We start from the raw sequence: 288,358 nt of genomic DNA on the forward strand, positions 1-288,358 counted from the left end.
GTTTAGGATTTGCTCCAACAAGAAAGTTTTCTTGTTTTAATGCGCTCTTAGATATTAACAAATTTGTCAGAAAGTTATCCCTAAAAAAAAAAAATATTTTTCTACTTTAAGTGAAAATGATGACATGTCAGACTTAATTAGGCCTTCCAATGTAAAAGAAAATAATGAGGTTACTTCACATTTAACCTTTGCTGATGCATGTGCCATTAGCGACTTAGAAAGTTTGCTCAGTGAGGGCTCTGAGAGATCTATTCCTGTACATATACCTGCCCCTAAAAAACATAGGTCTGATTTTTATCCGGTTCACTTTAGAGGCCCAATGATAAATGCTTTCCAAAAATCCGTACAAAAAGACATTTTTGAATTGGAACAAAGAGTCAGAGACATTGCTGCACCCCTTACCCCTAATCTAACTTTCAAAGAACGCCAGGCACTCGATAAGTTGGCCAAAAACAAAGATATTGTAATTTGGAGTTCGGATAAGGGGGGCAGTATTGTAGTTATGAATAAACAGCTTTATATGGATGAAGCTTATAGGCAGTTGTCTGACATTAAAGTGTACAGAAAGCTGGACCATAATCCTACAAAACTTTTTCAAAGTAAACTTATGAAAATAGTTGAAGAAGGTATATGTCTGGGCATTTTTAAAAGTTCTGATATAGATATCTTTGTACCGAAATATCCGATTTGCCCTATATTTCATCATGTTCCAAAAATTCACAAGGATGAGAGGTGTCCCCCGGGTAGGCCCATTGTGGCCGGAATTGGCTCGCTCTTTGAGCCAATGGCAGAGTGGATTGACACTATTTTGCAGCCGTTGGCTGTGTCACAGTTATCTTACCTCCGGGACACCTCTCATCTCTTGATGACTCTTGAAAAAATTGTCTGGGAACCTGGCTTCTCATGGGTCACAATGGATATTGTTTCATTGTATACATCCATCCCACAATCGCTAGGTATACAAGCTGTTGCCTTTTTCCTTAAAAAAGAATCACAACACTCTACTGAACACATTGAGTATATTTGTAGTGTCTTGAATTTTCTTTTGTCACATAATTATTTTTTATTTAATGAAGAATTTTTTCTTCAAATCTGTGGCACCGCCATGGGCGCAAAATTTGCCCCTTCTTTTGCAAATATTTTTGTCGCATGGTGGGAATTAACCTACATATATACTCCAATGAACCCATGGCAGAGTAGTATCGAATTACTAGTTCGCTACATAGACGACCTGCTTTTGATAGTGAGATACCCTGTGACTGATTCAGAATTTCATAAGTTTTTGACATTTTGTAACCATAATGATTTAGGACTCTCATTTACAGGGTCCTTTAGCGAAAGGCAGGTTAACTATTTGGATCTTAACATCAGTATTGAGAACATGCAAATTATTACCAAAACACATCGTAAACCCACGGCGGGTAATACAATTTTACACGCGACCTCTCATCATCCACATCATCTTGTCAAGTCTTTCCCTAAGTCCCAATTTTTTCGTGTTAGAAGAAACATTAAGAGTGATTATGTTTATGACCAACAGGCAAGTGAGCTTAGGGACAGACTTGTTAAACGTGGTTACAAAAATGATGCCCTTGAAATGTGTCAAACAAAAATTAGGAATAATAAAACAGTATCTAACAAAAATAAGTCTAAAAATAACGCTGATTTTGCTGACTCCGTTGTGTTTTCAACGGAATACAGCCTTCAATATGACGAAATTGTAGGGGTTTTGAAAAAACACCTTCATATACTAAGGGCAGATGAGAGTCTCTGTCCTCTTATCAATAACTGTAAATTTGTTCCTAAAAAATCCAGGACCTTGTCACAAATTCTATCTCCTAGCCAGATCACAGGTACTTCACAAAAACAAAGAGGAACTTGGCTTAAAAAACTAGGTAACTTTAAATGTGGACACACAATTTGTTATACATGCCCTAATGTAAAAATTGGTCAACATTTTGTCAGTAATTCCACTAGTGACACTTATGAGACAACGTTTTATGCCAACTGTGGTTCCCAGTTTGTGGTTTACCTCTTGACATGTGACCTTTGTAATTGTTAGTACGTGGGCAAAACGACCAGAATGCTCAGGACCAGATATAGTGAACATGTCAGAGATGTTAAATATTACAATAAGGATTCTGCAGTAGCAAATCATTTTAATAATTTCCATCTCACATACATAGCCAGCCTTTCTGTACAAGTTATAGATATGGCTGTGGTTCCTATCAGAGGGGGAAATAGAGCCAAGATTTTGGAAAGAAGGAACTCTATTGGATCCTCAAATTGAAGACCCTTGCCCCTCAGGGCATGAATAGAGAATGTGACATAGATTATTTTATTGATAATTTATTTTATTTAATTTAGTCTTTCTTTTTTCTGTGCACCTTCTCTACCCATGCCCTGATTTGTATCACAGAGTATATATACACATAAATCATCTAAACCATATGAACTTATCACTTTTTGATTTAGCTGTTCTCTGTAGTCTGTGCTAGAAAAGATATATACTCTTTGTAAATTCATGATAAATTTAATTAAAGTATTAATATTTAGCTAATTTTGATATTTTTTCTATGTTTAGAGTACTCTTCAAAGTTTATTTAAATTTTTGCCCCTTCTTTAATAATAGGTATATGAAATCAGATTCTGGTATCAATCTTTATATGAATAATAAGGATATAAATACCTGATGAGTATCATTATAGTACCATTGCAGCTTGATTAGTGTTATTATAATGCAAGTATTGTCTGTGATCTTATGCACTGTTTGTTCCCATCTATTATATTAGAAATTTTTGCCTATTGGGATTCCACCACTGTATCTAATTGCTTTAGCACTCTGTTTTTAACTTTTCTTTTTATGACTGTGAGGTAAGGAAATAGTTAACCTATTACTCTCACAGCATAAATAGATGGGGTTTCTTACAGAGTCCCTCATCTATGATTAAGTGCCTGTAGGGGGCGCGAAACATGTAAGATTTTTTGCTTCAGCTTTTACTGCCATGTCTGTTACCTTTTAAAGTTGTCCAATAAATTTTAAATTTTTACTGTACATTTGGGATTGAGAGTCTGCCGCCTTCTTATCAATCCATCTGATGACACCCCTAACTGAAGATCTATAGGTAGTCTCGCTTCTCTCCCAAACATAAGGAAGTATGGTGAATAACCTGTGGAATCATGTCGGGTGCAGTTGTAGGCATGAACTAGTGCTTCTACTTGACGACTCCAAGTTCTCTTTTCAGACTCTGGCAGGGTCCCTAACATATTTAGCAAAGTTCTGTTAAACCTCTCAGGCAAAGCATCTCCTTTTGGATGATATCGAGAAGTTCTTGTCTTCTTAATTCCCAAAACATTCATCATTTCTTTAATGAGGCGACTCTCAAAGTCTCTACCTTGATCAGAATGCAGTTTCTTAGGAAGACCATAATGAAGGAAAAACCTTTCCCAAAGAACTCTAGCCACTGTACTAGCCTTCTGGTCCTTTGTTGGGAAGGCTTGAGCATAACGAGTATAGTGATCTGTTACAATAAGAACATTTCCAATGCCACGAGAATCTGGCTCAATGCACAAAAAATCCATGCAAACAAGATTCATGGGGCCTTCGCTTTTCAGATGACCCATAGAGGCAGCTCGAGTTGGAAGAGTTTTCCTCTGTACACATCTAAAACATTTATGAATGTAGTCTTCTACATACTCTCTCATCTTTGGCCAATAACATCTATCCTGCAAGAGGCCAAACGTTTTTTCTATCCCAAGATGTCCATGCTGATCATGCAAGGATGACAGAACAAGTTTTCTTAGTTTGGCAGGTAACACCAATTGTCTTCGATCTGGATGATTGTGGTATTTAACTACTCGAAACAGAAGTCCATCTTGAATTTGAAACTTATCCCACTCTCTATTTAGTGGACCAGACCATTCCCTAGGAATTCTCTTCAGTAAGTGTGGGCTATCAGTTTGAACAGCTTTTCAAAGTAGTCCAAATAAAGAATCTTGTTCTTGTGCATTTATTAATTCTTCAGGAGGTATTCGAGACCATCCGGCTAATTCCACTACAGATGGTTTACAATAATATACAGGCAGAGCTTGTGGATGACATCCCAATGAATCTACTGCTCTCAAATCTGAAAAAACAAAGGTTTCGTCTTTGAAGACACTGGTTTGGCAGAATGCTCTCACACCAAGTGAAGGAATTTCTTCCCATTGAGAATCACCTGTTTGTTCTGGTAGTCCTGGACGTCGGGACATTGCATCAGCCCCTATATTCTTAGGCCCTGGCTTGTAACGTAACTTAAAAGTGTAATTTGATAGTGCAGCCAACCACCGATGACCGGTTGCATCCAACTTTGCTGTAGTCAAGATGTAGGTAAGTGGATTATTATCTGTTCGAACTTCAAATTCTACTCCATAAAGGTAATCGTGGAGTTTATCCACTACTGCCCATTTCAGAGCCAAGAACTCAAGCTTGTGGACTGGATAATTCTGTTCACTCTTAGACAAACTCCTACTTATATAAACAACAGGTCTCAACCCTCCAGGGTACTCTTGGTGTAAAATTGCCCCCAAACCCACATAGCTAGCATCTATATGTAGCACATAAGGTTTCTCGGGATCTGCATAGGCCAAGACAGGTGCCTCAGTTAAATTTTTCTTTAAATTCTCAAACGCTTTGGAGCACTCTGATGTCCACCGAGTTCCCAAAGGAGTTTTTGCATTTAGTGGCTTTTTAGGATCATCTTCACTATGTTTCAGCAAGTCGTTTAGGGGTCGAGCTAACTGGGAGTATCCTTTCACAAATCTTCGATAGTATCCAAAAATCCAAGAAATGATCAAAGTTCACCAATGTTGTTAGGCTGTGGCCATGCGGTTACTGCTTCCACCTTAGCAGGGTCTGTAGACACCCCTTCTGTCGAGACCACATGACCTACATAGGTCACAGATGATTGATCTACATTTATCCGGACTTAACTTTAGGCCTTCTTCGTGAAGACGATCCAATACTTTCAGCAACCTTGTCTCATGTTCTTCCAAAGTACTACCGAACACAATAAGGTCATCTAGATAGACAAGACACTCACGTCCATTCATATCTCCCACAGTACATTCCATTAGCCTTTGGAATGTGGCTGGAGCTCCACAGATCCCTTGTGGCATCCGTGTAAACTGATAGAATCCTAGTGGACAAATAAAAGCTGTCTTCTCTTGGTCTTCTTCAGTCATCCCAACCTGAAAATAGCCGGATCTCAGATCCAGAACACTGAACCAGTGGCTGCCATTAAGACAATGTAAAATCTCTTCAATTCGAGGTAGGTCATATTGGTCAGGTATAGTTCTTCGATTGAGAGTCCGATAGTCAATGCACAAACGTATAGACCCATTCTTCTTTCTAACCACTACAATGGGTGAAGCCCATGGACTGCGAGAAGGAACAATTATTCCAGCTTTTTTCATCTCAGCCAAAACGGCACGAACATCCTCAACATCACGAGGAGGCAATCTCCTAGAGCGTTCCCTAAACGGGGCAGAATCTGTTACGCGAATAGTATGAAGCATATGTTTTGAACGTCCTACATCCATTTCTGCGGCAGAAAAAACTCCTGCACGGGCCTTCATAGCCTTCTGCAACCGCTCACATGCCTCCTTAGCATTGTAGATCCTTCAAAGTTAAATTATAGTTTTTCTGTTTCTGTTTTTGAGAGAGAGAAACATTTATGAATAGCCAATGATGAGTCTACTACTGGATAAAGATATCCCAAAGTCTGATTAAAATCAATACCAACAGGGTATGGAGCCAAATTTTGGACCTTAACACTTAGCCACTGTGGTGGAGGCCCATCCTTTCTTCTGTGTAAGATTTCAGGTACCAAAATCCAACCCTGCTTGGTTGCTTCTTCATCTGGCGTTTCAAGAATAAAACAGTCCTCTTTGGGTCTGCCATCAGGGTACACCACCAAACATTTTAACTCTTTCATCCCTCCTGGGGAAATGTAAGTCACTCCGGCAGAACGGTTGTAGCACTGACCAGCATATTGTCTCAAAGATATCTTTTCAACCTCCTGACGTAAAGTTGGGTGTAATGATTTGTCTATGTCTTGCCCCCCAACCTCCATCATGAATTTCCGTAGCAAAGATTGTACATATTTTGTGTTGGTCCCTAGAATTATAAGGGCTTCGGAATCTTTGCAGGTTTCTGGGCAGATTAAAGCCTTCACTTTCATGGGGTATATCATACTAGTATGTAACTGGACTATACTAATGACTACAGTGACAACTCCATCAACAGCACACCTATTTCCACCCACACCTCTTAAATCGATTTGAGAGGGAGGCTTTATTTTAAGATGTTTAAGGTAAGTATCATAAAAACTATGATAGATTATGGTGCACTGAGATCCAGTGTCCAACAGCACCTGTGTAGAAATGTTACAAACTTTTACTCCAATAAAAGCCCTTGGCCCAGCTACATCATCTTCAGATAAATCAAAGGAAATATCAGTCATTCCCTTCTTCTGAGGGACTGTAAGGCTTCCCAAAAAATCACCAGCATATGAATGTATTTTGCTGGGGCAATCCTTTGAGAAATGGCCTATCTCTCCACAAGTGAAACAACTCCCTTTTGGTTGAGTAGTATTTTAGTATTTTGGAGTTTTACAGGTAGTTTTGCTCTCTCCAATTCAGCCTTTACTTGGTCAGGCAGTCCATTCTCCATAAGCTCTTTCAACAAAGAATCTGCATTTCTGGAGTCTTCTAATTTTTTTTTAGTCTCACTTTTACCTATGCAAGCTTCGCCAGACTTACGCACAGTGTGGAAACTCATTTCCTCTACTTGAGTCCTTATCATAGGCATAAGGGCCTCCAATTCTTTTGGTGCTTGAGAGTGCAATTGGGCTCTAAGAAAGATGGCTATTGGGTGGTCTGGTATAATGCCACGAAGGAACTGATCTTGCCTCCATTTATTCATATCTTGTCGGGTCACTGCCCCTTTTCGAAACAATAATACAAGCTGTTCATGTAATCTTAATAGAAAGTCAGACATCTTCTCTGTCTCTCGCTGCTTAAGTAACCGAAACTTATACAAGAGATATTCTGGATCTTCAAATAGACTATATAAGGTCTTTAAGAAAGAGATTAACTCTACAGCAGTAGCTTCAGGGTGTTCCTCTCTATGGTGTTGCAACAATACTTGTGCTGGTGGCCTAACACTTTCTAAGAGGCAGACACGCTTCACTGTCTCTGGGCAACTCCATTCTTGCAGCACCATGTTAGCATGATCACACCATGCTGCAATACCCTCCTCACCTAAGGGTACAGGAAGGTTTCCTGAAAATATCTTTAGTTTCCGGTAACTGTATGTATGTGAGCTGTCTGTGATACTTGTAGCCAACAACTTCAGTACTTCAGATAGACTAGACTCCATATTAGATTCATTTTGAGATCCTCTAACACCCTGAACTTCATTTTCCTTGACTATATGCAGTTCTGATTTTATGGCATAAATGAGGGGTAGTCTGACTGAAGGTAGCCCTAGTAGCTTTAGCTCAGAGGGGTTGGGTACTTCTAAGAAACATTGGTTGGTGTCTATTAATATGCTACCCCAAGTGTCATCTGGTACTCTTTTGAATGCTACTATCTTAGGGTACTCTCTTAGTTGAAGTGCTCTCTGGAGGGACTCACATAGTTTATTTTGACTGGTTCCTACTGGTATCCAAGTCACAGACACTGCCTGCTCAATTGGTACCTTTTTCTGCATTGCCCACTCTCTCACCTCTTCTAATTTTAAAAGATGCATCTCTTCTGATTTTGCCCCGCCTCTCGATCTCAGCAGTGCCTCCATCTGTAACACCCTTTCCTGACCTTCCCTGAGGTGGGTGATAGTGTAATGCTGTCTACCTGTTTCGTGTATGAGAACTAAGCCTCCGCAGAGTGGGAGTAGGAGGGGGGTTGAAATCAGGTATATAAGGGATGCCTGTATGACGCAGTGCCTCCACCTATAGGGGACACCCTAGAATAATAGGGTGTGGGGTCCTATAAGATTTTAGTACAAAAAGAAAAACAAGTAATAACCACACAAGAAATCTTCAAATAAAATGTTGCTTTGATTATTATAAAGTGTTTAACCAATAACATACAGTGCAACAAATACAAATAATAATATTAATCACAATATCTTCTTATGACATCAGTATACCATTTTTTAACTCAGAAGTCCTTCATGAGCTCATGAAATAATAACATAACTGTTGTTGTAAAATATTTTGAGGTGGTGCTGTACAATGCAATTTCATATACTAAATAGAATTTAGTTTAGGTAATTATCCCTTGCTGCTTGTGAATGAAGCTAGAGAGCACTGCTTGTGATCGATGCAGTGCTCAAGAAAACTTCTCCTCAGAAATACTGAATAACATAAGTCTCTACCTTATTACTGAATTTCAGCAATCCACTTGCCTTATACTGCAAAGTCAGTCACTCTTTTACTACAAACAGCTGCAGAAATCTCACAGTTATGCCCTTATGTAATGTAGCTTTATAAATCCAGTCAGTGTATTTGTGCAAACTGTTCAGGCAGAATAACTTATAGGATATTCTCTGGGTTATCTCTTTAATATACATCACACTCAGTTACTTCCTTATGTAATGCAGCTGTGCAATCCATTTAGTATATTTATGCAAACTGTTTAGGCAGAATAACTTCTAGAATATTCTCTGGGTTATCTCTTTAATATACAAAAACTCTGTAGCACATCATATATGATTAGTATATCTTTTCTTTTGCATTTAGTTAACATGAAGTTATGGAGATCTTAAAACAGCAGATAATGGCTGACACTCACTGTACAAATAAAAGGTTCTGCAGCAGCCACATGTAGCAATGTCTGAACTGTCTCTGGAATCCATGCATTAGTCTGAATAACTTCTTTCAGCTTGGAAACAGCAACTTTCTTCCCCCATTTCAAAGTCTGTGCAAAGCTCCACACTTCTCTTAACACCTAAGAAATCTCCTCAGCACTAACAACTCCTCCCCCTTCCCAGATGGCATATCTCTTCCTCAATACAACTATTACAGCAGCCATCTTGGGTAAGGGCAAGGTCCTTATATATATATATATATATATATATATATACATACATATATATATATATATATATATATATATATATATATATATATATATATATATATATATATATATACAGTATATGTGTGTGTTGTCTGTCATATATCATATCTCTGTGTTTATTTATGCCACTATATGTATATATTGTAAATGTATTATTATTCTGAGCAGGACTAATTGTGAATATAACATGTAATCAGAGTATCATATGTATTTATTTGCAATTAATAGATATTTTAAAGGGATAGGAAAGTAAAAATTTAAGTTGCATGATTCAGATAGAGAATGTAATTTTAAAACACTTTAATATTCATTTCTATTTTCAAATGTGCTTTGTTCTCTTGGTATCCTTTGTTGGAAAAGAATACGCACATATCCTACACTAGTGGGAGCTAGCTGCTAATTGGTGCCTGCACACATTTGTCTCTTGTGATTGGCTAAATAGATGTGTTTAGCTAGCTGCCAATAGTGCAATGCTGTTCCTTCCCAAAAGATAACAAGAGAATGAAGCAAATTTGATAATAGAAGTAAATTGGAAAGTTGTTTAAAATTGTATGTTCTATCCAAATCATGAAAGAATATTTTGGGGTTTCCTGTCCCTTTAAGAGCTGGGCCAGGTTTCTCTCTTCACCTGTCTAACCCCTCCTGATTGCAATCTATTTTTAAAAAACGCCCATTCACAGGTATTATAAAATGGCCTGGCATATAAGATGACATTTCTTACTAAAAAAAGAAATTCAAGAGAAGGAAGAAATACACTGAAAATAGCATGCCAGTAAAGAGGTGATTTTAATTTAAGCTGTATCTGAATCATGACAATTTAAAGTTAGGTGGGCTATCCCTTTGAGCTATCAGCTTAAGATTCTATTGAATCAAACATCAATTCAAATTTTAAAATCCTTGTCTAAAATATTACACTGTGTGTCCTAATGTGAGCATTAATGTTTATCTGTAATACTAATTTAACATATACATACTTTTAAAGTATAATGCACAATGTAACAAATGGCACTTACAAGTTCTTATGAATGATCAATGACACAAGTATCGAGCAATTTGATTCGTTAGTGATAGTTTATAATGTGTATTTGAATCAGATTGGCTGATGTCATAAATCATGTGATTATGCATTTTCCAATCAAAATTGGTGGAAAAATTCACTAGTGTGTGGGTTATTTATGAGTTTGCATCATAATTGGTGCAAAAAGTGTTGAGTCAAATATAGCACGAAGTGGAGAGTGGGACTTGTATTACATGGCTTAAACATGGTGCACATAGATTTTTCAACAAATAAAAAGGAAGTTAGCTATATTATGTTGTGTATTTATTTCATTTTTATCTCTATATCTATTTGTGCAACAAGTTTGGGGCAACACTTTGCACCAAATATGTAGAAATAATATTGTCCCCTTGCTTTGTAATGAGAGACAAAGTTGTAGCATAATCCATAAGTAGTAATGTATTTTTCATTTTTATCCCTATATCTACTAGTGCACCAAAAGTGGAGCAATAATATTGTTTGATTTTGAAAGGGTATATAATTTTAATAAAGTTTCTAATTTACTTTTATTATGTAATATGCTTAATTCTCTTGCAGCATCGAACATAAGCTTTCTGTGTTTTCCGACTCCCATTGAGATATATGGCATCTGCGACCTCAAGGGTGGCGGATTGAAAACTAAGTACGCTGAGTTGGAAAAGACGCGAGCATAACTGTAGTATTTTTGATAACTTTGTGAGAGTTTCAAATAGTGTCGATTAGGAGGGCGAATGAACACAATTCTGCTCTAATACCACGGTTTTCAACTCACATCTGTGCCGGATTGAGATTGCGGCATCGTATTTTACGTCACAAATTTCAACATTTGCCAATCTTAGTGCATTGATAACTACGGCAGATTAATCTTGCGACAATTACGACACTAAATTCCAGAGTATTTTCAGTTGACGCTTTGATAAATAGGCTCCTACATGTTAAGCAACAAAATCTGCATTCAAACACATTCGTCAGTCATCACTAGTTTTAAATTGTTTAGTTTTTATTTATTTTCATATAAGCCCAGTAAAAAAAACTGTTTCTTATAGTTGTCACATGTTTATGCAATCCACATTTAATAAGAAAATATTTTCAATTGAATTTTTGTGGTAACTAATGCAAACAGCTCCATTTCAGATAATACATTTTTTAAATACATTTTAATAGATTTTGAAAGGTTTATTTTGGGAGAATGCTAAGATAATCATGGTGAGAAGGCAAATAGAGATTTCCTCTGCATAAAATAAGTCACACCTTAAAAAAATAACTCTTGGTTACCATGCCAATGTCAGTTCTGGCCAGGAACCCTGGGGCTGAGTATTGGTAGTTTGAATACAAACTCAGCACACATGATACAGTCCAGGACTTGGCCCACAAAAAAATATTCTGATGGAGGTAAGAACTGCAAGCAAAGTTAGTAACTGGGCAGTCTAATCTCTTGTAATAGATATAAAGCAAAATGTAAAATCGTGAGACAAGCAGAGTTATCAGCAGAGCCAAAGATAAAGACAAGCACAAAGTTCAGTTCATGCAGGAGGTCACAACTCACAGGCAGTGTCAGATAAAATAAGCAGGCAAAGGGAAGGTCAATGCAGAGGTTACAATCCAGAAAAGCAGAGATCAAGCAAGAAGTATACCCAGAACAAGCAAAGTTCACAAATGGGCACTAAGATAGCTACAAATCATCAATAAATAGCGCAAATTGTGGGAGAAGATGCCATAGATGTGATAGCCCCCCAAAAATTACATGATCAGAGCAACCAATAAAATTAAATGATTGGTAGAGCATTTTAAAAAAATGAGGCAAAAAAAAGATGACACCCAAAAATCATGCAATATGCTCAAATATCACCCAACTCTGACAAAAACCACCTGCAACCCTGCCCCCACTCTTTCTATGCAAAACACCTCTCTCTATGCTTTACTAACCCAGTCAGGATAAGCTTTTACCCCTCATTGTTTCCTGGAACGGCCACTGACCTGGGTATACAAACCAAGACAGAATAACTTGAGGTCCCTCCTTCTATAGGAGTTTACTATGACAAGCATGATCCTATATTTTACCATCAGCATGAGTAATTATATAGTATATTGAATTCATCATATTCTCTATTATTATGGAATAAGATAGTGGTCTATTAATATTTTCTTTATTGCTGTCATATTTTTAAATGTTCCACACAACTTGATGACAAGAAGAAGTATGAACCAGTAGTAAAATGTAATTGATTTTTATGATGTATATAATGGGCATATCTACTCTAGTCTATCCACTTGTTCAAAACATTCCGATTCATTATTATACTATTAAATGTATTATTTTTACTAAACCTCATACACTTATTTATATAGAATTCTCTACACACCTACTATAAATACGTAATAACACAAATAAATGTAAAGCTGTGCAGACATAATGTCTTTTAATGAATTTTCTAAAGTCGTCACCAGTGTAATTCCCTAGACAGGAACATAGCTGTCGTGGGTCTCTGAAACACGCCATCCGCAGACAAAGTTAAGAAAGATATTTTTATGTATGACCACATCAAGATGAATCTGAACTACAGCAACTGCATGCTAATGTGACTTAAAAATAAACAGAAATGTAGTACTCAAAAAACAGAACAGCTCAAGCTATAAAAAACAGCAGATTGTACATTTATATTTTTTGTGACTTTTTCCAAAAAAACTACTTTGTCACTTACATTACACAAAACATGTTTTTAATTCTCCTGTGCCTTCAACCAATGCCCAATGGTGGTTCTCTTCTTCTTACTTCCTCTGTGTCTCAATTGGACAGATGAAGCAAAAATAAACAATAACACATTAAAAAAACATTAAACATTTCAAGATATTAATATACATTGTTCAATTACATGTAGTAAAACAACTTTGCAATATACAGGTAGCCCTCAGTTTACGCCGGGGTTAGGTTCCAGAAGGAATGGTTGTAAATCGAAACCGTTTTAAATTGAAACCCAGTTTATAATGTAGATTAATGGGAAGTGAGGGAGATACATTCCAGGCCTCTCTCAAACTTGTCATAAGTAACACCTAATACATTATTTTTAAAGCTCTGAAATGAAGACGTTAAATGCTAAACAGCATTATAAACCTAATAAAATAATCACACAACACAGAATATATAATGAAACTAAGTTAAAATGAACAAAAACATTTGCTGAACAGCATTATAAACCTAATAAAAAAAATCACACAACACAGACTTCACTCGCATTTTTCTGCAAACAGTTCTTTCAGTGCATTCCAATCTGGACTGATTTATAGACAGGAAGATCTTGTTCCTTTGAAATCTGCTCGATAGCTCAGGTCTGGTTAAACTGATTAATTTCAGCTTGCTTGGCTTTGCTGCAACACAAGTGGACAGCTCCACCTACTGGCTATTTTAATAGATGCACTGCTTCTCAATGCTTTTCAATAGCAGTCACATGACTGGGATAAAAGGTTGTTATTCTGAAACGGTGTAAATTGAACCGTTGTAAAACGAGCGCCACCTGTACTTTCATTATTTATTTTGTAATAAATTTCCTATAATTTAATTCTGAATATTGTGGGCTTTCCAATTCATTTTACACATGGAAGTGCAGACTTAACTATGTTCCACATAGTCATTGGTTGCACAGCCATTTATAACCATTCCTAATTGGCCTCAGCAGAAAAGGTAACCTAGGTTACAATTTGGCGGTGCCCACTGCTTTATGGACATTAACTTTATCATTATTTCTTTCAATATTTAAACAACTAATAACATTTTTAAGAATACACGTCAAAATTATTCTCAGGTTAATCTTTGCTCTGAAGACATCATTCAAGTAATTATTTATTTAATGTTTAATGTCCCTTTAATGACTGCAACAGATCAGCAAACTGAACAAATTAGCCATGACAAACATTGGTTTGGCCTCCTTTTTCCCCATGAGATTGCAAGATAGAGAATGTCAAAAGCTATTCAGGACATGGCTTGGTACTGAAATGGTAACTTCAAAAATCGGCATGTTGGTTGGTGCTGAAGGGCATATTTATATGAAAAAGAGGTTTCATTATTTTACCTCAAATGACACTCACTCAACCATACCTGAACCTGATTGTAAGGTTTTGTTATACTCGGAGGGTCACTTCATAATTTGAATTGTCATTTGTGTGTTAAATATCCTGTGAGAATAAACCAAATTCACAGTTCACCACTTTATAAATCAGGGCCTGCATATACTTCACATATTGCACTTGACTGAAAATACAATTATTTTGTATCAAGCATTACAAGTTTTATAGGAGCATTTTCACAATGATATATCTCAGTAGTGCATCTATTTTGTTTGTTTTCTTTCAAATATTTACATTTATTGCTGTACACATGTAGAAGAAACAAAAAGTAACTACAACGTGTTATGAAGATTTACAATATCAGACTATGTTCAGCTATCCCTTGATATATAACACCTATTGACAGCATGAATCTTTCATCTAAAAAGATACAACTATATCAGGCTATTCCTGCAAGTTTGAAATGGTTACTAAAAAATACAAAGAAGATCACCATACATTTACTACATCACGCTATGGGGAAATAAAATGTATATTTTACAGAAAAGCTCCTGCTATTTATGTATTTTATATGGGTTGTTTTTTTTTGTGTTTAAAAGCATTCTGTGTCATTTTTTTATTTATTCTTTTGTTTTAGTTCTGTTATCTATATTCCATTTTTTATTTGCTCTCAGGTGATATAGAGGCGATACTGTAGCTTTCCATTTCTAACCTGTCAACTATCTTAAAATGGCAAAGCTCTATAATCCCCTCAGAACTATGCATTCCCCTGACACTTCTTGTCACATCATAAAATGTGATCAGATAAAAGGCTGCTACCTGGACAGCATATCTCTAAAGCTTCTTGATCTCTATGTAAAAGGAAGTATGGTTTTTTTTTCTGCAGTTTTTTTTCATAGTACTTTAAAAGATGGGTTCACAGATCTTCAATTCTGTTTTCTATTACAGATGGAAAACTATATGCAAGGTGCTTCAAAAGATCATTCTCGTAGGCAACATTCACTATATTTACCTTGATTGCAGCAAATATTGAAACTGTATGATATACATTTTTACACATTTATCAAAAGGGCACACTATCCATATGAATTTGCTATTTCATTTACACACACTACACACATGATTCTTTGGCATTGATATACATCTATTATATTAGATTTTTCATTTTTATGTGCATGTATGTATGCAGGAGTGAGTGTATCAATTTAGAAAATCTAGAGAACAAATATCAAGGTATGTGTTTTATAATGCATTGGCATATGCACAGCACAGAACTTTGCTTTACTCTAGTCTATTTTAGTATTATTTAAAGGGACAGTCTAGTCAAAAATAAACTGATTAAGGGGGGGCGGAGCTTGCCACGCTATCTGGTGGTCGCACTGTATTAGAGCTCTGCAGACCAAGTCTTGTATTAATTATCATATCCCACTTTTTTCTTTTTTATTTGTGCCCCACTGTGTCCCTAACACTTAAGGGAACTCTGCCCTGTATATATTGTGACTGGATTATGTATCAGAAGAGCCGTTCTACAAACCTTTAACGGGAAATCCCTAATACGCCACAGCCTGCAGCGGAGCAAACACTGAACTTCCGGGCCAGCTCTGGAGGACTGCGTGGGTCAAATTAGGCAAGGCATCTCATTCTCCAGGTCCCAGCTACCCCTGGATGTCTTTTTACCCTCGAGCCCTGTCTCACTCCCCCCACACAACACCCGATGATCTCCACTGCCTGTTAGCAGCCATAGGGAGAGCGCAACAGCATCGATCCTCCCAGAGAGCCGTCCTGGTGGTGCCGCTTGATCAGCAGATGCGCTGCACACTGAAGTGGCTAACACCTGCACCGCTCCACTAAATTACCTCACCACGGCCTCTGGTAACCTCTGCTCGGACCGGCTCCCTGTCATCCACTGTCCGGATCTGACCCAGAGGCATAAAATACCACAGAGTGATAAGGAGGCTCTGCTACATCGATCCTCAGGGTAAGACGTTCCTGTGCTACTCTGATTTAAAAAGGGGGGACACACTGAACTGATTAACTTACCCCAAACAATATAAGCCTAATTGCTGCAATTACCTCTGTGCCCAAGCCTCCACAAATAACATCAGTTTGACATTGCTGTTTGCTCCAAACCACTATATCTGCTATCAGTGAGGCCAGAAGCCCTTCCTATATTTTTGATACCACATTTTAATATTGGGATTTTACTGCTCACGGGCTAAACTCCTTAAAGCTGTAAGGGGCACAGTCAGCTGGAGAGACTCTATCCTCATACATCTCCCATCTCTCATCTATCATCTGCCATCATAGCACAGGAGCCTATACAGAAATCTCAACTGTGTTCTCCCCTTAGCCTAACTGATATTCTACATTTTGCTTAGACTCCCTAAAGGATATATCACTTTGTGCAAGACTGAGACAATTAACTGCAAGTACTATCAGGTTACCCTGCACCTGAGAATTAACCCTTAAAAGCCTCCTGACCACACTGTCCCACTTCTATCTGGACTGAAGCTTCCTGCTATATTACCTGCTTGTCCTCTCTCCCCCCCCCCCCCTCTTTCCTGTCGGCCCTTATTGCCTACGGGTCATATCCCATACAACCCTTTTCCCTACTCGCTCGGCAGAGAGCAACTCCCCTGGGAGAGGGGCGATTTCCATAAAAGCCCCGTTGGGAACAGTAACTGAGAAAGTTGGAAGGGACAAGGGGTCTGAGTTAAGTGTGCAGCGAGTGATCTCCCCCAGAACAAATCCTTGTTTCAAACCAACAGCTTGCTACCACATGCTGGGCTAAACACCACAAGCTGGGTGATGCCGAACACATATTCCCTGCTCCTCATCCTATCTCAGAATTCTATTCTACTACAATCTATAAGAAGGTATTGACATCACTTGTCTCTCATATAGGTGATATCTCATTCACAAAGGAAGAAACAGAAACATTGTGGCCTGCCAAAGCGGACTCTTTCAGATCATTTCTCTAATAAGAACTCATTTGAACAAGACATGTCTGATGATGACTCAAGGGATTCAATTACATCTTCTAAAGAGCCCTCCAGAGCATTATCCCACTCCTCAGTTAGAACAGCTCACTCATCTTCTTCTATACTTGAATCGATTAAGGAACTATCAAATAAGATGGACTCACACTACTCGTCATTAAAACATGAGCTCAAAACTTCTGTCTCTGAACTAAAGAGAGACATTTCTTTGCTTGGAGAGAGGACAGAGTCTCTGGAAAAAAAACAGGAAGACTTACATGTAGATCACTCTAACCTGCTTGCCTATGCTCAGTCCCTTGCCGAAATAATTACAGATCTAGAGTCCAAGATTGCCGATCAAGAGGACAGATCATGTCGCAACAACCTCACAATCAGAGGGATCCCTGAGGACATCGGCCCTGCCGACCTCTCAAACCACCTTCAGACTCTCTTTACAGAACTCTTGGGCCCCACTACCACACAGGAAAACCTCATTGACAGGGCACCTAGAGCTCTCAGGCCAAGAAATGCCCCATCAGGTTCGGCGAGGGATGTTATTGTTCGCCTGCACTTTTTCACATTCAAAGAGAGAGTGCTCAGGGCATCGTTCCAGAACAAAAATTTAAAGGACCCGTTTAAGGACATACAGATATTCCAGGACCTATCAACTCACACTTTATCTAGGAGACGGCTCTTTCAACATGTCACCCAATGTCTCTGAAACAACAATGTCAAGTATAGATGGGGGTTCCCTGTTCGGCTGTTCTTTCAATTCAATGACTCCTCATACATTATAACTACCCCGGAACAAGGACTTAAGGTTCTACAATCTTTGAAACTTCTTCAACCTGATAATCAAACCTCTGGCACCCAGGACAATTCTAGGAAGCTCAACGCCACAACTCCCGCCTGGCGACCATCATCCCAAGTCTTTAGCTTTCACTCTGCAAGGAGAGACTCCTCACCACTACCCCCCAAAGGTTCTTAATGGACAGAGATGAGGAACAAATATGTGTATACCTTCCATATTGTCACTAAATTTTGTTAAGTTCTCCACTCCCTTTGTTTCTTAACCTCCCACCCTCCACATCCTGGTCTCTTAGCCACTGTATCAACCGTATGTCAGCTAAGTCTGACGTCTCAGGTTCCTCAGAATCCAGAAACCCGCAGACGGAGGATGGGTAACGTACTGTATTTGCATTGTTGTTACTCTTTAATTTCTAAGTTCTCCTTGTTTAAAGTTTAATATTTGCTTCAAGTTGTTTCATGTTACCTTGTATAATTGATGTAAGTTCACTTCTGCCAAATTGCTTCTTTAGTTTCACTTGCAATGGCCAACTTACAGACTCATAGAGATAAATTTAGCCGTTACTCTGGGATATAATGTTTGTAGGGTCTTCACTGGTCCCTTCACTTACGTTTAGAACTCTGGACCCTTGGAATTATCTCCCCGTACTACCCTCTTTAGTCTTCTAGTCCCTTTTAACTGAAGTGGATTATACACTACTTGGAACACATAACAAACCCCACCCCTCTTCTTAGTTACCCCCTGCCATACATCTTTCTAGTTCACTGGTTTAGGTCATCCGCACACGCATAGCCTTGGATGGAGGCATCCACATAACCCTCCAATGCAGTAGTTGTATTGTTTCCTTCCCCTCCCACTTAGTCATTTTGGTACTGAAACTAATATCTTGAACCTTATATAACATGCCCTCCATATCTTATCTTTTCTGTTCTTGACAATTCGCATAGCATTGGGACAGTAAATAAATGAGATACCGCATTCTTCACTCAATGCCAGATTCAAGTGGGTGTGGGGGATTTAGGGGACCCCGCTTTGTTCAGTGTCCAGCCTTTATAGCACACAGCACACCCTATGTATATTAGTAGTATTAGTAATGACTTTACCATTTTAAGTAGTCCTCTACAGAATGCTTAAGTGGACTTAAGTGGACTTCGACTGAATCTTACATTCTCAGGTTGGAAATGTTATATATGTTTATTTTGTTGAACCTTCTTGTTATGTTTATTCTCCAATGTTTTCCTTTGCCAATTAGCTAGCAGAGTTTTCTCTTTCTCCACTCGTTTCTCCTTTCCTATACCTCCTTACAATAGGTGGAGCGGGGATCCGGTCTTGGCACCCCCCTTCCTCTCTTTATCTAGCCCTAATTTTCATCCTCTCCTCATTAGGGGTAGCCTCATTAGGACCTTTGGTCCCGAAGCAACTGGTATAGTCACTATAGCTACCACCTTGTATCCTATTCTTCTTACCTCTCTCCCTTTATATCCTTTTTACCCTTTTCTCACTTGGTCTGCTTCTCCCTCCCTGCGACGCACCAACTGTAACCTAAAGTTCTTTATATAAGCAACTCCGCCCCCCATCCCCTTTCCCTTTACTCCCTTTTGCCCCCAATATACGAGCGGCTCTTGACCGCTGCATCCCTTCCCCCCCAGCTCACCGTGTGGGCAACTTATAACTTAATTTTGGTTATTATCATACTCTCATAGTTTAGAACTCTAAGATTAGGAGGAATTTAGACCCTCACTGTTCTATCTCCTTGCATAACTCCATATCCACAATGTCACAACTCCGCCTCATAACCCTTAATACACAAGGCCTTAATTCCCTGACTAAACGTAGTCTGTTACTTCATATGCTTCAGCGCAACAAACTAGAAGTGGCCTTCATTCAGGAGACACATTGGCTAGCTATTCAGGTACTAAATATAGTTATAGAAAATTCCCCATAGTGATTACAGCCTCTTATCAAACCAAATCCAGAGGAGTGGCAATTTTAATTAGCTCCACAATTACTTATGAACCCATTTACATTGAAAGGGACCCTCAGGCCCGTTTTATAATCCTAATTTGTAAACTTAACTCCAAATTATTCACCTTGTAAATATCTATGCGCCCAACTCGGGTCAAATTAAATTCTTTAGACAGCTGCTGGAGTCAGTGTCGGCCGTGTCACAGGGAGAACTAGTACTGGGGGGTGACTTCAACCTAGTATAGGACTCACTGATAGATAGAGCAGGTCCCGCGATCTCCTCTTCCGAGAGAGCACTACATGCTTTGTCAATAGCTTTTCAAAATTTATTCAAACAGTACGACTTATATGATGTGTGGAGAGCGATTCATCCGAAGGGACGGGAATTCACCTTTTACTCGGCTCCCCATAGATCCCATACCCGGATCGATTTCTTTTTTATAGGTTCTCGCCTCCTTGACACTGTCGCGGACACGATAATCTCGTCTGTCTCTTGGTCGGACCACGACTCACCAACTGTGATCCTAGGCGAGCATACTCCACATTCTGCAGTCTTCCAGTGGCGCCTCAAAGATTATCTTGTCACTAATCCGGCGATTAAAGAGGAAACTTTAGTTGTGATAGCTGACTTTTTGACTAAAAACCGCACTCCCCCGCTCTCGGAGGAGGTGATTTGGGCCACCTTGAAGGCATACCTCAGAGGGTTTTATATAGAGAAGGCCTCCCAAGTTAAGAAAGCCCAGGGAGACTCACTTGCATCTCTTAACTGTCAACTTAGAGCTCTGAAAAACAAACTCTCTGTCACATGCTCCGTTCCTATAAGTTCTCAAATTTCGGAAATCACCAAACAGATACGAACTCTGGAAGTCTATAAAACCCAGTCCAATTTAGATAGACTTAAGCAAGTCTACTATTATAAAAGTAATAAAGCCTCTTCGCTTTTAGCCAGGAAACTAAGAAATAGGACGGCCCAAGCCAAAATAATTTCCATTAACTCTAGTAATGGAATTGTTACGTACCCATGTGCAATAGGCGAAACTTTCAAAGACTTCTACTATAAACTTTATAACTTGGAATCCTCGGACCATACTGTAACACTCCATACAGACAAAGTCCGTAGATATTTACAAGCTCTGAACCTCCCTCAATTAGATCAATTGAACATCACTGATCTGATCTCCCCAATCACTCTTGAGGAAGTGTCTTTAGGTATCAGAGATCTTAAACTAGCTAAATCTCCAGGCCCTTATGGCTTCGCGAGCCAATTCTACAAATCCTATACATCTCAGATCTCCCCCATTCTTTGCAGAGTCTTTAATGAGATACAGAATAAAGGAAATTTCCGGAGAGAATTTCTCGAAGCTTCTATCACTACTATCCTTAAACCGGGTAAGGACCCTCAGGAATGCGGAGTATTTCCTTACTCAATATCGATACTAAACTCTATGCTAAGATCATCGCGATTCGCTTGGCTAGAGTTATCTCCACGTTGGTTCACCTGGACCAAGTGGGATTTATTCCTCAGAGAGAAGGTCCGGCTGCAACACGACGTGTTCTCGATATTTTGATTGAAAGTGCAAAAGGAGATGCTCCCAAGTTAGCCCTGTCGTTGGATGCTGAGAAAGCTTTTGATAGGGTGAGGTGGGAGTATCTATGGGAAACTCTACGCGCTTTTGGAATCCCAGAAGAATTTATCATATCGGTTCAGGCTCTCTACTCCTGCCTGACCGCCAGAGTTAAGGGTGTTGGGTTTCAATCCAATAGTTTTGACATATCCAATGGGATGAGACAGGGGTGCCCTCTCTCCCCGCTCTTGTTTGCTCTTGCTATCGAGCCGCTTGCTCAGGCTGTTAGGGCAGATCCAGGTATTACTGGCTTTTAGACGCGGTCATCACAGCATACCATTTCATTATATGCGGATGATATCACGGTTTTACTCACGGATCCATCTAGGTCGCTCCCAGCTGTGTTCAGGATAATTTCCCAGTTCAATGCCCTTAGTTACTATAAACTCAACTTATCCAAAACAGAGGCTCTACATATTAACATTTCATCACAGGACCTATCCTCTTTGCAGAGACAATATAAGTTTCAATGGTCTCCCTGTTCCATTAAGCTGCTTGGTGTCCACCTCTGTCCTAGCATGACCTTAGTTATTTCTAAAAACTTTACTGAAAGACTCCCTGAATGGAAAAAACTTTTAGATTCCTGGGACAACCGCGAAATTTCCTGGACAGGTAGGATCGCTGCCATCAAAATGTCTTTTGTCCCTAAGATTACCTACTTGTTTCGATCACTTCCAATTAATGTGCCTAGGCCAACCCTTAACAAACTACAGAGCCTTATCACTAATTATGTCTGGAAGGGCAGGAAACCCAGAACCTCTAGACAAACCCTGCAGAGAACAGGTGATAGAGGGGGACTCGGGCTACCAAATATCATCCTTTACTATCAAGCGGCCCGGCTGACTCACCTTATGAACTGGGGACATCAGGAGACTCCAGCCTCATGGAGGGGGGTCGAACAGTCCCTCCTCCCCCCAGGTTTACATTGTTCTGATTTGCCCTGGGTTCCGTACCACTACTGGAAAAATCTCCTTGTCACACACCCGGTGATCCTTGACACGCTGCGTTTTTGGGATCAAGTGAGACACTTAAACTTGATCGCCCCCCACCCCTCCCCGAGACAAAGCATAGCTAGTGTCCTCTTTTGCCTACCTGACTCTCACATCTCCAGCTGGAAAACTTTTGACATTGATTATATTGCAGACCTATACTATCAGGCTAATGAAATATCCCATTCGGTGATTTGTAACAAGTTGCGAACTCCGGCTTTTCTGAGATTCGAGACCTTTCGTCTATGCTCAATAGTAAGATCTTGGGGATTTCCTAGAAAGAACCTCAGACCAGTCACAGTTTGGGAGCAGAGATGGTCACAACCACATAAACTTAAAGGAACTTTATCGTTCCATTACGAGATTTTACTTGGTCCCTCCTCACAGCATAAAATCTTACAATACATCGCTTGGGAGAGAGAACTGAATTTCACGGCTGACACTAACTCCTGGTACAAAGAACTGATTTTTACTAAGAAATTATTACACTGTACGACCTTGTGGGAGCTACATTATAAGTTAACGGTTCACTGGCATTTAGTTCCGGCTACTTTGCATAAGATATATGACTCTCACTCCCCCACTTGCTGGAGAGGCTGTGAGCAACTGGGAACTCAAGCGCACATCTGGTGGTCTTGTCCCAAGATCACTCCAGTTTGGCTCCAGATCTCTGGCATCTTACATTCCTTAGGTATCCCCCCGACCCTGGGCCCACAAACCTGCCAACTTCATTTAGACTTTCCAAATCTTTCCCTTGCACTCAAAGCCCTAGCCATTTACATACTTATGTCCACTAAATTGGAAATTTCGAAAGCTTGGAAACAACCTGCCGCTCCATCTATCACACAGATTTTAGCCACTGTTAACTTGCTTCTAAAAATGGAAGCCTACTCTTACTCAGTACAGGACAAACTAGATTTCTATTATGAGATCTGGTCGCCATGGTGGGAAAAATTCCCAAGCTGAAAACACTGAAAGACACGAATCCCTGCTGAGACCCTTTCCCTTAAAGAAGCTGGTCTCCCATCACTCCCTACCTTCTCCTCTCGCACCTCCTTTTTCTTTCTTACTCTTTATTTACTTCTGATTAAACTATGAGAGTTCTTATATACAACCTTTTTAATTTTGAAAATGAGAAAAGTTTAATTTGTAATGCAACACCTCAGCGTCATTTGTATAGAGATTTCTGAGATTACCTCAGCTGTAGCAACTGTTTGTCTTGATGATTTTGTTGCAGATTTTTTATATCTTTGTTACCTGTGAAACTTCTCAAATAAAATATATTATAAATAAAAATAAACTGATTAAAATTAATTAAATTAAAATGGTTGAGATAGGGCACATAATCTAAAACAAATTTCCAATTTACTTGTATCATCAAATTTGCTTTGCTCTCTTGGTATTCTTAGTTTAAAGCTAAACCTAGGTAGTCTCATATGCTAATTTCTAAGCCCTTGAAGGCTGTCTCTTTTCTTAAAGCATTTGACAGTTTTCAAAGCTAGAGGGTGTTAGTTCATGTGTGCCACATAGGTAACATTTTACTGATTGACTAAAATGCAAGTCTGTCAAAAAACTGAAATAAGGGGGCAGTCTACAGAGGCTTAGATACAAGGTAATCACAGGGGTAAAAAGTATATTTATATAACAATGTTGGTTAAGAAAAACTGGGGCATGGGTAATAAAGGGATTAACTATCTTTTTAAACAAAATATTCTGGAGTAGACTGTCCCTTTAATGTATCGCTGCATTGTTTCATATTTAAAATTTAATTACAGCTTTTTTATTTTCACCATTAAGCTTATAACAAAGCCAGTATCATGTAATCCAGGAAGGTGGTTAAAGATTCTTTCAGGAAATCTTCTCAGCCATAAGGGAATCTCTTACAGCTAGATTTAGAGTTTGGCGGTAGCCGTGAAAACCAGCGTTAGAGGCTCCTAACGCTGGTTTTGGGCTACCGCTGGTATTTAGATTCAGTCAGGAAAGGGTCTAACGCTCACTTTCCAGCCGTGACTTTTCCATACCGCAGATCCCCTTACGTCAATTGCGTATCCTATCTTTTCAATGGGATCTTTCTAACGCCGGTATTTAGAGTTGTGGCTGAAGTGAGCATTAGAAATCTAACGACAAAACTCCAGCCGCAGAAAAAAGTCAGTAGTTAAGAGCTTTCTGGGCTCTAAACGCCGGTTTATAAAGCTCTTAACTACTGTGCTCTAAAGTACACTAACACCCATAAACTACCTATGTACCCCTAAACCGAGGCCCCCCCACATCGCCGCCACTCTATTAAAAATTTTTAACCCCTAATCTGCTGCTCCGTACACCGCCGCCACCTACGTTATCCCTATGTACCCCTAATCTGCTGCCCCTAATACCGCCGACACCTACATAATATTTATTAACCCCTAATCTGCCGCCCCCAACGTCGCCGCCACCTACCTACACTTATTAACCCCTAATCTGCCGACCGGACCGCACCGCTACTATAATAAATGTATTAACCCCTAATCCGCCTCACTCCCGCCTCAATAACCCTATAATAAATAGTATTAACCCCTTATCTGCCCTCCCTAACATCGCCGACACCTAACTTCAAGCATTAACCCCTAATCTGCCGACCGGAGCTCAACGCTACTCTAATAAATTTTTTAACAACTAAAGCTAATTCTAACCCTAACCCTAACACCCCCCTAAGTTAAATATAATTTTTATCTAACGAAATAAATTAACTCTTATTAAATAAATTATTCCTATTTAAAGCTAAATACTTACCTGTAAAATAAACCCTAATATAGCTACAATATAATTAATAATTACATTGTAGCTATTTTAGGATTAATATTTATTTTACAGGCAACTTTGTATTTATTTTAACCAGGTACAATAGCTATTAAATAGTTAATAACTATTTAATAGCTACCTAGTTAAAATAATTACAAAATTACCTGTAAAATAAATCCTAACCTAAGTTACAATTAAACCTAACACTACACTTTCAATAAATTAATTAAATAAAATACCTACAATTATCTACAATTAAACCTAACACTACACTATCAATAAATGAATTAAATACAATACCTACAAATAAATACAATTAAATAAACCAACTAAAGTACAAATATAAAAAAGAACTAAGTTACAAAAAATAAAAAAATATTTACAAACATTAGAAAAATATTACAACAATTTTAAACTAATTACACCTACTCTAAGCCCCCTAATAAAATAACAAAGACCCCCAAAATAAAAAAATGCCCTACCCTATTCTAAAATTAAAATAGAAAAGCTCTTTTACCTTACCAGCCCTGAAAAGGGCCCTTTGCGGGGCATGCCCCAAAGAATTCAGCTCTTTTGCCTGTAAAAAAAAAACATACAATACCCCCCCCAACATTACAACCCACCACCCACATACCCCTAATCTAACCCAAACTCCCCTTAAATAAACATAACACTAATCCCCTGAAGATCTCCCTACCTTGTCTTCACCACGCCGGGTTCACCGATCGATCCAGAAGAGCTCCTCCGATGTCTTGATCCAAGCCCAAGCGGGGGGCTGAAGATGTCCATGATTCGACTGAAGTCTTCATCCAAGCGGGAGCTGAAGAGGTCCATGATCGGGCTGAAGTCTTCATCCAAGTGGGAGCTGAAGAGGTCCATGATCGGGCTGAAGTCTTCTATCAAGCGGCATCTTCAATCTTCTTTCTTCCGGATCCATGGTCATCCCGCCGACGCAGAACATCCATCTTCTCCGACGACTTCCCGACGAATGACGGTTCCTTTAAGGGACATCATCCAAGATGGCGTCCCTCGAATTCCGATTGGCTGATAGGATTCTATCAGCCAATCGGAATTAAGGTAAGAAAATTCTGATTGGCTGATGGAATCAGCCAATCAGAATCAAGTTCAATCCGATTGGCTGATCCGATCAGCCAATCAGATTGAGCTTGCATTCTATTGGCTGATCGGAACAGCCAATAGAATGCGAGCGCAATCTGATTGGCTGATCGGATCAGCCAATCGGATTGAACTTGATTCTGATTGGCTGATTCCATCAGCCAATCAGAATTTTCCTACCTTAATTCCGATTGGCTGATAGAATCCTATCAGCCAATCGGAATTCGAGGGACGCCATCTTGGATGACGTCATTTAAAGGAACCTTCATTCGGACTTAGGACGTCGCAAGAAAAGGATGGATCCGCACCGGAGGTCTTCAAAATGGAGCCGGTCGTCATCGGATGGAAAAACATAGAAGATGCGGCTTGGATGAAGATGTTTGCCGGTCCGGATCGACTCTTCTGCCCAGATAGGATGAAGACTTCTGCCCGAAGATGGAATTCTTTAGCCGCCGCTTGGATCCAGACTTCAGCCGGAGGATGGACGTCACTCTTCAGCCCCCACTTGGGCTTGGATGAAGATTTCGGAGGCTCTTCTGGACAGATCGGGACCCGGTGTGGTGAAGACAAGGTAGGGAGATCTTCAGGGGCTTAGTGTTAAGTTTATTTAAGGGGGGTTTGGGTTAGATTAGGGGTATGTGGGGGGTGGGTTGTAATGTTGGGGGGGTATTGTATGTTTTTTTTACAGGCAAAAGAGATTGTATTTCATTGTATTTATTTGTAGGTATTGTATTTAATTAATTTATTGATAGTGTAGTGTTAGGTTTAATTGTAGATAATTGTAGGTAGTTTATTTAATTTATTTATTGATAGTGTAGTGTTAGGTTAGGATTTATTTTACAGGTAATTTTGTAATTATTTTAACTAGGTAACTATTAAATAGTTATTAACTATTTAATAGCTATTGTACCTGGTTAAAATAATTACAAAGTTGCCTGTAAAATAAATATTAATCCTAAAATAGCTACAATATAATTATAATTTATATTGTAGCTATATTAGGGTTTATTTTACAGGTAAGTATTTAGCTTTAAATAGGAATAATTTATTTAATAAGAGTTAATTTATTTCATTAGATTGAAATTATATTTAGCTTAGGCGGGTGTTAGTGTTAGGGTTAGACTTAGCTTTAGGGGTTAATACATTTATTAGAGTAGCGGTGAGATCCGGTCGGCAGATTAGGGGTTAATAATTGTAGGTAGGTGGAGGCGACGTTGGGGGCGGCAGATTAGGGGTTAATAAATATAATATAGGGGTCGGCGATGTTAGGGGCAGCAGATTAGGGGTACATAGGGATAACGTAGGTTGCGGCGGTGTACGGAGCGGCAGATTAGGGGTTAATAATAATATGCAGGGGTCAGCGATAGCGGGGGCGGAAGATTAGGGGTTAATAAATTTAATATAGGGGTCGGCGGTGTTAGGGGCAGCAGATTAGGGGTACATAGGGATAACGTAGGTTGCGGCGGTGTACGGAGCAGCAGATTAGGGGTTAATAATAATATGCAGGGGTCAGCAATAGCGGGGGTGGCAGATTAGGGGTTAATAAGTGTAAGGTTAGGGGTGTTTAGACTCGGGGTACATGTTAGGGTGTTAGGTGCAGACTTAGGAACTGTTTCCCCTTAGGAAACAATGGGGCTGCGTTAGGAGCTTAACGCTGCTTTTTTGCAGGTGTTTTTTTTTTTTCAGCTCAAACTGCCCCATTGTTTCCTATGGGGGAATCGTGCACGAGCACGTTTTTGAAGCTGGCCGTGTCCGTAAGCAACGCTGGTATCGAGAGTTGCAATGGCGGTAAATATGCTCTACGCTCCCTTTTTTGGAGCCTAACGCAGCCCTTCTGTGAACTCTAAATACCAGCGTTGTTTAAAAGGTGTGGGGGAAAAAAGCATGCGTAGCAAATGCACCCCTTTGGCCGCAGAACTCTAAATCTAGCCGTTATAAAGTATAAATAATTACTTAGGGTATGTTCCAATAGATTCCTATTATTATACACTTTTTTATTATTCTACTTAACTATTTAACATGTGATTACTTGCTTATAATAATTTCTAAAACATCCAAAAATGTTATAATAAATTAACTATGTTATAATAAATTATGAGACATTTTTGGGCTCTTCAGCTGTGGCTCTATGAGCTGTAAAACCGGAGAGGAGACAATGGCACTACTCAGATAATTGGTATATTTTAACGTTCCCCTATTAATTCATATAATAATGAGTGTACTTGGTGTTAGTACACTCCAGTATTGTGTATCTGATAGGGATAGGTGCTTGTACCGGAGACAAACTTATACAGAGAATCAGTAAGAGACTGAAAAAGGGTACAAATGTAGCACTCTATGAACGTATTAATGTAACATAGGATGTGTGAGAATTGAAACAAATTAAAATATAACTTTTACTAGATCAAGTTAAAAACAGGGGATTTACAAACATTTTTAAAAGAATTTGGATGTACTACCTATTAGCTATGTAGTGTACCTACTAGCTATTGGGAGACATATACCCTTGTAAGGTGGTGTGTAGTCTCTAGATAAATCAAATGACAGGGTTATCTCTGGTATGTTACTCTAGGTACAAAATTAGGTGAATTGCCATAAACACTTGAGACTAATAAGTTTGGATCACTGCTGTGAACCACAATCATCCAAAGGAATTAGAAAGTCTTATTGATTCTCATTTGTTACCTGTTAGTACCTCAATGAATTGTGCTAGAATTTCTTTAAATAATAATATGAGTACTTAGTCGATAAGCTCTAATACTGAGTTATTAATTCTCATTAATTACCTATTAGTGCCACAATAAATTGCGCTAGAGTTTCCTTAAATAATGTTGTGAAAACTCTAATATTGGGTAACCTTTGGTTATCGTTTTAATTGTTTACTCACAAGTGTATAGGGGGGTAATGGTGTTGATACCTGCAGTACTATACAGCGTGAAGAGTCTGAGAAACTCCTTGTGCTACCTCTTAATACTGTAATAAACTGTACTTATATTTCCATTGGAGTAGTTATATAGAGTCAATTATTTACCTACTATAGTAAATTAGAACCATTCATTAAGTGTCGCTGGTTAGTATAAAAGAGGTCAGACCTTTATAATGGCACTTGCAGTGCTATAAGAGTTGAAGAGTCTAATAAACTCCTCGTTTTACCTATTAATACCGTGATGATAGTACCTGCAGTGCTATAAGAGTTGAAGAGTCTGATAAACTCCTCGTTTTACCTATTAATACCGTGATGAACTGTTTCTATATTTACATAGGAGTAGTTATAAAGAGTCAATTATTGAACTCTAATTGTATATTGGAAACATTCACTTGTTAATATTAAAGAGATCAGAACTTTGTATAGATGTTACCTTATTGGTACCACTAATAGTACTGTAAAAAGGTAAATTATATTTGTTTATTACTTCTATAGATATCTAGGTATATTATAGATTTGAATCAGTCTGGTATGACTTCTATAAATATCTAGCTAAAATATAGATTTGTATAAGTCTAGTCTAATTTTGGTATTACCTATGAGTAAAAAAAAGGTTACTTGTCTAGCTAGTATGGCTGAATAGCTTGCACTAGACACCGCAGCTGCGGCAATAAGATTTTTATACTATTATTTCATTGTCATTTAAGTAAGGTAGTCTATCAACAAATTTTAGTTAAAAGCAACATGTAAGGAAGAACGGGGGGACGCCACTGACGCGTTTCGCCGTTGTGGCTGTATCAAAGGGCAGTCTCACACTGTCTTTGTGAGATTTAAATACCCTTGAGTGTTAACCGATTGGCTGTTAGAGAGGGCCTTGGTTGTATCATTATATTCGATTGGTCGTAGCAGTGGGTGTGAGACGGAAGGTGCATTTTGATTGGTTTATTTTCCATGACAATTTGCTTCCGTTCGTGTAGATGATATTATTATTTGCTTTCATTTCACTATGCGATTTAGTTAGTCCTGTGGTCGTATTGTATTGAGTGAGAAATAATAACAATATCATGCATATATCTACATATATTCGTTGATTGATTTGGTGGTCGCCATCATTGCCTTTCTGTTATTGGTCGCCGAGGTTGTCAATCATGATACGCCCGGTTGTACCGACAGAGACATGAGTGGTGATTGGTTGAAATGAGCTCTCTATCTGACGTTCGTGTCTTGTTGTTCATGCCTACGTCTCATTCTCTCATCTCATGCTATTGGATGACAGACCTGTCAATCATTCTGTGACTTCGGATTCATTCATCACGCTCTCATCTAATGCTATTGGGTGACGAACCTATCAATCATTCTGTCATTTAGGATTCATTCTGTATTGAGCCCCGCTCCTATTTGATAGCTATGATAAAATTGGTAATCGTTTATATTATGGATTATGTATATTGCGTGTTAATTTGTTATTTTTTATACATCATGAGCTGAATTACGTTTTATTTATGTTTGCTTGAGATTACAGTGTTTGTGATTACTAGTCTTCATCGTCTTATCTGATTTCAAGCATAACATTGTATTTTATAAATATTACATTACGTGTCCCCCAGTTGTGTATCTAACATGAGTCTAAGAAGTGAGTGAAGAAAATAAGTGAAAAAATCATGAAATAAAATAAAATAAGATGATTTAAGAGTAAAGTGTATCATTAATTTGGATAAAAATAATAATAAAAGGTGAAAACTGGTGAGCATTTTTTGGGTATTTAATTTTTCTACTTAGAATACTGTGTGGTTTATAAAACTGTTGAATCAGTGTATAATAATTAAATAAGTAAAGTGTTTGAAGAAAACATTTTTATATGTTGTATACAGTGCTAAACCTATTATAGAGGTGTGCTTAGCATAGTGTGCTGGATATATTGTGACTGTTAAAATTTCGTTTTAATTGGTGATAAGAGCGATATTAAATAAAATTGCATTGTAGTGTTGAGAAACTTAATAGTACTGGATGTTAGATTTTTATGGAAATAGGGTCTATCTTGTGAATGTTGTGGGGGTGTATATATAATTCAACATTGTGATGCATATATATAATTACACATCATGATATATCTATGTGATATGATTACATTGATATTGGTTAGTTTAACCAATGTAGTATAATATATTAATATAGGGATTTTATGATTTTGAATCCATTAAAACGTTGAATACGAATATCCTTCTATGATTCTGTGTGATAAAAAAACATAATAGTTATTATTCTCATTAAGACCATATGGATTCACAGAATTAAGCAAATAAATCCATTTGCATTCTGCCTGAAGCAATGCATCTTCTAGGTCTCCTCCTCTGATTCCTAATGATATTTTTTCTAGGCCAAAGAAAGATAGAAAGTTCGTGTTGGCGTTATGTCTGTGCAGAAAATGTTTGGCTATCTGTGTGATTTTTTTGCCTTTTTTGAGATCTGATTCAGCATTTCTTATATTACACATATGTTCGCCCACTCTCTTTTTGAGTAGGCGTGAGGTCATGCCTACATAGTTTAATTTACAACTGCATTGTAGTATATATATCACACTTGCAGTATTGCATGTGATATGTTCTTTAATGTAGTGTGTTTTTCCAAATCTATCTTTGATTTGTTCAATCTGGAGAGTATTTGGACAGTACGTGCAATTTCGGCATGGATAGTTGCCTGGATATAAGATTTTAGGCTTTTTCCTTACAAAGTGACTTTGGACCAGTCTGTCCTTTAGATTCCTAGACCTCCGATAGCAGATAGAAATTCTATCTCCAAGACTTTCACTCAAATCCGGGTCATTCTGAAGGATATACCACGATTTTTGTATGATGTGTGTTACATCTTTGATCTGTGAGTTAAATGTGGTTATTAGTCTTGTTTTATTATCCTTTCTCTTAGGTTTAGGAAATAGAAGATCTTGTCTTGGGGTGTGTAAGGCTCTGTATTTGGCTTTTTTCAGGCTTCTATTACTGTAGCCTCTGGCCTTCAATCTGGCTTCCAATTCCTTAGCTCTGATTTCGAATACTGAGTCTGAGGAGCAGTTTCTGCGTGTTCTTAAAAATTCACCTACAGGTAGCGATCTAAGAGTACTTTGGGTATGGGCACTGCTATGGTGTAAAATAGAATTTGTTGCAGTTTGTTTCCGAAATAGGTCAGTTGTCAGATTGCCACTCTCATCTTTAGTTATTTTTAAATCCAGAAAGTTGACCTCTACTTGACTGCATTCATATGTTAACTTGACATTGATGTTATTGTCATTCAGTTTGGTTAAAAACTCATCCAGGTCTGGTTTAGTGCCTTCCCAGATGAAGAGAATATCGTCGATATAGCGGATCCAGAGTGGTATTTGTTCCATTTGGGTGGCATTAACATCTGAAAAAACTGTCTCCTTCTCCCACCATCCTAAAAATAAATTAGCATATGTGGGTGCACATGCTGTGCCCATGGCGGTTCCACGTATCTGTAAATAATAACGATCATTGAATACAAAAAAAATTATGATTTAATATGAATTCGACTAAATTGAGGATGAAGATGTTGTGTTCATGAGATTCAGTTGAATCTAGGTCAAGAAAGTGTTTTACTGCCTTTATACCTAGGTCATGATGAATACTTGTGTATAGAGACTCGACATCTGCTGTAATTAGCCATGTTTCTTTGGCTACCTGAATTCCTTCCAAACGTTGGAGTACCTCTGTTGTATCTCTGACATACGAGGGTAATTCTTCCACAAATGATCTCAGTCTTTTGTCCACATATATGCTGGCTTTTTCAGTTAAACACCCATTTCCAGACACAATGGGTCGGCCTGGCGGGTTTGTTATATTTTTGTGTATTTTTGGAATTAAGTATAGTGTTGAGATTCTTGGATTTTTAACTTGTAGGAATTTGAATTCTTTGTTGTTGATAATATGGTTATCCTTAGCTGTTTCAATCATAGTATCATATTGTCTTTTGTATGTTGCTGATGGATTGAATATTAATTTTTTATAACAGTTAACATCATTAAGTTGTTTATTCGCCTCAACTAAGTATAGTTCAATAGGCCAAATAACAATATTTCCACCTTTGTCAGATCCTTTAATTAGTACATCATCCCAATCTTCAATTTCTTTGAGTGCCTGTTGTTCTTGTAATGTGATATTGGTACCTTTGTTTTTCACGGTGAGTGAGTTAATCTCATTACAAACTATTTGATTAAAGGTTTGTATGTTATGAAATTGAGAGATATTTGGTATGTACTGTGATTTATTTTTAATTAGATCTCGCCATTTTTGATTAGTTTCCAGGTCATCACTTTCTCTTAAAAGTTCTTCCAGATCTTGTAGACTTTGTAATTCTTCTCTGGACCATTCTGTGTTATCTGTATTGTTTTTCATGCTGTGAATCTTTTTGAGCATAAGTTTTCTGACAAATAGATGAATATCTTTAGTTAGTGTAAATTTGTCAAGTTTGTTATTGGGACAGAAAGATAAGCCCTTAACCAATACAGATGAATGATGTTCCGATAGGATATGGTCCGAGAGATTGATTATATTTAATTGTTCAGTCTGATATGGGAGAATGGGCTCACTGTTCTCTTCCTCTGTTTGGCCCCTCTGGTTTCCCTTCTGTGATGTTCTTGGGGTTTCCGTTTGGCCCTTGTTTTTGCCTCTCCCCCTCCTGGTGTGTCTGTTTCTGATCCTGAACTGTGACCTAAAAAACTGGATTGGGTGCGTGGTGGAATACTTATATTAGTGGTTGGGACTAAGTTGTTGGAGTTGTCAGAGTTAGATGCTTCTGATTCATCTCCATCTGTGTCAGATATGTCAGTTTGTATGATGTTACTGGATGTTTTGTTGTTCTTAAAAAAGCCTTTTTGCCTCCATCTATATACTTTTTGATTTGCAAAGTCAGTTTTATCTCTGTACAATTTTTAACCTTTAGTTTTAGTTATCTCTTCCTCCAACTTGTCAAGTTCCTTTTGGTATTGTTGATATAATTTCTGGAAGTCTTCCAGATGTTCAAATTCTGTTAACTTGGATTTATAGTTATCAATTTCTATTTGGAACCTTGCTACCTCAGATTTGTCATGTTTGACTAAAATGGACATTAGTTTTTGTGAGCACTCTGTGAGTGCTTCTTCCCATTCAGTGGTTAAATTTTTATCTTTAAATTGGAAAGCCGGAAAAAGCTGAACACGCAGTCCTCGTGGGATTAAGTTGTTAGTAATATAACGCTCAAAAAAATGGTGATTCCACCATACTTTCAATTGTTTATATAATGATTTGTGTAATTCCCTTAATATGCTGTTCATGTCTGGTGTATCATTATAGTTACCAGTAGGTGTGCTGAATACTGCATTTAAATCTTTCATTCTCTTTTGCTGTCTAGCAGCCAAATCCTGATCTAATGAAGTCATGATAAGTATTAGAAAATATTTACTTCCCTTGAAGAAAATTTCAAGGAGAGTAGAGTGTGCTCTATTGAAGAAATCTAGTATATACTAGACAAGAGATATGTAAAACCGGAGAGGAGACAATGGCACTACTCAGTTAATTGGTATATTTTAACGTTCCCCTATTAATTCATATAATAATGAGTGTACTTGGTGTTAGTACACTCCAGTATTGTGTATCTGATAGGGATAGGTGCTTGTACCGGAGACAAACTTATACAGAGAATCAGTAAGAGACTGAAAAAGGGTACAAATGTAGCACTCTATGAACGTATTAATGTAACATAGGATGTGTGAGAATTGAAACAAATTAAAATATAACTTTTACTAGATCAAGTTAAAAACAGGGGATTTACAAACATTTTTAAAAGAATTTGGATGTACTACCTATTAGCTATGTAGTGTACCTACTAGCTATTGGGAGACCTATACCCTTGTAAGGTGGTGTGTAGTCTCTAGATAAATCAAATGACAGGGTTATCTCTGGTATGTTACTCTAGGTACAAAATTAGGTGAATTGCCATAAACACTTGAGACTAATAAGTTTGGATCACTGCTGTGAACCACAATCATCCAAAGGAATTAGAAAGTCTTATTGATTCTCATTTGTTACCTGTTAGTACCTCAATGAATTGTGCTAGAATTTCTTTAAATAATAATATGAGTACTTAGTCGATAAGCTCTAATACTGAGTTATTAATTCTCATTAATTACCTATTAGTGCCACAATAAATTGCGCTAGAGTTTCCTTAAATAATGTTGTGAAAACTCTAATATTGGGTCTGACCTCGTTTATACTAACCAGCGACACTTAATGAATGGTTCTAATTTACTATAGTAGGTAAATAATTGACTCTATATAACTACTCCAATGGAAATATAAGTACAGTTTATTACAGTATTAAGAGGTAGCACAAGGAGTTTCTCAGACTCTTCACGGTGTATAGTACTGCAGGTATCAACACCATTACCCCCCTATACACTTGTGAGTAAACAATTAAAACGATAACCAAAGGTTACCCAATATTAGAGTTTTCACAACATTATTTAAGGAAACTCTAGCGCAATTTATTGTGGCACTAATAGGTAATTAATGAGAATTAATAACTCAGTATTAGAGCTTATCGACTAAGTACTCATATTATTATTTAAAGAAATTCTAGCACAATTCATTGAGGTACTAACAGGTAACAAATGAGAATCAATAAGACTTTCTAATTCCTTTGGATGATTGTGGTTCACAGCAGTGATCCAAACTTATTAGTCTCAAGTGTTTATGGCAATTCACCTAATTTTGTACCTAGAGTAACATACCAGAGATAACCCTGTCATTTGATTTATCTAGAGACTACACACCACCTTACAAGGGTATAGGTCTCCCAATAGCTAGTAGGTACACTACATAGCTAATAGGTAGTACATCCAAATTCTTTTAAAAATGTTTGTAAATCCCCTGTTTTTAACTTGATCTAGTAAAAGTTATATTTTAATTTGTTTCAATTCTCACACATCCTATGTTACATTAATACGTTCATAGAGTGCTACATTTGTACCCTTTTTCAGTCTCTTACTGATTCTCTGTATAAGCTCTATGAGCTGTGTAAGGTCTACATTGTTTTAATGAGAAGTGGTATGTTTCTGATAGTCATCCTGCATTATATCTGTATATTGCTCAATAAATAGTTTTATCTGTTGTGCCTTTTGTTTTTCCTGAAATATATAAACGTTTTGTGAATGTTAATTGGGTGTCAGACAGATCATTATTGCACTGGCTTGACAAGGACTGGATGGTTAGGTCTGGGTGAGACAGTCCAGCTAATGGTAATTTGAGAGACTGGGAGAAGTCAGTATTAAGGAAAAAGTGCAAGGTGGTTGTATTCAAAAAGACAAAGATCCTGAGCACTCGGTGGTAAATAAGTTAAAAAACATTATTTATTTAATCGACATTTAAAATATACAAACATGCAGGGATACATGAAAACCCAAGCTTGTAACATTTCATACTTTGCTTGCAAAGGAAAATGTCAAGGCTAGCAAATTCAAGGGCCAGATAACAAGTGGTGTGCTAATAGTTACGCTCGAGCGATGTCAGGTTTATCAAAGCTGTTTGCTCGCGTCAGATGTAGCGATTGTATTATAAGTTGAAAATAAACATGAGCGCTTGAGTGCATTTGATTTAAACGCATGTCGGGATAGCGCAACCTCAGAGCTCTTTGTTTTGCAAAAACGAAAAAGTGTCACAAAACACATCAATACATTTAAAAGTACAGTTACACTCATAACAACACAATCTAATAAAATTATTCAAAAATATAATATTGCACAAAAAAGTTAAAAGGGCTCAAAGATATGAGATCTTAGGTGTTAGAAAAAAGGCAGGTAAAGGGCTTTAATATATATACACATATAAACACATACATACATATGTATACATATATAGACATATAAATAAGTGCATTGGAGCCCTCTGCATTTAAGTAGATAAAAATATAAAAATGCGTATTTATGTAATATTCATATTTAATAAAGTCTTACATTGTGCATTTACTGTAAATATTTTACATTGCAATGTTCTGAACATAGCAGCAAATGTTCTATGTATTTTTAAATAGTTATTCCTATATATATATAAAAACATCAGATATATGTAGAAAAGTGTATTTATGAATAAATAAAACATATTCTGCTATGTGAAGAAAATTGGAATATAAAATATTTGTATTTTCTTGTCAGGTTAGCGCACTTGAGAATATGTGATAGGGTTTGTGCAATTAGGGTGTTAGTTTTTTTTCCACTTTTTTTGCTCTTTTGACTTCTATGGGGGAATACGTTAATGCGTTCCCGATATTCAAACTTTGGCTTTCTGCGAGCATCGGGTTAGCGCAGGAGCTAAAAATTGTTACTATTGACGTAATATGAGCAGGGCCGGATTGGGCCCCCGGGATACCGGGAAAAATCCTGGTGGGCTGGCAGCTGGTGGGCTGGCAGCTGCACATAGTGTGTGGAGAGGAGCAAGCAGCGCTGCAGCACAGTGTGAGGGAGTGCAGTGGGCGTTACTTTGCCCCAAAATTATAGTGAGAACCTCCCAGTTATGTGCCGCCCACATCTCAGCCTGAGAGTGTTGCTGAGGTGAGTGGTGACATCACGCTACGCTACTATACTGTTATGTGTGCGTGCTCCCACCTCACATGATCAGCTCTCCTCTCCACGGACCAGAGACGCAACCACCCCTGCAACGGTGTGACGTCATCCGCGCTGTCACCCAGCGAACAGCTCCCGCTGCGTGTTAGCCCTTGCTGTCCTGCCGCCTGATGGGTCCATGCAGGATAACTTAGCAAGTGATTGTGAATGAGAGGCCGCTGCCGGACACAAGCAGGTGATTACCAGGGCATGCAGTAGGGATCCACTAGTAGTTTATGTTTTAATCCGTTGACTGCTAAAGAGGTAGCAGCCCTCTCTGGCAGCCAAGGGGTTAATTGGATACCGTGTTATGCTGGTGGGTCTGTAAACCGAACGGGTAGTGAGTGGCTGAGCCAGCTGTATGTACATAATTTATTAAATATGTTGTATATTGTGCAATGTAGTCTTAACCTATGGTAACCGTATTGGTACATACAGGTTGTTGTATAGTGGCCTGTCACTGATCAAATGGACTGAGGGCTTAAGCTTGCATGCAGTGTATGTATAATATATAAATATGTGTTGTGTGTGTGTGTGTAATATATATATTTTATGACATTGTAGTGATCAACTAATTTTAAAAATTGGTGAAAGCTGAGCCGGAGGGAGCGGGGCTGGTCCGAAGGGGCGGGGCTGGGCCGGGTCATACAAATTTCCAGGGCCGGTCTGATTTCCCAGTCCAGCCCTGAATGTGAGAGCTACCTGACGTGCGCCAAAAGCTTACTTCTAGCAGAGTTAGCATGAGCAGGAGCATTAAATACCGCTTCATGTGTAACTTGGACCTAAATATGTTATCAGTTAATTTTTGGTTAAGCCTACTTACTGCATTAACTATAAAATGGTGTGCTAATGATATATTGTAAGAGTCGTAACTCGTAATGCATGACTCTCTCTCTGATCATGTCTATCAATAAATCTCCATAAAAAATGTCTCCTAATATTTGATAACAACAATAATTTAATGTATAATTATGTATAATTAGTACCATTAGGGAATGTTAACTTAAAGGTATTAAGGTGTCTTTTCTTAAAAGGTTGCTTGTAAATTCATGCATCCTCTGTATCCATTCCTGCAGAAGATCACTTTCTATAGAAACTTTCTGAGAAGTCCCTATAAAATATTACATCACTTATGAATATATTCACACTCGGCTAGATTACGAGTTGTGCGTTAGGGTAAAAAAGCAGCGTTAACAGGTCCTAACGCTCCTTTTTTATGCCCGCTGCTATTACGAGTCTTGAAGGTTTAGGGTCACCGCACACTTCTTTGGCCTTACTGCAAAATGACTTACATAGACTTTGTAAAGTCTTTTTTCTATGGGACTTCTATAGCGCTGGTATTACGAGTCTGTCCTAGGAGGCCAAAAAGTGAGCAGTACACCCTACCCTGTCAAGATCCGTAACGCATTCTAAAGTCAGTAGTTAAGAGTTTTATGGTACAATGCCGTACCATAAAACTCATAACTAAAGTGCTAAAAAGTACACTAACAACCATAAACTACCTATTAACCCATAAACCTAGGCCCTCCCGCATCGCAAACACTATAATAAAATTTTTAAACCCTAATCTGCCGTTCCGGATACTGCCACCACCTACATTATATTTGTGAACCGCTAATCTGCTGCCCCCAACATCGCCGATATCTACATTATATTTATTAACCCCTAATCTGCCACCCCCAATGTCGCTGCCATCTACCTACACTTATTAGCCCCTAATCCGCCGCCCCCAACATCGCCACCACTATAATAAACATATTAACCCATAAACTGCCGCACTCCCGCTCGCAAACATTAGTTAAATATTATTAACCCCTAATCTGCCATCCCTAAAATCAACGCCACCTACCTACATTTATTAACCCATAATCTGCCGTCCCCAGCGTCGCCGCCACTATATTAAAGTTATTAACCCCTAAATTTAAATCTAACCCTAACACCACCTAATTTAAATATAATTTAAATAAATCTAAAGAAAATTAATATCATTAACTACATTATTGCTATTTAAAACTAAATACTTACCTATAAAATAAACCCTAAGATTTATTTTTATTTTACAGGCAAGTTTGTATTTATTTTAACTAGGTAGAATAGTTATTAAATAGTTATTAACTATTTAATAACTACCTAGCTAAAATAAATACAAAAGTACCTGTAAAATAAAACCTAACCTAAGTTACACTAACACCTAACACTACACTATAATTAAATAAATTAACTAAATTAACAACAATTAAATCAATTAAATTAAATTAGCTAAAGTACAAAAAACCCCACTAAATTACAGAAAATAATAAACAAATTACAAGATATTTAAACTAATTACACCTAATCTAATAGCCCTATCAAAATAAAAGAAAGCCCCCCAAAATAAAAAACCCTAGACTAAACTAAACGACCAATAGCCCTTAAAAGGGCCTTTTGAGGGGCATTGCCCCAAAGTAATCAGCTCTTTTATCTGTAAAAAAAATACAAACAACCCCCCCAACAGTAAAACCCACCACCCACACAACCAACCCCCCAAAAAAATACTATCTAAAAAAACCTAAGCTCACCATTGCCCTGAAAAGGGCATTTGGATGGGCATTGCCCTTAAAATCACAGTCCAAGTGGTACAGCACAAAGATAAGTAGGTGGTGCAGGCTGTAGGGGTACCACACAAAACCCCTAAACTAGTAATATAGTCCAAAGAAGACAGCAGCACTCACCAATTTATGCAAGAGATTCCATCTTTATTGGGATGTTCAAAGAATAGAAGTCTTCTATTCTTTGAACATCCCAATAAAGATGGAATCTCTTGCATAAATTGGTGAGTGCTGCTGTCTTCTTTGGACTATATTGCCCTTAAAAGGGCAGTTAGCTCTTTTGCAAACCCAAACGCTAACCTAAAAATAAAACCCACCCAATACACCCTTAAAAAACCTATCACTAACCCCCTGAAGATCGACTTACCGGAAGAAGTCTTCATCCAAGCCGGGCCAAAGTCCTCAACAACAAATCCTATTGGCTGATAGGATCTATTGGCTGTTCCAATCAGCAAATAGAATGTAAGCATTGCATCAGCCAATAGGATTTTTTGTACCTTTATTCCGATTGACTGATAGAATTCTATCAGCCAATCGGAATCTAAGGGACGCCATCTTGGATGATGTCACTTAAAGGTACCTTCATTCGTCTTTAGTCGTCAGATGAAGAGGATGCTCCGCGTTAGATGTCTTGAAGATGGACCCACTCCGCACCAGATGGATGAAGATAGAAGATGCCGTCTGGATAAAGACTTCTGCCCGTCTGGAGGACCACTTCACCCGGCTTGGATTAAGACTTCTCCCGGCTTCGTTGAGGACTTTGGCCCGGCTTGGATGAAGACTTCTCCTGGTAAGTCGATCTTCAGGGGGTTAGAGTTAGGTTTTTTTAAGGGTGTATTGGGTGGGTTTTATTTTTAGATTAGGGTTTGGGCTTGCAAAAGAGCTAACTGCCCTTTTAAGGGCAATGCCCATCCAAATGCCCTTTTCAGGGCAATGGGGAGCTTAGTTTTTTTTAGATAGTATTTTATTTGGGGAGTTGGTTGTGTAGGTGGTGGGTTTTACTGTTGGGGGTGTTGTTTGTATTTCTTTACAGGTAAAAGGGCTGATAACTTTGGGGCAATGCCCCTCAAAAGGCCCTTTTAAGGGCTAATGGTAGTTTAGTTTAGGCTAGGTTTTTTATTTTGGGGGGGCTTTTTTTATTTTAATAGGGCTATTAGATTATGTGTAATTAGTTTAAATATCTTGTAATTTGTTTATTATTTTGTGTAATTTAGTGTTTGTTTTTTTTGTACTTTAGCTAATTTAATTTAATTTAGTTAATTGTATTTAATTTAGTTAATTTATTTAATTATAGTGTAGTGTTAGGTGTTAGTGTAACTTAGGTTAGGTTTTATTTTATAGGTAAGTTTGTATTTATTTTAGCTAGTTAGTTATTAAATAATTAATAACTATTTAGTAACTATTCTACCTAGTTAAAATAAATACAAACTTCACTGTAAAATAAAAATAAATCCTAAACTAGCTACAATGTAACTATTAGTTATATTGTAGCTAGCTTAGGGTTTATTTTATAGGTAAGTATTTGGTTTTAAATAGGAATAATGTAGTTAATGATAGTAATTTTCTTTAGATTTATTTAAATTATATTTAAGTTAGTTGGTGTTAGGGTTAGGGTTAGACTTAGGTTTAGGGGTTAATACACTTAGTATAGTGGCGGCGACATTGGGGGCTGCAGATTAGGGGTTAATAAATGTAGGTAGGTGGCGTCTATGTTAGGGACGGCAGATTTGGGTTTAATAATATATAACTAATGTTTGCGAGGCGGGAATGTGGCGGTTTAGGGGTTAATATGTTTATTATAGTGGCGGTGACATTGGGGGCGGCAGATTAGGGGTTAATAAGTGTAGGTAGGTGACGGCGACATTGGAGGCGGCAGATTAGTGGTTAATACATATAATGTAGGTGGCGGCGATGTTGGGGGCAGCAGATTAGGGGTTCATAAGTATAATGTAGGTAGTGTCCGGAGCGGCAGATTAGAGGTTAATAAATATAATGTAGGTGTAGGCGATGTCGAAGGGGGCAGATTAGGCATTAATAAGTGTAATATTAGGGGTGTATAGACTCGGGGTTCATGTTAGGGTGTTAGGTGTAAACATAACTTTTATTTCCCCATAGGAATCAATGGGCTGCGTTACGGAGCTTTACTCTGCTTTTTTGCAGGTGTTAGACTTTTTCTCAGCCGGCTCTACCCGTTGATTCCTATGGGGAAATCGTGCACGAGCATGAACGAACAGCTCACCGCTGACTTAAGCAGCTCTGGTATTAGAGTGCTGTAATGAGCAAAATTTTGCTCAACGCTCACTTCTTGTCTTTTAATGACGGGTTTGTAAAAACTCATAATACCAGCGCTGTAGGTAAGTGAGCGGTGAGACAAAACTGCTCGTTAGCACCTCATAGCCTCTAACGCTAAATAATCTAGCCGTCTGTGTTTACAAAAAAAAATAAGGACTCAATTGAGGATGCATTCAAATAAACACTTCTATCGTTATATCATTATATGTTTAAAATACATTTTCATATCCAAGCTCTTTATTGCGCTCATGAAAAAAAACAACATTCTAATGACAATATCCACAGTGATATTTTATTTTATTTTTTTAAGCTATTTTAGAATTTACATAATACTTAAATGTAAGTGATGTAAGTGTTTGTTTTAATTTGAATTGTGTACGCATTCAATTGGAATAAAAAAATGTGAAAAGCCTATACCAGAGGTTTTTTAAAAAAAAATTAAAATGGGGTTTTTAGTGTTGAAAAGTTATTTCTGTGTTTCTTGTTGGATTGAATGGATATGACAAATGCTTTCTGATGGAATTGAATATCCTTTCTGAGGGTTTCTAGTGTTAGCTTAAAACATTTAACCCGTTCAATGCATATGATAACACATGGTCATCATCCACACTATGTGGCCGATTATCTAAAGAAGGTCTCTGGGCTGGCGGGATTATTTAGGAATGCGCACCAGTACTTCTATTTCCCTGGTGGAATTATATAAAGCCACTTTTTGCCCATGAAACATGGTGTCTCTCAAAGAGGCTTATACTGCATTTCTATGGGAAGGAGATGAGTACAATTTGTAATTTAAAAATCATACAAAATTAATAATTTTACCATTCACACAAAAATACACAGGAAAAAATGTAATTGTTAAATTGCATCAAAAATGGTAACAAAATTGTTCACCAAAAATCGTATTTGATTAAAAATGTAAAATTTGTGCACATGAATAAATTGTATTAAATCATAATTTAAGTGCAAAAAACACAAAAAGTACAAAATAAAAAGCACAATTGTTTTTTTGTAAGATGGGCTGAATATGGGCAAATTAAATTTTCTCTTAAATCAAACCGTAATTCTCTAAATATTTCTGCCCTACAGTTATCACAATTTTTTCTTGCAAATTAAAAGGTGGCAAGAATGTGATAAACTACCCAAAATACTTAATACCCTAATATAAAAACATGTGCAAACGAAAATATAGGCAATTGTAAGATGCTCTTCAAGAAAGCAACGTAATGTGATTTATATTGGCTGTAGGATTTAATTTTTAAAGCACACATTGGGAAATTTCCCTTTCCAGTGAGCTCAATTAATTTCAATAGGGGACATCCCACTCACAGGGACTGACCCTTTTTTTAAGATAACTCCATCAGGGCAGCCCTGTGATGGTTTGCATGAAAATCCTTGTCTGATCTGGTGAGATTTAGATAATTGGCCCCTAGGTCTTTAGTGGGGATGAAGATGGTGTGTTGCCATCCGGGGGAGGGAGCCCTTGGAGAGCTAATTGCTGCTCCCTCTTGCACTTATTCCCACCAACGAGGTGGCATCCTCTGGGGAATTTGGGGGTGGCGGTGACCAGCCATGAAGACCTGAAAGTGCAGAAAGCAGCTAGGAGCTTAAAGCAAGCTGGATGGAGGGTAAAAAATCAAACTCCTTTTTCCCATACACTTCTATTGAAAGCACTACAGAAGCCTCTTGTGACATTCGCTTGCGTGCTAACCTTAAGGGATACTAGAACAACTGTGCTAAAGCCAAAGGTGTGTTAAGAAATACTTCAAATCATTTAAAATATTTATATATCTATGTATGTATGTATATCTATAGCTATATATGTATATGAATATATAATTATATATATATATATATATACTGGATAGATAAATAGATAGATAGATAGATAGATAAAGATATAGATACATTTATTTAAAAATCAAAAGAACATTTTCTTCTTATTGAGGAGCAAAAGTATTGGTATTTCTATTAAAAGGTAAAAAACATATTCAATTTGTTTAAAATTGATATTTTATATGTCAAGGTGTTTGGCTTGAAAGAGCTCAAAAGTAGATAGATAGCTAGATAGATAGATAGATAGATAGATAGATAGATAGATATGTATACATGTGTATATATGTATGTATGTGTGAACATACTTTACATATATAATAACATATAAAGACATATAGGGCCTGATATTAAAAACCTTGCCACTCAGGTGAGATATTCTAAGAAGACTTGTCGCTAGGTGAGGCCCTTGAAAAAAACGTAGAAACACAAATTTTAACTTCAGACATGTTTATGTTGCTATGTAGCATTCTTATGTGAAACAGAACCTCCTACATTATAATACAAGGTCTGAAAAATATCCCAAAGTTTTGGTTGAATATCAGGCCCATAGACACAAACACACACACACACACACACACACACACATATATATATATATATATATATATACAGTCCCAGTATGAATCCGCCCTCCTATGGTCAACTACCTGGTTAGTCTGTGTAACATAATATCATATAAAAAAACAGTAATAAACCAGGATTTTCATCAAAAACAAAAGTCAAGTTTATTGACGTTTTGGGGAATTGTTTCCCCTTCTACAGAACAACAATAACACATTTGTGCAGTGCTTAAATACTATACAAACATAAAGTGATACCTCCCCCTTCCTGTGAAAAAAAACGCCAAACACACATCATATCCGGTATTATAAAATTAACATGTGGTACTGGAAGTATATATCAAGTACTTCCGGGTGATGTGAAATACAACAAAATAAAATAAATCATTGGGCATTATCGTCCATCCATAATATATACTTGATTTACACTCTTAAGTATATTAGGAACAATCTCCAATTACATGTATCATACCACCTCCTACCCACTAAATCTTACAGCCAAGACCTATGACTGCAGTGTTTTGCAAGGTACTTCCGTAAAGGTGTCCACCGGATATTGCGTCACTTCTGGTTTCAAGTGTACCGGAACTCCACAGTGATTACGCAATGTCCGGTTGAGAACTTAAACGATAAGGGCGCAACTTCCTGTAGTGTATTACACCCTTACCACGGATATTAACACATGTTAAGTGAAAAACCTTTTATATATATATATATATATATATATATATATATATATATATATATATATATATATTAAGCAGAATGGTGTGGCGGACATTGGACCAAATACTATGGTGCAGTTCTAAATGGTGAGTCAAAAGTGTGAACACACAGAGTCATAGACTAAACAACATATAGAACAAATACAAATAAATTAGAAGCAACTTGGATTGACAACTATCACACAGCTAGATTATGAGTTTGGCGATATGAGTGAAAAAGCAGCGTTATGCTTCATAACGCTGCTTTTTCCCTAACGCCGCTATTACAAGTCTTGTAGGTATAGGTGTACCGCACACCTTTTTGACTGTCACGCAACGTCAGTACCGCACTTTTAAAAAAGTCCTTTTTCAATGGGACTCCCAAAGCCGGTATTACGAGTTTGCCTGGGAGGCCAAAAAGTGAGCGGTACACCCTATAACCGACAAGATCCGTACCACCATCTAAAGTCAGTAGTTATGAGTTTTACGTTATAAATCTGTACCATAAAACTCATAACTAAAGTGTTAAAAAGTACACTAACACCCATAAACTACCTATTAACCCCTAATCCGAGGCCCTCCCGCATCGGAAACACTATAATAAATTTATTAACAACTAATCTGCCGTTCCAGACATCGCCTACACTAAAAAAAATTATTACCCCTATTCCGGCGCTCCCTGACATTGTCGCCACTATAATAAACCTATTAACCCATAAACCGCTGCCCTACCGCATCACAAACACTATTTAAAGATTATTAACCCCTAATCTGCCGTCTGCCCACACTGCCGCTATAATAAGCCTATTAACCACTAAACCGCAAGCCCCCCACAACAAAATATACTTAAATAAATGATTAACCCCTAAACCTCTGACCTCCCACATCACTAACTCTACATAAATATATTAACCCCTAAACCTAACCCTAACGTAACCCTAAGCCTAAGTCTAACCCTAACACCCCCAAACTTAAATATAATTAAAATAAATCTAAATAAACCTTACAATTATTACCTAAATAATTCCTATTTAAAACTAAATACATACTTACCTGTAAGATAGCTACAATATAAGCTAAGCTAGCTACAATATAACTAATAGTAATATTGTAGCTATCTTAGGTTTTATTTTTATTTCACAGGTAAGTTTGTATTTATTTTAATTAGATAGACTAGTTAGTAAATAGTTATTAACTATTTACTAACTACCTAGTTAAAATAAATACAAAGTTACCTGTGAAGTAAAACCTAACCTGTCTTACACTAAAAACTAACATTACAATAAAATAAATTAAATTATTAAAATACAATTTTCTTAATTACAAAAACCCCCCCACTAAATTACAAAAAATAAAAAACGAAATTATCAAAAATAAAAACGAATTACTCCTAATCTAATAGCCCTATCAAAATAAAAAAATCCCCCCCCCCAAATAAAAAAAAACCCTAGCCTACACTAAACTGCCAATGGCCCTTAAAAGGGCCTTTTGTGGGGCATTGCCCCAAAGAAATCAGCTCTTTTACCTGTAAAAAAAAAATACAAACACCCCCCAGCAGTAAAACCCACCACCCAACCAACCAATCCCCCCCAAATAAAAACCTATCTAAATAAACCTAAGATAACTATTGCCCTGAAAATGGCATTTGGTTGGGCATTGCCCTTAAAAGGGCATTTAGCTCTTTTACATTGCCCAAACCCTAAGCTAAAAAAAAAACACTCAAAAAACCCTTAAAAAACCTAACACTAACCCCCGACAATCCACTTACAGTTATCAAAGTCCGAACATTCATCCTTATCCAGCCGGCGAAGTCATCATCCAGGCTGCAAGAAGTCTTCATCCAGACGGCCTGTTCCATCTTCATCCAGCCAGCAAAGTCCTCATCCAGCTGGCAAGAAGTCTTCATCCAGATGGCATCTTCTATCTTCATCCATCCGGGGCGGAGCAGGTCTATCTTCAAGACATCCGGCGCGGAGCATCCTCTTCTTACGATCATCGCTGGAAAATTAAGTTTCCCTTTATGTGACGTCATCCAAGATGGCGTCCCTTACATTCCTATTGGCTAAAAGATTTCTATCAGCCAATAGGAATTAAAGGGGAAAAAATCCTATTGGCTGTTGCAATCAGCCAATGGGATTGAGCTTTCATCCTATTGGCGGCAGATTAGGGGTTAATAACTTTAAAGTAGGTGGCGGCGATATCGGGAGCGGCAGATTAAGGGGTTAATAGTTTTATTTAGGTGGCGGCGATGTTAAGTGCGGCAGATTAATAACATTATGTAGGTTGCGGCAGTGTTGGGGGCAGCAGATTAGTGGTGTTTAGACGTGGTTTTTATGTTAGGGTGTTAGGTTTAAATATAACTTTTTCTTTCCCCATAGACATCAATGGGGCTGGGTTACGGAGCTTCTGTGTCCGCAATTGCAGGTGTTAGGCTTTTTTTTGCCATCTCTCCCCATTGATGTCTATGGGGAAATCATTCACAAGCACGTCAAAGCAGCACTTGTTTTCAGTGCGGTATAGACCTCAACGCAACCATATCGCCTACACAAGCCTGCTTTTTGTAAACATGTAATAGCAGCGCTATAGGGAGGTAAATTAACGCAGCTTTTGTGGCGGTCGTTAATTTTCCTATAGCGCTGAAAACTCATAATCTAGCTGACTATATTTAACTTATAGTTATACTAGGCATGCGAATTGCGAAAAGGGTCATTCCCATACTATCACTTGCTGCATATATACATCTCAGCAATTTGAGAACATAACATAACAACATGATGCAATTATATCTCTTCTCAGCCACTTGGTTATAACTGGAGTACGATGTGTATAGTTGGGGGGAGGAGGAAAGCGATTTATCCTGATCTAGGGGGTATACATGTGAATGTGCAGACTAAAAATAATCTGCTAGCGCACATGTAGCTACCTCTGACAGTGATCAAAAGCACTTACCCAGTCAATAGCCTGAAGGTAGCCCCAATCATGTCCCCATCCACAACCACGCTTATTCCATCCTCATTATATACAGCATCCACAGTGCTCCTTATGTTAAAGAGCCAAAATTGGGCATAGAGTTGAGTCCCTTTAGGTGTATAGTGTCCAGCCTGAACATCCACTCTGTCCCTCTTCTTAGAAGCAGTTTGTTTCTGTTGCCGCATTGTGCTGGCTTGGGAATATGATCAATCAGGATCATCCTGACTGAAGATACTGGGTGTTTAGCCTCCATCCAGTGGCGCGCCACCGGCTGCTCTGATTCTCCCTTCTTGGTGGCTTGCCTTATGGCCATCCGATGGTTTGCCATCCGTTCACGACTAGTCCCCTGGGTCTTTCCTATGTAGTGCATGCCACATGGGCATATCAGCATATACACCACATGGGTGGTAGTGCATATAATTGAGTGATTGATGGTGTATTTTTGTAAGGTTTTTCACTTAACATGCGTTTGTTTACAATATCTGTGGTAAGGGTGTAATACACTACAGGAAGTTGCGCCCTTAAACTCATTTAAGTTCTCACTCGGACATTGCATAATCACTGTGGAGTTCCGGTACACTTGAAACCAGAAGTGACGCAATATCTGGTGGACAACTTTACAGAAGTACCTTGCAAAACACCACGTCATAGGTTATGGCAGTAAGATTTAGTGGGTAAGAGGTGGTATGATACATGTAATTGGAGATTGTTCCTAATATACAGTACTTAAAAGTGTAATTCAAGAATATATTATGAATGGGCGATAAAGCCCCATGATTTATTTTATTTTATTTGTTGTATTTCACATCACACACAAGTACTTGATATATACTTCCAGTGCCACAATGTTAATTTTATAATACCGGATATGATGCGTGTTTGGTGTTTTTTTTCACAGGAAGGGGGAGGTACCACTTTATGTTTGTATAGTATTTAAGCACTGCATAAATGTGTTATTGTTGTTCTGTAGAAGGGGAAACAATTCCTCAAAACGTCAATAAACTTGACTTTTGTTTTTGATGAAAATCCTGGTTTATTACTGTTTTTATATATATATATATATATATATATATATATATATATATATATATATACACACACATGTATACACATATAAACATACATACATACAAATTTATACATATATATTTATATACTTTGTCATATACCATATCCCTTTTAAACAGTTTGTTAACATTTATTTAAATAATAAACTTATCATTTACTTTGAATATGTATAAACATGAGTGTAATACCATATTTTAATATATTTTACATGTGTTTTGTTAAACTCAAGGGCAACATATTTTTATTTGTAATATGAGCTATGTTTAGTGCGCCCTATAATCTGCCGCAATAAACATTCTCTGTTAAATCTACTTTACCGTTGACTTGTAATATAAATTTGCACACTAATATTGTGCTATTAAAAGTGTATCACTTGTAATTTAAGCCTTAGGCCCAGATTACGAGTTTTGTGTTAGAGGCTGTGCAGTGCTAACGAGCAGTTTTGTCTCACCGCTCACTTACATGCAGCGCTGGTATTACGAGTTTTCAGAAACCCGTCGTTAAAAGACAAGAAGTGTGCGTTGAGCAAAATTTTGTTCATTACCACACTAATACCAGTGCTGCTTAAATCAGCGGTGAGCTGGTCGTACGTGCTTGTGCATGATTTCCCCATAGGAATCAACGGGGAGAGCTGGCTGAAAAAAAGTATAACACCTGCAAAAAAGCAGTGTAAAACTCGTTAACGCAGCACCATTGATTCCTATAGGGAAATAAAATTGATGTCTACACCTAAGACCTTAACATGAACCCAGAGTCTAAACACCCCTAAACTTACACTTATTAATATTAACCCCTAATCTGCCACCCCGACATCGCCGACACCTACATTATATTATTAACCCCTAATCTGCCGCCACCTACATTATACTTATGAACCCCTAATTTGCTGCCCCCAACATCACCACCACCTACATTATATTTATTAACCCCTAATCTGCCGACCCCAATGTCGATGCAACCTACCTACATTTATTAACCCCTAATCTGCCGCCCCCAACGTCGCCACCACTATATTAAAGTTATTAACCCCTAACCCTAACACCCCTTAACTTAAATATAATTACAATAAATCTAAATAAATATTCCTATCATTAAATAAATTATTCCTATTTAAAACTAAATACTTACCTATAAAATAAACCCTAAGCTAGCTACAATATAACTAATACTTACATTGTAGCTATTTTAGGGTTTATTTTTATTTTACAGGCAAGTTTGTATTTATTTTAACTAGGTAGAATAGTTATTAAACAGTTATTAACTATTTAATAACTACCTAGCTAAAATAAATACAAAAGTACCTATACAATAAAACCTAACCTAAGTTACAATAACACCTAACACTACACTATAATTAAATAAATTAACTAAATTAAATACAATTAACTAAATTAAATTAAATTAGCTAAAGTACTAATTTAATTTAGTTAATTACAGAAAATAATAAACAAATTACAGATATTTAAACTAATTACACCTAATCTAATAGCCCTATTAAAATGAAAAAAGCCCCCAAAAATAAAAAAACCCTAGCCTAAACTAAACTACCAATAGCCCTTAAAAGGGCCTTTTGCGGGGCATTGCCCAAAAAATCATCTCTTTTACCTGTAAAAAAAAAATACAAACAACCCCTCCAACAGTAAAACCCACCACCCAAACAACCAACCCCCCAAATACAATACTATCTAAAAAAAACTAAGCTCCCCATTGCCCTGAAAAGTGCATTTGAATGGGCATTGCCCTTAAAAGGGCAGCTAGCTCTTTTGCAGGCCCAAAGTCCCTAACCTAAAAATAAAACCCACCCAATACACCCTTCAAAAAACCTAACACTAACCCCCTGAAGATCGACTTACCGGGAGAAGTCTGCATCCAAGCCGGGCCGAAGTCCTCAACGAAGCCGGGAGAAGTCTTCATCCAAGCCGGGCGAAGTGGTCCTCCAGACGGGCAGAAGTCTTCATCCAGACGGCATCCTCTATCTTCATCCGTCCGGCGCGGAGCGGAACCATCTTCAAGACATCCAACACGGAGCATCCTCCATTATATCAGCCAATCAGAATTAAGGTAGAAAAAATCCTATTGGCTGATGCAATCAGCCAATAGGATTGAAGTTCAATCCTATTGGCTGATCCAATCAGCCAATAGGATTGAGCTTGCATTCTATTGGCTGTTCCAATCGGTTCCAATCAGCCAATAGAATGCAAGCTCAATCCTATTGGCTGATTGGATCAGCCAATAGGATTGAACTTCAATCCTATTGGCTGATTGCATCAGCCAATAGGATTTTTTCTACCTTAATTCCGATTAGCTGATAGAATTCTATCAGCCAATCGGAATCTAAGGGACGCCATCTTGGATGACGTCACTTAAAGGTACCTTCATTCATCTTTAGTCTTCGGATGAAGAGGTTGCACCGCGTCGGATGTCTTGAAGATGGATCCGCTCCACGCCGGATGGATGAAGATAGAAAATGCCGTCTGGATGAAGACTTCTGCCCGTCTGGTGGACCACTTCGCCCGGCTTGGATGAAGACTTCTCCCGGCTTCGTTGAGGAATTCGGCCCGGCTTGGATGAAGACTTCTCCTGGTAAGTCGATCTTCAGGGGGTTAGTTTAAGGTTTTTTGAAGGGTGTTTTGGGTGGGTTTTATTTTTAGGTTAGGGACTTTGGGCCTGCAAAAGAGCTAAGTGCACTTTTAAGGGCAATGCCCATCCAAATGCCATTTTCAGGGCAATGGGGAGCTTAGTTTTTTTTTAGATAGTATTTTATTTGGGGGGTTGGTTGTGTGGGTGGTGGGTTTTACTGTTGGGGGGGTTGTTTGTATTTTTTTTACAGGTAAAATAACTGATTACTTTGGGGCAATGCCCCTCAAAAGGCCCTTTTAAGGGCTATTGGTAGTTTAGTTTAGGCTAGGGTGTGTTTTTATTTTGCGGGGGCTTTTTTATTTTAATAGGGCTATTAGATTAGGTGTAATTAGTTTAAATATCTGTAATTTGTTTATTATTTTCAGTAATTTAGTGGGGGGTTTTTGTACTTTAGCTAATTTAATTTAGTTAATTGTATTTAATTTAGTTAATTTATTTAATTATAGTGTAGTTTTAGGTGTTATTGTAACTTAGGTTAGGTTTTGTTTTACAGGTAAATTTGTATTTATTTTATCTAGGTAGTTAGTAAATAGTTAATAACTATTTAATAACTATTCTACATAGTTAAAATAATTACAAACTTGCCTGTAAAATAAAAATAAACCATAAGATAGCTACAATGTAACTATTAGTTATATTGTAGCTAGCTTAGGGTTTATTTTATAGGTAAGTATTTAGTTTTAAATAGGAATAATTTATTTAATGATAGGAATATTTATTTAGATTTATTGTAATTATATTTAAGTTAGGGGGTGTTAGGGTTAGACAGGTTTAGGGGTTAATAACTTTAATATAGTGGCGGCGACGTTGGGGGTGGCAGATTAGGGGTTAATAAATGTAGGTAGGTTGCGGCGACATTGGGGGTGGCAGATTAGGGGTTAATAAATATAATGTAGGTGTCGGCGATGTTGGGGGCAGCAGATTAGGGGTTCATAAGTATAATGTAGGTGGCGGCAGTGTCCAGAGTGGCAGATTAGGGTTTAATAATATAATGCAGGTGTTGGCGATGTTGGGGGCGGCAGATAAGGGGTTAATAAGTGTAAGACTAGGGGTGTTTAGACTCGGGGTTCATGCCAGGGTGTTAGGTGTAGATATCAATTTTATTTCCCCATAGGAATCAATGGGGCTGCATTAAGGAGTTTTACGCTGCTTTTTTGCAGGTGTTAGAATTTTTTTCAGCCGGCTCTCCCAGTTGATTCCTATGGGGAAATCGTGCATGAGCATGTACGACCAGCTGACCGCTGACTTAAGCAGCGCTGGTATTGGAGTGCGGTAATGAGCAAAATTTTGCTCAATGCACATTTCTTGTCTTTTAACAACGGGTTTCTGAAAACACGTAATACCAGCGCTGCATGTAAGTGAGCGCTGAGACAAAACTGCTCGTTAGCACCGCACAGCCTCTAATGCAAAACTCGTAATCTGGGCCTTTGAGATTATAATAAAATGTTTTATTATGTGAAGTAAAAAAAAATTGAAAAAAAACATCCACGGTTCCTTCTAAAAGCAATGTTTATTCTTCACAACGTTAAAAGAGAAAGATGGCAACAACTTGCACACAGACCAGGCGGTGTGGCACTAATGGCTTACGCGTTTCGGTAGTGAGCCGTAATCATAGCCTAGGCGTAAGCTGTAATGGCTTACGCGTTTCGGTAGTGAGCCGTAATCATAGCCTAGGCTATGATTACGGCTCACTGCAAAAACGCGTAAGCCATTAGTGCCACACTGCCTGGTCTGTGTGCAAGTTGTTGCCATCTTTCTCTTTTAACGTTGTGAAGAATAAACATTGCGTTTAGAAGAAACCGTGGATGTCTCTTTTTCAAATTTACTGCCTTGCCAGCATTACCGCAGACTTCGGCTGTGGGGAGGTGTGAGCCATGATTGGGACAGCCATTGGAGGACCAGAGTCTATGACGAGACAAGTGGGCGTGCCCCGGTGACGTTGGATGTATGTAGATGATCCATGAGGACGCCGAGCCACGCCGGTGAAGAGAGGGGAGCACTCGGAGAGGTATTGTAACATACCCATGCACTGTCAGCCTCATACAAGTCCGGTAAGAGTGGCCGTTGGGCGAGTGGGCAGTTTATACTGTGGCATCATCCTACTGAGCACCCAGTAACTATATTGTGGATACAGTTTATACCCTCTGGCTTTATGTCCCTATTTATTGCGATTTTTCGCTACCAGGCTCTAGTACAGATTCATGTTCCTTAGTTTTTGTGTATGAAAGTAAAAAAAATTAAATATTTTATCATAATTTATTTTGCCCTTTTCTGTAATTTAGCAATAAAATTAGTTTTTTTTTATATTGCTGGTAATTGGAAGTGAACACTGCTACATACAGTTTTTGTCTCAAATTGGTTAAACTAAGGTGATAAGATAAAATACTGCAAGGTTTTGCTATCAGACATTGACTATTCCAGGAACACTCTTTATTGGTGTGTTAATTTATTGCAAGACTATAGAGGAGGTTTATGTCCTTTTAAAACAAAAATGTTTTGGTATGAATAAAAGGATTTTGCAGAAATTCAATCTATGCATAAAAGAGCAAACAGTAACTTAAAAGTATTCTGTTAACACATTAAAACCATGAAGGTTTTTTTGTCAAGAAAATTTATTTATTTTCCCTTCTTATTGTGGTTTTTTTGAGGTGTAGAAGAATAAATATGACTAGATTAAATAAGATGGACTCCTATATGTTATTAAATATGTGTATACAATTACATAGACAATTACACAGCCTAATAAGACATTGCAATGCATGCAATGCTATTCATTATAATTTGAAGTCTCTTTGGAGGATGTTTATTCAGTTCTGTTAATGTCAGGTTAATGCTAATGCTGGCTTATCTATATATCCTAAAGTGACATTAATGCAGAAAAGCTATGTAAGGCGCATATCATTATTATTAGCTGAGCCCTGTGATGACAACAAATGATTTTACAACAACACATTATCATCTTATCATCTACATACTAAAGTAATATGTCAGAATATAGATAAATAGCATTATAAAAGCAGTGTAAAAATAAGCACAAATTTATCGTGATTACATAGAAATCCGTGTTCATACAAAATGTGTGTCTTATACAAATTATAATAATCTGAAATGTTTACAAGTGACCCTCTATTTTAACTATAATGTAAAACGACTATGAATCTTGCCTGTTTAGACGTCAATATTTCCAACAATAAACCAAACTGCTAGTGTTAGATTATTGAGAAAATTATGAAATGCAACTGAAATAGCCATTGTTTTACTAAGGGCAGTGCCCCTCCTATTGTCTCCCATTTCAAAATGATCATTATTTAGAGAAATATAGTTCTAAATAATTTATTTTTAATTTATTATGTTTCATTTTAGTCTATTCAATTTCAATTGATTCTCTAATTAAAATATCAAGTACAATTTATCGAAATAACACATCCTTGAAATTTCAATAATTCATATGTGAGGGACTCCCTGGACCTCATAGTGACGCTTAAGGGTCTTAGAATGGAGGAAGAATGGATACTGTTTACGGCTGATGTAACCAGTTTATATACAGTAATACCTCAACAGGAGGGCATCAGAATGGTGGCTAGAGCATTAAGCAGATACCCATATGTGGGACCACCCATGTTATTCCTTATACAGAATTTGTAACTCAGTCTTCGGTTAAACTACTTCAAATTTGAAGATACTTACTACCGCCAAATAAACGGAACCGCTATGGGTTTGAACATTGCCCCTTCTTTAAGGAATCTCTACATGGAGCACTGTGAGGAGCAGGTTATGAGGTTCTTCCACAGAAAAGAGTTTATAGTATACCAACACTATATTGATGACCCCTTCATGATCTGGTCAGGACCTAAAGAAACATTACAAAATTGGTTCACAGAACTGAATGACCTCAAACAATCCATACAATTTAAGATGAATTTGAGTCATGAGAGAGTGGATAGGTTGTACTACATGCAATGCAATGATTCCATGTCCAACATTCCACCACCCTGAAACCAATCAGAAATTCTACATTCAACACTATCTCACGTGTACAACACTGTTTATAATCTATATGATCAATTGTCCTTGTGGCCTCTTCTATATAGGCAAGACGGTGGATGATGCATGTACATGCATGGCCAACCACAGGTCTTCTATTTGAGCTGTGATCAAGAAGCAAAAGAGTGACCAACCAGTGGCCCACCACTTTGCTACAAGTGGACATAAAGTACAGGATCTGTGTTTCAAGTTAATAAACCATGTGCCCATATTACCTAGGGGAGGAGATCGACATTGAAAACTGCTCCAAAGAGAGTCCAAGTGGATATTTAAACTCAACACACTACGCCCCAAGGGACTAAATGTCATATAAAGGAATTATCAGAAGAAGGAGATATTATCCCAGAAGGATGTCCATCAAATATTTTGGACTCTTTAAGTAGACTTCGGTCTAAAAAAAAAACATATGGACTTTTAGCACATGAGAGTAACACAATCCATACGAGAGACATCTTTCCATTTCCATTAATGGCACAATGATTCAATTGGCACATAGTATCTGTGGCCAGATTATCTATGAGTATTTTGCTCCCTTTCCCCTCCCTTTTTTACTCCCTCCCTTTTCCCTTCCTCCCTTCCCTTTCTCTTTTTCCCTCCCTTCTTTTCTCTCTCCCCTTTGCTATATATATGACTCTCCTGGATAGGAGTTTAATTATTTAATTATTTAACACTCCTATAGGTCCTAACACCCACCCACCCACCATGCAGTTGGGTAACTATAAAGCCAGTAGACAGAAATGTTTCCTATGGAGACGCTAGTACAATATTTACCTCCAGATTAAGTATAACTATTCACATAATATTATACTACTCCTAGCTGTATGACACATAATATCCCATAATAAGACATAACTGGTCTATATGGTGCACACTGGTCAGGATCATATATTGTAGTATATATTGGACAGTTATACAGTCAGGAGGTCTATCTAATGTCTATCTATCCGATAGTTATACAGTCTCTTTGTCGGATAGTCTCTTTGTCAGATGGGACTCCCAGATTTTTGCTTTAGATCTTATGTACGCATATTTTATGTACGTAAGTTTTTTATGCCTTGTGTGTTTATTCGCTGTACCCACATTTTGTGCCTATATATTCAGTGCTTTTAGTGTAGATTCGGTTTGTGATTGATTTATTTATCTCAGGGATCCATGTTACCATTGAGTTGCCTATTCCTCTTTTATGCTCAGTCGGGGGGTGCTTAGTTCAGCTGATACCCATGGCAACGGCTTGTTAACAACTAAGGGAGGTCTCGCAAGTATGAAGTGAACAGTCTGAGTTTGAGACACAGTACACCTGGCATTGTTACACGCTGCTGACATGGGACGTTTGAATCTGTAGCAGCATTTTAGATTTCCTACAAGTTAATCATTCTTACATTGTCCTATGCATCACAGCTATCCAGTAGCGATCTCATAGTTGGTTACACAGTTGACACATAAATGAAAGTATAAATGCCTATTCGTTCACTGGTTTAAGAGGTCTGGTCAATATGTCTGTTTGATATGTTTATTGGGATATTATCTGTGAGTATCTGTGATTGTCTGTTTCTAGTAAGTGAGCATAACACTGCTGATTAGACATATCTTCACAGTTCCTAACCACATTTTCACTAATACATATGATACTTTTAAACTTTATACATTTTTATATACACATTATACAGGTATCAGTAGCTTTGAACTATGTAATAATTTATTTATGTGCATTCTATGATTTGTTTATTTTGATTACTTTGTCTATTATGGATTCATCCATTTTATAGAATATGGATTCACTGTGGCCATTGTTATTGCTTGAGTGTTGCCAGAACTACGGTTTTGCCGCAATTTCACTTCACTGTGGGTGGGGTTTATTTTGTATAAAAAAATCACTGATTGTTTGTGTTTGGTTATCTGAGGAAGGGGAGTGTCCCCCCAAAACATCACACTTGTTCTATTAAACTACATTTGGAAAAGACCAGTGAGTGCTTCCTCATTTCCTTTGTATTTAACTGTTGGCACCCTGGCAAAAAAAAGGGGGGGGAGAAAGAGTAAAAGAGTGGGGGAGAGATAGAGCAAAAGAGAGGGGGAGAGAAACAGCAAAAGAGAGAGTGGGAAAGAGAACAAAAGAAAGGGGTGAGAGAGAGAGAGCAAAAGAGGGGGATATAGAGAGCAAAAGAGAGGGGAGAGAGAGAGAGAGCACAAAAGAGAGGGGGAAAGAAAAAGCAAAAGAGAGGGAGAAAAACAGCAAAAGAGAGGGGGGAGAGAGCAAAAGAAAGGAGAGAGAGAGAGCAAAAGAGGGGGAGAGAGACAGCAAAAGAGAGGGAGAGAAACAGCAAAAGAGAGGAGGGAAAGAGAGAAAAAGAAAGGGGAGAGAGAGCAAAAGAGAGGGGATAGAGAGAGCAAAAGAGGGGGAGAGAGACAGCAAAAGAGTGGGGAGAGAGAGAGCAAAAGAGAGGGAGAGAGACAGCAAAAGAGAGGGGGAGAGAGAGCAAAAGAGAGGGGGGAGGGCAAAAAAGAGGGGGAGAGCGAGAGCAAAAGAGAGGGGGAGAGAGAGATCAAAAGACAGGGGAGAGAGAGCAAAAGAGAAGGGGGAGAGAGAGAGCAAAATAGAGAAAGGGGGAGAGAGAGTAGAAGAGAGGGGAAGAGAGAGAGCAAAAGAGAGGGGGCAGAGAGAGCAAAATAGAGGGGGGAAAGAGAGAGAGCAAGGGGTGGAACCACTGTACTGCAAAAAATGGCCCGTGTCACAGGCTTTAGGACTAGAATTTTATAATTAAAATTTTATTTTGGTGGCAAATCAGGGACATTTTTTAAATTAAAGGTCTGACCTCTGTTTAGTTTTTGAAGCACAAAATGCTACCCCATGCTCAGGGTAGCATTAACCAGCCATTTGTAATGGCTGGTTATTTAACGTGCACCCATAAACAGGCAAATTTGAGCGTAAGCATTTACAGGCGCACGTTAAGTTAGCGTTCAACTTGTAATACTGGTATCGCTAACCATTGTTTACTATTTTGATTACTGACCTATAGGATTCTCTCCTTTACATACGCCCCCTTTCCAACCAATATAATTATCAAGTAATATGGGAGGGGGAGTGGCTAAGGCGAAAAGCATCAGCATTGGGGAGCCAATGCCTAGGAAGGGTATTTAAGACTCACTGTTCCAGCGTTTGGTTTGTTCTATTTAACACAATCTGACACACATTGTGAAAGGCCGTTTATAGGCCGAAACGCGTTTATGCTATTTGTCACAGCTCTATACTCACCTTGTAGTGCTGCTTTTGCCTCTGTCACCTGAAGCCAATGTGAGCTGTTATCGGCCTGGAAACAGGGAGGCAAACAGTCTAAGTTTGTGTGAAGTATTTGATCTGTTTGTTTTTAGTGTAGTGGGGGGCTTTCCAGGGTTTGCTGGATTTTTATAGACTACTCACATTAAAAGTTATATTTTAACTATACTATACCTAATCTTATAGAGGTGGAGTGCTTCAACCCCCCTTCTTTTTGCCTTGTTCCTATATTAGGGTACTGTTATTTATACTAATTGTTAATGGTAGCACCGGTCCTTTTATTGGGACCTTTTCCTCTAGGCATACTACCGCAGTGCCGCAGTGCTACAACTTGTAATCTAGCCCTTAATGTATTTCTGATCATGTTAATTCACTGCTTCTAATGTTTTCTGATCATTGATAATGTGTAACAACACTCGTGTTTATATTTTACATTTTAAATGTTTTAAATAATATAACTATATTAAGAGGATTTAAACAACATTTTGCCCCATAGGGAATTTATTTAGTACCCCTTTGATTTTAACCTACTGAAATAAACATACTTCTTACATATCCTCCATAATATTACTAGTGTCACTAGTAGTAATTTCCGGGCCTCGATTCTCCTCAGCTCTTTAAAGGGACAGTCAATACTAAAATTGTTATTGTTTAGAAAATTAGATAACTCCTTTACTACCCATTCCCCAGCTTTGCACAATCTACATTGTTATATAAATATGCTTTATAACCTCTAAATTTCTGCCTTTTTTAAGTCACTATAGACAGACTCTTAATTACATGCTTTTTACTTGCTTTTCACAACAGGAGACTGCTAGTTCATGTGGGCCATATAAATAACATTGTGCTCACATCAGTGGGTTCTGCACAACACAGCTAAAATGCAAGTCAATAGATAATAAATAAAAAGTCGTGTGATCAGGGGGCTGTCAGAAGATGCTTAGATACAAGGTAATCACAGAGGTTAAAAGTATATTATTAGAACCATGTTGGGTGTTTAAACTCGGGAATGGGTAATAAAGGGATTATCTATCTTTTAAACAATAAAAAAAATTTGAGTTAACTGTTCCTTTAAATTCTACCATCAGTACTTGGCAAAAATACAGCAGGTGCTTCGTCAGCTGAATGCATTTGAAACACTTTAGAAACGTGTTATTGTAATCGATTTATTATTTTTCTATGTATTGGAATTTCAAACCCCAGAAATACAGTACTACGCACTTCACAATGGAATTTTGATTGACTGATTGAAATCCATTGGTTTAGTTTTATTTTGAATATTATTTATAAGTGTTAATTCCTTTGAAAGATTTTTTTTAAAAAAAAATTGGGAAACTATTGTGTTAAAATGAACGTACATGAACCCTGTGTTGGTCATTTTTTAACTTCGCTTTTGCTCAACATCATGAACAGTGGGAACTGTACTTTTTGAGCGGACTGGATCTACTAATTGACAAAAAAAGTAGTACTTGATAGAGTTGTACCCTTAAGAGAAGGGTTCTCCCACTGGAACCCAGATATTATATGCACGAGTTTCATCTAATTAACAACACAACACAACTAAAAAAGAAAGGTCATGAATTCCAAAGACTAATTTGGCATAAAGGCACATTAAAAAAAGAATTATTAAATTGACTGAATAATAAGGCACCACTTAATAAATACATAAATATAACCTAGGGAAACAAGGGTTTTATGGCTATTGTTCCAAATGCATTATAGGGAAAGGTGAGTGTCTATGTATATTGGGTTTGGAATCAGCCCTTTAAAACTATATATACTTAGAAACCTCAAATCTCCTGTCACCCTCACCACTAGATCATAAATTCTTCAGAGCAGAGAAAACCTCCATATGAACCAACATGTATTGCTGCATATGAAGCTAAGTTATTGTACTTTATTAAACATAACATTATACTCTGCTCCACTTAATACAGATCAATACTAATAATAACTTTCTAACCTCCTAATCTTACCCCAATGTCTTAGCCAGTATCAAAACATCTTCCGTAATCTGTAAAGTATTCCCCCATAATCTTCAAAAGATTAAGCGGTCCATTTATTAAGCAGAAGATGCTGCTTGGAGCCCCATAGTTTAAGGACGCTTCTCCTTTTAGGTGGCGGACTGAAATCATCCCGATCCGATACAATCCAAATGATTGACGGCCCCTGCTAGCGGCCGATTGGCCGCCAGTGAGCAGGGGGCGGCATTGCACAAGCATTTCACCAGAAATGCTTGTGCATTGTGTGCAATGTTAAATGCAGACAGCATATGCTGTCGGCATTTAGCAAGGTCGAGTGAACATGATTCGCTAAAGCGAATACATCTACCCATATATCTTTCACCAAAACCTAAGTATTAAGATATGCTGACCACCTTACTCCCTAACACCCTCACTTCTATGTTAGATACACTTCCTTGGCCTATAACCTCTTAAGATTTATTATACAAACTTTTTTTTCTTATGCTTTTTTTGCCAAACAGTCACCACTTAGATTGTAATCTATTTTGGTAACAAAGCGCTGAAGATGTTCTGCTGCATTTTTTTAGATCTATGAAATGGAATTTGGTGCATAATCTCTTAGCTTTCTATCTTGAGATTTCAAATTTTCATTCCTAATAATGTTCTCAAAAAAGCTTGACAAAGATGGATGTGTTACTATTAGCCTTTATGAGTTGTGGATTAAAGTAACATAATACCAAGTCGTACAAAAGATACCTCTGTGTGATGGGGATGATCGTAAACCACTGAGTCTAAGAAATCATTGGTTTAGATTAAAAAAAAACTGTCTGTCAACAAACACAGTGCAATTTGATATAGGTTTTATCATTTATATGCTACTCACATAGCACTTTTGACGCCTCCAGCAAATCTTTTTTTTTTTAACAGATTTATTTTCAGAGTCTAAAGTCTTCTTCTAAATTATTTAACATAATACAATCTTTTATGAAGCTATGGCACATGGAAATTGGATATTAAGTGGTAACTGGAAGAACAAGGAATGTTCTGTTTATTAGAATCAAGTACAAAGAATGTAATATTTCCCTAATACATCCTTAGGCAGTGATTAAATACATCTCCATGAATGCAGAAAATATACAGATGCACAAAATAATACTATTAACCATCAAAAACTTTAACACACATTTAATAGTTTGAAATATCCTCATACAAAATATGACTCCATTAACAAGCCATGAGTCTAAAACTAAATATTAAAGGAACATTAAACACGAAGGGCTTACGTTTGCACGCAAGTGATATCGGGCTTTCAAAACTGTTTGCGTGCAATTTAAATTCCACTCATATGACAAGCTAAAAGTAGATGCGAACATGTAAGCACAATCGCAGTTTATGCTAGAATGATCACAGTTACTCTCATAATAACATTAATAAAAATTAATTACAAAAACAATTTTAAAAGGGCTCAAATTTATGAGGTCTCAGGTGTTAGATAAAAAAGGACCGCAAAGGGCTTTAGCATTGAGATACATACATATAGATGTCTAAATATGTATGTGTATATATATATATATATATATATATATATATGTGTGTGTATAAATATATATAGATATATGCGTGTGTGTACATATGTATTAATGTATTTATATGTGTATTTATGTATTTACAGACATATATACACGTAAACACATACATACATACATATGTATACATATATAGACATATATATAAGTGCATTGAAACCCTTTGCAGTCAAGTAGATAAAACATGAAAAATCATATTTATGCAATAATCATCAATACTATAATCGTGTTTGTAACGCGTCTGTCGCCGTCGCCAGTTGCGCACGCATGCTCAGCCAAAAGAATGCAGCGTAGGCAAACCTGAAGCCTTAAAAAAAAAAACACGCAACCACCCGCACGAAATAAAATAAACCCACATAACCGCCCACACGAAGTATAAAATAAAAACAACCTCCAGCATGAAGTATTAACAAACCCCCAAACCGCCAACCCTCACATCACAGAACAATAAAGCAATTAACCCCTAATCCACAAATAGCATAATTAAAATATTAACCCCTAAACCGCCAACACCCCACATTGCAATAAACCTAATTAATCTATTAACCCCAAACCGCAAAAACCCCACATCGCAAGAAACCTAATTAACCTATTAACCCCTAAACCGCAAAACCCCCACATCGCAATAAACCTAATTAATATATTAATAACTATACCGTCAACCCCCCCACAACTCAAATAACTAATTTAATTACTAAGCCCCCTAACCTAAATTAACCCCAATTACTACTAAATTACAAATAAAATAAAAAATCCTAGCATTAAATTACAAAAAATAAAAATAACTAAACCCCCCTAACAGTAAACCCCCTCCAGCCACCAAATCCCGCAAAATAAAAATCCTAACACTAAAAAAACTAAACTACCCCTTGCCCCAAAGGGGCATTTGTATGGGCATTGCCCTTAAAAGGGCATTGAGCTCTTTTGCTGCCATTAAAAGGGCAATCAGCTCTTTTTCAAGCCCAAATAAACCCTAATCTAAAAAAAAAAAAATTAAAAAAAGACTAAAACTAAGCCCCTGAAGTCCGGCAGAGAGGGTCTTCTTCCAGTCGGCTCCATCATCTTCTATCTCCATCCGGAGCAAAGGCAGCGCGGAGCAGAGGTGCGGAGCTGGCTTCCCCGATGCACAGATCCTCAGCCGCGTTCCTCAGCGGTGGTCTACAGCAGCGGAGATCCTCAGTGGCGTGGAGGCTCCTCTTCATGCGATCATCTGTCGCACACTGAAGATTGAATGCAAGGTACCCCATATTTATTGCGGTACATTGCATTACTATTGGCTGAAATTTTGAAATCAGCCAATAGGATGAAAGCTACTGAAATCTTATTGACTGATTTAAACAGCCAATACGACTTCAGTAGCTCTAATCCTATTGGCTGATTCCAAAATTTCAGCTAAAAGGAATGCAAGGTACCCCAAATTAAATGCGGTACCTTGCATTCAATTTTCAGTATGCGACGGACATCGGATGAAGAGGAGCCTCCATGCTGCCGAGGATCGCTGAAGCTAAAGACTGCTGCTGAGGACTGCCGCTCCAGATCCACGCATCGGGGAAGACCGCTCTGCACCTATGCTCTGCATTGCCTTCGCACAGGATGAAAATAGAAGATGATGGAGCCGCCTGGAAAAAAAGACCTTCCCCACCGGACTTCAGGAATGGTGAGTACCTATTTGGGGCTTAATTTTAGAAGAAAAAAAAATTATTATTTTTTATTTTTTTATTTTAAGATTAGGGATTTGATGGGCTGTAAAAGTGCTAATTACCCTTTTAAGGGCAGTAAAAGAGCTGAATGCCCTTTTAAGGGCAATGCCCATACAGGTTTTTTTAGTGTTAGGTTTTTTTATTTTGAGGGGGTTGGTTGGGTGGGGGGGTTTACTGTTAGCGGGTAATTGTAAAAGTAAAAGAGCTGTTTAATTTAGGGCAATGCCCTACAAAAGGCCCTTTTAAGGGCTATTGGTAGTTTAGTATTAGATTAAGGGGTGTTTTTATTTTGGGGGGATTTTTTATTTTTATAGGGGTATTAGTTTATGTTTGAATTTTTTATTTTGGATAGCTTTGTTTATTTATTTATGTAATTTTACTTTTTTATTTTTTGTAACTTTAGCTTGGGGGTTTGTATTTTTAAACATAGACAGCCCTCTGGGCAAGCTTATCGCCTAGTATTTAATAAAGTGTTATAATGTGTATTTACTTTAAATGTTTCACATTCCAATGTTCTGCACATAGTAGAATATGTTCTAAGTATTTTTAAATAGATATTCCTATATATATCTGTATATAATTATACCTATATATAATCTTTCTTACATATAGATATAGATATATATTTGTGCAATAATCCATCAGATATATATTTAAATATCTCTTTTTGAATAAATAGAACATATTCTGAAATTCTATTTGTTACCGTGACTTTGCAAAGTGAGAGCACAAACTTTTTACTTTCAACTATTAATACGAGCATTAATCTTTGAGCATAAAAAAATTACTTCTGGTGGTACCGCTCCACTCATAATATGGCCCTAAATACAGTATATAATTGATAGAATGATGTATTCAGAGCAAATATTAGCCTGAGAATAATGTATACATGTATTTTTTAAAATATTGAGCAAGGGTAACATATAAATGTCCATAAAGCAGTGGGCACCGCCATATTGTAACGTAGGTTTCTTTTTCTGCTGAGGACAATTAGGAACAGTTTTAAATAGCTTACTAGGGTGTGCTACTAATGACTGCGTGGAATAAAGAAGGGAACAAAAACAATTATGAAAGTATATTGCAAACTTGTTTTATTACATATAGTTAAACATTTTATATTAATTAATGTCCCTTTATTTTATTTTACTTATAATCAATCATGTAGCCAAGAAAGTTGAATATAATATCCTCTAACTTTTAATGCATTAAATAAAATTAATTCTGGATGTTTAGTGATGGTATAAATTTACTAAATAGTATTAAATATATTACAGGTAGATTACGAGTTTTGCGTTACGGCTTTTAATGCTGAAAAATGGCAATTTCAGTGTAATGGCAGTAACACAGCTATTGCGAGTCGTGTCGGTATAGCTATATCGCAAGCATTTTAGCCTGTAACGCAACGTCCATTCCGCACTCAAAAAAATTACGTTTTTGTGTGGGATTTTCATAGCGCCGGTATTACAGGTTGTGCGGTGAGGCTAAAAAGCTTGCAGTATAGCCTATACCGACACGATCCATACCGCCATCTGAGACCAGTAGTTATGAGTTTTGTGCCACAAAAATGTCTCACAAAACCCATAACTAAAGTGTTACAAAGTACACTAACACCCATAAACTACCTATTAACCCCTAAACCCCCACCTTTTCACATCGCAAACACTATATTAAACCTATTAACCCCTAATCTGCTGCCCACATCTCGTCTATTAAATACATTTATTAACCCCCTAATCTGCCGCTCCCCAACATCGCCGACACTATAATAAAGTTATTGAACCCATTTCCGCCGCTCCCCGACTTTGCCGACACTATAATAAAGTTATTAACCCCTAAACCTCTGGCCTTCCACATCTCCACAACTAAATAAACCTATTAACAACTAAACTTCCAGCCTCCCACATCTGCACAACTAAATAAACCTATTAACCCTTAAACCTCTGGTCTCCCACATCTCCGCCACTAAATAAACCTATTAACCCCTAAACTGCCAGCCCCCCACATCACAAAACAATAAATTAAACTATTAATCACTATACCTAACACCCCCTAACTTTAAATTAATATTACAATATAACTATATTTAAATAAATAAAAACTTACCTGTGAAATAAAAATAAACCTAACATTAAACTATATATTAACCTAACCTTACTATTCTAATAAAATAAAAAATACTACCAATTAAAACAATCTAAATTACAAATTTAAAAAACCTAACACTACGAGAAATATTAAAAAATCAAAAATGACAAAAAAATAGTACACACTAAATTACGAAAAATAAAAAACACCAAGCTTACAAAAATAATAAACAAAATGATCAAAAATAAAACCAATTACACCTAAACTAAGCCCTATAAAAATAAAAAAGCCCCCCAAAATAAAAACACCCGCTAGCCTAGAATAAGCTACCAATAGCCCTTAAAAGGGTCTTTTATAGGGTATTGCCCTAAGTTAAACAGCTCTTTTACCTGTAAAAAAATACAAAGACCGCCCAACAGTAAAACCCACCACCCAACCAACGCCCCAAAACAAAAAACCTAACTCCTAAAAACCTAAGCTACCCTTTGTCCCTAAAGGAGCATGTGTATGGGCTTTGCATTCAGCTCTTTTTCATTGCACTTAAAAGGGCATATATCTCTTTTTCAAAAGCCCAAACCCTAATCTGAAAAAAACACCCCCCAAAAAAAATACCTAACACTAACCCCTGAATATCTCTTCACAGTTGCTGAAGTCTGGACATACAGCCAGCGAGAAGTCTTCATCCAGGTGCCAACATTTTCATCCATCATGGGGGCATCTTCTATCTTCATCCCGGCAGCACGGTGCGGAGCAGCGAAGACATCCAGAGTGGAGCGTCTTCTTCATATGGTCCCCGCCGCAGACTGAAGCTTCAATGCAAGGTAGCCATTTCAAAATGGCGTACCTTGCATTCCGATTGACTGATTTGATTCTTCAAATTCAAATCAGCCAATAGGATGAGAGTTTCTAAAATCCTATTGGCTGTTCAAAACAGCAAATTATTATTATTATTATTATTATTATTATTATTATTAACAGGTATTTGTAGAGCACCAACAGATTCCGCAGCGCTATAAACATAGTTGGTATACAGGATAACATTTATAGGGATCAAATGGGTAGAAGGCCCTGCCGAGAGTTGCACTTTTGTAGTCGGCTCTTGTGAAGGCGATCTACAAACAGCTGGGCTCATAGGCTTACATTCTAAGGGGTTCAATGGGAAACCAATGGAGTTAGGAAAGGTTAGTGTTGGTTGTATGCATCTCTGAATAGTAGAGTCTTTAGGGAGCGCTTGAAGCTGTTAAAACTAGGGGAGAATCTTGTGGAGCAAGGCAGGGAGTTCCACAGGATGGGGACCAGTCTGGAGAAGTCCTGTAAATGGGAATGTGAGGAAGTAACAAGAGAGGAGGAGAGTAGGAGATCTTAATCAGAGCGAAGGGGACGGGAGAGTATCCGGAGACAAGGTCTGAAATGTTAAGGGGAGCAGTGCAGTTGAGGGCTTTATATGTCAGCATGAGGATTTTGTGTTTAATTCTGGAGGCAAGAGGAAGCCAGTGAAGGGATTGGCAGAGAGGTGCAGCAAATGAAGATCGACGTGTAAGGAAGATAAGCCTGGCAGAGGCATTCATTATAGATTGTAAAGGAGCTAGGCAACAGCTATGTAGACCAGAGAGGACGGAGTTGCAGTAGTCGAGACGGGAAAGGATGAGAGAGTGGATTAAAATCTTAGTTGTGTCTTGTGTAAGGAAATGTCTAATTTTAGAGATGTTTTAAGGTGGAAGCGGCAGGCTTTAGCCAAGGACTGAATGTGAGGAGTGAAGGAAAGGTCTGAGCCAAGTGTGACCCCAAGACATCAGGCATGCGGGGTAGGGGTAATGATGGAATTATCAACAGTTATAGAAAATTGAGGGGGTTGGAGATTTTGGAAGAAGGGGGAAAAATAAGGAGTTTTTGAGAGATTTAGATTAAGATAGTGAGAGGACATCCAAGATGAGATATGAGAAAGACAGTTAGTGACAAGGGTTAGTAAGGAAGGAGGTAGGTCTGGTGCAGAGAGGTAGATTTGGGTGTCATCGGCATACAAATGATACTGAAACCTGTGGGACTTTATTAAGGAACCTAATGATGACATATAGATTGAAAAGAGAAGGGAACCAATGACAGAGCCTTGAGGTACCCTAAGAGAAAGTGGTAACGGGGCAGAGGATGCTCCAGAGAAGGCTACACTAAAGGTATGGTTAGATAGATAGGAAGAGAACCACAAGAGAGCTGTGTCGCAGATGCCGAATGATTGGAGGGTTTGGAGCAAAAGAGGGTGGTCAACAGTGCCAAAGGCTGCAGACAGATCAAGGAGGATAAGCAGAGAGAAGTGGCCTTTGGATTTTGCTGTAAGTAGGTCATTGGTAACCTTGACAATTGCTGTCTCTATGGAGTGATGGGGACGAAATCCAGATTGCAGTGGGTCAAGTAGAGAGTATAGTGTAAATCAATTTATATCTGTTTTCCGGATTTTGTTGGTTCTAACTGTTCAAATACACCTACCATTAAAGAGAGAGTATAGTGTAAGGAAATGGGATAGACGTGCATATACTAGCTTTTCAAGGAGCTTTGAGGCAAGAGGGAGTAGGGAAATAGGACGATAGTTGGATGGGGAGGTTGGATCGAGGGAAGGTTTTTTGAGGTTAGGTGTGACCAGTGCATGTTTTGCTCTGAGCAGGCGGACAGGAATCACCAGAAATCAACCCGATCAAGTACAGTTGATTGACACCTCCCTGCTGTGGCCCATTGGCCGCGTGTCAGCAGGGGGCGGCGTTGCACGAGCAGCTCTTGTGAGCTGCTGGTGCAATGCTGAATACGGAGAGCGTATTGCTCTCCGCATTCAGCGATGTCTTGCGGACCTGATCCGCACTGTCGGATCAGGTCCGCAATACATTTGATAATTCGGCCTCTGTGTCTGAAGCAGAGAGCCAGGTTTCTGTAAGAGCCAGAAGGTTAAGAGAGTGGTAGATAAAGAGATCATGGATAGAAGTGAGCTTGTTGCAAACAGAGCGAGAGTTCCAGAGAGCACAAGTGAAGGGGGTGGTGGTTTTAGATGCAAGAGGAATGAGATTAAGGTTACCAGAGTTTTGTTTTTGAAGTCTATTGAAAGGCACGCGTGGATGAGAAAGGCTAGAAAGTTGTGGGGGACCAGGATTAGGGGAGATGTCACCAGCAGCTAGTATGAGCAAGAGGGAGAGTGACAAGAGGTGAGATTTGCAGTAATGAGACTGTTTTCGGACTGAAGTGCAAGGGGGAGAGAGAGTCTTTAGGAATGTGTGAAGTTCATGAATACAAAAGTAAGGTGAGGTTAAGAGAGATGGGCTGATGAACAGTGCAGGTGGTGAGGGGGAAGGAGTAATAGAATAAAGTAATATAATAAAGTGAATTTGAGAGAGTAGAAAATATTGCTGAATATTTAACATTGGTGCCACCCTTGATAATAAATATACAATATGCTTTACAGAAAGAATTTACTTCAGAACATATCTTAGTGTTCTGAAAAAGCAAGGGAAAACCACAGGCACAGAAAGAGTAAAAAAGCAAGTGAATTTATTTTCCCACATCACGCTTAGTGGATCATTAGTGGATCAAATCTCTGCACTAGTAAATACATACATGCATACAAAAAGGTAAACAACCTATAATGCCTTATAACTTTACCCTGCAAAAAGAGTTGTAACTTGTAAGTCTTATCCAGTATGAACCCAGATAATTTACTCCGGAGAGTCTGAGATGACAAGCGTGAAACAGACCACAGCAATTCCTGCTGTTAACTCGGTCATAAATTATGTGATTTAGACAAACGTTAGCACTTAACTTTGTTGTCTTGTTCCTCTATTTCCAAGAAGAATACACACAGTATGTAACGCTATCTGAGCGTGTGACATCACTGGAGGAGGTGCAACGTAACCGTCATCGGGCTGCAGTTGGTTATGTGGATGAGGATTACTTCCCAAAGGTATCAGCCGTACTGGCACTTAGCCACCAATGAAAGAACCAGGCTTCCATACAGTTGTCAGGTGATAGCAGATACCAAGATGTACCAGATATTATAATCCACACTCTACTTAGTGACTCCTCAGCATATTTATGTGTAATGTTCCATACCAGTTGACCACAAGACTGCCACAAGTAATTACAAATAACACATCTATGAACGTTCCATAGGTGAATATATAACTCACGCTTCTTGTGCAGCGTTACAGATAGTCCGCACAAAGCGAGCCCTCTTATTTCAGGTTTATACTTCGCAGGGTAACACAAGCGCTCTCTTATCAGCACTCCAAAGGTTAGCAATAGGTTAGCAAATGTCCATCCAGAAATGTCAGGTTACAAACACGCTGTCACCTATACTTTACCGCATATTTCATCTAATAATCAGGAGCTTTAGTCGACTTTACTCCTGAAGTTTTAAAACACAACAAAGCCAACGACCATTTCACCCCCACAGCAAGTGTGTGTCACAGGGGTTCAGCAGGGTTCATACTGGATAAGACTCACAACTCTTTTTGCAGGGTAAAGTTATAAGGCATTATAGGTTGTTTACCTTTTTGTATGCATGTATGTATTTACTAGTGCAGGGATTTGTTTAAGATACACATTTTTTCTGTGCTGTATTTATTTTCCATTTTAGCTTTTGTAGCATACGTATGCTTAGGTAGCTTATATCCTGACCTGTTGCTCTTTACCATTGATATTGTGGTGTTTATGTTTATTTTGTGTTCACTTTATATGGTGTGGCTAAGCTATCAACAATGATCCACTAAGCGTGATGTGGGAAAATATATTCACTTGATTTTTTACTCTTTGTGTGCCTGTGGTTTTCCCTTGCTTTTTCAGAACACTAAGATATGTTCTGAAGTACATTCTTTCTGTAAAGCATATTGTATAATAGAATAAAGTAGTTTGTTATAGAGACAAAAGGTACCAAAAAGGAATCTGAACAAATTGAGCATTATAACAAACTAAGCAAACAGTGAATAAAACACAGTTTTATAACAGGACTTGCATTATCCCTTGTCCAATCCTTGTTCTAATTCTTATGTAAATGTTTTGCCCAATTGTTAATGTCTCACTTATAAATGTTCACTTAAGAGATGTGAACATATGATGTTACACTATTTCTATCTAACCTGCATTGCTATCTCCATAGCAGTGTTACATTTATAGGCCACAGCATTCAGCTGATTGCAATAAAGTGGGTAATGACATGATCAAAGACAGTCAAAAGGCCAATTGGGAAGGTTTGATTCAGGGTGAGATAAGTAAAAATAACAAACAATAGAATTTGGGGGAAGCTGGGGTTATACCATTAGTGAAATTAAAAATTGAGGAATTATACATTACAATTATATTATTACAAATAAAAAGAGAAACTTTGAGTACAAATAACACAGAAAACAGAGATTTTGGCAGCAGATGAATGCAGGGACACAATTCACATACCAAAGAGAGACTTTCAGTACAATTAACACAGAAAACAGAGATTTTGACAGCAGATGAATGCAGGGACACAATTCACATACCAAAGAGAGACTTTGAGTATAATTAACACATAAAACAGAGATTTTGGCAACAGATGAATGCAGGGACACAATTCACATACCAAAGAGAGACTTTGAGTACAATTAACACAGAAACCTGAGATTTTGGCAGCAGATGAATGCAGGGACACAATTAACATGCCTGAAAGCAGAAGAGAGGTGGTAGGTTAGCTTAGCTTTCCTTAGCAGATGTCAATAGCTATTAAGCTGCAGTGTGGTAAGTATTGAGTATAAATCTTGTGTAATTATTTTACCCAATTGTTAATGTCTTACTTAAAAATGTTCACTTAAGAGATGTGAACATATGATGTTGCACTATTGCCAATAGGATGAGAGCTACTGAAATCCTATTGGCTGTTCAAATCAGCCAATATGATTTCAGTAGCTCTCATCCTATTGGCTGTTTTAAACAGACAAAAGGATTTCAGAAGCTCTCATCCTATTAGCTGTTTTGAACAGCCAATAGTATTTTAGAAGCTCTCATCCTATTGGCTGATATGATTTTGAAGAATCAAATCAACCAATAGGAATGCAAGGTACGCAATTTTGAAACGGCTAGTTTGCATTAAAGATTCTGTCTACGGCGGGGACCGTATGAAGAGCACGCTTCATGCTGGATGTCTTTGCCGCGCCGCTCCGCACCGCCGAGATGAACATAGAAGACACCCCCCACGATGGATGAAGATGTCACCGCCTAGATGAAGACTTCTCGCCGTCTGGATGTCAGGACTTTAGCAACCATGAGTAGATATTCTGGGGTTAGTGTTAGGTATTTTTTTATTTTTTGGGGTGTTTTTTTTTCAGATTAGGGTTTGGGTATTTGAAAAGAGCTAAATGCCCTTTAAGGGCAATGAAAAAGAGCTGAATTCCCTTTTAAGGGCAATGCCCATACAAATGCCCATTTAGGGGCAATGGGCAGCTTAGGTTTTTTTAGCGTTAGGTTTTTTTATTTTGGGGGTTGTTTGAGTGGTGGGTTTTACTGTTGGGGGGACTTTGTGTTTTTTTTTTTACAGGTAAAAGAGCTGTTTAACTTAGGGCAATGCCCTAAAAAAGGGCTTTTAAGCGCTATTGGTAGTTTATTGTAGGCTAGGGGAAGCTTTTTTAATTTTATACAGATATTAAATTAGGTGTAATTGTTTTTATTTTTGATAATTTCGTTTATTATTTTTTGTAAGCTTAGTGTTTTTTATTTTTCGTAATTTAGTGTTTATTATTTTTTGTAATTTTTAAATTTTACATTTTTCTCGTAGTGTTAGGTTTTTTTAAATTTGTAATTTAGATTTTTTAATTGGTAGTATTTTTTATTTTTTTTTAGAATAGTAAGGTTAGGTTAATTTATAGTTTAATGTTAGGTTTATTTTTATTTCACAGGTAAGTTTTTATTTATTTATATATAGTTATATTGTAATTTTAATTTAAAGTTAGGGGGTGTTAGGTTTAGGGGTTAATAGTTTAATTTAATTTTTTGTGATGTGGGGGGACAGCGGTTTAGGGGTTTATAGGTTTATTTAGTGGTGGAGATGTGGGTGGCCGGAGGTTTAGGGATAATCAGGTTTATTTATTTGTGGAGATGAGGGAGGCCGGAGGTTTAGGGGTTAATAGGTTTATTTAGCTGTGGAGATGTGGGAGGCCGGAGGTTTAGGGGTTAATAACTTTATTATAGTGTAGGCAATGTCGGGGAGCGGCAGAATAGGGGTTAATAACTTTATTATATTGGCGATGATGTCGGGGAGCGGCGGAATAGGGTTTAATAACTTTATTATAGTGGCAGTGATGTCGGGGTTTGGTGGAATAGTTGTTAATAACTTGTATTAGTGTCGGCAATGTCGGGAGTGGCAGATTAGGGGTTAAACACTTTATTTAGGTGTCGGCGATGTCGGGAGCGGCAGAATAGGGGTTAATAACTTTTATTAGTGTCGGCGATGTCGGGGACGGCAGATTAGGGGTGTTTAGACTTGGGGTTTATGTTAGGGTGTTAGGTTTAAACATAACTTTTTTTTCATCAATGGGGCTGCGTTATGGAGATTTTTCATTCCGCACTTCAGGTGTTAAAAGTTTTTTTTCTAACACTCTCTCCCCATTGATGTCTATGGGGGTAAGCGTGCACGAGCAGGTCAAATCAGCCCTTGGATTTTGTGTGCTATGGAGCTTAACGCCACCATATTGCATGCGCAAGGAGACTTTTCAGTAACTCATAATGGCAGCGCTATGGAGGGTGAAATAACGCAACTTTTTTTGGCGTTAGTTTCGCACCCTGTTTAGCGCAAAACTCATAATCTAGGTGTTAGACAATTGGTAACAATAACATGCAACATAAAATCTTCACTAAAATGAATCCAAAACAATTACAAACACTATTAAAGGGACAGTCTGCTCCAGAATTTGTATTGTTTAAAAAAGATAGATAATCCCTTTTATAATCCATTCCCCAGTTTTGCATAACCAACACTGTTATATTAATACAATAATTAATTAATTATATTAATACTTGGCTATAAGACTGGCCAGAGGGCAGTCTATGTTTAAAAACTACAACCCCCCAAGCTAAAGTTACAAAAAATAAAAAAATTAAAATTACAGAAATAAATAAACAAAGGTATCCAAAATAATAGAATTAAATCTAAACTATTACCCCTATAAAAATAAAAAATCCACCCCAAAATAAAAACACCCCCTAATCTAATACTAAACTACGGATAGCCCTTAAAAGGGCCTTTTGTAAGGCATTGTCCTAAGTTAAACAGCTCTTTTACCTCTAAAAAACACTAAATCCCCCTAACAGTGAAAACCGCCCACCCGCCAAACCCTTAAAATAAAAAAACTAACACTAAAAAACTAAACTACCCATTGCCCCTAAAGAGGCATTTTTATGGGCATTTCCCTTAAAAGGGCATTCAGCTCTTTTACTGCCCTTAAAAAGGCAACCAGCTCTTTTTCAAGCCCCAAAAAAACCCTAATCTAAAAAAAAACACCCCAAAAATTAAAATAGAAAAGCCTAAACCTAAGCCCCAAATAGAGAAGGTCTTTTTCCAGACGGATCGATCATCTTCTATCTTTATCCGGAGTGAAGATGGTGCAGAGTGGAGGTGCGGAGCTGTGTTCCCGATGTCTGGATCCTCAGTGGTGGTCCTCAATGGTGGCGGTCCTCTGCGCCAGTCATCGGCAGTGGCGGAGTCGTTCTTTGGCGCCATGGAGGCTCCACTTTATACGATGTCCGTTGTAGCTTGAAGATTGAATGTGAGGTACTGCAATCAATTTGGGGTACCTTGTATTCCTATTGGCTGAAATTTTGATATCAGCCAATAGGATTAGAGCTACTGAAATCCTATTGGCTGTTCAAATCAGCCAATAATATTTCATTAGCTCTCATCCTATTGACTTCAGTGTGCAGTGGACGATCGCATGAAGAGGAGCCTCTACGCCGCCGAGGAGTGCCGCCGTCGAAGAGAGCCACATCTAGGAAGATCGCTCTGCACCTCCGCTTCACGCCGACTTTGCTGTGGATGAAGATAGAAGATGATGGACCCGCCTGGAAGAAGACCTTCTCCGCCGAACTTCAAGAACCATAAGTACCTATTTGGGGCTTAGTGTTATTTTTTTTATTTTTTTTTTAAGATTAGGGGATTTGGGTGCTGTAAATGAGCTGAATGCCCTTTTAAGGGCAGTAAAAGAGCTGAATGCCCTTTTAAGGGCAATGCCCATACAAATGCCCCTTTACGGACAATCAGTAGTTTAGGTTTTTTTAGTGTTAGTTTTTTTATTTGGGGGGGTTTGGTTTAGGGGAGACTTGGTTTATTTAGTAAAAGAGCTAATTTCCTTAGGGCAATGCCCTACAAAAAGTCCTTTTAAGGGCTATTGGTAGTTTATTTTTAGATTAGGGGGTGTTTTTATTTTGGGGGGCTTTTTATTTTCATAGGGATTAGGTTTAATTTTTTATTTTGGATAATGTGAATTATTATTTTGTGTAATTTTAGACTTTTTTTATTTTGTGTAATGTTAGACTTTTTTTCTGTAATGTTAGACTTAGAATTAGTTTAAATTTAGTTTTTTAAAGTAATGTTAGGTTTTTTATTTTAATTGTAATTTAGGATTATTTTAATTTATGTAATGGGGTTAATTTAGGGGGTGTTAGGTTAGGGGGTTTAGTGATTAGTTATTTGTGTTGTGGGGTTTGGCGGTTTAGGGGTTAATAGATTTATTATGTTAATTGCGATGTGGATTAATGGCAGTTTAGGGGTTAATAGATTTATTAGATTAATTAGATATGTGGGTTAATGGTGGTTTAGGGGTTAATAGATGTATTAGGTAGTTTGCAATGTTGGGGTTGGCGGATTTAGGGGTTAATAATTTTATTAGATAGTTGGTTGTTTTTTTTTTCTTAATACTTTTTGCGGACGGTTAGGTTTTTTTTTAATGCTTATTGTGGGCAGTAAGTGTTTTTTTTTAATGCTTATTGTGAGCGGTTAGGTTTTTTTTAAAACTTGTTACGGGTAGTTAGTATTTTTTTTTAATACATATTGCGGGCGGTTATTTTTTTTTTAATGCTTATTGCAGGTGGTTATTTTTTTTTTAATGCTTATTGAGAGCGGTTAGTTTTTTTTATATTTGTTACGGGCGGTTAGTTTTTTTAATGCTTATTGTGGGCGGTTAGGGTTTTTTTTAATACTTTTTGCGGGCGGTTAGTTTTTTTTAATACTTATTGCGGGCAGTTAGGTTTTTGTTTTTCTAATGCTCCTTTTGCCTTCGCTGCATCCAGGTGAATTATTTTGGCTGCGCGTCCAGCCAACGTTATTTTGGCTGCCTCGTGCTGCCAACATTCCTTTGAGGATGCGTGCGCAACTGGCTACACCGACGGATGCGTTACAAACACGATTATGGTATAGATACTATTTTTACCTCTCCACCCCCAATCTCTCTATAACTGTCGACAACTCCATCATTACCCCTACCCCACATGCCTAATGTCTCGGGGTCACATTTGACTCAGATCTTTCTTTCACGCCTCACATTCAGTCCTTGGCTAAAGCCTGCTGCTTCCACCTTAAAAACATCTCTAAAATTTCCTTACACAAGACACAACTAAGATTTTAATCCACTCTCTCATCCTTTCCCGCCTCGATTACTGCAACTCTGTCCTCTCTGGTTTCCCCAGCTGCCGTCTAGCTAGTTTACAATCCATAATGAATGCCTCTGCCAGGCTCATCTCCCTTACACATCGCTCTTCATCTGCTGCACCTCTCTGCCAATCCCTTCACTGGCTTCCTCTTGCCTCCAGGATTAAACACAAAATTCTCACTCTGACACACAAAGCCCTCAACTGCACTGCTCCCCCCTGTATCTCAGACCTTGTCTCCAGATACTTGTAATATCAATTTGCAAGCTAATTTTATCATTTTCAAGATATATGAAGATGAGACATCAATTAGGAAGTGATACACAGGTGCAGAAAGAAAACTAGCCCAACTTTTAACATATCCATTGTTTGCAAATAAATACATACGATACCCTGATTACATGTTATATTCCCAATTATTCTTGTTCCTAATAATAATATATTTACAATATATACATATAGTGGTATAAATGAGCACAGGAATATTAATTCATTACTGTCCATGATTAAGAACATTTTTCTAAAGCTAATCTTTTATTTTTCATCTGTTAATGTCCAAGAAATAGCTAGATTTATACCTGAACAAACAATAATATCTCATAGAAAGTTATTTTTCCAAATTATTTTTTATACAAATAAACTGACATATAATATTTTCACATAAATTTATGTGTATTTGTATTTTTAGAAATCATGATATGCTTATCTCATGTTTTTTTTATTTTTTTTAAATGATTATTAATGCTAGAATTTGTACATATGTCTTTGCACATACTTGTATATATATGTGTGTTATGGCAGAAATCATTTGCAAACATATTTACATGTCCCTAATTTTTTATTTTTTTTTAAAACAATGTTGTCTTTCATATCCATGTGTTCATTTATATAATTGCGAATATAACATGTAATCAGGGTATCATATGTATTTATTTGCAAACAATGGATATGTTAAAAGTTGGGCCAGTTTTCTTTCTGCACCTGTGTATGACTTCCTAATTGATGTCTAGTTTTAAACACCACTCCTACACAGGTGTTAATAAATGGGCTTGCATTTAAGATGACATTTCTTAATGAAAATTAAATTTAAAAGAAGAAAGAAAATAGGATGACATTAAAGAGGTGATTTTAATTTCTGCTGTATCTGATTCATGACAGTTTAATGTTAGGTAGACTATCCCTTTGAGCTATCAGTTTAAAATTATAATGAATCAAACATCATTCGATTATTAAAATCATTGTCAAAAATATCACAGTGTATGGCCTAATGTCATCATCAATGTTTATCTTTAATACTAATTTCACATATACATACTTTCAAAGTACAATACACAATGTAATGGCGCTTACAAGTTCTGATGAGTGATCAATGACACGTATAGAGCAATTTGATTAGTTAGTGATTGTATAAAATGTATATTTAAATCAGATTAGCTGATTTCATGAATCACGTGATTATGCATTTCCCAATAAAAAGTGGTGGAAAATGTACTTGTTTGTGGGTTGTTTAGGAGTTTGAGTATTGCGTTAAATTTGGTATAACATTTTTTATACCAAATTTGGTATATTAAAAAATGATTCCTCACATGCGAAGTATTGTTTCAAATTTGGTGCGAAGTGGAGAGTGGGACTTGAATTACATGCGTTAAACATGGTGCAAATATATTTATCAAAAAAAGGAAGTTAGCTATATTATGTAATGTATTTATTTCATTTGTATCCCTATATATATTAGTGCTGCTGCCAGACAGGCATTACCTGTCATTATCAATGCATTTGTTGACGCACATCTACTTGTGCAGCCTGTTGCTGGTATATTAATCTCCTCCTCCTGCATCTGAAAGGTTAGGGACTGTGTTCCTTTCTTTCATTCATTTATAAATAATTTGTCCCATTGCTTTGTAATGAACTCTACCACAGAGAGATGAAACATAACCCATAAGTAGGAACATCTCCCTACTTGATTTTATTTAGTAATAAGGGCAGATATTAATATTCTGATGGTTAATTAATAACCTCCTTTTGCATCATAAAAGTATCACAAATGTAAAAATATTCTGCATGTTCATTGTTAACTCTCTGCGATGACAAACAGCATAGAAAAAAAACTTTTTCAGACTACAATTGATTTCTATGGCATTCGCGGCCTCAGAGGTGGCGGTCTGAAGGATAGGTACGCTGCTTTGAAATAGATGCGAGACTACCTGTTGAATGTTTGGTAAGAGGGTCGAGCAGAGTCGAATGTGAAGGCGGATCATCAGTAATACACTCGAATAGAGTCAAATTTAAAGGTGGATGATCTGTATTACGCTCAAATAACGCAAGCAACGATATGAGTCAGATTGATCTTGCGGGAGCGTATAATATGTCAAACATTTCAACATTGACACTGTGTTAACTAGGGCAGATCAACTTTGCATCTAATTTGACGCAGACTTCCAGCGCATTCACAGTTGAAGCTTTGATAAATCGGCCCCTTTGTGTTTACCACCTCAATTGGAAGTTTATTCATTGAATCCACCACCCTTTCTATAAAAAATGATTCCTCACATGTCTTCTGAATCTGCTACCCTCTAACTTAAGATTGTGACCCCTTGTTTTGGCATTGGGTTTTTTTTTTGTGGAAAATGCTTTCAGCTTCTACTTTATTAAGTCCCTTCATATATTTGAAGGTTTCTATCATCTCCTCTAATTTATACATATTTAGATTATACCATTTCAGTAGCCCTCCTTTGGACAGTTTCTACTTTATTTATTTCTGATGATATGGTCTCCATAACTGTACACAATATTCCAGATGAGGCCTAACTAATGATATGTAAAGTGGCATAAGAACCTTGCTATTTCTGCTACTTATACCTCTCACAATGCAGCCAAGTATTCGACTGGCCTTACTGGCTGCACTGCTGCACTGTGTACCAAATTTTAAATCATCTACTGCTTAACACTTCTATTCACAAGAACCCACAGCTAAATATTAATTTGATATATTTTTTTTTTTTTACATTCCAGCTCATGTATGGTGTATCAGATCTAAGCAGTTTGTAGGAAAGGTTCACAAGAAGACATAGCGTCACTCTCACCATAAAAAGAGCAACACTATGTACATTATAGGTTACATCATCAGCAAATCATTCATTATTCAGATGAATATGGTAATTTCTGATGAATGATGTTGTATCGTTCAACTATGAACCTTTAACATTTTAAAAGCATGTGAGTTTAACATGTATTCATGTGCTAAAGAAAACGTTTAGCTTTATTAAAACAAAAGGAATAGTATTTTTTTATGATGCAAATATTGTCCATCATTTTTATATTTCCTTCAGATTAGGGTACAGCAAAGCTCCACCTAGATGAGCTTGACAAAAGAAGTAGGTGTGTCACAGACATGATGCTAGTATTGGGCAGATTATATTCCCTCTCCACTTAAAAGTGTTTATAAGTGACAGGTATCAGCAACCATGCTCCGCAGCTATAGCCTGGGCCACCTGGGGAAAGAAAGTAACAGCTTTTACCACTTAGAGACAGAGGTTTTTCCAAGTTTATGTTCATAAATGACACAGGCCGTTTTGGCATTTTTCCTCAGTATTGATTTCTCCTCTCTTGTTATGTACACCCATGCATATTAAACTCTGTTTTTTATTAGACAAACAATGCTTTCTTGTGTTACCCTATATGAGTACATAAAATAACAATACATAGGAATTCAATACTGAAAAATGGGGTACAAGTAAAAAAATAAATAGTTTTTGCAGTTTTCTTTATAATTATTTTACAGCACTAATGCAGCTAAAGAAAAATACCTCTAAATAGATTAATTATGTTGTCTTGATTGTAGGAACAACCCAGATGTCTACGTTTCCAAATAATTTATAACAAATACATACAAAATACTGCAAAGATGGAATTATTGGTTTAATGCTAAAGTTTGCTCTTCATGGAATGTAAGACAAAAATTAACAAACATGAAATCACATGGACATCATGGACTCAGTTTACCAAAGCTTCAGTTTGAAATTCACTTAAAATTCATGTCATTTAAGATGCAATTTACGCCACACCAAGTTATCAAGTGGTCTGATTCCCCCAAAACACTACAATTTCAGCAGAATCAAATTATACTTGCGAAGACTCAAATTCTCCCCTCTTCATTGGAATTTTACCCTCCGCAATAGTATTTTCGCCCAATTTCTAAATTATGAAGCATTCAACTTGTTTGTTCACTCGTTGAAAGATGCAGCGGACATGTCTTTAAATCGGCAAGATTATAGCTCCCGAATACCATAGAAAACAATGGGCCATAGGATGCAAACATAAACAACTTGAACAATAAAAGTTTTATTCATTCTAACTTTGGATGCTACAAGAGCGTGCTTACCCTCATCCAAATAAAAATATGGATATTTGCATACTCATTTATTTCTTAAATGTTCTTCTTACAAGCAGAAGAATAAGAAATGAAATACAGAACCATGATTTTAAAAATAAATGTATTATTAAAATAATTACTATTTTTATTTAAACATTAATTATCTATTTACTTTCCATTTTCTATGTACATAATAGAGAAGATAGCGTTATTTTAATCAACCATCTAGTAAGATTTTTAACTTTTAATTGAGTCATTTTTTAATATTTATATAATTAAAAGAATAGAAATAGATATATAGAAAAATAGCATAAAACATTATTTTTACATTGTACACTAGATATTTATTTTCATAAATGTTTAGTAGATGATCCATTTATACAGCCCATCTAGGAAATTTTTTGTAAAAATGTATAATTTAACCCAAAGTTATAGATGTACACTGATGTCTACAGACTCCTGATTGTGTAATGGGTCTTTTCATATGCAGATGAAGGGGAGTGTCTGCTTTTCATTCTATTTCAGCCCCCTTCAGTGGGTGTCCCAGTCTAAACTCATTAACAGTGCTGAATTGGGAGCTTCTAAGTATGTTTTTAAAAGGTTTTATACTGGATTTTTATATCAGTATCTGTGCATATTTTTCTTTATAATAGTGTCTATTACATGCAGTTATATGAAAATTGGTATATACGGTCTCTTTAATGAAGAAATAATTGGAAGGTGTGTGCTTCTATTAAAGGGACACTGAACCCAAATTTTTCATTTTGTGATTCAGATAGAGCATGCAATTTTAAGCAACTTTCTAATTTACTCCTATTATCAATTGTTTTTCGTTCTCTTGCTATCTTTATTTGAAAAAGAAAGTCAAGAACCTTGGACAGCACTTGTTTATTGGTGGATGAATGTATCCACCAATCAGCAAGAACAACCCTGGTTGTTCACCAAAATGGGCCAGCATCTAAACTTACATTCTTGCTTTTAAAATAAAGATACCAAGAGAATGAAGAACATTTGCTAATAGGAGTAAATTAGAAAGTTGCTTAAAATTGCACACTCTATCTGATTCCCTAAACAAAAATTTTGGGTTAAGTGTCCCTTTAAGTTAAAATGGCTGATATGGGCAAACATATGGGTTTAGGTTCCCAGGAAGGGGGAGACCTTGACGTGGTCCTGGGCTTGATTCTTTTGCGCCAAATGTAACTGACTTCCCTCAGTTTTGCTTTTAAATATTACTGTTAATTTCTGTTGGCGAGTGCCAGGTTTTATGTGTGTTGTGTTGATAATGTTTGTAATGCTTCCCTGTGGGCCTGTCACCCAGGCTGCTCAGGGGTTAACTACCTGGGTTGCTGGGAACTTTGCAGCTGTCTGTCAGTGTTCAGGGCTGTGGAGTTTACAGTGGCTTAGGATGTGTACCCAGTTTAGTCTGTGAGTGCGGTCCATTCCTGTGTTTTGTATTTACATAGGCGAGATGTCACCCTGGGAGGTTCCCAGGTGGTTTGTTTGAAAGTATGCATTGCGTGGGTGCTGGTTTAGGGTCCCAGGAAGGGAAGACCTTGACGTGGTCCTGGGCTTGATCCTTTGGCACCAAATGTAACTGACTTACCCAGTTTTGTTTTTAAACATTACTTTGAATACGTAATGGCGAGTGCCAAGTTTTCTGTGTGTTGTGTATATATATCTATATCTATCTATATATATATATATATATATATATATATATATACAGTACATAAGTAACAACATAGGCAAAGGCACTCACCGTGTGAAATCAAGTTGTCAAGACAACTTGATTTCACACAGTGAGTGCATTTGCCTATGTTGTTACTTATGTGTATATCGTCTGCACGGAGCACCCTGGAAGCTGTTTATTATTCTGTCTTGCTGCTGCTGTGTGCCAACCCCTGCTTGCTTTACTATATGTATATATATATATATATATATATATATATATATATATATATATATATAGGCCTAGATTTGGAGTTCGGCGGTAGCCGTCAAAACCAGCGTTAGAGGCTCCTAACGCTGGTGTTGGCCGCCCGCTGGTATTTGGAGTCAGTGATTAAAGGGTCTAACGCTCACTTTTCAGCCGCGACTTTTCCATACCGCAGATCCCCCTACGCCATTTGCGTATCCTATCTTTTCAATGGGATCTTTCTAACGCCGGTATTTAGAGTCGTTTCTGAAGTGAGCGTTAGAGCTCTAACGACAAAACTCCAGCCGCCTGAAAATAGCAGGAGTTAAGAGCTTTCTGGCTAACGCCGGTTCATAAAGCTCTTAACTACTGTACCCTAAAGTACACTAACACCCATAAACTACCTATGTACCCCTAAACCGAGCTCCCCCCACATCGCCGCCACTCGATTAAAATTTTTAACCCCTAATCTGCCGACCGCCACCTACGTTATACTTATGTACCCCTAATCTGCTGCCCCTAACCCCGCTGACCCCTGTATTACATTTATTAACCCCTAACCTGCCCCCCACAGCGTCGCCGCCAGCTACTTAAAATAATTAACCCCTAATCTTCCGACCGCAAAGCGCCGCAACCTACGTTATCCCTATGTACCCCTAATCTGCTACCCCTAACACCGCCGACCCCTATATTATATTTATTAACCCCTAATCTGCCCCCCTCAACGTCGCCGACACCTGCCTACACTTATTAACCCCTAATCTGCCGAGCGGACCTGAGCGCTACTATAATAAAGTTATTAACCCCTAACCCGCCTCACTAACCCTATCATAAATAGTATTAACCCCTAATCTGCCCTCCCTAACATCGCCGACACCTACCTTCAATTATTAACCCCTAATCTGACGACCGGAGCTCACCGCTATTCTAATAAATTGATTAACCCCTAAAGCTAAGTCTAACCCTAACACTAACACCCCCCTAACTTAAATATAATTTACATCTAACGAAATTAATTAACTCTTATTAAATAAATGATTCCTATTTAAAGCTAAATACTTACCTGTAAAATAAATCCTAATATAGCTACAATATAAATTATAATTATATTATAGCTATTTTAGGATTAATATTTATTTTACAGGCAACTTGGTATTTATTTTAACTAGGTACGATAGCTATTAAATAGTTAAGAACTATTTAATAGCTACCTAGTTAAAATAATAACAAATTTACCTGTAAAATAAATCCTAACCTAAGATATAATTAAACCTAACACTACCCTATCAATAAAATAATTAAATAAACTACCTACAATTACCTACAATTAACCTAACACTACACTATCAATAAATTAATTAAACACAATTGCTAAAAAAAAATACAATTAAATAAACTAGCTAAAGTACAAAAAATAAAAAAGAACTAAGTTACAAAAAATAAAAAAATATTTACAAACATAAGAAAAATATTACAACAATTTTAAACTAATTACACCTACTCTAAGCCCCCTAATAAAATAACAAAGCCCCCCAAAATAAAAAATTCCCTACCCTATTCTAAATTAAAAAAGTTACAAGCTCTTTTACCTTACCAGCCCTGAACAGGGCCCTTTGCGGGGCATGCCCCAAGAATTTCAGCTCTTTTGCCTGTAAAAGAATAAATACAATACCCCCCCCCCAACATTACAACCCACCACCCACATACCCCTAATCTAACCCAAACCCCCCTTAAATAAACCTAACACTAAGCCCCTGAAGATCTTCCTACCTTGTCTTCACCATACCAGGTTCACCGATCCGTCCTGGCTCCAACATCTTCATCCAACCCAAGCGGGGGTTGGCGATCCATCATCCGGTGCTGAAGAGGTCCAGAAGAGGCTCCAAAGTCTTCCTCCTATCCGGCAAGAAGAGGACATCCGGACCGGCAAACATCTTCTCCAAGCGGCATCTTCGATCTTCTTCCATCCGGTGCGGAGCGGGTCCATCTTGAAGCAGGCGACGCGGATCCATCCTCTTCTTCCGTTGTCTCCCGACGAATGACGGTTCCTTTAAGGGACGTCATCCAAGATGGCGTCCCTCGAATTCCGATTGGCTGATAGGATTCTATCAGCCAATCGGAATTAAGGTAGGAATTTTCTGATTGGCTGATGGAATCAGCCAATCAGAATCAAGTTCAATCCGATTGGCTGATCCAATCAGCCAATCAGATTGAGCTCACATTCTATTGGCTGTTCCGATCAGCCAATAGAATGCGAGCTCAATCTGATTGGCTGATTGGATCAGCCAATCGGATTGAACTTGATTCTGATTGGCTGATTCCATCAGCCAATCAGAAAATTCCTACCTTAATTCCGATTGGCTGATAGAATCCTATCAGCCAATCGGAATTCGAGGGACGCGATCTTGGATGACGTCCCTTAAAGGAACCGTCATTCGTCGGGAGACAACGGAAGAAGAGGATGGATCCGCGTCGCCTGCTTCAAGATGGACCCGCTCCGCACCGGATGGAAGAAGATCGAAGATGCCGCTTGGAGAAGATGTTTGCCGGTCCGGATGTCCTCTTCTTGCCGGATAGGAGGAAGACTTTGGAGCCTCTTCTGGACCTCTTCAGCACCGGATGATGGATCGCCAACCCCCGCTTGGGTTGGATGAAGATGTTGGAGCCAGGACGGATCGGTGAACCTGGTATGGTGAAGACAAGGTAGGAAGATCTTCAGGGGCTTAGTGTTAGGTTTATTTAAGGGGGGTTTGGGTTAGATTAGGGGTATGTGGGTGGTGGGTTGTAATGTTGGGGGGGGGGGGTATTGTATTTATTCTTTTACAGGCAAAAGAGCTGAAATTCTTGGGGCATGCCCCGCAAAGGGCCCTGTTCAGGGCTGGTAAGGTAAAAGAGCTTGTAACTTTTTAAATTTAGAATAGGTTAGGGAATTTTTTATTTTGGGGGGCTTTGTTATTTTATTAGGGGGCTTAGAGTAGGTGTAATTAGTTTAAAATTGTTGTAATATTTTTCTTATGTTTGTAAATATTTTTTTATTTTTTGTAACTTAGTTCTTTTTTATTTTTTGTACTTTAGCTAGTTTATTTAATTGTATTTATTTGTAGCAATTGTGTTTAATTAATTTATTGATAGTGTAGTGTTAGGTTAATTGTAGGTAATTGTAGGTAGTTTATTTAATTATTTTATTGATAGGGTAGTGTTAGGTTTAATTATATCTTAGGTTAGGATTTATTTTACAGGTAAATTTGTTATTATTTTAACTAGGTAGCTATTAAATAGTTCTTAACTATTTAATAGCTATTGTACCTAGTTAAAATAATTACAAAGTTGCCTGTAAAATAAATATTAATCCTAAAATAGCTACAATGTAATTATAATTTATATTGTAGCTATATTAGGATTTATTTTACAGGTAAGTATTTAGCTTTAAATAGGAATCATTTATTTAATAAGAGTTAATTAATTTCGTTAGATGTAAATTATATTTAAGTTATGGGGGTGTTAGTGTTAGGGTTAGACTTAGCGTTAGGGGTTAATACATTTATTAGAATAGCGGTGAGCTCCGCTCGGAAGATTAGGGGTTAATAATTGAAGGTAGGTGTCGGCGATGTTAGGGAGGGCAGATTAGGGGTTAATACTATTTATGATAGGGTTAGTGAGGCGGATTAGGGGTTAATAACTTTATTATAGTAGCGCTCAGGTCCGCTCGGCAGATTAGGGGTTAATAAGTGTAGGCAGGTGTCAGCGACGTTGAGGGGGGCAGATTAGGGGTTAATAAATATAATATAGGGGTCGGCGATGTTAGGGCAGCAGATTAGGGGTACATAGGGATAACGTAGGTTGCGGCGGTTTACGGAGCGGCAGATTAGGGGTTAAAATAAATATGCAGGGGTCAGCGATAGCGGGGGCGGCAGATTAGGGGTTAATAAGTGTAAGGCTAGGGGTGTTTAGACTCGGGGTACATGTTAGAGTGTTAGGTGCAGACGTAGGAAGTGTTTCCCCATAGGAAACAATGGGGCTGCTTTAGGAGCTGAACGCTGCTTTTTTGCAGGTGTTAGGTTTTTTTTCAGCTCAAACAGCCCCATTGTTTCCTATGGGAGGATCGTGCACGAGCACGTTTTTGAGGCTGGCCGCGTCCGTAAGCAACTCTGGTATCGAGAGTTGCATTTGCGGTAAAAATGCTCTACGCTCCTTTTTTGGAGCCTAACGCAGCATTTGTTTGAACTCTCGATACCAGAGTTATTTTTATGGTGCGGCCAGAAAAAAACCCGCGGAGCGTTAACAGCCCTTCTACCGCCGAACTCCAAATCTTGGCCATAGTCAATTCGATAGGATGCACTCCATTCAACAGAATAGTAATTTCCACGGTACTACACAGTCAATAGGAGAATAGAAGTACAGAGGTCAGCACTCGTTGGTCTTTCATAGTAAAACTTAATGTTTAATAACCATTTTTAAAATGGCATAATGTTTCGAAGCCTATCTGGCTTCTTTGTCAAAAGCAAATACAAAATCTTACCTAAAGAGCTTCCCTTTACATCCCCTTATATACATAACTTTATCCCAATTACATACTGTGCACCTGTGCAGTGTAAATGCTAAACAATCCATGTGCATGTGGATCAGTGATGGGTGTCGCATAAGTGACGTCATCATCTGTTGCCAGTCGACTCTGAACCATGTGCCTTAAGCGATCAGCTGATTTTGACAGCTGTCAGACTCATATCTTACCCGCTGCCTTGCCTTGTATAGCGCAACCATAAACAGTAACAGAATACAATTATTGCAGGCACCAACCTACTAAAATAAAAAATATATAAACATATAATCTAAACATTAAAAAAAAAAAAGACTATAACCATGGTATACACTTGATTTAATTCTATGTCTCTAATATCTAATGGAGTATGGCAAGTAGAGGATCCGACTGAGGTATCTGCTGATTTAATTCTGTGTGTGTGTTTAACCAAATGTGCATGCATATATACATGAAATACATGATGATTAAATAACGCAAATCTGGACAGATAACTTAGTTGTTTAACACAGTCCATGATCATAGAGACTCAAGATTTGCAGAAGAAAGGGCTAAAGTACAATATTGTGTTCAGGCCTCTGGGTGTCACTGTATCTAATAGGTATATCCATTTGGATTCTATAGGTAATAGCTTCTGTGCCCTATTACCTCCCCTCCGTAGAGGGGGTATGTGATCAATTAACATTGTTCTCAGGCTTGCCAAGCTATGTTTATGTTGAACAAAATGACGGGCCATAGGCTGGTCTGAGTCACCATCTTTTATGGCATCCCTGATGGCAAATCTATGATTTGCCATAAGTTCCCAGAACGTAGTTGACGTTTTTCCAACGTATGCCGGGGAGCAAGAACAAATAAGCAGATATATAACATGATCTCTAGTATATGTTATTCTGTGATTAATCTTATAGCGCTTGTTAAGATGTGGATGTTTAAAAGTTGGCCCAGTCAACATATAATGCCAGGTTGTGCAATCTCCGCACTTCACTCATCCCAATTTTGTGGGTTTCTTTTCATAGCATTTCATGGGGTCCGTCTCGACCAATACATCCCTTAGATTGGGTGCTTGGCGGTATGCTATTCTCGGGGGTTGCCTGAACACAATACTGGACTTTAGCCCTTTCTTCGGTTAATCTTGAGTCTCTATGATCATGGACTGTGTTAAACAACTAAGTTATCTGTCCAGATTTGAGTTATTGGGGCCTATTTACCAATGTGCGAGTGGACATGATACAAAGTAGCGTATCATGTCCTCTGCACATCGCGGCCCATTGATAAATGCCGACAGCATACGCTGTCTGCATTTATCATTGCACCAGCAGTTCTTGTGAACTGCTGGTGCAATGCCGCCCCCCTGAAGATTCGCGGCCAATTGGCCGCTAGCAGGGGGTGTCAATAAACACAATCATATTCGATTGGGTTGATTTCTGTCCGCCGTCTCAGAGCAGGTGGACAAGTTATGGAGCAGTGGTCTATACGGAGCTTGATAAATATGCCCCATTGAATCATCATGTATTTCATGTATATGTGCATGCACTTATTTGCAGCTAAAAATGGTGACCGGAAACTTTCCCCACATCCGGATTGCTCCATACCGGATATTGTGTCACTTCCGGTTTTGTCGCTACCGGAACAAGTTATCAAACGTACTGTCTGGTAAATAACGAAAATATTATTCATTCTAGTAACAAATGCATTGTACCAAAATAAAACCCACTGTCTAGGTAAGTGAATATCAAGTGCCTACATATAAACACAATTAGAACTACTGGAATGATCTGGCAAATATAAAACATGTGTAGTATAGTGACATATAGAAAATTCAACAAATATTACAAGCTAACCGTTCCTACAAAATTTACAATACTATATACAAATAACAGATAAATTCAGAGTATGGATTCACTAGTAACTAGAATCAAGAATGTAGTTAAACATGGGCATCATGCTACATTATGAATAGATCTACTATATTCCCAATACAACTGGAACATCATTTAAATCAGCCCTCTGGCTATAACAAGATATCCACGTTTGTTTTTTAAAAAGAAGAAAGCCATCTGACTGGTCTAGGGGGTTATCATGTGAACGTGCTGACCCTTACAGTCTACTAGCGCACATGAGTACACCACTGACAGTGATCAGGGATACACCTCCTATCTATAGACAGAAGGTAACCCCCATCCTGTCCCCATCCACAACCATGCCTACTTCCTCATATTTATACACAGCATGCATGAAAATCTTTAAGTTAAAGAGCCAAAATCCAGTATGGAATTAGGTCCCTTAGGGTAGATATTGTTCAGTCTGAACATCCACTCTGCTTCTCTCTTTAGTAGCAGCTTGCTCCTGTCTCCAACTCTTGCTGGTTTGGGAATATGGTTGATTAGGATAACCCTGACTGAAGATACTGGCATGCTACAGGTTGCTCTGATTCTCCCTTCGGGCACTTGTAGCAACCCTTCCATACCCCACATGGATCCTCTTTAGTGTAGCATCTGACAGGGTCTGAAATAACCAGTAAGTCCCTTAAATTAGTGTAACCATTCTCACAATAGCAAAAAATATAACATCAATCATTCCATCACATGCACCAATCAATATAATTTACATGTTAATTTGCCCATGTGGGATGCATTATATAGGAAAAACCCAAGGGACTATCCGTGAGCGTATGGCGAACCATCGGATGGCCATAAGACAAGCAATCAAGAAGGGAGAATCAGAGCAACCTGTAGCATGCCACTGGATGGAGGCTAAACATCCAGTATCTTCAGTCAGGGTGATCCTAATCGACTATATTCCCATACCAGCAAGAGGTGGAGACAGGAACAAGCTGCTACTAAAGAGAGAAGCAAAGTGGATGTTCAGACTGGACACTATCTACCCTTAGGGACTTAATTCAATGCCCGATAAAGAGTATCATGCATGCTGTGTATAAATATGAGGGAGTTGGCATGGTTGTGGATGGGGACAGGATAGGGGTTCCCTTCTGTCTATAGATTGGAGGTGTATCCCTGATTGCTGTCAGTGGTGTACTCATGTGTGCTAGCGGACTGTAAGGGTCGGCACGTTCACATGATAACCCCCTATACAAGTAAGATGGCTTTCTTCCTCTTAACAAACACACGTGGATCTCTTGTTATAGCCAGAGGGCTGATATAAATGATGTTCCAGTGGTATTGGGAATATAGTAGATCTATTCATAATGTAGCATGATGCCCATGTTTAACTACATTCTTCATTCTAATTACTAGTAAAAGAGGGGAGGCGACAGGGACATAAAATTACTACATTGTGAAACCAGGTGGATCTTCAGACGTAACACACTGGCACCCCATGGACTGAATATGCATATAGATTATGCATTGTTCTATTAAATAACTGCTGGGCGCTTGTATTTATGTCACCTTGTGTGCGAGACACCCACACCCTATTTCCACTCCTTTGAGATAACTTTTTTTTGTGTGCATAGAGATCTTGTTTGGTCTGATTGACTTTGTATACAGTGTAATTAGGGCTCGGCCCTCCCTTTCTCCTCTAACTTTGCTGAACCCATGGAGGCATGCGTATGTAGGATTTGGTTGTATGTGGCCCACAATCCCAGTGTATATTCCAGCTGTCTCTGAGTGTTAGATGTTTATGTGGGACCTTCTGGTCATCGGCTGGATTGGTCTTTTTTTCCACAATTTACCCTTTCGCCTTCTGAGTATTTATATGTCTCAGCTGAAGGTGATGCCAAAGCTAGGTGTCTGTGTGTCTGCTGAAGGTGATGCCAAAGCTAGGTGGGTTATAACGCTGCTTTTTCACTAACGCTGCTATTACGAGTCTTGTCAAAAAAGCTGTACCGCACACTTTTTTGGCAGTAACACAAATTAACTTACGCAATTTGCGTAAAGTCTTTTTTCAATGGGACTTCCATAGCGCCGATATTGCAAGCTTTTTTTGGGAGGCCAAAAAGTGAGCGGTACAGCCTATACTGCAAGATTACTAACGCAATCTAAAGTCAGTAGTTATGAGTTTTACGCTACAAAGCTGTAGCATAAAACTCATAACTAAAGTGCTAAAAAGTACACTAACACCCATAAACTACCTATTAACCCCTAAACCGAGGCCCTACCGCATCGCAAATACTAGTTAAATATTAATAACCCCTAATCTACCGTTCCTAACATTGCCGCCACCTACCTACATTTATTAACCCCTAATCTGCCGCTCCGGACATCACCGCCAATATAATAAACATATTAACCCCTAAACCTAACCCTAAATCTAAACCTAACACCCCCTAACTTTAATATAATTAAAATAAATCTAAATAAAACCTACTATTAATAACTAAATAATTCCTATTTAAAACTAAATACTTACCTGTAAAATAAACCCTAAGCTAGCTACAATATAACTAATAGTTAGATTGTAGCTAGCTTAGGGTTTATTTTATTTTACAGGCAAGTTTGTATTTATTTTAACTAGGTAGATTAGTTAGTAAATAGTTATTAACTATTTACTAACTACCTAGTTAAAATAAATACAAATTTACCTGTAAAATAAACCTAACCTGAGTTACACTAACACCTAACCTTACACTACAATTAAATAAATTACATTAATTAAATCCAATTACCTAAATTACAGAAAAAAGCAAACACTAAATTACACAAAATAAAAAAGAAATTATCAGATATTTAAACTAATTACACCTAATCTAATAGCCCAATCAAAATAAAAAAAGCCCCCCAAAATAAAAAAAACCCTAGCCTAAACTAAACTAAGCTACCAATAGCCCTTAAAATGGCCTTTTGCGGGGCATTGCCCCAAAGAAATCAGTTCTTTTATCTGTAAAAAAAAATACAAACAACCCCCAACAGTAAAACCCACCACCCACACAACCAACCCCCCAAATAAAATCCTAACTAAAAAAACCTAAGCTCCCCATTTCCCTTAAAAGGGCATTTGGATGGGCCCAAAAGCCCTAATCTAAAAATAAAACCCACCCAATAAACCCTTAAAAAAAACTAACACTAACCCCCGAAGATCCACTTACAGTTTTGAAGACCGGACATCCATCCTCATCGAAGCCGGGAGAAGTCTTCATCCAAGCCGGCAGAAGTAGTCCTCCAGACGGGTAGAAGTCTTCATCCAGACGGCATCTTCTATCTTCATCCATCCGGCGCGGAGCAGCTCCATCTTCAAGACATCCGGCACAGAGCATCCTCTTCTTTACACGGCTAACGACGAATGAAGGTTCCTTTAAGTGATGTCATCCAAGATGGCGTCCCTTAAATTACTTACCTGTGAAATAAAAATAAACCCTAAGCTAGCTACAATGTAACTATTAGTTATATTGTAGCTAGCTTAGGCCTAGATTTGGAGTTTGGCGGTAGATGGGCTGTTAACGCTACGCAGGCTTTTTTCTGGCCGCACCATAAAATTAACTCTGGTATCGAGAGTTCAAAAAAATGCTGCGTTAGGCTCCAAAAAAGGAGCATAGAGCATTTTTACCGCAAATGCAACTCTCGATACCAGAGTTGCTTACGGACGCGGCCAGCCTCAAAAACGTGCTCGTGCACGATTCTCCCATAGGAAACAATGGGGCTGTTTGAGCTGAAAAAAAACCTAACACCTGCAAAAAAGCAGCGTTCAGCTCCTAACGCAGCCCCATTGTTTCCTATGGGGAAACACTTCCTACGTCTGCACCTAACACTCTAACATGTACCCCGAGTCTAAACACCCCTACCCTTACACTTATTAACCCCTAATCTGCCGCTCCCGCTATCGCTGACCCCTGCATTATATTATTAACCCCTTATCTTCCGCTCCGTAAACCGCCGCAACTTACATTATCCCTATGTACCCCTAATCTGCTGCCCCTAACACCGCCGACCCCTATATTATATTTATTAACCCCTAACCTGCCCCCCACAACGTCGCCGCCAGCTACTTACAATAATTAACCCCTAATCTGCCGAGCGGACCTGAGCGCTACTATAATAAAGTTATTAACCCCTAATCCGCCTCACTAACCCTATCATAAATAGTATTAACCCCTAATCTGCCCTCCCTAACATCGCCGACACCTAACTTCAATTATTAACCCCTAATCTGACGACCGGAGCTCATCGCTACTATAATAAATGGATTAACCCCTAAAGCTAAGTCTAACCCTAACACTAACACCCCCCTAACTTAAATATAATTTAAATCTAACGAAATTAATTAACTCTTATTAAATAAATTATTCCTATTTAAAGCTAAATACTTACCTGTAAAATACATCCTAATTATAATTATATTGTAGCTATTTTAGGATTAATATTTATTTTACAGTCAACTTTGTAATTATTTTAACCAGGTACAATAGCTATTAAATAGTTAAGAACTATTTAATAGTTACCTAGTTAAAATAATAACAAAATTACCTGTAAAATAAATCCTAACCTAAGTTATAATTAAACCTCCCTTCGGGCACTTGTAGCAACCCTTCCATACCCCACATGGATCCTCTTTAGTGTAGCATCTGACAGGGTCTGAAATAACCAGTAAGTCCCTTAAATTAGTGTAACCATTCTCACAATAGCAAAAAATATAACATCAATCATTCCATCACATGCACCAATCAATATAATTTACATGTTAATTTGCCCATGTGGGATGCATTATATAGGAAAAACCCAAGGGACTATCCGTGAGCGTATGGCGAACCATCGGATGGCCATAAGACAAGCAATCAAGAAGGGAGAATCAGAGCAACCTGTAGCATGCCACTGGATGGAGGCTAAACATCCAGTATCTTCAGTCAGGGTGATCCTAATCGACTATATTCCCATACCAGCAAGAGGTGGAGACAGGAACAAGCTGCTACTAAAGAGAGAAGCAAAGTGGATGTTCAGACTGGACACTATCTACCCTTAGGGACTTAATTCAATGCCCGATAAAGAGTATCATGCATGCTGTGTATAAATATGAGGGAGTTGGCATGGTTGTGGATGGGGACAGGATAGGGGTTCCCTTCTGTCTATAGATTGGAGGTGTATCCCTGATTGCTGTCAGTGGTGTACTCATGTGTGCTAGCGGACTGTAAGGGTCGGCACGTTCACATGATAACCCCCTATACAAGTAAGATGGCTTTCTTCCTCTTAACAAACACACGTGGATCTCTTGTTATAGCCAGAGGGCTGATATAAATGATGTTCCAGTGGTATTGGGAATATAGTAGATCTATTCATAATGTAGCATGATGCCCATGTTTAACTACATTCTTCATTCTAATTACTAGTAAAAGAGGGGAGGCGACAGGGACATAAAATTACTACATTGTGAAACCAGGTGGATCTTCAGACGTAACACACTGGCACCCCATGGACTGAATATGCATATAGATTATGCATTGTTCTATTAAATAACTGCTGGGCGCTTGTATTTATGTCACCTTGTGTGCGAGACACCCACACCCTATTTCCACTCCTTTGAGATAACTTTTTTTTGTGTGCATAGAGATCTTGTTTGGTCTGATTGACTTTGTATACAGTGTAATTAGGGCTCGGCCCTCCCTTTCTCCTCTAACTTTGCTGAACCCATGGAGGCATGCGTATGTAGGATTTGGTTGTATGTGGCCCACAATCCCAGTGTATATTCCAGCTGTCTCTGAGTGTTAGATGTTTATGTGGGACCTTCTGGTCATCGGCTGGATTGGTCTTTTTTTCCACAATTTACCCTTTCGCCTTCTGAGTATTTATATGTCTCAGCTGAAGGTGATGCCAAAGCTAGGTGTCTGTGTGTCTGCTGAAGGTGATGCCAAAGCTAGGTGGGTTATAACGCTGCTTTTTCACTAACGCTGCTATTACGAGTCTTGTCAAAAAAGCTGTACCGCACACTTTTTTGGCAGTAACACAAATTAACTTACGCAATTTGCGTAAAGTCTTTTTTCAATGGGACTTCCATAGCGCCGATATTGCAAGCTTTTTTTGGGAGGCCAAAAAGTGAGCGGTACAGCCTATACTGCAAGATTACTAACGCAATCTAAAGTCAGTAGTTATGAGTTTTACGCTACAAAGCTGTAGCATAAAACTCATAACTAAAGTGCTAAAAAGTACACTAACACCCATAAACTACCTATTAACCCCTAAACCGAGGCCCTACCGCATCGCAAATACTAGTTAAATATTAATAACCCCTAATCTACCGTTCCTAACATTGCCGCCACCTACCTACATTTATTAACCCCTAATCTGCCGCTCCGGACATCACCGCCAATATAATAAACATATTAACCCCTAAACCTAACCCTAAATCTAAACCTAACACCCCCTAACTTTAATATAATTAAAATAAATCTAAATAAAACCTACTATTAATAACTAAATAATTCCTATTTAAAACTAAATACTTACCTGTAAAATAAACCCTAAGCTAGCTACAATATAACTAATAGTTAGATTGTAGCTAGCTTAGGGTTTATTTTATTTTACAGGCAAGTTTGTATTTATTTTAACTAGGTAGATTAGTTAGTAAATAGTTATTAACTATTTACTAACTACCTAGTTAAAATAAATACAAATTTACCTGTAAAATAAACCTAACCTGAGTTACACTAACACCTAACCTTACACTACAATTAAATAAATTACATTAATTAAATCCAATTACCTAAATTACAGAAAAAAGCAAACACTAAATTACACAAAATAAAAAAGAAATTATCAGATATTTAAACTAATTACACCTAATCTAATAGCCCAATCAAAATAAAAAAAGCCCCCCAAAATAAAAAAAACCCTAGCCTAAACTAAACTAAGCTACCAATAGCCCTTAAAATGGCCTTTTGCGGGGCATTGCCCCAAAGAAATCAGCTCTTTTATCTGTAAAAAAAAATACAAACAACCCCCAACAGTAAAACCCACCACCCACACAACCAACCCCCCAAATAAAATCCTAACTAAAAAAACCTAAGCTCCCCATTTCCCTTAAAAGGGCATTTGGATGGGCCCAAAAGCCCTAATCTAAAAATAAAACCCACCCAATAAACCCTTAAAAAAAACTAACACTAACCCCCGAAGATCCACTTACAGTTTTGAAGACCGGACATCCATCCTCATCGAAGCCGGGAGAAGTCTTCATCCAAGCCGGCAGAAGTAGTCCTCCAGACGGGTAGAAGTCTTCATCCAGACGGCATCTTCTATCTTCATCCATCCGGCGCGGAGCAGCTCCATCTTCAAGACATCCGGCACAGAGCATCCTCTTCTTTACACGGCTAACGACGAATGAAGGTTCCTTTAAGTGATGTCATCCAAGATGGCGTCCCTTAAATTACTTACCTGTGAAATAAAAATAAACCCTAAGCTAGCTACAATGTAACTATTAGTTATATTGTAGCTAGCTTAGGCCTAGATTTGGAGTTTGGCGGTAGATGGGCTGTTAACGCTACGCAGGCTTTTTTCTGGCCGCACCATAAAATTAACTCTGGTATCGAGAGTTCAAAAAAATGCTGCGTTAGGCTCCAAAAAAGGAGCGTAGAGCATTTTTACCGCAAATGCAACTCTCGATACCAGAGTTGCTTACGGACGCGGCCAGCCTCAAAAACGTGCTCGTGCACGATTCTCCCATAGGAAACAATGGGGCTGTTTGAGCTGAAAAAAAACCTAACACCTGCAAAAAAGCAGCGTTCAGCTCCTAACGCAGCCCCATTGTTTCCTATGGGGAAACACTTCCTACGTCTGCACCTAACACTCTAACATGTACCCCGAGTCTAAACACCCCTACCCTTACACTTATTAACCCCTAATCTGCCGCCCCCGCTATCGCTGACCCCTGCATTATATTATTAACCCCTAATCTTCCGCTCCGTAAACCGCCGCAACTTACATTATCCCTATGTACCCCTAATCTGCTGCCCCTAACACCGCCGACCCCTATATTATATTTATTAACCCCTAACCTGCCCCCCACAACGTCGCCGCCAGCTACTTACAATAATTAACCCCTAATCTGCCGAGCGGACCTGAGCGCTACTATAATAAAGTTATTAACCCCTAATCCGCCTCACTAACCCTATCATAAATAGTATTAACCCCTAATCTGCCCTCCCTAACATCGCCGACACCTAACTTCAATTATTAACCCCTAATCTGACGACCGGAGCTCATCGCTACTATAATAAATGGATTAACCCTTAAAGCTAAGTCTAACCCTAACACTAACACCCCCCTAACTTAAATATAATTTAAATCTAACGAAATTAATTAACTCTTATTAAATAAATTATTCCTATTTAAAGCTAAATACTTACCTGTAAAATACATCCTAATATAGCTACAATATAAATTATAATTATATTGTAGCTATTTTAGGATTAATATTTATTTTACAGTCAACTTTGTAATTATTTTAACCAGGTACAATAGCTATTAAATAGTTAAGAACTATTTAATAGTTACCTAGTTAAAATAATAACAAAATTACCTGTAAAATAAATCCTAACCTAAGTTATAATTAAACCTAACACTACCCTATCAATAAATTAATTAAATAAAATACCTACAATTACCTACAATTAATCTAACACTACACTATCAATAAATAAATTAAATACAATTGCTACAAATAACTACAATTACATAAACTAACTAAAGTACAAAAAATAAAAAATAACTAAGTTACAAAAAATAAAAAAATATTTACAAACATAAGAAAAATATTACAACAATTTTAAACTAATTACACCTACTCTAAGCCCCCTAATAAAATAACAAAGACCCCCAAAATAAAAAAATGCCCTACCCTATTCTAAATTAATAGAGTTAAAAGCTCTTTTACCTTACCAGCCCTGAACAGTGCCCTTTGCGGGGCATGCCCCAAGAAATTCAGCTCTTTTGCCTGTAAAAAAAAACATACAATACCCCCCCCAACATTACAACCCACCACCCACATACCCCTAATCTAACCCAAACCCCCCTTAAATAAACCTAACACTAAGCCCCTGAAGATCTTCCTACCTTGTCTTCACCATCCAGGTATCACCGATCCGTCCTGGCATCCGGTGCTGAAGAGGTCCAGAAGAGGCTCCAAAGTCTTCCTCCTATCCGGCAAGAAGAGGACATCCGGACCGGCAAACATCTTCTCCAAGCGGCATCTTCGATCTTCTTCCATCCGGTGCGGAGCGGGTCCATCTTGAATCAGCCGACGCGGATCCATCCTCTTCTTCCGGAGTCTCCCGATGAATGACGGTTCCTTTAAGGGACGTCATCCAAGATGGCGTCCCTCGAATTCCGATTGGCTGATAGGATTCTATCAGCCAATCGGAATTAAGGTAGGAATATTCTGATTGGCTGATGGAATCAGCCAATCAGAATCAAGTTCAATCCTATTGGCTGATCCAATCAGCCAATCAGATTGAGCTCGCATTCTATTGGCTGTTCCGATCAGCCAATAGAATGCAAGCTCAATCTGATTGGCTGATTGGATCAGCCAATCGGATTGAACTTGATTCTGATTGGCTGATTCCATCAGCCAATCAGAATATTCCTACCTTAATTCCGATTGGCTGATAGAATCCTATCAGCCAATCGGAATTCGAGGGACGCCATCTTGGATGACGGCCCTTAAAGGAACCCGTCATTCGTCGGGCGATGCCGGAAGAAGAGGATGGATCCGCGTCGGCTGATTCAAGATGGACCCGCTCTGCACCGGATGGAAGAAGATCGAAGATGCCGCTTGGAGAAGATGTTTGCCGGTCCGGATGTCCTCTTCTTGCCGGATAGGAGGAAGACTTTGGAGCCTCTTCTGGACTTCTTCAGCACCGGATGCCAGGACGGATCGGTGATACCTGGATGGTGAAGACAAGGTAGGAAGATCTTCAGGGGCTTAGTGTTAGGTTTATTTAAGGGGGGTTTGGGTTAGATTAGGGGTATGTGGGTGGTGGGTTGTAATGTTGGGGGGGGTATTGTATGTTTTTTTTTACAGGCAAAAGAGCTGATTTTCTTGGGGCATGCCCCGCAAAGGGCCCTTTTCAGGGCTGGTAAGGTAAAAGAGCTTTTAACTCTATTAATTTAGAATAGGGTAGGGCATTTTTTTATTTTGGGGGTCTTTGTTATTTTATTAGGGGGCTTAGAGTAGGTGTAATTAGTTTAAAATTGTTGTAATATTTTTCTTATGTTTGTAAATATTTTTTTATTTTTTGTAACTTAGTTATTTTTTATTTTTTGTACTTTAGTTAGTTTATGTAATTGTAGTTATTTGTAGCAATTGTATTTAATTTATTTATTGATAGTGTAGTGTTAGGTTAATTGTAGGTAATTGTAGGTATTTTATTTAATTAATTTATTGATAGGGTAGTGTTAGGTTTAATTATAACTTAGGTTAGGATTTATTTTACAGGTAATTTTGTTATTATTTTAACTAGGTAACTATTAAATAGTTCTTAACTATTTAATAGCTATTGTACCTGGTTAAAATAATTACAAAGTGTCCTGTAAAATAAATATTAATCCTAAAATAGCTACAATATAATTATAATTTATATTGTAGCTATATTAGGATGTATTTTACAGGTAAGTATTTAGCTTTAAATAGGAATCATTTATTTAATAAGAGTTAATTAATTTCGTTAGATTTAAATTATATTTAAGTTAGGGGGGTGTTAGTGTTAGGGTTAGACTTAGCTTTAGGGGTTAATCCATTTATTATAGTAGCGGTGAGCTCCGGTCGTCAGATTAGGGGTTAATAATTGAAGTTAGGTGTCGGCGATGTTAGGGAGGGCAGATTAGGGGTTAATACTATTTATGATAGGGTTAGTGAGGCGGATTAGGGGTTAATAACTTTATTATAGTAGCGCTCAGGTCCGCTCGGCAGATTAGGGGTTAATAAGTGTAGTTAGGTGTCGGCGACGTTGAGGGGGGCAGATTAGGGGTTAATAAATATAATATAGGGGTCGGCAGTGTTAGGGGCAGCAGATTAGGGGTACATAAGGATAACGTAGGTGGCGGTCGGCAGATTAGGGGTTAAAAAAATGTAATTGAGTTGCGGCGATGTGGGGGGACCTCGGTTTAGGGGTACATAGGTAGTTTATGGGTGTTAGTGTACTTTAGAGCACAGTAGTTAAGAGCTTTATGAACCGGCGTTAGCCCAGAAAGCTCTTAACTCCTGCTATTTTCCTGCGGCTGGAGTTTTGTCGTTAGAGCTCTAACGCTCACTTCAGAAACGACTCTAAATACCGGCGTTAGGAAGATCCCATTGAAAAGATAGGATACGCAATTGACGTAAGGGGATCTGCGGTATGGAAAAGTCGCGGCTGAAAAGTGAGCGTTAGACCCTTTAATCACTGACTCCAAATACCGGCGGTAGCCTAAAACCAGCGTTAGGAGCCTCTAACGCTGGTTTTCACGGCTACCGCCGAACTCTAAATCTAGGCCTTAGTGTTTATTTTACAGGTAAGTATTTAGTTTTAAATAGGAATTTTTTAGGTAATGATAGTAATTTTTATTTAGATTTATTTTAATTATATTTAAGTTAGGGGGTGTTAGGGTTAGACTTTAGGGGTTAATAAATGTAGGTAGGTGTCGGCGATGTTAGGGGCGGCAGATTAGGGGTTAATAATATTTAACTAGTGTTTGTGATGCGGGAGTGCAGCGGTTTAGGGGTTAATATGTTAATTATAGTGGTGGTGACGTTGGGGGCAGCAGATTAGGGGTTAATAAGTATAATGTAGGTGTCGGCGATGCTGGGGCGGAAGATTAGGGGTTAATAAATAAAATGTAGGTGTCGGCGATGTTAGGGGCGGCAGATTAGGGGTTAATAAGTGTAAGATTAGGGGTGTTTAGACTCGGGGTTCATGTTAGGGTGTTAGGTGTAAACATAAATTTTGTTTCCCCATAGGAATCAATAGGGCTGCGTTACGGAGCTTTATGCTTCTTTATTGCAGCTGTTAGGCTTTTTTTCAGCCGGCTCTCCCCATTGATGTCTATGGGAAAATCGTGCACGAGCACGTAAAACCAGCTCATCGCAGCTTTCAGCAGCGCTGGCATTGGAGTGTTGTATGGAGCACAATTTTGCTCTACGCTCACTTTTTGGCTGATAACGCCGGGTTTATGAAAATCTGTAATACCAGCGCTGTAGGAAAGTGAGCGGTGACAATAACGTGCAAGTTAGCACCGCACCCCTCATAATGCAAAACTTGTAATCTAGCTGATAGTTAGAGATCATAGATTGTATTCCCCGCCTGGGACTGGATAAAGTTGGTTGGAATTTGTGCAGTTGCACATACCCACTCTGCTGTATATCCCTTGTCTCTATGTATCATAATATAGCTCTGGGTACACATTATATCTTACATTCCTGGTTTCTATACATTATGTTTTAGCCCTGGTTTGGAATTTACTGCTCACATTTTTTCCAGCTTCTATATTGGCTGGTTGAAAAGTATTTGCCAGTATATTTTTTGCCTTATGACAGCGTTCTAGGTATTAGGCGTGCTGGTTACAACTTTTGACAGATACGGTCCAGGTTATGGCTATTGTGCAGCAGTGTTTGAATATACTTCAGTGTTTTTAATTGTATTTTCAGTGAGCGTGTCCAGTGTCTAATGCATTTTCAGCTGACACCAATTCGCAATTAGCATAACTAATGCTACATAAGGAAGAGCCTGATGTTCATGCAGTACTTGCTTATTTTCCTTCTGGGAGCACCTGCTGACTAGCCATATTAAGGTAAGATCCGCTTGTTTATGTTCTGCACCCATGTACTGTTGATGGCCTCAGCTTTTTCTAAAGTAGATTGTGATACTAGAGCGGGAGGTTTTTCTGATGTTGCCGTAGATTCATATGTTTGCATTCCTATGTCTGTGTTTTTCTTTGTGGATGCCGCACTTTCACAGACAGGTTATAGTAGCGTGCACTGGTGGGGCTATGTGAACTGTTGTGTTCCCTGCACCGTGCGGTTTGTTATTGACACGGTGGAGCTTGGGTAGTCATAGTTTGTGGTTCTCAGTAGGAAGACTGATGTATTTTTGGTAAACGCTTTAGCAAGTTATTTACAGTGTGGTGGTGTGTTTTATGGTTTGCTTTTTATCTTTGAGGTTGATGCAAGGGGTCTAAGATTCCTTTTATGCATGCATAAATTTGAGAACTGTCCTTGTTACATTACTGCTTTGCTGGGAGTGCCGGATACTGGAAGTTATATACATTTCATGTTGGGCCCTTTTACTGCTACTTTTTATATCCTGCGTGACCGTCTTCATGCTGGCTTATGTGCACATATTAGGCTACCCGCTGTTGTTGTTACCGCTAGTGACGTATCCTTTTCTGTTAGGGTTCTTATGGAGGTTACATATATTGTGCCGCACTTCAGACTTGTGTCATTATTTTGTCTCATTACCCAGGTGGTACAGCAAGCACCCTGACATATAGATTTATATACAGCCTCATGATATGGTTCAGTGTCTCTCTTATAAGTGGTTTAGTGTCAGATCGGGCACCTGGCTAGGCAGACGTGGGAAAGTTCTCACTACTCTGGGGATTTATCTACATAGTACATTGCGTTTTCCTCTTATTGAGAAAGGGTCCTTAGGTTCAGGATCCTGTGACTGATTGTTAATCTTTGTGTCCTTTGACTGGATATGAGTGTCAGTTTATCTGATTGGTTTTAATTGTATTAAGAGTAATTATGGTGTTGGGTGTGTTTGTTGTATGTCATCACTTGTTCCACATCTAAGTTACTATTTTATGTTTTTCTTGTATAGATAAATCTTCTCCTGAAGGAGTCTCAAAAAAGAGCCGAATGGTTGACTATGACCATTCATGACCATTCATGTATAAATTCTGATGTATTGTTGAAACTAAAAATCCTGTGAGTGCCCTTCTTTACTTCACATATCAATACCAGACTTTTGAGGATTGCCCCCAGGTCAGAGCTACACCACAGAGCTTGGAGTGCTGGGCCACCGGCTAATTGACAGTATGTGTGTGTATATATATATATATATATATATATATATATATATATATATATATATATATATATATGTATATATATATATATATATATATACATATATAATTTTATAAGGGTTAAAAAGTATATAGTATATGACAAGGTAATTGAATGGAAAGGGCTATAATGTTTCATTTACATGTCTAAATATGTCTATATATGTATATATACATATCTATTTATGTGGATAAATGTATATGTATTAGTTTATGTGTTTATATGTGTATATATGTACATATTTATACACAATTATATAGATATGTATATATACTTTCAAGCTTTTTCCACTGAAATACCTTAAAACATGAAAAATATTTTTTATTCAATTTTAATATTTTATAATGTGGTTTACTGTTTATTTACTGTAAATATTTTACATTCCAATGTTCTTCAGAGAGGGGAAAAAGTTCTATGTATTTTTAAATAGATGTTCCTATATATATATATATATATATATATATATATATATCTGTATATACCTATATATATTCATATAGATATATAGGTATGGATATATAGTTTACAAAAAATATATGAGATATATATAGAAATATCTATTTAAAAATAAATAGAACATTTTATTCTATGTAAAAAACGTCGGGTATAGCGTACTTGGTTAAACGCAGACGGGTTAATGTAAGAGTGATAGGTGTTAGTTTTTTTTATTTCTATTTGCACTCTCTATTAAAGTCTATGGGAAGAAGAAGTTAGCGCAGTCGCAATATCTGAAGTCTTCAAGTTAGTGCGCTTCGGCTTTTACTCAAGAGCAACAATATTTTATGGTTTTAATTTGAAATCTGCTCACGTTAAAAGTTTACTTCTGGGGGTGTTTGCATGTGAATCAATGCACTAAATAGAGTCCCATTCACAATCCGGCCCTCTATTGGGTTGCTGGGTGCAGTTACATGGGGGTGCAATCTTTGGTTTTCAGGAGATGGGCATTTCTCCCAGTGCATAAACCCCCCTTAAAACTTTTCTAATAGTCAATTGCAAAGGGAGAGGAAATAAAACGTTGGCAGTACACACTCAGAGCTATCAGGAAATTACAGAATGTCCAATTTCCCAAACTGACTGATAATCGTCAACCCTGGTACAGCCCTAAGATATTGGCTTGAAATCATCCTATAGTACATCAGCACAGCAAGGAGATTTTTACGGCTCAGCTTATACCTTTATATATTTTCCATATCCCTTGGCAAATTAAGCAGAACCTTTCCATTCAGTATTCATGGGGTTTGGGGCTTCATCATTTTCCTGGTAGGGATCTTCCCCAGGATGGATTACTCTTTCAAAACTTAGCCCTCTCACCCTTCTCTGTTTCTCCAGCCCAGCTTCTGCCACTTATTAAAACAATGTTTAAAAAGTAAGTTTGAGGTGAATATAATGTTAAGGTTGTATATGTGTGGATTTATATGTATGTGTGTAAATGTTATATGTTTGTATGTTTGTATGTGTCCACACAGATACACACACATACATACAAATATACACACATATTTATACACCTTTGGGTCCTTCCCAGTCCAACACCTTATCATATACCACAACCTTTTTTATAATAAAAGGGCAAAATTAATATATATATATATATATATATATATATATATATATATATATATATATATATATATTCTAAATCACTTGAAAGTGATGCAGCATAACTGTAAAAAGCCTCAACATTTTTTTTCAGTTCACAAGAGTAAGTGCTGTGTGAACAGTCGTCCAACAGCTAATCAACTTTATCGGCTTTGATCTTATGAGCTTTCCCTGAAATCTTGCAAAATTTCATAATAAACTTCCTTAAACTGAGGCGGGAAAATATACATCATATATATATATATATATATATATATATTTAAAATTAAATAGACCTTTCTTTTCTATGGGTATAGCTCGCTTGGTTAAACGGAAATGGGTTAAAACAAGAGTGATAGGTGTTAGTTTATTTTAATTTTCTCTCTCCATATAAGTCTATAGGGAGAAGTAAGCGTGGTCACTATATACAAAGTCTTCAAGTTAGTGATCTTCTGCTTTCACTCGGGGGCAACCATATTACTTTCAATTTGAAATATGCATGCTAACCCACACACATTAAAAGTTTACTTATGGTGGTGTTTTTATGTGGGCAAAAGCACTAAATAGTGCCCCATTTGCAATCTGGCCCTCTGTTGGGTTGATGGGTGCAGTTACATGGGTGCAGTCTTTGGTTTTCAGGAGATGGGCATTTCTCCCAGGGCATAATTCCCCCCTTAAACTGTTCTAATTGTCAATAGTAAAGAGAGAAGGAAATAAAACTTTGGCAGTACACACTCAGAGCTATCAGAAAATAACAGAATGTCCAATTTCTCAAACTGACTGATAATAGTCAACCCTGGTACAGCCTTAAGATATTGGCTTGAAATCATCCTATAGTACATTTACACAGCAAGGAGATTTTAAGGGTCAGCCTATACTTTTATATTGTTTCCCCTTGGCCACTGGAGCAGAACTTTTCCATTCAGTATTCATGGGGATGGATTACTCTTTAAAAACTTGGCCCTCTCACCCTTCTCTGTTTCTCCAGCCCAGCTTCTACCACTTTTTTTAAAAAATGTTTAAAAAGTGAGTTAGAGTTGAATATAAAGTTAATGGTGTACATGTGTGGAATTGTAAGTATGCATGTAAATGTTTAAATGTGTGTATGTTTGTATGTATGCACACAGATGCACACACAGACATACAAACATACAAATATACACAAATATATATACACCTTTGAGTCCTTCCCAGTCCAAGACCTTGTCATATACCATATATACCACATATAAAAAAGGGGCATAACACCTATATGCTAAATCACTTAAAAGTGATGCAGCATAACTGTAAAATGCCTCAACATTTTTTTTCAATACACAAGAGTAAGTGCTGTTTGAACAGTTGTCCTTTAGCTAATGTCAGCTGTATGTTGAAGAAAAAAAACAGCTAATCAACTTTACTGGTCATGATCTTATGAGATTTTACTGAAATCTTGCTAGATTTCACAGTAAATGTCCTTAAACTAAAGAGGGAAATAATATTGCACAGGCCAGATGCATTCTCCCTTACAAGTCCTGGAACTACCAACTGTGATTTGCTGCTTAAAGTCCCCTTACAATGGAAAGTTTTCAGGTAAAATATCTTCCTGTTTTACATAATGATGTTCAGGTGATATTACCTTGTCAGCTTTTTAAAACTATGCCGCATCACTTTCAAGTGTCTCTTTACTATGTATGTGCATATAAATATGTGTGTGCAGGAATTACTTTATTTTAATATGTTAACTATCGGCCAGATTACGAGTTTTGCGTTAGGAGCTATGCAGGGCTAACGAGCAGTTTTGTCTCACTGCTCACTTACCTGCAGCGCTGGTATTACAGGTTTTTATAAACCCAGCGTTAAAAGGCAAGAAGTGAGCGTAGAGCAAAACTGAGCTCCTTACCGCACTTCAATACCAGCGCTGCTTAAGTCAGAGTTGGTCGTACGTGCTCGTGCATGATTTCCCTATAGACATCAATGGGGAGAGCCGGCTGAGAAAAAAGGCATCAGCCAATAGGAATCTAAGGGACGCCATCTTGGATGACGTCACTTAAAGTGATATTCATTACGAAGAAGCCATCTTTTAAAGAGGATGCTCCGCGTCGGATGTCTTGAAGATGGACCCGCTCTGCGCCGGAATGATGAAGATAGAAGATGCTGTCTGGATGAAGACTTCTGCCCGTCTGGAGGACCACTTCTGCCGCCTTCATTGAGGACATCTTGCCGCTTGGATGAAGGCAGATTAGGGGTTAATAAATATAATGTAGGTGTTGGCGATGTTGGGGGCAGCAGATTAGGGGTTAATAAGTATAATTTAGGTGTCGGCGATGTTAGGGGCGGCAGATTAGGGGTTAATAATATTTAAATAGTGTTTGCGAGGCGGGAGTGGGGTGGTTTAAGGGTTCATATGTTCATTATAGTGGCGGCAATGTCCAGAGCAGCAGATTAGGGGTTAATAATTTTATTATAGTGTTTGCGATGCGGGAGGGCCTCGGTTTAGGGGTTAATAGGTAGTTTATGGGTGTTCATGTACTTTTTAGCACTTTAGTTATGAGTTGTATGCTACAGCGTTGTAGTGTAAAACTCATAACTACTGTCTTTAGAATGCGTTAGGGGTCTTGGAGGTAGAGGGTGTACTGCTCACTTTTTGGCCTCTCTGGACTCGTAGTACCAGCGCTATGGAAGTCCCATTGAAAAAAGGGTTTACAAAGTTTACGTAAGTCGGTTTGCGGTAAGGCCAAAAAAGTGTGGTGCTCCTAAACCTGCAAGACTCGTAATAGCAGCGGTAGTGAAAAAGCAGCGTTAGGACCTCTTAACGCTGCTTTTTCAGCTTAATGCAAAACTCGTAATCTAACCGTATGTGTTTTGGAATGCTTTTATTCTAACCCTAACACTTTGCTTCAGGTCGTCTGGCACGCTAAAATGTTCAGAACTATTATAACTCAACTTTTGTAATATGAGCAATGAAAGCATTTCCTGTGCTATCCAAAAATGTAGGTGCACTGTAAAGATTCTCTGGTAATATTTGTAATATAATATGGTGCTCTATACTTCAGGGTCACTTGTGCAGGGTCACAATATGTATAGCGCACCTGTAGTATCGATAGCACTCCACTTAGGATCAAGACATTTGTGTTCTGTCTATTATATGCTTATTATGTTGATGACATCTGGTGGTTTCATGTTGCAATTACAGCTTGGTTCCTCTCAAGAATGAAACAGGAAGTGTTAATAAAGTTTGTTAATAAAAAGTTTTACTTTCAGTTTCTCAGCAGCTATCTTAGCTTCAAGAAGCATGGAAATCAGCTCTTCATATTTGCCTCTAAATATACATATGCCTGTAAATTATTTATTGTTTGCTAAGAGTTCATTGTGCATTTGAATTGCATTGCTATTTGCTGTAAGGTTTACATGTAAGCTCTCTGTGTTAGAAACATGTATTATTGTATGTATTGCAAGCACCACATGTAACTACATATTGTAATTTCAACTTTTCTTATTGTATTGCAGTTTTACAAAATAACTATTCAGAAGTAAAATCAGTTTGGAATAAACACAAAGCTATTTCTGTCTGGTTTGTTAACTAGCTGTCTAGCTATCAGTTAGTGAGGACAGTACAGTAAAAAGGCATGCTATATCAAGGGAAGATACAGAGCTGCATTGTAAAGTGAGAAGAAATAACAAGCAAGATACAAAGGCTGCATTTTAAAGTAAAAAAAAAAACAGTAAATAACAAGCAAACATACAAGACTTGCAATTTAAAGTGAAAGGCAATAAAAATTATTTGCACAAGAACTGCATTTAAAATATTGCACTACTTTAACCTGATCACTATGAACCAAGATTAGAATGTTGATATGATGCAGCAAACTTTAGAGACCAGATCCTATGCCTCTGGCTCTAAATATTCAATGCGCTGCTGCAGATCATCAGCCAGTTCTGCAGGACTCAGAGCCCATGCTAAAGCGCAAGCAGCCCAGGCACAAGTTTCCTATGCTAAAAAAGAAGCAGACATGATAAAGCAGAAAGCAGCACTAGAAGCAGAGGCAGCTAGGCACAAAGCAGATATGGAAGCAGAGGCAGCTAGACACAAAGCAGAGACAGCAAGGTGTGAAGCTGAAACAGCGCAACACAAGGCAGAGTTAGAAGCTAATATGCATGTGCTAAAGATTCAAAGGGCAGCAGTTGCAGCATCTGCAGAAGCAGCAGTCTATGAAGCAGCAGCTGAACTTGAAGAGGAACCACTTCAAGATTTTGCAGAAATAACTACCCCTGATTCAGTACAAAGGACTCGTGAGTATGTACAGAACCATGCTCTGGACCAAGATAAAACAGAGCATGCTCCTATCCAAACTATGTCCAGCATAATACCACAGTTTCCTGACTCAACATATTTACAGTCTACTCCAAGTATTCCTGACTTGCACCCTCCTTCCCAGACTGACACTGCAAATGTCTCAACACCAAGGGTGCGCTTTCAAGAAATCAGAGGCTACGCTGATCCACAACATCCATCACACTATATGAACTCTCACATATCCCCTCTCAGAAATAGCACATTAGGAACTTCAGAGACTACTGACCTAGCAAAGCACCTGATTCGTCGAGAGTTAGTGAGTACAGGGCTACTAACATTTGATGATTCACCAGAGAACTGCTGGGCATGGAAGACATCATTCCAAGGTGTCACCAGAGATCTTAATCTAACAGCCAGAGAAGAGCTAGATATTTTGACTAAGTGGCTTGGACCAGAGTCATCTCAACAGGCTAAGAGAATCAGGTCAGTGCATGTTCATAACCCAGTTGATGGAGTTAAAATGGTATGGCAGAGACTAGAAGAATGTTATGGCAGCCCTGAAGCTATTGAGAATGCACTGTTAAAGAAGTTAGAAAACGTCCCCAAAATCTCAAACAAAGACAACATAAAGTTAAGAGAACTTGGCGACATGTTGTTGGAGGTGAATGCAGCTAAGAAAGGAGGCTTTTTGCCAGGACTGGCATACCTAGACACAGCTCGTGGCATCAAAACAATTATTGAAAAACTGCCATATAGCCTGCAAGAACAGTGGATTTTTCAAGGTTCCAAGTACAAAGAAGACCATCATGTCTCCTTTCCACCATTCAGTTTCTTCACCAGATTTATTGTCAACCAAGCAAGGACTAGAAATGATCCAAGCTTCATATTCTCAACATGCAGCAACCAAGTTCCAGCAAATACAGAGAAGACAGGAACAAGGTATAGTAACAGACTGCCAGTGTCAGTAAGAAAGACAGAAACCAGACAGTCCATGTCCAATTCATAATAAACCACACCAACTGTCAAAGTGTTGTGGGTTCAGAAGCAAGCACACTGATGGACGTAAAGCTTACCTGAAAGAAAATTCTATCTGCTTTAGATGTTGTGCATCCATCAGACACTTTGCCAAAGACTGCAAAAATAACATAAGATGCAGAGAATGCAACAGTGACCAGCAAACTTCAGCTTTGCATCCAGGTCCAGCTCCCTGGGCAGTAGAGACTCCTTTACCAAAGGGAGAGGAAGGCGGGGAGCAAGAGGAAGCTACTCCACCCACTATTGTATCCAAGTGTACAGAGGTATGCGGGAAAGGGACAAGGCCCAGATCATGTTCCAAGATTTGTTTAGTGACTGTATATCCCTCTAACAAACCTGACTGTTCTGTAAAAATGTATGCAGTGTTAGATGATCAAAGTAACAGTTCTTTAGCCAAATCAGAGTTTTTTTTATGTGTTTAACATTAGTGGTGAAACATTTTCCTACACTCTAAGAACATGCTCAGGCATTACAGAGAAAACAGGGCGTAGGGTATCCAACTTAACTGTTCAGTCTATGGATGGGAAAACACACATAAAACTCCCCACACTCATTGAATGTGACATGATACCTGATGACAGGTCAGAAATTCCAACACCTGAGATTACACAGCATTTCCCTCATCTGAAATCCTTAACAGACAAGATCCCAGCACTTAACCCTAACGCACAAATACTTATCTTGTTAGGAAGAGACATTCTGAAGGTGCACACAGTACGTGAGCAGATTAATGGGCCTTATAATAGTCCTTATGCACAACATTTAGATTTAGGTTGGGTCATAGTTGGGGAAGTATGCTTAGGAGGAGCTCATAGACCAGCAGATGTGAACTCTTTCAAGACAAATATGCTGCCTAGTGGGCGCACTTCTCTGTTTAGCACATGCACTAGCTGTATACAGGTAAAAGAGACTTTTAATGCTTGTAAACAACAGTCATACACCCCCTCATTGCGTTATTTAGGAACTGCAACTCACAATGTGGGCAGTTTAGATGATAATGTATTTGTTACTACTCCAAACGATGACAAACCTGCTATGTCTATTCAAGATGGTATGTTCCTTGATGTAGTTGAAAAAGAGATGTTTATTGATGAAGCAAATTACTGGGTAGCACCCCTACCATTTCTCTCACCTCGTCTTAGACTACCAAACAACTTAGAGCAAGCCCAGAAAAGACTCCTTGCTCTACAGCGTTCCTTTGTGAAAAAACCTGAAATGAAGGAACATTTTGTTAACTTTATGCAAAAGATCTTTGACCATGACCAAGCAGAACCTGCCCACCATTGGAACCAGGTGAGGAGTGTTGGTACCTACCAATCTTTGGTGTCTATCACCCTCAGAAGTCAGGACAGATCAGAGTAGTTTTTGATTCAAGTGCTCAGTTTGAAGGCATCTCGCTGAATGACACACTCCTCAGTGGGCCTGATTTAAATAATACACTACTAGGTGTCCTTTTACGTTTCCGCAAAGAGAAAGTTGCAATTACCACTGATGTACAACAAATGTTTTACTGTTTCATGGTTAGAGAAGATCACCGTAACTATTTGAGATTTCTTTGGTTTCGTGACAATGACTTTAACAAAGAAATTACAGAGTTGAGGATGAAGGTACATGTCTTTGGGAACAGCCCTTCCCCAGCCATAGCCATTTATGGTCTAAGACAAATAGCAAAGCAAGGAAAGAGTGAGTATGGCGAAGATGTAGAACAGTTTATCTTGAGGAATTTCTATGTAGATGATGGACTCGCATCTGTGCCTACTGAAGCTGAAGCAGTCAGTCTCCTGCAGAGAGCTAAGGACATGCTCGCAGGATCAAATCTCAAGCTGCACAAAGTGGCATCCAACAAAAGTCCAGTAATGGAAGCATTCCCTGCAGATGACAGAGCTAAAGATCTAAAGGACCTTGTTTTAGGTGTCGATCCTCTACCCCTCCAAAGGAGCTTAGGAGTAAGTTGGAACTTACAGACCGACAGTTTCACTTTTCAAGTGTCCAAAGAGGTAAAACCTTTCACATGGAGAGGTATCCTGGCTACAGTAAACAGTCTTTATGACTCACTTGGGTTTGCATCTCCAATCACTATGCAAGGTAAATCTTTAGTCAGAGAACTCTCAACAGACCAATGTGATTGGGATTCTCCACTCTCACCAAATAGAGAAGCTCAATAGAGAGCATGGACAGAAGACTTGATCCATCTTGAAGATCTCAGTATTCCCAGACCCTATGTGCCAGTGTCACTATCGTCCACCGTGAGAAAAGAGGTATGTGTTTTTTCTGATGCTTCTACTGTAGCGATAGCAGCTGTGGCATATCTCAGCGTCATAGACAGTAGTGGTCAATGTCATGTAGGCTTTATTATGGGCAAATCTAAACTAGCTCCAAGACCAGCCCATACAGTGCCACGTCTAGAATTATGTGCAGCTGTTTTGTCAGTTGAGCTAGCTGAACTTATTACTGAAGAAATGGACATTGAACTTTATGCAGTTAAATATTACACTGATAGCAAAATTGTGTTAGGTTATATTAACAATACTTGTAGGAGATTTCATGTATATGTCTTAAACAGAATAATTCGTATTAGAAAATCTACTAATCCAGATCAGTGGCATTATATTAACACCAATCAGAATCCAGCAGATCATGGTACTAGACCAATTCAGGCAGCTCACCTAAAACATACCAACTGGTTCTCAGGCCCAGATTTCTTGCATCAGGCAGATACAAGTGATCAATCTGAAGCTAAAGCATTTGACCTCATTGAACCAGATTCTGACAGTGAGATCAGACCTGAAGTGACAGCTTTAAAAACTGGAGTGTATGAACGCCAATTGGACTCACATAGATTTCTCAGATTCTCAAAGTGGAAGTCCCTTGTGAGAGGTATAGCAACACTAATTCACATTGCCAAGTCATTTTCCAGCAGCACTCAAAAGGAGTCATGTACAGGCTGGCATTGCTGCAAAGGGTTATGCCATTCATTCGATTTCTTGCAAGCTGAAACAGTGACTATCAAATGTATCCAAACATGGAAATATAGAAAATGGAAAGAGAAACAAAACGTTCAAGAAGGAGATCTTGTATTGTTGAAAGACTCTCAAGTAAAGTGCAATGGATGGACAATGAGTCTTATTGTAAAAGCCATTCCTAGTGGTGATGGTAGAGGTCAAAATCATTAAACAAGGGACTGCTAAAGTATACCTTAGACCTGTGTCAGATTTAATTGTTCTTTTTCAAAGTAAAGAGTTATCTGGTTGAATTTAATAATAATTTATAGATCATTTAATAGTGGTATATGTTTATACCAGGCGGGGAGTTTTCTGTCTATTATATGCTTATTATGTTGATGACATCTGGTGGTTTCATGTTGCAATTACAGCTTGGTTCCTCTCAAGAATGAAACAGGAAGTGTTAATAAAGTTTGTTAATAAAAAGTTTTAGTTTCAGTTTCTCAGCAGCCATCTTAACTTCAAGAAGCATCGAAATCAGCTCTTCATATTTGCCTCTAAATATACATATGCCTGTAAGTTATTTATTGTTTGCTAAGAGTTCATTGTGCATTTGAATTGCATTGCTATTTGCTGTAAGGTTTAAATGTAAGCTCTCTGTGTTAGAAACATGTATTATTGTATGTATTGCAAGCACCACGTGTAACTACATATTGTAATTTCAACTTTTCTTATTGTATTGCAGTTTTACAAAATAACTATTCAGAAGTAAAATCAGTTTGGAATAAACTCAAAGCTATTTCTGTCTGGTTTGTTAACTACCTGTCTAGCTATCAGTTAGTGAGGACAGTACAATTTGCTTTCTTAAAATAGATCATCTCACCTTAAAAAATACATTTTATACACAGTTAAGGAGATCCACAAACCAGTCCATAACCCACCAGGGTGACCAACACTCTGCCAGGAGTTTTGTTGTCAGAGTTGGCATTTCACAGAGCCTGCTGTATTTATAAGATCCAAGTTAAAGACACTCATCTGACACTTTACCATTAATAATTGTTTCTAGGTCCTTAACTCTTTTCAGTCTCCATACTTTAAGGGCCATTATCAAGTTTTGTGGGTTTTAATATCATGCTTATAACACCTAAAACTAGTTCTCTACACAAGTCTTAAAAAAAAATCTCTGCAATCAACATCACATGGGTCATATTTACTTCTGCAAATCCCATTCTGAATTTTTTAAATAGTGCCATTTTCATATTAAAAATTTCCAACGGTTTTCTAACATGAAACACAAATGAAACTGCAACTGCCTTATTATCTGTTCCCATGTCTATCTTTCATGTTTTCCATATTCATGAACATCCACCATATCTTTTTTTTTACTTTTCCTCAATAATATAATTCAAAATCATGTTCCTCAACTGCAAAACTTCAATAACTCTACACCTTTCATCTTTCTAACCAAAATTTCACCCTCTGTTCTTCATAGTTATCCAAGTTTTACGTCTCTTCTCTACCAATATATCCCTTAGACTCCCATGTGCATGACTACCTCCTTAATCAGACTTGCCTCCGGTAATTACACATACAACTTTGGGTTTTCATCACACTTACCACATCTTTTGTCTCAATTGATTCCTACAAAACTGGGCTCACAAGCCCAGCTGTTGTGTAGAAACATAAAGATACTTTATATTACATATAGTAAGTAATAAGCAGGACCTCCCACTCTTTTAAATTATATGTAATTTTATATTTGAGCAATAGCAAAAACCTGGCTCTCATAAACCTAAATGGAATGGAACTCTAATTAATGTCATTGCTAACACCTGTATTTGTCCTACTATGTCAAAATGACTGCTGTGAGAAAGGTCTATAACACCAGGTTTGTGCAAGACATGCTTGAGTATTACATACACATGTGGTATGGGTTTAATTCATCGGAAGCTTGCTAATAAGACCACCTTTCAATTACATCATTCAATTCAATATGCCAAAGATCACAGAATTTGACAGACATAAAATCATACTTTTTCTTTAGCAAGGCCACTCTCGAAGGGAAATCAGCAAACAAACTGGATACTCAAGATGGGGTATTCAAGCTGCTAGAAAGAAATTTGAAAGATTGGGAGAGGTTAAGGACAAAAAATGGACTGGAAGGGGGGCGTGTCCATGCAGTGTTTCTGACAGGATGCACATTCTGAGACCTCCAGCAGAATTTACAGTAATCCGCCGATTATTGTGTTCTTACAGCAAGATCTACTGTAGAATCTTCTAGGAACTACCAACACCACTGTTGGTAGCTACAATCCAGCTTTTCTCTGCTGTTTTTATGATTTTGGAGGCACAGAAATCTAAGGCCTAGGGTGGCGGTCCACTAATAGGCATCCACCCCCTCCCTTCGGGAAAAGTAAACCAGTTATCAGTGCAGCCAGCCAAAGACTGATATACTGAACCTATCCTAATACAGCTGCCTCTACCTATTATACTTCAGCAGATAAATAACTTACAAACCGAAGTCCAGACAAGATAAGAGATCAGCATGCCAGAAGGGACTGCTTTCATGGCATTTACGTGGGAAAGCATGGTCCTGCAAGCATTAGATAACCGCTTGGCCAAATTGGAAACCTTAGTGCTCAGAATTTATGAAAAATCCTTACCCAGCAATATATCAGATGCAGCAAATTTCTGTATTTTCTGTTTGTATCTTAATAAAGAGACCATTAATATATATATATATATATATATATATATGTAGTCCAGCTGTAGATCACCTTCTTAAGAGCTGACTACAACAGTGCAACTCTTGGCAGGGCCCTCTACCCTATAATTGTTTTGTTGTACTCCCCCTTTGTTTATAGCGCTGCGGAATCTGTTGGCGCTCTACAAATAACCGATAATAATAATAATATAGTCATTAAAACTTTTCTAAAACAACAAATCTAATGGTGGCCTAAGACTTTTTGCACAGTACTGTGTATATATAGATAGATAGATAGATAGATAGATAGATGATAGATAGATAATATGTAGTTATATATACACATAATACACATATGTTTTTATATTTAATTTAATATTTGGCCCACTTGTAGTTCTAAAAAATATATTCTGTAAATGTTTAATGTAAATCTTCCCTAAGTATTGTAGAATTGTAAAGGATAAATTCATCATGCCTGAAATAATGTTTTCTAGAAAAAATAGCATTTCCTGAGGTAACTGTCCTTGACCTGGCTCTTTAATCGAGTGAAATTTCATCACTTTATCTAATATCATGCTTCATGCTTCAGGCTCCCAGCAATTCTATTTTAGTGTGGTCTAATGGGCAGCTGACACATCCACTCAGCACTAGACTGTATAATATGTGCTGACACACTATGTGGTGAGCACCCTATTGAGAGCTGTTTATTTGTGCCTGGCAAGGGAAAAATTCATCCAGCAAACAATTTGAGACTATGTTTTCAGGGCCACTGCAGACTTCAAGATTTGAAGAGGTTTAGAAGCACTTGTAGGGGATTCTGTCACTTATTTGGGTGTATGTGCATTATCTGACTTAAGGTGAGAGGTTGTGAAAGCACAGCTATAGCTTTTTCAAACTTAAATCTAGATAGTGTAATGGGCAATGTCATTCCTATTGCTTTGCAGGCAGTCCTCTACAAAACTATAATTCAATTTTATATTCTAAGGTTAACACACTGCATTAGGAATGACATAGAAACGCAGAAGAAAGGCCTTTATATTTATTCAGTTCAGTAGGCATAGCAAACTCATCAATAAATGTGTACACTATAGCAAAGCAATGTTAGCTATGATTTTTGTTAGGGTTTATTGTAGTGGGAATCTGTTTTTTAAACATATTTATCTTTAGAGATACAAAGTGATATTGTTTTCTTTATGTAAATCATGTGCATTTCCAAAAAGTGTTTAATTTTAGTTTATAGTAATTTTTTTCTTCTTTTTTTATGTCGTGGATTACAACAAAGAAACATATTAATATACAAATAGGGCTAACTTAAAGGGTAAGTTGCATAAGGGATTGATACTGAAGGGGTATGAAGGAGAAACCATGATAAGACTCTATAACTAGCTCTAGCAGGGTATTGCCATTAACCCTTTCAATGCTGGGCCATTTTTATACCCCATGTGCTAGAACTGTTTTTAGTTGTTAGGCTCTTATAGCAGAAAATGAGTAGGTATAATACCCCATCCAAACATAAAATACTTGCACTGAAAATCATTCTATATAGAATTTCATGATTGTTATTTATTTTTACACTCACCCACTATTCTAATCTATTCTGATGTCTGCCCATTATTATTAGTTTAGAGAAACATTGTTCTATGAGTATTGACATCAACATCAACAGCACAACAAAACAATGTTAATAATTACTATTAGGTGCTGGTTGTTACTATAACAATCACATGACAGTTATAAGTTCATGGCAAGGGGATGATAAAGGTTTCTTTAGAATCCTCACAAGAGAACGAATGCTGAGAAGCATGTGTCATTGTTATGACTATCACCTAAAAGCAAGTCAGACACAGATCCATTATGCATATAGTTCTTTCAGGTGATGCAACTATTGCCATGGGGATCTTTTTATAGCCATCTGCACATGTATCCCCTCCTTTGAAAGATGTGACTTTCCACTTTTAAAATATAATTTGTTAACCCTATTGTAGTGCTTAATTTTGATGTGATGTTCCTTTAAGAGTCCAGAACACTATCAAAGCCATCTAGTAGAAAGGTGAATGCCATTTCTATGGCAATAGCTTACTACTTAGAAGACCTTCTCATTTCAAAGAGAGTAATCTTCTCTTTAATGTGAGGTGTATTACATGTGTTTGTTGCATGATATCTTTATCGGATGTTGGTTCCTTTAGAGCCTCTGCTTGCCATAAAGTAAACCCCATTTATATTGCAATCATCCACTAAACAGCAGGCTGTCACTCAGTGTTCATAGCTTGCCATTTGTAAACTTAAAGTCCCGCCCTTCGTGTGACTTCAATGTCCGTAATATATCTGATGAGTGTTTCACCTCTACTGCAGGATTTTTTCAAGGATGTCCTTTCTATCCATTCTGCTCCCTTACATCAATCCAACTCTTCTTTTATTAGTTGTTTCATTAACTCTTTAATGTCCATCACAATTTGGTGGCATCTGCTCCGAACATATTTGACAAGGATAAATCTTGAATACAATGCTCAAACAATGATATGTAGATAACATTTTAATATATGAATAAAATTACTACAATTTACAATACTTATTTTTAACAGTTAATCAGCAGCAAAAATATAGTATACAATGACAAAGTCTTATAACATAAAATAAAATAAATATCAAGCATCTTCAAATAATCCTCTAAAATAACAATACATCCTAAGAGCATAGTAACATTATCACAGTGATTTTAAAAAGTATAAAAATAAGAAAACATTCATTATATGATCCTGGCTATCATATGGAATTGAACCTAGAGACCAACAGGTCTAAAGCAAAAACTTCACCACTGCTCTATTAAGGGCTAGATAAATAAAATTTGCTAGATGGAGGTTTTTGTTTTAGCGTTGAGTATCAGTTCACAGAAAGCCACATTTCAAATATTGTGACCGCTTTAATGGATTCCCCCAAAGACTTCAATGGAGCTTGCAAAGTGAAAAAAAAATAACATACTCGCACGCAAACCCAATTGCGTTTAACCAAGTGTGCTAACACTATATGAAATATGAATATTTCAGATTCCAATGTTCTTCACATAGAACAATATGTTCTATTTCATTCTTAAATAAATATTTTTATATATATATATATGATTTTTTTTTTTTAAATATACAGTATATCTCGTCCTATATATATATATGATTATATATACAGTAGGTGTATATATATAAATATATATATATATATACAGATATATATGGGAATACTTAGAACATATTCCCCCTATGTGAAAAACATTGAAATGTGGAAAATGTACAAAACAAACACAGTTAAACACTTTATTAAATATGAATATTGCATAAATATTATTTTACACGGTTTCAGCTACTTGACTGCAAAGGACTCCAATGCACATACATACACATAAATAAACATGTATATGTATGTACCTCTATGTTAAATGCTCTTTGCATGTCTTTTTTCCTAACACCTGAGACCTCATATCTTTGAACCCTTATAACTTTTTAATGCAATATTTTTAACAATAATTTTTATTAGACAGTTATTTTGAGTGTAACTGTACTTTTAAATATAATTTGGATGTGTTTTGTGCAACTTTTTTGACGTGTGTAACAGTTAACCAGATGTCAGGGAATCAAGTAACCAGATGGAAACTGAAAATGCAGGTAAAAAATAAAGTTTATTAAAAAATAGCAATAAACAAAATAAAAAGCAGCAAAAGGGAAATCCAGGACAAAGTCGATACCAATAAGACAACAACAGGTATTGGCGCACATCCAAACACTTAAGTTACTAACGCCTAGATTTAGAGTTCTGCGTTAGCCGTCAAAACCAGCGTTAAGGGGTCCTAACGCTGGTTTTGGCCACCCGCTGGTATTTAGAGTCAGTCAGGAAAGGGTCTAACGCTCACTTTCAGCCAATCAGATTGAGCTCGCATTCTATTAGCTGATCGGAACAGCCAATAGAATGCAAGTTCAATCTGATTGGCTCATCCAATCAGCCAATCGGATTGAACTTGAATCTGATTGGCTGATTCAATCAGCCAATCAGATTTTTCCCACCTTAATTCCAATTGGCTGATAGAAACCTATCAGCCAATCGGAATTTGAGGGACGCCATCTTGGATGACGTCACTTAAAGGAACCTTCATTCGTCGGGAGTCGCCGGAAGAAGAGGATGGATCCACGTCGGCTGCTTCAAGATGGTCCCGCTCCGCGCCGGATGGATGAAGATAGAAGACGCCGTCTGGATGAACATGTCTACCGGTCCGGATGTCCTCTTCTTGCCGGATAGGATGAAGACTTTGGACCCTCTTCTGGACCTCTTCTTGCCGGATAGGATGAAGACTTCGGACTCTCTTCTGGACGGATCGGTGATACCCGGCTTGGTGAAGATAAGGTAGGGAGATCTTAAGGGGCTTAGTGTTAGGTTTTTTAAGGCGTGTTTGGGTTAGATTAGGGGTATGTGGGTGGTGGGTTGTAATGTTGGGGGGGTATTTATGTTTTTTTTAAATGCAAAAGAGCTGTTTTCTTTGGGGCATGCCCCGCAAAAGGCCCTTTTAAGGGCTGGTAAGGTAAAAGAGCTGTTAACTTTTTATTTTAGAATAGGGTAATGCATTTTTTTATTTTTGGGGGCTTTGTTATTTTTTTTAGGGGGCTTAGAGTAGGTGTAATTAGTTTAAAATTCTTGTAATCTTTTTTTATTTTTTGTAATTTAGTGGGGGTTTTTTTGTAATTTAGTTTAGTTGATTTAATTGTAAATAATTGTAGGTAGTTTAGTTAATTAATTTATTGATAGTGTACTGTTAGGTTTAATTGTAACTTAGGTTAGGATTTATTTTACAGGTAATTTTGTACTTAGTTTAACTAGGTAGCTATTAAATAGTTATTAACTATTTAATAGCTAATGTACAGAGTTAAAATAAATACAAAGTTGTCTGTAAAATAAAAATAAATCCTAAAATAGCTACAATATAATTATTTGTTATATTGTAGCTATATTAGGGTTTATTTTACAGGTAAGTATTTAGCTTTAAATAGAATTAATTTATTTAATAAGAGTTAATTTATTTTGTTAGATTTCAATTATATTTAACTTAGGGGGGTGTTAGTGTTAGGGTTAGACTTAGCTTTAGGGGTTAATAAATTTATTAGAGTAGCGGCGAGGTCCGGTCGGCAGATTAGGGGTTAATAAGTGTAGTTAGGTAGCGGTGACGTTGGGGGGGCAGATTAGGGGGTAATAAATATAATATAGGGGTTGGCGATGTTAGGGGCAGCAGATTAGGGGTACATAGCTATAATGTAGGTCGCGGCGGTGTACGGAGCGGCAGATTAGGGGTTAATAATAATATGCAGGGTCAGCGATAGTGGGGGCAACAGATTAGGGGTTAATAAGTGTAAGGTTAGGGGTGTTTAGACTCGGGGTTCATGTTAGGGTGTTAGGTGCAGACTTAGGAAGTGTTTCCACATAGGAAACAATGGGGCGGCGTTAGGAGCTGAACTCTGCTTTTTTGCAGGTGTTAGGTTTTTTTTTCAGCTCAAACTGCCCAATTGTTTCCTATGGGGATATCGTGCATGAACACGTTTTTTAAGCTGGCTGCGTCCGTAAGCAACGCTGGTATTTAGAGTTGCAGTGGCGGTAAATTATGCTCTACGCTCCCTTTTTGGAGCCTAACGCAGCCCTTCAGAGAACTCTAAATACCAGCGTTGTTTAAAAGGTGCAGGGGGAAAAAGCATGCGTAGCTAATGCACCCCTTCTAACGCAAAACTCTAAATCTAGGTGTAAATATTCTTTGGGAACTTAGTCACACAATATGGCCATATTCTGCTCAGCCAGTCACCACTTACAAGGTGTCCCAAGATTGACTGGTCCTAAAACTATACAGTTTAGCTTTGCTGGGCTGAATCATTCGATTCTAATATTCAAATACAGAATTCCAACACTGCAGTACTATGCCTCAAATCATGTCTGCACAGAATGAGTCTCCCTAGCTTAAAGGGACAGTATACTGTAAAATAGTTTTTCCCTTAATGTGTTTACAATTGCTTTTTTTACCAACTGCAGAGTAAAAAATGTATGAAAATTAGCTTTTTAAGGCTTATTTCTGTATATTAAAGCTTGTATTTTGTGTTTTGAAGCCACAGCCTAATAAAATAGGTTGAGCTTGTAGGTATAATCAGATCTCATTACTGTATCACATATACCTGCTTCTTTATCTTATATCTGTCCTTAAAACAATCACCAATACTTTGAGAGAACAATGGAAAATCAACATTTTACTACCTTATCTCTGCTTTATCACACTGGGAGTGTAATTTCTTCTGCTGGCTGTGTTTACAAAGCTTATCTATAGCTGGTACGCGTGGCCACAAACTTTCAGAATAGGTGGGGATACCACATGCTAAATTAACAATTTCAAATGCCAATATAAGGGTAAAGGAGCTACTTGTAAACAATTTAATACACTCCAGCAGGTAAAGTGGATCATTGGGAACAAATTAAAGGGGAGAAAATGTTTGAGTAAACTGTCCCTTTAAGTCAATACCAAGCCAGAGGTCAGATGCCAAAACGGGTAGTCAGCTGAACCGGGTCAGGAAAAACAGAGAGCAGGAACAACGGGAACAATAGCCAGAGTTAGGAACCAGGAAATCAGCCAAAGCCAGGGTCATATACAGAGTAGGGAATAAAATGCAGGTATGCACTTGGTAGCCCTGGACTCACACAAGGGTGGAGACAGAATGGACATGTTGATAGTTATATAGTAAACTGGCATTACATCATCACAGAGAGACAGGAAGTTGCCAAACGTTGCCAGTAGTTGCCGAGTAATTATGTTCACAAGTTTTCCCATAAGAGGGCGAGAAAAGCCAGAAACAGGCCTTTACTCCAAGAAACACAAGAAAGGATGAGTAACCCTAACACCAGAGCTCTGAAGTTGCACTATCCCCATGTGCGCTCAAGAAAACGCATTTACTTTTAACTTGTAATACGCGTAATATTTTCATGCATGCAAAGAATCATTTGTACGCAATAGCTAGCGCACCGCTCGCAACCTAGACCTAAATCAGGTCAATTAGCAGATTATAAAACTAATCTGTCACTTCATAATATATGCCTAATCTAAACGGCATGCACATTTATTATAAAATGTAATAATAAAAATAAAACTGTTCAAACAAATTAAAAATGTATCACAAACGTTAAAAAAAATAAAAAAAATAGAAAAGACCTATAGAACCTGAGGGAACCTGAATAGAATGTTAGGTCAAACAGGAATTAGATGGATCTGCAATCTTAATACACTCATCCCTAAAGGTCTAAGCAAAGATTTTGAACTTTACCACTTTCTATTGGGTTTTTTCTTTAACATTTTTGATACATTTTAATATAAGTTCAAACCATTTTTATTTTTATTTAAATTTTTAATATTAATACATTTCATAATAGATATATATGCTGTATTGATTAGACATATATTATCAAGTGATACAGTAGTTTTATAACTTGTTAATTGTACCTGACTCAATAGAGTAGTTTTAAAAGTTTTGTTTTAGACCTGTTGGTGTCTATATTCAATTCCATATGATAGCCAGTGATCATGTAATGAATATCTACTTTTTATACTATAAATTTTGTTTACCAATATGATAATGTTTCTATGCTCTTAGGATGTATTGTGATTATTTTAGAGAATAATTTGAAGATGTTTGATATTTATATTATTTTACGATATATGAATTTGTCATGGTATACTTTATTTTTGCTACTGATTAATTGTTATAAATAAATCATGTAAATTGTAGTAATTTAATTTACATATTATAATTTCATCTATATATTGTTTGAGAATTATGTTCAAGATTGTTTCCTTGTGAAATACAGAATTTCAACACTGCATATATAAAACACAATCACATTGTCTGGAACACACCTGTGCAGGGTGGTGTGCTTTAACCAAAGGGATTTGGTCAGCTCCCTGAAATTAAAGAAATTAAAGAAATACAACAAGAGGGTTTGGTTAAGTACACCTGAATTTTTTTTTTTATATATATATTAGCACTCATAAGGCTAGATTACGAGTCTTGCATTATGAGTAAAAAAGCAGCGTTAAGCCACACAATCACATTGTCTGGAACACACCAGAGCAGGGGGGTGTGTTTGGTTAAGCACACCTGAATTTTTTTTTTACCAAAATACATATAAGACAACAACAGGTATTGGCGCACATCCAATCACTTAAGTCCACTATATTTTTTTACATATTAATTTCATATTTAAGTATGCTACAAATAATTTTGCTACTAAATATTCTTTGGGATCTTAGTCACACAATATGGCCATATTCTGCTCAGCCAGTCACCACTTACAAGGTGTCTCAAGATTGACTGGTCCTAACACTATACAGTTTAGCTTTGCTGGGCTGAATAATTTGATTCTATTATTCAAATACAGAATTCCAACACTGCAGTACTATGCCTCAAATTATGTCTGCACAGAATGAGTCTCCCTAGCTTTATATATATATATATATATATATATATATATATATATATATATATATAACACAATCACATTGTCTGGAACACACCTTTGCAGGGTGGTGTGCTTTAACCAAAGGGATTTGGTCACCTCCCTGAAATTAAAGAAATACAACAAGAGGTTTTGGTTAAGCACACCTGAAAAAAAAAATAACGCTGCTTTTTACTACTACTGCTATTACGAGTCTTGTAGGTACCGATGTCCCGCACACTTTTTTGGCCTAACTGCAAATCAACTTACGCAATTTAAGTATAGTCTATTTTCAATGGGACTTCCATAGCGCCGGTATTACAAGCTTTTTTTTAGGCCAAAAATTGAGCGGTGCAGCCTATCCCGCAAGATTCGTAACACATTCTAAAGTCAGTATTTATGAGTTTTACACTACAAAACTGTAGCATAAAACTCATAACTAAAGTGCTAAAAAGTACACTAGCACCCATAAAATACTATTAACCCCTAAACCAAGGCCCTCCCACATCGCAAACTCTAAAATAAAATTATTAACCCCTAATCTGCTGCTCCAGACATCGCCACCACTATAATAAACATATTAACACCTAAACCGCCGCACTCCCGCCTCGCAAACATCAGTTAAATATTCTAAACCCATTATCTGCTGTCCCTAACATCGCTGCCACCTACCTACATTTATTAACCCCTAATCTGCCACCCCCAACATCGCTGCCACTATACTATATTTATTAACCAAAATAAAAGTAAAAACAATATTACTGTTGCCACCATAGGAGATAAAGTCTCTGATATAATTCTGAAAAAAAAAGAAGAAGCAAGGGGCCCCCAAAGGAAGTCTCTGAAAACGAGATCCAGACTCTGGGTAAAACTATATATGTATTACCTTCCTTCCAAAAGCTGTCCTTGGTTCAAATGGCTTACAAACTTTCACCTCCGTGAAGGCGTGTATGTAGCTTGTGACGTCACAGAACGTAGGCGCTGTCTCCAGGCTGGAATCCTATTGGTCAGGATTGTCCGAGTGTAGGATATAGCGGCCGCTATATTGTAGAAAAGAAATGATGAGGTATCCGCTCTTAGTGCAGGTATGCATGCAGGATAAACTTGTCTTGTTATAAATGCCTTGCAGCAGCCTTGTGAGGACTTTGAAATAATTTTGATAGTTCTGATTTCTTCTGGCTGGTATTAGGCTCTGTGCTTCAATGTCCAAACCTTATCAGGGACAATGTCTTTCTCAGCATAGTATCAATGCTTTTCTGAGGATATAATGTAGCATAGGATAGCTGTTGCTCTTATTATCAACGCATTTCTCCCTCTTGCAGGGCTTTTTCAAGATGAGTTAGCTCCAATCACAGTTTTCCTTTATACAGCTCAACATATTCCTTATTGGTCAGGCTGAATCAATTAGTAAAACAGATGTCTGCTATGTCGATGAGGTAGTATTGGCAACAGTATGGGCAACTTTATAACACTCTTATTAATGTTATGAAGAAATGGCAATTTAAAGAAAATGAAAAGGCAAAAAAATTGTATATATATATATATATATATATATATATATAAATATAAGCAGCAGGAGAGCACTCTCACTTACAAATTCAATGTGCCAGGGTGCATGCAAAAAATGAATAGTATCAATGAACAAATGGCTGCACTCACTGGTCCTTTTCAATCAAAAATATTTATTTCTGTGACGTTTCAGGGACCGTATCCCCTTCCTCAGACAGAGGACACATGCAAGATGCATCCCTTTATACAAACACCAATGCAAACAAATGAAAACCCCACCCCCCACACCGTGGAAAAAACCGCCAAAGGTTGTCATAGCAACCTCCCAAACACAGTGAACACAATGCATAAACAGTGATATACACAAGACATAAATATAACCATCAATAACACATCTCATCAGTAATAGCAGCAACAAGAGATCATATGTAAATAACAAAATAAAATTGCATTCCTAGTATATGTTTATAATGTCAATGCTGTAACCTTAATATACTGCAGACACGCTGCTGTTCACAAAGTATAATACCATACATATGCCCTATTGTACAGACAGACAATACTATTAAATTTATAACCAAGCTTTGGGGAAGAGGAACAAAAAGCAGAGCAATTATGCACATCCGTTAATGTATAATTAAATAAATGAATAAGTCAGCATTACATTCTCCTACCTCGGAGCTGCTTCATCTCAGAGCGCGCGTACATGCAAGACAGGGGGCGTTGCTAGCAGTGTTAGCCCGGAGACAGCATGTGGTACGTCATCACGTAGCCCGATGTAAACACAAACTCAGCTGTTCACCCGGGGAACACTCATAGCACAAAAAGCCTCTAGCGGCAACAGGCTGGTGCTGTTACTAAGTTACTGGGGGACAATAAGAAATAAACAGTATACATGTAATGGCCGTATGTGATCTTACACAGTGTCTGGACCATACATGATATTAATACTACATAATGCAGCTTGGGATACACCAAAATATAAATGATATTTAAAGGGATACGTAGAGATATATTCAAAACCTGGACAAATAATAAATTTAGACACATAGTCCAGAAAAACTTTTTATATCTGTACATATGCCAACCTGAAGTAAGATGATAAGGCGATCAATATGGGATAGAGCCAAATATCCAAATAAATACATACTCTTAGCTCAAGTTAATAAATGTAAAAAATATGAAAAATAATTATGAAAATGAAATGTAAACTATACATATAGAGAAAATTTAACTATACATATAATACAACAGCCTATCTACTTCAAAGGGAAATAATTGTCACACATGTTTGAACCTAAATGTTACCTAATCTCCAAATGAACCAAAGCTATTATTAAACCTATGGGGCCTTAGGACCCAAATAATCTATTCACAGATCTGTCTGTGGATGAAATAAAAAAAAATAAGGTTACTGGACCTACCAAATTCTCATGGCTTGTGGACTCCCAACAAAAAGGAAAAAAGGAACAAAGGGGCTCATGGACTCCCAACCACAATGGATCATTGGACAACCCATTAAATGAACTCATTAAAGGAAACAATGCCAATCCAGCATTGAATTTAGTCCGTTAGGTTGGATGGTGTTCAAACGATATGTCCATCTGGCTTCAATTTGAAGAAGGATTCTGTTTCTATCGCCACCCCTCTTCAATGGGGGAACATGGTCTATGAGGACAAACCGTAGATCAGTAGGATTATGTCCCACCTCCAAAAAATGCCTGGCAACTGGTTGGTCACTTTTCTGATCCTTGATTGCTGTTCTTATGGCCGAACGGTGGTTCGCCATACGAGTTCGGGCGTCATCGGATGTTTTGCCCACATAAAATTTCGCACAACTGCAACTCAGTAGATAGATAACAAACGTAGTAGTACATGTCAGCCGGTGTCTTATGGTGAATATTTTCTTCTTGTGGGGATGGCTGAATGTAGCTCCTGGAAGCATTGAGTTGCACGTAGTGCATCCGATACACCTATAACAGCCAAGTTTTTTGGTTGAAGCCAGGTAAGTTGTTGGTAACAGTGACTCGGATCTGTCTTCATGAGGAGATCCCTCAAACTAGTGTTCCTTTTGTAGCCCACCCTAGGGGGTGCCCAATTAGATAGCGGAAGACTTGGATCACTTTGCATAATGTGCCAATAGCGACGAAGACTCATCCCAGTCGTTCTTAAATCTGGAGTATACTTGGTGACAAAGGTCATCCGTGGGTTTGTATCATCCATTTTCTTCAGATTAGCCAAATTGGCCACTGTGCACTTTTCTTTCACTTGTTTAATACATCTTGGGTTGTACCCTCTATCCAAGAATTTGTTGCTCATTAGCTCTAATTGTATACTTTGATTGGAGTCATCACTATTGTTCCTAATGACCCTTGTCATTTGGGCTTGAGGTATAGCTTGTAGTAATGCTGGAGGGTGACAACTAGTGGCATGGAGCAGTGCATTTCTATCCGTGGGTTTCTGATATAGAGTATTGCCAAGTTTATTTTCTACTTTAAAGATCCTTAGATCCAAAAAGTCCACTGACTCTGTACTGTGTAACATCTTGAATTTCACTGGAGTATCCATTTGGTTCAGAATGGTGAACCATTCGATGAGGTCCTGTTCAGACCCTGCCCAAATCAGGAACAGGTCGTCTATGTACCATTTGTAGAAAATTACCTCCTTCTTGTGTTGTACTGCCATTACTGTGCGCTCAAAATGTTCCATATACATATTTGCCAGAGAGGGAGCCACATTCGAGCCCATGGCCGTGCCTGTGATTTGCTGATAGAAGGACTTCTCAAACCGGAAATAGTTGAGAGTAAGGCTCAAATCCAAAAGTTCCAATAAATAGTCAACAGGTGGGCCAACATAAGGATACTTCAATAGACTGTCACGTACACATCTCTTGCCATCTTCATGTGGAATTATTGTATATAGACTCGTGACGTCTGCTGTCACCAATAGCCAGTGTTCTTCAATCTCCAATGTGCATAATGAATCAAGTAGTTGGGATGAGTCCCTCAGAAATGAAGCCATCTGTTTCACACATGGTTGTAAGTAATAGTCCACATAGATGGCCAATTTGGAAGTGCACGAACCCCTGGCGGAAACAATTGGTCGTCCTGGAGGATGATTGATGTCCTTATGTATCTTTGGAAGCATATAAAGTATAGGGCACACTGGGTGTTGGACTTTCAGGAAAGAGACTGTTTCAGTGTCTATCCATCCGTTGTTATATCCTCGGTCAATTGAGGCAAAGATCAGTGACTGAAATCTTACTGTTGGATTCCCACTCAGCTGAATATAGGTTTTATTGTCGGCTAATTGTGTCATAATCTCATTCTTATAGTCACTATAATTCTGGACCACCACGGCCCCACCTTTATCCGCTGTCCTAATGATGATTGAAGCATCACTGGCCAAGGATTTGATCGCCTCCCTTTCATCTTGAGGTAGATTATGCCGAAATTTATTTGAGGAACAATCACTTAGTTCTTGAGTGACCAACCACATGTAGGTTTTTATGCTAGGATTGGAACTGATGGGGTCAAAGACACTCTGTTTCTTAAAAGGATTCGGCATACTGTTGGCATCTTGATCCCTAAAGTGATGCTTTAAACGTAGCAGTCTTTGAAATTTCTGACAATCAATGTAGATGTCAAAAGGATCAGCCTTGCGTGTAGGTACAAAGTTCAACGCCTTATTTAAAAGTCTATGTTCTGCTTCAGATAAGACATGATTGCTGATATTAAGAACCAGACCTGTATTTTCAACTCCAGTAGTTGTTATCTTGGAGGTATCGGTGGTTTTGCTGTGCCACCCACCCCTCCGCGGGTGCGGCCGCGGCCTCTTCCTCGAATTCGTTGGCCTGAGCGGGTGGTAACCAAGTGAAAAAAATGTTGATCCCCAGTCATGGGTGCCATAGCACCTTCACTTGTTTGTGGAACATCAGAGTCAGATCCTGAACTACTGTCCATAGTTTGTAACGATCTCTTAGTGTATTGGCGTTGGCGTCTCTGTCTCCAATAGCCATAGTTACTCCTATTATCTCCAGTGAGCCATCGATAGACCCTCTTTTCTTTGTGGTCCTCACATACCATTGTGAGTTTCCGATTCTTAAACTGGATTAATTCATCTTTATACTCTTTCAACTGTGTGGTTAATTTCTCCAGCCAGGGTTCTGTATCATCAACTGTCATCATCTCAAGCTTCTTTGCTTCAAGATCATTGATTTCACCCCTAATTTTATCCAGGAGTATTCTTACCTCTTCAGTTACCAGTAGAATCAAATCTAGACTACACTTGTTTAAAATGGCACACCATTTTCTACAGAATTCACTGTTTGTCCATCCAATAGTGGGTAAATTCCTGATTCGAAAACCTCTTGGAATAAGTTTTCTCCTGTAGTAGTCTGATAGATATACTCCATGCAACTTTAGGTCAATCTCTTTTTTCTTTAATTTTAAAAGAGCCAAAAACACAGAGTTCGCTGTTTCAGCGCCGGTAGTGTCATCCTCAGCAGAGAATAAAATCCTAGCGGCATCCACCTCTGTAAAGGTTAGCACTTCAGTGTCCTCAATATCGGTATCCATACTGATGTAATTAGACTGGTTATAAAGGAAAGCAGTGATATAGTAAAGCCCAAAAGTTCACCATGAATATAAAACTGAGTACAAACTCAGAAAAACGGTTTCCAGGGAAGAGGCATTTCTTAATTGGTGGGTGCTTCAACAAAAATAATCCAAATATAAGCAGCAGGAGAGCACTCTCACTTACAAATTCAATGTGGGGTTTTCATTTGTTTGCATTGGTGTTTGTATAAAGGGATGCATCTTGCATGTGTCCTCTGTCTGAGGAAGGGGATACGGTCCCCGAAACGTCACAGAAATAAATATTTTTGATTGAAAAGGACCAGTGAGTGCAGCCATTTGTTCATTGATTGATATATATATATATATATATATATATATATATATATATATATATATATATATATATATATATATATATAAAAGAAATCCTTCTTTGGTTTTGTACAAAAATACAATTCACATAAAGAGATACGGAAAATGTAAAGGTAGTTTATAGATAAAATGCAATAAATATATATGTATGTAAATTGATTCCCATGAATAGACTAGCAATGGCAATAGTAACATGGGAAAAGATATATAGATTTTTTAAAACAACTTTGAGTTACGATTTTTCATTAAAAATGGAGGGGGTGTATACATACTGCTAGCGGATAAAAACGGATAAGTCTAACCCTAACACCCCCTAACTTAAATATAATTAAATAAATCTAAATAAAACCTACTATCATTACCTAAATAATTCATATTTAAAACTAAATACTTACCTATAAAATAGGTACATTGTATCTAGCTTAGGGTTTATTTTTATTTTACAGGCAAGTTTGTATTTATTTTTACTAGGTAGAATAGTTACTACATAGTTATTAACTATTTAATAACTACCTAGCTAAAATAAATACAAATTTATCTGTAAAATAAAACCTAACCTAAGTTACACTAACAACTAACCTTACACTACAATTAAATAAATTACCTAAATGACATACAATTAAATACATTAAATACAATTACCTAAATTACAAAAAAAAACACTAAATTGCACAAAATAAAAAACAAATTACAAGATATTTAAACTCCAAAATAAAAAAAAACCCTAGCCTAAACTAAACTACCAATAGCCCTTAAAAAAGCCTTTTGTGGGGCATTGCCCCAAATAAATCAGCTTTTTTTCATGAAAAAAATACAAATAACCCCCCCAACAGTAAAACCCCCCACCCACACAACCAACCCCCCAAATAAAACCCTAACTAAAAAAACCTAAGCTCCCCATTGTCCTGTAAAAGGCATTTGTATGGGCATTGCTCTTAAAAGGGCATTTAGCTCTATTGCAGCCCAAACCCTAACCTAAAAATAAAACCCACCCAATAAACCCTTACAAAAACCTAACACTAACCCCTGAAGATCCACTTACAGTTTTGAAGACCGGACATCCATCCTCAACGAAGCCGGGAGAAGTCCTCGACAAAGCGGCAAGAAGTCCTCAACGAAGCCGGGATAAGTCTTCATCCAAGCCTGGAGAAGTGGTCCTCCAGACGGGCAGAAGTCTTCATCCAGACGGCATCTTATATCTTCATCCATCTGGCGCGTAGTGGGTCCATCTTCAAGACATCCAACGCGGAGCATCCTCTTCTTTACGACAACTAATGATGAATGAAGGTTCCTTTAAATGACATCATCCAAGATGGCGTCCCTTAGATTCTGATTGGCTGATAGAATTCTATCAGCCAATCAAAATTAAGTTTGAAAAATTCCTATTGCTGATGCAATCAGCCAATAGGATTGAACTTCAATCATATTGGCTGATCCAATCAGCCAATAGGATTGAGCTCACATTATATTGGCTGTTCCATCCTATTGGCTGATTGCATCAGCCAATAGGATTTTTTCAACCTTAATTCCGATTAGCTGATAGAATTCTATCATCCAATCGGAATCTAAGGGACTCCATCTTGGATGACGTGATTTAAAGGAACCTTCATTCGTCGTTAATCATCAGAAAAAAGAGGATGCTCCACGTCGGATGTCTTGAAGATGGACCCGCTCCACGCCGGATGAATGAAAATACAAGATGCCGTCTGGGTGAAGACTTCTGCCCGTCTGGAGGACCACTTCTCCCGGCTTGGATGAAGATTTCTCCTGGCTTCGTTGAGGACTTCTTGCCACTTTGTTGAGGACTTCTCCCGGCTTCGTTGAGGATGGATGTCGGGTCTTCAAAACTGTAAGTGGATCTTCAGGGGTTAGTGTTAGGTATTTTTAAGGGTTTATTGGGTGGGTTTTATTTTAGGTTAGGGTTTAGGGTGCAATATAATTAAATGCCCTTTTCAGGGCAATGGGGAGCTTAGGTTTTTTTAGTTAGGGTTTTATTTGGGGGTTGGTTGTGTGGGTGGGGGGTTTTACTGTTGGGGGGGTTGTTTGTATTTTTTTTCAGGTAAAAGAGCTGATTTCTTTGGGGCAATGCCCCGCAAAATGCCCTTTTAAGGGCTATTGGTAGTTTAGCTTAGGCTAGGGTTTTTTTTTTATTTGGGGGGGGGCTTTTTTATTTTGATAGGGCTATTAGATTAGGTGTAATTAGTTTAAATATCTTGTCATTTGTTTTTTTATTTTGTGTAATTTAGTGTTTGTTTTATGTAATTTAGGTAATTGTATTTAATGTAGTTAATTGTAATTAATTTAGGTAATTTATTTAATTGTAGTGTAGTGTTAAGTGTTAGTGTAACTTAGGTTAGGTTTTATTTTACAGGTAAATTTGTATTTATTTTAGCTAGGTAGTTATTAAATAGTTAATAACTATTTAGTAACTATTCTACCTAGTTAAAATAAATACAAACTTGCCTGTGAAATAAAAATAAACCCTAAGCTAGCTACAATGTAACTATTAGTTATATTGTAGCTACCTTAGGGTTTATTTTACAGCTAAGTATTTCATTTTAAAAAGGAATTATTTAGGTAATGATAGTAGGTTTTATTTAGATTTATTTTAATTATATTTAAGTTAGGGGGTGTTAGGGTTAGGGTTAGACTTAGGTTTAGGGGTTAATAAATTTAATATAGTGGCGGCAACATTGGGGGCAGCAGATTAGGGGTTAATAATATTTAACAAGTGTTTGCAAGGTGGAAGTGCGGCAGTTTAGGGGTTAATATGTTTATTATAGTGGCGGCGACGTTGGGGGCGGCAGATTAGGGTTTAATAAGTATAATGTAGGTGTTGGCGATGTCCGGAGCGGCAGATTAGGGATTAATAAATATAATGTAGGTGTCGGCAATGTCGGGGCAGCAGATTAGGGGTTAATAAGTATAAGATTAGGGGTGTTTAGACTCGGGGTTCATGTTAGGGTGTTAGGTGTAAACATAAAATGTGTTTCCCCATAGGAATCAATGGGGCTGCGTTACTGAGCTGTACGCTGCTTTTTTGCAGGTGTTAGACATTTTCTCAGCTGGCTCTCCCCATTGATGTCTATGGGTAAATTGTGCACGAGCTTGTACAACCAGCTCACTGCTGACTTAAGCAGCGCTGGTATTGGAGTGCGGTATGGAGCACAATTTTGCTCTACGCTCACTTCTTGCCTTTTAACACCGGGTTTCTGAAAACCTGTAATACCAGCGATGTAGGTAAGTGAGCGTTGACAATAATGTGCAAGTTAGTACCACACCCCTCATAACGCAAAACTCATAATGTAGCCAAAATTGTGGGAGTGGTGCCAAAATGACCAAAATACAAATAAGACAACAACAGGTATTGGCGCACATCCAAACACTTAAGTCCAATATATTTTTTTACATATTAATTTCATATTTAAATATGCTACAAATAATTTTGCTACTAAATATTATATGGAATCTTAGTCACAAAATATGGCCATATTCTGCTCAGCCAGTCACAATCACATTGTCTGAAACACAATCACATTGTCTGGAACACACCTGAGCAGGGTGGTGTGCTTTAACCAAAGGGATTTGGTCAGCTCCCTGAAATTAAAGAAATACAACAAGAGGGTTTGGTTAAGCACACCTGAACAAAAAAACATTTTATATATTAGCACTCATATTGAGGGAGTGCTGTCAAAATGACCAAAATACATATAAAACAACAACAGGTATTGGCACACATCCAAACACTTAAGTCCACTATATTTTTTTTACATATTTATTTCATATTAAAATATGCTGCAAATTATTTTGCTACTAAATATTCTTTGGGATCTTTGTCACACAATATGGCCATATTCTGCTCAGCCAGTCACCACTTACAAGGTGTCCCACAATAGACTGGTCCTAACACTATACAGTTTAGCTTTGCTGGGCTGAATCATTCGATTCTAATATTTAAATACAGAATTCCAACACTGCAGTGTTATGCCTCAAATCATGTCTGCACAGAATGAGTCTCCCTAGCTTAAGTCGATACCAAGCCAGAGGTCAGATGCCAAAACGGGTAGTCACCAGGTCAAGAAAAATAGACAGCAAGAACAACGGGAACAATAGCCAGAGTCAAGAACCAGGAAATCAGCCAAAGCCATACACAGAGTGGGGAACAAAATACAGGTATGCACTTGGTAGGTCTGGACTCACGCAAGGGTGGAGACAGAATGGACATGTTGATGGTTATATAGTAAACTGGTGTTACATCATCACAGAGAGACAGGAAGTTGCCAAAAGTTGCCAGTAACATAGTAACATAGTAACATAGTAGATAAGGTTGAAAAAAGACTGAAGTCCATCGAGTTCAACCTATACAAATCTAAAATACTTACAAAAAGCTCCAGTTAAGCTTAAATAACCCCATTACAATGTGACCCATTTAATACTAGCAATCATATCCATGAATTTTGTTTATATACAGAAATTTATCCAGACTATTTTTAAATGTATCTATGGTATTGGCATTCACTACCTCCTTTGGTAATGAGTTCCACAATTTTATTGCTCTTACAGTGAAAAAACGTTTCCGTTGCAGGAGATTAAATCTCCTTTCCTCCAACCTTAAATTATGACCTCTTGTCAGAACCAATTTTCTTGGAATAAAAAGAGCTTCTGCCATCTCTGTATATGGGCCTTGAATATATTTATATAAAGTAATCATGTCACCTCTCAAGCGCCTTTTTTCTAAAGAGAACAGACCCAGTTTGGCTAGCCTCTCCTCATAGGTTAATTTCTCCAATCCCCTTATTAGCTTTGTGGCCCTTCTCTGAACTTTTTCTAGTTCTGCAATATCTTTTTTAGCAATCGGTCCCCAGAACTGCACTCTAAACTCAAGGTGAGGTCTTACCAGGTCTTTATATAATGACAGAATTATGCTTTCCTCCCTTGAATCAATGCCTCTTTTAATACATGCTAGTATCTTATTAGCCTTTGAAGCCGCTGCCCTGCATTGTGCACTCATCTTTAGCTTGTTATCTATTACTACTCCCAAATCCCTTTCCTCCTGTGTTTGGCTAAGTCTTGTCCCATTTAAAAAATACATAGCCTGCTTATTTTTACTTCCAAAATGTAGAACCTTACATTTTTCCGTATTAAATCTCATTTTCCATTCACTTGCCCATAGTTCTAATTTTAGCAAATCCCTGCAGAGTAGTTGCAGAGTAATGATGTTCACAAGTTTGCCCATAAGAGGGCGTGTGAGAGGAATGCACAGTGTCATAATCACTGCAAGAATAGCCAGAAACAGGCCTGTACTCCAAGAAACACAAGAAAGGGTGAGTAACCCTAACACCAGAGCTCTGAAGTTGCACTATCCCAATGTGCGCTCAAGAAAATGCATTTACTTTCAACTTGTAATACATGTGCTATTCCCACGCATGCAAAGAACTGCAATAAATTCCTTATCATTTGTATGCAATAGCTAGTGCACCGCTCGCAACCTAGACCTAAATCAGGTCAATTAGCAGATTATAAAACTAATCTATCACTTCATAATATATGCCTAATCTAAACGACATGCACATTTATTATAAAATGTAATAATAAAAATAAAACTGTTCAAACAAATTAAAAATGTATCACAAACGTTAAAAAAAAAAATAGAAAAGACCTATAGAACCTGAGGGAACCTTAATAGAATGTTAGGTCAAACAGGAATTAGATGGATCTGCAATCTTAATACACTGATCCCTAAAGGTCTAAACAATGATTTTGAATCACTTTCTATTGTTTTTTTTCTTTTTCTTTTACATTTTTGATACATTTTGATATAAGTTCAAACCATTTTTATTTTTATTTAAATTTTTAATATCAATACATTTCATAATAGATATGTATGCTGTATATTATCAAGTGATACAGTAGTTTTATAACTTGTTAATTGTACCTGACTCAATAGAGAAGTTTTAAAATTTTTGTTTTAGACCTGTTGGTGTCTATATTCAATTCCATATGATAACCAGTGATCATGTAATGAATATCTACTTTTTATACTATAATTTTTTGTTTACCAATATGATAATGTTTCTATGCTCTTAGGATGTATTGTGATTATTTTAGAGAATAATTTGAAGATGTTTGATATTTATATTATTTTACGATATATGAATTTGTCATGGTATACTTTATTTTTGCTACTGATTAATTTTTATAAATAAATCATGTAAATTGTAGTAATTTAACTTACATATTATAATTTCATCTATATATTGTTTGAAAATTATGTTCAAGATGGATTTCTTGTCAAATGTGTTCAGAGTAGATGCCAGCAAAATGTAATGGACGCTAAAAAGTTAATGAATCTACCAATAAGAGAAGAGTTGGATTGATATAAGGGAACAGAACAGATAGAAAGGACATTTTTAAAAAAGTTTATAGTACATATAAAACATATGTTAGAGGAGGAGCAGAACAAGCGGCCGACCAAGATGATCGCAACACATTAAGGTTTCTCTCAAAAGTTGGCTGAAACTGACTCAAAACCAACAGAAGCAGTCCTTCTAGGAGCATAGAACAAACAATTAAGCTGCTGAGCACTGAGACACATCGGGAGTGCAACTTCTGATGACAGAAACATCCTGAAGCCCAGGGAGAGATCTGAGGCCTTCATAATTACCGGATGTAAGCTGCCTCACATACGTAGGTGCACGGAGACTGACGGCCCTGAAACCAGCTGGCGATCGGACACAGACACAGTTGAACCACAGCTAAGACAGTGAGGAAACTCAGACAGGAGATTTCTCCTAGCCCACAACTGGTCCACACGCTTTGACCCGGCAAATAACTAGATTACGTGGCTGAGTCCGCAAGCAATTACAACTGCGCCACATTAACACAGAGTAACACAGGAGTAGGCCCCTCAGAACGGAATACATAAAATATTGAACCAGAAGAAATAACGAGGGTACAAAAAATACACTAAAGACTCTCCATACTACAGCACAATATACTTCCCTAGTACATATTAAAATACTACGCTGGTTAACACAACTGACTCTGATCACTGCCTGCTTATTGGAAGCAAATTATTCTACCAATATATTTGCTGTTATCAGCCAAAGTGTCATATCCTTTTCTGCACCATTTAATAACACAATCTCTTAAAGGGTATCTCACAGTGTTATTTTTCATATACCTAAGGAAAACTATATCTTCAGCAATGTCCCAAAGAAAATCCACTAAAGGGAATACCCCAAAAGCAAACACATAGCGGACAGAATGCTGTGAACAATTTTTTAAACAGTCTGATAAAAGCAAAAACAAAAAAGAATTGATTACTGTCAGTCCATCTACAGAGGATGTTTTTGAGGATCAAGAAGAATCTTCCAGAAGCTCTTCCCCATCCTCTCCATACCGCTCAACAGATTACCCTATAACATATAAGGCCATGGAGACACTCATAGAGCAAGTAAAAACTTGCATAAAAGAATATGCAGACCTAAAAAAAGAAATCAGCGACTTGGGAAATAGAGTTGATTCCTTAGAAGAACATGAAGAGATTATGTCCCAGGATATTGCTGACCTGTCTACTAAAATGAAAGCACAGAATAAGCAAATTATTGACCTGGAGGACAAGATAGAACACCTGGAAAACAGGTCTCGCAGCAGTAACTTAAGATTCAGGGCATACCTGAATAAGTACAACCCTCTGACATCCAGAAGTACCTACAAGACATATATGAAGACTGTTAGGTGTTGTTTTCAGAGGGGGAGTGTCAGTCAGGATGGGGCCTTAGGCACACCGTACCAGCTGGAAATGAATATATTATTTGATCAGGATATCCACAAGAACAGACTTCAGACCATGCAGCAATGAGTCTAAAAACCATTCTGTTTATTGAAAGATGAAAGGCATGTCTTATAGACGACAGTTACAGCATATAGGGTTAACAAGATGACACGTTATGACCACGGCATTTTACACAGTGTTTGTCAGGAAAAATACAAGCTCATTATTATAATTAGGTAAAAGACAGTTTTGAGAAGCAATATTTCTATAGCCATAATAACAAATACATCTAGGCCCATAGCAAGGCCATATGGTCATCTTATAGAGATAGCAACTTCCAGGCACCTTGCCCAGAACATCTGCAAGGCCAAACTAGCTCTAAGAAACTAATAACAAATTTGTATTTTCCCACTACAGAATAGCTGCTATAATAAATGTTACTCAGACAAGATGGATGCCAAAGACAAAATGGCAGCTAAGAACAAGATGGCGCTGGTCATGCTAACAATTCCTAACATACCACTCTTTTATTCTAACAGAATAACATAAAAATAGAAAAGCACAGAAAATCAGTAAATCCTTTAACAATATAAGCCTGATACTTTAGTATAACATGAATCTATGTGAGAATACTATAGAGAAAGATATTCACATGTAGTGGTATAATTTTATAGGCCAATAGGGCACAATTTTTTCACTGCACATAGGTGCGGCCTCTCCAATACTCTCCGTCTACCTCCCAGCATCCTCAAACTACTGGTCTATCTGCACAAAGATCCAACCAGCCCCCTATTTACCCCCAAACACCACTGCATATTTATTTCTCCACCTTAATTGCTAGCACCCCCCAATATTTCCAACAGGTTCTTGCTCTGTACATTCTCCACAGTGAAGCATGACATGGAAACAGCACAAATGTCTCTAGGCGGCCTCTGATCTCTTTAAGAACAGTCTTTGTCCTCTTAGAGCGCCTCACCTTTCTCAGACACTCTGCTTCAATACCATAGTTCATTTGCAGTAGGGATGCTTATCCAGTGTTCTTCTGCAGGTAGATGCTGGAAGTCCAATGGTTTGTTCATGGGGTAGACAAGGAAAGCCAGTGGATCCCCAAAGCAAGAAGACACTCGAGTCAGAAGGAGTCTAAGAAGGAAACAAAACAGCACAAGATGAGTACACGCCCTGATACAATCACAATTATGTCCAAATAAAACTTCTTTCACCTTTTTTGTAAGCATCACAATTCCTTTAGCTTAACTTATCCTATGTCATTCAAAACCAAGAAAGCATTGTGGATATATAATACAAACTAAATACATTGATACTTTACAGAGAATAATTCACAGCTTCTCTATACAATTTAAATGATACTTCATGAATACTAAGCAAGTGAAAACTGCTAGACTTCATCAAGAGGCTGAATGGCTATGCTAAACTTATGCTAAGGCCTGCCCTGCAACAAAAATGAAAAATAAAACAGTCAATTAAAAAAAAATGTATTCACACTTTCTCTTGGAACTACTAACAATAAAAAAAACTAGTGTTGCTTTATTTTGCAAAGCTACTATCTGTAATGTTTATAATTCTCCAACTATGATCTTAATAGTCAGCAATCTCGTCTGATATAAACACTACCAGTTTACTAATTATTTTATGCAACCTAAATTCTCTCACACTCCTGTATGAGGAAAGAATACAATCATAACATTATTTAAAACTACAAAATATTTTAAAGGTAAACACATCTTTATGGTAAGATAATTCCTTTCATTGACAAACATCTGTTATTACCCAATTCAAATTGCAGATACCATACCAATTAATAAAAGGGAAAAATACATTTGCTTTCATAACACAGCTCCAATGAGAGCCATGGTAGGTAGAAAATATACCATCAATATAACTATAATTATGTTACTACCTAAAAAAATATTTCTCTGTATAATTAATATAAATTTCTATCTGAAATGTGACCTCACTGTGTTCCATAGGGGGAAGGGTCTAAAATATTCTGATATATTGCAGCATTTTCTTTAAACTATAAAGGTGCAAACTAGGGTTGCACCAATACCATTTTTTTAAGACCGAGTACAAGTACCGATACTTTTTTTCAAATACTCACCGATACCAATTACCGATACTTTTTTTTAATGTCATGGCAGTTTACCAAGCACAATACAGACTAATAATTTAAGATTGCTTCTTTATAATTATGAACTAGATCTCAAAAGACATATAATAAAACAGTTTTATGTGCTTGTTATCACAAAGTTCACAGAACATGTTTAAAAATACAAATATTACAAAAAAATATATATATATTAACAACAACAATAATAAATAATAGCTGCAGCAGCTGGAACTGGAAAGCTACAATTTAAAGAGGTGATTACTGGATGCAATAGGGTTGTAGGCTGCCTATATAACATCAATCTGACATTTGTACTTAATACAAAGTAATATAATTTAATTCTGAAAATAATATTGGGGAAGGAGTATCCCAGTAATCTCCTTTGAGAAAAATGTAGCATTTGCATTCTACTGACTCAACAGAAAATAGGGCTGGTCTTCATATTTTTCCAGGTATGCATTTTATTCCCAGTCCAGCCCTGGCTAAGGATATTCCTCAGAGTACAGTATGTTTTGAGCATAATTGTGCAAGGTGAGAACTAGCAGTATAACAGACAATCTAGCAATTAGAATAATTTTTCAAAAGTTAGTGGCAAGTTCTTATTAAGGAACAGAAGCATCTCTGCATGTTCAGCTATAAGTCTGTTTCTGCTATCAGTAAGGACATTTGACGCTAAGTTGAACAGACTTTCACTTTTCACACTACTGCATGGGTCAGAAAGATATTTTTGGGCCATTAAATCTCAGTTTATTAACTGCCCAGTACTTCAGGGGTTTGTTTGAATGAGGTACAGTGATCTAACCCAGGTTTCCAGCTGTAAAGTAGCAGCTTGTGGAGCACTGCTCTGACGTACAATAATACAAATAACAGCAATTTATATTAGCAGAACAGAAGTGAACAATTTTTAGTTAAGTCTCCACTCCATCTTAAAATGAAATGGGAACATGCAGTTTGAAAAATGCCACAAGATGGCATATGGGTAGGAATTGGAGGTATCGGTTTAAGTATCGGTGCATTTGCACGAGTACAAGTATTCATGCAAATACTTGGTATCGGCACCGATACTAGTATCGGTATCGGTGCAACCCTAGTGCAAACATATTTTCTATACTCAGTGGGCCATTCAATAGGTTACAATACTGCAAGGTTTAGAGTTACACTTATCTAAAGGGTTACTTTGTTAAGTACATAAACTACAATGTTGTACTAATACAAATAAGGCATACTTTTCTGCAGACAAAGCTATATGACTTCTTATAAATAATATGATCAACAAAAAACTAACACAAATACAAGAGAATACAAAAAAGTTAAAACAATACTCCCCTAATTTAATTGTTGTTGACTCTGTAACAGCATAACAGGTCCTCAATATCAACAGTCAAGGCACAGTCCAGAGAAGGATAGTCTTTATGTTCTGAAGACACACATCATAGGAAACAGTCATAGATTACCCAGAGTCCAGTTCTGGGGCTGGTACCAGCATGCAAAGCAAAGAATGGATCCAAAGATAGTTCAGCAACTTTTACTGCAGTATGGTGGTTAAAACAAACTTGAAAAAAGATATTTTATCTTCATTGTTTCTTTCTTTAAAAGGTTTACTTGCATTCAATCTTCAATCATTTGGAGAGTGCACTATGGAATTTTATCTGTACAGATTTAACCTAAACATGAAAAACTCAAAAATAATACAGTTAGTGTCTTTAATCTCTGGATGCAGCTATATTGTGTTAAGAACAAAATAGAAAAATAAAAACATTTTAGGTTCATTTACTTACTTAAAATAATCACCCAAATCACATAAAGATACGCATCAATACTTCCCCCTTTGTTTGCGTGAAACACCCTATGTGTCACGCAAACATAAGATAACAGCAAACTAAAAGACAATTCATGCACTCCACTCATGCATGTAGTATACTATTCTTAACATCAGGCAAAATCAAATACACCTCAATATTCAATATTCCATTCATACAGCACCCTTCCACACGCATTCACTAAAAATATAAACATAACATTCTCTTAGAAAACACTTAAAACCAACAGTCCATTCCACAAAACAAAACAAATACAGCTGACACAAACTTTTAACAACCAGAATTAACCTGAAATTCAACACATATACTTATACATTACTGAAACACAGCACTCGCAAAACACTACAAATAATTAAAATCCTATAACAACCGTCTATACCCTAGATTCTGCAAATTCTACCATGCACAATACTATAAGATAATACTAATAATGCAATCACTTCAGAAGATCAATAAACTCCAGTTGCATATTTACAAATAAAATCCCTAACCATAAATTTACACAGGAACAAACAAACACCTACAAGTACTATATTTTGGGGAAGATCAGATAATAATAGTACAGCCACTGTTCTATATAGCCCTGCTCACATGCACAGTGCAAATCCACTGTTAAATAAATCATGTGTGGCACACATAATTTGTGAAAAGCTCTAGAATCCTGTCTATACTTTTACATAACCAAGATTTTACTAAATACACAATTATTTGATTTAACTTTTCTATAATTTGATATTCACCATTTTGCAGCCCTCTAACTAAATATAACAATGGTATACAACAAAATGAGCTTTCTAAAAAGAATAATAAGAATGTACCGTTAAATTGTTCTCAATGATCCACTGTCCTCACTTATAATAAAAATGTATACTGACGTCCATTGAATAGCCTAAGCAAACACAGCCAGCATAAAAAAAAACACACTCACAGTGCAGTGCAGGAGAGTTAAAGGGACATTTTACCCAAATTAAAAATATCTTTAATTGAAACTGCTGACATAGTTAAATATACTAGTGTTTGGCTTACAATAAACCTCATCTTCTTTCTCTGCAAATATTTCTTTAAAATCTCAGATTTTATATCAGTTTGCCTGTACCCCTTTAAATATTTTCTCTTCTTCTTTTTTTCCGCTAGTCTCACAGATCGCAACAAAAAGATTGCATCAGTTTAGTTTGCCTTACAGAGAGAATTGATTTACACTGCATAACTGTCTGCTATCTAAACAGCAGATTTAAAATATATATATATTGCAAACTACTAATCTCTTTTACTTGTTAATACAGTGTTATTGCTGCTCATGAACTCCTTTCCCATGAGTGAACTGGTTCTTTAAGTAACAAAATGACAATTATCCATTGCTCTATCTAAGCCCTGAGCTCAGATTTTACAGACAAATATAAAATAAAGAACACAATGAGATATGCTTATTATCCGAAATTCAACCCATTGCAATAAACTGTGTTTTGAAAGCACAAAACCAGCTACTTCATATATACAAATAAACTCGCAAATGCAATTTCTCCTATATTTTATACTATTCAGCTTGTATCACAAGTCATTGAAAATACATTAATATAAAAACAATTTTACAGTGTACTGTCCTCCATAAGGGCTGACCATTTATAACATGTACATTACATATGTATACCCCAGCTATAATTAGGAAACTTGTATTATTTACCATAAAAATTCTACTTCTTTACTATATCATGACCTGCATATTTAAATGAGAGCCATCACAGCATAAATAATACCCATTTATATTAAAACGACTAATGAATTAATTTACTTGCAACAGAAACAGACCCAAATACTTTTAGATAAATGTAATACTATACAGCTTATAACCTTATTTTATCTTTTCCACTAACTCCTTGCACAAATCTTGCAAATACAACATACTTGAATCAACCTGTTAATCTTTTTTCATTTACCAGAACGTGACCGAGTCACACAATCATCCGCACATTCACAAATCCAATAATTAGGTCACTTGCAAAAACAATATATTTATACTCTGCAACAGGTGGACAGTCTTTATTAACATACAACAAATATCACTTAAAACTAAAAACTGCTATTAATAACACACATAATTAAGAACATACATATAACTTTAATTTAAAGTTACAACAATAAAACTTCAAAATATACCTCATTACAACGTCTGATTTCTTAGCTAAGAAACTAGCCTGAATAATTATCATTCCGAAAGAAAAATGCACCAAAGTCATTTTTACAGCAATACACACAAAATACATCATATCAGCTTGCATACCATAAATTCACTCCCTAACATTTATTCTAAAGCATTTTCAACATACATCAAACTCTTAATGACACAGAAAACTCATTAACAGTCTATTTCCTTCTTTCAGGAAAACATATATTTCATAACATACCAAAGACATTTAAGAATACAATACGATTAACTTTCCACCAAATTCAAAATTTATTTGAAAGTGTCCGAATTTTCAAGGAATGGTCATTTTCCCCACAGATTGGGACAAACAAGTTTCAAACAAAATAATACATTCTCAGATCTTTTGGTTTAGAGTAAATCTTTTACATGTCATACAAGACACAGTGAGAACCGACAGACCAACACTAATTACACAGCACTGCCTCCCCTTTCTTTACTTCTAACTTCTCTGAATACAGGAGAAAACTTCAGCATGCACAGCTCCCTGCCTTGAAACAAAACTGTTAACTCCTTTGTAGACATTAAAAATGCAATTACATTCACCTGTTCTCTATGCTTTATTATCAATATTTTACTATGAGCAGACCCCATTTTCACAACACAATAACAGCAAAATAACAGCAGCAATAATAAAATGCACAGTCACATACGGCTAGATTTAGAGTTCTGCGGCCAAAGGGGTGCGTTAGCTACGCGTGCTTTTTTTCCCCCGCACCTTTTAAATACCGCTGGTATTTAGAGTTCACAGAAGGGCTGCGTTAGGCTCCAAAAAGGGAGCGTAGAGCATATTTAACGCCACTGCAACTCTCGATACCAGCGGTGCTTACGGACGCGGCCAGCTTCAAAAACGTGCTCGTGCACGATTCCCCCATAGAGAACAATGGGGCCATTTGAGTTGAAAAAAAACCTAACACCTGCAAAAAAGCAGCGTTCAGCTCCTAACGCAGCCCCATTGTTTACTATGGGGAAACACTTCCTAAGTCTGCACCTAACACCCTAACATGTACCCCGAGTCTAAACACCCCTAGCCTTACACTTATTAACCCCTAATCTGCCACCCCCGCTATCGCTGACCCCTGCATATTATTATTAACCCCTAATCTGCCGCTCCGTACACCGCCACAACATACATTATAGTTATGTACCCCTAATCTGCTGCCCCTAACACCGCTGACCCCTATATTATATTTATTAACCCCTAATCTGCCGCCCCCGCTATCGCTGACACCTGCATATTTTTTTTAACCCCTAATCTGCCGCTCCGTATACCGCCGCAACCTACATTATACCTATGTACCCCTAATCTGCTGCCCCTAACACCGCCGACCGCTATATTATATGTATTAACCCCTAATCTGTCCCCCACAACGTCGCCGCCAGCTAGCTACAATAATTAACCCCTAATCTGCCGACCAGAGCTCACCGCTATTCTAATAAATTTTTTAACCCCTAAAGCTAAGTCTAACCCTAACACTAACACCCCCCTAAGTTAAATATAATTTAAATCTAACGAAATAAATTAACTCTTATTATATAAATTATTCCTATTTAAAGCTAAATACTTACCTGTAAAATAAACCCTAATATAGCTACAATATAAAAAATAATTATATTGTAGCTATTTTAGGATTAATATTTATTTTACAGGCAACTTTGTATTTATTTTAATCAGGTACAATAGCTATTAAATAGTTAATAACTATTTAATAGCTAAAATAGTTAAAATAATTACAAAATTACCTGTAAAATAAATCCTAACATAAGTTACAATTAAACCTAACACTACACTATCAATAAATTAATTAAATAAACTACCTACAATTACCTACAATTAAACCTAACACTACACTATCAATAAATTAAATAAATAAAGTACCTACAAATAACTACAATGAAATAAACTAACTAAAGTACAAAAAATAAAAAAGAACTAAGTTACAAAAAATAAAAAAATATTTACAAACATTAGAAAAATATTACAACAATTTTAAACTAATTACACCTACTCTAAGCCCCCTAATAAAATAACAAAGACCCCCAAAATAAAAAAATGCCCTATCCTATTCTAAATTAAAAAAGTTCAAAGCTCTTTTACCTTACCAGCCCTGAAAAGGGCCATTTGCGGGGCATGCCCCAAATAATTCAGCTCTTTTGCCTGTAAAAAAAAACATACAATACCCCCCCAACATTATAACCCACCACCCACATACCCCTAATCTAACCCAAACCCCCCTTAAATAAACCTAACACTAAGCCCCTGAAGATCTTCCTACCTTATCTTCACCATGCTAGGTTCACCGATCCGTCCTCGGAAGTCTTGATCCAAGCCTCTGAAGTGTTGATCCAAGCCCATGCGGGGGCTGAAGAGTGACGTCCATCCTCCGGCTGAAGTCTTGATCCAAGCAGGCAGAAGAGGATATCCGGACCGGCAAACATCTTCTTCCAAGCCGCATCTTCTATGTTCTTCAATCCGATGACGACCGGCTGATCTTCAAGACCTCCAGCGCGAATCCATCCATCTTCACCGACGACTTCCCGACGAATGATGGTTCCTTTAAGGGACGTCATCCAAGATGGCGTCCCTCGAATTCCTATCAGCCAATCGGAATTAAGGTAGGAAAATTCTGATTGGCTGATGGAATCAGCCAATCAGATTCAAGTTCAATCCGATTGGCTGATCCAATCAGCCAATCAGATTGAGATCGCATTCTATTGGCTGATCGGAACGCGTCGGCTGGGAAGAAGATGGTTCCGCTCCGCTCCGGAAGAAAGAAGATTGAAGATGCCGCTTGATAGAAGACTTCATCCCGATGAAGGACTTCCGACTTCAGCCCGATGATGGAGTTCTTCAGCCGCCGCTTGGATCAAGACTTCGGACCCTCTTCTGGACCGATCACTGAACCCGGTGAGGTGAAGACAAGGTAGGGAGATCTTCAGGGGCTTAGTGTTAGGTTTATTTAAGGGGGGTTTGGGTTAGATTAGGGGTATGTGGGTGGTGGGTTGTAATGTTGGGGGGGGCATTGTATGTATTTTACAGGCAAAAGAGCTGAATTCTTTGGGGCATGCCCCGCAAAGGGCCCTTTTCAGGGCTGGTAAGGTAAAAGAGCTTTGAACTTTTTTAATTTAGAATAGGGTAGGGCATTTTTTTATTTTGGGGGTCTTTGTTATTTTATTAGGGGGCTTAGAGTAGGTTTAATTAGTTTAAAATTGTTGTAATATTTTTCTAATGTTTGTAAATATTTTTTAATTTTTTGTAACTTAGTTCTTTTTTATTTTTTGTACTTTAGTTAGTTTATTTCATTGCATTTATTTGTAGGTATTGTATTTAATTAATTTATTGATAGTGTAGTGTTAGGTTTAATTGTAGATAATTGTAGGTATTTTATTTAATTTATTTATTGATAGTGTAGTGTTAGGTTTAGTTGTAACTTAGGTTAGGATTTATTTTACACAGTAGTTAAGAGCTTTATAAACCGGCTTTAGCCCAGAAAGCTCTTAACTCCTGTTTTTTTTCTGCGGCTGGAGTTTTGTCGTTAGATTTCTAACGCTCACTTCAGCCACAACTCTAAATACCGGCGTTAGAAAGATCCCATTGAAAAGATAGGATACGCAAATGGCGTTAGGGGATCTGCGGTATGGAAAAGTCGCGGCTGTAAAGTGAGCGTTAGACCCTTTCCTGACTGACTCCAAATACCAGAGGGCGGTAAAAACCAGTGTTAGGAGCCTATAACGCTGGTTTTGACGGCTACCGCCCAACTCTATATCTAGCCGTTAATATTTTCTAAGGACAGCACAGCACAATCATATAGCAATTAAAAGCAAGCAAGCAAGCAAAAGCAGCATCAAATATACATTCAAATCCAGTGATAGGTAAAAAAAACTCTACTATAGGAATTCATGGGGACAACTTCAACACAGATGAGACTCAAACTCACCACAACACAGCGATGCCAACTTGCACGGGGGACTTAAACCTCCCGTCAAATGCATGCTAAATTTTTTCTGTGTGCTTCACCAGACAGGACTGCACATCTGTCTAAACTAGCACAGGACTATAAACCTGTCTAGAAAGGGTTATCACAACTGCCGGCAGGTCTGAAAACCTCTGCAAAAACCCTGCATCTTTATTGCAGGAACCCCTTAACCCTTTATAATATATAACCAACACCTATTAACAAAAATAAATTTAGGTTAAGATTCACAGAGGGAAAAGTAGAGTAAAAAAACACTCATCTACTTACCCAGTGCGAATCCCATGAGCTGACACCAGAATTGTTATGTGTTGTTTTCAGAGGGGGAGTGTCAGTCAGGACTGGGCCTTAGGCACACCGTACCAACTGGAAATGAATATATTATTTGATCAGGATATCCACGAGAACAGACTTCAGACCACGCAGCACTGAGTCTAAAAACCATTCTGTTTATTGAAAGATGAAAGGCATGTCTTATAGATGACAGTTACAGCATATAGGGTTAACAAGAATGACACGTTATGACCGCATCATTTTACACAGTGTTTGTCAGGAAAAATACAAGCTCATTATTATAATTAGGTAAAAGACAGTTTTGAGAAGCAATATTTCTATAGCCATAATAAAAAATGCATCTAGGCCCAAAGCAAGGCCATATTGGCATCTTATAGAGATAGCAACTTCCAGGCACTTTGCCCAGAACATCTGCCCAGAACATAGCTCTAAGAAACTAATAACAAATATGTATTTTCCCACTACAGAATAGCTGCTATAATAAATGTTACTCAGACAAGATGGATGCCAAAGACAAAATGGCAGCTAAGAACAAGATCGCGCTGGTCATGCTAACAATTCCTAACAAAGACCTAGCAAGAAGCAATGGCACCACTATTCTAGAACTTGTCATGGACAGGGCCCACCATTCGCTACGACCGATACCGTTAGACAATCAACTGCCAAGAGACATAATTGTCAAATTTTATCAATTCCAACATAAAGAATTAGTTTATAATCTTGCCAGAAAACAAGTCTTCTTATTTAACGAGGCCCATATACAAATCTTCCAAGATCTCTCCATGAAGACACTTCAAAAAAGAAGAGAATTAGCTGATCTGACCTCTCATCTAAGAGCATTGAAAATTCCATATAGATGGGGCTTCTCTATATCTGTTATAGTCATGAAAAATGGAAAGAAATTTGAATGTGACTCCTTTTCAAAGATAGACCACTTCTGTACAGCTATAAACATTCCGTGGAAGAAAAACAAACAGCACATCAAGACACCCCCAAACCACAAAGGAGACCCTGGGGAGAAATTTCCTCAAAGCTGCACAAAAGAAAGCAAACCTTTTCAAATGATCAAGCAAAAGAACCAACCTTAGGTTTGGATATTAGTTTGTGTTCTCATTTATTTTTATAGATACAGTTCTTAATTGAACTATATGATATAGGAACTTCCAATATAGTTAAGTTCCTTCACCCTTTGTCTTTGCAGGACTTATCTCAGCCTAAAAATAAAATAAATGTTTATTGAATGTTTTTTTTAATGTTAAATTGTTGAAAAGTTATCAGTTCCAATCTTGTAATTTTTAGTTATTGTTAATTGTCTATGCTCATTATCCTACTTATATATGCTAATACTGACGCTGACACCAGATTACTACATTAACATATCTTCCTATGAGTACATACTAGGCCAACTTAACAAATAGCTCCTTATATAACAAACATTGTACAGTAAAGTATATAGTTTCTCTATAGCAATCTCATTTAATACCTAACCTATATACTTCTTTCCCTCAAATATCTGAGATGCAGGGGGATATTTATCAAGCCGTCAACCGCAAATACGCTGGAATTCCGCCGCGTAATTGTGGCAAGCTTGATCTAACCTAGTTATCAAAGCCTACAGACTGGCAAAAGTTTAAATCTGTCACATAACATAAGATTCGCCGGTCTCAATCCGACACAGATCGATGCTTACGTCATTACAGATGTTCCGAATACACATTCGGCACTAATTGACACTTTTTAAAAGTTATCAAATAGTTAACCAGTATGCTCGCAGCTATTCCGGCCCAGCATACTTGGTCTTTAATCCGCCACCCTGGAGGCCACAGATGCCATAGGAATCAATGGGAGACTGAAAGCAGCGAAAGCTTATGTTTCATGCTGCCAGATATCCCATTTATTTATATGGTAGAAAACCAGTAACATTTACACCTAACACCCTAAGATAAGCCCCAAGTCTAAACACCCCTAATCTGCCGCCCCAACATCGCCGCCACCTACATAATGTTATTAACTCCTATCCCGCCGCTCCCCGACCCCATCGCAACTAAATCAAAGCATTAAACCCTATCCCGCTGCTCCCGGACCATGCCGCAACCTAAATAAAGTTATTAACCCCTATCCCACCACTCTCGGACCCCACCGTAACCTAAATAAAGTTATTAACCCCTAAACCTCTGGCCTCACACATCACTACCACTTACTAAACCTATTAACCCCTAAACTGCCTGCCCCCCACATCGCCATAAACTAAATTAAGCTATTAACCCCTAAACCTAACAACCCGCTAACTTTACATTAAAATTACAACATCCCTATCTTATAATAAATTAAAACTTACCTGTAGAATTAAAATAAACTATATTAAACTATTAATTAACCTACCCTATTATACTAAAACTACATTAAACTAGCAATTAAATTAACTAAATTACATATTAAAAACCCTTACCCTACTCAGATTATTTAAATCTACTATTAAAAATTACTAAATTACAAAAAAAAAACCCGTTAAGTTACAAACCCCGCCACACTAAATTACGAAAACAAACAAACCACAGCATCAAAAATAAAAAATAAAATAAATACGAATTACACCTAATCTAATAGTCATATCAAAATAAAAAAGCCCCCCGAAATAAAAAAACCTAGCCTACAATAAACTACCAATGGCCCTTAAAAGGACATTTTGCGGGGCATTGCCCCAAAGAAATCAGCTCTTTTACCTGTAAAAAAAAAAAAATACAAACACCCCCCTACAGAAAAACCCACCACCCAACCAACCATCCAACCCCCCCAAATAAAAAGCCTATCTAAAATACCTAAGCTCCCCATTGCCCTGAAAAGGGCATTTCTATGGGCATTGCCCTTTAAAGGGCATTTAGCTCTTTTAACTGCCCAGACCCTACTCTAAAAATAAAACCCACCCAAAAAACCCTTAAATAAACCTAACACTAACCTCCAACAATCCACTTACAGTACTTGAAGTTCCTATTGAAGGATCCATCCAGCCGGCAAGAAGACTTCATCCGGGCAGCAAGAAGTCTTCATCTGGGCAGCCTCTTCCATCTTCATCCATCCAGCGAAGTCTTCATCCATGCGGCCTCTTCTATCTTCATCCATCCCGCGCGGAGCGGGTCCATCCTGAAGACATCCGGCACGGATCTCCTCTTCAATACGGTCACCGCCATAAACTGGAACTTGAATGCAAGTGACGTCATCCAAGATGGCCTTCCTTGAATTCCTATTGGCTGAAAGGTTCCAATCAGCCAATAGGATTAGAGCTGCTAAAATCCAATTAGCAGTTTCAATCAGCCAATAGGATTTGAGGAGCTCTCATCCTATTGGCTGTTCCAATCACACAATAGGATGAGAGTTCAATCCTATTGGCTGATTCGAACAGCCAATAGGATGAGAGCTGCTCAAATCCTATTGGCTGATTATAACAGCCAATAGCATTTTAGCAGCTCTAATCCTATTGGCTGATTGGAACCTTTCAGCCAATAGGAATGCAAGGTACGCCATCTTGGATATTAAACTGGTAGTGAGAAAGATGAGGCGCTGGAGAATTGACCCTGCTAGACTAATGTATTCCCCTCTAAGAAAACAGTGGTTGATATGTAGTGAATGTAGTCCAGCGCTAGATTAGCACGGGTAGAGTATTTAGTTAAATTCTATAATTCGAATATATTGTATTTTGTGATTGGATAAATGTTTAATGTATGTACTGCAATGTTGTTATTATATATTTATTGTAGGTAATCCTAAGTATTTATCAACATTCAGTTAATAAAAAGATATAAACAGGTATATACAACTGATATATATAAACTTGTTGTCTAATGTGAACTTCTTATCTATATATATAAAAACTAATAAAACATTTGTATAATTAGACAGAAATTTAATAACTTGTTAAAAGCATACATAAAATAAAAAGGGACGTCTCCCTTATAACATCGATTTCATCAGAGAAAACAATTGAATAACTGTAGTATATATTTCCGCTATTTGATAATCAGGTACCTGTTATATAGTGTAACAAATGATAATGTCCAGAAATTGGATTAAAAAAACTTAAAGATCCAAACGAGATGACCTCCCCGCTATTGTGGCGGGTGTGTGTTACCGGTCCGTTAGTGAGAGACTGGTATTTAAAAATATTCTTAACCATTAAAAAAATTGCAACATAATAAGCACTTGACAGAATATCAAGGATCACTGGCTACATTACAACTATATTGAAACAGCTACGATCACAAGTGTGACGTAGGAAAAGTCACATGACATATTTTTAAATACCAGTCTCTCACTAACGGACCGGTAACACACACCCGCCACAATAGCGGGGAGGTCATCTCGTTTGGATCTTTAAGTTTTTTTAATCCAATTTCTGGACATTATCATTTGTTACACTATATAACAGGTACCTGATTATCAAATAGCGGAAATATATACTACAGTTATTCAATTGTTTTCTCTGATTAAATCGATGTTATAAGGGAGACGTCCCTTTTTATTTTATGTATGCTTTTAACAAGTTATTACATTTCTGTCTAATTATACAAATGTTTTATTAGATTTTATATATATAGATAAGAAGTTCACATTAGACAACAAGTTTATATATATCAGTTGTATATACCTGTTTATATCTTTTTATTAACTGAATGTTGATAAATACTTAGGATTACCTACAATAAATATATAATAACAACATTGCAGTACATACATTAAACATTTATCCAATCACAAAATACAATATATTCGAATTATAGAATTTAACTAAATACTCTACCCGTGCTAATCTAGCGCTGGACTACATTCACTACACGCCATCTTGGATGACATCACTTGCATTCAAGTTCCAGTTTACGGCGGCGACTGTATTGAAGAGGAGCTCCGTGCCGGATGGATGAAGATAGAAGAGGCCGCATGGATGAAGACTTCACTGGATGGATGAAGATGGAAGAGGCCGCCCGGATGAAGACTTCTTGCAAGCTGGATGGATCCTTCAAGCGGAACTTTAAGAACTGTAAGTGGATCGTCGGGGGTTAGTGTTAGGTTTATTTAATGTTTTTTTGACTGGGTTTTATTTTTAGAGTAGGATCTGGGCAGGTAAAATAGCTAAATGCCCTTTTAAGGGCAATGCCCATACAAATGCCCTTTTCAGGACAATGGGGAGCTTAGGTTTTTTAGATAGGCTTTTTTTTGGGGGGGTATTTTTTTCAGGTGAAAGAGCTGATTTCTTTGGGGCAATGCCCCGCAAAATGCCCTTTTAAGGGCCATTTGTAGTTTATTGTAGGCTAGGGTTTTTTATTTTGGGGGGGGGCTTTTTTATTTTGATAGGGCTATTAGATTAGGTGTAATTCGTTTTTATTTTTGATACTGTGGTTTGCTTTTTTTCATAATTTAGTGTTTGTTTGTTTTTTGTAACTAAGCGTTTATTTTTTGGTAATTTAGTAATTTTTAATAGTAGATTTAAATAATTTGAGTAGGGTTAGGGCTTTTTTAATATGTAATTTAGTTAATTTAATTGGTAGATTAATTTAATTGTAGTATAATAGTTAGGTAGGTTAATTAATAGTTTAAAAATAGTTTCTTTTAATTCTACAGGTAAGTTTAAATTTATTTTAAGATAGGGATTTTTGTAAAGTTAGCGGGTTGTTAGGTTTAGGGGTTAATAGCTTAATTTAGTTTATGGCGATGTGGGGGGCTGGTGGTTTAGGGTTTAATAAGTTTAGTTAATGGTAGTGATGTGGGATGCCAGAGGTTTAAGAGTTAATATGTTTATTTAGTGGCGGCGTGGTCCGGAAGCGGCGGGATAGGGGTTAATAACTTTATTAAAATTGCGGCGGGGTCCTGGAGTGGCAGGATAGGGGTTAATAACTTTTTTAAAGTTGTGGTGGGGTCCGGGAGCGTCGCGATAGGGGTTAATAACTTTATTAAAGTTGTGGCGGGGTCCGGGAATGGCGGGATAGGGGTTAAACATTTTAGTATAGTGGCGGCGTTTAGTGACAGGGTATAAATAAATGGCTAGATTACGAGTTGTGCGTTAGGGTTAAAAAACAGCGTTGAGAGGTCCCAACGCAGCTTTTTAACGCCCGCTGGTATTACGAGTCTTGAAATGACAGGCTCACCGCTCAATTTTTTTGGCCAGACTCGGAAATACCGCAAATCCACTTACGTCAATTGCGTATCCTATATTTTCAATGGGACTTGCATACCACCAGTATTACGAGTCTAACCAAAAGTGAGAGGTAGACCCTCTCCGGTCAAGACTGGTACCGCATTTTAAAGTCAGTAGTTACGAGTTTTACACAACGCCATAGCATAAAACTCTTAACTAAAGTGCTAAAAAGTACACTAACACCTAAACTACCTATTAACCCCTAAACCGAGGCCCCCCTCACATTGCAAACACTAAATTAAAATTTGTAACCCCTAATCTGCCGAACAGGACATCGCCGCCACTATAATAAATATATTAACCCCTAAACCGCCGCACTCCCGCATCCCAAACACTATTTAAATATTATTAACCCCTAATCTGCCAGCCCTAACATCGCCGACACCTACTTACATTTATTAACCCCTAATCTGCCGGCCCCAACGTCGCCGCCACTATATTAAATTTATTAACCCCTAAACCTAAGTCTACCCCTAACTTAAATATAATTACAATAAATCTAAATAAAATTACTATAATTAGCTAAATTATTCCTATTTAAATCTAAATACTTACCGATAAAATAAACTAGTTACATTGTAGCTATCTTAGGGTTTATTTATTTTTTACAGGCAACTTTGTATTTATTTTAACTAGGTAGTAACTACCTAGTTAAAATAAAGACAAATTTACCTGTAAAATAAAACCTAACCTACGTTACACTAACACCTAACACTACACTAAAATTAAATTAATTACCTAAACTAAATACAATTAATTACAATTAAAAAAATTATCTAAAGTACGGAAAAAAACCCACTAAATTACAGAAAATAATTACAAGATTTTTAAACTAAATACACCTACTCTAATCCGCCTAACAAAATAAAAAAGCCCTCCAAAATAAAAAAAAGCCCTACCCTACACTAAATTACAAATCGCCCTTAAAAGGGCCTTTTGTGGGGCATTGCCCCAAAGTAATCAGCTCTTTTACCTGTAAAAATTTTTTACAAATACCCACCCAACATTAAAACCCACCACCCACACAACCAACCCTACTCTAAAACCCACCCAATCCCCCCTTAAAAAAACCTAACACTAACCCCTTGAAGATCACCCTACCGTGAGACGTCTTCACCCAACCAGGCAGAAGTGGTCCTCCAGATGGGCAAAAGTCTTCATCCAAGCTGGGCAGAAGAGGTCCTCCAGACGGGCAGAAGTCTTCATCCAGACGGCATCTTTTATCTTCATCCATCCGGCGCGGAGCGGCTCCATCTTCAAGACATCCGACGCGGAGCATTCTCTTCTTTCTTCGTCCGATGACTGAATGAAGGTTCCTTTAAATAACGTCATCCAAGATGGCGTCCCTTCAATTCCGATAGGCTGATAGAATTCTATCAGCCAGTAGGAATTAAGGTAGAAAAAATCCTATTGGCTGATGTAATCAGCCAATAGGATTGAAGTTCAATCCTATTGGCTGATCCAATCAGCCAATAGGATTGAGCTGGCATTTTATTGGCTGTTCCAATCAGCCAATATAATGCAAGCTCAATCCTATTGGCTGATTGCATCAGCCAATAGGATTTTTTCTACCTTTATTCCAATTGGCTGAATTCTATCAGCCAATCGGAATTGAAGGGATGCCATCTTGGATGACGTCATTTAAAGGAACCTTCATTCAGTCGTATTTAGTTTAGGTAATTTATTTAATTATAGTGTAGTGTTAGGTGTAATTGTAACTTAGTTTAGGTTTTATTTTACAGGTACATTTGTCTTTATTTTAACTATGAAGTTATTAAATAGTTAATAACTATTGTACCTAGTTAAAATAAATACAAAGGTGCCTGTAAATACAAAATTGCCTGTAAAATAAAAATAAACCCTAAGATAGATACAATGTAACTATTAGTTATATTGTAGATATCTTAGGGTTTATTTTATAGGTAAGTATTTAGTTTTAAATAGGAATAATTTAGTGAATTGTATTCATTTTATTTAGATTTATTTAAATTAAATTTAAGTTAGGGGGGTTAGGGTTAGACTTAGATTTAGGGGTTAATAACTTTATTATAGTGGTGGCGACGTTGGGGGCGGCAGATTAGGGGTTAAGAAGTATAGGTAGGTTGCGGCGACAATGGGGGCAGCAGATAAGGGGTTAATAATTATAATGTAGGGTTTGGCGATGTTGGGGGCAGCAGATAAGGGGTTCATAAGTATAATGTAGGTGGCGGTGTCCGGAGCGGCAGATTAGGGGTTAATAATATAATGCAGGAGGCGGCAATGTCGGGGGCGGCAGATTAGGGGTTAATAAGTGTAAGATTAGGGGTGTTTAGACTCAGGGTTCATAAAAAGTATTTCCCCATAGGAATCAATGGGGCTGCGTTAGAAGCTGAACGCTGCTTTTTTGCAGGTGTTAGGTTTTTTTTTTGAGCCGTCTCTCCCCCATTAATTCCTATGAGGAAATCGTGCACGAGCACGTTTTACCTGCTCACCGCTACCGTAAGCAGCGCTGGTATTGAGGTGAGATGTGGAGCTAAATTTAGCTCTTCACTCACTTTTTTGCGGTTAATGCTGGGTTTTTAAAAACCCGTAATACCAGCGCTGTCTGCAAGTGAGCGGTGAGCATAAACTGCTCGTTAGCACAGCACCCCTGTTAATGCAAAACTCGTAATCTAGGTGAAAGTTAATACAAAGCCAAATAGCAGTGAGATCGATGACTGCTAGTTAACAACAGTCCGATGCTATTTGCCCCCTACTTGGTGTGTGGATTTTTGCCAGCTTTTTTTTAAAATATGGAGATCGTATTAAGGTCCATGGCTGCGATGTTAGGTGATGTTAGGCGAGCCTATTGTTGCCGGCGAATGCAGCATAGTTGAGGCTTTGATAAATATCCCCCTTTGCCTCTCACATATCCCACTCCCTCATCCCTTCACTTAAGAAAGTACTCTTCATCTTAAGCTAATTTACTAAGACTAACCCTTGACCCTTTTCATCTATAACAATAATGACATCCTATTCTCAATGTGGGCAGATAAATATAGCCACTCAAAATGTTAAAGGGTTCCTATCAGCGGAAAAAAATATCGATAGCCTTTCAGGACTTCTATAAAAAAGAGATTGATATAGTTCTAGTCCTGGAAACCCACTTTAAGAAATCTAACGAACCAAAAATCTCTACAAAAAATATGGAAATATAACTCAAAAATGTCTTCTCTTCACAGATGACATCATCTTTACATTGCAATCCCCAACATTCTCTTTACCAGCTTTAATAAAAGTCCTAGACGACTATAAACAAGTTTCAAACTTCTCCATAAATATGGGGAAATCTGGCCTCATCCCTATAAATACTAAAACAAATGAAAACAAATGAAATTAACTACATTACACATTTTCCCATTACTAATAAAATCAAATATCTGGGATTAAACATTTCTGAAAACCCACGAGACCTATTTTTCGATAACTTTTTCAAACTTCAAACTGAATCCCACAAATTACTTGAAACATGGCATAAACAAGGACATTTATCATGGATAGGACAAATAAACACTATTAAAATGATGATTATACCTAAATATTTATATTTGACTCAGGCACTTCCCATATCTCTTCCCCAACGATATCTCCTCAGCCAACAAAAAACCATAGAGGCCGATTTATCAAATGTCTGTCGGACCTGATCCGACAGTGCAGATCAGGTCCGACAGACATCGCTGAATGCGGAAAGCAATACACTCTCCGTATTCAGCATTGCACCAGCAGCTCTTGTGAGAGCAGATTCACGGCCAATCAACCCGATCATACTCAATCGGGTTGATTTGTGGCAATGTCTGTCCGCCTGCTCAGAGCTGGTGGACAGGGTTATGGAGCAGCGGTCTTTAGCCTGCAAGCTCGCCAGAAACACAGGGCGTCAAGCTCCATATGGAGCTTGATATATAGGCCCAATAGAGTAATTTATTTGGTCACATAAAAAGCCTAGAATTGCTAGAAAAACTCTTTACTTAAGCAAGGAGGATTGAATTTACCCAATCTACAAAATTATTATAGAGCAAATCACCTAACCTGTAGTATAGTTTGGAAGCATACAATCATATAACCTCCCTTTAAAATATGGGTCCAGATTGACATCTAACATACAGAATATAAGAGACTTATGCTGGCTCCCTAAATCAGCTAGGCCAATAAATGCCTATAACAACACATACATTAAAGCCTCTTTGGAAGTCTGGGATAAATTACTATTAAAACCCAACATATTCTCAACACTAGTCTCGTCGCTCACTTCACTACTAGGCAACCAACTTTTTTTTGAGCAGAGCCCCTTCACATGGGATAACACTGCCTCTGAATTTAGAAATCTCCCTATATTTCTGCTAACAGACACAACACAAATCAAAGAGAAGACATCACTACATGATTCATTGGGACCCCCTTTCCATAAATGGTATATATACCTCCAAATACGCCATGCAATTAACTCCAGCCCCTATAAAAAAATATTATCCACCCTCTAACTCTGTTTAAAAACATCTGTAATAACTCTAACATAAAGAAATCTCATCTCTCCTTCACAAACTACTTAGAGAATCATTTCCAAATAATAGACCAAAATATATATCAAGGTGGGAATCGGAACTTCACCATCAATTTGCTGATGACATATGAAAACGTAGTTTTAAAATGACACATTACTCATCTATTTCACTGAGTTTAACTGAAATAAATTACAAGATTATCTCACGCTGGTATCTTACTCCCCAAAGACTATGAGACATCTTTCCAGGGGCTACCTCTAGCTGCTGAAGAAGATGTGGAGACATTGAGGCCTAATTATCAAAGGTCTTGCGGACCTGATCCGACAGTGTGGATCAGGTTCGCAAGACCTCACTGAATGCGGAGAGCAATACGCTCTCCATATTGCAGCATCGCCCCCTGCAGATTCGCGGCCAATGGGCCGCCAGCAGGGAGGTGTCAATCAACCCGATCGTACTCGATCAGGTTGAATTGTGGCGATTCCTGTCCGTCTGCTCAGAGCAGGCGGACAGGGTTATGAAGCAGCGGTCTTTAGACCGCTACTTCATAACTGCTGTTTCTGGCGAGTCTGAAGACCAAAGATTAGAACATAATGGGTGCATTAATCAGATTTTAGATACTAATATTTCTCTTTCCCCTGAAATTATTCTACTTAACCAAATACCACATATTGGATTTGTATACCGTACAAAACTCTTGCATATGATGATTACCAGTGCTAAAAGACTTATTCCATGGCTCTGGAAACAACAAAATTCTCCCACATACTCACAGTGGATGCCAGAAATGAACCACATTGTCTCTCTAGAAAAAATGCATTAATGTTTTAAGGGAAAAAGAGACTTCATACTTGATATAATTTTCATTTGGGAACAAAGAATATGATTCCAACAAAATAACGAACACTGTCTAACTTTTTTGATGTATACTAAAATTTAAAGAAATGTATAGATTGTCATGAATAAGTGAGTAATTGACATGGTGACCAGTTTAAATACTGTCTAATAGCATACTTTAGTTGAAAAGGATTCCCCCCTCCCCCTTTTTTTCCCATCCCCTCCACCAAACTTTTGAAAATTGGTTGTAGGGCATATACTCTATGTATTAATATTGTCATATTTTGTAAGTTGTTTCATACATTTATGACCTTTATGACCTTTATATTGCTGTGTATTCCTGTTCAAAATTATTTAAATACAAAAACATATGTTAGATTATTATGGAGATTGACATCACAGGAAGGGCAGTACTTTGAGTTCAAACACAAGTGGCTAGCTGTGAAAAATGCATGGCAGCTGGCATTTCACAAGTGGTAGAGAGACCTGCCTTTTGGACAGGGCAAAAGTGGCACCCGCCCAAGGCCCTGCTCTTTGGGGGGCCCCACAATGTCAGAGGTGAGCAAAGTCAAGATTACTCAAGCACCAGTGGCTTATATTTGGTGTGCAAAGCTGGTGGAGCCACTGCTTGAAGACTCCAACATAATATAGAAGCAAAAGGATTTCCAGCAGCAACAGTAGTGAAGTATATTCCAAATTTATTAGGTACCTGGAGAAAAAAACATGACGTTTCGGGCTCAGTTGCCCTTAATCATATATATGATTAAGGGCAACTGAGCCCGAAACCTCATGTTTATTCCTCCAGGTACCTAATAAATTTGGAATGTCAGAGGTGAGGTTATGAGATGGTGCAATGTATCTGTTGTATTTAGTTTATGAGAAGTGTTTATGGTATCATATTTTGTGTTATTCCTTTTATAGGTATCACTGCATGTTGGCACAGGAGTGGGCCATACAAGGTGCAGGGCATACAGGGGAGGGTAATAAGGGCACTGGGCTAAGAGCCCCCACAAATGTATCTTGCCCAGGGCCCCACAAATGCTAAGGTTGGGCCTGATGGTAGAGCCTGCAGCTTGATTTTGTACTAGTCTCATTTTACCCTTAGGGTTCTATGTCCATTGTTTTTAAGTTTAAATAAATTATCTGCTTAAAGAGACATAAAACAAGTTGGGATAGAGACAAATTATAATAATATGTACTTTAATTACTTTATCTGCAAATTTATACTGCAGTGCCTGGCCATTAACCCTGTTAAAATCCAACAGAGCACACTCTCACCATCCAGGCAGCGACCAGGGTGAAGGCTAAAATCTTGAATAGTTCCAAAAAGGCATTCACTCACTGGAATTTTTTTTTTTTTTTTTTTAAAGTTTTGGTATGAACAATAGACAACATTCATCTGTATACAATAACAAGTGAATGGAAATATTGCGTATAGGCTGATTCAGAAAGTAATCACTTATATAGTATCATTGTATACAGACAAACAAAAATTATCAATGCGTACATTGTTTGTAAAGAGGTAGATAACATAAGAAGTAGTTGGCTACTAAAGATATCTCTGAGAATAGTTGCTTAGAAAATATTTGGTAAATATATTTGCAAGAATAAATTGTTTTCTTCACACTCAAATATATCAGTTAATCATCTAAGTTTTTCAATATCAAGGGTGTAAATGGACGAATTAATATGAAATCTCGTTTTATGTAGGGATGCAAAACCTCCCAACCTAAACAGGGTCACTCTTGTAAGCAGATAGAGAGATATTGCTCGGCGGAGGGTCTCAAATGATATAGACGGTCACTTTTGGACCACTGATTAAATATGTACACTCGTATCTGAAGTTTAATAGTGATGAAATAGTAAATAAAGAGCATATCAACTGGTAATGCTAAGGGACTTAGATTAGCAAGTAGTGTTAATATAGAATATACTAATTTCTAAGTATTAGTATATGTAAAACTAAGCACTTATTTATTATCGTATGATATACAAGAGAAAAATAATTTATGCCACTGAGCAAAATATTATGCAAGTGATAATCAATTAGGATGGAGATATATTAGCATATGAATTACATAGATCGCTCTCGGACCTTAAAATATTATAAAGCCTAGGGAATATTGACACAGAGGGGAATATGGATTCAGAGCACTAATGCGTGATAGTCATAAATACTGCTTGCTAGGACCTTGTATCAGTCTAGATAGCTTATTAATGAGTTACTAATGCTCAAGAGTGGAGGTAAAGATAAGTAGGTAGCCCCAGTAATTAAACAAGGGGGTTTTCCGCTTTATGTTACATATTCAACTAATATGGGCCTGTATAATTACTCTAATAGTGAAGTTAGCTTGTGCTTTAATACACATTCACAGGGCACCGCCTCGGCCGCCGTCAGCACCCCACAAATATTAAAGAGTATGGTATAGACTAGTCAGATTCTACTAAGTAGATTTGGATGTATAGTTACTATAGCACTTTGGTACATTATAAAGACAAACTTTAGAAGCAAAAATAAAGGGAAGGTCAGCTGAATTTTTGGATGACATAGTTCCATATCACTAATTAAGATAATAAGGGCAGGGTATAGGTTGCAAAGAGCTTGACTATACATAGTTTACTAAACCATTTTGGTCTATAGGTAATACATATTAAGTAATGACATACATAACCAACATTAAAATTGTAAGGCAGAGTCCAACTATTGTCGTATCTGTCTGTAACTCAGTTAAGTGACAAGTGGTGTAATGTTGTTCATATGATAACTTAGGCTTAGATTTTGGAATTTGGCGGTAGCCGTGAAAACCAGCGTTAGAGGCTCCTAACGCTGGTTTTAGGCTACCTCCGGTATTTGGAGTCACTCAAAATAGGGTCTAACGCTCACTTTTCAGCCGCGACTTTTCCATACCGCAGATCCCCTTACGTCAATTGCGTATCCTATCTTTTCAATGGGATTTTTCTAACTCCGGTATTTAGAGTCGTGGCTGAAGTGAGCGTTAGAAATCTAACGACAAAACTCCAGCCGCAGAAAAAAGTCAGTAGTTAAGAGCTTTCTGGGCTAACGCCGGTTCATAAAGCTCTTAACTACTGTACTCTAAAGTACACTAACACCAATAAACTACCTATGTACCCCTAAACCGAGGCCCCCCCACATCGCCGCCACTCGATTTAATTTTTTTAACCCCTAATCTGCTGACCGCCACCTACGTTATCCTTATGTACCCCTAATCTGCTGCCCCTAACACCGCCGACCCCTATATTATATTTATTAACCCCTAACCTGCCCCCCACAATGTCGCAGCCAGCTACCTACAATAATTAACCCCTAATCTGCCGACCGCAAAGAGCCGCCACCTACATTATAGCTATGTACCCCTAATCTGCTGCCCCTAACACCGCCGACCCCTATATTATATTTATTAACCCCTAATCTGCCCCCCACAACATCGCCTCCACCTGCCTACACTTATTAAACCCTAATCTGCCGAGCGGACCGCACCGCTATCATAATAAAGTTATTAACCCCTAATCCGCCTCACTAACCCTATAATAAATAGTATTAACCCCTAATCTGCCCTCCCTAACATCGCCGACACCTAACTTCAAACATTAACCCCTAATCTGCCGACTGGAGCTCACCGCTATTCTAATAAATGTATTAACCCCTAAAGCTAAGTCTAACCCTAACACTAACACCCCCCTAACTTAAATATAATTTAAATCTAACGAAATAAATTAACTCTTATTAAATAAATTATTCCTATTTAAAGCTAAATACTTACCTGTAAAATAAATCCTAATATAGCTACAATATAAATTATAATTATATTATAGCTATTTTAGGATTAATATTTATTTTACAGGTAACTTTGTATTTATTTTAACCAGGTACAATAGCTATTAAATAGTTAAGAACTATTTAATAGCTAAAATAGTTAAAATAATTACAAAATTACCTGTAAAATAAATCCTAACCTAAGTTACAATTAAACCTAACACTACACTATCAATAAATAAATTAAATAAAATACCTACAATTACCTACAATTAAACCTAACACTACACTATCAATAAATAAATTAAATACAATACCTACAAATAACTACAATGAAATAAACTAACTAAAGTACAAAAAATAAAAAAGAACTAAGTTACAAAAAATAAAAAAATATTTACAAACATAAGGAAAATCTTACAATAATTTTAAACTAATTACACCTACTCTAAGCCCCCTAATAAAATAACAAAGCCCCCCAAAATAAAAAATGCCCTACCCTATTCTAAATTACTAAAGTTCAAAGCTCTTTTACCTTACCAGCCCTGAACAGGGCCCTTTGCGGGGCATGCCCCAAAGAATTCAGCTCTTTTGCCTGTAAAAAAAAACATACAATACCCCCCCACATACCCCTAATCTAACCCAAACCCCCCTTAAATAAACCTAACACTAAGCCCCTGAAGATCATCCTACCTTGTCTTCACCATACCAGGTTCACCGATCCGTCCTGGCTCCAAAATCTTCATCCAACCCAAGCGGGGGCTGGCGATCCATCATCCGGCGGCTGAAGAGGTCCAGAAGAGGCTCCAAAGTCTTCATCCTATCCGGGAAAAAGAGTAGAATCCTATCAGCCAATCGGAATTCGAGGGACGCCATCTTGGATGATGTCCCTTAAAGGAACCGTCATTCTTCAGTTGGACGTCGCCGGATGAAGATGGGTCCGCGGTGGAGGTCTTCAGGATGGAGCCGGTCCTCATCGGATGAAGATAGAAGATGCCGCTTGGAAGATGATGGTTGCCGGTCCGGATCTACTCTTCTTCCCGGATAGGATGAAGACTTTGGAGCCTCTTCTGGACCTCTTCAGCCGCCGGATGATGGATCGCCAGCCCCCGCTTGGGTTGGATGAAGATTTTGGAGCCAGGACGGATCGGTGAACCTGGTATGGTGAAGACAAGGTAGGATGATCTTCAGGGGATAAGTGCTAGATTTATTTAAGGGGGGTTTGGGTTAGATTAGGGGTATGTGGGTGGTGGGTTGTAATGTTGGGGGGGGTATTGTATGTTTTTTTTTACAGGCAAAAGAGCTGAATACTTTGGGGCATGCCCCGCAAAGGGCCCTGTTCAGGGCTGGTAAGGTAAAAGAGCTTTGAACTTTAGTAATTTAGAATAGGGTAGGGCATTTTTTATTTTGGGGGGCTTTGTTATTTTATTAGGGGGCTTAGAGTAGGTGTAATTAGTTTAAAATTGTTGTAAGATTTTCCTTATGTTTGTAAATATTTTTTTATTTTTTGTAACTTAGTTCTTTTTTATTTTTTATACTTTAGATAGTTTATTTAATTGTAGTTATTTGTAGATATTGTATTTAATTAATGTATTGATAGTGTAGTGTTAGGTTTAATTGTAGGTAATTGCAGATATTTTATTTAATTAATTTAATGATAGTTTAGTGTTAGGATTTATTTTACAGGTAATTTTGTTATTATTTTAACTAGGTAACTATTAAATAGTTAAATATGCTCTACGCTCCTTTTTTGGAGCCTAACGCAGCCATTCTGTGGACTCTCAATACCAGAGTTATTTTAAAGGTGCGGCCAGAAAAAAGCCAGCGTTAGCTACACGGGTCCTTACCGACAAAACTCTAAATCTAGCCGTTAGTTATTTGTCCTCCTTATGGGAAGGCTATCGATAGAACTTCATGGTTATTAGCAGACATGTAAAAAGCCTTTAGCCATGTAATACATTAAACAAGTTGTCAAGAACAATAAAATCACTCGAACAGAATAGCAGAGGTGTCTAAACATGAACTTGTATACAAACTTCTAACAATTTTCTATTATCAAGATGTGGAAACTTCTTTTTAACCCATTTCTGCTCGTAAGTAGTTAGACGCCACTGACCACATCGGCAGTCTCTTAGCAGTAAGATACACTGATATGAGTTCATTACCCTGGGGAGGTAACCTCAGTTGATGTGGTTCGCAAGTAACAACAGCTTGAAGCAGCTGGTATCTCAGAATATCACTGCTCTTGAGAAAGAAGATCTTAAAATTGTAATATCCCTCTGAATCTGTAAGTTGCAGTTCTTCACGTTGTGTCTGTGATATTTCTAGGTATATTCCCTTCAGGATATGGCCAGAGTTTCTCCCATGCTCAAGCGGAAGGTAACTATCCCATGTCTGGTCAGGAGAATTGCCCTGTTCTGTAGCATTATAAAAGGTCATTTTTAATCCTCTGATTTCCATCTTCAGATTTTAGGGGGGACAGCTTAATAGGGTTGTCCTTCTTTGCTAGTTCCTGGAGTAGGGGATCCAATATTCTCTGGAGGCTCAATTTTAGCTCTTGAAAGTGGAAATCTAGAGCCAACTGTATACGATCCTCCCATTCTTCCAGCATCGCCATTACTGAGCCCCCTGTGGAATCTTTCAGGTTCTAGGAGTAAAGCAATACTGTTATTAGGTTACAGGCTTTGTAGAATTGTAGCGTGTGCAGTCTGTGAGCAAGGATGAAACAATAAACATGCAGCAGTTGGTGTTGACCTGCTTAACCCAGTTTACCATGCAATGGTGTCAAGATCCAGAGGATAGGCCGATGGCTGAGAACTTGACGGTCCAAAACCGAGCTTGTAGGTCATGCATGCAGTCAAGAGATGATCCATCTGGTGCACCGGCATATAAAAAATCTCTAGCCATGAAGTTTTGATATGGATGCTGCGTATATCATAGGATAAGTGGCAAATATTCTATCTAGACTTCACTACGAGCTTCAATTTTTTGTGGCCATTGCAGTCACTGCCTTAACACGCCCCCCCCCCTCACTGGAATTTTTTAATGTGCTTTATTATGCACAGATTTATACAATTAAAATAGTCTGATGAAGGGGTGAGATTCCTGAAACATCACAGAATTTTGATTGTTTGATGTGTGCACAATAAAGCACATTAACTTATTCCTGCATGCCTTTTTAGAAATATATATATATATATATATATATATATATATATACATACACAGATAAACACTTTATATGGAAAAAGTATATGGACACCTGACCATGACACCTATATTAGCTTTTTGGAGTTTCTAAAAAATTTTTAAGTGTGTCTGTGGGAATTTGTGCCCCTTCAGTCTAAAAGGCATTTATGAGGTCATGCACTAATGTTGGATGAGAATATCTGGCTCACATTTGGCATTCCAATTCATCCCAGAGATCTTCAGTGGGTTTAAAGTTAGGGCTCTGTGCAGGCCACTCACTATGTGAAACCATATCTTCATGAACCTCGCTTTCTGCACAGGGGCACAGTCATGCTGAAACAGGAAAGCACCTTCCCCAAACTGTTGCCACAAAGTTGGAAGTACAGAATTCTTTAAAATGTCTTTATTTCCTGTAGCATTAAGATGACCCCTCACTGGAACTAAAGGGTCTAGCTAAAACTCTAAAAAATCAACCCCAAACCATTATCCCTCTTCCACCATACTTTACAGTAAGTAGTGTTCTTCTGGCAACTGCCACACCCAGATTCTTCCATCAGGTTGCCAGATAGTGAAGTGTGACTCATAACTCCCGAAAACATGTTTTCACTGTTTCAGAGTCCAGTGTAGGATGCTTTACACAACTCCAGCCAACTCATAGCAATATTCATGTTGATGTGATGCTTGTGTACAGCTGCTCGGCCCTGGAAACACATTTCATGAAGTTCCTGACATGCAGTTTTTGTGCTGATGTTGCTTCCAGAGGCAGTTTGGAACTCTGTAGGGAGTGATGCAACAGATTAAAAGCGATTTTCACACTAACATGCTCTTTGAGTTTGCTTGGTCTACCACTTTGACAGTGCCATTTAAACTTACTAAGCTCTTCAGTACAACCCATTGTACTGCCAATGTTTGTCTAGGAAGATTTCATTGCAATAGGGAAAAAGATGTGCGGCAATGAATTGAGCAGACTAAACTGGGTATCATCTTAGTTAAGGTCATATAAAAGTTCAGCAATCTATGGTATGTTTTAATGGCAAGCAAAGAGCTTTCCTGATGGGGCATTGAGGGTTGACATTGCTTTTGTCCTACATCAGTCATGTCCTGCACTGCCCTGCTCTAAACTTCCCCTGCATAAGTCTTTAGAGAGCTGCTTAATAAACATTACATCATTTGCAGGGGGAACTGTAGCAGCAGGCAACAACTAGGTAGCCTAGGGTTTTTTAAGCTAGGGGTCTGACAAATGGATTTCTGGGATACAGGCTATCCAAGGCCTGGTATGAGAATAGGGATAACTGGCTGCTAAACCTGGACTATGATTTGATGTTTGCTCTTCATTAATTTATATTATTAATTATTATTAAATATTAATTCTTTATTAATTATCAAACTTTATTTAAAAATGCAGATGGTACACTGGGTTTCTTTATAATATTACTTTGCCACAGTGATTATAAAAGCTTGTTGATTTCTAGGTAAGGAGATTTACTGTCTTATAAATTAATAAGCAACCACAACCATGAGCAATCACATCTATAGGTGACACTACATTCACTTTATAAAACTTGTATTAATTAAACTTTATAAATTACTCACTAAATACCTTTATTTTTATTTTGACATGGGAATGATTTGACAGATACAGCCACAAATAACCAGACTAATATTGGGGGAAGCCATACAGTTACAGCTAAATACTAGCTTCTGTTAGGAGATTCACAGCATACTTAAATGAGATGAGTTACATAGCTATTCCTATTCTGGGAGTAAAAGGATTAACAGCACATTCCATTTCTAATGCAGTGTGTATGGTAATGTGTTTAATAATGGAAAGAGTAGACAGAAGCGGATGGTGGTCCAAAGAATGATTATCCACTAAGTTAAAAGGGGAAAAGGTCAATGAAAGGTCAGAAATAAAGCTGTGATTATTAAGCGACAGCAGCTACATTGCCAGCCAGCTTCCAGACAATATCATGACAAGCATCTGAGCACAATTTTTTATCCAAATGATGCAAAAGTAATCTGTTGAGTAGGAACGTGGCAGGAATGGAAATATTTATAACTATTTTCCTTCTACTGATACTCCGTAAAAGAAACACTTTTTTTCAAAACCATGCAGAACATGATGTAGATCTCTATGTTAAAAGCCGTTTGCATGTCTTTGTTTTTCTAATACCTGAGACCTCATATCTTTGAGCCCTTATAATATTTTAATGAAATTTTTTTACAATATTTTTTATTAGATAGTGTTATTATGAGTGTAACTGTACTTTTTTTTTAAAATACATTTTTATTGAGAAAATTAGGTACCAACAAAAAATCAGTTTACGAATCCACGCAGGGATGTACATGTACTCGAACAATTTAGTTTTTATTTATAACCTAGGGCAGACATAAGAAATAATAAAAGAAGATTAGTGTACTGTCATGAAAGAATTTAAATACAAGTGATCGTAAGGCGTACATAATCAGCAATTTATTGCAATAAAATTGGGGGAGTTGTTGTTTAAGGAATATCTGACTATAAGTGCCCAGGGTTACAGGCATTATTTCTCAATTTACAATATTATACCTTATAGCTCTGTACTTCTCGTAGAGGGGAAAAAAAAAGGTAACAAGAGGGTTTGAGGAGATACATCAGTGGGAAGGGGAAAGGCTGGGGTTTCCCATAGGTCTCAGTTGTTAAATTTTTCTATCCATGGCATCCACGTTTCAAAGTAAGTGTCCAATTTGTCTAGAACTGAGTAAGAGTATGATTCACTCTTCTGCATATATGTTATTGTTGCTATGATTTGTGAAATTGCGGGGGGAGGGGAGATTTTTGCTTCCAGGCTTTCGCGATTTTGAGTTTAGCGGACATTAGGAGGTAGATAGTTAAGGATTTTTGTGCTGGTGTAAATTCTGGAAAATCTAGGAGGAGGAGGCATGTTTGTGGACTGAGTGGTAAAGTAATGCCAATTAAACTGAAAATGCTGAAGAGCTGTGCCCACATAGGTATAATTTTTCAACAGGACCACCAGATGTGGCTCTGCATGCCTACTTGGCTGCAGTCTCTCCAGCATACCGGAGAATGGTTGTTATAAATTTTATGCAAAGCGGCAGGTACCAAGTGCCTGCGCACTACAATCTTATAATGAAGTCCAAACAGTGTTGCACAATGTAGGAGTTTTTTGGTGTATAGTATCTCTCTGTGCCATGAGTTTGTGTCAGCAGTAAAATGTAGTTCTCTCTCCCAAGCTAAGTCCTGTGAGATCTTATGGTGTGAATGAGGATCTAAAAGTAAATCATAGTGGTATTATAATGTCCCTTTGACGATAGCAGCTTGTGACCATCTCTGTTCCCAGTTTGTAGTGTCTCTGATATTTACCCTAGGTATTTGTACATCAGTGCATATTCTATTGTGTGTCAATGCTTTTTTATGATCATAGAGGTCCGATATATATGTGGCATTAATTTTCTGCCAAGCGTAAATGTGGGAGTCGGGTAGGCAGAAAAAAGAACCTGCGATTGTCTGTTGTGGTGAGGGGTGGGGGGCGATAGCGGGTAAATGTCGAACCTGGTCCCAAAATTGTAGAGTATCAACAATCACGGGATATTCTAACTTAAGATCTCTCCTGTAATGTGAAGGGATCCAGGGCAAGTCATTTAATTGTAGACCAGATGGTAAGAGTGATTGTTCTACTTCCAGCCAAGAGGACAATTTAGTCGTGTAACTCCAGCTCATCAAATGAGTTAAGAGGGCAGCTTGATAGTAAAGGATAATATTTTGAAGGCTTAGTCCACTTTTATTAGTGTGTCTCTGCAAAGTCTGTTTGGAGGTCCTAGGTTTTTTAGCTTTCCAAACATAAGAGGTAATAAGACTCTGTAGTTTATTGAGGATGGGTCTGGGTATAATAATCGGGAGGGATTGAAAGAGGTAAGTTATTTTGGGTATGATGGACATTTTGACAGCAGCTATCCTTCCTGTTCATGAAATCTCTTGCTATTCCCAAGAGTCTAGAAGTTTTTGCCACTCAGGGAGTCTAACTGAAAGGTTTTTGGATATGATAGTAGCTGTGGTTGTGCTAAGATGTATTCCTAATAATTTGATAGAGTGTGCAGACCATTGAAACTTATATTGTTTCTGTAAGAGGATCAATTCAGAGGGTGGAATGTTCAAATGTAGGGCTTCGGTCTTGGTCTTCAATTTATAGTGACTCATGGTGTTAAAAAACTTAAGGAGTTTGAAAACGGCTGGCAGGGACTTTGTTGGGTGAGTCAGAAGGAGGGTAATAGCGTATGCGTAAAGTGTAATTTTATGATGAACCTCTTGGATAAGGAAACCTGAGATGTCTGGGCCTATTCTAATGGCTTCTGCTACAGGTTCTATTGAAAGTGCAAATAACAGTGGTGAAATGGGACAACCCTGCCTAGTCCTGTTGGAAATTTCAAAATAGTTAGACTGGAAGCCCACACCTTTAATTTTATCAGACGGGTTGGAGCACAGGGCTTGTACAGCAGTTATGAATTCATTTGGAAGCTTGAATGCTCTTAAGGTCTCCCAGAGGTACTCCCATCTCACCCTGTCAAAGGCCTTTTTGGCATCTAACGACAGGGCGAGCAGGGGCACTCCCTCCTCAGCAGCCCTAGTGAGAATATCTAGTATGTATCTAGTGGCATCCAGCCCTCCAGCCCTTCTCTTAGAGGGATGAAACAAACTTGATCTGGGAGTACCAGGGTGGAAATTATTTTGGAAAGTCGATTCGCAATAATTTTGGCCTATAATTAGGTGTCCAGATTGAGTAACGAGATAGGGCGGTAGCTGCTACAATATTTAGGGTCTTTTACCTGGTTTTAGGATAGTAGTAATTGTTGCTTCCAGGTATTCTTTGCAGAAAAAACCCTTACACATTACTTTGTTAAAAGTTCTACAGAGGATGGGGGCGACTAAGGATTCAAACGTTTTATAAAATTGGCCTGTGAAACCGTCTTGACAGGGGGACTTAGCTAATTTAAGTTCTTTAATGCTTTTTTGTACTTCCTCAAGGGAAATTGGGGTAATGAGGTCTTGAGGGGCCTCTTGGGTGAGCTGAGGGAGGTTTAGAGACAGCAGAAAAGAGCGAATTTCCTTTGTGGATAGGAGGTGGTGAGGGTCAGCAGACTCCAGATTATATAATTTAAGGTACAACACCCTAAAGACTTCACCAATCTCTTCACTGTGTTGTGTGCTGAGCCGGGTTATTTTGGATTGTGCAGTTTGGTTACGTAATTTCTTGCTAACAGCGAGGAGGCCTTATTCCTTTTATAGTAATACAATTGTTTTAGTTTTTTTAAGTTAGCCTGTGTTTTCTGATATTCAAGTGTTCTAATCTGCCGTGTGATGTCTGATATTTGGATGTTCAGCTCAATGGTGTAGGATGTGGAAAGCTGATTTTTGAAGGATCTAAGTTGGTAAGTTAATGCAGCTAATGAAGCACCCTGAGCTTTATGGATATTATTCGCTTTAGTAATGTAGTGTCCTCTTAGACATGCCTTAAGGGAGGCCCATAAGACCTCTGCTGAGATGGATGCAGTGTCATTTAGCTCTAGAAAGTCTGTGATATTGTCTTGTGTTTCAAGAGTAGGATGTGTAACTAGGTAATCTTTGAGACGCCATAGGGGGGGGAGAGGCGCGCGTAAAATGTGGGCCGACGATGATAAGGAGGGAGTCATAATGAGACCAGGCCACTGGGGAGATCCTCGCATAAGTAACATGATCCAACGCACGTGAACTCATAAAGAAGAAGTCAATTCGTGTGTAGGATTTGTGTGGAGAGGAGTAAAATGTGAACTCTTTAACTGAGGGATGTAGAGCTCTCCAGATGTCATACAGGTCATATTGGTTGAATAACTTCTGAAATGCAATGGAAAGGGGGGCGATCTTTCGGCTGAGGAGATCTTTGTGCCTAGTCTGTCCATTGTAGGGTCCCATATTAGGTTTAGGTCACCTCCTAAAATCAATTCACCCAGTTTAACTGCTGACACCGAGCTCAGAATTAGTTAGGGGTGTAGGCGCAAACCAAGGAAATTAATTTGTCATTTAATCTACACACTAATATGATAAAGCATGCTTGTGGATCTCGCTCTATATAGATAGGTTCATATGTGAGAGAAGAGTTAATAAGAATCGCTACTCCTCTAGATTTGGACTTGTATGACACTGCTATAACAACTGGAAATTTCTTATAGGCTCGGGGGGTATCATTCTTTGTGAGCCAATGTGTCTCTTGTATAAACGCGACATCTACTCTGGTGTGTTGGAGCATATTCATCATAAGACTACATTTAGTGGGTGAATTGAGGCCCTGAGAATTAAGAGTTAGAATGCATATTTGTGCTATGGCAGGGGGAGGGTGTAGAAGGATGGAGAAAGGGAGGGAAGAAAAAAAAATCTACGAGAGTAGCAGGTCAAGATATATTTTCCAAAGTTTTATGTGAGGCAGGAGTAGGGAAGGGATGTTCAGCGGGCGAGAGCCACTCAAGAATAGGGGGCAAAGGAGGGGTGGGAGCTGTGAATGTATTACAAAGGGGATGCACTCATGAGTGCACTGTAGGTTAAATTGATAAAGTGAACCAAGTATTTTGGGTGTCAGTATAGGGTTAGTAGAGAGGGTCTATATAACAATCAGAGTTGTTAGATAAAATACTTGGAAACCCAAGTATTTAATGAATTAAGGAGGCTTATGGTGTAGAGGGGGGTGCCAGGGGGGGAAAAGGGAGGAGGGATTCTCCACCTGGGGTGAAAATGTTAAGGATTCTATAGGAGGGATTAAGGGTTCGGTAAACACTAACCGTCAGATTAAGACTTGCCAACAGGTCTATGTAATGGTTAGATCTAAACCACAAGGATCATTAAAAGTTCCATACATGACAAGTGTTCAAATAATAAAACATGATATACACATATATAACTTGCACATAGTGATAACATAGTTGAAAGTATAACAAGGGTGCAGAACGCGGGTATGGTCAGGAGTTCTGATAGGGTTAGACTAAGAGGCAACTTCCAAAGTTAGTGGTAGGTGAGGAAGGCAAGCCATAAGGCAACTGGGACTATGTTGAGTATGGGATCTAGGCTATAGTGAATATTGAGTGTAGTTGCAATATTATAAAAGATATTCAAAAATAAACTGTGAGCCACGTGAGTGGGTGTTGTAGTAAGACAATATGTAGAGTATAAGTGAGCTATCAAAGCCTCTTACAGTAAAGGCAATTTCCCTAAAACTAGAACTAGAGTTCTGTCATTGTTGTGCTATAGCAGTAGACCCTAACCTTTAGATTAGGACTTGCCAGCAGGTCTATGTAATGGTTAGAGCTAAACCACAAGGATCAGTAACAGTTCTATACCTGACAAGTGTTCAAATAAGAAAATATGGCATACACATATAACTTGCACATAGTGATAACATAGTTGAGAGTATAACAATATGGTGGGGACCAGAAAGGCTGTGATAGCAGTGCAATCTGTATTAGCTAATGTTCTGTGTGAGGAATTTTAACCCTACTATGAGGTGAGGTGAGGTTAGAGACAATGAGGTAGTTTGCACGTCTCTATTGTGTGCAAGTTTTATGGCATGGTAGTAGCCGGTATCATTAATCACAATTAACCTGAGGGTGCAAAACGCAAGTATGGTCAGGAGTTCTGATAAGGCCAGACTAATAGGTCACTTCCTAAATTAGTGGCAGGTGAAGAAGGCAAGGAATATGGCAGCTGGCACTATGTGAAATATGTGTTCTAGTCTATAGTGAATACATGTAACTGTACTTTTAAATATAATTTTGATGTGTTTCGTTCAAATTTTTGGTCAAGCATAATAGTTACAGAATTGTTGTTGTTTTAAAAGATAGATAATCCCTTATTTATCCATTCCCCCGTTTTGCATAACTAACACAGTTTTAATAATACACTTTTTACCTCTGTAATTACCTTGTATCTAAGTCTCTGCAGACTACCCCCTTATTTCAGTTCTTTTGACAGACTTGCATTTTAGCCAATCAGTGCTCACTCCTCTGTAAATTCACGTGCATGAGCTCAATGTTATCTATATGAAACACATGAACTAATGCCATCTAGTGGTAAAAAACTGTCAAAATGCATTAAGATTAGAGGCGGCCTTCAAGGTCTAAGAAATTAGCATATGAACCTCCTAGGTTTAGCGTTTAACTAAAAATACCAAGAGAACAAAGCAAAATTGGTAATAAAAGTAAATTGGAAAGTTGTTTAACCCCTTAGTGACCAGAGCACTTTTCCATTTGTTGACCGTTTGGGACCAAGGCTATTTTTACATTTCTGCAGTGTTTGTGTTTAGCTGTAATTTTCCTCTTACTCATTTACTGTACCCACACATATTATATACCGTTTTTCTCGCCATTAAATGGACTTTCTAAAGATACCATTATTTTCATCATATCTTATAATTTACTATTAAAAAAAATATAAAATATGAGGAAAAAATGGAGAAAAAACAATTTTTTCAAACTTTGACCCCCAAAATCTGTTGCACATCTACAACCACCAAAAAACACCCATGCTAAATAGTTTCTAAATTTTGTCCTGAGTTTAGAAATACCCAATGTTTACACGTTCTTTGCTTTTTTTGCAAGTTATAGGGCACTAAATAAAAGTAGCACTTTGCTATTTCCAAACCACTTTTTTTCAAAATTAGCGCTAGTTACATTGGGACACTGATATCTGTCAGGAATCCCTGAATATCCTTTAATATGTATATATATATATATATATTTAGAAGACATCCCAAAGTATTGATCTAGGCCCATTTTGGTATATTTTATGCCACCATTTCACCGCCAAATGCGATCAAATAAAAAAAAATGTTCACTTTTTCACAAATTTTTTCACACAGGTTTCTCACTGAAATTATTTACAAACAGCTTGTGCAATTATTGCACAAATGGTTTTAAATGCTTCTCTGGGATCCCCTTTGTTCAGAAATAGCAGACATATATGGCTTTTACGTTGCTTTTTGGTAATTAGAAGGCCACTAAATGCAACTGCGCACCACACGTGTATTATGTGCAGCAGTGAAGGGGTTAATTAGGGAGCATGTAGGGAGCTTGTAGGGTTAATTTTAGCTTTAGTGTAGTGTAGTAAACAACCCCAAGTATTGATCTAGGCCCATTTTGGTATATTTCATGCCACCATTTCACCGCCAAATGCGATCAAATTAAAAAAAACTTTAAATATTTCACAATTTTAGGTTTCTCACTGAAATTATTTACAAACAGCTTGTGCAATTATGGCACAAATTGTTGTAAATGCTTCTCTGGGATACCCTTTGTTCAGAAATAGCAGACATATATGGCTTTGGCGTTGCTTTTTGGTAGTTAGAAGGTCGCTAAATGCCACTGCGCATCACACGTATATTATGTCTAGCAGTGAAGGAGTTAATTAGGTAGCTTGTAGGGAGCTTGCAGGGTTAATTTTAGCTTTAGTGTAGAGATCAGCCTCCCACCTGACACATCCCACACCCTGATCCTCCCCCAAACAGCTCCCTTCCCTCCCCCACCCCACAATTGTCCCTGCCCTCTTAAGTACTGGCAGAAAGTCTGCCAGTACTAAAATAAAAGTTTTTTTGGGGGTTTTAGGTTTTTTAAAAAAAATAAAAAAAATAATTCTTCTGCTGTGTAGGACCCCCCTTAGCCCCCAACCTCCCTGATCCCCCCCCCAAACAGCTCTTTAAACCCCCCCCCCCCCCCATCTGCCTTTATTGTGCAACATTTTGGGTACTGGCCCAAGTTTGAAAAATAATAATGTTTTTTACTTTTTTTTATTTTATTAAATATTTTCTTTATTTCTGTAGTGTAGCTGCCTCCCCCCCTCAACATCCAACCCCCCACCCTCTCCCAGATGCCTTGATTTTAAAATCCCACCCTCCCCAGTCCTCTCTCCCACCCTCCAGATCTACAGCATATTGATGCTGTTTTCATAGATCTCTCGTGCATGCGCGCGCTCCCACCCACCAACGATAACGGCCATCGATAGCCGGTGCAGAGAGGGCCACAGAGTGGCTCTCTCTGCATCGGATGGCTAAAAACAGTTATTGCAGGATGCCTCAATATTGAGGCATCACTGCAATAACATGAAAGCAGCTGGAAGCTATCAGGATCGCTTCCACTGCTTTCAAAGACCAACGATGTATGGGATACGTCCTTGGTCATTAACTGCATTTTTTTGCAGGACGTACCCCATACGTCGTTGGTCATTAAGGGGTTAAAATTTGCATGCCCTATCTGAATCATGAACGTTTTTTTTTTACTTGACTGTCCCTTTAAGCAGAGCTTTGACATGGCACTATCACGGTGGATGTTAAATTTAATAGCACTCAAGTAAATGTGTTTACTTTCAACCTGTAATATGCATGCTACTTCCGACATGTGCAAAGAGCCATGATAAACCCTTTATCATACAGCAGCAGTATAACTTAAAGTACCGGTAGTTGAACTTTCAAGATTGATTGACATTTATTTCCACCAATTGTATTTTAAACATAGGAGGCTCTACTATTAGGCCAAATAAGCTTTCACCTAAGGCCTTGCTTATACATGGGCCTCATAGTGTGTTTCTATCTTCACATGGGGATTTTTTATGTGTGGCATGTGCATGGCATCTGCACAAGTAAAAATCACTTTTGGCTAGTTAACATAGAATCTTAGGAAATCCTTGAAATTCTGCCGGTTACTACTATTTACCAGGGGACAACATGTTCCAAAATACAGTGATGCAAAAGGAGAGGTGAGACTGAGGGGTTATATTGCGCACCCTTCTATCCTGCAATGCCACCCCTGTCTCCTAAGTGTCTCAAAACATGAGCACCATTGTGGAGCAGTTATGGTGCATGGTATGAATCGTACACAGCGAGTAGACGTATACAGTCTATCACTTTTCCCTCTCTTTTTCCGTCCCTATTCCTCTTTTCCCCTTTTCTCTCCCCCCTTCCTTCTCACTCTTTTTCACTTTTTCTCTGTTTCTATCTTTACTCTCTCGTCTCCCTCCTTCCTTTTTTCAGTCTCTCTTTTCATACCCTTATCTCTCTTTTCTCTCATATCTACCCACTCTCTTCTTCTCTCTTCTTTCTCTTGTTTGTCTTTCTCTCTCTCCACCCTCACCTCTTTCTGTCCTTGTACACTATCTTTCATTCTCCCTTCCTTTATCTCTCTCTCTCTCTACTTTCTCCTTGTCTCAATTTTATTCCCTCTCCATTTTCTTTCTTTTTAGCTTTTAGTTCTACTCTTTCTTTCCTCTTTCACTTAACTATATTCTATTCTCCTTTTCTCTCATCAATTGCTCTATTTTCTCTCACCAATTTTACCTTCTCTATCATTCTCTTTGTTCCCTTTCTCCAATCTCTCCTTTCTTTCATGATCACTCTCCCTCATCTCTCTCCCTTCTCTCTCACTTTGTCCCTTTATCCTCTTCTCTCTCTTTTTCTCTTTCTCTCTCTTTTTTTTCTCTCTCTTTCTCTCTCTCTCTCTCTCTCTCTCTATATATATATATATATATATTATATATATATATATATATATATATATATATATATATATATACTGTATATATATACTGTATATATATATATATATATATATATATAAATAATAATATCTATCTATCTATCTATCTATCTATCTATATATATATATATATATATATATATATATATATATATATTCTGTCACCTTTCTCTGTCTTTACTCTCTCTTACCACTGTATAATTCCCTTTACTTTCTCTCTCCCTTTTTCTATTATCTCTCTCCTACTCTCTGAAGGGGCAGATCTGAAGATCTGATTTGGGCATAGAGCTGACAGAGCTAGTGCAGGACAAGGTTTGTGATCTCAGTTTTGATGTGGGTACTGGGTGGACAAAAGGGTTGGAAGTCCAGGGTTATGTCTGAGGCATATTTTGGGTATGTAGCTGTTCGATGGCCAGGGGGTAGATTTTATCTTGGGATAGTACTTACAGAGCAGCTTCTGTGTCAGGGGGCATTCTAATCTGAGCTCTGATTAGAAAGAAAAAAAATAACCTAGCACTCATAATACGTCAACACCAAAGTGTTATTCTGGCAAAGTTCTAAACTCTTCCCCTTCAGAGCTGTTTTTTGTTACTCCGAGTAATTCACCCGGAGTTATATATTATCTAAAGGATTTAAGTGACCACTTCATACATGCCTTGTGGTTCTGTTTTCTTTTACTTCAATATCCAAGGACAGAATGATTACTTTTATTTTTAAGTTCACTTGTTAATTTGGAACAAATTCCATTTTTGTTTTTCATGGTTAAAAAATGATATTAATATAACAGACTAACTCATTCCAAGTTACTGCAATGTCAACAATGTAACAATGTAAAACAAAGCACCATGGGTAAAGGATTTAAAAAAAAAGGTAGTAGAAGATGAGGTCCTCTACCTATACCTCCTGCAAACTTAATATTTAGGTTTATGGTCAAACTGCTGTCCACCCAAATGTTATGGTGTAATAGAGACACTGATACAAAAGACTTGTAATTGAATGCACTAATTTGGGAGCAACTTTTGGAATTAATTCAGGTTGAAGGGTTTGGGTGAACTTTACTTCACATAGGGACAGAGTTCAACGAACTTCAGAGCAATTCATATTCACAATTATTTGGTTCATTTTTGCATTTTGTTTTGTGTCGAAGGAGCCTCATATTTTAGCCTTTCAATAAATGTGAAAATAAATCGATAATAATTTAAAAACAAAACTGACCAAGCTATTAAAGGCTACATTTGCAAATAAACCATGCACATATACCTTATTCATAACCACACAAACACACAAATATAAAAATATTGTATTTAGTATATATAATATAAATAGGGCCAGATTACGTGTGACGCACTAACAGTTACGCGCATGCGATATCAGGTTCATTGTGGCTGTTTGCGCATGTTGGATGTAAAGCTCGTACTACAAGGTGAAAGTAAATGTGATTGCTTAACCGAAATTGAATTTAACTCATGTTGAGATCGCGTGACCTTTAGTACTCTGGTTAACTGTTTTGTGAAACAAAAAAGTGTCACAAAACACATCAAAAATAAATTTAAAAGTACAGTTACACTCATAATAACACTATCTAATAAAATTTATATTTTTAAAAATTGCACAAAAAAGTTATAACGGCTCAGGTGTTAGAAAAAAAAAGGCCTGAAAAGGGCTTTAACACAGAGATACATAAATATGTATGCCTACATATATGTTTATATATGTTTACACATGTATTTATGTATTTATATGTGTATATATGTATTTATATGTGTATATTTGTATTTACAGACATATATACACATACAGTATAAACACATAAATACATATGTACACATATATAGACATATATAAGTGCATTGGAGCCCTTTGCAGTCAAGTAGATGAAAACATGTTAAAGCATTTTTATGCAAAATTCATTTTTATTAAAGTGTTTTACTGTATATTTACTGTAAAATTTCACATTACAGTGTTCCTCATATAGAATAATATGTTCTAAGTATTTATAAATAGATATTCCTATGTATATATCTATATCTATATCTATAACTATATCTATCTATCTATCTATCTATCTATCTATATATATATATATATACTGTATATATATATATATATATATATATACCTATATAGTATCATGTACAGGGTATATATAGCGGTATAGATATATATGGTACCAAAATACCATCATATACATGTAGAAATATGTATTTATGAATAAATAGAGCCTATTCCTCTATGTGAAAAACACTGGAATGTGAAATATTAATATTTCCATGTTGGTTAGCGCTTTTGAGAATATGTGATCAGGTTTGCGTGTGCGTAGGGTGTTTTTTTCCACTTTTCTTACTTCATTGACTTCTATGGGAGAATACGTTAAAGTGGTCACAGTATTCGAACTTTAGCTTTTTGCATGCATCAGGATAGTGCACAAGCGAAAACATTTTACTATTAACTTGTAATACAAGCGCTACCTGACGCGCGCAAAAAGCTTTAATACAGAGATACATAAATATGTATATGTATGCCTACATATATGTTTATATATGTTTACACATGTATTTATGTATTTATATGTGTATATATGTATTTACAGACATATATACACATACAGTAGAAACACATAAATACATATGTACACACCTATACAGGGAGTGCAGAATTATTAGGCAAGTTGTATTTTTGAGGATTAATTTTATTATTGAAGAACAACCATGTTCTCAATGAACCCAAAAAACTCATTAATATCAAAGCTGAATATTTTTGGAAGTAGTTTTTAGTTTGTTTTTAGTTTTAGCTATTTTAGGGGGATATCTGTGTGTGCAGGTGACTATTACTGTGCATAATTATTAGGCAACTTAACAAAAAACAAATATATACCCATTTCAATTATTTATTTTTACCAGTGAAACCAATATAACATCTCAACATTCACAAATATACATTTCTGACATTCAAAAACAAAACAAAAACAAATCAGTGACCAATATAGCCACCTTTCTTTGCAAGGACACTCAAAAGCCTGCCATCCATGGATTCTGTCAGTGTTTTGATCAGTTCACCATCAACATTGCGTGCAGCAGCAACCACAGCCTCCCAGACACTGTTCAGAGAGGTGTACTGTTTTCCCTCCTTGTAAATCTCACATTTGATGATGGACCACAGGTTCTCAATGGGGTTCAGATCAGGTGAACAAGGAGGCCATGTCATTAGATTTTCTTCTTTTATACCCTTTCTTGCCAGCCACGCTGTGGAGTACTTGGACGCGTGTGATGGAGCATTGCCCTGCATGAAAATCATGTTTTTCTTGAAGGATGCAGACTTCTTCCTGTACCACTGCTTGAAGAAGGTGTCTTCCAGAAACTGGCAGTAGGACTGGGAGTTGAGCTTGACTCCATCCTCAACCTGAAAAGGCCCCACAAGCTCATCTTTGATGATACCAGCCCAAACCAGTACTCCACCTCCACCTTGCTGGCGTCTGAGTCGGACTGGAGCTCTCTGCCCTTTACCAATCCAGCCACGGGCCCATCCATCTGGCCCATCAAGACTCACTCTCATTTCATCAGTCCATAAAACCTTAGAAAAATCAGTCTTGAGATATTTCTTGGCCCAGTCTTGACATTTCAGCTTGTGTGTCTTGTTCAGTGGTGGTCGTCTTTCAGCCTTTCTTACCTTGGCCATGTCTCTGAGTATTGCACACCTTGTCCTTTTGGGCACTCCAGTGATGTTGCAGCTCTGAAATATGGCCAAACTGGTGGCAAGTGGCATCTTGGCAGCTGCACGCTTGACTTTTCTCAGTTCATGGGCAGTTATTTTGCGCCTTGGTTTTTCCACACGCTTCTTGCGACCCTGTTGACTATTTTGAATGAAACGCTTGATTGTTCGATGATCACGCTTCAGAAGCTTTGCAATTTTAAGAGTGCTGCATCCCTCTGCAAGATATCTCACTATTTTTGACTTTTCTGAGCCTATCAAGTCCTTCTTTTGACCCATTTTGCCAAAGGAAAGGAAGTTGCCTAATAATTATGCACACCTGATATAGGGTGTTGATGTCATTAGACCACACCCCTTCTCATTACAGAGATGCACATCACCTAATATGCTTAATTGGTAGTAGGCTTTCGAGCCTATACAGCTTGGAGTAAGACAACATGCATAAAGAGGATGATGTGGTCAAAATACTCATTTGCCTAATAATTCTGCACTCCCTGTAGAGATATATAAGTGCATTGGAGCTGAGAGAGAAGTGGAAATAGGAGGTGGGGGTGGGCAGAGAAGGGTGCTAAAAGTGGAGGACAGACATTTTGAGTTTGAAGAAATAGATAACATTAGAGAAGTAATCCTGCTTGGAGAGGTTAAGGGCAGAATAGTACGAGTTTAAGATGAGTTTGTAGTGTTGAAGTCAGCTGAACAATGAATTTTCCCCAATGTCCCTCAGCAATTTGGGAACATCTATGTAGATAGCACGTCAGAGGAGTATGCCATGAGGATGAGTGCTTTACTTTTGAGCTTTGGAAGGAGGTGCCAAATTGTCAAGGACCACTGTAAGAGTGGAATTATAGTGACAGATAGATTGGTCAGGGCAGTAAAATAAAATAAAATCCACCCAAAAAAAAACCTAACACTAACTCTAGAAAATCTACTCACTGTTCCTGAAGTCCGAACATCCATCTTCATCCAGGCGGCATCTTCTATCTTGATCCTGGTGTCGTGGAGCTGTGGGGGCACGGAGCATTGTCGCCAGCGGTGTGGACATCTAGCGTGGAGTATCCTCTTTATACGGTCACTGCCGTACACCGCAATGTGGGGGGCCGGTGATTTAGGTGTTAATAGGTTTAGTTTATTAGTTACAATGTGGGGGGCTGGAGGTTTAGGGGTTAATAGGTTTAGTTTTTTAGTTGCAATGTGGGGGCTGGAGGTTGAAGGGTTAATACTTTAATATAGTGTTGTGTTGGAGGGGCCAGCGGTTTAGGGGTTACAAGATTTATTTAGTGTTGGCGATGTGGGGAGTCAGCAGTTTAGGGGTTAATAGGTTTATTTTAGTGTCGGCTATGTGGGTGGGTGGCAAATTAGGGGTTAATAAGTTTATTATACTATTTGCGATGCGGGAGGGTGGGGGTTTTGGGGTTAATAAGTAGTTTATGGGTGTTAGTGTACTTAGTAACATTTTAGTTATGAGTTTTGTGAAACATTTTTGTTTTGCAAAATCCATAACTACTGGTCTCAAAAATGTTGGGTTTCATGTCTGTAACTACTTAAATTTCTAGGCTTATAAATGTCAGCTGATTCTCTTGCCCGCCCCATAAATATTAAACTAATGTTTTCTTCATATTTCGACAAGAGAATTAACATATTGTTGGAGTGTTTTTTTTTTCTTCTTTTTTTTCTTTTAGTGCAGCTGTTCTGAGTTTCCTGTTATTAGCATGAAATGTAAATAGCATGGTTTTGCTAAGTGCTAAATTACTTTTGCAGAACTTTCGCCAAGTAACTTCTGACTACTATGGTTGGGGAGGGATCTCATTTTCCATTATTATAGTTCCAATAAAATATGTATGATAATTCTGTGTATTAATAATTATATACATACATATAGGCATAAATATATTATACATGTGCATCTCAGTATAGAGGAATGCAAAAGATCACTAATGTTGCTGTATTACAAAACGTAAAACAAGCTCCAACAGATGATGGCACAGCACAAAAACAAAATTACGAAAATAACAATTCTTCATTCATGAAGTTAAAAAGTTTACTCAAAAGTCAGGAAAGGCTTTGTTTGCAGGTGGGAAATTATTCAAAAGTTCACTTTAAAACTATTCAGATATGAAATGTTTTAAAAGTTAACGTTTTAATAACTATATCCAAAAAAGGGGAGGCGGGACAAAGCGCTCTAAAGAAAGAGCTGACCAAAAAGGGGAGAGAGGGGATTCCTTATATAATATAAAAACCTTACATATATCCACCTGTGAAAAGGGGAGTATATAATGAAAGTAGAAACAATATATATATATATATATATATATATATATATAATAAATAATCTATATACAAATATGTTCAATGAATCACATAATATAGATATAATTAAAAAATTAAAAGAAAGTTTTTTTAGCCCAAAATTGATAAAATATACTATTTAATAAACTGATCCAAAAAACAATAAAATCAAGTTGTATACAAACTCAGATTGATGCCGACATCTAAAAATGAATATGAGACCATTTAAAAAGAGAATACAGTAATTACGGTCTTAATGATAGGATAGCAGATATTAATAATAATAACGCTTGTTAAAACAAGATGTATAAGAAATGTATGACAAAATGCATATGCTAATAAGTAAAAACTAAAAAGACACTATTAACATCAAAGTCTGTGACACAAGATGGGTGAACAAAGTCCACCGATATCAATCTTATGATTATATAGGTATGGTTAATACATGTCTGTGTCTTAAGCTGTGCACAGCCTCAGATGTAGTGGGATACAAAACTGTTAAGAAAACTCACTGTTCGTAGGTATAATAGCCTCTGTGGTGAAATCCGTTGGGATGATGATGTCAGATCCTGTGTGAGAGTAGCGTAATCCGCTGGCCTCCAATCAATAGTGATTCTCTGTTTGAAACGATACTATGTATCTTCCATAGTGCAAAGTCTGGAATAGTGTTGATACATTGAATAGCATTGAATTCACTCTAAAGCTAAATAGCTTTTTATTTAATAATGATTGCTTTCTCCAGATCAGGGGGACACCAATGGACACAAGATTCACTCCGAGTTATGCTAATCTTTTTATGGGATTCTTTGAAGAATTTTTTTTTGCCAGAGAACAATGGGGAGCAAACCTTATGCTCTATAAACGCTATATAGATGATGTCTTCCTGATCTGGAGAGGAGACCAAGAAATTTTTGAACGCTTTCTTGAAAAATTGAATTCAAATATTCTAGGACTCAGTTTTACACACGAAATCAGTACCAGTCTAATACATTTCCTAGACATAGAAATAGAAATCATTGATAAAGAAATGAAGAAGACCAGAACCTACTTTAAACCAATTGATTCTAACTACTTTACTCACTATAAAAGTTGCCATCTTTTGCATAAATAAAAAAAGAAAAGTTGCCATCTTAACAGATGGAAGTCTAATATCCCCAAAAGTCAATTTTTAAGGGTTAGGAAAAACTGTACAGATGTAGAGTCATATGATACACAATCGGATATATTAGTGAATAGGTTTAAAGATTAAGGATATGATTTGAAAAAGGGCAAGATACCAGAGATCTAGTAAGAACTATTGATAGACATACCCTACTCAAAAAGGATAATACTGTGAAAAATAAAAGAATAATTAAAAATTCTTTTAAAACCAATCCACCATCTAATGAAGACCGAATCACTGTTCCTTTTATTACTGAATATAGTTCTCATCATACAGAAATTAGAAGTAATCTGAATAGGCATTGGCATTATATACAACAAGACTCTATTTTAGGTGATAAAGTGAAAATAAATCCAGACCTTATTTTTAGAAAGGAAAAAAATCTTAAAAGTTAACTGTCACCTAGTGAATTTAAATATTAAAAAACAAATTTAATAGAGACTTAAGAAATTAGAAAATATCTGTTTTTTCCCTGTCACACCTGCAAGTCCTGTAAAAATAGCAGTAAATTTAAGAAAGTAGTTTCTACTGATGGCAATTAAGGAAATCATAAAATGCAGTGATTTTAATTTCATATATTGTATTAAATGTCCTTGCAATTTAATATATATCGAACAAACGAGTCGCCTTTTGAGAGACAGGATTAGAGAACACATTTGGAGCACTAACAAAACAGCACTTTACCAACACTTTACAGATGTACACCAAGGTGATTTAGGTTGTCTTAAATTCTGGGGGATTCTTAAAATTCACCCTAGTAATAGGGGAGGCAACATTGAAAAAACATTATTAAAGAAAGAGGCTGAGTTGATTTTAAGTTTTAAAATACTTTACCCCCAGGGGCTCAACAGCTCCTTCGACCTTAACACCCTTTTTTAACTCACTATCGGCTAGATTATGTTTCTTGCGTTAGCCTTAAAAAGCAGCATTGAGAGGTCCCAACGCTGCTTTTTAACGCCCGCTGGTATTACGAGTCTGGCAGGTACAGGTGTACCGCTCAGTTTTCTTCAATGACTCGAACTTACCGCAAATCCCCTTACGTAAATTGTGTATCCTATCTTTGTAATGGGATTTGCCTAACGCCAGTATTACGAGTCTTGGAAGAAGTGAGCGGTACACCCTCTCCTGTCAAGACTCCTACAGCATTTAAAACTCAGTAGTTAAGAGTTTTATGGGCTAACGCCGTAACATAAAACTCTTAATTAAAGTGCTACAAAGTACACTAACACCCATAAACTACCTATTAACCCCTAAACCGAGCCCCCCCCCACATCGGAAACACTTTAATAAAGTTTTTAACCCTAATCTGCCGACCGGACATCGCCGCCACTGTAATAAATAAATTAACCCCTAAAACACTGCACTCCCGCCTTGCAAACACTAGTTAAATTTTATTAACCCCTAATCTGCCGTCCCTAACATTGCCGACACCTATCTACTTTTATTAACCCATAATCTGCCGCCCCCAACGTCGCCGCTACTATATTAAATGTATTAACCCCTAAACCTAAGTCTAACCCTTACCCTAACACCCCCCTAACTTAAATATAATTTAAATAAATATCAATAAAATTAAATTAATCCTATTTAAAACTAAATACTTACCTATAAAATAAACCCTAAACTAGCTACAATATAACTAATAGTTAAATTGTAGCTAGCTTAGGGTTTATATTTATTTTACAGGCAAGTTTGTATTTATTTTAACTAGGTAGAATAGTTATTAAATAGTTATTAACTAGTTAATAACTACCTAGTTAAAATAAGTACAAATCTACCTGTAAAATAAATCCTAACCTAAGTTACAATTACACCTAACACTACACTATCATTAAATTAATTTACTAATTACCTACAATTAAATACAATTAAATTAAATAAACTAAAGTACAAAAAAACACTAAATTACAGAAAATAAAAAAAAAATACAAGAATTTTAAACTAATTACACCTACTCTAATCCCCTTAACAAAATAAAAAAGACCCCCAAAATAACAAAATTCCCTACCCTAAACTAAATTACAAATAGCCCTTAAAAGGGCTTTTTGCAGGACATTGCCCCAAAGTAATCAGCTCTTTTACCTGTAAAAAAAATACAATACCCCCCTCATTAAAACCCACCACCCACACTCCGAACCCTACTCTAAAACCCACCCAATCCCCCCTTAATAAAACCTAACACTACCCCCTTGAAGATCACCCTACCTTGAGCCGTCTTCATCCATCCAGACACAAGTGGTCCTCCAGAGGGGCAGAAGTCTTCATCCGATCCGGGCAGAAGAGGTCCTCCAGACAGGCAGAAGTCTTCATCCAGGCGGCATCTCCTATCTTAATCCATCCGGAGCGGAGCGGGTCCATCTTGAAGCCAGCCGATGTGGAGCATCCTCTTCTTCTGACGACTCCCAACGAATGAAGGTTCCTTTAAATGACATCATTCAAGATGGCGTCCCTTGAATTCCGATTGGCTGATAGGATTCTATCAGTCAATCGGTAGGAAAAATCCTACTGGCTGATCCAATCAGCCAATAGGATTGAGCTTGCATTCTATTGGCTGTTCCAATCAGCCAATAGAATGCGCTCTCAATCCTATTGGCTGATTGAATCAGCCAATAGGATTTTTCCTACCTTAATTCCGATTGGCTGATAGAATTTAACTTTATAATTTATAATATTTTTTGCAGACACTTGTTTACAAATAATATGAGCAAATATACTATGCACGTGCGTATTCACTTCACTACTGTAACACTATTCTAATATTCCTTCCTTGATTCACCTTTTTAATTTTCGGTAAAACATATAATTTAGTGTCCATATAATGTTTCACAAAGGACATTACTAATATATCAATGTATTAAAACATAGATCAGCAACTATTACCCCTTATTATTGAGCAAAAAAATTTCAGTGAGCTCCCATAAATATTCCTTATGATTATTTACATTATCCTTTGGTATTTCACTTCTTTTTTCGTTTTATTATTAATATCTTTTATGTATAATAATTTCCTATATATATATATTTTATGTTTCTTATCCCAAGATTGATCAAATATCTTTTATAAGTAATAATAATATGTTTCTAGCTTCTTTATATATACTAAGATGTATTTGACCCGCTTTTTTAATGGTTTATCTTCTGCTCTATAATTGGGTCTAATCTATCTAGAATGCTATATAAAATAAGGATTACTATCTGATAAATGTATACAACATATATGATATATTAACTGTTATTTTGAGTAATGTAGATACATTCATTTTACAATTTTCAAGTCTTTATATTACTGTTCCAAAATGTGTTTTCATTGAGTATATGTGAGGATTTATTATATAATTAATATGAACCCAGTTGTATCTACTCCACTCAGTCTCACACCAAACCTAGGTACCTTGATAAACTAGGAACCTTATTATGCTCATTGACTGAGGGTGACCTGTTTAGGTCAAAAGTAAATAACAACTATCTTTAGTTGTTGGAGATATGCACAACAATATGAGTGTGCTAATACTCTCCTAAGTACTATAATAGCATTTGCTAAACAATAGATAATCTCTTTGGATATAGAATAAAATATAACTTTATGTAATTGAAGCTCTGTTAGTATCTCTTTAAATAGATTGTAGCTTATCAATCAGGTACAATGCTTTAATATTCAGGTTAGTAAAGTTCATATGCAACCTTATTTATGACTGCAGCAGAATTGTTATGGCAGTGTATTGTATGCAGAAATAACCAGGATATATGCAGAGGATGTTAAACATGCACACTTTCCATTAGTAACGTATATGTATAAGCTTGATTAGTTAGTATATACAGTCTTAGGAACATATGATATTAGCGTAACTTCAGCAATAACTTTATATTTAGTACGATACCCAACACTTCATGACCAGCGTGTACTTGTGAAGACTATGCTTGATAACTGTTCAGTTGTCCTGAGAAGCAGTGTTGAATCCGGCAACAGAGAGGAGCTGCGACACTGACTCCCGGAGTGCTGATGACGTCAGACGCCGAACTACTGCAGACACGCTGAATGTCAGTTAGCGTTTCAGAATGAAGTATGCTGTCCTGTGATTAAAGAGAACTTTGCAGCTATAAAGGTAGAAAAACAACTTGACGAAAATGGAGAGAGCTTCTTGAAAGTTGTGATCACTCCTCATGTGAATCAAATTACCAAGCATCGATGAATTAGAGAGGAGGGCTTATAAAGGCATAACGGTCATGTGATATTATGTTTAAAGGGACAGTGAAACGTGGAAAAGATGAAGTATAGAGATTGGGAATTACTGTGATATGACAGGACACCCCCCTTAACGATCTGCTCCGCAGATCAGGGTTTGGGACGATCTGGATGTCTGCGATGAAACAGAGATACCAATCTAGGGGCTGATAAGTTAGTGGATGGTTCCCAAGAATCCTCTTCTGATGAATAATTTTTCCACCGAACTAAATACTGTAGAGAATTCTTATAGAATCTAGAATCCAAGATGGAATCAACTTCATATGATACTTCATCCTCAATGAGTGTCGGAACTTGAATTGTCAAGGCTTGATCTCTGACTGGAACATAAGGTTTCAAAAGGGATACATGAAATGTTGGATGTATCTTGAAAGAACTTGGTAGTTGTAAAGTGACAGCATTAGCATTAACAATCCTAATAATTTTGTAAGGACCAATAAACAGAGAACCAAGCTTTTTACTGGGAATGTGAAGCTTCAAGTGTTTAGAAGACAACCAAACTAGATCTCCCACCTTATACTCAGGAGGTTTTGTTCTCCTTAAGTCATAATAACGTTTTTGCCTTTCTTGAGATTGTAGTAAAATCTGTTTTAGTTGAATGAATCCTTCAGCAATTGTATTCACAGTGTCATTTACCAAGGGACAAGAACTTTCTGATCTTTGAAGAAGATGATAAGAGGGATGAAACCCATAGTTAATGAAAAATGGAGTTGTATTGGTAGATGAATTAATGGTGTTATTATATGAGAATTCAGCAGTAGGAAGAAGAGAAGACCAGTTGTCTTGCTGAAATGTACAGTAGCATCTTAGATATTGCTCTAAACTCTGATTAGTCCTTTCGGTCTGACCGTTTGTTTGAGGATGGTAAGCTGAACTCAAACGGCGATCAATATGCAAACTAGAACAGAGTTGTGTCCAAAATCGAGAGGTAAATTGTGTACCCCTGTCAGTCGTAATAGACTTAGGTAACCCATGCAATCTGACAATATGTTTGATGAACAATTCTGCTGTTTCTGAAGCTGTTGGCAAAGTGTGTATAGGTATAAAATGTGCCATTTTTGAAAAGAGATCCACAACAACCAGGATTACTGTGTTGTTAGAAGAGGGAGGTAGATCGACAATGAAGTCTAGGGCAATATCTTGCCAAGGTCTGTCAGCGATTGGAAGAGATAGAAGTAAACCATAAGGGTGAATTCTTTGAGATTTACATTTGGTACATACAGCACACCCTTGTATGTACTGTTTTACAGACTGAATCATATGCGGCCACCAAAAATCCCTTTGAATTAAATGAAGAGTTTTCTTGAAACCAGGATGTCCTGAAAGTGGAATATCATGTGCCATAGCTAAAATGTCATTCCTAAGAGATTCTGGAACATACAGTGCATGACCATGGTAAAAAAATCCATCATTACCTTTATGAATCCTAGAATCATTAATCAATGGATCATTCTGTTGTTGTTCTTTGAGAATAGATGTTTTTCCCACTAAGAGGCCAATGAATTTTTCTGGTGGTATTATTGAGTTTAGTTCAGAACTCTCAGTTAATGGAGTTGAATATCTAGATAGAGCATCTGCCTTTGTATTTCTTACTCCTGGACGATAAGTGATTATAAAATCAAATCTAGTAAAGAATAAACTCCATCTGACTTGTCTGGAAGAAAGACTTTTGTTAGTTTTTAGATATTGTAGATTACGATGATCTGTAAATATGATGATTGGAAATCTTGCGCCTTCTAATAGATGTCTCCAAATTTCTAATGCAGCCTTGATGGCTAGAAGTTCTTTTTCCCCAATTGGGTAATTAATTTCGGCCGAATTCATAACCCGAGAATAATATGCAACAGGATGAAGCATGTTGGTAGAAGAATCTTTTTGAGACAGAATGGCTCCTATTGCAAATTCGGATGCATCTACTTCTAATGTATATTGTTTCGATGGATCTGGGAATTGTAGAATTGGAGCGGTAATGAAACTGTGTTTGAGAGCGTTAAAAGACTCATCTGCCTGTTGGTTCCAGTGGTATTTGTTATTCTTCCGGGTGAGTAATGTGAGAGGTTTTGCAATAGTAGAGAAACCTTTAATAAATTTTCTATAAAAATTTGAGAATCCTAGGAATCTCTGGAGCTCTTTCTTATTTTTTGGAATAGGCCAGTTAGTGATAGCTTGTACTTTGTTGTCCTCCATGGATATTCCTTTTGGTGAAATATGATACCCCAGGAAAGAAATAGTATCAGAATTGAATATACATTTTTCTGCCTTAACATATAAGTTGTTCTGTCTTAATCTTGAAAGAACTGTTCTGACATGTTGTATGTGATCCTCTTTGGAATGTGAATAAATGAGAATATCGTCCAAATAAATGACAATGTATGTGTCAAGTAAATCTTTGAAAACATCATTAATGAAAAACTGAAAAGTTGCAGGTGCATTGCACAACCCAAAAGGCATGACACAATACTCATAGAGACCATACCTAGTGCGAAAGGCAGTTAACCATTCATCACCTTTGCGAATTCTAATTAAATTATATGCACCTCTTAAATCCAGTTTGGTGAAAATGGTAGCACCCTGTAACCTCTCTATGAGTTCTGGAATAAGAGGTAAAGGATATCTATTTTTTATTGTACAATTGTTCAGTTGTCTATAGTCAATTATAGGCCTGAGACTGTCATCTTTATTCTTCACGAAAAAGAACCCGGCACCAGCTGAAGATGTAGAAGGCCGAATAAAACCTTTCTTTAGATTTTCTTCAAGATATCCTTTGAGATGAAGCAGTTCTGGTTCAGAGAGTGGATATATACGACCATAAGGAATTTTACTGTTTGGTTTTAAATCGATAGGACAGTCGTAGGGTCTGTGGGGAGGTAGAGATTGAGCCTCAACCTTATCAAAAACATCATAAAAATCTGAATACTCTGTTGGTATATTTGTGATATCAACCTGTAATATAGTTTGTGATTGTATACAGTGTTTTTTACAATATGGTGAGTCGAAGGAAATAGTACCACTATTCCATGAGATGTTTGGTTGATGTTTCTTTAGCCATGAGAGTCCTAGAATTATGGGGTACAAAGGGGAATGAATAACCTCAAAGGTACACAATTCAGAGTGACCTGATGAAAATGTTAATGATAATGGATCAGTATGATGGGTAACGGGACCTGAATTGATAAAAGAACCATCAACAACTCGAATAGGTAATGCAATTAATTTTTTAATTATAGGAATCTTGTGATTTTCAACAAAGGATGAATGAATGAAATTATTAGTTGCTCCTGAATCGATTACCACCTGGGCTTTAAGTTGATGTTGATCCCACTGTAGACAAACAGAAAGAGTAAAGTGAGATGAGTTTTTTATAACAGTCTCATTTAAATGAGCTATCTCTTGCTTACCCTTTTTTGATTTTAACAGAATTGGACACTCCTTTACTCCATGATCCTTAGCAGCACAATATAAACAAAGATTAAGTTGTCTTCGTCTAGCCTTTTCTTCAGGTTTAAGAGGACCTTTGACAAAACCTATCTCCATAGGCTCATCTGTTAAACGGACAGTGGAAACTGAATGAGAGCTATAGGCTTTCTTGGTGTATAATTCTGATGACCCTCTTTCAATCTTCCTTTGCCTCAAACGACGATCAATAGATATAGACAAGGTCATAAGATTTTCTAAGTCCTTAGGAAGAACCACACGTGCCAATTCATCTTTTATAGCATCCGCTAATCCAATACGGAATTGATTTGTCAAAGCTGGGTTATTCCACTGTGTGTCAGGTGCCCATCTTTTGAAATCAGTTATATATTCTTCTACAGGGCGTCTACCTTGTCGCAGATGTCTGATAGAATTTTCTGCTGAAGTTTGTTTGTCGTGATCTTCATATAGTAAGGACATGGCATTAAACAATGATTCTAATGAGTTTAAGATAGGATCTTCTTTCTCATAGTATGCATTAGCCCATGCCTTGGCTTCACCAGTAAGATAAGAAATTACCGTTAGAACTTTAACCCTTTCGGTAGGATAGGTTCTTGGTTTCAATGAAAATAATAAAGTACATGAATTTTTAAAGTCTCTAAATTGAGTTCTGTCTCCAGAAAATCTCTCAGGTGGACATATTTGTGGCTCAGGAGAAACAAGAGGTGTTGGTAAAGTTTGAGTAGGTACATGATCTCTAATATATTTTCGTAATTCCTGATTTTCAACTTGGAGGTCCCTAAGACCCTGGATCATTATATCCATATTTTGAGAAAGGGTTCCAACACGGTTGGACAATTCAGTAACATCCATTATAGATACAAGTGGGTTAAGGGTGGCTTGGTAATATGTGAGGATTTATTATATAATTAATATGAACCCAGTTGTATCTACTCCACTCAGTCTCACACCAAACCTAGGTACCTTGATAAACTAGGAACCTTATTATGCTCATTGACTGAGGGTGACCTGTTTAGGTCAAAAGTAAATAACAACTATCTTTAGTTGTTGGAGATATGCACAACAATATGAGTGTGCTAATACTCTCCTAAGTACTATAATAGCATTTGCTAAACAATAGATAATCTCTTTGGATATAGAATAAAATATAACTTTATGTAATTGAAGCTCTGTTAGTATCTCTTTAAATAGATTGTAGCTTATCAATCAGGTACAATGCTTTAATATTCAGGTTAGTAAAGTTCATATGCAACCTTATTTATGACTGCAGCAGAATTGTTATGGCAGTGTATTGTATGCAGAAATAACAGGATATATGCAGAGGATGTTAAACATGCACACTTTCCATTAGTAACGTATATGTATAAGCTTGATTAGTTAGTATATACAGTCTTAGGAACATATGATATTAGCGTAACTTCAGCAATAACTTTATATTTAGTACGATACCCAACACTTCATGACCAGCGTGTACTTGTGAAGACTATGCTTGATAACTGTTCAGTTGTCCTGAGAAGCAGTGTTGAATCCGGCAACAGAGAGGAGCTGCGACACTGTCTCCCGGAGTGCTGATGACGTCAGACGCCGAACTACTGCAGACACGCTGAATGTCAGTTAGCGTTTCAGAATGAAGTATGCTGTCCTGTGATTAAAGAGAACTTTGCAGCTATAAAGGTAGAAAAACAACTTGACGAAAATGGAGAGAGCTTCTTGAAAGTTGTGATCACTCCTCATGTGAATCAAATTACCAAGCATCGATGAATTAGAGAGGAGGGCTTATAAAGGCATAACGGTCATGTGATATTATGTTTAAAGGGACAGTGAAACGTGGAAAAGATGAAGTATAGAGATTGGGAATTACTGTGATATGACAGTATAATTATACCATAAGTCTCAACAGTATCTTTTGTACAACCCCTTTTAGGATTTACTTTGGTAATTCCCACTTTATTCTAATAGAATAATAGTTTTCACCAATCCCTTACTCTTAGGTTGTTCCCTATAGAAGGGCCACTGTTAATGTTAGTAAGCATCTTGATAAAGGCAGTTTAGTCTCCCAAAATGCGTAGATTGTGCTTACTATTCTTTTATGTACTCTGGAGGGATCTATATCCGCTATACAGGTTCATTTCTATCTCTAAATTATAAGAGTATAGTCATATGAATAATTCCTGTTTTTTGTGTTTATTCCTGATCTCACTGTGTCAATAGACCACCCAGGTTCATTGTTTGTTTTGTGTGGTAACGAGCAAACTACATGTATAATTCCTGTCTGGTTCTCACCATCCTATCTGCTACAATTCTGTGAATTTCAGCGGAAACAGGCTGTAAGAAATATATTGTATCAACGCTATTCCAGACTTTGCACTACGGAAGATACATAGTATTGTTTCAAACAGAGAATCACTATTGATTGGAGTCCAGCGGATTACGCTACTCTCACACAGGATCTGACGTCATCATCCCAATGGATTTCACCACAGAGGTTATAATAGTATCTTTTTAGTTTTACTTATTAGCATATGCATTTTGTCATACATTTCTTATACATCTTGTTTTAACAAGTGTTATTATTATTAATATCTGCTATCCTATCATTAAGACCGTAATTACTGTACTCTCTTTTTAAATGGTCTCATATTCATTTTTAGAAGCCAGCATCAATCTGAGTTTGTATATAACTTGATTTTATTGTTTTTCGTATCAGCTTATTAAATAGTATATATTTTTTTTTCAAAAAGCTTTATTGATGTAAATAGAGCAATACAACGGCAATAAGAAAAAGAAATAAAATTCCCTACCCTAAACTAAATTACAAATAGCCCTTAAAAGGGCTTTTTGCAGGACATTGCCCCAAAGTAATCAGCTCTTTTACCTGTAAAAAAAAATACAATACCCCCCCTCATTAAAACCCACCACCCACACTCCCAACCCTACTCTAAAACCCACCCAATCCCCCCTTAATAAAACCTAACATTACCCCCTTGAAGATCACCCTACCTTGAGCCGTCTTCATCCATCCAGGCACAAGTGGTCCTCCAGAGGGGCAGAAGTCTTCATCCGATCCGGGCAGAAGAGGTCCTCCAGACAGGCAGAAGTCTTCATCCAGGCGGCATCTCCTATCTTCATCCATCCGGAGTGGAGCGGGTCTATCTTGAAGCCAGCCGACGTGGAGCATCCTCTTCTTCTGACAACTCCCAACGAATGAAGGTTCCTTTAAATGACATCATTCAAGATGGCGTCCCTTGAATTCCGATTGGCTGATAGGATTCTATCAGCCAATCTGTAGGAAAAATCCTATTGGCTGATCCAATCAGCCAATAGGATTGAGCTTGCATTCTATTGGCTGTTCCAATAAGCCAATAGAATGCGCTCTCAATCCTATTGGCTGATTGAATCAGCCAATAGGATTTTTCCTACCTTAATTCCGATTGGCTGATAGAATTTAACTTTATAATTTATAATATTTTTTGCAGACACTTGTTTACAAATAATATGAGCAAATATACTATGCACGTGCGTATTCACTTCACTACTGTAACACTATTCTAATATTCCTTCCTTGATTCACCTTTTTAATTTTCGGTAAAACATATAATTTAGTGTCCATATAATGTTTCACAAAGGACATTACTAATATATCAATGTATTAAAACATAGATCAGCAACTATTACCCCTTATTATTGAGCAAAAAATTTTCAGTGAGCTCCCATAAATATTCCTTATGATTATTTACATTATCCTTTGGTATTTCACTTCTTTTTTCATTTTATTATTAATATCTTTTATGTATAATAGTTTCCTATATATATATATTTTATGTTTTTTATCCCAAGATTGATAAAATATCTTTTATAAGTAATAATAATATGTTTCTAGCTTCTTTATATATACTAAGATGTATTTGACCAGCTTTTTTAATGGTTTATCTTCTGCTCTATAATCGGGTCTAATCTATCTAGAATGCTATATAAAATAAGGATTACTATCTGATAAATGTATACAACATATATGATATATTAACTGTTATTTTGAGTAATGTAGATACATTCATTTTACAATTTTCAAGTCTTTATATTACTGTTCCAAAATGTGTTTTCATTGAGTATAATTATACCATAAGTCTCAACAGTATCTTTTGTACAACCCCTTTTAGGATTTACTTTGGTAATTCACACTTTATTCTAATAGAATAATAGTTTTCACCAATCCCTTACTCTTAGGTTGTTCCCTATAGAAGGGCCACTGTTAATGTTAGTAAGCATCTTGATAAAGGCAGTTTAGTCTCCCAAAATGCATAGATTGTGCTTACTATTCTTTTATGTACTCTGGAGGGATCTATATCCGCTATACAGGTTCATTTCTATCTCTAAATTATAAGAGTATAGTCATATGAATAATTTCTGTTTTTTGTGTTTATTCCTGATCTCACTGTGTCAATAGACCACCCAGGTTCATTGTTTGTTTTGTGTGGTAACGAGCAAACTACATGTATAATTCCTGTCTGGTTCTCACCATCCTATCTGCTACAATTCTGTGAATTTCAGCAGGAAACAGGCTGTAAGAAATATATTGTATCAACGCTATTCCAGACTTTGCACTACGGAAGATACATAGTATTGTTTCAAACAGAGAATCACTATTGATTGGAGTCCAGTGGATTACGCTACTCTCACACAGGATCTGACGTCATCATCCCAATGGATTTCACCACAGAGGTTCTAATAGTATCTTTTTAGTTTTACTTATTAGCATATGCATTTTGTCATACATTTCTTATACATTTTGTTTTAACAAGTGTTATTATTATTAATATCTGCTATCCTATCATTAAGACCTTAATTACTGTACTCTCTTTTTAAATGGTCTCATATTCATTTTTAGAAGCCAGCATCAATCTAAGTTTGTATATAACTTGATTTTATTGTTTTTAGTATCAGCTTATTAAATAGTATATATTTTTTTTTGTTTTCAAAAAGCTTTATTGATGTAAATAGAGCAATACAACGGCAATAAGAAAAAGAAAAACATATAGCCAAGTATGGACATAATCACAGTATATGCCGTACAAATTATATGCGTTATAACAAACAATGTCTGGATACATCAAAATAACATGTTAAAGGGTCCCACCCAAAACAATGGCGGGGCCCACTTAAAACAGTAATAATTTTCAATTTTCTATATAATTTTTTTTTATATGATTGCAATCTTTCTGGATCTCTAAAATCAGAGACCAGGTTTTAGTTATTTATAAATTTATCAAACCTTAGAGAGGATATATAAAAGAGGGTAAAAGAAGAGGGTTAGAAGAAAGGGAAAAGAGGAAAGGGAAAAAAAAAAACCCCACACATAACTCCAAAGGTTAACAGTTAAATTGTATTATTCCAAATGGCCACCATATATTCATAAATGTCTAGTTTTTGGATTTTAAGATAGTGGTATCTTTCCAGCAGAAGGAGATCAGACACTTGTTGTATCCACTCCCCCACCGTTGGTATTTCTGGGGATTTCCATCTCTTCGGGATGAGCTTTTTGGCTGCTGTCAGCATTATAAGTAGGAGGGCTAATTTAGTTTTATCTTTTATTTTGGGAAGGGAGCAGAACAAGAGGCTGTTAGGGGTTTGAGGGATTACAATTTGTAGGATATCCGAAATTTTGGAAAAAAATGCTGTCCAGAATGGCTGCAGTCCAGGACATGACCACCAGATGTGAAGCAGTGATCCCTCAGCTCTACAACCCCTCCAGCAAAGACTGCTAGAGGAGGGGTATATTTTATGAAGCCTTGTAGGAGTGAGGTACCACCTACATAAATATTTCAGGTAGATTTCCTGAACGGTCGCAGATACCGAGGAGCGTTTAGTGAGCAAAAAAGCCTTCCTCCATTCCTCCAGACCAATGTCTTGGTCTAGCTCCTTTTCACAGGAAAAAGTGTAGGACGGAAGGATTGTTGGGTCCATAATGGATGTAAGCTTATACAATAGGAATATCAGGTGTCTGGGGGTTGTCAATGATATGCAAAGTTTCTCAAATGGGGTGAGTTCTCTTCCCAAGTCATGTTTGTGTTTGTGATATGATATGTAATGAAGCAATTGATTGTAGTTTAACCAAGAAGAGACAATTTCACTGTGTTCAGCCTTTAAGTCTGCCTGATTAAATAGTATATTTTATCAATTTTGGGCTAAAAAAAAATTTCTTTTAATTGTTTAATTATATCTATATTATGTGATTTATTGAACATATTTGTATATAGATTATTTATTATATATATATTGTTTCTACTTTCATTATATACTCCCCTTTTTTCACACGTGGATAAATGTAAGGTTTTTATAATATATAAGGAATCCCCTCCCTCCCTTTTCCCTTTTTGGTCAGCTCTTTCTTTAGAGCGCTTTGTCCCGCCTCCCATTTTTTGTACCATTTGATTTTTGATCACTTTTTCAGAGATTATTGTGATCTCCTTAGGGACTTTAGCTAAGACCTTTTTAGGTAGCTCATACACCACACTTTGCTGTTCAATAACTATATCCAGGAATGTCCTTGCCAGTTGATTAATTCCTGTATCAGGCTTCACATTTGCTTTTGGTCAATCCTGACCCCATTAAAAAAATGTAATGGCTTGAAGTAGTAGCACTAGATACTACTTTAACTTTATTATATTTTAACTTGCTGTCTAGTTGCTCCGCTGCTGCACTAAATATATTCCCCATAGAAAATAAGTAACAAATAATATCAAAATTTGCCCAAGCCAAATGACCCTATGAACAGAATCTAGGTTCAAACAAATTTTTTATAGCAAACAATTTGTTCAAAATATGTATGCTAAATCTAACTTGTTATAATAAAGGCTTCTAAGCTTAATATAGAAGACTTTTCCCTAAAGGAACATTCCCAAAAACTGCTCACTGCAATGTAACAAAAAAATAAATACAGATTTGGTGACCATAAGAGTTGAAAGACATCATGCCATAGAACTACCCTTCAATATTTGCTTCTCTTAAACTGCCCCTATGTGGACTATAAAACATATTTTTGTTTTGCCCTTGTTTATTTGGTGGTTTCATGCTTTTCTCCTGTGTATTCAGTTACATCAATCCCTGTAAAATTAGTTAGTTACAAGCAATGTAGTGTTTATCATCAACTTATCACAAGAGACACTGATAACCACAAAAGTAAAAATGTTGTATAATTAACTTTTCTGTCACAACATTTTTTTTTATATTTTATAATTTATATTTCAGAAGTTTAATTATTTAAACTCTGTATTAAGACCCTGTTGTCTACATGTACTTCTATGAACTTATGATACCTAAATGACTATCCAGGAAACTGGAAAAAAATATAAAGTTTCATATAACATATAAAAGTAAAACAGATTTAAATTAAAAAAAAAAACTTGCTACATATATAAATATAACAGATTTCCTTTTAGAATTGAAGAAGAAACACTAACCGTAATATAAATACCAGCTAACATATCAGTAACTAGATGTTACACATTTAAAAAGCTTATGTTCGTATGAAATATTTTATAATAATTATATTTCCATGCCTGATCTCCTACTAGTCATAACACTTGGCAACAATAGAAATATATAAGTAAAACAGACAGAAAACACAATTGGTTATATTGCTTATATCAGCTACAAGACTCAAGGAAGTATTATTATCTAAAGTGAAAATATTTCAATGAGCTGTCAAAAAGTATGTGAGTATATGTGCTCTATCCAACAGCAACAAGCTCTGTGCAAACAAATCAAGTGGAGCAGAAATCCTTTGCACAAGATGATAGGCAAGCCCTTCATGCTAACATTGTATAGAAGCCAAGTTTTCATGAACTTTGATGGCTGACCTCCAACTTCTGACATACTCATTATATTCTAGTATGTTGGGTGCAGATTGCATTGATGTGATGACAGCTACAAGACAGCCAATGAGCAATATGGACATTCTGGCAACAGGTGGCCTTTCCCTTGTACTGGAAAGTTAAGCTAGTTTATCATCAAAGTATATTACATTGGAGTAGTGTCATGATTTCAAAGTTCCTGTGACAGAATAAATGGATAAAACATTCTTCCGTTGAATATGACATTTTTTTAGACTAGATATTTCAATCTTTTTATGCTTGTTTAAAATCACAATGACTTCATTCTCCAAAGGTTTGTGTTGCCACTTCTTAATTAGGGTCCGCTAGCTGTCAAATATTTGCACAGAAACATTTGCTCAATTTGTCATCACAGCTGGCAAATGTCTATGAATGTAGTTATGAAACTGTTTAAATGTTTCTGCTGGATGTAAACAAAGTAGCATATAGAATATTTATTTATAGATACAGATGTTTCAAGTCTAAAGAAGTAACAGTTGTATACACTACAGCTGATAAGTTCAATCACTCTCTAACTCTCTATCCTCTATTTGTACCCTATGCTTAACATATTTCTTTCCTAGTTATGAGGGCTTCAAGTGGTTGTTGATCAATTTATCATACCAATGTTTATTATTATCATTTGTTATTATTATTTATTAATATTATTATTTATTTGTAGAGTGCAAACAGATTCTGCCACAATATATACATAGGTACAATACACAAAAAGGTAACATATGTCATGAGTTCCCAGCTGTTGTAGATTACCTTACACGTAGGTGACCTTCAGATCAACAGGGCTTGTGGGATTACATGAAAAAAACATGCAAGGGGGGGGGGGGGGGCAGGCAAGAGAGGAGAGGAACTGGGATAAGAAAAGGTTAGCAAAGATTGTAAGAATCCATGAATAGTACCGTTTTTAGATTTCTCTTTTATACTCTGTTGTTTGTAATCCATGGGTGTTATTGATGTGTTTGTTTGTGTATATATATATATATATATATATATATATATATATATATATACACAAAACACAGAAGGGGACTGCACTTTCAGACCAGACTGGGTACACATCCGGTGACCCTGCAACATGCTCAGCCCTGGGTGCGCACTGGCACTCACAGGAAGCTGTGCTGTCTTCCAGGCAGTTAACCCCAGACAGGTCTGGGTGCAAGAACCATAAGGAAAATTACAAAACAAATTAATACAACACACAAAGAAAGTCCAGCACTCACTTACAAGCTCTCAGCTAAGAGTAAAAGCAAAAATGGAAAGGTTTGTTACCGCATTTGGCCAAATTGGACAAGCCCAGGTACCACGTCAAAGTACCTTCCAAAACCTGGTACCCTAAAACAGCCGCACAATGCAAGCTCTCAATCCGTGTTTTGTATATGTCTGGGGTGATTACATAAGCCTGTGCACCCTTCACTTGTTCCCAGTTTGTTGGATTGAGAGCTTGCAGTGTGTCGCTGTTTTAGGTTCCCAGGTTTCTGGAAGGGACTTTGACGTAGTACCTGGGCTTGTCCCATTTGGACAAATGCAGTAACTAACCCTTCCATTTTTGCTTTTAATCTTAGCTGAGAGCTTGTAAGTGAGTGCTGGACTTTCTCTGTGTGTTGTATATATATATATATATATATATATATATATCAGCTGAAATTCTGGGAACATAATAGATTAATTAGTTTTGATGATGTTCTCATTTTTCATTGGCTGCTTTTTTCTTCTGCATGTATCAGTGAAGATTCCACCTGTTTAGTATATATATATATATATATATATATATATATATATATATATATATATATATATATATATGTATGCTTAACTAATCTAAATGTAAGAAAGATAAATAGCAAAAAATAATTATGTAGGAATTCTGATAGATTTGAACATACCATCAATGTATATGCCCAAATAAAAATGCCTTTTTTTAAATGTAATTTTTGTTTTAAACCTCAACATAATTTGCTGTGGCAGTCTCAGGTTATTGTGACCTGTACATTTTCCCAGACGCCTTGCTTAAAAATCAAGCATGGTCTTTTATAAGTATGCTTTTTATTATAATAGCAACAAAAATAATCACCAACTGAACAGTTAATTTGCACATCACATTTTCTGAAACTATAAAAGACTAGACTTTTAATAGAGACTGCAGAAATAATAAAATCAATATTTAAGAAATATGAAAATGTGGGAAACAGGATTAATAAAACATTAACTTTCATGATTTAAATATTATGAAGTCATAAATAATAGATACAGAAAATAACACAAATTCAAATTGCAAAGTGAATATTTGTCTTGTGTATCATGTTACCTTTACTGTTTTTTATCTACATGCAGGAGGGAATTAAGACTGATTAATATATTGCATTTATTTGTACAGGGAATGGTTTGCAAATAAAATGTTTTGTACATTAGAAACACATTTTTTAAGAACCCAGCTTGGTTCTTGGCTGCATAGCTATTTTCTACAGTTTGTCAGCATTAGTCAAAACCAGTAACTTGACTAAATTATTTAAATCTGCTAATCTCCCTAAAAGGCTGACTGCATGCTACAATAAACTGTCATCCAATGCAAAAATATGCACACTGAGTTTAAACAGCATATGTGAGGCATGTATCATTCTTTATGCATTTTATTGTGTGGTTATTGGAGGCTAGCATACAAATGAGATGCTACTTTTCATCAACAGAAGTTTTTAAATGCAAATATCTCATGCATGAGTATTAAACATATAAGTCCTCAGTGAATAATGTCTCTAAATATTATTTTTAAATTTGCATTTAAAAACTGACTAAATTGCTTTTGGCATAATAATAATAATAATAATAATAATAATAATAATAATAATAATAATAATAATAATAATAATAATAATAATAACTAAAAAGAGAAACATTTTTTTTCCTAATGACAGCTACTCAGTCTCTAAGTATAGAAATTATATTTATCACAAGCATTTTAAAAAAAAAAATTATAAATATTACCTAACTTAAAGGGATAGTAAACCCCAAAATTTTATTTTATGATTCAGATAGAACATTCAATTTTAAACAACTTTCCAATTTAATTCTATTATCAAATTTTCTTCTTTCTCTTGTTATCCATTACTGAATGGACAGCATTGCACTACTGAAAATATCTATTTAGCCAATCACAAGAGACAAATGTGTGCAGGCACCAATTAGCAGCAGCTCCCACTAGTATATGATACGTGCATATTCATTTTTTAATAAGGGATACTAAGAGAATGAAGCACATTTGAAAATAAAAGTGAATTTATAAGTGTCTTAAAATGACCTGCTCTATCTGAATCATGCAAGTTAAATTTTGACTTTCCTATCCCTTTAAAGGGATATTATACACTTTGACATTGTAGCATAAAATGTATAATTATGAACAGTAAGTCAACTTTGCAGAATATCTGGAAACTGTGGATTTTTCAGTCCTGAAATCTTAAGGAATATGAAACCCAGTTTTTTTTTTCTTTCATGGTTCAGCTAGAGCATGCAATTTTAAGCAGCTTTCTAATTTACTCCTATTATCAATTTTTCTTTGTTCTCTTGTTATCTTTATTTAAAAAATAAGAAAAGTAAGCTTAGGAGCTGGCGATTTTTGGTTCAGCACCCTGGGTAGTGCTTGCTGATAAAATTGATAATAGGAGTAAATTAGAAAGTTGCTTAAAATTGCATGCTCTATTTGAATCGTAAAATAAATAAAAATGGGTTTCATATCCCTTTAAAGAGCACATAGCTGGTTCACAAGTCTAAACTTTCCACATACATCTTCATAATTTTCCTATACAGGGAGTGCAGCATTATTAGGCAAATGAGTATTTTGACCACATCATCCTCTTTATGCATGTTGTCTTACTCCAAGCTGTATAGGCTCGAAAGCCTACTACCAATTAAGCATATTAGGTGATGTGCATCTCTGTAATGAGAAGGGGTGTGGTCTAATGACATCAACACCCTATATCAGGTGTGCATAATTATTAGGCAACTTCCTTTCCTTTGGCAAAATGGGTCAAAAGAAGGACTTGACAGGCTCAGAAAAGTCAAAAATAGTGAGATATCTTGCAGAGGGATGCAGCACTCTTAAAATTGCAAAGCTTCTGAAGCGTGATCATCGAAAAATCAAGCGTTTCATTCAAAATAGTCAACAGGGTCGCAAGAAGCGTGTGGAAAAACCAAGGCGCAAAATAACTGCCCATGAACTGAGAAAAGTCAAGCGTGCAGCTGCCAAGATGCCACTTGCCACCAGTTTGGCCATATTTCAGAGCTGCAACATCACTGGAGTGCCCAAAAGCACAAGGTGTGCAATACTCAGAGACATGGCCAAGGTAAGAAAGGCTGAAAGACGACCACCACTGAACAAGACACACAAGCTGAAACGTCAAGACTGGGCCAAGAAATATCTCAAGACTGATTTTTCTAAGGTTTTATGGACTGATGAAATGAGAGTGAGTCTTGATGGGCCAGATGGATGGGCCCGTGGCTGGATTGGTAAAGGGCAGAGAGCTCCAGTCCGACTCAGACGCCAGCAAGGTGGAGGTGGAGTACTGGTTTGGGCTGGTATCATCAAAGATGAGCTTGTGGGGCCTTTTCGGGTTGAGGATGGAGTCAAGCTCAACTCCCAGTCCTACTGCCAGTTTCTGGAAGACACCTTCTTCAAGCAGTGGTACAGGAAGAAGTCTGCATCCTTCAAGAAAAACATGATTTTCATGCAGGACAATGCTCCATCACACGCGTCCAAGTACTCCACAGCGTGGCTGGCAAGAAAGGGTATAAAAGAAGAAAATCTAATGACATGGCCTCCTTGTTCACCTGATCTGAACCCCATTGAGAACCTGTGGTCCATCATCAAATGTGAGATTTACAAGGAGGGAAAACAGTACACCTCTCTGAACAGTGTCTGGGAGGCTGTGGTTGCTGCTGCACGCAATGTTGATGGTGAACTGATCAAAACACTGACAGAATCCATGGATGGCAGGCGTTTGAGTGTCCTTGCAAAGAAAGGTGGCTATATTGGTCACTGATTTGTTTTTGTTTTGTTTTTGAATGTCAGAAATGTATATTTGTGAATGCTGAGATGTTATATTGGTTTCACTGGTAAAAATAAATAATTGAAATGGGTATATATTTGTTTTTTGTTAAGTTGCCTAATAATTATGCACAGTAATAGTCACCTGCACACACAGATAGCCACCTAAAATAGCTAAAACTAAAAACAAACTAAAAACTACTTTAAAAAATATTCAGCTTTGATATTAATGAGTTTTTTGGGTTCATTGAGAACATGGTTGTTGTTCAATAATAAAATTAATCCTCAAAAATACAACTTGCCTAATAATTCTGCACTCCCTGTATTGTCAGCTAAAGCCAGAAAAATGAAGATTTTGTTAACATAATTACAGTGGCTAGCCATCTGATTTGCAGATTCAAATTCAGATTGGCTTTTTCAAAAAAGGAAAGTGGTGAGCAGAGTTTAAAAATGAAAAGCAATTGCAGCCAACAAGGTGTTAATCTGTAGCATTATTCTATGCTGATATGCTAATCTATTGGCAGACTGTAGAAAATTTTGTAATTCCAGGATGTTATATTACTCTCCCTTTAAGTCAGACCAGTGTTTCCTTCTCTGAACCTTGTGACTTGACCCATTTTTGTTCACTGGACAGGCATTCTCTTTGCCCTAGTATTTAGTGGCCTGTACTCATTAACATTCATTAGATATATGAGGTAGCAACTATTTGATAAAATAAGAATTTTAACTTCAAGTTCATTGCATGCTATTTCTTTACAATTTAATGGGCTCTATGGAAATAAAAGCTTTTTTGCATAGGGACGTGTGATTTAAAATGTAAGTGCCCAAAGTCTGCACCAAAAAAGCTGAATCATTGCAAGATTATTTTAGGCATTATTCTTCTGCTCACTTAAATCCAATTCAAGTATGGCAAGCGGATAAAGCAGTAATACAGGGAGAATGTATTAAGTCCTTAGCTAACTTCTGACACTTCCAATTTAAGAATATCTCTAAAATGTTTCACTTCCTTAATCAACATACATTTAAGATTCTGATTCACTCACCTTTCATTTCCTAATAAACAATATAAGAAATTAATAATAGTGTTTTCTAGTATTTCCACTAAACAACCAAACTATATCAATAAAACCTAAAAAAAAATTGATAATATTAAAGCAATGTGGGGAATGGTGTAAGCATGGTTGCGCCTATAAATGCTTGCCCTTAAAAAAACAGCAAGTAAGTCTAAAAGTGGATAATACAAATATTAACTAAAACTACAACTAAAGAGAGATAATATAATAACTATTTATTGTATAAAAAAAAATAAAACATGTATCACCTTAATATAATTGTATATATAACCTCTGTTTAAAATCAAATACTTTCGCCTAGATTTAGAGTTCTGTGTTAGCCGTCAAAAGCAGCATTAAGGGGTCCTAACGCTGCTTTTGGCCGCCCGCTGGTATTTAGAGTCAGGCAGGAAATTATCTACCGCTCACTTCCCTACCGCGATTCCAGGCTACCGCAGATCCCCTTACGCCAATTGCGTATCATATCTTTTCAATGGGATCTGCCTAACGCTGGTATTTGGATTTTTGGGAGAAGTGAGCAGTAGAGCCTCTACCGACAAGACTCCAGCCGCAAAAAAAAGTCAGTAGTTAAGAGCTTTATGGGCTAACGCCGGAATATAAAGCTCCTAACTACTGTGCTCTAAAGTACCCTAACACCCATAAACTATCTATGTACCCCTAAACCGAGGCCCCCCCACATCGCCGCCACTCTAATACATTTTTTTAACCCCTAATCTGCCGACCGGACATCGCCGCCACCTACGTTATACTTATGAACCCCTAATCTGCTGCCCCTAACATCGCCGACACCTATATTATATTTATTAACCCCTAATCTGCCCCCCCAATGTCGCTGCTACCTAACCTACACTTATTAACCCCTAATCTGCCGACCGGACCTCGCCGCCACTATAATGAATGTATTAACCCCTAAACCGCCGCTCTCCCACCTCACAAACACTATAATAAATTTTATTAACCCCTAATCTGCCCTCCCTAACATCGCCGCCACCTACCTACAATTATTAACCCCTAATCTCCCGCCCGCACAGTCTGCCGCTACTATAATAAAGTAATTAACCCCTAAACATAACCCTAACCCTAACACCCCCCTAACATAAATATAATTTATATTAAACAAAATAATATTCCTAAAATTAACTAAATTATTCCTATTTAAAACTAAATACTTACCTATAAAATAAACCCTAATATAGCTACAATATAATTAATAATTACATTGTAGCTATTTTAGGATTTATATTTATTTTACAGGCAACTTTGTATTGCCCCATCGGATGAAGACTTTGGCCCGGCTGGGTGAAGACGACGCAAGGTAGGGAGATCTTCAGGGTGGTAGTGTTAGGTTTATTTAAGGGGGGTTTGGGTGGGTTAGAGTAAGGGTATGTGGGTGGTGGGTTTTAATGTTGGGGGGGTTGTATTTTTTTTTACAGGTAAAAGAGCTGATTACTTTGTAATGTAGAACAGGGTAGGGACTTTTATTATTTATTTATTTTTTATTAGGTGTAATTAGTTTAAACTGCTTTTAATTCTTTTTTATTTTTTGTAATTTAGTGTTTGTTTGTTTTTGTATTATAGAATAGTTTATTTAATTGTATTTAATTGTAGGTCATTTATTTAATTAATTTAATGATAGTGTAGTGTTAGGTTTAATGGTAACATAGGTTAGGATTTATTTTACATGTAATTTTGTATTTATTTTAACTAGGTAGCTATTAAATAGATATCAACTATTTAATAGCTATTGTACCTAGTTAAAATAAATACAAAGTTGCCTGTAAAATAAATATAAATCCTAAAATAGCTACAATGTCATTATTAGTTATATTGTAGCTATATTAGGGTTTATTTTATAGGTAAGTATTTAGTTTTAAATAGGAATAATTTAGTTAATTTTAGGAATATTATTTTGTTTAATATAAATTATATTTATGTTAGGGGGGTGTTAGGGTTAGGGTTATGTTTAGGGGTTAATTACTTTATTATAATAGCGGCAGACTGTGCGGGCGGGAGATTAGGGGTTAATAATTGTAGGTAGGTGGCGGCGATGTTAGGGAGGGCAGATTAGGGGTTAATAAAATTTATTATAGTGTTTGTGAGGTGGGAGAGCGGCGGTTTAGGGGTTAATACATTCATTATAGTGGCGGCGAGGTCCGGTCGGCAGATTAGGGGTTAATAAGTGTAGGTTAGGTAGCAGTGACATTGGGGGGGCAGATTAGGGGTTAATAAATATAATATAGGTGTCGGCGATGTTAGGGGCAGCAGATTAGGGGTTCATAAGTATAACGTAGGTGGCGGCGATGTCCGGTCGGCAGATTAGGGGTTAAAAAAATGTATTAGAGTGGCGGCGATGTGGGGGGGCCTCGGTTTAGGGGTACATAGATAGTTTATGGGTGTTAGGGTACTTTAGAGCGTTTAATATAAATTATATTTATGTTAGAGGGGTGTTAGGGTTAGAGTTATGTTTAGGGGTTAATAACTTTATTATAGTAGCGGCAACGGTGCGGGCGGAGATTAGGGGTTAATAAGTGTAGGTAAGGTAGCGGCGACATTGGGGGGGAGATTAGGGGTTAATAAATATAATATAGGGGTCGGCGGTGTTAGGGGCAGCAGATTAGGGGTTCATAGGGATAATGTAGGTTGTGGCGGTGTCCGGAGCGGAAGATTAGGGGTCAATAATAATATGCAGGGGTCAGCAATAGCGGGGGCGGCAGATTAGGGGTTAATAAGTGTAAGGTTAGGGGTGTTTAGACTCAGGGTTCATGTTAGGGTGTTAGATGCAGACTTAGAAAGTGTTTCCACATAGGAAACAATGAGGCTTCGTTAGGAGCTGAACGCTGTTTTTTTGCAGGTGTTAGGTTTTTTTTCAGCCAGCTCAGCCCCATTGTTTCCTATTGGGATATCGTGCACAAGCACGTTTTCCCAGCTTACTGCGTACTGTAGGCAACGCTGGTATTGAGAGTTGAAGTGGAGCTAAGTTAGGCTCAACGCACCCTTTTTTGAGCCTAACGCAGCCCCTCAGACAACTCTAAATATCAGCGTTGTTGGAAAGGTGCGTTGGGGAAAAAAAGCAGCGTTAGCCACGCGGGTCTTTACCGACAAAACTCTAAATCTAGCCGACTGTATCTTAAAAATAAATTGTATCTTAAAAATAAATTAATACTCTGTATCTTAAAGAGTATCTTAAAGAGAATTAATTTATTTTTAAGATACAAAGTATTTGATTTTAAACAGAGGTTATATATACAATCATATTAAGGTGATACATGTTTTATTTATACAATTATTTATTTTATTATGTATGACATATACACATGTTTATACAATAAATAGTTATTATATTACCTCTCTTTAGTTGTAGTTTTAGTTAATATTTGTATTATCCACTTTTAGACTTACTTGCTGGTTTTTTAAGGGCGAGCATTTATAGGCGCAACCACGCTTACACCATTCCCAACTCCATCATGAGTGCCTCTGCCAGACTCATCTTCCTTACGCATCGTTCTACACCTGGTACACCTCTTGGCCAAACCCTCCATTGGCTTCTCTTAACTTCAAGAATAGAAGTCAAAATTTTGGCCTTAACATGCAAAGCTCTCACCAACACTTTCCCTGCTATATTTCTACTTCGTTTGTAATACTCCCCAACCCACCCCCCTCCGCTCTTCTCACCACCTACTTTTCTCTTTATCTCTCATTACTTCCTCACACTCTCATCTGCATCTGAGAACTGCACCTATTATGTGGAATTCCTTGCCCTCCTCAGTCAGACTTGTGTCTATTCTCTAAAGCTTCAAACAGTTCTTAAAAACATATCTGTTCATGGATGCATACAACTTACTTATAGATGTTTCTCCTGCTTCTTCTTCTTCAGCTTCTCCACTGTGTACTTCTCGTAGAATGTAAACTCATAAGACCACCTGTCCTGTTGATCATCTTATGTAAAGATGGCTTATTGATCATCTTATGTAAAGATGGCTTATTGATCATCTTATGTAAAGATGGCTTATTGATCATCTTATGTAAAGATGGTTTACAGTTTACAGTGACTCAAGGGCAGGGCACTCTACCTTTTATGATTTATGTAAATGTGTTCTGATTAATGTACACTGCAACTTTATAATTAATGTTACATCACTGCACAATATGTTGGTGCTTTATAAATAAACAATAATGATAATAATTCCCTGCTTTAAAAGAGGCGAAAAAGACTTACTTTTCTTCTGGTGGCTAGAGCATTGGAATCCAAATAGTACAGTTCTTGCATTAACAAATTAGCCATAGCAGGGATACCTGAGGTTTACAATAGATAAAGAATTGCAGTTGTTTTCCACCAGTTCTGGTACAGTATTTATATACTATCCCTATGGGTGACTCCCCTACCTTGGCCTTAGATATAGATCATTATATACAGGCAGCAATCATCTAAAAGTGTCTGACCGTATATCTGACCGTATATATATATAAACAGCTAGAAGATCCCATCACGTTACAGGAAGTTGTAGAAGCAATCTTCATATGTCTATACCTTTACCATGTTGTTCTATAGAACGGCTGAAATCCTCTCTGAAGTATTATGGCTATCTCAAAATTAACGAATCCATACAAATGTATTATATTAGGTTTTACTGGGAACAAATTCTAGATAACTAATGCATTTCTAGCCCCCCACTCTACTTAATCTAGAGGCGATACAATTGAGATTTTCCATACTATAGTAGAATAAGAAATCATGACACTAAAACAAAAAGAGAAAGAAATTGATAGTTAAGTAAAAAAAATATGTAACATCCCATAAAGAATAGAAAACTTTGAGGGAGCTCTAACATTTAATTCCACACAAAAGTTTGTGGAGGATCTTCAAAAAGTCTTAGTTTAGGTATTTTTGAAAAACAGACTTCTGAATCTTTATTGGTAAAATATCTTACTGTCTACAAAGATCCATAAGAGTACTACAAACCCCCCAGGTAGACACATAATTTCTACTATAGGTACCGTGGGCGAGAAATTGGGTGAATGGATAGATGGATTTCTCCAATCTTTCGGAGACACTAAACAACTCCTGAGAAAACTAGAAGGTTTAAACGTGGAAAGATAGTTTTGTACTACTAACTATTGATGTTGTCTCTGTATACTTTTGTATACCACATAGACAAGGTCTTCTTGGTCTTGATGAAATGTTGAAAATAAACACAAATTATGATTTCATTTTCATTAATTATTTGACAGATTTGGTCAAATTCTTCTTAATCCACAATTACTTTGTTTTTGAGGATAACATCTAATTACAGAAGAGGGGTACAACCATGGGAACAAAATTTGCCCCTCCTATACAAATCTTATACTAGATTTATAGATTATATTCTTTTAGTGTGGGATAGTGATTTTCATCTACTTGAGAGTTTTGTTGAGAACCTAAACACCAATGATATGAACTTAAAGGACCAGTAAATACAGTAGATTTGCATAATCAACAAATGCAAGATAAAAAGACAATGCACTTAAGTAGATTTTTTTCTAAGAAATGTCAAAGTTATGTCTATTTCCACTCCTCCTGTGTCATGTGACAGCCATCAGCCAATCAAAAATGCATATACGTATATTCTGTGAATTCTTGCACATGCTCAGTAGGAGCTGGTGACTCAAAAGTGTAAATTTATAAAGACTGTGCACATTTTGTTAATTGAAGTGAATTGGAAAGTTGTTTAAAATTGCATGTTCTATCTAAATCATGAAAGTTTAATTTTAAATTGAGAGTCCTTTTAAAATTCACATATACCTGGCCATCTGAGGTGATTCTGTTTTTGGCTCTAGATATAAAAGTAGATTTGTATAATAAATTACTCTACTTACTTATACCACCTAAAAAAGCTATCCCAAAGGGACAATTCATGGGACTTCAAAGAAACTGTACTAATGTTGCAGATTATGATAAACATGGACATGATGTAAAGGATAGATTGATTGCTAGGGGTTATAAAAAAAAGCATTAAATGCATACTTGGAGAAGTTAGAGATATGGATAGAAAAATCCAATCGAGTGATAGGGTTAAACATGACTAAAGTAATAAACATCTAGTCTTTTCCACTCAATACAATGTTCAGTATAATAACATTTGTGATATCATTGAATGCTATCTCCCTATTCTAAATAGAGAACCATCCATAGCCTCTATAGTCAGTGAGGGAGTCAAATTTGTATCTAGAAAAGCCAGAACCATAGGAAATATTGTGAGTAGAACTTTTTCCAAATCCAATAACAAATGTAATAGTTGGCTTACCAAGAAGAATGGCTTTTTTAAGTGTGGTGTTCATCCCTGCAAGTGCTGTGATTATGCAAAAATTGGGGAATTTTTTCTATCTAACCAAACAAGTTTAGAGTTTAGGATAAATTATCATTTGACATACACATCTAGTTTTGTAGTATATTTAATATCCTGTAAATTTTGTGGGTGCCAGTGTATACAGGTCGTACAACACGCCCTTTAAAAGAATATGTGAGCACCTCCTTTCCTTAGAAATCTTTTAAGATGTTACAAAAAAAATACATTCCATCCTTTTTTGAGTTTCAGGCAAAAGATAAAGAATCTGAAACTCATTGCAGGGGGAGATAGGCTAGCAAAACTTGATAGGAAGGAAGTATTTTGGATCCATAACTTACAAACGGGTAATCCAAAAGGTATTAATGAAATTTGGGATTTAAAATTTTACACAGGTGTCTTAACTATTATTATATAATACTGTATAAGTTAGACTTTCTTTGTTCTCACTCTTTCTAAAAAATTCCTAAAATTTTAAGACTCTAATATGTATCTTTTTCTTTTTGCAAATACGATGTATGGATATCAAATGTAATGTATTTTGGAACTTTGTTGCTTAAATCATGAATTGGTAATTTTATGTATTACTTTTCTTATGAATACCCTTTTGTTATTTTTCTTTAAAAAGGATGAATGATTATTGGTTGAGTAAATAGTCACTGACACTTAAGGGTTAATACATATACATGGTATAAATGTTAACAGGGAGCACAGCTGTACATCCCTGATGAAGTGCTTGTAAAGCAGGAAACGCGTCGAAGTGCAGCTCCTGTTTGTGTGTGTCTGGGTTATGGCTTTCTGTTTGTGCCGTATGTTTTTATACTGCTCGAAATAAAAATAGACTTTTAACTTTTTAATTTGCATGCTGCCTCTATACTCCGCTTCTTTTGTTTGTATTCCGAATCATTCTTCATAGCGCTTGGGAATAGCTGTTCAGGAGTTTTGGATCCTATCACCCTCTGTCCAGGTCTTTTGCTGGGCTTCAATCACGTGATTCTACACATCTCCAGGGTTCCGAAACAGCATTGACCCGTGATCTGTGGGGCCGGTAAGGAGAGGCATTTGACCCACTTTCCGGTGGTACACTTTATACAGATAAGATACCTTCACGGCTAGGATCAAAGGGCACTGGAACTGAGGTAACCAGCTCTCTTTTACAATATTAGGAAATTTACTTGTGAGGATATACTGAATGAGCATGTTTGAGCCGGTGAATGTACACTTGATTTAACTATACGTATGCCTTTGTTTCTATTCTCTGATATATAAAGAAGTGATCCCTGTATACTACAAAGTTTCCTTTGACCTGTTAGTTGTGGGATTTATATACTCTCCATATAAGCTGAAATTGTGTGCACCTACTTCACAGAGAGACTATGGGGCCGATTTAATAAGGGCCGAATGGCCCTAAATGTAACTGTTTCTGTGCGAGCCTTCAGGCACGCCAGAAACAGGAGTTAAGAAGCAGCGGTCTTACGACCGCTGCTCCTTAACTCATCCCCCACCTCTGAGGACAGCAATCCGCCCGATCTCATACGATCGGGTTGATTGACACCTCCTGCTAGTGGCCGATTGGCCGCGAATCTGCAGGGGGCGGCATTTCACAAGCAGTTCACCAGAACTGCTTGTGTAATGTTAAATGCTGAAAGTGTATGCTATAGGGAATGACGTCCGCCCGGGGTATGATAAATTTACCCCATAATGTGTGTTTGCTGAGTTAGGAGATCTTCACACCTGACTTTTCCACAGCACACAGATTCTAATAGCTGTAGCTATACTAAAACTATCCACTGCAGAGAACAGAACTTCTTTTAATATAATGTTTATAAATATGCTGCTATTGATAGTGACAAAGGTCTATGTTGCATTGCCATGGACATGATATGACATACATTTTGCTACATCTCCTACTGTTGAACTAAACATTATGCATATATAAAAAGGACATTTCCACTTAAATTTAATCACACCTATGCTTTTGATTTTTATTGGGTTTCCTGTTTTAACAAATATACAATGGGCCTGATTACAAGTGGTGCACTAAATAATTTTTTCACCTGTGCGCTTATTGTGCTGAAAGTAAACATTTATGCCGGACGGGTAAACAAATGTATAAGTTGAAAGTAAAAAGTTAGCACAAGAGCAAATGTCTGATGCGCTAACTTCAGGACTTTGGATACTGTGACTGCTCAAACTTCTCCCGATAGACTGTCGATTGGTGGCCGCACATATATGCCTCTTGTCATTGTTTCATCCTATGTGTTTAGCTAACTGTAGTGCAATGCTGCTCCTTCAACAAAAGATACCAATGGAATGAAGCAAATTTGCTATCTGAAGTAAATTGGAAAGATGTTTAAAATTGAATTGAATCTGAAACATGAAAGAAAAGTTGTGGGTTTCCTATGACTTTATAAAGTATATATACAGTATGTGTGTAATACATTATTTTTTTTTGTTTTTGTTTTGTACAACTTTTTTTTAACCCTTACAGTTAACTTCAGGTCTCAGTCATGTTAAATATTATAGCAGAGTTTCATCTTTTATTCAAGCACAAACTATAACTTTCAACTTGTAATAACAGCACAAAATAGTCCGGTCACAATATCCATTGAAAGTAATGTTTGCACTCAAGCAAAGTTGCCTGTGCTAACCCTTCTCTTGTTAAAGTTGGACTTGTAATATCAAAGTTGTGGGCTAATGTTAACGAAATTGGTTACTGCACGCTATCATTAGTATCCAAAATACAAAGTCAATTGACTCAGCACACAACGGTCCCTGTGCCAGCCACTCAAGAGACCCACTCTAGTCTCTAAAGTAATATCCAAAAACACTCCAAAAAGAGTAGCAGCAAACAATTGTGTTTATTGGGTACAACACAGCATTAACAGCAACGTTTCGGTATTGCTACCTTATTCATGCTCATCATTAGTATGCCAAGTTGTATCTGGCCCAATATTGGTTCTTATGATTGTGGGCACTATCACTAGCTAAAAAACAGCTTTGTTTTCACAGTTACTGTATATTAATACACTTTTTACCTCTGTGATTATATTGTATCTAAGAATCTGAAAACTGCCCCTTATTTCAGTTCTTTTAACAGACATGCATTTTAGCCAATCAGTGCTGGCTCCTAGAAACTCCACGTGTGTGAGCACAGTGTTATCTATATGAAACACATGAACTAACACCCTCTAGTGGTGAAAAACTTTCAAAATGCCCTGAGATGAGAGGTGGCCTTCAAGGGCTTAGAAATTAGCATATGAACCTCCTAGGTTTAGCTTTCAACTAAGAATACCAAGTGAACAAAGCAAAATTGGTGATAGATGTAAATTTGAAAATTGTTTAAAATGGCATGCCCTATCTGAATAATGAAAGTTTGTTTTAGACTAGACTGTCCCTTTAACTTACATTACAATGATCAACTATTAAGGTTGTGCACTTCCTTGTAAATCACAATAAACAGCTTCATCTTAATCCTTTTTTTCATATGAAAATTATCCAGAATTATAATAAATATATATATATATATATATATATATATATATATATATATATATATATATATATATATATATATATATATATATATATATACACATACCAAATGCTGTTGTTTTTTGGTCGAACATATTTTACTTCCATTCAGAAACGTGTGAAAAAATGTATAAAAAGCCTAAGAAAAGCCTGCTTCCTATCATTTTTTCATGTGCTTATCCTATCTGAATTTTAAAAAAAAGCAGATTTTTTATATCATATCAAATTCGGAATTTCAGTGGATTAACTCATTTAAATAGCCATAATTTGAATACCATTGAAAAAGAATCCAAAAACTTCTAAGATGAATACAAACCTTTGCATGGTAAATTCTAATGGATTAGGATGGTGGTCTACTTGTTTTTTCCCTTCAGAATGTTATTCTAAAGAATTTTAAAAGCCCACTAACACAAAGCCTAACTTGCAGGAATGAAATCTCTCTTCAGAGCAAACTCCACAGTTCGAAGGCTTTTCAGATGTATGACCTTATATGATATGCAGTAAATTTATATTTTTTAAAGTATTTTTCATTATATTTAGTTGAAATGTTGAAACACATTTCTTTCTTATGATTGACATTGGAATATTCTTAATGAAATAAAAACAGAGAAAATGCTAAATAATACAGCACATATTCAAATGAATTGATCATATGACTTTAATAGGTTAGTATCTCACTGTATCAGATATAGTGAATCATAGCTTTATTTTTAAACATTTGTTACATGTTGGTTCATTCGAAGTGTTGTTACACTGTTATTGTGTGATAAGGAACGTTAATAAAAGAATGCTTTTTGACTTAATTATACAGATATATATATATATATATATATATACATATGGCTTTTAATTTACTGGTCTTTAGGGGGATATCTATCAAGCCGTCAACTGTGTTGCATTCGCCAGCATCAATACCCTCGCCTAACATCGCCTAACATCGCGGCCGCGTATCTCAATATGGTCTCCTTATTTATTAAAAAAAGCCGGCAAAAAGACACGCACCAAGTACGGGGCGATGAGCATCGGACTGTTGTTAACTAGCAGTCATCGATTTCCCGTCTATTCGGATTTTTCCAAACTTTATTTATACCCTGTCACTAAATGCCGCCACTATACTAAAATGTTTAACCCCTATCCCGCCGCTCCCTGACATCGCCGCAACCTAAATAAACTTATTAAGCCCTATCCCGCCGCTCCCCGCCCCCGCCACCACTAAATAACGTTTTTAACCACTATCCCGCCGATCCTCAACACCGCCGCCACTAAATAAATGTATTAACCCCTAAACATCTGGCCTCCCACATCACTACCACTAACTAAACCTATTAACCCCTAAACCGTCAGCCCCCCACATTGCCAAAAATTAAATCAAGCTATTAACCCCTAAACCTAACAACCCCCTAACTTTAAATTAAAATTACAACATCCCTATCTTAATATAAATTAAAACTTACCTGTAGAATAAAAATAAACTATTATAAACTATTATTTAACCTACCCTAACTATTATACTACAATTAAATTTAAATACCAACTAAATAAACTAAATTACATATTAAAGAAACCTAACCCTACTCAAATTATTTAAATCTACAATTAAACATTATTAAAAGTACTTAATTACAAAAAAACAAACACTAAATTCTGAAAAATAAAAAAACAAATTATCAAAAATTAAAAAAATTACACCTAATCTAATATCCCTATCAAAATAAAAAAGCCCCCCAAATAAAAAAAACCTAGCCTACAATAAACTACCAATGGCCCTTAAAAGGGCCTTTTGTGGGGCAATTCCCCAAAGATAACAGCTCTTTTACATTGCAAAAAATAAAAACACCCCCCCAACAGTTAAACCCACTACCCAACCAACCCCCCCAAATCTAAAATAACCTAATTTCCCCATTGCCCTGAAAAGGGCATTTGTATGGGCATTGCCCTTAAAAGGGCATTTAGCTCTTTTACATGCCCAGACCCTAATCTAAAAATAAAACCCACCCAAAAAGCCTTAAAAAAAACAAACACTAACCCGCAACGATCCACTTACAGTTCTTGAAATCCCGCTTGAAGGATCCATCCAGCTGGAGAAGTCCTCATCCAGGCAGCAAGAAGTCTTCATCCGGGTGGCCTTTTCCATCTTCATCCAGCCGGAGAAGTCCTCATCCAGGCGGCAAGAAGTCTTCATCTTCTATCTTCACATCCGGCGCGGAGCGGGTCCATCCTGAAGACATCCGGCGCCTAGCATCCTCTGCATACGGTCGCTTCCGTAAACTGGAACTTCAATGCAAGTGACGCCATCCAAGATGGCGTCCCTTGCATTCCTATTGGTTGTTCCAATCAACCAATAGAATGAGAGCTCAAATCCTATTGGCTGATTGGAACAGCCAATAGAATGAGAGCTGCTTAAATCCTATTGGCTGATTGGAACAGCCAATAGAATGAGAGCTGCTCAAATCCTATTGGCTGATTGGAACAGCCAATCTCGCAACAATTACGATGCAGAATTCCGGCGTATTTGCTGTTGACAAGTTGATAGGCCTCTTAGTCAACAATTTTAGAGAATTTACTTTTCCGTGTGTGGTATAGAATGTAGAATTTTTAGCAATGAGTGTTTTACTGTCATTTAAACACATCTTATTTTTTGATTATAAATGTGTAAATGTAGCTCACTTGTCAAGAATTTCCAGACTTGAATTTTACCATCCTTTCAATATTCACAAGCATATGGTTTAGCACTGCCTGACTTAACACACTTTTAATTTAAAATAATGTTTGTCTAAATATATTGTATAATATATATTGTATATTATACCCTTAAGGACCAGCGACGTACCCTGTATGTCGCTGGCCTTTTTTTGGGACTTGATTGTTTTATAGCGTGGTCTTGCCACCAGGGTTGAGACTGCTCTATTCCACAAAGCCTGCTGGAGGGAGGGAATTAATAGCGTGTTCTTGCTAGACTTGTGCTATTATGTCCTGAAAAAACCCTTAACGACCAGTGACATACAGGGTACATTGTGGTCATTAAGGGGTTATATTGCTATTTGTTCCTGAAGAAGTAAAAAAGGTTGAGAGAGAGAGAGAAAAAATGAACATGTTCAAGATGATACTAATACTATCCAAATATATTGAAACGTATATGAACCAAAGCCAATATAAAAAAAAATAGTTTTCAAGTGTTATAGATAGTACATGATACTAGATACAAAATGTGAAAACGAAAATAAAACAGTGTGAACATAATGTAAAAATGCGAGTAGGAAGAACATTTGTGGAATATGTGTGAGAAAAACAGATGGTCTGTATAAATGTATGTAAAATGTGTCCCAAAACAATTCTAAATAATGCATAGAATATTTATATATATATATATATATATATATATATATATACAAAACATGGGGTGGGGTCAGCACTCTCAGGCCGGACCGGGTACACATCCTATGACCCTGCAACATGCACAGCCCTGGGTGCAAACCAGCACTCTCAGGAAGCTGCACTGCCACCAGAGTCACAGGCAGTTAACCCCAGTCAGGCCTGGGTGCAAGGCCCAAACAAGGAAAATTACAAAAAATAATATTTTTTAATAATGTTTTGTATATGTTGGAAATTACATAAGCCTGTGCACCCTCCATTTTTTCACAGTTGCTTTTTTTCACAGTTGTTTGATTGTGAGCCTGCATTGTGTGGCTGTTTAGGGACCCAGGTGTATTTGGAAGAAACCTTGACGAGGTACCTGGGCTTTTCCCATTTGGCCAGATGCGGTAACTAATTCTTCCATTGCTGCTTTTTATCTTAGTTGAGAGCTTGTGAGTGAGTGCTGGACTTTTTCTGTGTGTTTATATATATATATATATATATATATATATATATATATATATATATATATGTGTCCGTAAATAGCAAACACTCTCTGGCTTTGTGAAAAAGTGCTTTATTGGCACAGAAAAATCAGTGACGTTCCGGGGATCTCACCCCTTCATCAGACTAAGTTTGATGAAGGGGTGAGATCCCCAAAACATCACTGATATTTCTGTGCCAATAATGCACTTTTTTTTAAAAAGCCAGAGAGTGCTTGCTATTTATGGACTTGTCGATATGATTGCTTGCACCCTGGTAGCTGTTTTGGAGGTGAGTGCACTCTGCTGGATCTTTTTGACATATATATATATATATATATATATATATATATATGCAGTTTTTTGGTTAGTGCCCGTCAGCTTTTTACTTTCAACATGTAATAGGAGCTCAATCCGATGCACAAAAAGATTACTTCTAGTGAAGTTCATTCTTGACTGAAATCCCTTAAATGCACTACACTTAAATTTGGGGGTAATTGGGGGATATTTAGAAAATGAACCAGAGATCTGATTTCCGGAGCGCTAACTGCCACTGCGAGCTCACGGTAGCAATAACCAGCACTTGTAATGGCTGGTTATTTATTGTGGAAACCCATAAACGGGTGAATTAGCCTTTTTTACGGGAGCACAATAAATTAGCGCTCCACTTTTAATCTAGCCCTAAATGGGTAGTGAACATGTCAGCCGATTCTACATCGCCATCAAACACAAAAATAAGATTGTTAATGTACCTGCCATAGAATACCAGGTGAACACCATGGGCTAAAAATAAATATATTGGGCAAGATTACAAGTGGCGCAATAACCTTAGCGTGAGCGTGATATTAGAGTATAGCAGGCATGTTAACAAGTTGAAAGTAAAAGGATTAATTCAAACATAATCAATTTTAATGCGCATCAGCTTAGCACGACTGAAAAAAACTCACTTAAAGGGTTAGGGCTAAAAAAAAGTGTACCAAACACAACATAAATACATTAAAATAAACAGTTGCACTGTGTACCGAACACAACATAAATACATTAAAATAAACAGTTGCCCTGTGTACCAAACACAACATAAATACATTAAAATAAACAGTTGCACTATCTGATAAAAAAATGAATCATATAAATATTCATTTTTTTATATAAAGGTTCAAAGTTATATGTAATATGGCCATGTATTTGATTGCAAAGAGCTATTGTGTATATATATATATATATATATATATATATATATATATATATATATATAATGTGTGTGTGTATTTCTAAATAATAATTCCATAATAATATTTAATAATGTGCGTTACTTTGTATTTACTGTAAATTTTTCTTCACTTACAGGACAATGTAATTTTTATTTTAAATACATTTTTTCCATATATATCTGAATATACCTTTACTTATATATTTATTCCAATATATACAAATTACATTTTATCTAAATGAAGAACATAGGAAAGTAAAATATGCGTAATGCGCTTCGGATTTCGCGCTTCAGTTCTAAAGCAGTGTCCGGTTAGCGCACATCCAGAATTAGTTATCTTAAGGTGCGTTATGGAAATATTAATTATAAAATATTTTAAAATTGAATAATAATGATTAAAAATTATTATAGACACTGAAAAAAATATCTATTTATATTACTGTATATGGATTATTTAGAATTTGTTAGAACATCTATAATAATTTTTGATAATTTTTGATAATTTGTATTAATATTTTTTAATATTCTTTATTTAATATATGTTTTATATTGCTGTACACTGTTGCCACTGTTTGCTACGCCTGTCTCTGCATGAGAATTGATAATTGAACAACCGGTGACTGCTGGTGAAGTTTTGAGATCCTGGACTTCTGCTGTTGGGAGATCAGTCAGCTAGGTAGCTGAGAAGTCCCAGCTTGCACTTTCAGCACCTGGGTGAGCTCAACCACATGTGAGTGTGTTAGTTTATTACTCTTTACTGGGTAAATTCACAGACTATACTTGGCCATGTGGCACTCCTGTTGTCGTTTTCTGTTTTAGAGTGAAATTTGAGAAGGAGCCACCTCTTATCCCAGGGAGAAGCCTCGGCAAATTTTAATCATAACACCTAGATCATCTAGATTCCATCTTTCCTATTTGGATGAATGTGGACACGTTTGTAGACTCTGCATGAGAATTGTAGACTTCCACTTCAATAAGTTATTTTTTAGACTTTTGGACTTTGATCATTTGATGGAGGAGGGTGCCCCCTTTAAATCTCTACCATTACAGTTTTCTAAAATGAAGCAAATATTAGTAATTTATCCCTTGTGAACAGTCAATTCTTCCTTCATGTATAATAAAATCATGTCTATTGTTGTCTTAACAACAAATACATGTATTATCACTATAAACTTTATAACTTATAGCTGTTGGAAATAGGACCACGCACAGCTAGGGACCTGTACAATTGTGTAACTTAGTTCTTAAACCCTTAGAGTCACATAAAACATGATAATCAAATTCACATATTAATTATGCAAGGATACTAACGCCTAGATTATGAGTCTTGTGTTAGCCTTAAAAAGCAGCGTTGAGAGGTCCCAATGCTGCTTTTTAACGCCCGCTGGTATTACAAGTCTGGCAGGTACAGGTGTACCGCTCACTTTTCTTCCTAGACTCAAGCTTACCGCAAATCCACTTACGTCAATTGCGTATCCTATCTTTTATATGGGACTTGAATAACGCCGGTATTACGAGTCTTGGAAGAAGTAAGCGGTACACCCTCTTCTGTCAAGACTCCTACCGCATTTAAAAGTCAGTAGTTAAGAGTTTTATGGGCTAACGCCATAACATAAAACTCTTAACTAAAGTGCTAAAAAGTACACTAACACCCATAAACTACCTATTAACCCCTAAACCGAGACCCCCCCCCCCCCACATCGCAAACACTTTAATAAAAAGTTCAACCCCTAATCTGCCGACCGGACATCGCCGCCACTTTAATAAATATATTAACCCCTAAACCGCCTCACTCCCGCCTCACAAACACTAATTAAATTTTATTAACCCCTAATCTGTCATCCCTAACATCGCCAACACCTACCTACATTTATTAACCCCTAATCTGCCACCCCAACATCGCCGCTACTATATTAAAGGTATTAACTCCTAAAACTAAGTCTAACCCTAACCCTAACACCCCCTAACTTAAATATAATTTAAATAAATCTAAATAAAATAACTACAATTAAATAAATTATTCCTATTTAAAACTAAATACTTACCTATAAAATAAACCCTAATAGTTACATTGTATCTAGCTTAGGGTTTATTTTTATTTTACAGGCAAATTTGTATTTATTTTAACTAGGTACAATAGTTATTAAATAGTTATTAACTATTTAATAACTACCTAGCTAAAATAAGTACAAATTTACCTGTAAAATAAATCCTAACATAAGTTACAATTACACCTAACACTACACTATCATTAAATAAATTACCAAACTACCTACAATTAATTACAATTAAATTAAAAAAACTAAAAAACACTAAATTACAGAAAATAAAAAAATAATTAAATTTTTTTAAAACTAATTACACCTACTCTAATCCCCCTAATAAAAGAAAATAATAATAATAATAATCCCTACCCTATATCTGTCGGTCTGGAGGTCCACTTTTGCCCGGCTGGGTGAAGACGGCTCAAGGTAGGGTGATCTTCAAGGGGGTAGTGTTAGGTTTTATTAAGGGGGTATTGGGTGGGTTTTAGAGTAGGGTTGGGTGTGTGGGTGGTGGGTTTTAATGTTGGGGGGTATTGTATTTTTTTTTACAGGTAAAAGAGCTGATTACTTTGGGGCAATGCCCGCAAAAGGCCCTTTTAAGGGCTATTTGTAATTTAGTATAGGGTAGGGATTTTTATTATTTTGCGGGCTTTTTTATTTTATTAGGGGGATTAGATTAGGTATAATTAGTTTAAAAAAATTGTAATTTTTTATTTTCTGTAATTTAGTGTTTGTTGTTTTTCGTACTTTAGTTTATTTAATTTAATTGTAATTAATTGTAGGTAGTTTATGTAATTAATTGTAACTTAGGTTAGGATTTATTTTACAGGTAAATTTGTTTTTATTTTAGCTAGGTAGTTATTAAATAGTTAATAACTATTTAATAACTATTGTACCTAGTTAAAATAAATACAAAGTTGCCTGTAAAATAAAAATAAAAAATAAAATAGCTACAATGTAACTATTAGTTATATTGTAGCTATCTTAGGGTTTATTTTATAGGTAAGTGTTTAGTTTTCTATAGGAATAATTTATTTAATTGTAGTAATTTTATTTAGTTTTTTTAAATTATATTTAAATTAGGGGTGTGTTAGGGTTAGGGTTAGACTTAGGTTTAGGGGTTAATAACTTTATTATAGTGGGGGCGGCAGATTAGGGGTTAATACATTTAATATAGTTGTAGCAACGTTGGGGGGCAGATTAGGGGTTAATAAATAAAATGTAGGTGTCTGCGATGTTGGGGGCATCAGATTAGGGGTTCATAACTATAATGTAGGTGGCGGCGGTGTCCGGAGCAGCAGATTAGGGGTTAATAATATAATGCAGGGGTCAGCGATGTTGGGGGTGGCAGATTAGGGGTTAATAAGTGTAAGATTAGGGGTGTTTAGACTCGGGGTTCATGTTAGGGTGTTAGGTGTAGACATAATATTCCTTTCCCCATAGGAATCAATGGGGCTGCGTTAGAAGCTGAACGCTGCTTTTTTGCAGGTGTTAGGTTTTTTTTCAGCCGGCTCAGCCCCATTGTTGTCTATGGGAAAATCGTGCACAAGCATGTTTAGCAAGCTTACCGCTACCGTAAGCAACGCTGGTATTGAGGTGAGATGTGGAGCAAAATTTTGCTCTACGCTCACCTTTTTGCGGCTAACGCCGGGTTTAAAAAAAAAACTGTAATACCAGCGTTGTCTTAAGGGAGCATTAAAAAAAAATGTCTTGTTTGCAACGCAAGCCTTACCGACAAAAACTCGTAATCTACCCGCAAGTTTCCAAGCCCACAGCTATTAATTATAAAGTTTATAGGATAAGATAATATGCTGCTATAAGTTACCCCTTTTCTCTTTTTAAATTTGCAGAATGATTCTTTTATAGTTTTGTAGTGGAGCTACCATAGCGTTGATATCCAATTGAAGTCTTATGTGGGGAATTACTTTTTCATTTGGACACATAATATATTTTGTGCTGATTTTTACTTTCTTTTTGCCAATGCATCACATGGTTTATTTGTTTTGTGAGATCTGTATGCCCCCTAGAGATATATCTGCATATTTCATACTGTATATGATTGCACAATCACTATATTGTCACTTAAAGTGACATGAAACCCATATTATTTCTTTCATGATTTAGAAACAGCATGCAATTTTAAACAACTTTCCAATTTGCTTCATTCTCTTTATATCCTTTGTTCAAAATCATATCTAAATAGACTCAAATCTGAAAACAAGAAGACGTATGACATCTTATACTGGATTTTAACAGTACTGAAATTGTAGAACCTGAAACCTTTCTATTGCTATATTGTATATGCAAAGAAGAAGTTCTAGATTGCACCTTCAGGTGAACAGGCTTTCAAACATAATCGCACCTTCATAAACACACAGTCCAAATATGCTCACAGTCCATTTTACAGTGCTTGCATCTACATTATTGAGATTTAAAATGTGAACATGTTTTATCTTTGTGTTGCAATCTTGTTTGAAAAACAGAAAAAAATGTCTTTTTGGGAGACAAAAATGTTGAAAAGTCCTTTAGCGATAGCTTGTGATCAACCCCAAAGTTTTCACACAGCCTTGTCTGTTTCATATCTGTTCCTAATTAGAAGGAAAGATAAATAAAAGGAAACTTAAGTTAAAATACAGTGGCACTCATTACTTAATAGAAACTAATCATTTACACTTACATCTCCAATATTTAAAAAACTAATATACAAGTCAATCACAATCCTTTAGAAACACTTAAATTATTTATCTACATAAATCCCTATAGACTTTAATTGTGATTTTCTATTGAAAATCATTTGATACATTTTTCTAAAGGATTGTGATTGACCTCATAATTGTAAAAAACTACATATTACAAATTATTCTGATTCTAATCGTGCCTTTGTATATATCATACTATGCATTTGCTGTTTTATATCTCTTTAATTATTCAAGTGCGCACAAAGATGGTTACTAGTGTTAGGTCTCAGACTTATTTTTTTTAGCACATCCATCAGTGGTATTGGCAATGACCTTTAAGGGAAAGGTGTCTTTTTTTTGCAGATAATTACATTTTTGACATTTGATATTTTAGGTACGTTACCTTGATAGTAAATATCAAGTCTATTAGAAGTTTTGTAAGTAATACAATAGATCAGTTAGAGCATAAAACGTGTGATTATTATACTAGTTTATAAATTAATAGTTAGGACTAATTTTGAATATTGTATACAGATCTAGATACCATATCTCCAGAAGGCTATACAAACTACTACACACTGCTCAATGAAGGGCTATTAAAACATATTTATGTATAGCATAAATGAGAAATTGTTAGATGATGGGGACTTTATATTGATAGTTATTATGATTATCATTATAAGTTACTTGTAGAGCGCCAACAGATTCTGCAGTACTATAAATATGATTATAATATGCAAAGGTAGCATTTTTAGTAGACAAATGGGTAGAAGGTACTGTCAAGAGTTGTACTGTTGATAATCAGCTCTCATGAAGGTGATCTACAAAACAGCTGGGCTCATAGGCTTACATGCTAAGTGGGTTCATGGGGATGAAAAAAAGGAGTGGATGAACTAAGGTAAGAAATGGTTAACATACATTGTATGTATCCCTGAACAGAGAGTCTTTAAGGAGCTCTTCAATACTTTGAAAACTATGGGAGATTCTTGTGGAGCAAGACAAATTTCCACAAAATAGGGGACATTCTGTAGAAGTCCTGTTGATGGGAATTTGAGGAAGTAATGAGTGAGGAGGAGAGAAGAAGAAGGCCATGAGCAAAATGAAGAGGATAGAAGGGAGAGTATCTGGAGACAAGGTCTGAGATATATATATATATATATATATATATATATATATATATATATATATATATATATATATATATATATATATATATATATAGGGGGAACAGTGTTATTGAGAGTCTTGAATGTCAGAGTCAGGATTTTGTGTTTAGAAACTAGAGGCTGCAGGATGCCAGTGAAGGGATTGGCAGAGAGATGAGATGTGGAATGTAAGAATAATCAGCCAGACAAAGGCATTCATTATGGATATAAAGAAGGAAGATAGCAACTATGGAGCCCAGAGAGAGATGGAGTTGCAACGATCAAAGTGGGAGATTAAATATTATAAAAACAGTGTGTGACACAAGTTACCAAGGAAAGGGATAGTGCTGGCGCAGAGAGGTAGATTTGGGTGTCATCTGCATACAAATTAAATTGAAATCTGTGGGGTGAAGGGGACCAAAGACAGAGCCTTATGGTACCCCAGCAGAAAGTGGTAAAGGGGCAGAGGATGTGCCAAAGATAGATATACTAAAGGTACGTTTAGACAAGTAGGAGAATCCTTCGCTGATGCTGAAATTAGAAGGTTTGGAACAAAAGAGGGCAGTCAACAGTACCAAAGGCTGCAGACGGATTGAGAAGGATTTACAGAGAGAAGTAACCTTTAGATTTTGCTGTAAGTAGGTCATTAGTAATCTTAATGATTGCTGTCTCTGTGGAGTGCTGTAAGCAAAATCCAGATTGAAATGGATCAAGGAGGGATTTTGATGTGATGAAATGTTATTAGCGTGTATAAGATAACCTTTCTAGAAATTTTGAGGCAAGGAAGAGTAGGGAAATAGGGTGGTTGTTGGATGGGGAGGTTATTTCGAGAAAAGTTTTTTTGAGGATAGGTGTGACTAGTGCATGCTTAAAGGTTGAGGGAAATGTACCAGTGCTGATGGAGAGATTGAAAATGTGTGTGGTGAAAGATTAGGAGAAAGGGAGGTCACTAGTTGTGAGGGGATGGGATCAAGGGTACAGGTAGTGAGGTGAGAGGAAGACATAAGGGCAGTAACTTTTTCCTCTGTAACAAGGGCTTTGTAGATTATGGACATGTGCAAGTGGTTGGGGGGAATTGGAGACTGGTATTATGATGAGAAATTATTTCATTTCTGATGGAATCAATTTAGTGGTTGAAGTAGCTGGCAAAATTTTATGCTGATAGAGAAGTGGTAATAGGAGGTGGGGTGGGCAGTTAAGGGTACAGAAAGCGGAGAACATATGTTTTGGGTTTAAAGAAAGAGTAGTTTAACACCAAGACTTTTTCAAATGTTGCTCAGCAGTTTTCGAAAAAATTATCAAGGGAATGTCTATTTTTTGAGTCAGTTTATTGTGCCAGACTTTAAGAGGAAGTGAGAAATTAAGTTGGGGAGCCAAGTGGCGATATATAACCACAACTTATATAGAGATGGGAGAGAATAAGCAAATAATGTTATTTTCAAAAGGAAGATAATGTGAGGGAAGAGATGGTTTGTATTTGATGCAACGAGAGACAAGTAAAATACCTACACTGCCTCCTTGTCTTTTTCTAAGCATATCAATGTGGCTGAAGTGGAGACCCCCATGTGACAATGCAGCAAGGGAGTTTGTGTCTGAGGGAGAACGCCAGGTTTCTGTGAAAGCCAGAAGGTTAGATGAAGAGGTCATGGATAGAAGTGAGCTTGTTGCAAACAGAGCAAAAGATCCAGAGTATACAAGTGATGGGGATGTTGACTTTAGATACACTTGAAACTGGAGTAAGGTTTTCAGAGTTCTGGCCTTTAGGTCTATGGCTAGGCATACATGGTAGTAGATTAAGAAGTTGTGGGGGACCAGGTTTAGGAGAGATATTACAAGCAGCTAGTATGAGCTAGATGGAAAGTGACATAGGATGAGATGCAGATTTACAGTATTGAGAGTGGCTTTGGTATGTGGAGCAGGGAGGAATTAGTTTAAGAATATGTGTAGCTCATGAGAGCAAAAGTGAGTTGAGGATAAAAGAGATGGGCCAATGAATGTAGCAGGTTGTAAGGGGGAAGGAGTGAATTAATAATATAGATTTTTTTTTAGAGACAAGAGGTAGCAAAAAAAATAGAACCTATTTCTTTATTTTTGGCTTTAGCATAATCCAATTTAGGCACCCACATATTGTCATGAACCAAGCCTCCAGACTAAAAAGAAAAGGCATGGGAGTCATTCTGCTCTGTCATGTTCTGTCTCAGGATATTTTGTGAGAGCCTCATTGTCTGGAACACTTGCTTTAAATGAAGATTAGTAGAAGCCATATAGATTGAAAAAATAACAGATTTATTTAAATAACAAAATACTTTGAGCAAATACTTGTAGGGTATTTTAAATATATACTATTCAAGTATGTTATGTCCACATATGCCAAGAGTGGAAAGGAACCAACAAGTAAGCAGAGATGCAGATTCAAAAGGAAAGTTTTTCTCCTGGAAATAACTGAAGTGCAGGATTTGCACAAAACAGGAAACAACTTTGAAAACAGGTTTAAAGGTATGGTATGGGGGCCCATTTATAAAGCTCCGAATGGAGGTTGTGGGACCCTGTTTGTGGCGAGTCTTCAGACTCGCCAGAAACAGCAGTTATGAAGCTCCATAACCGGAAATCGCCGGAAATCAAACCGATCGAGTACGATTGGGTTGACTGACACCCCCCTGCTGGTGACCCATTGGCCGTGAGTCTGCAGGGGGCGGTGTTGCACCAGCAGCTCTTGTGAGCTGCTGGTGCAATGCTGAATACAGAGAGTGTATTGCTCTCCGCATTCAGCGAGGTCTTGCGGACCTGATCCGCACTGTCAGATCAGGTCCGCAAGACCATTGATAAATAGGCCCCAAAGTCTTTGTCCTGGTAATAACTGAAGTGCAGGAATTGCACAAGGTAGGAAACAAACTCGTAAACAGGTGCAAAGGTGAAGTCTTCCTCCAAATATGTACAGAAATACAGGAAACAGGTTCTCTCTTGTGACAAAACAGAAACAATGTGAAGACAATAAGCAGCCTTACAGCCAGCCTTAAATAGGGAGGTTATGTACAGGATTGGTTCTGAGTAAATCCAAAATTGAGAGCACCTGTGTTTTGCACAGGTGTAATTACAAGTAAGACAAGTACTCATTTCACAGATCTTTTAAGTTGCATGCTATTGCATTTGAAACTCCTAAATTGCTAGAACTGGCTGTGGCACAACATACAAGCAAACAGACTAGTAAACACAGAGCCACAGCTTCAAATCCCTGCACAGCCCTTCCGAGCAGAATTCCTCCCAGACCTTATCTTTTTTTTTTTAGTCTGGAAGCTTGGTTCATGACAGACGCCCCATCCAAAGAGTGCACTCTGGGCACTCAAAGCCTGTTCAAACATCTGAAGATCAGTTTTACTAACCAGTGTTCCATTTGAAGCCCTAATACATTCAGATGAAGTTGATTCTTTCATTGGAACAGGTGCCTGAGTTTGGGGACCCATAGAAGATTTCACTGTAGGCATAACAAGAGTTAAAATACAAAAGATCGGTTTGATTTGGAGGTTCCTGTTTATGCCAAGCAGCTTGCAATGGACTGGCTGATGGGTAGAGTATCTCCGGGTAGGATATGACCTCTCCTTCAGAGTCAAGGAATTCATTATTTGTGTCATATATATCCAAATCTCATTCAATTCTGTCTCAGTCAATTAGTAGCTGGGTGAAGGAGGTGCAGGGAGGTGTAGATCTTTAGATTTGGCAGAGTCTGATTCAGCTGGAAGGTTTGTCACTTTTAGGTCTGATGAGTGACTTTCGTTAGAAGGATCTCCAGTCAGGGCAGAGACAAGGTAATTTGCAGTATTTCCAGGAGGTATTTTTGCAGAGTTCCGCAATGTGGTTGATGCAGAAACAGACGCAGTGGCATGGGTAGTGGATGTAGTTGGAGTTGTACTCCCAACGACCATCTTTTTCAAATCAGGTACCATTTCTTGAAGCATGTTAGAAATGGTTGCTTGTAGAATAGATGTATTCTCTGTAGCTCTCCAGGGTATCATTCAGTTTGCTAGTGGAAGTATAATTTGTTCCCTTAGCATCAGAGTCCATTTTAAACTTGACTGTATCTTGACTCAATCCTCTAGGGGATCTTACTGGACACCCTGTGATGCAGTGACCAGTTTCCCCACAATAGAAACAGAGGTTTAAAGGTAAAGTCTTTGCCCTGGTAATAACTGAAGAGCAGGAATTGCACAAGGTAGAAAACAAACTTGTAAACAGGTGCAAAGGTGAAGTCTTCTTCCAAATATGTACAGGAAACAGGTTCTGTCTTGTGACAAAATAGAAACAATGTGAAGACAATATGCAGTCTAACAGCCAGCCTTAAATAGGGAGGTGTTGTACAGGATTGGTTCTGAGTAAATCCAAAATTGAGAGCACCTGTGTTTTGCACTGGTGTAATTACAAGTAAGACAAGTACTCATTGCACAGATCTTTTAAGTTCCATGCTATTGCATTTGAAACTCCTAAACTGCTAGAACTGGTTGTGTCTCAACATACAAGCAAACAGAGTAGTAAACACAGAGCCACATGTTCAAATCCCTGCACAGCCCTTTCAAGCAGAATGCCTCACAGACCTTTACTTTTTATTTTTAGTCTGGAGGCTTGGTTCGTGACACATATAGACCAAGGAAAGGGCCAGTTTATAGGTAACTATTATTTTTAAAAAAAAAAGATATAAAGAAAGACATTCGACTAGATTACTTTTTTTGCGTTATAGTGAAAAAGCAGCTTTATAAGTTTTCTACGCTGCGTTTTCACTACCACTGCTATTACGAGTCTTGCAGGTTTAGGGGCACGGCACACTTTTTTGGCCTTACCGCAAATCAAAAAGTCTTTTTTCAATGGGACTTCCATAGCGCCGATATTACAAGCTTTTCCTGGGAGGCCAAAAAGTGAGCAGTACACCCTCTCCCGTCAAGATTCGTAACGCATTCTAAAGTCAGTAGTTATGAGTTTTACACTACAAAGCTGTAGCATAAAACTCATAACTAAAGTGTTAAAAAGTACACTAACACCCATAAACTACCTATTATCCCCTAAACTGAGGCCCTCCCACATCACAAACACTGTAATAAAATTATTAACCCCTAATCTGCAGCTCTGGACATCGCCGCCACTATAATAAACATATTAACCCCTAAACCGCCGTACTCCCGCATTGCAAACATTAGTTAAATAGTATTAACCCCTAATTTGCCGTCCCTAACATCGCCGCCACCTACCTACATTTATTAACCCCTAATCTGCCGCCCCTAACATCGCCGCCACTGTACTCAAGCTATTAACCCCTAACTCTAAGTCTAACCCTAACCCTAACACCCCCTAACTTAAATATAATTAAATTAAATATAAATAAAACCTACTATTAAAAACTAAATAATACCTATTTAAAACTAAATACTTACCTATAAAATAAACCCTAAGCTAGCTTAGGTTTTATTTTTATTTCACAGGCAAGTTTGTATTGATTTTAATTAGGTAGAATAGTTACTAAATAGTTATTAACTATTTAATAACTACCTAGCTAAAATAAATACAAATTTACCTGTAAAATAAAACCTAACAACTAACCTTACACTAGAATTAAATAAATTACCTAAATTAAATACAATTACCTAAATTACAAACAAAACCACTAATTTACACAAAATAAAAAACAAATTACAAGATATTTAAACTAATTACACCTAATCTAATAGCCCTATCAAAATAAAAAAAAATCCCCCCAAAATAAAAAAAAACCTAGCCTAAACTAAACTTCCAATAGCCCTTAAAAGGGCCTTTTGTGGGGCATTGCCCCAAAGAAATCAGCTCTTTTACCTATAAAAAAAAAAATACAAACAACCCCCCAACAGTGAAACCAACCACCCACACAACCAAACCCCCCAAATAAAACCCTAACTAAAAAAAACTAAGCTCCCCATTGCCCTGAAAAGGGCATTTGGATGGGCATTGCCCTTAAAAGGGCATTTAGCTTTATTGCAGCCCAAAGCCCTAACCTAAAAATAAAACCCACCCAATAAACCCTTAAAAAAACCTAACACTAACCCCTGAAGATCCACTTACAGTTTTGAAGAGCCGACATCCATCTTCAAAGGAGCCGGGAGAAGTCCTCAGTGAAGCGGCAAGAAGTCCTCAACGAAGCGGGGAGATGTCTTCATCCAAGCCGGGAGAAGTGGTGCTCCAGATGGGTAGAAGTCTTCATCCAGACGGCATCTTCTATCTTCATCCATCCGGCGTGGAGCGGGTCCATCTTCAAGACATCCAGCACGGAGCATCCTCTTCTTCCGACGACTACCCGGCGAATGAAGGTTCCTTTAAGTGACGTCATCCAAGATGGTGTCCCTTAGATTCCGATTGACTGATAGAATTCTATCAGCCAATCGGAATTGATCCAATCAGCCAATAGGATTGAGCTTGCATTCTATTGGCTGTTATAATCAGTCGATAGAATGCAAGCTCAATCCTATTGGATGATTGGATCAGCCAATAGGATTGAAGTTCAATCCTATTGGCTGATTGCATCAGCCAATAGGATTTTTTCAACCTTTTTTCCGATTAGCTGATAGAATTCAGCCAATCGGAATCTAAGGGACGTCATCTTGGATGACGTCATTTAAAGGAACCTTCATTCATCAGGTAGTCGTCGGAAGAAGAGGATGCTCCGCGCTGGATGTCTTGAAGATGGACCCGCTCCGTGCCGGATGTATGAAGATAGAAGATGCCGTCTGGATGAAGACTTCTGCCTGTCTGGAGGACCACTTCTCCCGGCTTGGATGAAGACTTCTCCCCGCTTCGTTGAGGACTTCTTGCTGCTTCGCAGAGGCCTTCTCACGGCTTTGTTGAGGATGGATGATGGCTCTTCAAAACTGTAAGTGGATCTTCAGGGGTTAGTGATAGGTTTTTTTAAGGGTTTATTGGGTGGGTTTCATTTTTTATTATTTTAAAGGCAATGCCCATCCAAATGCCCTTTTCAGGGCAATGGGGATCTTAAGTTTTTTTAGTTAGGGTTTTATTTGGGGGGTTGGTTGTGTGGGTGGTGGGTTTTATGGTTGGGGGGTTGTTTGTATTTTTTTTTACAGGTAAAAGAGCTATTGGTAGTTTAGCTTAGGCTAGGGTTTTTTTTATTTTGGAGGGGATTTTTTATTTTGATAGGGCTATTAGATTAGGTGTAATTAGTTTAAATATCTTGTAATTTGTTTTGTATTTTTTGTAATTTAGTGTTTGTTTGTTTTGTAATTTAGGTAATTGTATTTAATTTAGTTAATTGTATTTAATTAATGTAATTTATTTAATTGTAGTGTAAGTTTAGGTGTAAGACAGGTTAGGTTTTATTTTACAGGTAAATTTGTATTTATTTTAGCTAGGTAGTTAGTAAATAGTTAATAACTATTTAGTAACTAGTCTACCTAGTTAAAATAAATACAAACTTGCCTGTAAAATAAGAATAAACCCTAAGCTAGCTACAATGTAACTATTAGTTATATTGTAGCTAGCTTAGGGTTTATTTTACAGGTAAGTATTTAGTTTTAAATAGGAATTATTTAGTTATTAATAGTAGGTTTTATTTAGATTTATTTTAATTATATTTAAGTTAGGGGGTGTTAGGGTTAGAGTTAGACTTAGATTTAGGGGTTAATTACTTTAGTATACAACATTGGGGGTGTCAGATTAGGGGTTAATAATTGTTGGTAGGTGGCGGCGATGTTAGTGGCAGCAGATTAGGGATTAATAATATTTAACTAGTTTTTGCAATGCGGGAGTGTGGCGGTTTAGGGGTTAATATGTGTATTATAGTGGTGGCGATGTCCGGAGCGGCAGATTAGGGGTTAATAAGTATAATGTACGTGTCAGCGATGTCAGGGGCGGCAGATTAGGGGTTAATAATATTTAACTAGTGTTTGCGATGCGGGAGTGTGGCAGTTTAGGGGTTAATATGTTTATTATAGTGGTGGCGATGTCCGGAGCGGCAGATTAGGGGTTAATAAGTATAATGTAGGTGTCGGCGATGTCGGGGGCGGCAGATTAGGGGTTATTAAGTGTAAGATTAGGGATGTTTAGAATCGCAGTTCATGTTAGGGTGTTAGGTGTAAACATAAATGTTGTTTCCCCATAGGAATCAATGGGACTGCGTTAATGAGCTTTACGCTGCTTTATTGCACGTGTTATGCTTTTTTTCAGCCGGCTCTCCCCATTGATGTCTATGGGGAAATCGTGCACGAACACGTACAACCAGCTCACCGCTGACTTAAGCAGCGCTGGTATTGGGGTGCGGTATGGAGCTCAATTTTGCTCTACGCTCACTTCTTGACTTTTAACGCCGGGTTTATAAAAACCTGTAATACCAATGCTGTAGGTAAGTGAGTGGTGACAATAATGTGCAAGTTAGTACCGCACCCCTCTTACCGCAAAACTCGTAATCTGGCCGATTGTTTAGTAATAAAGAAATTGACTGCTTAGTATTTTCTAGGTTTACATATGAGAGGTTATAAGGGTATGCTTTAATGTAAAACTATATGACATTCCTTAATAAATATAATGCATTGATTATATTTCATATATAGATTTTGCTTTTTTTTTTTTTAAATATTTAAAAAAAAAAAAAAAAAAAGCTATAATTATATACCCATAGGTGGCAATGTTATGTCCGTTAATATGAACTGTAGTAACCTCTGCAGACAACTTGATGGTAGTATGTAACTAATAAGGTATTTTTTATGTAATGTTTGCACCCAAAATATCTATTTGAATCTGTGATTAATCTCATATTGTATAATGTTATTGTCGACAATGTCTTGAATATTTTTTAAATTATAGCACACACATGTGCAAATGGAGCAATTATACAATATACGTGCCATCATCCTTTGCAAGTTTCAGGGGATTTGTTTATGGTCCACTAGGGTCCTAAATTGTGTTTCTGTTTCAGCTCTCACATTTATGGGTATATTCTTTGGCACATTTTATCTATAGCACCCTCCATTGTACCTCACTGAGTGAATTGCTTATCCACTTGTCTGTGGTTATTATTATCTTTCGTTATAGAGCCCCTACAGATCCACAGTACTCTACAAGGGATACAGTAGATAAAACAATACAAGAAAAGGCAGACTTAATTAGAAGGATAAGAGGGCCCTACTGCTTATAGAGTTTTAAGCATTCTTCTTAGAGCTGAGGAACATTTAGTACGACTTCTGTAAACCTTTGCAAGTTACCATCTTGCTTACCTTTTGATTCTTAGGGCTAGATTACAGGTGGCTGGTTATTAGTACCGCAAGCTTGCAGTAACAATTAGTGCTCAAAAAATTAACCAGAGGTCAGACCTCTGGTTAATTTTTTGAATGTGCCCCAATTTCCCCCAAAATACAGTGTAGTGTGCCTTTTTGTAAATAAAAATAAGAGCATCTTTTTTTTTTTGTTTAACTGCACAAAGCAGTGGTTAAAGTGACAAGTGACTTTACATTGCAGTCTATGAGAACTGTGTGTCGGTGTAAATATATATGTATATGCTGATACACATATAAACACATAAATATATATGTATATGCTGATACACATATAAACACATAAATATATATGTATATATTCATATATATTTAAACCTGCTGCCCATCGCAGCACGATTTACCCCCTTTGCTGCGCTAGCTTCTCATGCCGTGTCTGACAGTATGGAGTCTATGGAAGTGCACGATCATGAGCACAAAGCTTCCGTGCAATGCTAACATGATGTCGCGTCCGCATTGCACCTAACTTGTAATACCAGCACACATTTGCGTGTGCTGATATTATTAACTGGAGCGCAAATATCGCCCTCGCGAAATCGATATATGGCGCTCTACTTGTAATCTGACCCTTAAAATGTGTTATTGCTTTGTATTATATTAACTTTTGCTACATTTTGCTTTTATGCAAACTTTCCTGACTCTTTAAACTTTTGAAATTGATCTCAATTTCCTTGTTAAGTGAGGCTATTTTCTCTTTATTTGTTTTGGTATATGTTGCTTTTTCTTTGATAAGTAAACCTCTTATATATGGTATATGGGGCGCCCATATAGTGGTTGAGCTGATGGTAGGGCTAGTGTTTATTCCATCAGGTCTTTTAATAGTTTATCATGTACTGCTGGGTGTTTTAGGGGAGTTGGGTCGTAAGTGAGTGTTGTATTAATTTGTTTTGTAGTTTTCCCTATAGGCCTGGCATCCAGACCTGTCTGGGGTTAACTGACTGTGACTCTGGGGACAGCATAGCTTCCTGTGAGTGCTGTTGAGCACCCAGGGCTGAGCATGTTGCAGGGTCACAGGATGTTTACCCAGTCCAGTCTGAGAGTGCAGTCCCCTTCCGTGTTTAAGCCTGTGCACCCTTCACTTGTTCCCAGTTTGTTTGATCGAGAGCTTGCACTGTTTGGCTGGTTTATGGACCCAGGTTTTGGGAGAAACCTTGACGTGGTACCTGGGCTTGTCTCATTTGGCCAGATGCAGTAACTAACTCTTCCATTTTTGCTTTTAATCTTAGCTGAGAACATGCAAGTGAGTGCTGGACTTCTTATGTGTGTTGTATTAATTTGTTTTGTAATTTTCCCTATGGGCCTTGCACCCAGACCTGTCTGAGGTTAACTGACTGTGAATCTGGGGACAGCACAGCTTCCTGTGAGTGCTGTGTAGCACCCAGGGCTGAGCATGTTGCAGGGTCATTAGATATGAGTGCCGTCCCCTTCCGTGTTTTATATACAGTCAGAAAAAATGCTATATATATATATATATATATATATATATTTATGCCACAAACATTTATTAGGCTATAAATTCAAAATTCAGAATTAAAAATTAAAATACCAAAGTCTGTATATCTTGCAAAAGAAAAGAAAACTCACTACATCACAACTGAAAAATTGCAGATTTAAAAAACATTTGTACCTTCCCTTCGTGATATCTAGCATTTGCATGTGACTTCCCATTATACAAAATTGAGCAACATCTTTCTAATTATTGTTCACCTCTCAGGGCCATAGTTCCACTGTGAAGGATACCAGCACCACAAAAAACCTCTTGGGCAAAATGGCCGTAGATTTACACATCATGCGGTACATAGCCCATCTTACCGCATAACGTAGATCTATATCAATACTGCTGATTGGTCCAAGCAGTACTCAGACTTGCTATTCCTGGGTTTTCAGCATCTGATTTCATATGATAACAGAGCATGATTGGTACTCCATTACTATATGAAGGCAGATTGCTAGATCATTACAGACAGATGCACGGTTTGTGTCACTGTCTGTAACAATCTCCATTGGTGGTGGTGGGAGATGTGAGAGAGAAGGCAGAAGGTGAGAGCCCCAGTGGCAGAGGGTGGAGGGAGTGGTAAGGGGGAGGGCGTGGGAGGGGCTCTATGCTACAGAAATCTACTTTATGGGAGAGGGAGGGATGTGGCACTGCACAACAGAAAAAGGTTAGAATGCCAGCACCAAATATGGCTGTCACTATTGGGAGCTGTTAGGGAGGGAAGAGAGAGGTGGGAGGGTTGAGGAGGGATCACTACACTGCAAAAAAAAAAAGCCCTTAACTGCATACTGGCAGACTGTCTGCCAGTACCTAAGATGGTGGGAATGAGTGTGGGGGGAGAGAAAGCTGTTTAGGAGGGAGGGGGTGGCAGGTAAGAGAGAGGTAGGAGGGTAATACATACATTACTACACTATTTATTTTACAAGCTAATTAACTCCTTCACTGCCGGAAAAAAAGTGTGGTGTGCAGCTGCAAATATCAGCCTTCTTATTACCAAAAAAAATGTCAAAGCTAAGCATGTCAGTTATTTCTGAACAAAGAGGATCCCACAGAAGCTTTTACAATAATTTGTGTTGTGATTCCACAAGCGGTATTTAAATAGTTTTAGTGAGAAATCCGTTTTTGAAAAAGTTAATGATATTTTTCATATGACTGACCACATTTGCGGGAAAATGGTGGCATGAAATATTCTAAAATGGGTCTAGATCAATACGTTGGGTTCTCTACTTAAACAATATACATAGTTTTATAGGTAAATCAAAAAACCAAGGCACTATTTCTGTTTAAATGCAGTGATAGCAAAATATGTTAAAGAATTGTCTGGTATTTTGGGCAAATTTTTCTCTGAAATTCCCAGTAGGAACGGATTAAAAAGAATTTACAGAACAAACTAATTCAAATCAAAATAAAATAAAACTGTCCACACTGACACATGCAAACAAGAAAAATTTAGAATAAATAAAAATAAAATAAAAGTAAAAACGCTTTTAAGTTTTTGTTTAAGTGAATGCAGAGAAGGCGGCTGCTTTTGCTATTCGGCTCTTTGTGGAGATGCATTTAAAGATCATAGTGTGCTGTACTTTAACAAGAATAAATTTGATTCTGAGAGCCAAATGGCACGAGCAGCCGCATTCTCCTACATGCTAATGATTGATCTGAATGCCCATGTCTATTTAAAAAAAAAAAAAAAAAAAGTACTCTTTTTTTAAAAAACTAAAACTTGTGCACACCAGGTGCAGCTGGTTAAAAGCTTATGCCATTTTTTTCTTTTCTTTCTGTGTCTTAAAATTGATTCGGCTAGATTACGAGTTCGGTGTTAGCTTGAAAAAGCAGCGTTAAGGGGTCCTAACGCTGCTTTTTAATGCCCGCTGGTATTACAAGTCTGGCAGGTACAGGTGTACCGCTCACTTTTCTTCCACGACTTTTCCATACCGCAAATCCCCTTACGTCAATTGCGTATCCTATCCTTTTAATGGGATTTTCCTAACGCTGGTATTACAAGTCTTGGAAGAAGTGAGCGGTACAGCCTCTACCTCCAAGACTCCTACCACATATAAAAGTCAGTAGTTAAGAGTTTTATGGGCTAACGCCGTAACATAAAGCTCTTAGCTACAGTGCTACAAATTACACTAACACCCATAAACTACCTCTTAACCCCTAAACTGAGCCCCCCCCCCCCCCACATCGCAAACACTATAATAAAATGATTTAACCCCTAATCTGCTGACCGGACATCGCCGCCACCTACATTATACCTATGAACCCCAAATCTGCTGCCCCTAACATCGCTGACACCTACATTATATTTATTAACCCCTAATCTGCCATCCCCGTCACCGCCACCTAACTACAATTATTAACCCCTAATCTGCCGACCGGACATCGCCGCCACTATAACAAATGTATTAACCCCTAAACTGCCGCACTCCCGCCTTGCAAACACTAGTTAAATTTTATTAACCCCTAATCTGCCCCCCCAATGTCGCCGACACCTACCTACAATTATTAACCCCTAATCTGCCACCCCCAACGTCACCGCTACTATATTAAATGTATTAACCCCTAAACCTAAGTCTAACCCTAACCCTAACACAAATCTATTTTTAATAAATCTAAATAAAATTAGTATAATTAAATTAATTATTCCTATTTAAAAATAAATACTTACCTATAAAATAAACCATAAGATAGCTACAATATAACTAATAATTACATTGTAGCTATTTTAGGATTTATTTTTATTTTACAGGCAACTTTGTATTTCTTTTAACTAGGTACAATAGCTATTAAATAGTTAATAACTATTTAATAGCTACCTAGTTAAAATAATTACAAAATTACCTGTAAAATAAATCCTAACCTAAGTTACAAATACACCTAGCACTAGACTATCAATAAATTAATTAAATAAATTAACTACAATTATCTAAAATAAAATACAATTAAATAAACTAAACTATAGTACAAAAACAAACAAACACTAAATTACAAAAAATAAAAAAATATTACAAGAAGTTTAATCTAATTACACCTAATCTAATTCCCCTAATAAAATAAAAAAGCCCCCCAAAAATAATAAAATTCCCTATCCTAAACTAAATTACAAATAGCCCTTAAAAGGGCCTTTTGCGGAGCATTGACCCAAAGTAATCAGCTCTTTTACCAGCCCTTAAAAGGGCTTTTTGCATGGCATTGCCCCAAAGTAATCAGCTCTTTTACCTGTAAAAAAAAGAAATACAATACCCCCCCAACATTACAACCCACCACCCACACACCCCTACTCTAAAACCCACCTGATCCCCCCTTAAAAAAACCTAACACTACACCATTGAAGATCACCCTACCTTAAGCTGTCTTCACCCAGCCGGGCACCGAAGAGGACATCCGGATCGGCACAAGTCTTCATCCGATCCAGCCAGAAGTCTTCATCGAATCTGGGCAGAAGAGGTCCTCCAAGCGGCAGAAGTCTTCATCCAAGCGGCATCTTCTATCTTCAATCAATCGGAGCGGTCCATCTTCAATCCAGCCGACGTGGAGCCATCCTCTTCTTCCGATGTCCTAACACTGAATGAAGGTTCCTTTAAATGACATCATCCAAGATGGTGTCCCTCGAATTCCGATTGGCTGATAGGATTCTATCAGCCAATCAGAATTAAGGTAGGAAAAATCTGATTGGTTGATTTAATCAGCCAATCAGATTGAAGTTCAATCCGATTGGCTGATTGGATCAGCCAATAGAATTGACCTTGCATTAGGGGTGTTTAGACTCGGGGTTCATGTTAGGGTGTTAGGTGTAGACTTAGAAAGTATTTTCCTATAGGAAACAATGGGGCTGCGCTAGGAGCTGAATGCTGCTTTTTTGCAGGTGTTAGGTTTTTTTTCAGCCAGCTCAGCCCCATTGTTTCCTATGGGGAGATCGTGCACAAGCACGTTTTGCCAGCTTACCGCTACCGTAAGCAACACTGGTATTACAGGTAGAAGTGGCGCTAAATTTGCTCAACGCTCACTTTTCTGAGGCTAACGCAGCCATTCAGAAAACTTGTAATACCAGCGTTGTTTAAAGTGAGGCTCGTTAGCACCGCACGTTTTTACAGACAAAAATTGTAATCTAGCCGATTGTGTTAATTAGCTTTAAAGTATTTATTTCTCTGTTTAAGGGACCGTAATGTCAAAATCAAACTTTTTTTAAGAGACTTTCCATTCTACTCCCATTATCTAAATTTGCAGTCTTTTTATATAAACACATTCTGAGGCACCAGCAGCTACCGAGCATGTATATGAATTCAGTGTGTCTGGCTACAAATTGAAATCAATTTTGAAATTTGTCAGAAAAAAAAAAATCAACTACTCATTTAAAATAGAGATAAATAAAAACAGAGAAGCGCTTAACCTTGGAACGAACAACCGCATAACAGCTTGCTCTATGGCTAGTTACCATCCAAGAAGCAGCCTCTTTTTGTTCAACATGTGTCTTTCACAGAGAAGAACGATCCTGTAGCATATCAGTGTGATCCTGACTTAACAGTGCATTCCAGCCCCTAAATACCAGGCAATCCGTCTCTGAACGAGAGAAACAGTAAAACCCCAAAAGTATGTTCCAGCCTATTGTGGGCCTCGTCAGTGAGGTGCAGCCATATCCCTCTAGGCACACTGAGCCTTGTTCAAAGGAGAATTGCCTGGTCTTTTGGGGCTGTACTGACCTTACTTGGCGAGATCAGACTAATATGCTTCAGGAAAGTTTTCCTTTGTGAAAAGCAGAACTGGGCAGAACCCCTAGGTGGTGACTAGCCATAGAACAAGCTATTGAGCTGTTGTTCATTCCTGGTAGAGGGCTTCTCTCTTTGTATTTATTTAAAATAGAGACTAAGTACTATCACATTACCTCTTTATTAAGCATTTTTAATTATATAAATGTACTGTTATTAATAGACATTTACGCTCTTGGCTGCTTCCATTTTACATACCCCTTTCTCATCTTTCAAATGCAGTTGTACAACCCTCCATAGGCCTGTTTACTACACTACTGCAAGTAGATGGACAATAGACAATTAACTTATGTAATTTAAGATATAGGGCTAGATTACAAGTCGAGCGCTAATTTATTGAGAGCAAATTTGCCCGTTTGCGGGCGTGGGATAAATAACCAGCCCTTACAAGTGGCTGGTATTGCTATCATGCAATAGCAATTAGCACTTATAAAATAAACCAGAGATCAGATATCTTGTTAATTTTATAAATGAGCCCCAAATGCCCCTAAAATACAGTGTAGTGCATTCTCATGTTATTTTATTTTGTTTGTATTATTATGACACAAAAAAGAGAGGGGAAAAATCTGACACATTCTACGCAAAACTCCAAAAATGGACTAGACAAAATTATTGGCACCTTCTTAAAATTGTAAGAAATAATTGCATTCCAAGTTTGTGATGCTCCTGTAATTTGTAGTTAAACTCACCTGTATCAATTAACAGGTACTGACAATATAGAAATCACACCAGCAATTAGTTAAAATGGTGAAAAATTGACTCAACCTTTCTGTTGTGTGTCTCTATGTGCCAGACTGAGCATGGAGAAGAGAAAGAGCAGCAAAGATTGTCTGAGGATTTGAGAACAAAAATTGTGGAAAAGCATGGACAATATCAAGGTTACAAGTCCATTTTCAGAGATCTTAATGTTCCTGTGTCCACTCTGCGCAACAGCGTCAAGAGGTTTACAGCCCATGGCACTGTAGATAATCTCCCTGGACATGGACAAAAGAGAAAAATTGATTAAAGATTGCAACGAAGGATTGTTCGAATGGTGGATAAAAAACCTTGATCAACTTCCAGACAAATTCAAGCTGACCTTCAGGCACAGGGTACAAATGTTTCAGCTCTCACTATATGTCGCAATCTGAATGAAAAGAGACGCTATGGTAGGAGACCCAGGAGGACCACACTGCTGACACAGAAACATAAAAAAGCCAGATTGGAGTTTGCAAAAACTTTCCTGAGGAAGCCAAAATCCATTTGGGAGAATGTACTGTGGACAGACAAAACAAAATTACAGCTTTTGGGTAAATCCCATCATTCTACTGTTTTCAGAAAAAAAATGAGGCTTTTAAAGAAAAGAATACAGTCCATACAGTCAATCATGGTGGAGGTTCACTGATGTTTTGGGGTTGTTTTGCTGCTTCAGGCACTGGATGTCTTGACTGTGTGCATGGCATTATGACATCTGAAGACTACCAAAGAATTCTGTGGTGCAATGTAGGGCCCAGTGTCAGAAAGTTGGATCTCTGTCAGAGGTCATGGATCTTACAGCTGGATAATATCCCAAAGCAGTTGTCAAAAAGCACCTAGTAATGGTTTAAGACAAAGCACTGGAGTGTACTAAACTGGCCAGCAATGAGTCAAGATCTTAATCCCATAGAGCACCTGTGGAGAGATCTCAAAACAGCAGTTGGGAAAAGGAACCGTTCCAATCTGAGAGACCTGGAGCAGTCGGTGAGAAGAGTGGTCCAAAATTCCAGTAGAGAGGTGTAAGAAACTCATTGATGGTTACAGGAAGCGATTGATTTCAGTTATTTTTTCCAAGGGGTATGCTACCAAATATTAAATTGAGGGTGCCAATAATTTTGTCCAGTCCATTTTTGGAGTTTTGCATGGAATGTGTCAGATTTGGCTTTTTGTTCTCCACTTTGTGTCACACCAATACAAGCAAAAGAAATAAACATGAGCATGCCTAAACATTTGTAATTGCAACAATTTTCTGGGTGAAGTAGTGCATTATCTGACACAAATGCAGGGATGCCAATATTTTTGGCCATGACTTTAAATGTGTATGCTTATATATTTGTATATACACATATTAACATATTAACACATACATATATTTGTATATAATCATATATATTTACAATTTGCTGCCATCACTGCGCGACTTACCACCTTCGTTGCGCTAGCTCTCATGCCGTGAGACACACTTCTTTGGAGCTTATTGAAGATCGCTCTCGTGAGCGCAATGCTTCCCAGAAATGTGATATTTAGCGCTCCACTTGTAATCTGGCCTACAGTAAGATTTAACCAGTGTGATAAAGACACAACCACTAAGGTTAATAATGAACAGTTCACCTAGGGGCCTGTGTGTACTTTTGCTCAGCTACCCCAAGATTATGAGTGAAAGAAGTTTGCTGATATACTGGCTGAGCATCATGGGAAATGTAGTTCCAAAACTTCTGGAAGGCCAAGTTTGAGGATGTCTGAGTTAGAATATATTCCCTGCAACCATATTCAAAATATTACCCAATATATGCACAGTTTAATAACATTAATATGATTAGCTTACATGAATTACATAAAGCATGTTAATTGAGGTATATTTTAACAAATCATCAGTGAATTGTGTATTTCCCACAGCATATCTTGTATACATCTTGTATACATGGCAGTATTCAGAGACCCACTAACTCACCTTAAGGATATAAGATAATTTTCGAACATTATACTTATATGGAAGACCACAAAGCATATACTGGGATATCAAACATTTTTTGTATAGTTAAAATGAAGGCATGTGCAATTTCCATAGAATACATCTTGATTTTGGAGAGGGAACCATGGATGCAACTCCCTGTCTATATAAGAAGAAATATTTGTCAACATTTCAAACTTGGCAACACATGTCCAGGAATTTCCAGTTTTGCATCAAATAGTTGCTGCCCAGCTTCTACCCAATATGAAGTAGAGGATAAATTAATTCTTGTTAAAAAACACATTTTGAATTACCCCTTTTTTTACAATTATCAGATGAAACAAAAGATTTATTATTTTTAAATGAACTATTCGTATAAATCTAATTCTTATCTGTACACATGTCTAATAATAACTGCCTTGATCACAGTCTATCGGGAGCAGCGTTTCCAGCTCAATTTTGACTGATTCTCACAGTCACAAACAGTTTTCTGACTCCTCGAAAACAAATCCCATTTACACTATGGAGCCGAAGACTTGTCGGCTATCACAATCTGTTATCTCTAAAAGTCGCAATTTTGCAATCTCCTTTAAAAACATAATTCTCATATTGCTAGTACTGTTTGAGATAATCACACCAGTGTGAGTGAGAAATACAATTAGATAATCTCACCAGTGTGAGTGAGAAATACAATCCGATAATCACACCAGTGTGAGGGAGAAATACAATCAGATAATGTGACCATTGTGAGTGAGAAATACAATCCAAAAATCACACCAGTTTGAGTGAGAAATACAATCAGATAATCACACCAGTGTGAGTGAGAAATACAATCAGATAATCTGACCATTGTGAGTGAGAAATACAATCAGATAATCTCACCAGTGTGAGTGAGAAATACAATCCGATAATCACACCAGTTTGAGTGAGAAATACAATCAGATAATCTCACCAGTGTGAGTGAGAAATACAATCTGATAATCACACCAGTTTGAGTGAGAAATACAATCAGATAGTCTCACCAGTTTGAGTGAGAAATACAATCAGATAATCACACCAGTTTGAGTGAGAAATACAATCAGATAATCTCACCAGTGTGAGTTAGAAATACAATCTGATAATCACACCAGTTTGAGTGAGAAATACAATCAGATAATCTCACCAGTGTGAGTGAGAAATACAATCTGATAATCACACCAGTTTGAGTGAGAAATACAATCAGATAATCTCACCAGTTTGAGTGAGAAATACAATCAGATAATCACACCAGTTTGAGTGAGAAATACAATCTGATAATCACACCAGTTTGAGTGAGAAATACAATCAGATAATCACACCAGTTTGAGTGAGAAATACAATCAGATAATCTCACCAGTGTGAGTGAGAAATACAATCTGATCATCACACCAGTTTGAGTGAGAAATACAATCAGATAATCTCACTAGTTTGAGTGAGAAATACAATCAGATAATCACACCAGTTTGAGTGAGAAATACAATCTGATAATCACACCAGTTTGAGTGAGAAATACAATCAGATAATCACACCAGTGTGAGTGAGAAATACAATCAGATAATCTGACCATTGTGAGTGAGAAATACAATCAGATAATCTCACCAGTGTGAGTGAGAAATACAATCCGATAATCACACCAGTTTGAGTGAGAAATACAATCAGATAATCTCACCAGTGTGAGTGAGAAATACAATCTGATAATCACACCAGTTTGAGTGAGAAATACAATCAGATAGTCTCACCAGTTTGAGTGAGAAATACAATCAGATAATCACACCAGTTTGAGTGAGAAATACAATCAGATAATCTCACCAGTGTGAGTTAGAAATACAATCTGATAATCACACCAGTTTGAGTGAGAAATACAATCAGATAATCTCACCAGTGTGAGTGAGAAATACAATCTGATAATCACACCAGTTTGAGTGAGAAATACAATCAGATAATCTCACCAGTTTGAGTGAGAAATACAATCAGATAATCACACCAGTTTGAGTGAGAAATACAATCTGATAATCACACCAGTTTGAGTGAGAAATACAATCAGATAATCACACCAGTTTGAGTGAGAAATACAATCAGATAATCTCACCAGTGTGAGTGAGAAATACAATCTGATCATCACACCAGTTTGAGTGAGAAATACAATCAGATAATCTCACTAGTTTGAGTGAGAAATACAATCAGATAATCACACCAGTTTGAGTGAGAAATACAATCTGATAATCACACCAGTTTGAGTGAGAAATACAATCTGATAATCACACCACTGTGAGTGAGATATACAATCAGATAATCACACCAGTTTGAGTGAGAAATACAATCTGATAATCACACCACTGTGAGTGAGAAATACAATCAGATAATCACACCAGTGTGAGTGAGAAATACAATCAGATAATCACACCAGTTTGAGTGAGCAATACAATAAAATATGAAATATAAAATGAAACCATTTGTAGATGTAGGTGTCCTGAAGTATAGACGTATGCCCATCCTGACAAGATGTGTATGGCATGCATATGGATACTGACTGTTAAAGATGTGTTGTGATGACAATAGGTGAATGTCACACATGTAAATTAGTTTTTTTCCTTGCTGAGTGAACAAAGGGGTTCCATAAATAGAGCTTTGCTGAAACCTTATGAGGTGTGAAGAAGCTATTTTAGATGCCAGTTTCAGGAGACCTCACAGTTTCTATTTCTTAAACAGGTAGTTTACACTTGAAGTCCTTTTCAGGAGCTTTTCTTTTCAAAAATAATTTGCAGCTGTGGGTTTTGGACAAACAATACAATAAAGCATTGTGATCACTCAAGAAACTAAGCTCCAAATTCGGATCGTAAGCAAAAAGTTTTCTGGAACTGAATATTAATATAAATAGCTACAATTTTCAATGTTAAATAGGTAATGTAGTGATAATAAGTAGCATACATCTGGAATTTTTTTTTGGGGTGTTTGAAGTTTTTGTTATAAGAAAAATATAGTTCATACGATTCACTAGTATAATCTTGATATTGGCAACACTGGTTATGATTATGTTAGTGATAGAGTTTAGACCCCAATGCAGGAGGAATTCTTGAAGACTGCATTTATGGGTGAAACTTGTGAAATTGCTTGAGAATATGTTGAGTATGTGCATATTTTACTAGCTTCCGCTATCTTTGTATATGGGCCTTAAATATATATTTATATAAAGTTATTATGTCACCTCTCAAGGGCCTTTTTCTAATGAAAACAGACCCAGTTTGGCTAACATAGCTTTTTTTTTTTTTTTAATTATTTATAAACCTGCAGTGTAGGAGAATGGAAAAAAAAAATGCAGAAAATATTTCAGCGCACCACGCAGGGTGTCTTGAGAAATCAGACAGTAATGACTAGAAACATATTCATACCAGTGTATATAAACAGTGAAAATCAAGTAGATCCAGACTTGGACAACATACACAAACAGTACAAATCAAATAGGTCAATTTCTGAGCCTACACTGGAGGGGTATTTTAAGTTAAATAAAATGAAAGAGAAGAGAAAAAAAAAGTACTGCTTTTCAAAGATATGTATTATAGGCGACTCGAGAGAAATTATACTGCTCTGGAGAAGGAGCCGCTACAAGCCAGGTTCTAATAAGGGTCAAGTCAACTCTACCCCTCTCTATATAAAGATATCGAATTGGGGGGGAAAAAGTCTAATAGGACTTATTCGGCAAAACTATCAGAGCTTAAAAATGGGGAAAGAATTCGATTTTAAATATAAAGCGGGTACGTTTTGATAATTGGAAGCCATCCATTTACGTAAAAAGATTGTTATTCTTTTTTCTGAATTAGACTGTAAGTGATAAGATTAAAAAACAATTTGCAATTGAATTTCCTTAAGTACAGAGGAGAAGGCTGGGGCAGAACTAGCTTTTCAATTTTTGGTTATCAAATGTCTAACTGACAAAATAATGGTACAGGTGGCCCTCGTTTTACAACGGTTCAATTTACACCGTTTCAGAATAACAACCTCTTTTTCCAGTCATGTGACTGCTATTGAAAAGCATTGAGAAGCAGTGCATTTATTAAAATAGCCAGTAGGTGGAGCTGTCCGCTTGTGTTGCAGAAAAGCCAAGCAAGCTGAAATTAATCAGTTTAACCAGACCTGAGCTATCGAGCAGATTTCAAAGGAACAATATCTTCCTGTCTATAAATCAGTCCAGATTGGAATGCATAGAAAGAACTGTTTGCAGAAAAATGCAAGTGAAGTCTGTGTTGTGTGATTATTTTATTAGGTTTATAATGCTGTTTAGCAAATGTTTTTGTTCATTTAACTTAGTTTAATTATATATTTTGTGTTGTGTGATTATTTTTTTAGGTTTATAATGCTGTTTAGCATTTAAAGTCTTCATTTCAAAGCTTTAAAAATAATGTTTTAGGTGTTACTTATGACAATTTTGAGAGGGGCCTGGAACCTATCTCCCTCACTTCCCATTGACTTACATTATAAACTGGGTTTTAATTTACAACGGTTTCGATTTACAACCATTCCTTCTGGAACCTAACCCCGGCGTAAACTGAGGGCTACCTGTATTGATATTGCTATTATAAATACTTAGCCTGTGATTCTGGGTGAGGAGGAAGAAGATATTTTCATAAGTCAGGCTAATAGAGAAGTCATATAAATTAGAAAGCCAATATCCTATTTTTTGCCAGAGTTGGAATATCTTTGGACAAACAAAAACATGTGAGATAGATCTGCTAGGGGCTTTCTACATTGTGGGCAGTCTGTAGGTATTGCTGGAAACGTTCTACTAATTCTATGAGGGGATAGATAATAATTATTAATAATTTCCATATTGGATTCTTTCCAGCTCATGGAAATTGTGCATGAATTAAGAGCTAAAAAGCTTTTTTTTAACTTTATCTGGAACTATCTCCGGAAATTGATATACCCATCTATCAATTAGTTTGTCCACAAAAAATACACTTTGTTTAGCCAGCATGATACCATACAATAAGGAGATATAAGCATTACTCATGATAAACTTTTGGATACACATCTTAATATCAGACCACGCCAAAGAAGGAGGGCAATCATTACAGAGAGTATTGACAAAGTGTCGTTTTGTAGATAAGCCAAAAAGAACTTATTAGGAATATTATATTGTTGGGCTATAACCTGAAAGGGTAAAATCTGTCTATTTTCTGATAGTATTTGTGAGATATAATCAATGCCCTTTTCACCCCACAGTCTAAAGGCTTTATTATAAATTCCTGCTGTAAATTGAGGGTTGCCTATTATAGGAAAAAAGTCTGAATAACTTGCATCAACCTCCAATAAAGCGCAAAATGTATGCCACGCTAGAACTACATTTTTAATTGACATAAGACTCAGAATATTAGAAGGCAAAACTTTAAGGGGGCAATGTAAAATTGCTTTTAAGGAAAAAGTGGCTTTCAATATTATAAGAAGAAAAAATATTTGTCTCTGCAATCCAATCTGTTGCGATCTTACTAATTGCAGCCCAGTTGTACAATTTAATATCAGAGAGAGCGAGGCCCGCCAACTCTCTTTTTTTCATCAGTTTATAGTCATATGCAAAAGTTTAGGCCCCCCTGACAATTTCCATGATTTTCATTTATAAATAATTGGGTGTTTGGATCAGCAATTTCATTTTGATCTATCAAATAACTGAAGGACACACTAATATTTCAGTAGTGAAATGAGGTTTATTGTATTAACAGAAAATGTGCAATATGAATCAAAACAAAATTAGACAGGTGCATAAATTTAGGCACCCTTGTCATTTTGCTAATTTGAATACCTGTCACTACCTAGCACTGATTAATTGGAACACACAATTGGTTTGGTGAGCCTATTAAGCCTTGAACTTCATAGACAGGTGCATCCAATCATGAGAAAAGGTATTTAAGGTGGCCAATTGCAAGTGGCAACATGGGGGCCTCAAAACAGCTCTAAAATGACCTAAAAACAAAGGTTGTTCAACATTATGATTTAGGGGAAGGCTACAAAAAGCTATCACAGAGATTTAAGCTGTCAGTGTCCACTGTGAGGAACATAGTGAGGAAATGGAAGACCACAGGCACAGTTCTTGTTAAGGCCAGAAGTAAAATATCGAATAGGCAAAGGATGGTGAGAACAGTCAAAAACAGCCCACAGACCACCTCTAAAGACCTACAACATCATCTTGCTGCAGATGGTGTCACTGTGCATCGTTCAATAATTCAGCATATGGGAGAGTGATGCGGAAGAAGCCTTTTCTGCACACACACCACAAACAGAGTCACTTGAGGTATGCAAACGCACATTTGGACAAGCCAACTTCATTTTGGAAAAAGGTGCTGTGGACTGATGAAACAAAGATTGAGTTATTTGGCATTATGCATGGTGGCAAAAGAACACAGTGTTCCAAGACAAACACTTGATAGCCACAGTAAAATTTGGTGGATGTTCCATCATGCTGTGGGGCTGTGGAGCCAGTGCCGGTACTGGGAATCTTATTAAAGTTGAGGGTCACATGAATTCCACTTAATATCAGCAGATACTTGAGAATAATGTTGAGGAATCAGTCACAAAGTTGAAGTTACGCCAGAGCTGGATATTTCAACAATACAACGACCCAAAACACTGCTCAAAATCTACTCTGGCATTTAGGCAGCAGAAAAAGTACAATATTCTGTAATGGCAATCCCAGTCCCCAGACCTGAATATCATTGAAAATCTGTGGGGTGATTTGATGCGGGCTGTCCATGCTTGGCAACCATAAAACCTAACTGAACTGGAAATATTTTGCAAGGAGGAATGGTCCAAAATACCTTCATCCAGAATCCAGACACTCATTACAGGCTATAGAAAGTGCCTAGAAGCTGTTGTTTCTGCTAAAGGAGGCTCTACTAAATATTATAGCGATATTTCTGTTGGGGTGCCCAAATTTATGAACCTGTCTAATTTCATTTTGATGCATATTGCACATTTTCTGTTAATCCAATAAACCTAATTTCACTACTGAAATATTACTGTGTCCTTCAGTTATTTGATAGATCAAAATGAAATTGCTGATCCAAACACCCAATTATTTATAAATGAAAATCATGGAAATTGTCAGGGGTGCCTAAACTTTTGCATACGACTGTATTTAGAGAAATCCAAGGTTTCTTGCCTCCCCCCAGATAAATCTAGAAAACCAAGACAGTAATTTGCGTAGATCAGATTTGGAAATAAATAATGGTAAGTTTTGAAGAAGATAGAGTAAGCGTGGGAAAATAATTGTTTTAATTAAATTAATATGTGCTGTTATAGATAAGGGAATAGAGGCCCAAATTTCTAGATTCAGTTTTATTTTATCTAGGAGTGGATAAAAATTAAGAGTATACCATTTTTTAGGATTCTTGTGTATCAAAATACCCAAATATTTAATGATTTCTACTGTTTTAAAAGGATGATCTTGTAAGCTCAGTCTTGATTCATTTACCCAGAGAAGCTCACTTTTCTGAAAGTTTATCTTATATCCTGAGAAAAGACTGAATTCATTAAGACATTGCAGAATCATAGGAATTGAGTATCTAGTAATATCCAAAAAAAGCAATAAATAGTCAGCATAAAGGAGGATATTACGTTGTTGTGTACCCAAGATTATACCATTCATGTTCTCTCTTAGTTTAATAGCTAGCGGTTCTAACGCAATATTGAAGAGTAAGGGGGGCAGCGGACAACCCTGACAAGTTTCTCTCCTTAGTATAATTTTAGGAGAAAGAGAATTGTTAACCAGAAGAAAAGAAACAGGAGAATTATATAACTTTTGTACAAATTAGACAAATTGATTCTTAAATCCAAATTTATTTATAGCTGAAAAGAGATATTTTCGGCATCTAAAGTAAGAAGAGCTATATCCTGTAAAGTTATATTCTTGTTAAGTTTTTCTATTTTCCAACAATAATCTAAAAAAGTGAGAACCTTACATATATGTTTAGCTGAATTCCTAGCCAACATATAACCAGTCTGGTCCACGTGTATAATTTTATCTAAACAACAAAATAATCTATTGACAATTATGGAAGATAACATGATGTAATCTGAGTTTAAAACAGAGATAGGCCTATATGACGCAGGGTCTTCCAGGTTTTTTCCTTTAAGGATTAAAGAAATATTAGCAGCAGAAAAGTATACAGACATAGAATTACCAGAACTAAAATAATAAATAGTTTCTCGAGAACCACTTTTATTTCTTCTGATAAGATTTTGTAAAATTCTGCTGGTAGACCGTCCGGTCCCACTGCCTTGTTTAATTTAAGCTGATCTATAGCTTTACTAATTTCCTCATCTGAAATTGGGGCATTCAGCATTAAACAATCTTCTTCCGAGGTCTTAGGAATCTTGATACTTGACCAGAAGGTATCTAGGATATTCTGATTTATGTATATGTCTGTATATAGCTGCTGGTAGAAGTTGAAGAAACCTTTGTTAATATCTTTTGTTTTTGTGTATCTATTATTGCCTATTTTAATTATTGGTATAAAGTTTATTTTTTTCAGTTTTTTACTAGTCTGGCTAGATGTTTAGCTGAGCAGCCATAAAATCCTTTAAAACAAAGCGTTTAAATCTTGTTCTTACGATTTTTGTTTTAGAAATAGATCTCTCTCTTTTCTTGCTTTTAAATAATTACTCTACTTTAAAGTAATTTGTTCAATAAGACCATTTCTAAAAGCATTTCTGACCTGATTAGCAAGTTGGGTTTCTGTTGCCTGACTTTTCATATTCAATATATACAAATATGCTTTAATTTCTCCACGTAGCACTGCCTTGGCGGCTTCCCAAAAAGTTTCAATTTTATTAAAATAACCAATATTAAAGCTACAAAAATCTTTCCATTTTTGTTTCAGCCATAAAGAATATTTGACGTTATTAAGAAGAAATTGTGGGAAAACAAACATTGGCGTTTATCCCTTGATTTAGTTACTGTAGGGAATGTAAGTGAAATAATGACGTGGTCCGATATTAGGACATCCCCAATCTCGGGATACATTTTTTGAATAGATAAAAAGACCAAAAAAAGATCAATTCTTGAGAAAGTTTTATAAGATTTGGACTCACAGGTCCGGGTTCTTAATTCTCCAAACATCAGTTAATTTCAGGTTGTAGCACAATCTTTTAAAAATGTTTGTACTTCTATTATAAGTTTTCAGATTTTGACAGTGGAGTCTATCTAGTTCCGGACAGGGGGTCAAGTTGAAATCACCACCAACTAAAAGGTTTTCGGTAACATATGGAAACAACAATTTGGATTTTTTTCCAAAAATCAGGGGAAAAATTATTTGGCCCGTATATATTACAAAAGACAAATTTTATGTTGTCTATTAAAATATGAAGTAAGATAAACCTAGCTTCTGGGTCGGCTTCAATATTTACAATAGTATAATTAAGTTCCTTATTGAGTAAAATGGCTACCACACATTTTCTATTAGAAGATGGGGCCGCTATAACCTTCCCAACCCATTTAATCTTTAATTTAGCAGATTCAATTTCACTCAGATGTGTTTCCTGTAGGAATACGACATCAGGCTTATCTTTGGCTAGCTGTTTAATGATACCTCCATTCCACTAAATAATTTTAAGATCATTCACATTAAAAACCATTTAACCATTTATCTATCAGAATTTATACACCAGTATCCAAACCACAGTGGGAGGGGGAAAAAAAATCTCCTCATAGCTTAAAATCTCCATTCCCCTTATTAGCTTTGTGGCCCTTCTCTGAGCTTCTTCTAAGTCTGCATTGCATTTTTTTTAGATTGGCCCCAGAATTTCACTCCATACTCAAGGGGAGGTCTCCCTTGCATCAATGGCTCTTTTAATGCATGCTAGTATCTTATTAGCCTTAGAAGTCAATGCCCTGCATTGTGCACCCACCTTTAGCTTGTTATCTATAAATACTCCCAAATCCTTTTCCTCCTCTGTTTTGCTAACTTTAGCCCCATTTAAATAATAGGTTACATGCTTATTTTTACTTCCAAAATGTAGAACCTTGTATTTTCCGGTACTAAATCTCATTTTCCATTTACCTGCCCATTCTTCTCATTTTTGTAGACACCTTTGTAAAGCAGTTTCATCCTGCACCGACCTAATGACCTTACACAACTTTGTATCATCTGCAAAAATAGAGATGTTGATATTTAATCCTTCCTCCAAGTAATTAATAAAAATATTAAAAAGAACATTGCTCAGTACTGATCCCTGGGGGACTCCACTAATTATCTTTGTCCAATCTGAGTAATATCCATTTACCACTACTCATTCCTCCCTGTTTTTATCCAGTTATTTATCCATGAGCTAACATTTTCAGATATTCCCAGTCCCTTAATTTTATTAAACAATCTATCATGTGTCACTCACTATATCAAACGCCTTTGCAAAATCCAAGTATATCACATCAACTTAATCAATATTTTTACTTACTTCCTCTTCAAATCTAATTAGATTAGTTTGACATGATCTATTTCTCATAAAACATACTGATTTGAACTCATACATAATCTTGTTTACATGAATATACTCATCAATATAATCCCTTATAATCCCTTCAAGTATCTTCCCCACTATTGATGTCACACTAACTGGTCTATAGATTCCTAGATCAGCCCTGCTTCCCATTTTTAGAAAGTGGCACCACATCAGCTTTACACCAGTCCTGGGGTACAATGCCTGAGGAAAATTAGTCTTAAAAAATTAAGAGTTTGGCTATAACAGTGCTGTAAGAGAGCTAAATTTATGTAAAACCATTGGGTGTATTCCATGTAGGCCTGGAGTTTTATTACCCTAATATTATCTAGTTTTTTTTTCTGATATTTTCGAGAGATAACCAAGTTTAGGGTATGGGCGTGTATGTTCTAGTTTGTTTCAAAGTCTCTCCCATTCGTTCCTCTCTTTTGTATACTGATAAAAAAAACTGGTTTAATACCTCAGTCTTCTCCCTGTCACTGTTAATCATGCTACCCTTGACACATTTTAATGTGTCTATACAGGTGGCCCTCAGTTTACGCCGGTTCAATCAGCGCCGTTTCATCAATAACATGACCTTTTTAGCCATGTGACTGCTATTGAAAAGCATTGAGAAAGCAGTGCATTGATTAAAATAGCCAGTAGGTGGAGCTGTCTGCTCATGTTGCAGCAAAGATACACACAAGCAGGCTGAAATTAATCAGTGTAGCTAGCTAGACATGAGCTATCGAGCAGTTTTTATAGGAACAAGATCTTCCGGTCTATAAATCAGTCCAGATTGGAATGCATAAAATGAACTGTTTGCAGAAAAATGCAAGTAAAGTCTGTGTTGTGTGATTATTTCATAAGGTTTATAATGCAGTTTAGCAAATGTTTTTGTTCAGTTAACTTTGTTTAATTATATATTCTGTGTTATGTGATTATTTGATACTGTTTATAATGCTGTTTAGCATTTAAAGTCTTCATTTCAAAGCTTTAAAAATAATGTATTAGGTGTTACTTATGATAATTTTGAGAGGGGCCTGGAATCTAACTCCCTCACTTCCCATTGACTTACATTATAAACTGGGTTTCAATTTACAAAGGTTTCGATTTACAAACATTCCTTCTGGAAACTAACCCCGGCGTAAGCTGAGGGCTACCTGTATTTTCCCTCTTAGATTTTTTTGCTATTTATGTAATTAAAAAAAGCTTTTAGGGTTTGACTTAGAATCCTTTGCAATTAATCTTTCATTTTTAATTTTAGCTAATTTGATTGCTTTTTTGTATGCTTTTTTACATTACTTATATATTTGTAATGTTGAGTCTGTGCTTTTTCCTTTTGAATAATTTAAATGCCCTACATTTTTTCTTAATTTCTCTTTACACATTTTTATTTATCCACATTAGCTTGGATTTATTTATTTTACTTTTATAATCATGTGGTATATGTTGATATGTATATTTATTTAACAAAGTTTAAAATTTTATCAATGTATCCTCTGTATTTTTATTAGAGAATACTTTGTCCCAATTTATGTTATTTTAAGATGTCCTTAAATAATTGAATTTTGCTTTCTTAAAATTAAAAGTCTTTGTTGAATCCTATAACACTGCTTATGGAAAGTGATTTCAAACGTGACCATGCTATGATCACTGTTACCCAAATGTTCTTTGGTTTATGTGTTTGATATTATATCTGTATTGTTTGATAGCTGTTAGGATATACTAGCATTACCTATGCCATTTTGTCTTTAGGCATCAATTTTGTCAAGAATGGTTTATTATAACAGCTTATTATGTACCAAGAAATCTGCAGATGTTAGTAATATTTGTATAGCTAAATTGGCCTAGAAGCCCCGTTTTCTATGTAAGATGCCCAAACGGCCTTGCTTTGGGCTGAGCTATGCGCCCCAATGTACTTTTATTATTGTTATAGAAATACTCCTTAAAACTCCTCTTTTACCCAATTTTATTATAATGAGCTTCTTTCGTTCCTGAGAAATACTGTGTAAGATGATGTAGTTATGAGCACGTCATTGTTTAACCCAATATGCTGTAACTATTACCTATAAAAAGTATTGTGCATCTTCCAATAAACAGAACAGCTTTTAGACTGACTTGCTGTGCGTCTGATTTCTGTTCCTGAGATATCTTGTCAGGTAACCCATTCAGTTCCAGGTAAAGGCGTAGAATACTTTAAGTGCTAACTGACACTCCCCCCCCCCCCCTGAAAATAATACCTAACAATTCTAGTGTCAGAGCGTGGGATTTGCACTGGGTAAGTAGATAAGTGTTTTTTACTCTGCTTTTCCCTCTGTGAATCTGAACCTAATTTTTTTTACTTCTATAAAAGGTGTTAGTGATATATATAAAGGGTTAAAGTTCTTTTATAAGGGGTTCCTGTGGTGGAGGTACAGGTTTGCCTGGGTTCCAGTCCCAGCGCAATTTATAGTGGCAGCACAAGTTTTTAGTCTTGAGCTGTAATAACCCCTCTAGACAGGATTCAGTCCTGCTAGTGCGCAAGTTGAGGCACAAAGGTAAGCGTACATTTGCAGTGCTTAAAGTCATGAACATGAGAGGCCGGTTCCCAAGATCGTTCAGAGATAGGATAACCCTTCCAATGGACCAGGTAGTACAGCCGATTGCCCGTAGCTTGGAATCGAGAATCTGGCTGACTTCAAACTCAGAAGTTCCCTCTACGGAAAGTGGAGGAGGTGGTTTACTCTTGATAGAGTACCGATTGTAGATGACTGGCTTGAGTAGGGAGACATGAAACACTGGATGGATCTTGAGAGTCTTGGGTAAGGCCAGGTGGTATGCAGAAGAACAAACTCTGGAAACAATTCGAAAAGGTCCAATGTACTTAGGACCCAACTTGGTACAAGGTTGTTTTAGACGTATGAATCTGGTGGATAAAAATACTCTGTTTCCAGTACGAAGTAAAGGAGCCTTGCACCTTCTGAGATCAGCATATTTCTTATGTTTTAAGGAAGAAGAGAGTAGATTTTGACAAATGAGTTGCCAGTAATTATTGAGATTTTTCACTATACGATCTGCTCCAGGGACTTCAGTAGAACTGGTAATCATAGGAAAGGTTCTAGGTTCAAATCCATAAGCTGCCTTAAAGGGAGAGGTCTGTAATGAGGCGTTATAACGTGAGTTGTGAGCTAATTCCGCCAAAGGCAATAACTGAGACCAGTTGGAGTGGTTATGGTCTACATAATGTCTTAGAAATGATTCCAAGGCTTGATTTACACGCTCAGTCTGTCCGTTGGATTGAGGATGGTGTGCAGTAGAAAGTGATATGTTGATTCCGAAGTGTTTACAAAAAGACTTCCAAAATTTGGAAACAAATTGGACTCCACGATCTGAGACTATGTCAGTGGGAAAACCATGTAAACGAGATATATGTAGAACAAAGAGTTCAGAAAGTCTTTGAGCTGAAGGCAAGCCTGGAAGAGGTATGAAGTGAGCAGACTTGGAGAACCGATCCACCACTACCCAAATGGTCGTATTTCCAGCAGAAACAGGAAGATCTGTAACAAAGTCCATGGATAAGTGAGACCAAGGGTAATGAGGAATAGGAAGAGGGTGTAATAGACCAAACGGTCGATGAGAAGATTGTTTGTTCGAAGCACAAGAACTACAAGCAGCAATATAATCCTTAGCATCCCTCCTCATAGTGGACCACCAAACATGCTGCTTCAGTTTCCACAATGTATTGGTTATTCCCGGATGGCCTGCTGAAATGTTGTCATGAGCCCAACATAGAAGCTTAAGACGTAATCCTTTGGGTACATACAGGATATCAGAAGGTAGTTTGCAAGAAGATGGTACCCGGACTTGAGCAGCATGTAAAGCCTGTACTGGAAAAGAGGATACTTGAGCCAAAACTTTGACTGGATGTAGTATAGGTTCTGAATCCAATGGAGAAGGTTCAGAAGATTTGAACTGCCTAGATAAAGCATCTGCCTTGGAATTTTTTGAACCAGGAACATAGGAAAGTACAAAATTAAACCTGGAGAAGAACAAGGCCCACCGAGCCTGACGAAGATTGAGACGTGTAGCTGTTTGGAGGTATAAAAGATTCTTGTGATCTGTCAGAATGAAAAAAGGTTGACTGGTACCCTCTAACCAATGCCTCCATTCATCCAAAGCCAATTTTATAGCCAAAAGCTCCTTATTGCCCACATCATAATTTAACTCGGCAGGATTGAATTTTTTCGAAAAGAACGCCACAGGATGTATCTTGCTGGTAGTCGGATCACGTTGGGAGAGAACAGCTCCAGCTGCTATAGAGGAAGCGTCAACCTCCAAAATAAACTGGAAATCAGGAATTGGATGACTGAGAAGAGGTGCAGAAGAAAATGCTGATTTTAGTGTTTCAAAAGCCTGTACTGCCGAAGAGGACCAGTTCTTACAATTTTGCCCTTTCTTAGTAAGAGAAGTGAGTGGAGACGTGATGTCAGCAAAGTTCTTTATAAACTTTCTATAGTAATTGGCAAAGCCAAGAAACCTCTGCAGGGATTTGAGAGTAGTTGGCCTGGGCCAGTCCTTGATAGCCGACAGTTTAGCAGGATCTATCTCAAAACCTGATTCAGAAATGATATGCCCCAAAAAGGGGATGGAACTCTGATGAAAAGAGCATTTCTCCAATTTAGCGAACAGGGAATTGTCTCGTAACCTCTGAAGAACCAGTCTTAAATGATGTACATGTTCCTGTAATGTTTTTGAATAGATTAGAATGTCATTGGGGTAAATGATAACAAATTGATTTAGATAATCTCTGAAGATTTCGTTGACAAAGTGCTGAAATACTGCTGGTGCATTGCACAATCCAAATGGCATTACTAGATACTCGTAGTGACCAAATCTAGTGTTAAATGCCGTCTTCCATTCGTCTCCTTTACGGATTCTGACCAGATTGTAGGCCCCACGGAGATCTAACTTGGAAAAAATAGAAGCACCTTGAAGACAATCGAATAACTCAGAAATGAGCGGCAGAGGATAGCTGTTTTTGACAGTAATCTGATTCAAGGCTCGATAATCAATACAGGGACGAAGACCTCCATCTTTTTTCCCAATGAAGAAAAAACCTGCACCCACAGGTGAAGAGGAAGGACGAATGAATCCTCTGGCTAAGTTGTCCTTTATGTATTCCTCAAGAGAGACATTTTCTTGACGAGAGAGGGGATAGGTCCTTCCCTTAGGTAGAGGAGCCCCTGAATACAATTTGATAGGACAGTCAAATATCCGGTGTGGAGGTAACGTCTCAGCCTCTTTTTTAGAAAACACATCACAAAAGGCATGATAGTAATTGGGCAATGATTCAGGAACTTCCACCATAGCTACGACAGGACAGGATGGTTTAGAGGGATTTTGCAGGCAATGTTTGAAACAGGTAGTTCCCCAGGAAATAAGTTCTCCTTTAGACTATGAGAAAACTGGATAATGAAGCTGCAACCAAGGTATCCCCAGAATCAATGGTATGTGGGGAGAAGAAATGACATCAAAACGAATAATTTCAGAATGAAGTATGCCCACAGTCAAAAGAAGAGGAATGGTAGAATGTTGTATGATACCAGTACCTAGAGGCTGTCCACTGACAGTAGTTACCTTAATTAACTGTTTCTTGGCTTGAAGAGGAATCCTGAGAGAGTCAGCAAAGTTTGAATCAATGAATACTCCAGCAGCTCCAGAATCGATGAGAGCTTGAGCTCGAAACTTGGTGTTTCCAAAAGAGATAGTTACAGGAACAAAAAGTTTAGAATTGAGGGAAGACATGGGATTCTGGCTTAACTCTGTCCCTCTATCAAAAGTTAATCCTTGGCTTTTACTGGCCGGATAGGACAGTCCTTCAGTAAATGTCCTTTGGTACCACAATACAGACATAACCCAAGAGTACACCTTCTATGGCGTTCAGCTTCTGACAATTTAATAGCTCCTACTTCCATGGGTTCCACAGACACAGGAGATTGGGAATTATTATTAGAAAGACTTGAGGTTCGAATAGGAGGACGAAAAGAAGATTTAACAAAGGATCTCCGATTCCTATCTCTCTCCTGAAGACGTTCAGAATGCTGGGCGTCAAGAGTAATACATAAATTGATAAGACCCTCCAATGAATCAGGGAGTTCCCGAAATACAAGTTCATCCTTAAGGCGTTCGCAAAGTCCTTTGCGAAAGGCTGCCCGTAAGGCTCCATGGTTCCAATCAGTTTCTGTGGCTAAAGTCCTGAATTCAATAGCATATTGAGCTACCGAAAGGGATCCCTGTCTCAGATCCAACAATCCTGCCTCAGCAGCTGCAGACCGCCCAGGCTTGTCAAAAACAGAAGAAAAAATGGACACAAATAATTCCACATCCTGTAGTAACGGATCATTCTTCTCTAAAAGAGGGGACACCCAGGCTAGAGCCTTACCCTTCAAGAGAGAAATAATAAAGGTGATTTTGGAAGTAGAATTGGAAAAAACTTGAGGATTGTTTCTGAAGTGTAAACGACACTGATTAAGGAATCCACTGCATTCTTCAGGATTACCGTCATATTTATCTGGAAGTGGGATTCGTGGTATATTCTGTCCAACAGTTTGAGGTGGATTAAAGACAGCATTGGTGCTAGTAGCAGTGGCAGCAGGAGTCACCGTCGCTTGAGAAGGAGCAGAGAGGTTATGTAGCAGAGCAGTAATCTGGTCAAGCTTGGAATCCAAAGATTGCAAATGAGCAGAATGATTTCCTAGAAGTTGCCCTTGTAGAGCCACAGCCCTGGATAACTCGTCAGGGTCCATATTATGGCCAGTTTGTACTGTCAGGTTAGGAAATGTCCAGAAGAAGACCCAAATGCTAGGGCAAACTTAAACAACACCCTTGCACTCTGAGTTTAATCCAGGACGTGACCCCACGACAACCTGCAAAAAACAAAGTACTCACGATATGGAGCAGGGTTAGCCTGTGCCAAAGTAATTCATGATATCAGCCAGATAGACTTCTGAATAAGGAACTGGTTTCAGGAAATGTCTTCCACAGTATTAGGAGAGCAGGGATAGTCCACTTATACTCAGACAGAAGAAGGGTAAAACAGGAAACAGTTAATAATGCAGGAGTAGGTCATTTGTTATCAGGCAGTCTGAAGGTTAACACTGTGTAGACAGTCTTTGCAGAGTATGCAACAGGTAATCAGGCAGTTTGAGGGTAAACACTGTGTAGTCAGAACTTGCAGAATTAACAACATGTAATCAGGTAGTTTGAAGGTTAACACAGATTAATCAGTACTTGTTGAGATTGGCAACAGGATATCAAGCAGTTTGAAGGTTTACACTGAATAATTGTATTTGCAGAGTTTGGAAACAGGTAAACATGCAGATTGAAGGTTTCACAGAAATAACAGTATTTGAATAGTTTGGCAGTACACAGAGTAGTCTGAATATGCAGGGTTTGCAGCAGGTAAACAGGAAGTTTGAAAGTTTCACAAAACAAACAGTACTTGCATTGTTTGGAGACAGGTAATCAGGAGGTAGAAGGTTAATCCAGCATAGTAAATCCTTGAAGAGATTGGCAACAGAAAAGCAGCAGTTAGAGAGATTCCTCAGCGAAATCCTATCAGAAGCCAAAAAGTTAACAAACAAACTGGCACTGGAGAAACAGGAAGCCAAGAATAAAAAGCCTGGTTGTGACATCATCAGGAAGGGGTGGCTCAGACACCTGTCAATCAAGCACACAGAGAGGACTGCAGAGCTTCCCAGCAGCTGGGAGTGACATTAAGTGATATTTGTTTTATGCAAATAAAGACTGAAGAGAGATTTTATGTGTTTCCACCTGTTGAGACATCTAAATATATTGTTTTTGTAAGTGAACTAATTAAGGAATTTGTAAGTGCGATGATGTTTGTGTTACTTTTGGTCACGTTCTGGTAAATAAAAAGAGAGTTTTTTTTCTGGCAAGTGATTAACAGGTTTATGTGCGTAATCTAAGATTCACGCAAGGAGTTAAAAACAGTAGAAAAGAAAAGACTATATGCTGTATGTTATTAAATGTATCTGAAGTATTTGGGTCTGTTTCTGTTGCAAGTAGAGTAATTCAGAAGAGTTTTAATATAAATTGGTAACATATTACTGTGTAATATTATTTATGCTGTGATGGCTCTCATTTAAATATGCAGGTTATGATACAGTAAAGAAGTAGAATTTTAATGGTAAATAACACATTTCCTAATCATGGCTAGGTTATATATGTCATATACATGTTATAAATGGTCAGTCCTTAAAGTGACAGTTCAATGATTTGTTATTCCAGCTGTGTAGTATAAAAAAGTAGGAGAAATTGTATTTTCAGGTTTATTTGTATATATGAAGTAGTTGCTTTTGTGCTTTTAAATCACAGCCTATTACAATGGGTTAAGTTTCAGGTAATAGCATATCTCATTGTCCTTATCTGATATTTGTCTGGAAAACAATTAAAGGCACTCCATCAGGTGAGATGGATCATTGGGAATAATTAAAAGGGGACATTTTTGGGCAAACTGTCCTTTTAATCTATTATTGTAAATTATTATTATTATTCTTTGTAGAAAGCTCATTTTGTTGTATACAATTGTTATATTTAGTCAGAGAGCTGCAGAATGTTGAATATCAAATTATATACAAAAAATTAAATCAAATAATTGTGTATTTATTAAAATCGTGGTTATGTAAAAGTATAGACTGAATTCAAGAGCTTTTCACAAATTATTAGTGCCAAACATGATTTATTTAACAGTGGGTTTACACTGTGCATGCAAGCAGGGGCTATATAGAACAGTGGCTGTACCATTATTATCTGACCTTTCCCAGAATATAGTACATAGGTGTTTGTGGTTGTGTGTTCCTTTGTAAATTTATGGTTAGGGATTTTATTTGTAAATATGCAACTGGAGTTTATTGATCTTCTGAATTGACTGCATTATTAAAATGATCTCATAGTATTGTGCATGGTAGAATTTGCAAAACCAGGGTATAGAAGGTTGTTATAGGATTTTATTTATTTGTAGTGTTGTGCTAGAATGTATTATTTTTCAGTGCTGTGTTTTAGTGAATATACGTATATGTGTTGAATTTCAGGTTGATTGTGGTTGTTAAAAGTTTGTGCCGGCTGTTAATGTTTTGTTTTGTGGAATGGACAGCTGGTTTTAAGTGTTTTTTCTAAGAGAATGTTATGTTTTTATTTTTAAAGGTACAGTCTACACCAAAAATTTTCTTATTTAAAAAGATAGATAATCCCTTTATTACTAGACTTGTGCATGGTGAAAAAAATTGGTTCGGTTCGATTCGGATTTGTTCGAATTTCGGTTCAGAGCGATTCGAATTCCGAAAAATTTGAATCAATTCGGTTCGGATTTGTTTCGGATTCATTCAGATTCGAATAAATTCGGTTCGGATTTGTTTCAGATTCATTCGGATTCGAATAAATTCGGCTGTATTCGGTTTGGTTCGGAAATTCGGAATTTTGGTAAGTGTTAGGTGGGATTAGACTAGTATTATGTACTGTACATTAGGTGTAACCCATAGCAGAGTGATATAACCTTATATACTGTACAATACTAGTGTAATCCATGGCCATCCGAATCTACCGAATAAATCCAAATAAATCCGAATAAATCCGAAGTTATTCGGATTTATTCGGTAGATTCGGCACTATTTTAATTCGGAGATTCGGTTCGATATATTCCATCAGACCAACTGGATATTACCACGTCGGATTTGCCGTGTATGCACATTTACTGAACAAACTTTGCCTCCATCTGGTTCAGCTAAGTTAACACACCAATCCTGCTACAATCAGTCTATATGCTTTTTGTGTGACTTAAACCAGCTACGGTTTTGGGACTGTTTTATTTTGGGACTGTTGTATTTTCACATATCTGTTGTGTACGTCGGTGATTGTATTTATGTCCCATATGTTTATACTATAGGGGAGTGGTTGTGTGTCTTCTGAGAAACAGATATTAGATTCACCCCGTTTTTACTTTTTGATTATTTTTTAAAGGGGAAGTTCTACTGGTGCCCCACCTGATTCAGTGTAGCGCTGTCATTTTCTCCTGTTTTTGAATCTCCGAATTTGCAGAATTTTCCGAATTTCCGAATCAAACCGAACCGAATCGCACATGTCTATTTATTACCCATTCCGTGTTTTTGCATAACCAACACAGTTATATTAATATGCTTTTTACCTCTGTGATTACCTTGTATCTAAGCCTTTGCAGACAGTCTCCTTATCTAAGAGCCTTTGACAGACATGCAGTGTAGTCAATCAGTGAAGACTCCTAAATAACTTCACGGGAGTGAACACAATGTTATCTATATGACACATGTGAACTAGCACAGTCTAACTGTGAAAAACTTTCAAAATGCTCTGAGCTAGGAGGCGGTTTTCAACTGTTTAGAAATCAGTTTGAGCCTAGCTAGGTTTAGCTTTTCAAAAATACCACCAAGGGAACAAAGCAAATTTGATGATAAAAGTAAATTGGAAAATTAGTTTTGACTTTGTGTTTGCGTGACACATAAGGTGCTTCACGTGACCAACGGGGGGAGTATTGATGATTATTGATGAGCATCTTTATGTGATTTGGATGATTGTTTTTAAGTAAGAAAATGAACCTAAAATGTTTTTTTTCGTTATTAACACAATATTTGTATTTGCAGGATGAGATCATGAAGCTGTATCCAGAAAGTAAAAACACTAACTAAATTATTTTTGAGTTTTTCATATTTAGGTAAATCTGTACAGATAAAATTCCACAGTGCACTCTCCAAAACATTGAAGATTGAATGCAAGTAAACCTTTTAAATAAAAAGTTGCCTGATGCCTAGGTGAAGGAAATAAAAAGAAGATTAAAGTTTGTTTTAACCATACTGCAGTAAAAGTTGCTGAACTATCTTTTGGATACATTCTTTGCTTTGCATGCTGGTACCAGCCCCAGAACTAGACTCTGGGTAATCTATTACTGTTTCCTATGATGTGTATCTTCAGGACATAAAGACTATCCTTCTCTTGACTGTGCCTTGCCTGTTACAATTAGGGACATGTTAAGCTGTTACAGAGTCATCCACATTTAAATTAGTATTTTGTTTACTTATATTGATTGTTTTGTATTCTCTTGTAATTGTGTTATTTTTATTGATCATACTAGTTATAAGAAGTCATATAGCTTTGTCTGCAGAAAAGTATGCCTTATTTGTATTAGTACAACATTTTAGTTAATGTACTTAAACAAAGTAACCCTCTAGATAAGTGTAACTCTAAACCTTGCAGTATTGTAACCTATTGAATAGCCCACTGAGTATAGAGAATATGTTTGCACCTTTATAGTTTAAAGAAAATGCTGCAATATCTCAGAATATTCTAGACCCTTCACCCTTGTAGAAAACAGTGAGAACACGTCTGAGCTAGAAATTTATATCAATTATACAGAGAAACATATTTTTGGGAGTAGTATAATTATAGTGATATTGATGGTATATTTTCTACCTTCAATGGCTCTTATTGGAGCTGTGTTATGAAAGCAAATGTATTTTTCCCTTTATTAACTGGTATGGTATCTGCAATTTGAGTTTTGTAATTCTAGGTGTTTGTCAATGAAAGGAATCATCTTACCATAAAGATGTTTACCTTTAAAAATATTTTGAAGTTTTAATAATGTTATGATTGTATTCGTTCCTCATACAGGAGTGCGAGAGAATTTAGGTTGCATAAAATAATTATTAAATTAGTAGTGTTTATATAAGATGAGACAGCTAACTCTATTAAGATTATAGTTGGACAATTATAAACATTGCATCTAGTAGCTTTGCAGAATAAAGCAACTCTAGCTTAATTTTATTTTTTAGTAGTTCAAAAAGAAGATGTGAAGAAATTAATTTTAAAGAAAATATTTTTATTGACTGTTTTATTTTTCATTTTTGTTACAGGGCAGGCCTTAGCATAAGTTACTTAGCATAACCATACAGCCTCTTCATGAAGTCTAGCAGTTTTTACTTGCTTAGTATTCGTGTTTATGGTATCATTTAAATTGTATATAGAAGCTGTGAGTTATTCTCTGTAAAATTATAATCAATGTATTTAGTTTGTATTATATATCCACAATGTTTTCCTGGTTTTAAATGACATAGGATAAGTAAAGCTATTTAAGGAAATGGTGATGCGTACAAAAAAAGGTGAAAGAAGTTTTATTGGACATAATTGAGATTGTATCAGGGTGTGTGCTCATCTTGTGCTGTTTTGTTTCTTCCTTAGACTCCTTCTGACTCGAGTGTCTGCTTGCCATGAGGATCCACCTGCTATCCTTGTCTACCCCATGAACAAACCATGGTACTTCCAGCATATACCTGCAGATGGACACTGGCAAAGCACCCCTACTGCAAATGGACTATGGAATTGAAGCAGAATATCTGAGGGAGGTGGAGCTCTAAGAGGACAAAGACTGTTCTTGAAAGTGATCAGAGGTCACCCAGAGATACTTGTGCTGTTCCCATGTCATGCTTCACTGTGGAGAGTGTACAGAGCAGGAAACAGTTGAGGCTATATGGGGATGCTAGTTATGCAGGTTGATAAATAAAAATGCAGCATTGTTTGGGGTAGATAGGGGGCTGGTTGGGTCTTTGTGCAGATAGACCAGTAGTTTGAGGATGCCGGGAGGTAGATGGAGGGCGTTGGAGAGACTGCACCTATGAGCAGTGACAAATGTTGCCCTATTTTTCAGTTTTTTAAATTGTGTCTATATATTATAGCAGGAAATGTGAATACATTTCTCTACAGTATTCTCACATAGATTCATGTTATACCGAAGTATTAGGCTTATATTGTTGTTAATAGATTTATACCTAGATTTAGAGTTTTGCGGCCGAAGGGGTGCGTTAGCTACGCGTCGTTTTTTTCTAGCGCTGCTTCTAAACAATGCTGGTATTTAGAGTTCTCTGAAGGGATGCGTTAGGCTCCAAAATGGGAGCGTAAAGGCATATTTACCGCCACTTCATCTCTCAATACCAGCGTTGCTTACGGTAGCGGATAGCTGGAAAAACGTGCTCGTGCATGATTCCCCCATAGGAAACAATGGGGCAGTTTGGGCTGAAAAAAAACCTAACATCTGCAAAAAAGCAGCGTTAATCTCCTAACACAGCCCCATTGTTTCCTATGGGGAAACAGTTTCTAAATCTGCACCTAACACACTAACATGAACCCAGAGTCTAAACACCCCTAATCTTACACTTATTAACCCCTAATCTGCCGCCCCCGCTATCGCTGACACCTGCATTACACAATTAACCCCTAATCTGCCGCCCTGGAAACCGCCGCAATCTACATTATACCTATGTACCCCTAATCTGCTGCCCCTAACATCGCCGACACCTATATTATATTTATTAACCCCTAATCTGCCTCCCCAACATCACCGCTACCTTACCTACACTTATTAACCCCTAATCTGCCGACCGGACCTCGCCGCTACTCTAATAAAGTTATTAACCCCTAAACCGCTGCACTCCCGCCTTGCAAACCCTATAATAAATAGTATTAACCCCTAATCTGCCCTCCCTAACATCGCCGCCACCTAACTTCAAGTATTAACCCATAATCTGCCGACCGGACCTCGCCACTACTCTAATAAATGTATTAACCCCTAAAGCTAAGTCTAACCCTAACCCTAACACCCCCCTAAATTAAATATAATTTGAATCTAACGAAATAAATTAAATCTTATTAACTAAAGTATTCCTATTTAAAACTAAATACTTACCTGTAAAATAAACCCTAATATAGCTACAATATAATGAATAATTATATTGTAGCTATTTTAGGATTTATATTTATTTTACAGGCAACTTTGTATTTATTTTAACTAGGTACAATAGCTATTAAATAGTTATTTACTATTTAATAGCTACCTAGTTAAAATAATTACAAAATTACCTGTAAAATAAATCCTAACCTAAGTTACAATTAAACCTAACACTACACTATCATTAAATAAATTAAATAAATTACCTACAATTACCTATAATTAAATAAACTAAACTAAATTACAAAAAAAACCCCACTAAATTACAAAAAATAAAAAAAGATTACAAGAATATTAGGCTAATTACACCTACTCTAAGCCCCCTAATAAAATAAAAAAGCCCCCCAAAATAATAAAGGTCCCTACCCTATTCTAAATTAAAAAGTAACCAGCTCTTTTACCAGCCCTTAAAAGGGCTTTTTACGGGGCATGCCCCAAAGTAATCAGCAATTTTGCCTGTAAAAAAAAATACAATACCACCCCCCTGAAGGCTCGCCAGAAACACGGGGCATCAAGCTCCATACGGAGCTAGATAAATAGGACCCATAATCTTCAGAACATCTAACTGCACCCAGGCAGTATTATAGCACTGTTCTTTTCTGACCCTGGAATTGTTCTCACAACAGAAGGTGTCAGGTATCTTGAAAAAAGGTGTTAAGCCAAAACGCGTTGATCACCTGACTTCACCTGACCTTCACCTGAGAGTGACAACATATCCAGCATCTCTTTATCGGTCCTATATTTTTGGGAACCTAGATGATTACCATTTGCCTGTACAAAGGAGCAGAACCCAAGCGAGGATATAACAAAATACCCTTGTGAGCAGAGTTTTCCAGATTGTATAGAGAACCGGTTTGAGGGTCATATCCACCACGTGAATAACGGAACGGGCCGTGGGTGCAATGAGCTTAATTGCGGTACAACCGTTAAGGAGTTGGTATGTGTCACACGGATTACAAAAATCAATAAACAAGAGCCTCAATTTGGTATCTACCTACAACGTATCCAGGCGGTAAGATTGTTCTATTTTGCATCAGATGATGTGACGATTGATTTACATAACTTGGCATATCGCAATACAAAAAATTCAGAATGTATCTGTTTCATTGAAACATTTTTTAGCAAAATTGTCGATAAAGATCACATTATGGACTCATTCTGATACATATGTATTTATTGGTTTACAGCAGAATCTGTATTTTACTTCATTATTGTTTTTAAATTGCACTCAGTCTTTGCAATAATTTTAGGAATAATATTAAGAAAATACCGGTGTCATATTTGATTTATTTCATGTATATAAGATAATAAATATTATTATTTTTTAAACACACAAGTATAGAACCAATATTCTAATATTCCCGTATTGCTCCTTATCTTTTAGTTTTAATGTTTTTATCCCCTATTAATTGTGACAAGAAGCTATCCATGAGAACATTTAAAAATCTATCTCCCTTAGCTGTATTACTAGATTAATTACCCCAGTTTATGTTGGGGTAGTTAAAATCTCCCATAATTACAGCACTAGTATTATTTGCAGCCTTTCCAATTTGCATTAGTAGTTGGGTTTCCTCCATGTCACTAATATTGGGGGGCTTGTAGCATGTTCCTAGTAAAAAAAAATTAGGATTGTTTTCCCCACTACTTATTTCAACCCACAGAGTCTTTATATTATCACCTGTATCCTTATAAATATCTTCCCTTATTGTAGGTTTAAGTTTAGGTGTAATATACATGCAGATTCCTCCACCCCTTTTATTACTCCTGTCCCTCCTAAATAAAGTGTAACCCTCTAAGTTAACTGCCCAGTCATGAGAATAATTTCACCAGGTTTCAGTTATACTGATAATATTATTGTCCTCTTCTGCAACTAAGAGCTCCAGCAACCCCATTTTACCTGTCATGTTTCTTGCATTTGATGTCATACATTTCATTTTCATGTGCTTTCTGCTGCTACTTGGTGTGCTTTCCTCCAAACTTTCTAACGTGACATTTCCTAAATGTACCCTTCTGTCATCCCTTCCTTGAGATATTCTAGCTGTGTCATATTCACATACTGACCTGTATGTTCTATTATGTTTGGAATTACCCTCCCCCCTTGCCTAGCTTAAAAGATTCTCAAAGCGTGCAACCATCCTCTCCCCAACAGACCTGCACTCATGTAGTTCAGGTGCAATCCATCAATAGGTGCTTCTGGCATTAGATCAATGACACAACCATATGGGCAATTTGGGCAGAGAAGACATCTAGGTTTTTGTAATAGGTTTTTGATTCTTATCGGAAAGACATTTTTTGAAAACTGATGTAATAGCCTCATTATTCCAGTTGATCTCACATGCAATGGCGCAAAATGTAATGGCATACAGAGAAACAGAGTGTGAGTCTCTTCTTAAAGGATATGGAACTCCAAAATTTTCTTTTTTGATTCAGACAGAATCTTCTACTATCAAATAATTTGCTTTGTTCCAATTATATTCTGTGTTAAATAAATACATAGGCAGGCATCAAGAGCACTACATGGCAGGAAATAGTGCTGCCGTCTAGTGCTCTTGAAAATGGATAGCATTCTTGCAAAACTGCTGCCACTTAGTGCTCCAGAAATAAGCCAGTTCCAAAGCATACATCCCTGCTTTTCAAGAAAAGATACCAAGAGAACAAAGAAAATTGATAATAGAAGTAAATTAGAAAGTTGTTTAAAATTGCATGTTCTATCTGAGCCATGAAAGAAAATGTTTGAGTTTCATATCTCTTTAAGTTAAGAATAGTAGTCTTTGCTGCAGCAAATCTTCTCTGAATAATATTAAATACTTATTTACATAATTGTATAAAGGTTTCAGCATTAAAGTAATGATAAATAAGATTTGAATGAATGAAGTATCAGGTGTATGCTTTGAATAAAAGTAAGTAGAAAATTAAAGTCAATTCTGGATGGTATTGAAATGAAGAAGCATGGTTCAAGCTTTTTTTATTGGAGCAGAAGACTTGGAGAAGCATTAAACTGAGGCACTCATTCTAATTTTCTATCTGTAATTGACATAGTATCATGCGTTTTGTATTGCTCTTACTGTGGATACAAACAACTCAATGTATAGTGAAGCAGGTGAAGCAGCAATCTGATTATATAAACTCAGTGCAGTAAATAGCAAAAAGGGTAACTGGAACAAAAGGTACTGCAATGTTTGAACAAACTGGTTATGTCAACACACATCAGTAGATATTAAAGGGACAGTATACCCCAATTTTCATATAATTGTATGTAATAGACACTACTATAAAGAATAATATGCACAGATACTGATATAAAAATCCAATATAACTGTATAAAAACTTTAATAGAAGCTTCCAGTTTAGCTCTGTTTAAAAGGTTACTGGAATACCCACTGCAAGTGGGTAAAAGCAGATACTCCCCCTCACCCTTCCTTTGCATATGAAAAGACCCTTTACACAAACAGAAGCAAGCTGGAGTAGGTATACGTTGGTATTCTCCTGAAACTTTAGGGCTTGGCTAGGAGTCTGAAAATCAGAGCAATGTTAATTAAAAATAAGCAAAACTATCCATTTAAAAAAACAAAAAACCTATAGGCTGTATACATGGATCATCTACAAAACATTTATGCAAAGAAAACTCGATTGTATAATGTCCCTTTAAGGCCAAAAAGCAAAATAAAGTGTTTCCAACATCTAAGAAAATAGTCCAGAAAATATACCCCACATATATTCAGGCTGCAATGATTTAAACTGTAGCTAGGTCCAACAGGCATACTCTTGTAAACATACTAACACCTAGATTACGAGTTTTGCGTTACGCTGCGGTACGGCTTTTAACGCTGAAAAATTGGATATTACGCTGGAATGGCCAGGAACGCATATTACGAGTTGTGTCGGTATAACTATACCACAAGCATTTTAGTCTGTAACGCAACGTCCATTCCGCACTCAAAAAATGACGTTTTTGTGTGGGATTTTCATAGCGCCGGTATTACAGGTTGTGCGTTCAGGCTAAAATGCTAGTGTTACAGCCTATACCGACACGATCCATACCGCCATCTGAGAGCAGTAGTTATGGATTTTGTGAAACAAAAATGTTTCACAAAACTCATAACTGAACTGTTACAAAGTGGGGTTTATGTTAGGGTGTTTAACGTAACTTTTTTTTTTCACCATTGACATCAATCGGGATTGCTTTACAGAGATTTTTCATTCTGCACTTCAGGTGTTAGTTTTTTTCTAACACTCTCTCCCCATTGATGTCTATGGGGGAAAGCATGCACGAGCAAGTCAAATGAGCCCTTGGATTTTGTGCGGTATGGAGCTTAACGCCACCATATCGCACAGCACAAGGAGACTTTTCAGTAACTCGTAATGGCAGCTCTATGGAGAGTAAAATAATGCAACTTTTTTTTTTTTTTTTGGTAGCAATACCAAGCAGGCACAGTAAACAAGCATGTTCATAAATATGTCCATAAGCAGGTATTAAAGCAGTTATCATTTGTCAATTATTAAGCCAGGGCAAGCAGGGTAATACATGGGTATTTGAGGAAGAGTCAAGAAGCCACATTATGTTAAAAACATAAGTCAGGAGAATTATAATTACACCTAGAGTTGTTTCAGTACACAGACCCAGACTGTGTGTGAGAGCAAATTTTAAATACCAGGGAAAGCAGCCCGTATAAAATCACTGGACAAGCGAACAACATTCCATGAACAAAAGATCTTGAAAACATGGTATAGCACTGTGATTCTTGAGGATCCCACATATTGTATTGCATCTAACCCTTCTCTTTTTCATGACTTGTTATTTCTAACAGCAAATGGTTTGTTAAATAGTTGTTAGTTAAGTTATATTAGCTTAGATTAACCATAAGTTTGCATTTGACAATAGTTTTTTTTACTAAATGCTATATTTTGCTATTTGACTTTTATAGATAACTCAGAATAACACTTCTCAACAATTTTAAAGAATGATAGTGCAATACATTTTTCACTTCAAAATACCCTTAAAATGTTCATAGAATAAGTTGTGGTGGCTTTTCATGGTCAAATAATACCCTAATAATGCATCAAAATTGCTGAAAGGTCTCATTGTGGCAGCTCTGAGAGGAGCGCTACATGATCTGAGCTTAAAAGGATCTCAGTAAATATGGACATGCAGGGTTATTAGGATGGTTACAAGATTTTCAGTATTCTACAAATGGATATTAAGCATTTTTTTTTCATTTCTGCTTTTCAATAGTTAAAGTCAGAGTTAATTTGAAGTCGATTGAATTCTGGGATTTTTGTATTTCAATTAGATAACAATTGAGTTTCTTCCACAGGGGAGATTATTAGGAAAAAGGATTTTCCTTAGCTCTTCTAATCATCAGCTCTGCATGATCACAGCTGCATGATCTGCTTGCTCTCAGCATACTTCAACATATTACTTTTAGTTTTCTTAATTTGCTTTGTTAACTTGTCTAATAAATTTTTACTACATGTAGCAGATTTCTTTGGCCTTCCACATGTGAATAGTTAAAGGGACATCAAACACCTCAGTAGGCAATAAAAAAGCTGGGCAGAAAGGCAGCAGAATTCTCTGAGCATTCTGCAAATTAACTTGTGCAATCCTACCTCTGCTCTTGTGCAACTATTTATGCAAGAGCTCAGTCACAGACACCTAGATTTAGAGTTCTGTGGTAGCCGTCAAAAGCAGCGTTAAGGGCTCCTAACGCTGCTTTTGGCCGCCCGCTGGTATTTAGAGTCAGGCAGAAAAGGGTCTAACGCTCACTTTCAAGCCGCAACTTTTCCATACCGCAGATCCCCTTACTCCAATTGCGTATCCTATCTTTTCAATGGGATCTTCCTAACGCCGGTATTTAGAGTCTTGGCTGAAGTGAGCAGTAGACCCTCTACTGACAAGACTCCAGCCGCAGAAAAAAGTCAGTAGTTAAGAGCTTTCTGGGCTAGCGCCGGTTTATAAAGCACTTAACTACTGTGCTCTAAAGTACACTAACACCCATAAACTAACTACCTATGTACCCCTAAACCGAGGTCCCCTCACATCGCCGCCACTATAATATATTTTTTTAACCCCTAATCTGCCGACCGCACACCGCCGCCACCTACATTATACCTATAAACCCCTAATCTGCTGCCCCTAACATCGCCGACACCTACATAATATTTATTAACCCCTAATCTGCCCACCAACATCGCCGCTACCTACCTACACTTATTAACCCCTAATCTGCCGACCAGACCTCGCCGCTACTCTAATAAATGTATTAACCCCTAAACCGTCGCACTCCCGCCTCGCAAACCCTATAATAAATAGTATTAACCCCTAATATGCCCTCCCTAACATCGCCGCCACCTAACTTCAAGTATTAACCCCTAATCTGCCGGCCGGACCTCGCCGCTACTCTAATAAATGTATTAACCCCTAAAGCTAAGTCTAACCCTAACCCTAACACCCACCTAAGTTAAATATAATTTTAATCTAACGAAATAAATTAAATCTTATTAACTAAAGTCTTACTATTTAAAACTAAATACTTACCTGTAAAATAAACCCTAATATAGCTACAATATAACAAATAATTATATTGTATCTATTTTAGGATTTATATTTATTTTACAGGCAACTTTGTATTTATTTTAACTAGGTACAATAGCTATTAAATAGATATTAACTATTTAATAGCTACCTAGTTAAAATAATTACCAAATTACCTGTAAAATAAATCCTAACCTAAGTTGCAATTAAACCTAACAATACACTATCAATAAATAAATTAAATAAATTAACTACAAGTACCTACAATTACCTACAATTAAACTAATAAACTAAACTAAATTACAAAAAATAAAAAAAGATTACAAGAATTTTAAGCTAATTACACCTACTCTAAGCCCCCTAATAAAATAACAAAGCCCCCCCAAAATAAAAAAAATCCCTACCATAATCTAAATTAAAAAAGTTAACAGCTCTATTACCAGCCCTTAAAAGGGCTTTTTGTGGGGCATGCCCCAAAGTATTCAGCTCTTTTGCCTGTAAAAAAAAACACAATACCACCCCTCGACATTACAACCCAACACCCACATACCCCTACTCTAACCCAAACCCCCCTTAAATAAACCTAACACTACCCCCCTGAAGATCTCCCTACCTTGAGCCGTGTTCACCCAGCCGGGCATCGATGGACCAAAAGAGGACATCCAGAGCGGCAGAAGTCTTCATCCTATCCGGGCAGAAGAGGACATCTGGACCGGCATACATCTTCATCCAAGCAGCATCTTCTATCTTCATCCATCCGACGAGGAGCGGCTCCATCTTCAAGACCTCCGGAGCGGAACATCCTCTTCCTTCTGACGACTACCGACGAATGAAGGTTCCTTTACGTGACATCATCCAAGATGGCGCCCTTCGAATTCCGATTGGCTGATAGGATTCTATCAGCCAATCGGAATTAAGGTAGGAAAAATCTGATTGGCTGATTGAATCCTATGACTATTGATGAATGAAGGTTCCTTTAAGTGACGTCATCCAAGATGGCGTCCCTCAACTTCCGATTGGCTGATAGAATTCTATCAGCCAAACGGAATTAAGGTAGGAAAAATCTGTTAGAATGCAAGCTCAATCTGATTGGCTGATTGGATCAGCCAATCCGATTGAACTTGAATCTGATTGGCTGATTCAATTATCCAAACAGATTTTTCCTACCTTAATTCTGTTTGGCTGATAGAATCCTATCAGCCAATCGGAAGTCGAGGGACGCCAACTTGGATGACGTCACTTAAAGGAACCTTCATTCGTCGGTAGTCATCGGAAGGAAGAGGATGTTCCGCGCCGGAGGTCTTGAAGATGGAGCCGCTCCTCGTCGGATGGATGAAGATAGAAGATGCTGCTTGGATGAAGATGTCTGCCGGTCCGGATGTCCTCTTCTGCCCGGATAGGATGAAGACTTCTGCCACTCCGGATGTCCTCTTTTGGTCCATCGATGCCCGGCTGGGTGAGGTGAACACGGCTCAAGGTAGGGAGATCTTCAGGGGGGTAGTGTTAGGTTTATTTAAAGGGGGTTTGGGTTAGAGTAGGGGTATGTGGGTGGTGGGTTGTAATGTTGGGGGGTGATATTGTGTTTTTTTTATAGGCAAAAGAGCTGAATACTTTGGGGCATGCCCCGCAAAAAGCCCTTTTAAGGGCTGGTAATAGAGCTGTTAACTTTTTTAATTTAGATTAGGGTAGGGAATTTTTTTTATTTTGGGGGGCTTTGTTATTTTATTAGGGGGCTTAGAGTAGGTGTAATTAGCTTAAAATTCTTGTAATCTTTTTTTATTTTTTATAATTTAGTGGGGGTTTTTTTGTAATTTAGTTTAGTTTATTTAATTGTAGGTAATTGTAGGTACTTGTAGTTAATTTATTTAATTTATTTATTGATAGTGTAGTGTTAGGTTTAATTGTAACTTAGGTTAGGATTTATTTTACAGGTAATTTGGTAATTATTTTAACTAGGTAGCTATTAAATAGTTAATAACTATTTAATAGCTATTGCACCTAGTTAAAATAAATACAAAGTTGCCTGTAAAATAAATATAAATCCTAAAATAGATACAATATAATTATTCGTTATATTGTAGCTATATTAGGGTTTATTTTACAGGTAAGTATTTAGTTTTAAATAGGAAGACTTTAGTTAATAAGATTTAATTTATTTCGTTAGATTAAAATTATATTTAATTTAGGGAGGTGTTAGGGTTAGGGTTAGACTTAGCTTTAGGGGTTAATACATTTATTATAGTAGCGGCGAGGTCCGGTCGGCAGATTAGGGGTTAATACTTGAAGTCAGGTGACGGCGATGTTAGGGAGGGCAGATTAGGTGTTAATACTATTTATTATAGTGTTTGTGAGGCGGGAGTGCGGCGGTTTAGGGGTTAATACATTTATTAGAGTAGCGGCGAGGTCCGATCAGCAGATTACAGGTTAATAAGTGTAGGTAAGGTAGCGGCGATGTTGGATGGGCAGATTAGGGGTTAATAAATATTATGTAGGTGTCGGCGATGTTAGGGACAGCAGATTAGGGGTACATAGGTATAATGTAGGTTGCGGCAGTGTACGGAGCGGAAGATTAGGGGTTATTTGTGTAATGCAGGTATCAGCGATAGCGGGGGCGGCAGATTAGGGGTTTATAAGTGTTAGGATAGGGGTGTTTAGACTCGGGGTTCATGTTACGCTGCTTTTTTGCAGGTGTTAGGTTTTTTTCAGCCCAAACTGCCCTATTGTTTCCTATGGGGGAATCGTGCACAAGCACGTTTTTCCAGCTAGCCGCTATTGAAAGCAACGCTGGTATTGAGGGTTGAAGTGGCGGTAAATTCGGCTCAACGCTCCCTTTTTGGAGCCTAACGCAGCCCTTCAGAGAACTCTTAATACCAGCGTTGTTTAGAAGCAGCGCTAGAAAAAAAAGACGCGTAGCTAACGCACCCCTTTGGCCGCAAAACTCTAAATCTAGGTAAGAGTGATATTAATCTGCTACCTATGAAGTAGCAGAAAGCTTGGAGTAGCAGTCTTATCACCACAGCTTCTTAGGGGCATATTTATCAAGCTCCGAATGGAGCTTGATAAATAAGTGTAATAAGTGAACTCGGGGTTCATGTTAGGGTGTTAGGTGTAAACATAAAATGTGTTTCCCCATAGGTATCAATGGGGCTGCGTTACTGAGTTTTATGCTGCTTTTTGGCAGGTGTTAGACTTTTTCTCAGCCAGCTCTCCCCATTGATGTCTATGGGGAAATTGTGCACGAGCACGTATGACTAGCTCACCGCTGACTTAAGCAGCGCTGGTATTGGAGTGCGGTATGGAGCTCAATTTTGCTCTACGCTCACTTCATGACTTTTAATGCAGAGTTTGCAAAAACCTGTAATACCAGCGCTGGTAAGTGAGCAGTGAGAAAAAAAATTATCATTAGCACCGCACAGCTCATAACGCAAAACTCGTAATCTGTCCGATTGTGCTGATTTTCAGACTCCTAACCAAGCCCCACAGTGTCAGATGTATACATGCGTTTACACACTCCTGCTGGGTCCTGTTTTTGTTATCTTTCTTTTCATATGCAGGGAAGGGGTGAGTTTCTGCTCTTTTATTTTTTCAAGCCACTTTCAATGGGTGTCCTAGCCTAACCTCATAAACAGTGATAAACTTGGAGCTTCTAATGAAAATTGTAATTGTTTTATACTTGAATTTAGATAAGTATCTGTGCATATTCTTCTTTATCATAGTGCCTATTACATGCAGTTATATGAAAATTGATGTACACTGTCCCATATTTCGACATGTATATGTATGTATCTCTATATTAAAGCCCTTTGTTTGCTTTTTTCCCCCTAACACATGAGATCTCATATCTTTGAGGCTTTATAGCTTTTGTGTGCAATATTTTTTTAAATAGTATTTATTAGATGGTGTTATTATGAGTGTAACTGTACTTTTTAATGTATTTTTGATGTATTTTGTGACACTTTTTAATTTTGCAAAACAGTTAAAGGGACAGTATACACCAATTTTCATTTAATTGCATTTAATAGTCACTACTATAAAGAATTATATGCACAGATACTAATATAAAAATCCAGTATAAAACCTTTTAAAAACTTACTTAAAAGCTCCCAATTTAGCACTGTTGATAAGGTTAGGATGGAACACCCACTGAAAGGGGATGAGAGCAGATCCTGCCCCCTTCCCTGCATATGAAAAGACCCATTATACGAACAGAAGCAGTCTGATGTCTGTATACATCAGTATACATCTAAAACTTTGAGGCTTGATTAGGATTTTGAAAATCAGCACAATGTAATTTAAAGATAAACAAAGCAATACATTTTTACAAAAACACACTCAGATGGGCTATATAAATGGGTCATCTACAAAACATTTATGCATAGAAAAATCTTGTGTACAATGTCCCTTTAAAGAGAGCTCTGAGGTCATGGTAATAATTCTAGCATTTACTTTCAACATGTAATACGAGTGCAATATAACTTGCGCACAAACAAACGCGAAAACATATATCGCTTGTGCGTAAACTATAGCGCTCCACTCGTAATCTGGCCCAATATCTTTAACCGTAACACAACAAATACTAGTAAGTAAAGACCAATCATAAAGGTCTATAATAATAGTTTAAATATTCTTTGTGCAATGTGTACATATGCCTTCAGAATAGAGAATAAATTATCTGAACTTACTTCAATAAGGACTATGGACAATTTGGATTTCATAGTTGTAACTACAATAATTACCATGATTTGGCCATAGTCATATTTGGTCACATTCTGATTAAAAAGAACAGAACAGGAAAACATTGAGGATTCTCACTTGGGCCTCGATGATCGAAAGTGCTATAAGGCAGCTAAATATTCCAAAGGATCCACCTCTATGTCGAGCGAGCCTGTCAAAATATTCCAAGCTCCTGACATAGCGGCATCGCTGAGAGGTGTTTACTATACATGCCATTGGTCGGCTATACTGGCTATAGACCACACACAGCATCTCCCCCCATACTGGTGATGTATAGTAAAGGATCCTTTGAAATATAACTGTTGTGCTTAACCACTAATCCTAATACCCCGAAACCAAAATACAACACAATTGTAAACTGACATCACACTAATAAAGATCTAAACCACTACATACCCACCAGAAGTATCTATACAATTAGCCCCTATACCACCACATACCCACTGTAAGTACTATCCTATTAACCCCTATACCACCACTAGCACACCGGAGGAACTATCCTATTAACCCCTATACCACCACATACCCACCAGAAGTATCTATTCTATTAACCCCTATGCCGCCACTAGCCCACCACAAGTACTATCCTATTAAATGTGAGAACAACATAGAAAAGGAAGTGGGGATTTCACAATAAGAAATTCCCAAAAGTCTAGGTAAATCCAGCACAACTGTAAAATTGAATAAAAGCGCTACAAAAAGCTTGTATGTCAAAAACAATGTAAATATTTATTAAACAAATGCACAATACACACATTCACATTCATACAGGGGATCCCACACAAAGCAGTATTAATGAAGTACTGGCCAAAAAATTATTATCTGGTGCACCAGGGGAAATAGACCAAAAACAGTCCATTTAAACCTTGCAGGTATTTGTAATCCAATAAGTGCAGCGTTAATGCAAGAAATGGATGCAGTTATACAGTCCCCGGTGTATAAAAACCAGTTACTTCAGACTTGAACCCCCAGAGTTACTGAGTCGGTTGGTGCTTAAAAGACATAGCATAGGAGGAGCAATAAAAACACGCGTCTTTATTCACAGGTGCTGTATTCCTTTAAGACAGTGATATTCGGTGTACAGATTCGTATAACATATTCTACCTGTATTTGTTCACGCGGTCGCTCCTCCTAGCTGCCTTGTACATGGAGTGTCCAGACATCAGGGGTAAGTCACGATGAGCAGGGGATCTGCTGTAAGGGCTGCCAAGCACGACGAGTCCAAATGCTCGTTTCGCTCCTTCAGTCAGTGCAGCATGGAGCTTCTTCCAGGTGCTAACGACACCTTGATTACCTGCCTTTTTATTGGATACCGGTTTCCAGAGTCCTTTCAATTTGATGAAATTTATGTCAATCACAATTAGCCGTTGTTGCAATGTCTTTGCAATTGTTACTTTTAAAATACAGCTAAATTAAGGGCTTCACAAGTAACCAAGGTGAGGTATTCAATAGCAGAAGTTGGTTGTATACAATTAAATGATTCAAATACTTACTCACACACACATCCGCAACAACTCATATATACAAAATATGCTAAAAACAGTTTTATTTTAATACACCATTGTGCAATATTTAAAAGACAATACTTAATTATAATGTTATGTGTGTCAAATTATTCTAACAGCAAATAAGTGCATTTTAGCTCATCATAGTAGTATATATTTACACTTTTGATTTATTTTATTAATTTTGAGAACCCACTATCCATACACATATGGAAATAAAAGGAGATGTGCAGATAAAGTAAGGTATAAGGAATTAGCCTAAAAAGGAAGCAAATTCCAATTTTTCATTTAAGCCATTAGGAGATAGAGTGTTTAGTTTGTACATCCATCTTGTTTCTTTTTGTAAAAGAATTTTATCAATGTCCCCCCCGCGCATGCTCAGTTTGACTGATTCTATTCCAATGAAGTGAAGTTCGTCAATTTTTGATTCGTGAAATTGAGCAAAATGTCTCGCCACTGGGCTGTCAATATTGAAGTCCTTTATATCGTCTCTATGTTCTGTAATGCGGGAGCGTAATTCTCTAAAAGTTTTACCCACATAAAAGCATTTACACGAGCAATAGAGAAGATATATGACTCCTTTTGTGGAACAATTAATAAAAGAATTGATTTTATATGTGACACCTGTATTCGTGCTAAAAGTCTTAGTTTTCTGCACGAATTGACAGCAGACACAGTGATTACAGGGGGAACTGCCGACTATTTTTTGGGCATTGCGTTCTAACCAGTTAGATGTAGGCACTTTGTTAAATTCACTCTTAACAAGGAGATCTTTCAAATTGTTAGGTCTCCTTGCTGTCATTAGGGGATAGTCCCCCACATGTTGATGTAATGTAGAGTCATTAGTCAGCAAATGCCAGTTATTGTTAAGAATACTTTTAACTTTACTCCAATGGGCATTATATTTAGTAATAAATCTGATTTTAGTGTCTTCCACATTCTCACTTTTGGTATTATTTTTGTACAGAAGATCTTTTCTTTGATGCTGAGATGCTTTATAGAGTGCTCTTTTTACACATCTTTTTGAATAGCCTCTCTCAAGGAAACGAGTCGCCATATCTTTGGCCTGTTGTTTAAAGGTTTGATCTCCAGAGCAAATTCTGCGAAGGCGCAGAAATTGCCCATAGGGAATACCCCTCTTAAGATTTTCAGGATGATGACTCGTTCCCAAAAGAAGGCTATTAGTTGCAGTCGGCTTTCGAAACACTTCTGTTTCAATTTTGCCTTCGTTCTTACTAATTTTTAAGTCCAAAAAATTGATGGTAGTAGAATCATAACTACAAGTTAAGAAGATATTTAAATTATTCTTATTCAGGAGGGAAACAAATTTAAGTAGATCCTCCTCACTGCCATCCCATAGCAGGAGGATATCATCCACATATCTGATCCAGAGGGCTACATGCGCCTCAACTATGTCAGAATGCTCACCAAAAACAATTTGATCTTCCCATCCACCAAGGTGTAAACAGGCATATGTTGGGGCGCATGTAGCCCCCATTGCTGTCCCTTGTTTCTGTTTATAATATTTGCCATCAAAAATAAAAATATTGTTTTCCAGAACAAATTTCAAAAGTTTACTTACAAATTTAGAATGTTTGCTATAGCCCACTCCTCTTGTATTGAGAAATTTTTCACAAGTTGCAATTCCAATAGAGTGGGGAATTGAAGAATATAAGGATTCAACATCCAACGAGACCAAAATGGTCTTGTCAGAAACATTGATTCCATCGAGTTTTTTAATAACATCTGTTGAATCTTGGACAAAGGTACGTAAGTCATTTACAAACGGCTGTAAAAACCTATCAACATAGTTACTTATTCCTTCAGTGGGGCCCCCCATTCCAGAGATGATGGGGCGTCCAGGTGGATTTTTAATGGATTTATGTAACTTTGGTATCCAGTAGAAAACTGGTGTTTTTGGTTTGTGACTATACAGGAAGCCAAACTCTTGGCTTGTAATCAAATTATTTCTACGTGCTTCATTTAGTAAAAAAAGAAGTTCATTGTGAGATCTATGAAATTCTTCAAAAGAAGATTTGGCATATTGTGTTTCATCAAGTAATTGCCGCATTGCCTCTTTGATGTAGTATTCTTGAGTAAGAATGACAACATTACCCCCCTTGTCGGCCGGTTTTATGACCAATTCCTGATGATTAATCAGTTCTTTAAGGGCTCTACGTTCAGATTTAGTAAGATTATCATTGACAATCTTTGTGGTTTGAATTTGTGTCAACTCCTGGGAGACATTTTGAACAAAAACCGAAATATTTGGAATGGAAGAAAAAGAGGGCATGTAAGTAGATTTTTTCTTTAAATCTGTTTTTGGAAGGATATCTGTAATTTCATTACTCTGTTCGTAGAGAAGAGTCTCCAGACAATCCAGAGTATCTCTCTCTTTTCTACAGGCCAGATCTACTTGTATTTTTGGCGTCATTATCTTTTTTAAAGCGAGTTTTCTCGCAAAAAGATGTAAGTCCTTGGTGACCTCAAATAGATCTAGACTATTAGAAGGGCAAAAACTAAGTCCCTTTTCCAGTACCTTTATATGTTCGCGATTTAGGGGGAATGAGGAAAGGTTGACAATACCCATTTTATGAGAGGGGTGTGGGCCTAGAAGTGAGTCACTTTCCTCTTCTAGTTGTATCTCATACGATTTCTGGTCATCATATATTGTCCCTGATGTCGTCTGTTCCCCCTCCCTCTTCCTTCTCTCCTCTCTTGGGATTGCCCTCCCGTGCCTCCTCCTCCCACCTCGTCTAGTCCTACCCCTAAAGGGTGCATACGTTGGTTATTTGAATCATTATTTTTATTTTCACCATCAGAATCCATATCAGAATTATCTGTACCTGAATCATAGTAATTTCTTGTGTTAATTCTATTCCTATATATATAGATTTTATTTCTCCTATAGTCTTCCTGATCTCTTATTAATTTCCTCC

This window comes from Bombina bombina, chromosome 2, assembly GCF_027579735.1.
Source record: "Bombina bombina isolate aBomBom1 chromosome 2, aBomBom1.pri, whole genome shotgun sequence".
NCBI classification, from domain to species: domain Eukaryota; kingdom Metazoa; phylum Chordata; class Amphibia; order Anura; family Bombinatoridae; genus Bombina; species Bombina bombina.